The sequence below is a fragment of the Thamnophis elegans genome, chromosome 7 (assembly GCF_009769535.1).
Source record: "Thamnophis elegans isolate rThaEle1 chromosome 7, rThaEle1.pri, whole genome shotgun sequence".
NCBI classification, from domain to species: Eukaryota; Metazoa; Chordata; class Lepidosauria; order Squamata; family Colubridae; genus Thamnophis; species Thamnophis elegans.
In genome coordinates, this window is record NC_045547.1 from 26400053 (window position 1) to 26638157 (window position 238105).

At 37.9% G+C, this 238105-nt stretch overlaps 4 protein-coding genes, 1 long non-coding RNA gene and 1 pseudogene across 6 annotated transcripts; 2 read left to right on the forward strand and 4 right to left on the reverse strand.

Moving 5' to 3' along the window:
- Window positions 1–1338: 1338 nt before the first annotated feature.
- Window positions 1339–17165, reverse strand: BPIFC (BPI fold containing family C). The gene is made up of 16 exons (XM_032221123.1): window positions 17063–17165; window positions 16128–16239; window positions 14710–14838; window positions 13835–13837; window positions 12463–12618; window positions 11518–11548; window positions 10169–10229; window positions 8758–8849; window positions 7929–8105; window positions 6255–6308; window positions 5987–6157; window positions 4612–4679; window positions 3548–3590; window positions 2565–2628; window positions 1899–1975; window positions 1339–1413 (listed from the first exon to the last, which is right to left on the reverse strand). Exons 1-16 carry the CDS (start codon window positions 17163–17165, stop codon window positions 1339–1341), a joined length of 1416 nt encoding a protein of 471 aa, XP_032077014.1.
- Window positions 17166–25235: 8070 nt separating this feature from the next.
- LOC116511235 lies at window positions 25236–27345 on the reverse strand. Its single transcript, XR_004255730.1, has 3 exons — window positions 27309–27345; window positions 26208–26271; window positions 25236–25299 (listed from the first exon to the last, which is right to left on the reverse strand). It is a non-coding gene; the product is annotated as an uncharacterized LOC116511235 (long non-coding RNA).
- Window positions 27346–42905: 15560 nt separating this feature from the next.
- On the forward strand, window positions 42906–55417 carry FBXO7 (F-box protein 7). The gene is made up of 9 exons (XM_032221610.1): window positions 42906–43191; window positions 45961–46264; window positions 46690–46917; window positions 48182–48323; window positions 49936–50019; window positions 51501–51593; window positions 53567–53743; window positions 53994–54031; window positions 54440–55417. Exons 1-9 carry the CDS (start codon window positions 43070–43072, stop codon window positions 54824–54826), a joined length of 1575 nt encoding a protein of 524 aa, XP_032077501.1. The 5' UTR covers window positions 42906–43069; the 3' UTR covers window positions 54827–55417.
- Window positions 55418–58842: 3425 nt separating this feature from the next.
- On the reverse strand, window positions 58843–237554 carry SYN3 (synapsin III). Of its 2 annotated transcripts, XM_032221728.1 has the most exons (15): window positions 237241–237554; window positions 221418–221475; window positions 219786–219877; window positions 211231–211387; window positions 207612–207701; window positions 104437–104499; window positions 88119–88261; window positions 84804–84878; window positions 77401–77503; window positions 66166–66300; window positions 64450–64464; window positions 63523–63528; window positions 61998–62070; window positions 60714–60996; window positions 58843–59422 (listed from the first exon to the last, which is right to left on the reverse strand). In XM_032221728.1, the coding sequence occupies exons 1-15, from the start codon at window positions 237552–237554 to the stop codon at window positions 59290–59292; spliced, it is 1740 nt and encodes a 579-aa protein (XP_032077619.1). In that variant the 3' UTR covers window positions 58843–59289. The 2 variants fall into 2 exon arrangements, with proteins under 2 accessions (XP_032077619.1, XP_032077618.1); XM_032221727.1 differs by lacking the exons at window positions 63523–63528; window positions 64450–64464.
- Window positions 148143–148305, reverse strand: LOC116511914 (annotated as a pseudogene).
- On the forward strand, window positions 169003–201823 carry TIMP3 (TIMP metallopeptidase inhibitor 3). The gene is made up of 5 exons (XM_032221729.1): window positions 169003–169419; window positions 195668–195750; window positions 197906–198017; window positions 198640–198761; window positions 200989–201823. Exons 1-5 carry the CDS (start codon window positions 169296–169298, stop codon window positions 201184–201186), a joined length of 639 nt encoding a protein of 212 aa, XP_032077620.1. The 5' UTR covers window positions 169003–169295; the 3' UTR covers window positions 201187–201823.
- Window positions 237555–238105: the final 551 nt, after the last annotated feature.

A 238105-nucleotide genomic window follows, 5' to 3' on the forward strand; every position in this document is an offset into this window, starting at 1 on the left:
CTCAGTGCAGACTCCATTACAGAATCCATGTTTTTGAACCAGGTCTAATGTTATATGTAAAGGTTGTCAAATCCCCAAATGGGTTTTAATAACTTTTTAAATATATATATATATTTATCCTGCCTATATTATTTTTACAAATAACTCAAGGCAGTGAACACCTAATAATTCTTCCTCCTCTTTTCTCCCACAACAACAACCTTTGAGGTGAGTTGGGCTGAGAGCGTGACTGGCACCAACCAGCTGGCTTTCATGCCTAAGGTGGGACTAGAACTCAGTCTTCCTGTTTCTAGTCTGGAAAAAAAAACATTTGAGGTTTAGCACTAGCACTAGCGCTTAGGCTTATATACCGCTTTACAGTGCTTTACAGCCCTCTCTAAGCAGTTTACAGAGTCAGGATATTGCCCCCAACAGTCTGGGTCCTCATTTTACCCACCTCTGAAGGATGGAAGGCTAAGTCAACATTGAGCCTGGTGAGATTGGAGCTGCCAAATTGCAGGCAGCCTGCAGTCAGCAGAAGTAGTGTGCAGTACTTCAGTCTAACCACTGCACCACCGTGGCTCAGGTTTGACATAGCTTGGTTTACCATAGGTTGTTGGTTTGTGAAAGAAAGAAAAAAGAAAGAATGAGAAAAAAGAAAGAAAAAGAAAGAAAGAAAAAGAAAGAGAAAAAGTTGTGTATCTGTGCTGATACCCAAATTTTTACAGCCAGGTCTGGTAGATGCAAAGTTACCATTATCAAATATTTTTCTTACACAGAAATTAGATTCACTCATCATACTAAATTATATTGTGGTTTCTTTTTAATCTAGTGTGTTGTAACGATATTAAAAACATTGGTTTGTTTGAACCCAGATAACAAATTCAATAAAATATTACAAAATCTTACATGATCTCCACTTCAGGAAGAAGGGAACATAAATAAATAATGGTATTTCTAATACAAAGTATCTAACAGCACTGCAAACTGTCAAATTCTTTCTCTTTCCTAGGGAGGATTAAGGTAGACTTAGAAGCAGGAGACTACTATCTGTGCACTTAATACCACTCCGTCTCCTGGCTAAAATCACACTAGTGAAATCTATTGATTTTGCCTCCAAAATTGAGAAGTTCCATTTTGAGGCACTGTGGAAACTCATTACCCACTCCCGATATACAGTATAGTTGTGACAGTGTTTGGGTCAATATTTTCACCTTCAGTTTGTTGCTATCTTAAACCAATGTGCTATGCATTTCTGAACTTCTGGTTGAACTATTAAAAATTTCATCCACCTATTCACCCACTCACAAATGCATATTGGCTCTTATGCATTTTATGCATCTATAATAAAACAAAAAGTCAATGTTTGCTTGGAGATTGAGACGTTCCTCGTTTTCGTAGGCTTTGAATGTCACTGGAAATCAGCAAGAAACCCTAAGAAGATATACAAAAACATATTTAATTGCAGATTTATAACAGCTTGATTATTAGAAATCTCACTTCTCACTGTTTTGTGAATTGAATTCTAGAAATAAGTAGCTTATGATTGACAAAAAGAAATAAAAACAGTCATGTCGTCGGTATTATGGAGTCATTGTGGGTGGGATGGGTGGTTGTAAACATTTATTTAATAAATAAATAATATAAATATTTTAGTTACAGAAATACAAATATTTGTGGATATGTTTTATATGTTTGTTTGGTCATAAAGGGGGTCTGAATAGGACATACTGAAAATTCATTTATTTATTTCTCAAATTTGGAGACCACCTATCTCTTTCATGGAGCAACTCACTATACTGGAAGCACAACATGACAACTTTCTGACAAATATCATCTAATCTAAATACATCATCCTAATCATCTTTTATTTTTCACTCTGGGGATATAAGATAAGAATAGACATTACCAAATCTTACCTCAAACATTCTAATACTCGGCTTCATAAGAATCACTGGGTCCAAGACAGACAGAGGAAATCCATCCTTTAGTTTAACTTAATAAAATATAGAAAAAAAGAGTATGGTAGTTATGACTAGGTAGTTATGACTAGGTTTTTAAATTGCATGCATTCCTTAATCTAAAAGCTTAATATGTTGTATCTTATTGATCAAATATGAATATTTTAACATTTGTTTTATTTTTTATTCAGCAAAAAGTAATTTATACTTTCTTTAAAAAGTTTAATATTACATCTCATTTTAAAGACAGGAAAGAAAGGCACGGAGATAAACATTTTTTTTGCAGTTGTTATGCTGTATTTGGATTCCACTGAATTTGTGAATACAAAAGTAGTTATTCTGTAGGTAGTATAGTACTGATCACATGAATGGTTATTCTGAGTAACTGTTATGCAGGGATTAAAACCTAAACTATACAACAGATACATTTTAACCACAAGGCTTAGAAGTTCTTGATTAGCCTCTCTACTCTGGTATTGGATTTTAACTTGGTTTATGGCCATACTGGCTGGAATTTACAGGAATTTATATTTACAAGTCTTTAGTATATTTGAACCTGGCTTAGAAACAAAAGTAATCAAAGAAACAAGAAATTTAGAGAAAGAAAGATGAAGCTATGCTTACAATTGGCTGCTGGAATTATTCCAGTTCGTAAAATGTAAGACAAGAAATTATCCAGAAGTGAAGCCTGCAATGTAAAACAAAGGTTAACTTTTCTTCAGTAAGAGAACTGGGATGACAGTGTTTAAACAGGATTATTTATTTTTATCAATATATCAATGGATGATATATTCCACCAGCAAAGTGACCTGATGCTATATACTGAAAACAATTTTCTAAGTTTCCTAATAATTTCTAATTTAGACTGAAAATTATTTGCTTCCCATTTTTGCAGCCTTTCCCTAAACCCTATACAATATTATATTTGCACATTATTTTATTTGCATTTTTAAAAATTTAATAACATTTCTCATAAACCTTTGTTCTACTATTTTTTGCAATAATCTACACATTATTGAAAGAAATTATCTTGAAAATGAAGCATCAACTTTTTATGGAAGAAAATTCAAATTCCCAGCCTGAAGCATGCTGTTGAATCTCAAGAATTGTATAAAATGTCTCTGTATCTGTGTGTGTGTATGTGTGTGTCTGTGTTAAAAGGACCCTAAAGGTGGAGGATGCCACAAACAGTTCAGTGAAGAGTGAATATACTCAATAATAATACAACAATACTAACTACCTGTAGAAAGATAGAAAATGGGAAACTGTGAAGAGATACTAAATGCAGAATCTAAGAATGGTAACTGGTAGAATTCACCTCAGTCCTTTGTCTCACAAATTCCTTTTTCATTTTTAGATATAAAACACTATATCAAGAAAACAATAGGGGAAGGGGCAATCATACTGAAATATTATTGGAAAGAAAGTTAAAATTAAAGGAAAAGAAAAAATAATGGGATCAATCACCAGGACAGCCTATTTTATAGAATTTAATAGTTCTAAGAAGAAAATTTAAAAGGTGAAGTATGGTAATATGCTTTCTAAGCCATTCAGTTCTATCTGCTAAAAGTTGCACCTGCTTATTTTCCCTAGAGGCTGAAATTTACCTCAAAGAGGCCAACATTGGAATGAACCAGGGAGATGTGGAAACTGCAAAAAAAGAAGGCATAATCAGAGATTACTAACATGAGCAAGATAGTAATGTCAGCATGGCATTGCTGATGGACTGTTGGTCTTGAATAAGAAAAATTGAGGCTCAGATTTCTCTCAATGATCTTAATCACTCACACTGGGGCAATCCACACTTCCTGTTTGCTCAGGTGTGAGGACAACCCACCCATTGTTTCAAGAGAGTAGGCAGAGGCTGCTGGTAAGTCAAACTCACCCCATGTTCTGGACTTTTAAAATAGATTCAGCAGAGGGAGGATGGCATCTTGTCCTTTCTTCTGTTTTTTTTTTGTTCAAACAGGGAAGTTCTTACTTCCATGTTTTCACTGGCTAAAATTGAGTTTTGTCAAGTTTCCCCTCTTAGCCCCTTGAACTGTTTTTTAAAGGTTTGTAATGGAATAGTGAAATGTGGGAGATTCCTTTATGTCTACCTTAAAGACATATTTTTAAGATATGGGTATCTGGGTATAACTGAAGAAAGTTCAGCATTGTACAGGATGGAAACCATAAGTTTATTTTTCACAAACAGTAAAATTTTACCAATTGTATCTTATTGTTAAATTCACAACTATGTTGGGTACTATCACAATTACTCCAGTGTTCAGTAATGATTTTTATACACAGTATTTCCCATCCATATAGCCGTACAATCATATCCAATCCCAGAATTTTGAGTCCCTTTCTAAGCAATCAAGACATGTGCATTTTCTTTGATAAGAGTTAAATTGATTCATCATGATTCAGTTTGAAAGAGGAGATAAAATGTGAGTTGGCCATAACACTCCATGTATATTGCAAAAGCTTCTTTCCTACGTTTACATCTTTGATTATCATCCCTCAACCTGATGTACTCCATTTCACAAATACAGCTCCATAATACAATTGCAGCATGACCTTTTTATATTTTATATTTATTTTAAGCTGCCATACTTTTAAATACTAGATCAATCAATTTAAGCAGTTTTGGGATACAATGGATTAAAAATCTAACAAAGGTTTTTACCTGCTCAAACACAATGTAGTTAGCAACTTCCGGTTAAATATAAACAAATCTGCATGAGTTCTGGTTGTCTGTGAAAATGAAATGTTACTATATAGTAAGTAATTCTTTTACAGTTAGACAGCTGCTGAAATAGTATCTGAGAAAGACCTTGGGATTCGAAGCAAAGTGATGTTGCCTAGAGAATAGTTGGATAAGAGACAGCATAGCCCCCTGCTAAATACTGCATGGAACAAGATGCTCTGAAGGGACCCTTTCTAGTTTCTTGGACTATAAATGAGATGGTGAGAGAATTGCACTTTCAGACAGGCAAGATTGAGGTCTGCCTTACCAGGTAGATCAGACAGGAAACACAATCAGATAAGATAATTTTACTTTATATTGTAAAGCTACATTAATAGAATCTTGCAACTCTGAAAATTCCTTCTTTCTCGCTAGAGTTCCTGCTGGCTTTCCAATTTACTTTGACTATTGAATGCTTGCAGGGAGAAAATCAACCAGTCCAAGCCTGCCAGGCAGTTGAGTGCTGCTATCAGATGGGAGAGGAAGTGAGAATGTGTGTGGATGTGCTGGTTAGGAGGAAGGATAGTTGAGAATGCATGAGAGGTGCCATATGGGTCAGGAAAGATATACAGGTGTGTATGAGAGATTCCAAGTGGGTTCGTTCGGATAAATGAGGGGGATGACATGAGTCAGGAAATGTTCACAGAGATGCATGAGAGGTACCATACAAGTGGGGTAGGGCATGTGAAGGGGTGGGGGTGGGGACATGGGCTGGAAAGGATGTAGAAGGATACATAAGAGGTGCATGTAGATTGGGGAAGATGCCTGGGGAACAGAAGAAAATGCATACAGGTCCGTTCCCTTCCATTCCGTTGTGCTGCTGCCAGGTAGAGTAGGGACTGAGAAATTGCAAGAATGGCTGGGAAACTGTCACAGAAGGAATATTGATAATGAGGGTCATGCGACTGCAGCAGCAGCCTGGCAACTGAAGCAGCCAAACTTTCTCAAATTTCATTTTATTTTATTTGGCGATGTAAAATGAAAACAATTGCTATGAATAACATGTACCCTTTCAGTGACTTTTGAATAATTTAGGCAGAAGTAAGCCAGTTGTTTTGAACTTTAACTTTCATGAGGGCAAATGAGTCAAAAAACTAAAATTCTAATCTAAAACATCTGGGTTACCTATAGCCTATCCTTAGAATAGAGTTAGATTTGAGATGGCAGGGAACTATTTTATAGCCAACATCCAAGCACGGAGGGGGGTGGGCGGGCTCTTAACAGTCTCAGTAAGATGAAAAATTTGCAGGATGGCTCATAACTTCACATATTCCTACAAACAGGTCTAGAGAGAATTGGATAGTGTAAGACTTACTATATTCAAGGTGAACATGGATTCGGTGGTTGGGTTTGGCATCTTTGCCAATACTTCCATAGAAGCAGAAAACTCCAGAATAGATTTATTGTCATGCAGACTAATCACAGGTGTATCAATGATTCTTATGTTCATAATTACTGGAAGTGGCTTTGCATAAATATGAGCTATCTGTAGAGTTTAAAAGTAGAAACCAAGTTTCAGAAAAATTAAAACAGGGTTTTAAAAATGTAAACAGCAAGTTTCAAAGAGATTAAAAAACACTTACAGTAGGAATGATGCTCTCCAATGCATCTGTGGTTAAGTTGAAATAAGAAGAAAGCTGTAAAATGAAATGACATGTTAAGTTATCTTACAAAAATTATGTGGCTTTATAGGGATTTAATTATTTGGAGAGACAATGGTCTCCTTTTCATCTATGTAATGTGTTCCAACAGGGGCTGGACAGGTCAATTATTTACCAGAGTGCTTTAATTGTAGCCCCCTAAACACTCTCTGTTTTTAAAAATAATGTTCTGATTCAATTTTCTTACTAGCAAATAGAGTTTGCCAAACCTTTGTTCAAAAATACTTCTATTTAATAGAAGCCTTTAGTACATATGATAGCCATAAGCAAATTAAGCCTGCAGAATATTATTTCTATTTTTGTTTGAAGGTGAAAAATGTAATTAGCAAGGAAAGGAGGGATGAACAAAGATGAATTTGGAGGGAGCCTTGGTATAACTCCCAGATTCTTAGCTGTTTTTAAATTAAATCCAGAAATATTAAGGTATAGGAGTTATTAAATAGTTCTGTACTAAGAGTTTCACAAATGAAAGCAAGTCATTAGATCCCACCCCAACCTCAAGATATTACTAAAGATTAAAGGTTGATGCCATTTGGAATTCCTTTGAACAACAGCCAAGAGGTGCTGTATGAGCTGTCATCTGACAGAATACACTTCTAAATAAACAGATGTGTTGGGATTGCAATTTTCAGAATCTATATGCTTCAGAATGTAGTTGTCATAGAAAAAAATTCCAGAGGGTTAATAGAGTATGTCTATGCAAAGCCAAGATATCAGATAGATGTGAAGGAAAAATGGCTCATATTACTAAGAACTGTTGCAACTCCTAGAAGCCTTTCTATGAATGCTTCTGAATCCATTTTTCCATGACAAATCCCTTCTTCAGTCAGTTCTCTTTGGCAAGATGAAGTCCTTTTCTTCATTAATTCCTATCTCGTGCAGCCTTATGAACTGTTGACCTGAAGGACTGTCCACTCAGTCTTGATTAGACAGAAACTATATCTATATGATATTTAGTATCCCTACTGCCAATACCTAACTTGTTTCTTTTGCCTTTGTTCCCAGCTACTGGAACTTTCAGGCTCCAATTTGAAGGTGTCATAACAAGGACAAACAAGGCGTCATAACCCTAGCCCCAGCAACTGAAGTCTCACTCACTCATGAACTAGAGAGGGGATAAAGCAGTTGTGGGATTCAATTTTTTTTTACTACTGGTTCTGTGGGTATGGCTTTGTGGGTGTGGCTTGGTGGGCATGGCAGGGGAAGGATACTGTAAAATCTCCATTCCCTCCTCACTCCAGGGGGAAAATCCCCATTCCCTCCCCATCAGCTGGGACTCGGGAGGCAGAGAATAGATGGGGGCAAGCCAGTCACAGGTGGTATATACCAGTTCTCCAAACTACTCAAAATTTGCACTACCGGTTCTCCAGAACTGGTCAGAACCTGCTGAATACCACCTCTGGGATAAAGGCAAAGCCATCGAAATATAACAGAAAATAGGCTTCACTTGGACATGTTTGTATCATGATTAGTTGCAAGTAGAAAGAAAGGCCCATAGTAAACTATGTCAAGGAGAAGGCTGGTCTTTGGCAGGATTTTAAATGGCAGACTAATACATAACATCCCTTTCTTTAAAACATAGTGCTTTGCACTTACCATTTCCTCTTGCTCAGCAGAGATAGTAAAAGCACCAGAAGTGTAGTAAGCTAGTGAAGCAGACTGCAAAAAATATTCTGAGATTCCTATATAGAACATAGAGTTGTTCTCATTTAGAACAAAGGGAGTTGGCTTGAAGTGGGGCTCTGTGATTTCTTCCACTGGATAGACTGTTCCCTGAAAAGAATTTCAGAAGTGATAAGATATAGCTTGCAAATTTCGGCCTTTAAAATAAGTTTTCAGGGAACCATATCATTGAAATGCATCCTTGAAATTAAGAGCATAAGACATATGGTCAGAGCACTAGAACCCTAAACATGGGAAACTCAAAAGTCAAACTTTTTAAAGAAAAAAATAATAAACTGTGACTTACAGATGTTCCTCAATTCTTGGACTATTTTAGCTTCACAACTGTTGCCACTAGCTAGAGTAGCAATAGCAATAGCATTTAGACTTATATACCACTTCATGGTGCTTTTACAGCTTTCTCTAAGCGATTTACAGAATCAGCGTCTTGCCCCCAACAATCTAGCTCCTCGTTTTATCCACCTTGGAAGGATGGAAGGCTGAGTCATCTTTGAGCCTAGAGAGATTCTATCTGCCAAAGTACTGTCATTACTGCACTCTAACCACAGCACCACCTCGGCTTACAGAGTAGGAAAACATTGGTGCAGCAAAAATAGCACTAATGTATTTCAATATCTCTTTGATATGGTTTGTCATCAAAGTTATTGCTGAGACAAAATGATGCTTATACTTTCAAGTGAATAACAAGAGATATCATAATGCAATTTCAGAAAATGTATGTTATAAATAGATTAGACTTTACCTTTAAATCCAAGTTAATTGATGTTTCCAAGATAGTTGAAGAGTTTATCAGGGAATAGTCTATTACTGCAAAGTTACCAATCTGAGTTTGGACTGTTGGGATATGGGATAAAATTGTCAGGATTAGACAATGATGCTTAATGACAATAGGCAGGATGCAAACTAGTCCTGATAATGATTTTTTTAAACAAAAGTGATGGTACTAGTAGAGGAGACTGCTTGACTAGTTACATAAATATTGTAAAGCTGTATTTTCATCATAACCCTAAGCATGCTTACTCAAGTATAAGTTTGCAAAATTTATGCATTTCTGCCTTATAAGTTCACAGCTGACTTTAGATTACCATTTGTTGGCTGTGACCAGGGGGGTCTTTGCCCAGGTCCGCCTAGTGCACCAATTGCAACCCTATCTGGATCGGGAGGCACTTCAGATAGTCACTCACGCCCTCGTCACCTCAAGACTGGATTACTGTAAAGCGCTCAACATGGGGCTGCCCTTGAAAAGTGTTCGAAGACTTCAGCTAGTCCAGAATGCAGCCACGCGAGCAATTGTAGGTGCACCTAGGAACACCCACGTTACACCTATCCTCTGCGAGCTGCACTGGCTGCCCATCAGTCTCCGGACTCGCTTCAAGGTGCTAGTTGTTACTTATAAAGCCCTGCATGGCATTGGACCTGGGTACCTGAGAGACCGCCTCCTGCCAATTACCTCCCAAAGACCGATTCGATCACACAGGCTCGGGCCTTCTCCGGGTCCCATCTGCCAGCCAATGTCGGCTGGTGACCCCCCGGGGGAGAGCCTTCTCTGTTGTTGCTCTGGTCCTCTGGAACGAGCTCCCCGTGGAGATCCGGACCCTTACTACCCTCCCGGCCTTCCGTAAAGCTACTAAGTCCTGGCTGTTCCGGCAGGCTGGGGGCTGTTGAAGTATCCAGCGCTGCTCCATTTGTGACTGTTGTGCATTTTAATATTGTTTGTATTGTCTTATTTATCCCCTCCCCCGTTTTATTGTGAGCTGCCCGGAGTCCTTCGGGATTGGGCAACATACAAAACCAATAAACGAAATGAACGAAATGATTTAGCATCAACCATAATTTTGGTCTTTTTGATGAGACCAGAATCCTCCAGAACAAACTATCTCTCATTCACCATCTAACTCATTTTTCTGTGCATTGAAGCAGGCTGGATTATATCTGGGCATTCATTCTCACTCTACAATTTTATGATTCTATAAAACAAGCACCAATTATTATATTTTTAAATTACAAAAATAACATTCTAGTCATCATTTTTCTTTTCAGAAACTCAACAATAGCATTTGTGAAACTATCCCATCATTAGTTTACTAGAACTGGAAGGTTTTATAAAACTAAAATGATTAACTCATTTTGCCAGAACAACCCAGAAAATATACCTGGATATTGGCTGAAGTCTTTATTAATCTTTTGGATCACAAAATTCATTTGCGGACACAACTGTAGGAATGCAAGCAAAAATTATTATTCTAGTCAATGTTTATTTATATGTTAGTAATATGATATTCCTAAGACTTCATAAGTCTGTATATCTATACTTATATCTTGATTTATCCTGTATTTGAAGAATAATGATTTTAAAAATCTATCCATAAATTAAAAACATTTATTGTAGTTAGTTAAATACATAACTGGTACTATAAATCTTATTCTAAATGCTTTGTCCCTTGTCAATGAAATCTATAGAAACCAAGCAAAATAGAATGTTTCTGAAAAATAGCCAAGTATGGCCCCAGATATCTTTCAAAAGGAAGCAAGCTCTATAATTCTGGAGCATCTAAATTCTGCTTCAGTGAAAAGAAAACATTCATTCATTGAGTGTCTCTCTATAGTCAGAGAGACTTTATTTAAGCAGAGAATATAATGTACAACAGCAATCTATAAATCAAAAATGATAATGATTCTGATGATTATGGAGCTGAACAATAAATATCCCAAATCAGATATTTAGAATATTTCAAGTGATTTATTTTGAATGTCTGATCTCATCTTCTTATTGCATTCTTTGACAAAGTGACAAAATTAGTGGACCAGAGGAATACTGTTGATATAATTTACTTGGACTTCAGTAAGGCATTTGATAAAGTAGACCATAACCTACTACTAAAGTAGAAAAAATTGGGTTAGACAGCATCACCACCAGATAGATTCGTAACTGGCTGACCAACCGCACTCAACATGTAGTCCCTCAATGGAACTGCATCTACATGGAGGGAAGTATGCAGTGGAGTACCCCAAGGTTCTGTTTTAGGCCCAGTACTTTTCAACATCTTCATCAATGACTTGGATGAGGGGATAGATGGGAAACTCATCAAACTTGCAGATGCCACATTAAGCTGCCTTTTATAGTTTTTAATTGGTTAGTTTTGAAAATGTCTTTGTGATAATTTGTGCACATATATGATGCACAACTTGCAAACTGCAAAGTACTTATAATCAGTGGTGGGATTCAGCCAGTTTGCACCACTTTGGGAGAACCGGTTGTTAACTTTCTGAGCAGTTTGGTGTACTATTTGGTTCACAGTTTGGAAGAAATCATTAGGGTAGAGAATCAATTGTTAAATTATTTGAATCCCACCAATACTATAACATTTTTACACATATTAAGGCTCTTGTTATTTACTTTAACAAACACATTTTTAGAAGAAATTGGATTCAGGAAGAAAACATTATGAAATAAATCCTTGTGGCTTACATTTGTGGCCACTATGTTACAGAGAGAATTTACCAGAGAAGCAGTTGAGTATGTATACAACCATCTGAAAAAAACAAAGCAAGAATATTAACTTGTGTTAATTAAATTTTCTATGTGTGCATCTATTATATGGGGAAATCAATCTCAATATTAGCTAGATGTTTAAACAATTCTAGATTTTTTAAAACTGATCCCTGTATTTTTTTGGAGGTGGGGATCAGCTGTAACGTTCTTGAACATGATTGAATCATAATTGAAGTCTTGTACTAGTTTTCTACTAAATGTTTCCAAATTTTTAATTAGAATATTTATTGCAAATAAATCTGAAGGTTTTTTTATAGAGAGAAACTGGTGGTATATGTTCGAGATTGCAGCTATGACTTATATTTCCTGATGCTTATTAAAATCATTAGACATATTTTTCCTTCTTAATCAAACAAATCACCTGTATTTATTCAGTCAATTATGCTGAACCATCAGAAGTGAGTCTCAATAATGTACAGTAATTCCTAGGCTGGCTTTCTGTAGTATTATGGAATATTTTATTTCAGTAGTGAGTGGGATTCAATATTTTTTATTACAGGTTCTGTGGGTGTGGCTTGGTGGGTGTGGCTTGGCTTGGTGGGTATGGCAGGGGAAGGATACTGTAAAATCTTCATTCCCTCCCCACTCCAGGGGAAGGTTACTGCAAAATCCCCATTTCGTCCCAATCAGCTGGGGCTCGGGAGTCAGAGAATAGATGGGGTGGGGCCAGTCAGAGGTGGTATTTACCAGTTCTCTGAACTACTCAAAATTTCCTCTACTGGTTCTCCAGAACTGGTCAGAACCTGCTGAACACCACCTCTGTATTATTTGTATTATTTGTAATAGTAAAAGCTACACATACTAGTGTTTAAAAACTGATAATCAAACTGTTTTAGGGATCCTAAAGTCAATACTTGCAAGTATACTTCTTAATTAGTACATTTTCCACTGTACCTATAAGATTGATTCAATGTGATGTCCATATCATCTACATTTCCTTTACAGCTCTCAAGCAACAATTTTAAATGACCGAATTCATTCTGAGACACTTTTACGATTGCTGTGATGTTTACTCCTGAAATGAAGACAGCCCCACTTCCAGAATCTTTGCTGTGCACAATAAAACACAAATTTTCATTTTATTCTCGTTCTCAAGAAAATGCCAGGATTGCTTTAGAATTAAATAACAAAATAACCACTAAGATATAATATATATACAACATATAATATATAATATACATGTCTAATAATCAAAGTAAAATACATGTTTCTATAAGAATAACAGATCTTAATCATCAAAAATTAAAAGTTCATTTTTATCTTTCTCAAATAGAAAATTCAAAAGGTATCTCCAAATAGAAACAAAGCAAGATAAAGGTTTGTCTTTCTTCAAAGGTGTCAGTTTGACATCTCTGCCAGTTCCATTAATTCCACAATCCACTCTTCAGTTATGGGAAATTGTGTATCTTTCCACTTCTGATTGCTTAAATTGTATATTTTTATATGGTGTTTCTGCTTTTTTGTTTTAACCTTAGACTAAGGGGTTCCTATATTATATATTTCAGTATCTATACTGAAGAAAGTCAGAAATTAACTTTTAAAATTTTCTTGTTGTTTCTTCTTTCACTTTATCCTCCCATTTTTCCTTTTATTTTATATTTTATTTCTCTTTAAAATGTAATAAAGTTAATAAAAAATAAAATGCCAGGAAAGGTTTTGCTGAGAACATGAAGGTGGGTTCTTTTTAGCAAGTAACATAGCTATTTTTTTGAAAGCCTTTCTTAAAGATTCATTACAACTTCACTCATTTCTTGCTGACATCTCTGGATAGCACTAAATTATGGAAAGTTGATGCAAAATCTAAGCTATGTCTAAATGCACCCGAAGTACCTACCAGAAAAGCAATTCCACCCACTCAAAAGAATGTACAGGTAGTCCTCAATTTATGACCACAATTGAGCCCAAAATTTCTGTTGCTAAGTGAGACATTTGATAAATTTTGCCCCATTTTACCAGCTTTCTTGCCATAATTGTTAAGTGAATCATAGCAGTTGTTAAAGTTAATAACCCGATTGTTAAATGAATCTGGTTTCCCCATTGACTTTGCTGGTCAGAAGGTGGTAGAAGGTGATCACTTGACCCTGGGACACTGCAAGTGTCATAAATATGAGACAACTGGTAAGCATCTGAATTTTGATCACGTGATCACAGGGATGTTGCAATGGTCATAAGTGTGAAAAATGGCCATAAAGTCACTTTTGTCAGTGCCTTTGTAACTTTGAATGGTCACTAAATAAACTGTTGTAAGTTGAAGTCAATCTGCAACCTCCTGAGATTTATGCAGTGGGTATATACAGTATCTGCATTCTTACAAAATTGGTTGTATTTTAGGCAGAATAAGATCATTGTCTTTGGTTGAAGATGCTGAGGGCAGCGAGATGCAGCTGCTCTCTTTAACTGCTTACTTTCCTTATTTCCTGAATCTCCCTATTTTCTATGTGATCCAGGATAAAAGTATCTTTTTAATTAATTGTGGGTTTTCCTTTACCTGCAAAAAATTAGAAGTTGCAGTTTTTTAGGCATAAAATTTGTCTAAATATGTATTTCTTCAAGAGGCGGGCTGTCTTATCTTGCAAGATAAGGCAAACCTCCATAACCTTAACCTTAGACTGTCTACTGTTCCATTCATAAGAGGTCTGTAAGGGGCGTGCATAAGCGGACCAGCGTGCCTACCATTCCTGTCCTACTGTCCCCACTTTTTCGTATCTATTTCCTGTATTCATAATCATGTTTATACTTATATCTGTTATCTTATACATGCTTGACAAATTAAATTAAATTAAATTAAATTTTTTATCCCTTTGCAACACCCTTCAATGAACTCAAGATAAAGCACATAAACCTAGTTTTTTAAAATTTATTTTGCAATATTGGTGAATTTTTAAAATTAAAATATAATAATGCGTTTGTGGTTGCCTTGTATATTCACGGTACTTTCACCATTCTGCCTTGACAATGTCCCTCCTGATTCAAACAGCCACTTTGGGGAACATTTTTTGACAGGAGCACAATGGAATAAAAGACTTGCATTTCTATCTCCTCCTCCTGGGACTATTATGCGTGCTTTAGAAAATGTGTGCAAGCATTTGAATTTGTACAGCTGACATGATATTAATGTCTTGCCTTCATTGTTCCACTTACAATAGCCAGGTCTCCACGCTCCAATCCGCAGTGGCAATTGCTGAAGCATTTTCAACTAATAGTTTAATCCCAGTTCCAGAGATGAGAGACAAGGATGTATTGGGGAATTCCATGTTATTAATTCTTATCCTGTCAAACACCAAAATTATATTAGCTTGATTTAAACCACAATCCATGAACATAGGTAAGACTAGCAGGAATAGTATAACCCACCATCCAATTTCTGGTGAAACACTAAGCACCTACGGAGTTTGTATTATGCACTTATATCTGTTTTTCCAAGCATTACAGAACTCAATGGACTCTACATGTGACTTTTTTTAGATGATACTAACCAAACTACATTTATTTATTGTATTATATTTAAGTGTTATGTCACTTTATTATATTTGTTTATTATATTTGTATACTGCCAAGCTTAGAAAATGACTCCGTGACATTTGCCCTATAACTATATAAAACAAAGATAACACACACTTTTTTCACAATATCACAAATGAATTTAGAATCTATTGGCATTCTAAATTGTCCAGGTCATGCTTGTCCCAAAGGTGTTCTTCATAAGCAACTGGACTTTCCTGAATCCTGCAAGTTGTTCATGTGATGGGTGATGTTGCTGACCACAAGAGCAAAAAAGAAATCCCAGTTGTTTTTTGGGTCACAGTATCACAGGTAAGATGTTGACGATTCACTTCCCAAAGAGCCTTTAAAAAAACCTCTTGGTTTCAAGTTTCCAGAAGACCAGTTATAATTCAACCAGGATATTTAGAAAATGCTGCCCTTGGGGACCCATCACTTGATAGGTTTTTTTGGTATATTCTTAAGCAGCTGGACATATTTGTGTAGTAGAATAACTAGGCCTTCTATGTTCGGTGCCTGAATATATATTGCTCTGTGTTGCTGAAAGCAAGGCTAAATTTGCTCAGTTAGTGACTTAAACATGGCAGCAGTTTAATCTACCATCCTTTGAGATTATTGGTTAGTTTTATAGAGACTAGAAATGGCTGTTGAACCTTGCCCATAATAGAATGATAAGAGAAGCACATTACCAAATTGGGCTATATGAAACATTAATCAGAAACTGGGAGATGACTACAACATAACCATACTAGGTAATAGGAAACATAGCCATAGTAGGCTATCTCTTCAACTGGAAACCAGATTCCAATAAGTGCAGAAAGAACGCCTTCATTCATTCACCATTTCAAAACTAAAGGCGAAAAAAAAAAGGAATCAAATGGGTTTTTTGGGCGTAGTAAAGAACTGGAACTTTGACAAATCTGTATTAAAACAGTGCTTGCTCCCAGACAGGGTTGTGAAATTAATGAGGTGTATATTGCCTAAGAGGGATAGAAAACCATTGGAAGTACTTAACACTGAGCTATACTAAAGGGCCCTGTTATGAAAACATTCCTTACTTTGAAATTGCGTACTTGAGTGCAAAAAACCCATATGTAGAGTCTCCATTCCAGTCTTCAAAGGTTTTTTCTTTTAATTTCTGCTTCAGAAGCTCTACTCCAAATTGATTACCTATAAGCATACAACATACATGTACACTGAAATAGTAATTTAAAGAAATTTGTGTTACTTCTTATTCTGCTTCTATGTTTTTATCAGTCTGGAGTGGTTGCTAGGAATGACTTAATTGCATTTTAAGTTACTAAAGTATTTTGAAAATGCCTTGGTCCATCCTATGCAGAATAGTATTAAAGATCTGCTAATAGTGATTGAGGGCCATGCATTATTTTATTATGGAATAATACAATGACACAAAAGTTTGGATAGTGGATATTGTAGTACTGGAAGCAGAAGAAAAAGAATTGAAGAAAATCACAAAATACAAAGGTTTACAAGAAAAAGTAAACAACAATGGCAAAAGAAAGCAAAGAGAGTACTAATAGTAAATTGTATTTTGGGTGCAATCCCAAAACAGTTATTAAAATTATATGCTGCCAATTTCACCAAGGTTAAATCAACCACTTGAACATTATCACTATCACCAATGCAAAATCACCACCAATCAATTGCAAAAAACAGCTTTACTTGCTGGAATGATACCTTTAAATAACATCTGCCTATCCCACATCTTTGGAAAGGACTCAATAGGTCGATAAAAATGCCAAATCTAGCCTAACATCTTACTGATTATTATAACCAATTATTATATCCCACATTTCTTGTAAGAACTCAGAGGAAATTTCCTCTTAAGGGGAAGATACATTATTTATTAACCTTAACTGGTATAAGCAAGGTTGGCATTTGGGTCAACATCTTGATTAAATTTCCTCTGGTACACTCATTCTTCTGAAGGTTACAACATAGTCATAATTCCAAATATTTCTTCCATACTCACCATAGTCCAATGCTTTTTGTGTGATTTTCACTTTGATTCCTGGGTTAGCCTCAAGAAGCAGGATGGATAAGCCCAAGATAAGGAAAGTGATAGAAACTTTCATTCTCTTTCTTCCCCTCTTCCTCCCTTTTTTCACAGAAATGTATAAAGATAAATTAATTTAAAAAAAATATGGTGAGTAAGTACTGTTTAACTATCTGACCGCACTCATTTAATTTTTTTCCAGAGGGAAAGAAACCTCCCATCCTTTAAAACTTAGCATCTTGATCATGAAAAGGCAATTATAAAGATGTGAAGGCATTCTGTATATTCTCAGAATCACATTTTTAAAAAAATATACCAGAGCACTGAACTTTGGAATAAAATATTGGCAATATTAAATCTTCCTTCATTTATAAGTGCTTATGCTGTTCTTATGACACTTTGCATGCAGTGAACTGGAATCAGTGAACACATTCTAATTTAGATTAGGTTGAAGTTAAACATCTCACAAAAATTAGCAATAAACGTATGCCCACTTGTGAATAGGCAAATGGACTTCCTTTCTAATGAAAATAAAGCTGACTGGTTTATCAAACAGTAAAACCTTTGCTCAATATTATGCTGACAAGAATCTTTTGCTTTCAATAAAATTCTCAGGTTAATATGCATCAGCTTTATTATTATAACTTCATATTTAGTGGGAATCAATACCATAATATTATCTTCTGCTGCTCAAATAACTACAGGGCAAAGAAGTAAATATCTTTGTGCTAGAACTTCAGTTTGAAGTTTGAAACTTCTGGGCTGAGCTATGTTATCAGATCTGGGCCATGCCAACCCAGTTGACAGTTAGTTAGCAATAAGAAGATAAAGAAAAGTCTAACTCACAAACCCTTTGGGTTTGCCATATGTGTAACTCCTAAACCCCTGTCTATAGATATAAGGGCTTACATCATACACCTGTGTATAATATCCCTTTAACATAGTAATAATCAATTGCCTCTTTCACTGGAAGACTGTTATAAGTTCTCAAAACCTTTCCCATTAAACATGAGGCAATTCTGAACACCCATTCATTCTCAGACCATTTGCAAGAGGTTGTAATTTTTTCAAACATATAAGTAAGCTTACTTGGTAAAGTAAGCTTCTATGTCTTCTTCCTCTGTCAATTTAGGGAGTTTTATGTCTTTTATGTACTTTTATGTACCACCTCCCTTACTATATGTTCTGAAAATGCTAAAGGTGAATGTGACCCTTCCGGAAATGTATCAGCTCCCCATCCTCTTCTCTTCTTGCTTCTCTTTTACACTTTTACATTCTAGATCTAGACTCTTGTCTCCTTCCAAAGTTGCTCTTTTAATTAATCAAAGCCTTTCTTGCTGTGGCTTCAACACTTTTGTAATGGTATTAGAACCTAGCCCAGTTTCTGGTTGATCTGCTTTCTTCTTTGGTTTAATTACTGGTGTAGAGTGGTTATATGTCTCTACAAAAGTAGTAATCTGTTTTAAGGCAGAATCTGTCTCTTCTGCCTTTTTCCATGTCTGTTTGGCGTAGGCTCTAGTGAGATGTTTGGTTTCTGCAGCCAGGATGTTGGATATTGCTTGCAAAGCCTGAGCGTTGCAAGGCCAAACTCCCTCCCTTTTGTCACCAAGGTTCGTTCTCTTTTCATGGAGTATTTAATGAATTCCTTGAGTTTAAGCCAATTCCACTTGTGTTTGGAACCTTCTGTTGGATATCCACCACTATTACTTTCTCATAGGTTCTTTTAAGTATATCCAATTTAGTTGGGTCAAAACACCCAAGAGCCAGCATAGGTCCCTAGGCAATTATTCACAAGCTATTACTACTCACCCCTACTCTTCACCACTCCTACTACTGTAGTACTCCTTGTGAATCCTACTACTCCTAGTCCTGGTGAATACTGCTAGAGAAAACAGTATCTCTTTCAATCTGCTTTACTTCCACACATTAGCACACACCTTTTTGCTCTTTCTCTCTTCTCTCTCACAGACGTGACACCCCAGCTCTTCTCAGCGCAGCTTTTATAGCTGCCCTGCCCTCTGGGCAGAAGTCTTAAAGAAACAGGATGAATGCAGCACAGCTGCTGGCCATTTTCTGGGCAACCCACCCTCTCCTGTTTACCTTTTTCCCCCTCTCCATTACAGATAGCAACAATTGGGAAACTCTTTGTAAAGAGATACTGAAATAACCTTTTCATATTTTAATTTTGCCTTGAATGAAAAATATTGATTTGGTCATAGTGAGTTCTATATTTCCCAAAGAAAAAAATTATATTGTGTCAGACTTTAATTTTAAACACACTGAGAAATAGTCTGAGGCCAAATTTATGCATAAGGCTGAGACAGAAAGCCCCACTGAAATCATATTTCTGAGTTAACATGCTTACAATCATATTGTATCTGTAAGAATTTGTTGTCATATGAACACATTGCAATAGGATATTTATCTTCATGCCTTATTCATATGAATCCCAAAAAGCAATTTACAAGGGCAAGTAAATATTATTACCTAGTTAGATTTAGGCCCTGCATTTTCTATAGAAACTCATGGTAGCTTACATATTAGACTTTTATTATAACACCATCTTGTAAATTGTGTTGGGCTGAAAATGATTGGCCCAAGCACCCACTAAGCTTTCGTGGCTGATGTGAACGTGAGTCCTCCTATTCTTAGTCCAATACAAATTTAAAAAGAATATAAAATTCAAGCATATGATGATGATTTAGTATTTATATTAGAAGCACCATTAGAATCTGGACCTCAATTAATTCAGAAAGTAGAAGAATTTGGTGAGGTGGCAGGTCTAAAAATCAATAAAAGCAAAACAAAAATAATAACAAAAAATATTACAAAAAAAAAAACAGGAAAAAGAATTGGAGGAAAAAAAATCTGCAATTGTCACTTGTTGGATGTATTGCCGCTATTAAAATAAACCTATTGCTGAGATTCTTATTCTTATTCCAAGTAGCCCCAATAAAACCAGGAAAAACACAGTTGCTAATTTTTATCACAACTACTTTCTCTTGCTTCTAATTTAAAATAAATCTCTCTATACAAGGACAATCATTAAAAAAGATGCTTATCATCCAGAACTCAAGGCAAAGGTGCTATTATCATTCATATGATCCACACATTATAACAAAGGATAGAAACATAAATTATTTGTCTTTTTTGTTATGTAAAATTTTCAGTTTTATGATGAATTTCAGTCATTGGTTACTATGTTTACCTCCTGAATTAAGTTTGTTTTCCACAGAGTACTTTCTCAATGAATAGTTTATGAGAAACTGGCTCTTTATTTAGAATTAATGAGCAGAAGTGGTGATCCAGCTCATTGAATTTAATCAGGACTTGCTACACAATAGCACTTATTTTGGCCAGCAGCTGCTGAAAGCTAATTTTGCCTCATTCATTTTAGACCAGCTAAGAATTTTTGTTTCTTTCTGTTCTTGAAAGACACCCAACTAATTATTTCCCTTAGAATCAAAGCTTCTTTTCTCCTCGCAACTAACCATCTGATTAATCACCAAATCCATGGGTTTTCATTACCTTAGTTTTGTTAGGATGAATCTCAGTGAGTACAGGATGAATCTTGTCCGTCTCATAAGCAAGCACCTTTATTTTTAACCCAGCTGTGGTAGAAACTCATACAATGAACATAATCTGTAAGAAATCTTTTAAATTCAAGCAAACATTAACTATACCTTATGATGTACAAACAATGGATCTAGTTAAGGTATTCTTTAAAAAGATAAAGAATTACTCCTGTATTTCTATCTTTGTAGATTTCTGGGCTGTTACCATTGCTGAATGGATTTGTCAGACTGTTTCCTATCTTTTCGATAGTTTATGACTCCTTGGACAAATAAAACTGCTAGTAAATGGTTTCTAAAGGTAAAGGTAAAGATTCCCTTTGCACATATGTGTTACTTGTTCCCAACTCTAGGGGAAAGTGCTCATCTCCTTTTCAAAGCTGAAGAGCCAGCGCTGTCCGAAGACATCTCCGGGGTCATATGGCTGGCATGACTAAATGTCAAGGCGCATGGAACACTGTTACCTTCCCGTCAAAGGCGATTCCTATTTTTCTACTTGCGTTTTTTACGTTCTTTCGAACGTAAGGTTGGCAGAAGCTGGGACAAGTAACAGGAGCTCACTTCGTTACACAGCACTAGGGATTCGAACCGCCGAACTGCTGACCTTTCTGATTGACAGGCTCATCTTAGCCACTGATCCACCACATCCCTAAATGGTTTCTAAAGGGAGCCAAAAATTTACGTACTGTGGAATGAAACTCTGACATATAATACTTTTATGCATAATTATTTTCCTTATTAAAGCAAAAGCTTGATTATTGTATTGTTGGCTGCAATATAAAAGGCTCCAGAGTTAAAATAATAATAATAATTTTAAGTTCCACTTGTTTGTCTCAATAGGCTTTTAACAGATTTGGTCTCTAAAAGAGCAAATATTGCAGATAACATGGCTTGGGATATTAGAATAAGGACAAAATCTTAATATGCTTTATGGTTGCAGAATTTAGCCTTATGGGATCAATACTGTTGTTTTACTAGAACTCCTGTGTTGATGCCAGGTTTAAACAGTAGCCAAAATGCATAGAATTAAGAAAGGGAACACTTTTGGAAATATGCTCATCTGACTTTGAAAAAGTACTTTTTAGTTCTTTTTAGTTCTTTTCCTAAAAACATTTATTTCTCATCCTTCTCATCCTTCTTCATTTCAACATACTTGTTTATGATAGAGAATATATGCTCATACCTAAGAAACTATTTAATGAACTATTGTAAAACATACCTAGATCTTCCCAAGATATATTTCTATCTACCTTTATATCTTACAAAGAGTGACTAACTGGGGATTTAAATTTGCAAAGGGAAATCTCGGTATAGAAGGTCAGGACCTTTAGGGGTTTGATAAAAGCCAATGAATCACACTTCCCTGACATGGTAATGGTTTATGGAGACTTAGTTTAATAGAGTTGAAGGGTCTCATAGTGGGGAAGGGTGAATTATAGAAAAGGATAGCCTAATGAAAATGTATAACTACCAAGAGCTGAGAACTTATTAGACTATTAACTGAGGTCATGTTTCAAATGTTGAATATTTTTGAAATGTTGTATGTTTAGTATATAATTCTGAAACAAAAACAAAATAAAGAAAAAAGTTATTTGTAAAATATAGCAGTTTTGTAGGGTATTATTTAGAATACTTTATATATTCATCACGCCGAGATCCTCAGTTATGTTCTGGCTTTCTTGGTCTATATAGTTTGGTTCCTTCAAAAGGAAATTTTGAAAATTTGAAAATCTTTGGTTCTGTAAACCTCTAAACCCTAAACCCACATCTTTCTTCTGTATGAGTGGTATCTGCTTACATTAAAAGAAGACACTTGGGGAATTCATTAATCTTGATTCTTATTTTGGCCACTATGCTGGCTTTAAAAGAGAAATTAATAATTTCATGTTTTATAAGGGGTTCTGTGATACCTCTGGTTAGAGGTAACACATATTCAAATATGAGTTGCAGAAGAATGTCAGTGGACACAGACATGTCTCTATCTTCTGCTTCTGAGCAGTATGTTTTTTGGGTCAGTTCAAGATGATGGTTGCTCAGTATGGAGATCTAGGCAGACAGGAACTGAGGCAAGGCAGGTTGTGCAATAAAACAACCTTTATTCTTAACAAGGCAGAATGCAGTACTGCAGGCAACTTCTGCTGCCTGCCAGCCGCCTGCAATTTGGCAGTTTGATCCTGACCGGCTTAAGGTTGACTTACTGTTTCATCCTTCCGAGGTCGATAAAAGGAGGACCCAGATTGTTGGGGACAATATGCTGACTCTGTAAACCACTTAGAGAGGGCTGTAAAGCACTATGAAGCGGTATATAAGTCTAAGTGCTATTGCTATAAATACATGTTGGTTGACCAGCATCCAAATTTTGATCCCATGACCGCGGGGATACTTTCTTCAATGCCATTGTAATAGTTGCTAAATGAATGGTTGTAAATTGAAGATTATCTGTATATCCATCAAATACAATGAGGAAACTCAAAACATCTGTTTAAAAAGTCAGCCCATTTAAGCAATAAAATAATCAGCTCCGTGATGTCTTTTCACAAGCTACACCATTATGGATGTGCTTTTTCTTGGTCCAAAGAAATATTTACACATTTTCTTCCTTTCTTAAAATAAATACTTTAATTCCAAAACACAAAGGTTGCATGCGCTGTTGAGAGAGAGAGAATTGGAAAATACTAACAGATTATTTCACAAACAGTAATAGTGATATCAAACAAACTTTTGAGATTTCAAAATGTGATGTGGTTGTACCAACAAATTGTTTATTTCACAGCATTTGAAAGTTTAGAGACGGTTAATGTTTTGTTTTTGACACTTATTTCAAACGATCGTGGTCTTCTTTAAAATCATCTAGAGAAAACTGCTTGCAGAGTGTTAAGTATTCCACAGTAATTCTTCCACTTGATGAAACATCCAATTTCTTAATGTTCGTAATTTAGGTCAGAGGAAATCAGTATATATCCCTGGGAAGTTAAAAACATCAACAGAAAGAAATAATTTATCATCTCCAGTTACATTTAAATAGTTTTCATGTTGGTTTCACTATGCGCTAAGTGTACCCCTCATTGCTGACTGTATTTTGCAACATTTTATTATCATTGTTTTCTTGTGGATTTGTAACTCACAATTTTAACTTCCCTCCATTTTGCAGAGGGGACTTTAGTTATTAGGGCATCTAAAATATTGTTTAAAATGTGTAGAACTAAATTTCATATATAGTATAATGTAAGATTCTGAGACATTCTGATACAGAATGGGTTTAGGAGACAGATTAATAATTTTAAATTAAAATAATTTTAGGAAACTTCATTGCTGACTTGAAGGTTGCTATTTTTCATCAAGAAAACTTTAAGCAGAAAACCTAGCCTGAAAGAGCTAAATGAGATGTCTAACTTTGCCCTTATAGTTTAGTTTATACCTAAACTAAATTAGAGATTGTGGTTTCCTTTACAGGTGTTAAATTAACATAGCAGTTCTGAAGTAGTTGTATTATAACTAACTGGGAATGGTTATTGACAATCTTAAATTTATCATTTGATAATTGATAAAATGGTAATATTTATATTCAAAAGGGTTTTGCTTCAGACAGCAATCTAATCATGCTACAGGTTCCTTGCTAAAAATGCCAAATCCATTCAGACCCCTATTTCAAGAGTCTCCTAATATTGATTGAACATGCACTGAAGTCATGTCAGTGCATATTGCCTCCACAGTGACAGAGACTTATGTACAATTCAGACAATCAAATTAACATGTAGAAAATGAAGGTGCTGCAAAAATGTTATGGGATGGAGAAGCACATCAGTCTAATAGGTTCCACCACAAAACCGCGTTCGACTAAAGGGCGCTCGACGAAACCGCGTAGCTGACATCATCACAGCGTGACAACAGCGTGGAGAAAAAAGCACGCTGTAAACACTAAACCTAAAATTAACCCCTAAACCTAAACCTAACCCCCCTAAACCTAACCCTTAACCTAACCCTAAACCTAACCCTAAACCTAACCCTTAACCTAACCCTAAACCTAACCCTAAACCTAACCCTTAACCTAACCCTAAACCTAATCCTAACCCTTAACCTAACCCTAACCCTAACCCTAACCCTTAACCTAACCCTAAACCTAACCCTAACCCTTAACCTAACCCTAAACCTAACCCTTACCTTAACTTGAATCGGCTTGCTTTCAAAACGCTATTTAAAGCGCCCTTCTTTCTCTGCGCTCGCTGTTGTCGCCCTGTTGATGACGTCAGCAACGCGCTTTAATCGGGCGCGCTTTAGTCGAGCGCAGTTTTGTCATGCCACAGTCTAATAAACCCTCCAGCTTATAAGTATATCCATTCTTAGCTATTAACGCTCGATTTTGAGCCAATATCTGATTATTTCATTAAAAACAAAGTAGGTTGTACTTTGTTGTTATTTGTGTTGGGGCTGAAGTTCTGAATATTCCCAAATGTATCTCTCAATAACTTAAACTTATGAGTTTCATCAACAAGGACACCATCACTTTACAATTAAAAATAGAGGGAAACAAAGAGGATATTCTGCAAAGAAAACTGAATTCTACCTTTTTAACTTCAGTCACAGCTTCAGAAAAAACAAGTTTGCCCATTGTGGGTAACTGTAATCCTCTCTTCAGTGCAGCTTAAGATAACAAAGAAAAAAAGGCATTAAAAGGAAAATACACAACAAATAGATGCAATATGATTCTTCTTAGTAACACAAGCTCTGGATAATTTGAAGTGGCATTTTGGTGGCTTTCTAGGAGCAAATAATAATGTTAATTATTATAGTGTAATTAAGACTATAACATGGAATGCCAAGCTCAAGGCAACTCTTAGCGATCAGAATCAGTCATATCCTCTCAGCCTAATGTACCTCACAGCAGGGGTGGGTTCCGGCATCTGTTACTGCTGGTTCACTCAGGGGCACGCTTGATGCGTGCTATGCATGCATGCACAGTAGTAAAAAAATTGCTTCTGCACATGTGCAAAAGCAAAAAACAAGATGGTGGTCCCTACGCCACCGCAAATAGAACCTGTTTGGCGGTGTGGCTGGGCGAGTTACTACCTACTCGGCTGAACCGGTCTGAACTGGTAGGAACCCACCTCTGCCTCACAGAGTGATTGTGGGGAAAACAAGAGGAGGAGCTATGTAATAGGATTGCACAAAATAAGGGTGAGATATAAATCTAACATCTGTATGTCTCCATAAGTTTCTGGAAAAAGGTTGTATATAAATCTAACAAATAAGTAAATGTAGATTCTGATCATATTGACATTTATTACTTAGCTATCACACTATATTTATTATTCTCAAGACTTAATTGCATGCCATTTTGTTGATGACATTTCTGATTGTTTTTAAACATGATTTTACTTTTTAGTTCTTATTCTTAAGGAGTAACAAAGTTGATGTCTGTTTCTGTTGATGTCTGTTTCTGTTATACCTTTCTATAAGACTTAGGATCTTGGTAACCCTTGGGAAATATTTGTTAACTTAAATGATGACCCAAGAACTATAACTTCTGAAGAAAGTTTTCATAATCTTACCAGAGATTGGTGGAATTACTGTATTCTGTAAGGAGTAAGATAAGAGGTTCTTCAAACGTTGGACCTATATAATAGAAAGCTATATTTAACACTACTCCCAGAAAATTGACATACGTATATTTAGGCAAAGTTTGACCTTGATTAGTTTGCTTCATTTAAGTTCTCTTCTGATTTGACTCTATTTTTCAATTTTCTCTAGTCATGTCTCAACCAGCATTATTTTACAAATACTCAAGATTCCCAATTTTGATCTCCCACCTGATGAATTTACTTCTATAAGAGTATATACTGCCCATTGACCAGAAAATAAATCAGTCACCCCACTTAATTAATATAAAATCTCATCAAAGCCCTCTCTTCTTGTCCCTATCTTGTCCCTGGTAATTCCTCTTACTCCTAGTATTTATCCAGATTCAATCTGGAAACAATGGAGAATTTTCTGGCAATATGAACAATTAATCAGTGGGACAGCTTGCTTCCTGCAGTTGTGGCTGCTCCATTGCTGGAATTTTCATGAAAAGTTTGGACAACCATTTGTCCTGGATAGTATAATGACTCCTTCCTAGGACAGACAGTTGGACTGGAAGGCTAGAATGGACTCCAAGACCTATGATTCCATGGCTATCTAATTATGAATTGCCGTGGCGTCAAGAGCAAATATATTGAGTTGTATTTTATTATAACATGTATACAAATAGGTATAAAAAATCTGACCATAAGAATTTATTTTTATGACTGTCCTCCTTTCTACTCTTAACCTTTATTCTACTCTGAATTTCTTTTCAATAAACTTGTGTTTAGAGTAAATTGTGTTTACTCTAAATTATATATTTAGAGTAATGAAGGGGTGAATTTCTTTTCTCTTTAAATGATCATAAGTTTCTGTATACGTTTTGATTGCTTGAAAATGTTGTATAACTGTATCTGTATAGCTAAAAGCTAATAATCAGATTGCCTTTTCATTCACACAATCTAGGAGAAACTCTAACTTCTGTTTTTAACTGCTGGTTCAAGCTCAGAATTAAAACTCATTGCCTTGTATTTTCACAATAAGAAGTATTCTAATACATGTTTCTATTATTATTGTCATTTGTCATTTACCTGGAAAAAGCCAATGCTTGAATAAGTCAGAGACAGGTATAATCTAAAATAAAACATAGGAATACGATAATTTGGTATTTGTAAGTCTTAACATTTTAGTGTGAATTGGTACAAATGGAAGGGGGCACTCATTCTAATGCAAAAATCCAAATTAAAATGAGCTCACCAGCAAACATCTATACAAGTTTTGCTTGAACATGTCTGTTGAAGAGAAGCCTACAACCTTCCTAGATAAATCACAGCTGGGAGAGTAATCAACTTCCTTTATCACAAAATGTAGGAATAATACTAGTATGGATTAGTGTCCAGTAAGATAGTATTCATGATGCTATTCATTATCTTTAGCACTAGAACTAATCTATATACCGTATTTTTCGGAGTATAAGATGCACCTTTTTCCCCTCAAAAAAGAGGTTGAAAATCTCTTATGCACTGAATACAGCATTTTTGGCCTCCCAAAACCCCACACCTTCACCAAAATGCTGAAAAAAAAAATCAAATCTACCATGTTTCTTTTTACATTGTGTAAATGACAGCAATGACAATCCCAAGTGAGAAATTTAGAAAGTAATTATTGTTTAAATTGTAATAATGGACTGAGTTTCTTGATTACCTCTGCAGCTGCAATAAGACAATTAGCTTTTGCTTAGCTATTACTGCATTGGCTTTCAAACCTATAGACTACAAAGAGAGGAAAAAGTATTAATAGATGGACAAAATAATATTTGTGTTTATTTGGGCTAAAACTAGAGTGTTCTATTCATATATGCAAAATAGAAGTTCTTTTTTTTGTTCCTGATCTTTTATTCAACAGGGGGGAGTTTTTCATGTTCTACTTCACCAACATCTCTTTTCTCCCAATTGTTTCCAGTAGGTAACTTAAGTTCTTTGTAACCTGAGATGGTGCCTGAATATCTAAAGGTAGTCATTTCTCACTATTTTCTTTTTTGTGTTTCACCCAATGTATTGTACAGCTGGGGAACAGGCTGACCTATTTGCTGTTAATGTTATGTAAAAGCTCTAGCTCTTTCTTTGAGTAGAGAGCAAAGTTAAATTATTAAAATTTTAAAAATGACATTTTAACCTCTCATTTGCTTAAGAGAATACTAGGTGTACCGAATATTTAAACGATTTGATTGTGAGCAATTTCATTAATTTCAATTCTTAAACAGACTACTGTCTTCTTAGCACCAATTAAAATGTGAATGCCAACAATTTTTTTAATAATGAGCATGGACCATATACCTCTTGAGGGAGTCATTTAATTCACCTACATGGCAATCTCTTATATGGTTCAGTGAACCATAGCTAAGAACAACACTATCCTAACTAACGAATCAAAGACAAGCTAATAACAACAGAGAACACTTTATAGTTGCATTATCTATGACAATTATATCAAAGAGAAGCTCACACACCTATACTTTGCTTCAAAAGCAAATATTGCTTCCTTTGTAAAAGTGAGTACTAAAGGAGGAATTCAAATAGTCAATCCTAAAATAGGGCCAGTGGATTAGTATTATTAGATTTGGCCTTTTATAATATAAAGATAGAAAAAATCCTGGATGGGATTTCTAGGAGAAGTATGGAGAACTGAAGACAGCTGAGTCAGAGATGATATTCAGCAGGTTCTGACCAGTTCTGGAAACCGGTAGTGGAAATTTTGAGTAGTTCGGAGAAGCGGTAAATACCACCTCTGACTGCCCCCCCCCCATCTATTCTTTGCTTCTCGAGTCCCAGCGGATTGGGAGGGAATGGGGATTTTGTAGTAACCTTCCCCTGGAATGGGGAGGGAATAGAGATTTCACAGTATCCTTCTCTTGCCATGTCCACCAAGCCACGCCCACCAAACCATGCCACACCTGCCATGCCACGCCCACAGAACCTGTAGTAAAAAATTTGAATCCCACCAATCAGCTGAGTGATATCAGTGCCAACAAATCTGATTGACAAATACCAAGGCAGTGGTAAGCCTGGACATGGAGAAAACATTTTAAAACAAGGAAAAATACTAAAAACAAGCATAAAAACAGAAAGTCAGAAATGAGAAAAATGGATGGGAACCAAGAAAACAAGCGGTTTAATCACTTTTGCACATTACATCAAATTATTACATAGATGTGATTTTCATGGGCTGGCTCTTGATCATCTCTATAATAAGTGGCAGGGAAGAAGTTAGTTTTATTCAACCAATTACTTTTATATATTATAATATTCTATAATTACTTACTACATTCACAGCAAAGATGGGTTTATTCATTGAGTTTGACAGAAGAGCAGATACTACTACAAAACAAGGAATCTCTATAGTGAAACTGTTATTTTTCAGTCTTAAAACTGGAGCTGCAGTCACCATCAATTTCATTCTCACTGGGTGTGATTTGGCATAATGCTGCCTAACCTGCACAAATAAATAATTATTTTATAATAATTATATACATAATTATTGGGCCTCAAATCTACATTGCTACATATCTTTACTTTAAAACAACATCTGTATGTGATTAATCCCATGCATGTATACTTGGACATGTAATCCCACTATCCAGTGAGATTTATGTTCTGATAAATTTGTTTAGAATTGTTAAGTATGGTTATTTCAAAGATGGAATTAGCAATATGAAGAGTAATAAAATTCTTAGGTTTTTACATATTACTTACACATTATGTGCATGTTGTCATTCATAATTTACAAAATTTCTATGCCTCATATCTACTCCTGCCATACTAGGGTGAAAGCAACTACTTTTGTAGAGTAGCTACAAAATTAGAAAAACAAAGAATCAGATCTTATATTGGTTCGTATGGGTTGAGATTCTGATCCTAATGGAGCTGGATTAATATTTTTCCTTCATTGTTCAGTCAAATCATTAATTTCCATGGAGGAGGAAATGGACAAATATCAACATGAATTTCCTGCTGTCACATGTCCTTTGATCCTTTTCTTGAATGCATGCTGAAAGACACAATCTGTCCTAAAATCACATTTTGTCTAAAGTAAATGCTGAAATTTTTTGGAAACCAATCAATACTTATCAAACATTCATGTATATAAACCCATAATTGTTTAGATTTTTTAAAATAGTTCATGCTTACTTGAGGAATGACTTTGCTTAAGGTATCTGTGGTTAAATTAAAGTATGAAGAATGCTGCAAAACGAAAGAAATATATGAGTCTCCTACTCATCTTTTAAATGAAGCACTACTTAAATCCCTTCCCTTGATTACCATCATGGAGTGTTGTATGCATAGGAGCAGAAATTTTTATGTTTCTTTCCACATATTTATTTTTCAAATTTATATCCTACCTTTCTTTTGGAACCTTAAGAAGGTCTACATAGTGCTTTCCACTTCCCGCCCCAATAATTCTGTGAAATAGGCTAGGTCAAGAAAGAGGGTCTTAAGACATCCAGCTAGCAGTGAGAATGATGCTTCTTTGTTGAAATGGAATGAGTGATTGGATGGATGAGAAAGGTGAAAACTTGAGTTTGTATTGTGTTGTGTTGCCCCTTTATAAAAGGCATATTGAATCTAGGGAGACCAAATGTACAAAAATTAGGATGAGATTACTGCTTGTTAGTCATCTATTAACTTGGTTTGACATTAAAGTTATTCGGCATGGTGTTAACAAACATAACAGGGAGTTGGAATATAGATTATTGCTTTCCTCTTTGCTGCTGTTCATAGTCCTTCAAGTACTCAAGAAAGGGGCTGCAAAAATCCAAATGACTGCTGTATAGCAAAAAAAAACTTAGTTGCTAAAAATTGACTCTGACATGATGGTACATAATCAAACAATTATCCAACAATGAAGATCTTCAAGTTTGAAAAAAACACCAAGATTTCTTTCTAGAAATAAACATATGAATATGAACAATATGAACACAAGTTTAAATGACAGATATTTGCAGCCTTTATAATATCCATATCAGTTGCTTTGCTTGAGTTAGTGGTTACTTTGACCCCATATATGATCACATGCATTTTTTTCAAGATCACTTAGGACTTTTCAAAAGTTTAGGCTCATTCACAAAATATGTAATACTACTAATAATGCTGTTGATACTATTGACAATTACCTCTTCAGAAAAAGTTATCTTTGACACTCTAATAGTGTAATAAGTTGAAGTAATAGAGTTTAGCAAAGATTCAGAAATTCCACCGAAGAGCATATAGTTGTTCTTTTCTGGAAAAGTGAAGGGAGCAGCCGCAAAGGAAGATTCGGTGCGATTACTTGAAAAATACACAGAAACCTGAAAAAGATATTTATAGAACAAATTTTTACTTATAGAACGAAACAGGTACTCCACGGCCTCTTAATGGCGTGTTAGTCTTATTGATTTCAATGTGCTTAATTTAAAAGTGTACCTCCTTCTCTGAGAAAATGTCCGTGACTGCTCATGCATTTCTTTACCATTCCAGCTACAGGTTTCCCACAAGTGAATGAGGTGATTTTGATTGAAAAATGCAACTCCAAAAATCTAATTCCATTTATGCAGCTACATATTTTTATAATGAACTCACAGGGACCAAAAGGATGGTTGTTTAAAAACTCCATTGCTCCTTAGAGGTAAAGGTTTCCCTTGCCCATATGTGCTAATTGTTTCCTGCCTCTAGGGGGCAGTGCTTATCTCCATTTCAAAGCTGAAAAGCTAGCGCTGTCCGAAGACCACTCCATGGTCATATGACTGGCATGACTAAACACCAAAGGAACACAGAACACTGTAACCTTCCCACCAAAGTGGTCCCTATTTTTCTACTTGCATTTTTACAGGTTTTTGAACTGCTAGGTTGGCAAAAGCTGGGACAAGTAACAGGAGCTCACTCCGTTACGCGGCGCTAGGGATTCAAACCGCTGAACTGCCAATCTATCTGATCAACAAACCCAGCATCTTAGCCAGTGAGCCATCGCATCCCTCCATTGCCCCTTATTGGCCTCCATTTCTGATATTTGAAAGAAATGTTCCCATTTACTTCATTGTATGTTTTCAACTTTATCTCAGACAACTTTGGATCAGAAGTGCAGCACAGAGTACAAGGTGATCCACAGTATTTTGTCAGCATCTAGGACAGGGTCAAAACCTACAGCAGTAATTTAATTTAGAAATTATATATTTTAAAATTTCTTTATACTTTATGCATCAAGTATTACATGTATTATTGGTGGAAAATCGCTTATGTAGTTTCTGCTGAAAAAAATGACCCTTAAGATATTTTGGTATAACCTTAGAGCAGGTGTGTCAAACTCGATTTCACTGAGGGCGGCATCAGGTTGTGTTTGACCTTGGACTCTGGGTGGGGCATCGCCAGGGAGGGCATGGCCAGCTTGGGATCACTCATCAAGGCTCCATTTTTGGCTGCGACGGTCTCCTGGAGCAGCTTTCCTGGGCTCTGATTTTGCTGGTAGAAGGCTCCAGGAGGCCATTGTGGCTGAAAACAGAGCCTGGGCAGACTGGGCTAGGCCTTCCCGAGCTCTGTTTTCACTGGCAGAGGGTTACAAGAGGCCATCGCAGCCAAAAAAGGAGCCCCAGGAGGGCTGCGAGCCATTTTTGGAGGGCTGAGCTCCCAAAAATGGAGGACTGAGCTCCATTTTTGCTGGCAGAGCCACCGCAGGCCGGTCGTTTGCTGTTTATAGGGTGGACTTGAAACAAATAAATTATTTTCTTTGTTTCTTTTCTAATATTTGTACAGTATTATTTTTATCTTGTTCAAAATTTTCAATTAAAATATAAGAAAGACAATATTTGCAAGTGGTGAATGAACAGTTACAATATCTTGTTTGGCTCTGAGTTTTGATTTATTTTACTTTTGACTTTCAGCTTTTTCAAATTTTCTATTCCTATTCTATGCTTTCGCTATAATTACCATTATGCCTCAGGCATAGCTGCGGGTTATGGAGTTTGTAATTACACAGACTAAAATGGTTTAGGAAGGCAGATTTAAGTCCAATTTTAGCTGTGTTTAGTTTTTGTTATTAATTCGTGTCCCTTCCCAATAAAGGAGGTACTTGTATTTATGAAAAAAATCTAAGAATTAAATAAGTAAGCTAAAATAAAATAAATATAAATGAAATGAATGAATGAAATGCAAGAATCAAAATGTTTATCTACATTTCCTAGAAATGGACGTACATTGAATCAGAGAATCTGACAGTTTTTTCAATTTAATAATAACATACAATTATATTTATAAGTTTAATAAATTTATAAAACAAAGAAACAATGCTTTAGGTTTTTGAAGATCTCTGGATGATCCTTAACCCAAAAATATCCTATTAAACTACAATTTCAAACAGTATAACAACCAATAGAATTACCTTAAAATCCAGATCAACATGGGATTTAAAGACTTCAGGAGGTGTAATAAGTGAATACTTTACTTGGATGAGGGGATTAATCTGGAATATACCTGCAATGTTATTGAAAAAGGGACATTGGGATATTGAGATCTCTCAAACTCTCTCTTCCTCAAGATCTCATATACCGAGGTAGCGCAGTGGTTAGGGTGCAGTACTGCAGGCCACTTCAGCTGACTGTTATCTGCAGTTCAGTGGTTCTAATCTCACCGGCTCAAGGTTGACTCAGCCTTCCATCCTTCCGAGGTGGGTGAAATGAGGACCCGGATTGTTGGGGGCGATATGCTGACTCTGTAAACCGCTTAGAGAGGGCTGAAAGCCCTATGAAGCGGTATATAAGTCTAACTGCTATTGCTATTGCTATTGCTACTCAAGATTTCAGATCCCCACCCCCTTTCCACACATCCTGTAAGGTAGGGTAGGGCTATAAACCAATGACCATCTCAATGTCATCAGGAAACCTCACAAACAACATGTCAGCATTCCAAGTATCATGCAGAATTAAATCAGAGTCCAAAGCAAAATGATCCTTAAAGTTCCAATTTAATAAGTCAGACATCTTAGCACATCTGTGGAATCCCAAATCTGAACTTCCTGGGATTCCATCCAGTTGAAAGTTCATGATCTTATCCCAAAACCCATAAATCCATCACATGGTCCAATCTTCTTTGCCCACGCTGGCATCTCCACCCAGCTGCTTCCGGTCAGGTGCAGAGGTGCGGAGACAAAAGATGACCTTGGGCTTTTAGAAAAGAACGACAACAACACATTCCACAATTCTACTCCTTTCTATTCCCCCTTCCCAACTACTACACTAATGAAACAGCATAATGAAATAATAGAGAGTGTGGCAGGCCAAAGATCCTAAAAGGGATATAACTGCAGGCCTGACACAGCAGGAATTTCAAGAATTTTCCTTTCTAAATCCAACAACCTTGCCATTAATCTTACCGATGACTAGCTAATCAAGCGAAGTGTTTTGATATAACTAGTACACAAAACTTGAAGCAGATCAAAATGTTAGGACCATGACAAGTGACTAATTGTTTCTGCTCGTGAGCAATGCCTATTGCCTATTAGGCACAGATAATATTGAAATTAACAGATCTCCTGATAAGACTTGAACTTTAGTTTCAAAGGGAAAAAAAAGGTTTTATTCTTTGTTTATCCTTCCTAGTCCATGTCCTGAATATGAGCAGATTGACCACAGCTATAAGAAACTGCCACAAAATAGTTTGATAAAAGATGCAAGATACTTGAAAGAGATTACAATTCTCTGGCCTGTATTTGCTACTATTCTTGGTTTGTTAGCTATGCCATGGTAGAAAACAGTGTGTCATTTATCCAGCCTACTTTCTGTATTACTGTATTACTTTCTGTAATAACCTAATCAAAATGCAGCTCCCCCAGAAGGAACAGCAACATTCTAAATACATAAATAAAACAATCAATAGTATAAATGAAATAAAACAAACCAAACACTCCCATTTAAGAAAATTTCTCCAGGCTACATCTGACTGTAACACAATACTGTACTTTCACTGCAACAAACCAGAAGTGGGTTCCTACCGGTTCGGACCAGTTCGGCTGAGTAGGTAGTAACTCGGCCAGCCATGCCACCCCCAGAACCGGAACCCACCCCTGCAACAAACCAAATTTGAATTCTGCATTTGGGGTTTCTTTACTCTAAAGTGAAATGGTGACAGGATTTCCCTATAGTGGAAGTACTGGATGCTATAACAGCAATTTGAAAACTAGAGAAATGTAACAAGAAAGAGGGTGAGCAAAGGAACCCTCATGTCATGCAATAGGAAGAAATAGACCCTCTTTTTTGTATTGAAATAAATTGCCAGTAATATTACAGAGATTTTCAGTCAATAGCTGCCTTTCCAACAGTAGTTTTCATGAGGTCTTTCATGTACAAATCAAGAAAAGGTAAAATAGAAATATGAAATTGTTTTTGGAAAGGAAGCCTTCAACTGACAAAAACATATATCCTGTTTCCCTGAAAATAAGACCTCCCCGGACAATAAACCCAATTGGGCTTTTGAGCGCATGCGCTAAAATAAGCCCTTCCCTAAAAATATTACAAAACAGCAGCAGCCATGAGGTGACCACGCTCACTGCCTCCTGCACCTCAAAAATAACAAGACCACCCCGAAAATAAGGCCAGGTGCTTATTTCAGGGGTCAAAAGAAAATAAGACCCTGTCTTATTTTGGGGAAAACATGGTAATTTAAAAAACCCCACTGTGTATGTGGATGACAAATATAATTCCACTTGTGAAAAACTGTAATTTTATATTGAGCACAGAAAGCTGGGCTGTTTTAAGCACACTTCTCTTAACGCAATATCAGTGTAAGTATCACATAAATAGTATTTATCAAAACAAAAAGATCAGAATACCTTTCATTTTCAACTTCACAATTCTTAGATTTTAAAGATTTTGCATATTGCTCAAATGTTGTTAGTTTACAGTACAGTAAGTCCATCAGCAAAATATAGGTAGTTTGTCACAGACTCACCTTTTAGTCCTTTAAGTACTTCAGTTTCCTTTTGGATTCTTAATATAACATTTAGGCAGAGCTGTGAAAATATATATATATACATACATAAGATTTTTGATTTTTGTCAAGCGTAGGAAAGAGTCGACTAAGAAAAAGAACATATTGTTCTTTGTAGGCAAATTTATAACCCACTCAAATTTCCCAAACTTACTTGGCTTTCCAATCTTGTATGTATAACCTTTTCCAAATGTTGAACAAAAGCATTATAAAACCACCTGGAGATTTTAAAAAAAACAGCATGTATGTTAATTCCTTCATAATTAAATTTTAGATAGAAATACGCAGACATCTGCAACAGTTGAATGCTCATTGAAAGTTAACTGCTATGAAGCTTAATTAATTAATTAAAATAATGCCTCATGGCATGCTACTTTTGGGAGAAGTTTTAAAATGATTGGATTCTCCATTTGGTTTCCACATGTGAAACACAATGTGGAAAACTGAGCTATTTATCTGAAGAAGACTGGAATGTTATAAATCCCATTTAATTTGTTGGGGCATAGTTCACAACAGACAGACTTAGGACTGTGTGTAAATAACTGGATGTTTCTAATACATGGAAGCCTTTAATGTACACAATTTTTTAATCTACACATTACAGGTACATATATCTATATATTCATTAGGGTGACCTGAGTGAAACTTATCAGACTTTGATGTTTATCAGGCTTTGTATATAACAGACCAAATTCTGCTACTATTTAAGCTATCTACATAATTTGCAACCTCATACAAACAACAAAATTCCGACAACAATGCACTTTTCAATATATTAAAAATTCATTAAAAACAGATCCCCATTACTGTAGTTCCTTATAATTAAATATCATTAAATAATATATTTCTTGAATTTACCTTCCTTCACTATTAAGCTGGACTTCAATTTTACCAGTGCTCACTTGGCAGTTTTGAATAGACACCAGCAAATCTCCTATATTATTTAGTGCCACAATCATATCAGTTGTAATAGACAGTCCTAAAATGGATATTTCAACTTCTCCCTGATAGTCACTACACAGGGAAAAATAAAAAGACATAGCAAGAGTTAAACTCAATATTTCATTTGGTTTAAAAAGTATATTTATTTTTCAGTTTTTTTAAAATTTCCAATTTAAATACTACCTGGATGAAAGCATCTAATCAAATGCATAGCTTTAATTATTTTCAGTTATCAGGTGACAGAATAAATAGCCTTAAATTTACAAAATTGCACTTACATCAACCAGTTGTTGAAGGTCCAGTGTGTAGTAACTGTCACAGAAATATTTTTAAGTAATAGTCTAATACCATTTTCAGGTATCAGGATCACAGAAGAATTATATACTGAAATAGACATGATTTGAATCCTATAAAGAGAGAAGCTTGACATATCATATTGCAAGATGAAATGAAGCTTAATCTATGTAATGTAAAGAAGGACATGTTAACTCAGAATAAAGTTCTTTGACATGGCTTATAAAACTAAAAGAATAACTGTAAAATAAAATATGCATTTATAGAAAAAAATAATAAATAGCAGCAGTTATACTGAAATAAATGAATATATTTTATACCAAGAAACTGGTATATTGTCACAAAATTCAGAAATTAAAATTAAGATAACACATAAATGGCACAAATAATCAAACTACCTTGATACTGTGTAGTCAACTGTGCCAAAAAAGTATTTCTCAGTGCCAATCTCATCTGGAAATATTCTTGCCTTTAGTTCTTGTTCAAGGAGCTTCATTCCAATTTCTTTTGCTAAAGGAAATACATAATCTTCAGATCCATCATCTGCCAATTTATTTATTATTTACTTGGATTCATAAGCCACCCAACCCAATATTCTTGTGAGCATGTTTGAAGATGGAAAATTAGGGGCAGATTTGTTAGTAATTATTCTAATTCTTCATATTCTGCTTCTTACATACCTTGAAATATTGTCAAGAAAGAAGGTTATTTTGTCAACTGCATGGAAAGGGAAGAGAATTTAATGAGTACTTAAAATTGGAAATGAAGTTCTTACTTCATAAGGAAGATCTTACTTCTATTAATAAATGGAAATGCTTATTGTATTTCATTTTCAGACAGTTAGGAATGGACTTATGTAGGTATGCAATTTAATTTCTACTTTATAGATATGAGATTCCTTAAGCATGTTTACTAACAGCATTTTAGGCAGATGTATGCTGCAGGCTCAAATTACTCAAGTTCTCTGAGATGACCATTGCAATTGCTATGATGCTTTGAGGAAATCCATAGTATTATATAAAAGGTTTGAAGTATATTGAAATATAGTTGCAAAATAAAATAAATCAATTTACCATAATTCAATCCCCTTTGTGTAATTCTTATTCTGACTTCAGGGTTAGCCTCAAGTTGAAAAAGAAACAAACTTAAAAGAATGACAACCCACCAGAATCTCATCTTCCTTATTCACCTTTTGTTGAGTATTACCTGTTAAAATATATTGTAAACTTAGTTTTTTCATAATGCTAATCCTAATTTCATGTTTGTTAAAAGTAAAATTTAAGGCACAATTAGCCAATAACAATTAAATATTTAGATCTAAAATTATTAGGAATATGTTTACATGAGATTTCAAAAATTCCATTATGAGTCTATCATACATCCTTTGCCATATATTTAACAGCTGTAACATTGTCATCTGCATATTTTTAAAATGTCTTCATTGTAAATAGTTTTGTAGAAAAAAAAGTAGAATCCTATAGACATCATATTAATTTCAATGCATAGATGCAGGCTTAGTCCTGAAATAAAAGAGATGCTTTATCATGATTATCCCTGATTTCAACAGGTCTCCTTGAAAGAAATTAAAGTCTGCTTACAACACCCTTAATTTGCAAAGCAAATTAAGATCAGAAAACAAAACCCAGGAGTACATGTAGGGTTAAAATCAAGGTACAGGATAATTGTAGTAATCTTTGAAAAGAAAGACCTTACCTTTAAAGACTCCCAGTATTCTAAATGTCAGAAGCAATTTACGGAGCAATTTTTTTCTGAGCACGATACTGCAAGGAGAACTGAGAGAACTGTACATCCTACAAGCAGAAGCAAACACTTCATTCATTTTTTAAAAACAATGTTGGCCTGATTACTTTTGTTTGTATATGTGGTTTCATTGTTTGTGGTCCCGGATGCACAATTCAGCATCCTGAAACGGTTAGTCAGAAATGAGGACATGCCAGCTAACTGAACTGAGACTCTGTCCATAGCAGCTACTCAGAAATGCTGAAGTTTAAAAACTTTAAGAAGCTGTGTTTCACCTCCAATGTTTACTATCCTCAAAGGCCTTCATGGCTTGGCACCAGGTTATTTCTGTTACATGTATTTTATTTAATTTTTAATTCAGCCAGCGAAAGTTACATTTTAAAAAATATTTTTATCGCAGGTTAAAAAGAATACAAATGAAGAGAAATGTAAAAAAATTTAAAAAAGAAACAATGAAAATTGCAAAGAAAACAGGTCAAGGGAAAAGGGAGGAAAAGTATATAAAATGAAACAATTTTTAAAAAGAAATTACATTCCCTTTCATCAAGACAACATTTTCAGTAACTTAATATCCTTCTCTAATACACTATACTGCCAAAAGTATTTGCTCACCCATCCACATAATCAGACTCAGTTCTGAGCGAATACTTTTGGCAATATAGTGTATTTCAACCAAAAACCTCTTTATCCCATATACCTCAGTTTCTACCTACTAGCATAAAACCTCATCATTCAGCAAGTCTGTTAGAAGCTGCCAGATAGAACACATCATAATTTTTAATATTTAATCCCTTCAAATGATGTCCTACAAATTAATTTATCAATTTCTCTTCATCTCCTTTCAACTTCACTTTCTCAACCAAAGTTAGAATGTATATGATTATTTTTTTAAAGCAGCTTAATGGTTTTCTTCCTGGATTAAAATTGAACGTAAGACTTTATGGAAAGAAGAGAATTTCTGATCCATTTTTAGAGAAAGTGATAGAGAACCATGTTTTTATAGAAAATATTGCATTAGAACTGTGATGGCGAACCTATGGCACATGTGCTACAGGTAACAGGTGGAGCCATTTGTTAGGGCACGCGATGTGATGCCCTGTCAACTGGCCAGCCCGCATGGGGGCACTGGCCAGCTGACTTCAGCTTTCTTTTGAGGCCGTTTTTTGCCCTCCAGTGGCTTCCCCGAAGCCTCCAAAGCACGAAAAATCAGCCCTATGGGCAAACTGGAAGTTCAGGAATGGAGCGAGAATTTTGTGTACTCTTGCCCCTTCACTCAAACTGCAAGCTTCTATCTCTACATGACTATATGACTAGCTTCTAAATATATATGGTTCTCCAGTTTCTGAATGATAGTTAGAAGGGAATCAAGGCAAATGAATGTGTGTCTACTTCTGTGTAATTACCATTGGGACTTCTCCCACGTAAGTTTGATTGCCAATTAAGCCAGCTTGGAGTCTTTCTAGATTTTTTTTTTGCTAACATCAGAATAAAATAAAAAGTGTGCCAACTCACAAAGATATTTTAATGATCAGCAGCAAAATGCTACATGTTCAGTGCCAAGTCTGTCTGATGGAAAAGACAAATATCCCTAGGGTTTCACCTGTATTCAATTCTCTTTTAGAATGGCAAAGGAACATTGCAGGAGACTATTCCAGCCCCTAATACCCAAGATGGATGCTCATTTAATCATTTTCACTGGGAAAGAAAAAATATTGTCCAATATGATATTGAACTGTATGGTAATGAACTGAAAGTGCAGTAAAATCTAGGATGTTGTATAGGTACAAATACAAATGTTCATTTAAGATTGTTTGATAGGCAAACAATTTATAGGCCTAGTAGTACCTTTGATAAATTGTAATTAAGTAATAAAATGAATCCAAGAACTATGCTATTAACTTAATAGAGGTATGTTAATCATGATTTATGTTACATGTTTTCAGATATTCAGAAGTTCACTGTTTTGCAACTGAACAATAACTCCATAAACATGTCAGTGATTCACACATTGCACTGTTACAAGTAGTTAAACATGGTTTATTGAATAAGCTGTAAATGTGAGATAAGATACAAACCATGGTTTAAAATCATAATTATAATGCTTCACATAATTAATAATAGCACATACGGTAATTTTTCTGGACTAAGGGCCATAGTTGGCCTTTAAATGGTATCTTGGCTCACTTCAGAAAAGTCATAGACAGGGCTAGAAGCAAAACTAAATTTGATTTTATTTACAGTTAAATTTAACATTAACACGATTCCTACTAAAACAAAGACTATATGATGAGGTAATACAAGAAATGATTCCAGTCAATTTTACCATAAATGGGGCATTTGATTGAATAACTAGCATCAAGCCATTCTGTGGTAGTTACGGTTTCTAGTATTTATCCAGTCAATGGAATTTATAAATCATATTTTAAAACTTAGTTTAATGTACAAGCAATTATGGCTTCTTTTAACAAACCATAATGAAAAAAATTATGCTTGGCACAATATATAAACCCATTCCCATTTAATATAAAATAAATGTATATATTTCCATGTGTGTATGTGTGTGAATGTATGTATATAAAGTGTTGGTGTGTAGCATATGCCAACCTATCTGGGCTTGGAAGCCAAGAAGCTCAGACCTGTTAGACCTAGTAAGTATATGGATGGGAGACCACCAGAAACCCCCCCCCCCCAAATTGTGAAGTGGAAAAAGTAACTGGAGATAAAACCACTTTCATATTGCTCCCATTACAGTCATCTAGAAGTGTCCACAAAGGTACCAGCAACTGAGATTATTTGAACGAGATTCTTCCTTTTTTAACAACATGAATCGTTCCATAATAGAGCTGCCATGTTGTAATCCTGTTGTAAAGCAAGACCCTGCCGTCATAAATCACCAACCCCCCCCCCCCTCCACATCCTGTTTTGTGCAGCCTGATGACATCCCATAACCAGATGCTGTGGACAAGGATGGCTCGACCCCCAGGATAAGGAATCCTCTTTTAGTCTATGGAGATTCTCAGTCATCCAGGTCATGGCTGTCCCAAAGGTGCTTTTTCAAGAGGCAACTGGACTTTCTAGTTTTTTTCCTTAAAGACATTTCACTTCTCAACCAAGAAGCTTTTTCAGCTCTGAAGAAATTAAAGAATCTTCTTGGATGAGAAGTGAAATGTCTTCAAGGGGAAAAAAACCAGAAACTCCAGTTGCCTCTTGAAAAAGCACCCATGGGAATCCTCTTTAGATCAGGGGTCTCCAACTTCGCCAACTTTAAGACAAGTGGACTTCAAGTCCTAGAATTCCCCCAGCCAGGTGGGGGAATTCTGGGAGTTGAAGTTCGCCAGGCTTAAAGTTGCCAAAGTTGGCGACCCCTGCTTTAGATCAGGGGTCTCCAACCTTGGCCACTTGAAGACTTGTGGACTTCAACTCCCAGAATTCCTCAGCCCGGCTTTAGATGACAGCCCTTGGCTATCAGAGAAGCGCCAGACGAGAAGAAGGCCGATGTCATCAACTTCGGTAGAGAGCAGGTATGATAAGGCGAGCGCCGAATTATCATCGCGCAGCACCGTCTGTTTCTGCCTTCCTTCGGTGAGGGGCGGGGGAGTGGTTGCGTGGAACGACGCAGGCGCCGAGAGGGGAGGGTTCAAGCCGAAGAACGGAACTACGTCATCGCAAGGTCGCCGGGGTCAAGGAGGCGGTTCCTCGGCAGCCCAAACCCACAACAAACAACGGCGGCGGCGTCTTCGCTTGCGGCCTCCTGTGCCGCCACCTTCGCGAAGGGGCCTCTGGGGCGCGCGGGGCGGGGAGGAGGGGGCCAGGGAGCTTAGGCGGCGCGAGCGTAGTTCGCCGCCATGAAGCTCCGCGTACGGCTGCAGAGGCAGACGGCTCCGTTGGAGTTGGCGGAGGCGGAGCCACGGCTGAGGGATCTGCGTGCGCACCTTGGCCAAACCCTCCTGCCCGCTTGGGGTTACAGGTATCGGCGAGCGGAGCTGCCTGGCAATGAGTGTGAGGGGGGGTGGTCGACGAGAGTGATGGGAAGCCGGGCTTTCCCTTTTTTAGGAAATGGAAACGGTTTCCATTTGTAGGAGAGCCCAGAGGAATGGCCCAGAGTCGGAGAAGACTCGTGGAAGACAATACATGTTTTATACTTTTATTTATTTATTTCCTCAAGCATGTATTAGATAACATATATAAGTCTAAACGATGATTTGAATACATGAAATGGATACGAATAAAAGGGAACTTTAGGACAGGGACGGTAGGCTTGGAGGTCATCAAAACGCTTCAATTCGATAGTGACAGTGAATGGAACAGACGAATAAATAATTTGGGGATCCAAAGGATCTGCCTGCCTGCCTACCTGCCTATATATTTTGGCCTGGCACAAAATAGGAATGAGGGAAATATTAAGAGGAGGATTTCCCTCGTGACTAAAACTACATGTTAACTTGATATCCTAACAAGATTGGTTCCCAAGATGGATTGCTTTAAGTTAAAAACTTAACTGTCAGATTGGCAACTAGCGGGGAGTTGGGGAAAGCATCTCAAGGAACGGGATGGTTTTACCCACTTTCTGTATTGCTGCCGAGAAAGTTACATGGATGTATTTAGGGAGTTAGCCAGAAGTTAGGCATGGCTTATAGGAGGCTTTATTGTTACAGTGTAGAATCAGATTTTAGGATTTTTGGCTTAATGATGGGGCTTGCAGTATTGTTGGCATTTGTAGCATTATAAATTACGTGGAATGTATGTGGAGTCAGTCCCATCCTTCACACACAATTTTTGTGCAGAGGAAAACATGACAGTTTTCTTAAAAAAAAAAAAGCTTATGCATTTCAGGCTAGAAATAGCTTGGTCAATGTTTCAATGCATTGACCAAAGCAAAACAAAAATAAATATTTACATACCAGCAATGTTCAGAATCTTGCTTTCTGAAAAAGTGGAGAACATATCACCTGAATAGTGTCTTCAGTGATTATATTTCCCAATCTTTAGTCATTTTTTTAATGTTGAAGTCTTTTGAATTTTTGGTAAAACAGTTTTGCAAGACATATTGTCTAAGCAGTGTAGCAAGTTAGACTAGAACTGATTCATTTTCTTCCTCCCTCCACCTAATGCCAAGTCGTCATCTTTCAGGTTTGCCTAATTTTCAGAATTGTACATCTGTACCTAGTTTATTGGAAAAAAAACCACGTTTTTGCAAGTATCGTGGGGAATCTGCACAGGTTTTGATCTAGTTACTGAATATCTATTCCTTTCTGTAGAGCAGATTTAATTTCAAAACTTATATAGCAAACCTTTTAATTCATGTGGCTTGATGGATATTTTAGAAATGTTTTCATTGAATGATGGATTCCTGGATTCCTAACTTTTCAAATAAACTAATGTGTAGAGTAATTGGAGAATTAAGTAACTGAGTCAATATACTAAGAAACACATTTTATTTTCCCAAGTAAACTGTACAGAGATGAGATTGTATTTTAGTGAACTAGTTGATCTATAATCCTGAATCCAGTCTTACTAGTCATAGGTATATTCATGAAGGTATTAAGATTATGTTGTGATGGTTAGAATCAGACTTTTTCTGTCCTGTTCATGAGAGATATACTGTAAGAAAGATGATAGTATTTTTCTTTTGAAACTGAAAGTCAAAGTAAGATTACATGTTCAGTTTCATTTATGGGCTACAGTTACAATAGAAACTGATAGTTATTTCATGGAAATTAATGTGATTTATTAAAGTGTTAGTAGTACACATACCTCTAATTACTTGTCACAATGGCTTATTTTATTCAGTTGAATTCTGGATATCCTCTCTAGAAGACTGAGTGGCTTACAAACACACACACATATCCCACAAAAATAACTTGAACCATAACATCAAATAGTACAAAAACAATATGATAGGGGTTCAGCCAATAAATTACCTACATTAATCCCAGGCCTGGGAATAGAGCCAGGTATTAAGCGTTTTCTGGAATCCCAGAAAAATGAATGCTAGAGTTTCATAGCTGAGACTTATAGTGGTAGGGTTTGGTATGCTAGAGATTTGGGATTGATTTTCCTTGAGTTTACAGTGAAAAAAGTAATTATTTTAAAAATTAAACATTGCTGTTTTCCTCAAACGTCCTGTAAAATAATAGTCACTGAAAAAAATATGTATAAAAACTGATTTTGTGATTGTTGAATATTAAAATATCTCTTGTGTTCAAAAGTGAGTTGCAAATGTTGTAAGGTGAAATGCACCATTTAGGTTTTATGGAGATGGACATTGTGTTTGATTGTGAAAGATTTCCCTTGGTACCTATTAATTTTCTTTTTAAAAAATTACATGCAAAACGTAAAATAATACTTTTGAAAGGCAAATCATAAGTTAGATACTATTTAGCTACTGCAATGCAGGCAAATTCAAGAGCTTTGATAATATTTTTTATTTGGTAAGACTGAAAGCATTCTTTTAGAAATGTGGCCTTCCTCTTTCGCATTCTGCTACTAATAATTTAAATGCTAATACTACAAATACTACTTTTAAATATGTATTAGACTTACATTTCTAAAAAAAGTAACATGTATAATAAAGGCAGGTGAAAATGAATTAGTTTGAGAATTGTTTTGGTTTTAGTGGTTATTCTTATTGGTTGCATTATAGTAAATTGTGGAATTAGGTAATTAAGGATCTCTTTTAGTTTGCAGTTGTGTGTTTCACAATACAAAATGCGTGCTTAATGTTGTTTCCCTGCAGTTCTGACATCAAGTTTGCGATAACATTGAACAACAAAGACTCCCTTACTGGAGATGAGGAAACCCTAGCATCATTTGGGATTGTTTCAGGAGACTTGATTTGTTTGATATTGGAAGATACTGAGACAGAATTAAGAGTATTTCCAGCTCACACTTCATCTCTGCAACCACAACAGAATAATCATGAACCATCCACTTCAGCCATTTGTCACAATCAATTAAAAATTCAAGATAGCGAAAGACACAATGTAGATGTACCAGACCATACAGTTCAAGATGATATTCAGATGAATATAGACCATATGGTAAGTCCATTACAAGTGTAGATGTCTTAAGTGAGCCACGGTGGTGCAGAGATTAGAGTGCAGTACTGCAGGCTACCTTTGCTGCCTGTAATTTGGCAGTTCAAATCTCACTAGGTTCAAGATTGACTCAGCCTTCCATCCTTCCAAGGTGGGTAAAATGAGGACCCAGATTGTTGGGAGCAATATGCTGACTCTGTAAACCGCTTAGAAAGGGCTGTAAAGCACTATGAAGCGGTATAAAAGTCTAAGTGCTATTGCTATTATGCCTAGTAGGGAAAATATTGAGTAGGGAAAATACTGAGATACTGCTTTCATTAATTTTAGAGGAACCAGTTTTTTTCACAGAAACCCTTTGCTCTTATCATTTTAAATATAATTTTAATATAATTTTAATGCTCTCTTGTTTCTGCTGCTATCCTTTCAAGGAAGAATCCAGCCAAGCATTTGCTTCAGAAGCTGTATCTGATGACTTTGACTTCCAAGAAGCTTCAGGTTCTTATCCTTCAGAGCCAATGCTTTGCTCTGAAGCTACGGATGGACAAGTACCACACTCGCTTCAGACCCTATACCATTCTGCAGAATGTACCAGTGCCAATGATGCCTTGATAGTTTTGATCCATCTTATTATGATGGAGACAGGATATATACCTCAAGTAAGCGAATTTTTACAAAGGATGTCTGAATGTGAATACTATGCATCCCATCAGATTTGGTTGATTTTCATTTCTCATAATTTCTCATAATTTTCATCATTGACATAGATCTTAGGTCAGTAATAAGATAATGTTGGTTTCTAGTAAGTCATGATTAGCTGATAACACATACTATTGCTCATGAATATATTGGTTGTCACAATCCAGAATATTATGGCCACACATTGTTCTGCATTAGTCGTAATTTGTACTGCATACCCATTGAGCACAACACATTATCTAGTGAAAGAAATGTGAAAACCAGAATTGCATATAGTATTCTAGGTGTTGCTTTACAACATAAATTTGTATTGTGAATGTTGAATATTAAAATAAATGCAGAATTCCAATTAAAGAAACATATCTGATTGTCCCTTTTTAATGAGCTTTAGCATGGAAGCTATTTAGGGTTAGGGTTAGCCCATGGAAGATGAATGAAATAATAGAATATAGATTTCTCCTTTCTAATATGTAGAGTGTATCACATTAAAAATAATTAGACTAGTTAGAACTGGGATAGTGAGTATGAGTTATCAAAGATTTATCAAACTTCCCAGCGCAGCAATGTATGCAGAATTAAGTTCTGAATTTGATATTTTAATCTCGGTACTTTTTTTGGCAAATATTTGTGGCTTTGAGTTTGATTCATAACATTTCAATTTAGCCTCTTCATTATCAACAGCATAATTTTAGATGATGATCTTAATGAAAACTAGTTATCAAATTGCATAAATATATAATTAACAATAAGGTGTAAAGCTCTGCCAATGATTGGGACTGCTTTCCGCTGGGCTGGGCTGCAAACAATGCACACCTGACCTGTGAAAGCTCTCGAAGGAGGTGGACATGGACTCTTGATCAAAAGAAAGTGACTTCTAGCCTGTTAACATTACAGAGGTTGGATGAAGAGGCACACAAGCAGGAACTTTTATTTCAGGATGAATGGGGCCTCATTGGTACTCGAGGGCCACTTTTGTAATGGCTTTATTAACTTGATAACAATAAATCTCCTGATTAGAATTGTGGTTCTCGGTAAGGCTTTCTTGTAATTTCTTGCCTGACTGACTGAGAAAGATTTGACAATGACTGTTTACATGCTTTAGTTGCACTGTTGCCCTAATCAATATTCCCCTCCCTATGATTTTAGTAGTGCCATTGGAAACACACAACAAATCTGTAGTCAAGTTTTAGTTGCCTTGTTAAATTCCTCTTTTATTATTTATAGGGAACACAGTCAAAGGCAACAAGAATGCCTGACAAATGGCGGAACAGAGGTGTTTATAAGCTACAGTATGCCCATCCCCTCTGTGAAAATGGCATTGCTGCCCTTACTTGTGTGCCTCTGGGAGATCTTATTGTTATCAATGGTAGGTATATTCTGATATTTATTTGTTATTCTTTGTCTTCCATGCTATGTAACTGCTAACAAACTTAAAAGACATAAGAATCAGTTGACTCTTACATCATACGTGATGTCAGCTTTTAGGCGTTACTAAATATGTCAAAATGCGTTGAGAAGTGCTATGAAGTGAGATAAATTAGCCTTTTGAACTATATTAAAAAAGAAATGGTAGTTTTTAATATTTTGCAACTTGACTGTCATGTCCATCTCTGAAGAATCAGCAATAAAAATGTAAACTTGGACACATAAACTCTAGAAAAAAGCTTTCTTAGCTGATTTTGCAAAGGTTTCAATACAACTTTTGCCAAGATTGATGTTTTCCTTCTTCCAATGTTTCAACTGCCTATCATCTTTGTCTTGGAAGAAATGTGATATTTATTATCTCCAGACTGAACATTTTTAACCAGATGTGCATGGAATTTACATTGGTTATCAGTCACCCTAATCATCTTCCTCCAACCCTTTTGTTGACTTCCCAGCACATCCTCCCTGTTTCACAAATCTCGCCACCAGCTCTCCTTGCAGTCCTTCTCCATCCGTGGCTGATTGATTCATGTCCATGCCCACTGTCTTCCAAATCTCTCTTCCTGATGCTCTGCATCAAATTGGCTCCAGCTCTTCCTCTGAGCAGCAAATTGAGATCTGATAGTGGCCATTCTATGTTCCTGCTTCATTTCCAACCAGCTCTTCAGTCTTTCATCAATTCTCCTACTCTCGGTGCTCATTTAAAACACTTATAAAATATTCATTTAAATGAGACAATGGTAAAGTAATAATAACTAGATAACTCTATGGCTCAATGAACCTTTGCTCCAGAGATATTTCCAAAGATAAATAGAAAGAGAAATAGAATGACATCTGGCAGGCAAAAAAGCTATGGGGATGGGAACGGCTTCCTACTTATTGTTGTCTTGCCCATTGGTGTTTCTTGTGGAAAGCTGATAGGGAGTGTTGTAATTGACAATCATGTGTCTAGCTGACTGCGGCAGAACTGAACTGCCCACAATTTAGGCAAATTTCAATTGCATGAGAGTTATGGGTTTGATTTGTTAGCCCATTTAAGGGTATGTTGATTGAAAAAATAGTGCCCTGTGATGCATGTTTTGTAGGTTTGAAGGTTGAAGGTTACAAGTAATCAGTCATGAAGCCTTTAGTAGTATATTTAAACTGATTTGCTTAAAAAGAAGCACTAGGCTGTAAACAGATAACGAGATACAGTATCAAAAGAGATAGAACAGTAGGCAGTCCCATCTTAGATGCTGTTTAAGGTATCAGAAAAGTCCCTTTCGAAGGAAGTGAGGGAGACTTTCCATGAGCACAGAAAAAATTGAACTATTCATTTTGTAACACATTACACTTGATAATCCAAGCTAGTTAGATTCCTTCATATATCCTGGAATATTATGCCACACAGGCTCCAATGGGAAAGAAGGGTGTTGTCTGTTGTATTTTTTATTGTGTTTCTCATAGCACGCACTGCTATTGGCTAAATTTATTCTGTTGAGTTTCCCCAGGAAGTTCAGAATCATCAGTAATGTTTTTGTTAAGTTCTTTTAGTGTCTTTTTTTATTTTTTAGCAATGCTGAAGATTGACATTGACATCAAAAGTGTGAAGAGACTACAGCTTCTGCCAGCAACATTTATCTGCTTTGAACACTCAGGTATCTGAATCTGAATTTTGAACAGCAAGAAGCTAATAGATGAGTAATGCCACAGTAATTGTAATTGTTAACTGAGCAAATTAGAAGATGAAGCTGAGTGCAGTAGATGGGAGGCATTTTTAAGTTGCATCATTGAATATTTAAAACTTATTCAAATAACTACAAAGACCTCATGATCTCCTATCAGGCTTTGAGTTTGTTAGTAAAATATTTTATGAAAACAAAACATTCCAAGCAATGTAAAAATATATTGCAAGAGACATATTTTCTCTTAGGGCTGTAGAAAATACTTATACATTAGAGACCTGTGATGGCGAACCTACATCACGCGTGCCAGAGATGGCACTCAGAGCCTCTCTGCACGCATGTGTGCGCCGGCCACCTGGTCAGTGCCAAAAAGATTTGTCATCATTGATCTAGACAATTGTGGTGGGTCTAGAAAATCTGCTACAGGTGAAAAAAAGTGTGTGGCTGACAAAAATATTATGATACATTCCCCTCCCCCCCCAAACATAAAAACATATTTATTCTAATGTTTCAAGAAACCCATGGTAAATCTGGAGAATTTGATACCAATTTAAAATAAACAGCTTTTTTAAAAGATAATTTAAAATACATGTGGGAAATTAACAAGCAAATACAGATTGACAGATTAGTTGTGTTGACACACACACAAACACAATTTATCAAGAAGACTTTACTTTTATTTGCTTTTATTTTCAATTCTGGTTTATTCTCCTTCTTGGCCACAGCAGAAGGAGATACTGATGCTTGAGTTGGAAGCTTTATGCCAATCCTTTCGATTTGTGCAACTAATCTAAGTTAGAGCTTTATCCAAACTTGTCCAAATGTGTTTTCTTTCATTTCTGCACAATAACCTGTAGGAAAATGTTGTGTCCAGGGGGAGGTTTTGAGCTAGATTCTAATACAGGCTTCACAAGAGGCAACCTTCCACTTTCAACCTTTCACCATTTACATTTCTAAGGCTGTATCTGTAAAAAAAACGTTTACACAATCTTTTCTTTGTAAACCACTTGCTTGTTTATGCAATATTAAGCTAATGGTGTAATGGCAGATAATGCCTCACTAGGGGGACCCATTGTGTTCAAAATTCTAATAGCATTCATAAAGGGGACAACAATAGTTTCCCAGCTCAAAGTGAAATAATGAAACAGCCATAGATGCTTATTATTGACAGTCGATATAATGCAGTTTCTTATCTTCTGCCTCATTAAAAACTTTAAAATAAACTTTCCATAGATTCTCTTTTGTGCTGTTTAACCATGCTAATAGGTCCACCAAATTCATCAGCCCATGCAGGCTTTGCTATTTGTTGTAAATCAAATTATTACAGCATATTCCAGTCTGAATGATAGAACCAGCTGTTTTCCATTTTACTGCTTGGTGATTTATTCTTGGAGACAAATAATTAGAATAGAATATACTGAGCAGATGATACTTATTTTTATTTTTTCCTAAAGGAAATGTTGCAGGTGTGTATAAGGACCTGCAGAAGCTCTCTTGTCTCTTTAAAGATCGACTGGTATACCCTCTTCTGGCTGCTACTCGGCAAGGTAAGCACATCATGGAAGGAGTCTTATAAATCTTATTGTAGAATATTTATTATGGAACAGGTAAAACCACCGAGAATGATGAGTGAAGTATGTTTGTAGCCCAACGTGCTTAGCATAAGACATGGACACACACACAACTGAACTCATTTAGCAAGAATGCTTTGAGAGTATAATAGTAAAAAAATTTCAGTATGATTCTGGATTCCCTTTACTTATTAAATGTGATCATGTTTGGTTCAAACTGTGTTAAGAGTTGAGATGACTCTCTATACATTGAGCTCTCTGCTGCTGACTAAACTAGTGTTTCTCAACCTCAGCAAGTAAGATGTGTTGGTTTCAACTCCCAGAAACTGAACTTGGGCAATACTGGGAACTGAAGTACAGATATCTTAAAAGTTGCCAAGTTTGAAAAATAGTGGTCTAGACCAGGGGTGTCAAACTCAAGGCCTGCAGGGCTGGCCTGGAAATAGCAAAGGACATGCCCGTGTTGCTTCCAGCTGGGTGGGGGGAGGGACAGGACGGACACCACCCTTCCGGCAAAAATGGGATGCCGGCGAAATGGGGCATGGGGAGGCTGCATGTGGCCCACCCTTGTGTCCCATTTTCACCTTGGATGGCTTCCAGAATTCTGCCTGCCAAAACAGGGCATGGGGGGAGCGTGCACTACTGGTCAAAATGGGGCACGGGGGGCTGTGCGTGCCACCGTGCCCCATTTTGGCTGGCAGAATGCTGCAGGCCATCCAGGCTGAAAACGGGGTGCATGGGGGCCATTCATGTCCCCTATGTCCGGTTTTGGCTGGCAGCATGCTGGCGCCCTGCACTATGTTTTGGCTGGCAGAGTGCTGCAGGAGGCATCCGTCGCATCCCTCTCCTCCCCCCGCCCTGCCTGTGGATGATGATTACAATGCTGATCTGGCCCTCGAAGAAATCCAATTTGAGACCCCTGGTGTAGACCCTCAAGGGTACAGCCTGAAGTTCATTTGTGCAAACAAATTTGCTACTCTCTGTGACGCTCTGATGCCAAGTAACCAGAATGGATCTCAACTCAGAAAGATTCTGTCTCCACCACTAGATGGCTACTCAGTTTCTAAGTCATAATTCTTTTGCTATTTATAAATTAGACACTTCCTTCTGCTTCTCATCCTATCATGGCTGCAGCTGTGACTTGCAAGTTGAACAAGTACCAAATTCTAATTTGAGAAATGTTATAAAATAGATTAAAATCTGTAAGTGCCTTTTGAAACAATTTCTGTTTCACTTAACAGGCAACATTCTATTGTAGTTGAGCCAGAAAGAGGCTATTTCCTATGTGGCTTGACAACATAGTAAAGCAATAATATATTAACTTTGATCTGAATAGGGGTGTTTTTTGTTTCTTTTCTTTTCTTTTTGATTAGGCTGAAGAAAAACTGGATGATATTGCATACTGATCTCATTATGTAGCTGCCAAAGGATTTTGGCTCTAATCAGGAGAGTGAAACCTTTCATTGTGGAAAGTCTAATGTGACTTCTCCCTAAATAAGTGCCTTCTAAATCTGTTAGGGAGGGTGCTTTAGAGTTTTATTTCAGGGACTATTGACAATTTGGTTAGTGGCCATCATACCTCTGGTAACATTGTCTTTTTAGTCCCACTTAGTCATATGTTTCGATAGAAATACAGTGATGCTTAAAATTAATGAACTCTTTTGAAGTTTCAGTATTTCTGTATAATTTTTCTGATGCGATCTGTTTCCAATAGAAGTCCTAAAAGTAGGTAAAGAGAACCCAGTTAAACGAGCTTAGTATTATGTCATTTTTGATGTCTTTGATAAATGCATGATTAAATTCAAAGCATTTGCATAAAAATAGGCTTTTTCTTTAGCTAAATCTTACCAATATGCTTTGTTTCATGCAGTATGTAATTATAATTATGAAATGGATAAGAAAACTGTTGGAATGTTGTAATAATGTTGTTCTTCCCCTTCTCCTTTTAGCATTGAATCTACCTGATGTGTTTGGCCTGGTGGTTCTTCCATTGGAGCTGAAACTCCGAATCTTCAGGCTCTTGGACTTTCGCTCATTAATTTCTTTGTCTGCTGTTTGTCATGATCTTTATGCTGCTTCAAATGACCAGTTATTGTGGAGGTTCATATACTTGCGAGATTTCAGAGGTAATTGTTCATAAAACTTTTTTTCTAATGGTATGACGCTGAATGAGAGGCTTGTTGACAGCTTTACAAGTTAATTTGCCAGGGTTCTTTGTAAGGAATTATACGTCTATGAAGCTGTTTGAACATTGTGTCCAATAAATGGTTATTGTCTTGGGGCAGTCATGCAATCAATGCAAGTTACCTAATGTGTTGTCTACATCGTTATAGAATTACTGTAGCAAGCTGATTTGTATCTTACATGTTTATGCAGATCCGGTTGCCAGATCTCGAGACACAGATTGGAAAGAAGTAAGTGGATGTCATGATATGTTTTTTTGGTTTTGCTTTGCTTTTTTTTAAAGAATATGTGCAGTTAGAATAACCAAGTTACACTCTCAGCTAACTGAAACCTCCAGTTATCATAGGAAGCAAACGCTACTTTAAAGATCTCAGCTGAAAGAGCAGATGAACATTATTATTCAAATGGATGCCAGCCTGCACCGCTTCTTTCAAGCTGTTGGATTCTGGTCTGAACTCTCATATCGACTGAAAAATTGCATGAAATAAAAAAACTATGAAGCTGCAGAAGGCATGGAGATAGTTGTGATAATAAATTTGGTTCATATATTCTAAATATCTATGCCTGTACTAGAAAACTTTTGTAACAACGAATGCTATGAAATGTCAAGCTAAATTTTATTTTCCCCCTTTCTACAGCTGTACAAGAAAAAATTGAAGCAGAAGAAAGACGCGCTGAAGTGGAGACACACAATGTTTCTGCCCCCTCCTCCCCTCCCTGTGCCATTTCACCCCAGTCCATTGTATCCGAATCCTTTTTGTCCTAATCCACTTTATCCCCCCAATATCATTGGTGGTGAATTTGATGAGAGGTTAGCAGTCCCTTCCATTGGTGATCCAATAAGCTCCCTCTTTCCTGGCCCCGCTGAGCTTCCAAATCAGTATCTTCCTATTGCCCCACACTTAGATCCATTCTCCACTTTACCATATTTCGATCCTTTTGTGTCATTTCCAGAACCCAATCCAACTCTCCCAGGAAGAGCCAATCGGAGCCGCCCAATTGATAGTCGCCGTGCATTCATATGAGAACTCTTTCAGCCTTATTGATAAACCTCTCTTTGTGGGCTTACTTTAAAATTGTACAGCTTCAGAGCTATGATGTCTACTGTTTTAAAGTTATGACGATGCATAAGTACTATAGTGTATTGATTCCATAGACTTGGGCCCAACAGTTCAATGCAAACAATTTTTCCTGCCTCCCTTGAAAACGCCGATACCTTTTGCAAGAATATTGAGGGACACTATTCTTTTCATTTACAGTGGCAGGCTCCCTAGAAAGTAAAAGGAGGTTTGCTTTTGTTGCATCAGATAAAAAGCACTTTAAAATATAAGATTCTAAGTTGGTCTGGGTTGTTTTCATTTTTAGATCTGTTATTTAAATATTTGTGCTATGTTCTTTTCTCCCAGTAATTAGTCTGACTCAGTGTTTTTTCCATGAAAAGATTTTCTGTTCTATGCAATATCTGGCACTTGGAAGGCTGCAAAAATCACCTGATTTGATTGTTCTTCGGACACTTTATGTATTTTCTTTATTACTTGAAAAGCAATGTTGGTATTGGGGATTTCAAAGCACAAAGAATATTGAGTTTAAATGATTTTTTTTTACATATGAGAGAATAAGACATTGAACTATTCACCTTACAAATAGTTGAATAATAACATGCTACACAGTATAACCCAGAAGATGAGAAATGGTGAATGTCAGAAGACCTGGCAAAAAGTTGCTGCCTTTCTATTTCAATTTTTTTTCTAGTAAATATCAACAGAAAGTACCCCAAGTACTTTATGAAATAAAATGACAGGGCCATCTGTACATTTAAAGAATCGTGTAATTAATGGGACTAATGAGCATGATTATTGTTTTTAACATTTTTCAGCCAACTAAATTGGGTAAACATTCCTAGTTATTTTTAAATGTATAATTACAAGATGTGCAATTCTTAGAGATAAATAGACATAACTGAGTCTAGTTGATCAGTGGATAAAGAAATATAAGTCTTATTAGAAGGTGATCTTCTAAGGTTGAGCATAAATAATCGATGACTGTCTATTGATGGCTGCTCAAGGGAAAATGTATTATCTTTGCTATTCCTCCGAATTTTTCTCTGTATAGTATTTTCAGCCTTATTAACAAAACAAAAATGATCACTTAAGTGCACTGATTTGATGTGTCAGTTTTGTCTCATTCTAAATTTCAACTTGATGAAATTTAAATTTAAATTAGTTTTACATTAATGAACTCACATATTAAGCCTAAATTAAAGATGTGGTTGTACTATATTTAGAATATATAGTACTTTATAGGTGGAGTATTATAAAGATGTGTTTATTTACTATCACAGTATTTGTGACCACTGATTATTTGTTCTAACTTTCAGGAAATGTCTTAGTTCTCTCCTTGATTAGTTTCCATCCATTGCTTCTTGTCCTACCTTCAGGTGCTTTGGAGAATAAATTAACCCCCTGTTCTTTGTGGCAGCCCCTTAGGTATTAGAACACTGCTATCATGTCACCAACAGACCAACAGTTAATACTTAAGTGCTAGTTTATAATACAGTAAAGTGCTGTAATCAACCTTGTTAGAACTCAAACATGCATAAATCAGTTCTAAAATTGCTTGAGTCTTAACAACACAATTTTGCTTTGCTACTAAACAATTGGTTCTTTGTAATTGTATTTCTAATACTTGCACTGTGGTGGCATTTTTCCACTCGGGATGCATACTGCTCAGAATATTGCAGATGATAAAGACCTTTGTTCCAACAACATTGGTATAATTAGTTCTTTGGCTTGCAAAATAGGCTGCTTATGAGAGGAATTATTTAACATTTCTGTAATATTCCAGTGCAAAATGGACTAATATGTAATGGTTCTATCCTTATTGAGGTAGGTTAAACTTACTTGAGAAGAGAATTGAAGTTGAAATTTAGTAGATCTAAGAATTACATTAATTTATTATGTGCTGGGGATGGGAAACTCTACTAGCAAATTCTGTCGGAATTTTCCTATTGCACACTGAAGTCATTGAACAGTTGGCTGTACAGGGCCATCGCACATGACACATTCAGAGAAGTAAGTCACACTGATAAAATTGAAGAAATTTGTTCACCTGGCTGTCAACATTTAGCTTGAAACTGAAACTATAGGCTGGGTTTGACAAGCAATTCCAGTTGGGTAATTTGAAATGGAAGTGGATCCTTATCTTTTCTTCTCTTAAAATGCTGAATTGTTCTTCAGATGCATTCCATATAGCTGGTAAACATTCAAAGTAGTGGTAATCTTTATTTTCATCAGTCTACCAAATGTTGTTACAGGATTTAGGGAAAAGGCGGGGAAGTAGGTAAGGTTCCCTTCTAGAACTTGGAAAAAAGTAGCTCTTGCTAACCTATTCAGAGTTTTCCCTGTGCAAACGATACTAAAGAACAAAGCAGTTTGGCTTTTTTGAACTTGGCTCTACTGAGTTGAAAAATTATGTGCTTGCAGTAGACTTACTCTAGAGCAGTGATGACTTAACCTTTTTGTTGCTGAGTGCCGAAAGCGTGCATGCAAGTGCACCCAAAATGCAATGTGTGTACAATCCCTCCGTGCATGCGCACGACCACTGTGTGTGCCCCATCCCATGCATGCACATGCATTCCCGCACGAACTCCATCCCGTACATGTGCACATGACCCCCGTGCATGCTCCATGACCTCTCTGTGCCCCAACCCGCGCATGAATGCCCATCTTCCACATTTCCCCCATCCCCTGCGCATGTGTGGCAGAGACACGAAAACTAGCTGGCCGGCGGGAGGTGCGCACACATGCATGGTGGAGCTGAGCTGGGGTGACGGCTCACATGTCCGCAGAGAGGGCTCTGTGCCACCTGTGACACATGCCATAGGCTTGCCATCACGGCTCTAGAGCATGGGTGTCCAACCTTTGGCTTCCCTAGCCTGAATTGAGTGAAGAATTGTCTTGAGCCGCATATAAAACGGTAGTTAATGTATATAAATCACAATGTTAAAAATTTACAATCTTGTGGGGCTGCATTACTAGCTGTCTAGGGCCACATGCGGGTTGGACATGCCTGCTGTACAATCTATATACAGCAAATGCACACATAATGCCATGTCCCATTTGCATCAGTTTTGCATAGATAAAAGTAAAAGGAGATGGATCATATCAATGCTTAAAGTGAGAAATCTCTAAAATTTTTGCAACGGAACTCATATTTTCCTCATCTCTTTTAACACTTCATTTGTATCCTGACTTGGGTGGCTAAAAATGTTATGGCATACTGCGTAATTTGGATACTGATATTGGGGAGAACTTTGAGGCTGGGATCAAAGATCTTTGCTTCAATTATCTTTTTCTGAAATGCATGATACACAGCTCTAAATATGAATTCTGGTGTGCTGATACAGTTCAAGACCTGTGTATTCGTTTCCATACATGGTACTTCAGTGTAAAGAGCCGAGGTGGCGCAGTGGTTAAATGCAGCACTGCAGGCTACTTCAGCTGACTGCAGTTCTGCAGTTCGGCTGTTCAAATCTCACCAGCTCAGGGTTGACTCAGCCTTCCATCCTTCCGAGGTGGGTAAAATGAGGACCCGGATTGTTGTTGGGGGCAATATGCTGACTCTGTAAACCGCTTAGAGAGGGCTGAAAGCCCTATGAAGCGGTATATAAGTCTAACTGCTATTGCTATTGCTATTGCTACACCATTATAGTTTAATTTATTACTTTGGAATAGGACAGTTGATACTAGGTCTTGGGCAAATTGCACCATTGTAACAGAGCAAGCAAAGGATTTTAATGCCAAATGATCTCTATACACTATTGCACCTGGGAATCAGAATGGATTTCATCCTGATTGTATAACCAACCAAAGTAAAATGCTTCAGTTGTGTGCTACCTAAGAATTAAAATAATTTAGTCCAGTAAAATTGAATTGAGAAAGAATAATTCTGGATTTGAAGAGGATGTAACAGATAACACATTTTCTGAGTAGTAGTTTCATAATTGAGTTTTTAAAAAAGTAAACTAAAACTGACTTATAAAAGACATGAAGAATCATGCTAGTAGATAAAAAGAGTTAAGATAAATGAACATTGAGGGAGATGATTATGTGTTTCACCTCATTTGCCTCTTTTCTGCACATCTGCCATAAATGGCACAGCAAGTGTTCAAGGCAGTTTATATGCACTGCAGCATTCTATAGGCCTGATTGTGCATGAGATGACCTCTGCGTGTAGGTGATGATGGACATGTATTTGCTTTCTGTTAGTTCTGTTAAATTTAGACGCCAATAGGATCCAGATCACAGGGAGGCAGATTGAATTCTCTCTTGATTTTTTCCCCTTTGCTGAATATAGGAATACATACAAGAAACTATAATGACCGATACATTTAAACACAAATTTGTATAGGGAACTATAAAATGAGTGAGGAATATGCAAGAAAAGAAGACCCAAATATCCAAAATTGCTCTAAGGTTGGATTGTGACGCTAATCAGAAAACAGGCTAGCAAATGACTTTCTCAGGTTGCGGATGGTTTCAGCCTTTGCCTCATCTTCGTTTGTGATACCTCGCTGTGAAGATTCTGAGATGTTGAAGGTGTTTGTCAAGGATTGTGATTTGCTGAAAAAAAGAAGAAAAAGGAATAAAAATCTGGTTATTTCCTTTATAAAATTTAGAAGCTTTAGGAAGCAATGTGTTGCTAGTGTTAGACACCTATAGTGGTGCTTGAAAGTTTATAAACCCTTTTGAGTTTTCAATATGCATAAATATCACCTAAATGTGATCAGTTCTCCACATGAATCCTAAAAACTAGATAGAGAGCATTAAAGCTATGAATCAAAAACATACTTGTCCATTGATTTATTGAAGGCAATAGCAATTAGATTTATATACCGCTTCATAGTGTTTTACAGACCTCTCTTAAGCGGTTTATAGAGTCAGTATATTTCCCCTAACAATCTGGGTCCTCATTTTATCAATCTCGGAAGGATGGAAGGCTGGGTTAACCTTGAGCCTGGTGAGATTCAATCTCAAACTGCTGGCAGCCCACCAGCAGAAGTAGCCTGCAGTACTGCACTCTTAACCACTGCACCACCGTGGCTCAATGATCTAAAGCTACATTTTTGTGTGGCAAAAGTATATGAAATGTTGCAATGTCATGCCTTGGGCCAGCTTTGCAAGTTTTCAGGTGATTTTCATCTTTGATGGAATTATGAATTTTGGATTGTATCAGCAAATCGTACAGGAAAATAGGATATCTGTCTGAGGTGAAGCTCAAGAGAAGCAGCAAATCAATGACCCAAAACAGAAGCTATATGACCAAAGAATGGCAAAAGCAGAAGATACGTTCCTTCAGGATTCCTTCCTTCAAGAATTCCTTCAGGCTAATGTTCAGAAGAGATCCAAGAGTTATCACAAATAATTAGTTACAGTTACTAGTTACTGACCAAGGTGGGCATACCAATTCCTAAAAGCAAAGGCTCACATGCTTTTGCCATATATATCTAGCTTTGGATCATTTTCCACAATAAAAAAAATACAATATGTTTGACTTATTTTTTTATTAGGCTTTTCTTTAGCTAGGTTTAAGGTTTCTGTGATGCTTTATGTCATACTTATGCAGTCATGACAATTCAAAAGAGTTCACAAACTCTTTACTGTATTATTAGGATTTATGTTAGATTTGAATATTATTTTCAGGGTGGGCTGCGGTTAAGCTGGAAAATGTTTCTCCCTATATAAGACTGTGCCAAAAATTAGGTTTAATGTAGTTTTCCCTTTATGTTCAGTTGTTGAGTCTCATGTATGCACTTGTTTTGGTGTTCTATTCTGGAGAAGACACTGATAATGGCTTCACCTTAACTTTAAATTGCAAGACTTATCCATTGTAAAAAAAAAAAAACCCACATACTTTAGATGAGGATGCTGCTTAGAAGGTTCACTGAATCCTTGGCCAGGAGCCCATCCTTGTGCCGGAGGCCGAGGTTGCTGGGCAGGAAACGTGCCTAATTTGGAAGGCTGACTTGGTGAGCTTCCTGAAGATGATCTAGTTTGCTGGGGAGATCCAGGTGATTTCTGCTGCTGTGATGAGGTGGACTGAGGGCTCAGAGGTTGCTGACCCTGTGGGGATAGCCTTTGCTGTGGTGGGGCTCCTGGCTGTATGGGTTGTGATCCTTGAGGCTGCCATGGGCCACCTGGAACAAAGGGATATAGACACAGTCTGTAAAACAATGTTAGTTTTTATAAAAGATCTGATCTTTGTCAATATTATGAGACTGATCTGATACAAGTTCATTGGAAGTCTGGACACTTCCTTTTCTTGGATTATTAATCACTTATAATTAATTATAAACCTTAGCTGATGAAGAGTTCTAAGAAATATGAACACTTTCAATGATCTTAAAATGTCTTTTGTTCCCATGAATATATTATCTCTGTATTTCCACCCCCTCATAGTCAACTTTGGAAAATTTTCATAAAGGAGGTTGAATATATGGCTCCCCTAGATAGCTAACTTCTTTAAAGAATCAGTAACTATGAACAGAGAAACTGCCAAAAGGTTTATAGGCTGTTACCAATTCACTAAATTAGAAAGGATGAAAGAAGAGTGGGTCACTATTTTCTTCTGGCAAACTAGTGTTTTCTGTCTAGTGGTGCCAACTCTAAAGTCTCTCAGGAAAACCATTTCCTTTGAGCACTCCCATTGCAGTCACTTATCACACATACCCACTGGCACAAATATTTATAGATCCTTGCCATAGTTTAGCAAAAGATTAAAAAAACATCTTTATTGTCTCAGTTCGCTAACATTCCCCTAATAAACTGCATTTTAAATTCTGCTCTTTAATTTTTGAAATTTGTAACTTCAATCTCTGGGCAAGCTGCGCATCTGAAACAAAAATATATTTCAACATTTCGCAAGTTTTTGTTGGCATTGCTTCTGTTACCTTATTAAGCTTGGATGTTAAATCTAATACTTTTTCAGGATGGACTGTCTGAGAAGAAATATATATATATTCTTCATCTTTTCGCCTTCTCTATAAATACTGTTGTAATTTATTCAACTTAACCCTGTCCTGTCACCATATTCCACTCAAAAAATCAGCAGAAATCTTGACAGCCACATTTCATTACTCATACTTATACACAGGGAACTAGTACCTCATTCTTAAAAATTACATAGTAGAGGTAGTACCTTGAGGTGGTGGTCGGGGTTGGGAAAACTGTCCAAGATGTGGTCCTGACATTTGGGATTTCAATGATGGAGGCTTGAAATAAAGACAGTACAGTAAGAATATCACAAAGAGAATCAACAGAAGTATGTTATGTATTGCTCATAGCAATTTCAATTTAACTGCTACTAAACCTCTTGTGTCTGATTTTTTTGGGTAACCTTAAATTGGGTAAGCATCATAGGGCAACTATTTTCCCGATTACAACCATTAACATATCACAAATAATCGAACTTAAAAACTGTCTCTAAAATACAGGATTTGGGACTCCTGTGGGATTGAAATTTGGCAAAGTTGTAGCTGTTTCGGTAGTGCTATGCTCTGTGCTCAGCTGCACTCACATGATTGTCATTTCCAACACTCTCTGCCTGCGTTCTGTAAGGTAAGTCAATGGGAGTTAGCAGGAAGTTGGAAATCATTCCTACTTGCACTTTTTAAAAACCCATATAAGTCTGTAGGTAAGGAAATATCTCAGAACAATGATGTTGCTCAGAGGTGGGTTCCTACCAGTTTGGATCAGTTCAGCAGAATCAGTAATGGTTTGGTGGCCTGGGTTGCTGGAACCGGCAGCGACCCAGGCCTGCCATGCCCCTAACCGGTTCTCCCGGTGGTGTCATAGATGCCGCCATCTTGTTTTTTGCTTTTGCACATGCGCAGAGCACTTTTTATTGCACTGCATATGACTGCACAGCGCACATCAAGCATGTGCACAGCCATGAGCAAACCAGCAGTAGTGACTGCCAGAACCCATCCCTGATGCTGCTACTATCAATCAAGGAAGCACAACCTATCAGCGCCAAAGCACATTGTATTTACCAATTTGTAAGTACAGAGACAATTACATCGGCAGAACTGATAGGTGCCTGGCTTTCAGAATGAAGGTGCACTTTCCGAAGTGGGTTCAGACAATATTGAGTAATCCAACAGCAAACCCTGGCCACAAAATGCCTTCTATCGTAAGACATACTAGCTACAGGTCAATTTAAATACTGTGTTCAAAGTTTTGCTACACCACAGGAACTCTTGTTTTCTGCATTTCGCCGAAGCGGTTGCCATCAATCGATTGAAGCCTCCTTTGTGTGTGCAAAAACAACTGTACGTCACTCTAAGCCTTCCGTGGGCATAAGGTTTCTCATGGGCTGGTTTCCACATATGTCACCTGTTTCACTAGCGCTCTCGCTGGACCCTATGTTTTATGTCGCTTTTAACCATGTTATTGTAAGTTTGGTCCTAACGAGTCAGTACAAAATGCTTGCATCTACCCTTGTTTGTTCTTTGAACTGCATTGTTTAAATGATCCAATTATCTAGTACAGTGTTGGTGAACCTATTGCACACATGCCAGAGGTGACACACAAGAGCCCCTTCTGTGGGCAAGTGCGGCGTCGCCCCAGCTCTGTTTCAGGTCTCTGCTGTGCATGTGCACGCGCCTCCTGCCAGTCAGCTAGTCTTAAGGTCTCTGTTGCACATGCATATGGCATGCATGCACCTGCACCTTGCAGTTTGGGTGTGCATGCGCGCACTTTGGGCACCTGGTGCCTAAAAGTTCACCAACACTGATCTAGTTGGTGAATATAAGCCCATACTTATAGTTAATCCTTGACTGTAGAAAAGAATAAATGGGGAGAATATGTTGTAGATGGGCATGGAAACTATGTAACTTTAGCAAAATGTATAACACTTCTTGAACTTTTATTCCTTATCTGAGTAAAGGAAGAATTTAGGTAGGCGCAGATTTATGCAATACAATAGGGAAAGCTGAGTTCTTTTTTGCATAGCCTTTAATAAGCCAATTCCAATTCTAATGCTTCTTCACAAAGTCACTTAATGAAGCATAACTAATTGTAATACAGTTAAAAGCTGAAATTGTAATACAGTTAAAATCTTAAAAGCTGCTTAGGACAAACCTTGCAATCTTGAGACCTGGTCTGTGTCTTATATAAGGATATGAACAACCTGCAGAACATTAGGATGGCAAGTGACATGCTAGAGTGCTATAATGGCCTTTCAGGGAAATCCTACTGGAGCCTCTCTAAAGAGAAACGTCTCTTTTATATTAATGCTAAGTTCTTTAATATATTGGATTTTTTTAGTTTAGAAATTTGCATATGGGTTTTGATCTGAACCAACTCCACCACATTTAAAAGTTGGAAAAATTAAGATGCTTAATTCTTTTATAATGAATAAATAAGGGTTTAGAAACACTCAAGTTTAGTTACTTTTTATCCATAGTTTTGATCTTAGGATAAGAAGCAACCTATTAAATCAAAGGCCTGGTTCAGCAATCAGCTTCCCATAGCACCAAGGGAAAAGACTTGAGAGACCGCCTGCTGCCAATTACCTCCCAAAGACCCGTCAGATCTCACAGGGTCGGCTTCCTCCGGGTTCTGTCCACCAGCTAATGCCATCTGGCTACTACCCGGGGGAGGGCCTTCTCTGTAGCAGCTCCGGCCCTTTGGAATGAACTCCCCGCGGAGATCCGGACCCTCACCTCTCTCCAGGCCTTCCGGAAAGCCATCAAAACCTGGCTGTGCCAGCAGGCCTGGGGTTGATGAGTTCCCCTCCCCTCTCGACTGGTATGGCTGTGTGATTTTCGTGTATTTTAATTATGTGTACTGTTGTTTATGTTCCCTTTCCCCTTTGAGTTGTTCGCCGCCCTGAGTCCCTCCTGGAGAAGGGCGGCATACAAACAAACCAAATAAAAAATAATAAAAAAAAAACCAAGAAAAGAACATGAGAATAACATTTCTCTTTTGCTATAATTCCAAGTGATATTCAAACACATGTCATCTGTGGGCCTGGAAGCTGTGTGTGTGTGTGTGTGTGTGTGTGTATGTCTGCATGTATGTATGTATGTATGTATGTATGTATGTAAAATTCTATACCACCCATCACATATGCAATGCCTCTGGGTGGTTTACAGATAAAATAGTAAAATGATATTAAAGCTATACTTAAAAACAGTTAAAAACAAGATTAAAGCAAAGTTAAAAGAAACAATTACAAAATGAAAAGGCAGCCCACCAATCTCCTTCAGGGGTGCATGGCACTCTTAGACTCCGTAGTCAGTGGGAGAACAATTGATATTGTGAATGGGTATGTTCCTAAAATAAGGACACTTATATCTGACCTGAGACTGAAAACAATGCAACAATTAAATGTGTTTCCGAGTCAAGAGCATTCACTATTCAACATTCAGTAGCTTATAAATATATTTTTCTAGCCTTAATTCAGAAGCTGATTGGCTCAGTGGACTTTGACAGCTTAAAATATTTGGAAGGGATGGCGAATGTGATAGCTGTCTTCAGGATTAACCAAATTGAGGAATGGATTTCATACAGATACCTGTGCACATCTGCCATTTGATTTTTGCTACCATTCCAATAAGGTAATAAGTATGCCTTATATCACCTGTTTATTCAGATAAATGAAATTAATATTTCCATTATTTGCATTGCAGCTTTTTGCATAGTATTGCCATCTGCCTTTCTAAAGATAAACCTTGAATTTTTAAATATAACCTTGATGAAGACAAAGGAAAGTTACACATGCAAATCTATAATATTCTGCACTTGTTCAATGAATAGCACTGCATGTTGCTTACACAGTTGTCTATGCTGTTGTAAAAACAATTTTAAAGAATTTTCAAGTCCTTCCCCACTCTGTTCAGTTTTACACTTCAGATTGTAGCCTCAGCTACTGTGTTATACTGTTTAAAAAGTGCAGAATTACATGTCTGTAATGTATTTAGGAATTCTAGAAAAAAGAGCATAGAATTTTATTCAGAGTAAGATTTTTTCAAATTAAGAAAGTATTGAAAAGGTCTATGTTTTTAGACTCACTGGACTGAAGGACTCACTGGAGAAAGAGCCTAATTCTGGGAAAGATTGAGGGCAAAAGAAGAAGGGGATAACAGAGAACGAGATGGCCAGATGGAGTCACTGAAGCAGTAGATGTGAGCTTAAATGGACTCCAGAGGATGGTAGAGGACAGGAAGGCCTGGAGGAATGTTGTCCATGGGGTCGCAATGGGTCGGACACAGTTTTACAACTAACAACAACGTTTTTAGATGTCATTTGAAAACTAGCACCTGGTTAGATTGATTTTTCTGAAAGATGCCTCCTATTCTTACCCAAGGCCTCAGAGGTGAAGGCGAAGATCCCACAGTCGTTAAAGTCTGTGTCATCCTGGAGACCACCATATCAGCTATAAGCTGCCTATCTTCCTCCACGTGCTCTCCTATCAGAGGCATTGAGCTGTCCATCACCTGTTGAAACAAGGAAAACATTCTTTTCAATCTGGTTATCTAGTGCAACAGAAAATCTCAGACACTGCAAAAACACATGTTCAAGAACATGATGGCTTTGCTTCTTGCTCTCTTGTGTGTCAGTTTCCATACAAGTCAGAGGCTTTTTTTAAAAATGTGACACTGACTTTTTCAGTGACATCATTCATATTTTTTTAAAGTTAGAACACAATAAACTTTTCCTAACACAGGAAAGAATAAAGCTCTCCATATTTCACAAGGATGGGATTGCAACCAACCTAACTATTGTATAAATTGCTGAAGGAAAACTTTAGGTTTTCCTTGACAAATTTAACAGTTTCAGCCTTGGCTGAAAATCTTCTCTATTCATTGGTCCTTTATATGCAATATGCTAAGCCATGGTTTGCCTAATGATAGTTTACTCAATAAACTCTAATTGGATGGATTTGTGCAGTTTCTGTAATTTTTTCTTTAAAAAAACAGGACTACATTTTGGCATAAGGTGTGCAGCAGGCCGATACTTTCTTTTACTGCATTTATATGGCTAATCATCTAATATAAATTACTCAAAGCAGACAACAAAATAAAAACACAACACAACCTGAGTTGGCTGCCGGATTTAGCCAAATGTCAAATAGAATTCGAACCAGAAATGTTTCTCCTGGGGATAATTAGGGTGAAGTATAGTAGAAAGTTTAAATACTTGATGTTATATATAATAATGGTGGCGAGGATTGTTTTTGCGCAATATTGGAAGAAAGAGTACTCCGCCAGAGGGATTAGTAATCAAAAAAATATTTGATTTTGCAGAAATGGAAAAACTCACATTAAAGGGAAAGGCTGATTCGGAATATTATGCAGTACGGGAGAAATGATATGAATGGATAGATAATTGAAATAAGAAATGGAAATGTATAAAGGGTTAGAACATTTGAAAATAGAATGTATATAATGTATACATACTAATATTGATTCTAGTTGTATGAATAAAGGCACAGACCTGTTAAATATGTAATAGAGACATGTAAAGAAGAAATGTTCAACAAAAAAATAAAAATGCAACCAATAATTAAAAAGATAAACAACACTGCATAAAGTAGCTGAGAACCATAACATTACATAATAAATATAACTAAGAAGCAGGCTCACCCATGCTGTCAGGGCCCAGATTTGACAGCAAAGCCAAGTTTTTAATGCTATGCAAATTTGCAGGGTGGAAAAATCGATTGCAATATAAGATGAGCAAGAATGACATGGAACTCTTCACAAACCAATATACATTGAGTTCTTCTCTCTTTAGTTATATTTTTCATCTACAGTTTTAGATTTCATGTGAAAAATATTTCCTCTGAAACTATATTTATATGCTTATTCTGACCACAAGATGGTGCCCTCATATCTCCCAAGTCTTTGTAGTTCTATTCAAGAAAATAGCAATTGGGGTCTCCATGAGAGTAATAGTCAACTTTACTCTCTTTTTTACTCCATATGAAGTCAGAAGATCTTCCATGAAAACGAAAACATCAATAGGCTTAGAAGTTGCAAAACTACAAAAATTGTATTCACCGCCTCCTGATGTCTAACATTGTGACCAAGGATAAGGGGTGGGTTCCTGCCAGTTCTAACTTCTATAGAAGAGGTTCCAGAAATCTACAGTGCCGTTTAGAACGGGTTCCAGATCCCTCCCCCTGCCTGTCTGCACATCATCAAGGAATTCTGGAAGTTGAAGTCCACAAATCTTAAAGCTGTCAAGTTTGAATACCCCTGGGGTTTTTTTTCTAAAGGGTTAGGGGTGCAAGGGTCTTGTAACTTGACAGCATTAAGACTTGCGTGCTTCAAATGCCAGAGTTTCTGAGCCAACATTTTGGTTGCTAAGCAAGAGTGTTGTTAAGTGAGTTTCACCACATTTTACAAGTTGGCCATGCCCACCTAGTCACATGGCCGGCAAGCCACTCCCACCCAGTCACATGGCTGGCATCTGTTATCTTACTACAAAATAGGGGGAGGACCTTATAAAATCAGGATTGGGGAAATTAGCTCATAATTTCTAGAAAATTATCTTCTAGTGGGCCCAGGTAAGTAATGTTGTGAGCATGAGATGTTTTATCAGTTTTTCTAGCTATCTGAAATAATTGTCTATTTTTTTTAATACTTTCGAGTCAGTGTTGACTCCTGATGACTGCCCGAATTATTCCCAGCATTTTCTTAGCAAGGTTTTTCAGAAGTGCTTCTGTTGTAGTTCGCTGGCGGCCTTTGCACCTGGAAGCAGAGTTGGACAATGAGGAGGCTGGGGAGGAACATGGGCCAGTCCTGGAGTCTTGGGAAGGCATCGTAGGCAGAGAGGGGGCCAGGGCCATCTGGGAGTTATGTGCTGCCACCGGAGCCTCCAGGATCGGACATCAGTGAGGCAGAGGAACAGGCGGAGGCTGTTCCCATTGCGCGCATGCACTGAGCTGCCAGAAGGCAAGAACAGTTAAGACAAAAGGGGCGACTCTGGAGCAAGGCTTGGAGATGATTGGCCCCTCCCGTAAGACATAAAGGAGGAGCAAAGGCATGTGATACTTTGCAGGAAGCAACTTTGTTCGTTCTGGTCAGTTTAAAGTCTGAAGCTCCGTTTTGACTCTGTGCTCCGTGTGGCCTTGCATCGCTAATTGCCAATTAGGTCTTTGGCAGCGTTTCAAGAGAGATAAAGGTGGGTGCTTATCAGCCTTATCCCAAAAGACTTTGGCAGACTTCTATCGGACTCTTTACAAACTATTTGTGATTCATTACGGGCTGTGAATGAACATAATTCACAGTTGTTGAAATAAAAACTGGGTTTGGGGGACTAAGTGTGTGCTTTTTACTGTCTCAGGAAGCCTAGGTCAGAACAGGTTCACCCTTGCCTTCTTCCTAGGGCTGAGAGACTGGCTGGCTCAAGGTCATCTGACTGGCTTTGTGCCCAAGGCCTTAACTACTACAAATTGGCTGTTAATTGTATATTGCTTTCCATTAAAAAAAAATCTCAAAAACAATTACAATTGAAATGCAACAGTAAAAAGAAAATGCAGTATAGAAATAAGAAGTAAAATAAAATAAAAACAAGTAGAAGCATCAATAGAAACTTAAAAATCGCAAGTATTATCACACCATTAAAGTATATTGGAAAATAAAGCTTTCTGCATTAAACAAGAAGAAATTATTTAAAATTAATTTATAGTCTTAAGAGTGGACACAAAATGACCTTCCAAAGCTGAAATGAACACAAGATAAACTCAGTGCAAAACTTACTTTCCTTGATTCTGGGAATAAGACATTCATGTAGTAGCTGAGAAAAAACAGGTTGACCCAGCTATGCAGTTCTGCCGTTTACCCTGTACAAGGTTTGTGGCTGTCTCCACTACACTTGTTTTTTCCTGATAAAAGTCTCTCAAACAAGATTAGAGATTTTTTAGAGATTTTATTAACATTTGTAGGCCGCCCTTTTCCCTGAGGGGACTCAGGGCGGCTCACATAAAATCAGGGAGGGGAAGTACAAACAGTGACATAGACACATATAATAAAAGTAATAAGCAACATACATTCATCATTCGGGAGGGGCAACTATCCATGTCCCCAGGCCTGACGGGCTAGCCAGTTCTTGAGGGCTGTGCGGAAGGCCTGGACGGTGGTGAGGGTACGAATCTCCACGGGGAGTTCGTTCCAAAGGGTCGGGGCTACTACTGAGAAGGCCCTCCTCCTTGTGGTTGCCAGCCGGCACTGGCTGGCCGATGGAATACGGAGGAGGCCCAATCTGTGAGATCTAATTGGTCGCAGGGAGGTGATTGGCAGGAGGCGGTCTCTCAAGTATCCAGATCCACTACCATGCAGGGCTTTATGAGTGACTAATAGCACCTTGAAGCGCATCTGGAGATCGACAGGTAGCCAGCGCAGCTCGCGGAGGATAGGTGTTATGTGGGTGAACTGCGGTGCACCCACAATCACTCGCGCGGCCGCGTTCTGTACCAGCTGAAGTTGCCGGATGCTCTTCAAGGGCAGCCCCATGTAGAGCACATTGCAGTATTCCAGCCTAGAGGTCACAAGGGCCCGAGTGACTGTTGTGAGTGCCTCCCGATTCAGGTAGGGTCGCAACTGGCGCACCAGGCGAACCTGGGCGAATGCCCCCCTGGTCACAGCCGTCAGGTGGTGGTCAAACGATAGCTGTGGATCCAGGAGGACTCCCAAGTTGCGACCCTCTCTGAGGGGTATAAAATTTGACCCCCCAGCCTGAGTGATGGAATATTGGTCGAATCTTTGGGAGGAAAACACAACAGCCACTCGGTCTTTTCTGGGTTGAGCACAAGCTTGTTAACCCTCATCCAGTCCATAACGGCCTCAAGGCCTCGGTTCATCACGTCTGCCGCTTCATTGAGTTGGCACGGGGCGGACAGATACAACTGGGTATCATCCGCATATTGATGGTATCTGATCCCGTGCCTACGGATGATCTCTCCCAGCGGTTTCATGTAGATGTTGAATAGTAGGGGGGATAAGACCGAGCCCTGAGGCACCCCATATGTTAGGGGCCTAGGGGACGATCTCTGCCCCCCCACTAACACCGACTGCGACCTGTCCGAGAGGTAGGAAGAGAACCACCGCAACACGGTGCCTCCCACTCCCACCTCCCGCAGTCGTCGCAGAAGGATACCATGGTCGATGGTATCGAAAGCCGCTGAGAGGTCAAGGAGGACCAGGATGGAGGAATGTCCTCCATCTCTGGCTCTCCAGAGATCATCGGTCAATGCGACCAAAGCGGTTTCTGTGCTGTAACCGGGTCTGAAGCCTGACTGGAAGGGGTCGAGATAGTTTGCTTCCTCCAAGGACCGTTGGAGCTGAAAGGCCACCACCTTCTCAACAACCTTCCCAAACAAAGGAGGGATATGGTCAAAGAGAGGAATCTACATGGAAAGCCCCCTTTCTTCTACTACTTCCCTAATTCCATGAAATCTGTAGGCTAAACATTCCTGTTTCCATGAGTTTCATGAATCAGTAAATTTGTATTATCACAAAAACTGATTAAAAACATCACGTGAGCATGTCCAGTAGCATAAGGTTAACTAGACATTTACATCTTTAGCAGTAGGGCTAAATACAAAGAACAATGAAATGATTATATTTAAAGGGGTTGTTGTTAGTTGTAAAGTCGTGTCCGACCCATGGGGAATGTGACCCCATGGACAACATTCCTCTAGGCCTTCCTGTCTTCTCCCATCCTCTGGAGTCCATTTAAGCTCACACCTACTGCTTCAGTGACTCCATCCAGCCACCTCATTCTCTGTTGTCTTATTTTTCTTTTGTCCTCAATCTTTCCCAGCATTAGGCTCTTCTCCAGTGAGTCCTTCTCACTAGGTGGCCAAAGTATTTTGAGTTTCATCTTCAGGATCTGGCATTTTAAAGAGCAGCCAGGGTTGATCTCCTCTAAGACTGACCGGTTTGAATTTAAAATGGAGGAACTGACAATTGATTTAAAAAATGTCTCTTCATCTGCTACTGTATAAGCAGCTGATCTAAAAGATGAACATTTTCTCAACCTGGTTATCTGCTAAGGAGGTCTGATTGGGTTTTATCTTGTCTTCAGAAAGATGCTAAAATATGGCTGTTCCAGAAATTTCTATATACCGTATTACACAAATGAATAGCCTTTGGACATTAACACCTGCCCTTTGCCTGCTATCTCTGCCAGGATGCTATCCTAATGGTACATTATTTTTAATGAGTATTTCCATATGGTTATATAGTTTGGCTTTTAGATTTGTGAGCCACCTAGAAATGCACAACTATGGCAGTATATAAGTAATAGGAAATAAATATCCATACATGAATGCTTTTAAAATAACATGCCAGCTCAAACTACTGTATGCACAATTTTAGAAAGGGATAGATGCATATTTCAAAAAGATTTGTTTTATTGATTTGATTGCTCTTGTGATTTATATCTAATTGTACACCTCCCTTATTGTACGTGATTTAAAAGATTGTTAAAAAAAAGAATCAGCTGGTTTTGGAAGCATGTCAATAGGAATATTCATTCTATAGGGTTTCGTCCTACAGCATTTGCTGCAGTTCTGCAGTCATCCTATAGGGTTTGCTGCAATTCTCTTTTATTAAAGATAATTCATGTTTTGGAGCTGGGTTGTGATTCTTTCTTATCTTCCTAGGTAATTCTTATTACAGTACTTAAAATGGCTGGACTAAGTAAGTGGTTGTGACCCTATATATATTCATAGGGAATTCAGATACTGCAAGCATTGGATAATTAAGTCTATAGTCTTTGCTGCAATTCTCCTTTCATTTATGATAAATGGATGGGGTTAAAAGCAATTATTTCTCAGCTATCCCAATCGCAATTACTAAAACAGTCCTTGAGTGGCACAGTAGTTAGAATTGACTCAGCCTTGCATCCTTCCAAGATCGGTTAAATGAGGACTCAGATTATTGGGGACAATATGCTGACTCTATAAATCATCTAGAGAGGGCTGTAAAGCATTATGAAGCGGAATATAAGTCTAAGTGCTATTACTAAGTGCTATAAAGCCCCAAGGTAGGATCCTGAGACATATCTATATGTACGGAATTCAGGAGCAGGGACAGACTAGATAGAAAATTATGCAAGGGAGAAAATCTGCATCCTTATGTGGTCTAGATGGAGAAATAAAACTGTGCTTTATATTAAAAGTTGGGATTATTCAACTAGGAAAACGAGTGATTTAACTTCTCTTTGTTTTCTATTTTTACTGGAAAGATTTTAGTATATCACAAATGAAATCACTATTAACAGAAATATTGATCAACTTTTAAAAATAAGCCGTGCTCACTTTTCTTTCCCTTCATTTTTTAATGTATGTTCTCTCCTTAGAGATGGGGGATGGAATAATCACAGTTTATGGTTTGGGAGGGAGTTATCTTCAGTGACTGCAATGATGACGGTAAATAGACAACCTGTATTGTACATGAAAGTAAGACCAGAAATGAAATGTTTTTCAGACAGGATTCCTATGTCTAGCAATTTTTTGAAGAAAAAAAAACCTATACTACTTTTTTCTTCTAAATCAATACCTGTTTTGGTAAGAAAATAGCTGAAACAGCCATGGAAAAAGATGGGAGAATTAGAAATGCAGAATATTGTTTAGATTTCTTGTAAAATTCTAGAACAAAACAGAGCAGCTGTACAATAAAAGCCTAATCTGCTAATATCCTGTGCTGCTTTCCAGTTTCCTAGTTTGTGCTTTTAAATGCTTTGCATCAATAGTACGCCTAGGATTTCTAAATTATAACTTGGGATAATCAGAAGAAAGGTCATTTGATTTTGGCCTGAAGCCACCTATACAGTATATATTCCACCTCCATATGAAGGTTCTGGCAAGTACAATTTTGTGTTAACCAGTAAAAATGACCCACACGACAGTTGTTCTTGCTTGATTTACAGGAAGAGAAGAAATAGAAAAAGCAGAGATCTTCCCCCCCCCTTTCCTGGCAGCACACTTGTGTCACATAACCTTTGACCTGTCACTGATTCCTGCAGGACATTTATGCATCAGAAGAATGTGCTGGTCTTAGAGGGCTCATGTGGTTCTCATCAGCTTCCCAAGGCTCAGTGGGTGGGAATGCTCTCCCACATGCAGCTATTTGGATATGTCAGTGGCCCTGAATGTTGCAGTAGGCCGGTTCTATTCACCTCCCTGCGTTGGTGGAGTTTACAGCAGGGCAGACACTGAGTCTCCATTCCAGTATCCTCATATGGTAACCAAGGACACTTGCTCATTTTTCTCTGCAGTTGCCCTGATTATCTTCTCTCCCCACCCCTTGAGGAGGTCTTGCATTTCAGCTTTGATGATTTTCAAATATCCATCCCTCTCCATGGTCTGACCCTCTCTACTCTGACAAGTAAGTTTCTCTCAGCATGGTGAGCTCTACTTCAGAAAACTTCAAGTTTTTTTTTTTTTTTAGATCTAGTGTGTCCCTGATAAAGAGGGACAGAAGGATTTATTATTCACGCCACCCACAAGCTCCTCAGGGAATTTTCTTATTTTGTTTTAGCTGGAATCTCAAAGAAGCTGCGGCTTTGATTCAAGGCTTCATTTTGGGGTTAGGCCAAACAGAGAAGAACTGCAACAATACATATTAGAACCTCCTGAAGAAATATGAATACCAGCATCTGAAGAAAGCTAACCCAATAGGGCAAGCTGGTGCCTTCCAGGTGTTTGGAGTTCAACTATCACCTTCAATTATCCTGACCAAGGGTGAAGGATTGCAGGAATTGTAGCAAAACATCTGGAAAACACCATGCACCTGCTAAGTTTTTGTTTAATTGTTAAAAGACAGAGGAGCAGGATAGATCCCCTTTTCTGGTCTGATGGCCGCCAACAAGGTCATTGGTTTTCTTATCTTTTGACTCCACCAGCCTTTGATTTCCATTGTTCCATTTCTCTCTGCTTTAAACTTTTTCTTTTCTTATATCGCTGCTTTGATGTGCATAATCTACTCTTTCCTTCCTCTGAATTGGCTAGCTTCCCAAGTCTAATGAAAACAGCACAAAGTTCAGTCTACACATCCCATTGTGGTGCAATCTATAAAAGCTGGGTGATGAAAAGAGACAGGAGTCCTCTCTATTACAGGGCATTTAACTTTGTTCTGCCTCTTTCTTTCTCTCCTTTAGATCATGTACTTACCATCTACACCAATGAAGCAAGTGGAAAAGGAAGTTGAGTGGAATTAGCGTCCTGAACATTGTTATTGAACTGCCAGGTTTATTTTTTTTCAAGTTAATATGGGTTTTGTTTCCCTGCCCTTTATTATTTCCATTCATAGCATTCACCTTGTTTCAAAGTGCATCCGAGGAGGAAAAATCCTACTCCTTGTAATTGAAAGGTACAAAAGGTGCTTGAAAGGGCCTGGCAGACTGAAATGGAAAAGTGCTTCCTAATTATTTTGACATGGATGTATAAACCTGAGAATAGTTAATACCCCCACTATTTTGAAGCCAAGTGCTCTGTCTTTTATTAAATCTAGTTAAATGATTTAATAGATTCCGTTCTAAGATGGAATAGGTGAAAAAGATATGTAGGCAAAGTGCTGAAATAACTGCATGCGTGTCAGGATGGGTTGCCATGTTTTTTATTAATTTCGTATGGCATACATTTGTCAGGGAGCTCTACAATGCTATGTTACAGAGCAGGGGTGTCAAACCTGCGGCCTGTGGGCTGTATGTGTCACGTGCTGGCCATGCCCACCCACACTTTAGTGAAGGAAGAAAAGTTGCGATACATCACGTGATGACAATGTGATGATGTGAGCTTGACACACCTGTTACAGAGTATCCTGACAGCCTAATTTAAGGTGACCAGACGTCCCACTTTCAGCGTGGCAGGCACGCTTTTGTACAATTTGTCCTGTGCCCCGCCCAGTTTTCAAAAAGTCCCGCTCCCCAGCCCATCAGCTGTCGCTCGCTCCCCCACCCATCCACACGCTTTCAGTGGGTTGCGTGCAGGGAGGAGAAGAGAGATTCCTCCCAGCACGCACCCCACTGATTAAAGCGCTTTCAGTGGGATGCATGCAGGGAGGAATCCCTCCTGTCCTCCCAGCTCCCTTTCGCCCGCAGCAGAGATCGGGCAGGCCAGAGGAAGCACTTTAATCAGTGGGATGCGTGCAGGGAGGAGAGGAGATATTTGTCCCTGCGTGCAGCCCACTGATTAAAATACTTGTTGTCACTCGCCCGAGCTCTGATCCCGGCAAAAGAAAAGTCCTTTCCGCCTGAATCCCACCCGAGCTCTGATGCAGGCATCAGTGGGGTGCGTGCAGGGAGGAGAGGAGATTCCTTTCTGCACAAGCCCCCCCTCTTCTTTAGAAGAGCCGGAAGCATTAGGGGAGGGGGCTTTGGGCATCCCCCCTCCCCCGAAGCCCCGCGCCTGCTTACAGCAGCCCCAGATTGCCAGCGGCATCGGACTCCAGCTCCCATCCCAGCCCTCTGCACAGGGTGACGCTTGCAAAGGAGAGATGCGAGAGGCGCTGGGATTGGTTAGAATCGGATGAAGCTTGGCTTTGGAAAGATTGGGTGGGGGGACAAGCGAAAGTGAAAGCCCCATAGAGTGATGCCACCAAAAAGAGTTTTGCAGTGTTCCACGGCCCTCCCCCCTCAGGAAAGGAGGGTTGGGATCACAGGCACCTGACTCTATTCGCTTTGGGTGTGCATCATAATGTTGTAAGCCGCCCGGCGTTACCTGTGTGTGAGGTGGGCTGTCCTATGCATTTGCGTGTGTGCATGGGAGAGAGAGAGAGTGAAAAAGAGAGGGAGAAATAATTATATTAATTAGATAGATCAGTGTTTCTCCACCTTGGAGACTTGAAAGTGTGTGGACTTCAACTCCCAGAATTTTGGGAGTTGAAGTCCACATACTTTCAAGTCTTCAGGGTGGAGAAACACTGAGATAGATGATAATGAGATGAGGTAGGGAGAGGGAGAGAGGGAGAGAGAGAGAGATACCATAACTAGATAGACAGATAGGCAGGCAGATAGACGGATAGACGGACAGAGAGAGAGAGGGAGAGAGAGAGTGGGATACCATAACTAGATAGACAGATAGGCAGGCAGATAGACAGACAGACAGACGGATGGATGGATAGAGAGAGAGGGGATATGTATAATTAAGGTGAACAGACTTCCCTAGCGAGGCCGCGGGCTGGCACTAACTGCCGTGGCCTAGCTTCCTCCTCCCCCCCGTCAATGGTGTCCCTCTTTACCAATCTGAAAATCTGGTCACCTTAGCCTAATTCCTAGTTTGTTCAGTTTTCTGCTTGCACGCTTATCCATGAGAGGTAAACTAGCTTGTACCAGCTGGCTAGTAGCATTTAGGTTTGTGACATCTTCCACCAATCTCACCTTGCATCCGACCAGGTCCAGCATCAACCCCCATTCTCTTCATGCAACTAGCCTTTCCCACTGGAGTGGTATCCATTTATCTACTTGCAATAATGCTTTAGAACTGCTGGGTGGACAGGAGAGGAGCTAGAGGCAAGTGATGGGTTGCCATGATGAATCTCTTCGTTTAAATGATACTTACATTCTATTCATTCAGCCCTCCTCACCTCAATGATATAATCTTTGCCATCCTTGCTATGAACAGCTTTGACTGCACAGATGTCAAGGCCACCAAACATCTCAGCAACAGAATCTGCCCAGAGCCGGTATCTGCCAAAACCAGATAGGATTATTATTTGTTTAAACTGTGATTAAAATAAATAAATAAAACAAGCTTCTTATTTAGGGATGGCTAAATTCTTAACTTTCCACAAAAGGGATAGCTTTGTTTTACAATGGTTTTATGCTAATAATATAGATATTTTCTTAAATTAAAATATTTCTGATTAAATCCATATTTGTGATGAAAATATTAATTTATTGTATAGCTTCTGCATTTTACATTCAACTGTCAACACTACAAGAACAAGAATGTAATAAATACACTCCAGATTATCAATTGGTAGAATAATGTGGAAAGTGTTACAAAAGATATTAAATGCCCTATCAATCTTTATCTGCAAAGATCAACATCTTTACAATACAATACAATACAATACAATACAATACAATACAATACAATACAATACAATACAATACAATACAATACAATACAATACAATAGCAGAGTTGGAAGGGACCTGGGAGGTCTTCTAGTCCAACCCCCTGCCTAGGCAGGAAACCCTATACTGTTTCAGACAAATGGCTATCCAACATCTTAAAGACTTCCAGTGTTGGGGCATTCACAACTTCTGGAGGCAAGCTGTTCCACTGATTAATTGTTCTAACTGTCAGGAAATTTCTCCTCAGTTCTAAGTTGCTTCTCTCCTTGATTAGTTTCCACCCATTGCTTCTTGTTCTAACATCAGGTGCCTTGAAGAATAGTTTGACTCCCTCTTCTTTGTGGCAACCCCTGAAATATTGGAACACTGCTATCATGTCTCCCCTAGCCCTTCTTTTCATTAAACTAGACATACTCAGTTCCTGCAACCATTCTTCATATGTTTTACTCTCCAGCCCCCTTTGTTGCTCTTCTCTGCACTCTTTCTGGAGTCTCCACATCTTTTCTACATCATGGCGACCAAAATTGAATGCAGTATTCCAAGTGTGGTCTTACCAAGGCATTATAAAGTGGTGTTAACACTTCATGTCATCTTGATTCTATCCCTCTCTTTATGTAGCTTAGAATTGTGTTGGCTTTTTTGGCAGCTGCTGCACACTGCTGGCTCATATTTAAATGGTTGTCCACTAGGACTCCAAGATCCCTTTCACAGTTACTACTATTGAGCAAGGTACCACCTATACCGTACTCGTGCATTTCATTTTTCTTGCCTAAATGTAGAACCTTACTCTTTTCACCATTGAATTTCATTTTGTTAGATAGTGCCCAATGTTCAAATTTGTCAAGATCCTTCTGTATCTTAAGTCTGTCTTCTGGAGTGTTGGCTAGTCCTGCCATGTAATGGCTTTTTTCTGTGACACTTAATGGAAGTAAACATTGGACTTTGAAAATGCAAGATGGAAAGTGTATTGACATGTTTTAATTTTGATGTTAGAGAAAATTCAACATAAAAACCAGAGAATATCATGAATAGCCAAGAAAAAAAATATGGACCTTAGCAAAAAATTATCATAAAATGTTCACAAATACCATTTTTAGATGCATTGTGCAAAGAGCTAGCTCTGTTGAGAAGGTTATAAAGCTGAAAAATGGAAGGAAAGAGAAAAACCCAATTGCTGTGGTGATAGGTGAACTATTGGAAGACTTGAAGAACCGGGTTGAGAAGAGGCCACTGGAGATAATCTATATATGTGGTGATTAAGAATTAACACCAACTTTATAACACAGAATCAAATAGAATAACCACGTCCTCAGGAACTTGGTGGGAAAAGAAAGAGAATTAGAAGAATTGAGAGCTTTGTGGCACTGTGGTTAGAATGCAGTAGTGCAGACTACTTCTGCTGACTGTCGGCTGCCAGCAATTTGGCAGTTCAATTCTCACCAGCTCAAGGTTGATACAGCCTTTCATCCTTCCAAAGTTGGTAAAATGAAGACCCAGATTGTTGGGTGCAAAATGCTGACTCTGTAAACTGCTTACAGAGGGCCATAAAGCACTGTGAAGTGATATACAAATCTAAGTGCTAAATCTTTTGAGAAAGCTGGACAAAGAATGACTTCTGTCCTTAGTTCAGTACTGTCCTATTTTGTGCCTTAATAGGTATGTTAATTCTTATCACTATATCAAGCAATACCAAACATTTAATGGGCTGTTTTCTCTAATAAAGAAAAAAGTTCCTAGTGCTGGAAAGCTTAGTCTTCCTGATTTTTTTTGGGGAAAAACAACAGTATGACTAGCCCATGCAACTCTTTCCCTTCATAATCCTTTTAAAACAGAATCTCAAAAGGGTCATGGTAGGCAGAAAAACAGTTCCCAGTAAGTACCCCTTCTGCTTTAGATGATAAGAAAGAAGAAAATTCTCTGGAAGCACATGGTCTCGCCACAGTTCTCTAAATGAAACAAGCAACAGGAATTTTTAACCGCATGTTTCTATTCTCTTGAACAATGAGCAAATTTCAAAAATTCCAAACATTTGTGGAGAGGATTAGAAACCCAGCCTGGATAAAGAACATGGAATGTAATTCCTCATGTATCTTCCAGACCATATGACAAAAGGGACTTTCCTTTGTTTTGTAGACAATTGTGGCAAGGATTAGGGCTAGAGATATTGGAAGATGATCCATCGCCATAGGAATCTTCCTGGCTATTATGTTCTTTAATGGACATAAAATTTAAAGTGGCTGCATGTTTTGACATGCCGTCAGTGAGAATAACCCCTCATTTCCACCCATTTGTTGCTTATGTTGACATCCTTACGTCAATCACTGCCCAAAGGGAAAAGGATCAGAGAGGCAAATGGCTTTAATTCCTTGTTGCCCACATTGGACAACTAGATGGCAATGATCAGCAGCGGTAGCACTTGGATGTCATTGGTTGTGGAGCTCTGTCTTCCTAGCCCCTGAAATGTTCTTTGTTGATTGTAATCGTAGGTAAAATGTTTTTGCTCTGCTGGGTGATAGCACCTAGGCAACCTTAGCTTAATTAATGCTAATTCATTCTAATTCTAATTAGACTTAATTAGAATTGGGTGAGAGGCACAATTCCTGAATTGTAAGCAAGACTGGAAATTAATAATAAAAAAAGATTCAGAATACATTGGAAAACTACTTCTGTATCGTTTCCAAGAAAAGCACATGGGCATGTCTGTCAAAGCAGGGTCAAAGATGATCCCCATTTCACTTGATTTCAGTGCAGTTTAATTACTATGCTACTGCCAACTGTTTTTATTCCTTTGGTTTCTTTATTTTACATTTTATTGCAGTTTGTTATGTTGCTTTTAGCTTTTATATCTAAGTTGTCAGTCACTTACAGAAGTGACACAGGGCAATGCATTGCTTTTGAAAGCTGCATATGAGTTTTCTGTAGCCATATCAAAATATCTAATACATGGAAGGCCTATAAAACAAAAAAGGTATTCTGTATTTCATCCTTTGTTTAGGTGTATTTCCTTATTTTTATCTTTTATAAGGGTTTAAAAGGGGTTTGCATAGTCTGCTGCTTTCCTGAATCGAAGCTGAAGAGATGTAAACCAGGATACAATTTTGTAGTCTTGCGTATTTTTATTATTTATTTATTTGTAAAATTTATTATTTCAGGGTAACTCTGGACAGCTTACAATCTTAAAAGATAAAAACCAAACAAAGCTAAAAAGACATAAATAAAATACAATGAAGAGCCAAATATTGCAACCCAAATAAAAGATGGAATGGAGGGGAAGTGGGTCTGTTATTAACTGATCAACCACCTCTGCTGTGATGCTTCTACATTGGAGCCCCAAGCTTACTGGCAAAGTCAGGTCTTTTGGCTCTTATGGCTCCCAAGTGAAGAGCAAGATGATCTGAAGGGCAGGTGCAATGGCAGATAACACTCTTCTCCTGAACCCTGCCAGCTGAATTCTTGGACTGATAGGACTCAGACCTCCTCAGCTGGTAGGAATAAAAGGTAGAGTTGGAGTTTTTAATATTTCTGCATAAGTAGCAGTACTTGCTAAATACTCTGTCTGTAGTTTATAGTCAATTAAAGTTTAAAAAAAAGTCTTATTAGGGCCAGCCCTACCTATTAAGCCTAATGAAATAGACAACTTAGATAGCTTATCTTGTGAATCATTAAAAGGGAGCAAAGAGTTACTTGATCCTATAAATGCAATGAAATCTGATGGCAAATGAACCACTTTATCCAAAGCTGCATATTCACTCATGCTGACCAAACAATAGATAGGAGAAATATTTCTTGTATTTTTATTTTCCTTAAATTTTCTTTTCTTTCACCCATTACAGTAGGAGAAAAAATAGTTATATTGCCTCTGAAGGCTTTTCAGAAGTCCAAAAGGACTTGAGATTCTGCAGACCATGTTTCTGTTCTGAAATACCTTGGGAATGCCCTCATATGGTGGAAATCTGTGTCTAATGGAGAAATGGCTCATACTGATTTCTGACTGACATCATCCTAACAGTATTGCCATTGTAGTCACCACTGCACTTCTAGAGTGAGGTGACAAAGCATTAAGGAAAGGCAGAAACAATGGGGACAAAGGTGAAAATCTGAATACGTTTCTTGAAGAGAGACTCTAAAATTAGAATAAATTATCATTGGTGAGCTAATTCTTTCCCACACTGGGTTTGTGTGAGGAGAAGGGTACTAGGAATGTGCTGTTGACATTGCGGATTAACCCCATGAATCAAGCAGGTTGCCCATGCTAATTCACAAGGAACTTCATGGAAATCTAGGGCTGGAGGAAGGGAACAAAGTGGCTCCTCATGAAAGAATGAACAAGAAGATGTTGGAAAGACAGCATACAACTTTCTAGGGTAAGTGTAGATAGGAAATAATTCAACAGTCTCAAACAAGATTCGAATGCAATAATAGTTGGGCATTATAAGCCCATCCTGAATACTTCAGTAACTCGCATAGTCATGTGGCCATCCAAGAAGTGCTGAATAGGAGTCTGTTCAAATGCTTTTTTAAAAAAATAACTAAAGAGATGTTCAAATTGTTCGATAATCTATTCCACCACAAAAATTAGAGGAAATGGGGAACCAGAAAATGCTAACTGAATTCGTTCAGCCCAAAAGAGAAAGACTCCAGCACCTCTCCACCAGTAATCAGCACCCAGATCAGCATAGATTAACTCCAAGGTTAACTTCAGACAAATCAAGTAAGCAATACCCCAATGAAGAAACTGCCAATCAGTAAACAGCCCAACCAAAGAATCTCTAAGACCACCCCTACCCACATTGACAGGCAAGACACCAGACTATAACCTGACAGCAAACAGCACTCCTTATTAGCACTGATGATGTTACCTGGTTATCGTAATGCAATGATTACAAGAAAACAAGCAAGTTCAGAGAGCACCAAGGACCCCTCATTTCAACCCTGAGCTATCAATATTCTCCTTTATTGAATGAATTCCGGCTAGCATCAGTCCTGCCTAGAATCTGTAGGAAGTGAAACATTCAAATTGATTCATGCCAGGATTCTTTTTTTTGTTGTTGTTGTTGTTTATTATATTTATATGCTGCCCTTTTCCCCCAAAGGGGACTCAGGGTGGCTCACAACTCAAACCAGGGAAGGGGAATACAGACAAAAAATTAAAATGAAACATAACAATGCATAATTTAAAACACACAACAGTCATACCATTCGAGACGGGGGCAACAGCTCTTTAGCCCCAGGCCTGTCGGAACAGCCAGGTTTTAAGGGCTTTGCGGAAGGCCTGGAGGGTGGTGAGGGTTCGAATCTCCACAGGGAGTTCGTTCCAAAGGGTCGGAGCAGCCACAGAGAAGGCTCTCCTCCGGGTAGTCGCCAGTCGACACTGGCCGGCGGATGGAATTCGGAGGAGGCCTAATCTGTGGGATCTAATCGGTCTAGTGGAGGTAATTGGCAGCAGGCGGTCTCTCAAGTACCCAGGTCCAATACCATGAAGGGCTTTATAAGTGACGACTAGCGCCTTGAAGCCTATCCGGAGACCAATAGGCAGCCAGTGCAGCTAGTGGAGGATAGGTGTTACATGGGTGAACCGAGGAACACCCACGATCGCTCGCGCGGCTGCATTCTGGACAAGCTGAAGTCTCCGAATGTTCTTCAAGGGCTGCCCCATGTAGAGCACGTTGCAGTAGTCCAGTCTAGAGGTCACAAGGGCACGAGTGACTGTTGTGAGGGCCTCCCGGTTCAGGTAGGGACGCAACTGGTGCACCAGGCGAACCTGGGCAAATGCCCCCCTGGTCACAGCTGACAAGTGGTGTTCAAAAGTCAGCTGTGGGTCCAGGAGGACTCCCAAATTGTGAACCCTGTCTGAGGGGCGTACTGTTTGACCCCCCATCCTGAGAGATGGAACACTTGGCCAATTAGTAGGAGGGAAACACACCAGCCACTCGGTCTTATCTGGGTTGAGTACAAGCTTGTTAACCCCCATCCAGTCCCTAACAGCCTCGAGGCACTGGCACATCACGTCAACCGCTTCACTGAGTTGGCACGGGGCGGACAGATACAGCTGCGTATTGTCCGCATACTGATTCTACATAGGATTTGCTTAAAATTCAGCTACAGTGCTAACATGGCATCATAAGGGCTCAATAGAAGACTGATCAATTACTTGTGCCTCTGTTTTGCATTCCTATTATAATATGTGGGTTACCAAGATTTAGCTGAGCCCAGTGAGATTCATGTGTCTCACATATTTCATAAAGGAGTACTTGTAAGTATAATATTAATACAACACAATTCAAAAACTATTACATTCTTCAAGTTAATTATGATTATATATCATCTTTTACAGACTTGTATTTGAATGCATGCAGAAGACATTGCCTTATGTTGGCCTATTGAATTCAGTGTTATATATACTGCAAGTACACACACAGAGGTCTTTTAAACCTATTTTAATACAGTCAAGTTTAGCCTAGGACCTTGGTGCTTTATTACTTTGCCATAATGTGTAATAAAATATACAACGGCAATGTAGTAAACACATATAACAACCTGACTGTAAGCTGAATAGTTCTGTGCACAAAATGTTGGTATAGGAAACCTGCCTTGACTGGAAATGGAAAAGCTCAGGCATATTCTCCTTTCAGCCTGCCTCTCCCTCTGCCTTCTTGGCATGACAATCCAAGCTGAATAGGAGATATCACCCCACTGTGCTTTCTCGCTCCAGAGAAAGGAACACTAGAGTTGAGCAGTTAAATGAGAAGGAGGAGAAGCAGAAAGCAGCAGATGCCATGCTTTAATGTTCAAGAATGCAAATTGGGTTTTTGCACTACTGCTGGCTGTTTGAGATAATACTTAATGCAGTTTTAAGATGTACCCCAAAGATTGTATGTTAGTAATAGTAGCTCTTTTCTATTTAATACCTCTCAGTCATGGCGATCTGTTCCAACATGGCAGAACCTGTGTTTGCTTTCCAGTTTCCAGAGATCGATGTCCTCCTGGGAAAAACAAACAAGCCATATGAGAACAATCAATGCTCCCAAACATTGTAATTCCTCTCCAAACTGAACAAAAGAGGGAAAAAATGAGGGAAGCAGGACAGACTGAGTTGGCACAAAATCCTTTCAGAGCCCTGCTGTCTTCGAAGCTTTTAACTGTTGCTGATGATTCAGTCAATGCGTAACACCATCCATAAGCTGGAAATGGCCCTCTAAATGCTGGCAGCCTCCCACATAGTTACATCTTTATCCAAATCCTTGTTGGGTGTTCTTATATCAGCCTTATGAACTCTTTTGCAGGGTATGCCAGGCATTGTACAGTAGAAATGCCTGTGAAAAGGCTGTGGAATAATTAACCTTGCCCACTGTAGCATAGAATTTAAACTGCTCATGAAGCTCTATGCCAAAAAAGCCAAGCAAAAGCTTCCCACAGAAATCAGTGAGCTTTAGAATTGGCCTTAAAAAAAGGGAGATGATAGGATAAAAAGCTAAACCAGTGACTTTCATTGAGGTCTGCTTCCTATTGTGATAGAAATACAGCTATCTCTTCTGACAGAGATTGAATGGCACTAAAAACCACCCACTGACTTTCTCCCACTGATTCCTCAAGTGGTATTAAAGGACTCAAATCCTTTTTTTTTGTAACTGGTTATTAATGCCTGTGCTTGCTGGTAGTGCCACTGGCAGACTTGGTCTACTGAAATTACATTTAGAATGTAGCATCTACAAAATTGGCCCGCTGCATGATCAGATACTATGATCAAATGTCAGCTTTCACAGGCTCTTGATGGGCATCATCAGAAAGGTACGAGAACATAGCTGTCTTCTGAAAAGTAGAACATTTTGAAACTAATATTCAGAATTTTAATTTCAGTATCAGCCATGGTACCAGCTTTGAGCGCATCACTTGTTACAGTGATACAAATATTTTTCCACATACTGGAAGAGAACTAGCTATAAGATACATTTAATTACATTTTGGATGATGCTTGGGTAAGACCAACACAATGTGGTTTAATGTTTACAGCAAAGGCTAAGCAAGATATATGGAGAGGTTCCTTCAAATACATTATTATTCTGTTAAGGAAACGATATTGACAAGCTAAGGAAGTGCTAATCTTTCTGGACTTTTAAAAATCATTTCAGATCAAGAGCTGAATCTACTTTACAATTTTGGCTGATGTCTCCTCCTTGTGCAGTCTTAACTTTTGTAAGGTAGCATCTCTTCTGCCCTCAAGTAAAAGTAAAAGTTCCCCTCACACATATGTGCTAGTCATTCCCGACTCTAGGGGGCGGTGCTTATCTCCGTTTCAAAGCCAAAGAGCCAGCGCTGTCCGAAGATGACTCCATGGTCATGTAGCCGGCATGACTAAATGCCAAAGGCACACGGAATGCTGTTACCTTCCCACCAAAGGTGGTCCCTATTTTTCTATTTGCCTTTTTACGTGCTTTTGAACTGTTGGTTGGAAGAAGCTGGGACAAGTAACGAGAGCTCACTCCATTACATGGCACTAGGGGTTTGAACCACTGAACTGCCGACCTTTCTGATCAACAAGCTCAGTGTCTTAGCCACTGAGTCACTGCGTCCCTCATCTGCCCTCAGAAAAGATGGCATCACAAAAATAAATTTAGATCATCATGTGTTGTCTATATACATTTTATATCACACACAAAAATCACAGTTTACTAAGATCCATGTTGATAGCTTCAAGGAGAGGTTTAACACAACATTGGCAATATTACTGATAATATCAGAATGGGAAGTATAATCAACAGTGGTAAAATTAGCAGCATATATTCACAATTGGACTAAATTCAAGCAAAAATAGTTTCCATGCATATTATATATTACATAGCAAGGCAACTGTAAACATTACATTACATTACATTACATTTTAAGGGGAAAGAATTGATTAAAGAACTGAAGTTAGAAATACAGAAAATTTTGAATTGTATAAATCTTCAATATCAGTCAGGATAAAAATGGGAAGTTGGAAACTAAATATTTACTCAATAATGCTTTTAGCAGATCCCTCCCCCCCTTTTTTCTCTTTTCTCTTGGGTGATTTATCTTTAAATAATAAATAGTGGAGATATTGGCATTCAACTCAGACATTTAAAAAGAAACATAATCCTTTTCCTTTTTGTTAAAAACAACTCAATGCGTGTTGCTTTTTATCCATTATCAACAATATACTGAGCACTAACTGGACAATTTTGCTATTTCTTTGTCCACCTACCAATTCAATGTTTGCTTTAATTTTTTTTCTTTTTTGTCTATTTAGTTTTTTAAAAATATTAATAAAAATGAATTCCTTCCTCTCTCCCTCCCTCCTTTCTTTCTTTCTTTCTTTCTTTCTTTCTTTCTTTCTTTCTTTCTTTCTTTCTTTCTCTCCCCCTCTCTTTCTTGTACTCGTCAAATGAATGTACAAAAAATTTCTGAGATGCTATTGATGACAAAATGTCTTACATTTTGCTTGACAAATGTTCTTTGTAACACAATATATTTCAGAAAATATTATATTGTGAACAATTGAACAAACAATTGCATTTGGGAGTATGTTCTAAGAACGATACAATTATATCAAGGATTAGTTGTGGTTAAATTCCATGGGTTGCAAATTTTGCTTTTCCTGTTATTGTTGAGTTCTTAGTCTTAATTATTAGTTTCTATCCATTGCAAAAGGGCTTGTTATCCACATCCATAGTAAAGGCTGCTGATATTTAACACTTATCTAGTCCAATATCAGGTATAATATTTTCAGTTGCCATTTTCCCTAGCCTTCCGCAACCTATAACTGTTGCTGTCCATGTATATTGGGGCTGCAGCTCTAGAATTGCATCTCTCACATCTGGAGGGCACCAAATCCACTGTTGGTTGCCTAATCCTTTTAATAGATCTTCCAACATGTCTTTTTTTATGTGCTGCTGAACAGAAAAGCAACCGCAACATGTGTGAATTTCTTTAACTAGTGATTCAGAATCCTGTTAAGACAATATGTTTGGCAGCTGCCTAAAGCCTCACCAGAAGGGAATGCATTATATCAAAGTTATTATTTCTCTTTTCATTTAACATACATTACTTTTCTTGGCTAGCCTTTAAAACAAGAGAAGAATGCAATATTTAGAATGTAACATGTGTTTAGAATTCTAACATTTCTTTGGTTACTACTTTTGTTTTAAATTGAAAACAAAATCTCTTCAACATAGTCACAATATCTGTAAAAAAAAAACCCTCACATGTAAGCTTTGTAATTGTTGCCAATTTTCTGGATTCGGATGTCGTATTTGGAGTCCACAAAACTTTCTGTCGTGACATACGTTTTGGCCATGGCTACCACACTTACAATGTCCTGGAAATCATGCTGGTTCTCAATTTTCACCTATGATTGATAAAGATCCAAAACAGAAAAATGAAAAACAGTGCAGTCAGTCAGGGATTACTAGGAATTACTGTCATTTTGCTGGGTGAAATGCCCTGGGGAGAAAATGCATTTAAAAAAACTTGAGGGATAGGAGTTGTAAGACATTTCTGTGCTCACTGCTCACCTCTTTCAGAGAAACAGAATCGTAGTTTTGTCCATTGCTTACTTCCTCCAAAGCAATTTGAAATAAGCCTACTAATCATCTTCATTCCTATCAATCTGAGAATAATAGAACCACATAGTGGTTCATAGTGTCATGAATTGGTGTTTGGGGCTCAGGACCCCGGACAGCACCCCGAGGTTTGGGAGCTAGTTAGAGTTTTTAAATAGGATTCGGGTTAATGTCAGAGTTTCAATTAACTTCTCCAACGAAATAAGACTCCAAGGCTTGAAGTTCCTCAAAGTTCAATTTTATTAGAGATGTCATATTTGCACATCTGGAAAACCTGAATCTGAAAGCTTCCAGGTTTTTCCCACCCAAATGAATGTCAAAGTCCTTGCCCAGCACCCACATGTCCATCACATGGCCCAATCAGGCATTGTCCCAACTAAAGATGTCTCCCAGTCGCACTCCTCCAGGTGCAGGACAAGATGTCCTTGACTCTCTGACAAAGGAAAGTTATTGTGACTATATATCTCGCATATTCCATACTATCCCTCCTCCCATTTTCCCACAGCTTTAAATGTGGAGGCTGGAAGGCCCAATGCAAAAGATGGGTTCCAGACCTGACACATAGCAAGACAGAATAAGAAGACAAATCAATCATCACAATACATTTGCTATTTTCCATGATTTGTTCTAGATAACTATTTACCATATCAAAGCTATTGCAAGTCTTGAAGCAATGCCCCTCTCCCAATCCTTGTCATCATTCCACAGAAAAAGGAAATGAAACACATTATTGTTTGCTCTTTCGTGTTTTAAAATATGTACTGTGTGCATTTTCCTGTTCACAAAATATATAAATCAATCTGATGCTTGCAATGGTGTGAATCTGCCTATCAAGCCACCATTCATCCTCTACTAGAGATCACCTTAAAATGGAAGGATAGCCCAGAATTCCCTTAGTACATTCTAAAACAATTGCAGAATGCTTATGTTGCAAAAACAGGAACAGCACTTCTATGCTGCCACCAACTTGATTGCACTGGGGTAACCAAAATCAATTCTCCCACCTCTATCCCAAAAGGGAAGGGGAAAAAAGATCGAGAAACAAAAGGGGCCTCTTCACTCTTTTATGTAAAAATAGTATCCCCCTTCCTGGACTTGCTAAGAGGGCTAAAACTCAGAAAGAAAAAGGAAAGATAAAGCAAGAGATCCTTCCTGCAGAAAAATACCTATAGTCTCTCCAAAATCTCCCTGTTGAAAAAGATTATGATTTGCTGCTGCATCATCATCATCATCATCATCATCATCATCATCATCATCATCATCGCTGTTTTGATTAAAACAGAAATAGGCTCAGACTAAACTCAGTTAACATGGGATCACAAGAAACCAGAGCTCCTTTTGAATGGGCATAAAGACCTCCTTGGAAATGTCCTTGGAGTGCACTGGAATTAATAGAGCAGAGGTGGGTGGGGGATACTAATTTGAATCTCTTTTGTGGAACTGAACATCTACCCTCCAACCTGGAAACGTGATGGGTTGATTCTCACTTAAATCCAGTTCAATTTGAGGCATGTTCTTGCACAGGAATAGGAAACTCAAATACAAAGCCCAAAGAAGATAAGATAAGATAAGATACTTTATTTGTATGCCGCCCTTTTCCCTGGGGGGACTCAGGGCGGCTCACAGTTCAGGGGGAGGGGAGGACAAACCAAGTTACATATAAGACAATACATCATTAAAAGCACAACATTCATACTATTCGGGCAGGGTTAAGGTTTTTAGCCCCAGGCCTGTCGGGACAGCCAGGTTTTAAGGGCTATGCGGAAGGTCTGGAGGGTGGTGAGGGTACAAATCTCCATGGGGAGAAGGTATAAAAACCCACCCACTCTCAATTCCATTTTGTCAGCTGTACCAGAACTGTATGCTCTCTGTGTGTTGGTTCTGTTCACCAATAAACAGAATCTTTCTTTCCAATCAACCTCCATTTTATTCCCAGTTTAGAACTGGACCTGGATTTTTCTTCCAACAGTCTCAATATCACAAAGTCTGACAATTACTGCAGAATGCCTTGCAGTTGGCTGGAACTGTTGCAACTGGTACAGAATGCAGCTGTTTCAAACATCCTAAAGGAAATACGCTATATGCTACAAGTCAGGTTTCAGAGTTTTCATAATAACTTTTAAGGTCTTAAACAATGGTTAAAGACTCTGAAGTCTGAGAAATATCTGTTCCAGTAATATGTATCCGAAGCAGGAAGAAAGCTTTCTTAAAAACCACTGTGCCTGGGAGATATGCATGATGTAAGAATGTGGGAGAGGGCTTCCTATGTTCTGTCTCTCCCACTCCCTCTTTCTTTGTCTAGAGTTTTTAAATGCCCTTCCCTAATATTGTACAATATTGCTCTGTTTTTTTTACTCTTGCAGTAAAATCTTAACATAGCCCGAACATGCTCTATGATTCCTTCTGAAAATCTGTACCACTATATTATGATTCCTTTTGGTTGAGGCTTTTAAAAGTATTATTTATATGTATTGCATGTTACTGTGATTTTATGTATATCACGAATTATAACCTTTTCTGAGATTCTTAAAGATACAGAAATTAAAAAAACCCTGAAGTTATCTCAATTTTGCCTGGTGCTTTTAACATGTCATACACTAAAAACCATATCATCAAGCTGGAGATAATAACTATATTCATTCATATCATCTGGAAAGTACCAGATTGCAGAAGGAAGTTCCATCTGAGTTTGGTTTTGTATGTGGTTGAAAAGACACCAGTGTGTGTATGTAGTAGCAGTTTGCAGATTTAGGTAAATATGTGATGTGGCCTGCAAAAATCAGGATAACTGCTAGATAGCTTTAAAGAGTGAATGTTGGAATGGAGGGCAGTGGAAGGAATAAAAGTTAGGGGTTTTATCGCTTTGGTGCCATTTAGTGATTATTTGACATTTGCAGTGCCAGATCTGGTAGCTCTAGGTTTAGGACCAGAAAGGCTTATTGGATCTTATCCGGACTGCTTTTTACCAAGAATTGTTTGCTTGTCCCTGTCTTTACAGAGAAGGGTGCTCTTTGAGAGCTGCATGACAAAGAAAAATGAACAAACATTTTTCTGGCATGGAGTGGACCCATGTTGCTTCTGTCTGTTTGTGCAGCTGCTGGAGATATAGAATGTCTATGTGGAAAAGAAAGCAATTCTGCTGCCATTTTTAACTTTTACCATTGTAAATATATTATGGAATTGTAGAAATATATACTTTAGATGTTGCTAACAACCCCCCCCCCCCCAATCAGTGATAGTGCTTATTATTTTAACATGGTGTGTGACATTTGCAATAATTATACTATTGACTGCATTGCTATTAACTGTCAATATTATAAAACTGGATGCTTTTCTGTCATTAAACTTAAACATGTTAATAAAATAATCGCATTTCTCTTCCTGATTAAACATATACATCTGATTTTTTTCTCAGTGTTTGAGACTGTGATCTTGTTGGAGCCAACTTACCAACTTGTATTGTGCAATAAACATGATTTTTTAAAAAACAGAAATAAAAAAGCATAGTAAGCTGCATTTGGATAGAAAAATAGACATCTTAGAGCCACTAAGCTTGATGCTATGAAACTCCTTGCTGCATCTAATTTTATTTTTAAAATATTTACAGTAAATTTAACAGCAAAATTCTGGTGTCTCACTTTGCAGCCCCAAATGCATTCTTACAAAATAAAAGAGGACTTCATTTGGAAATGGACCAGGGGTGGGTTCCTGCCAGTTCTAACCTCTTCTATAGAAGAGGTTCCACAAATCTACAGTGCCGTTTAGAATCAGTTCCAGCTCCCTCCCTCCGTCCGTCCGCACATCATCAAGATGAAGAGTGAGAGGAGGAATTCTGGGAGTTGAAGTCCACAAGTCTTAAACTGTCAAGTTTGAATACCCCAGGAGTTTTTTTCCCTAAAGGGTTAGGGGTGCAAGGGTCTTGTAACTTGACAGCTTTAAGACTTGCGTGTTTCAAATGCCAGAGTTTCTGAGCCAACATTTTGGTTGCTAAGCGCCAAGCCACTCCCACTTGGTCACGTGTCTGGCAAGCCACTCCCACCTGGTCACATGTCTGGCAAGCCACTCCCACAAAGCAGGCCACACCTACAGAAGAGGTTCTAAAAAAATTTGAAACCCACCACTGAAATGGACTAACCTGCCCCAAGAAGACAGAGCTGAAATAGCAGAATATCTAGCAGTCCAAAGGACTAACTTCACCATTTAGTCTTCTAGTAAATTGACAACTTGGATTTAAGCTGGCAACTTCTTGGGCTAGCATAGGGGTGCCAAACCCGCGGCCCGCATCCAATGCATTACACACTGGCCACGTCCATCCCCGGTTTAGCAAAAGGGGAAAAAATAATGATATGTCACATGACTACAAAGTGACCCTGCGAGTTTGACACTCCTGGGCTAGGAAGTTAAGCAGGATTGGTCAAATATGTGAGTGAAGGGCCACAAAAAACACCTCAAGAAAACTGTCTATGTGGTCAACAGAAGTTGTACTTAACTGGACAGCATCATTATTTTTTATATCAGTTACACAATTTGAATTCTAAAGTTATTGTTGGAATACTGCAGCCCATTTAATAAATTGATACATGACTTAAAGAGGCGGGTTGCTGTTGACATCATCTCAGGGCAGAGATGACTCTAGAGCAGGAGTGTCAAACATGCGGTGTCACAGTGGTGTCACATGACTTATTGGGACTTTTCCCCCCTTCGCTAAACCAAGAGGGGGTGGGGCCAGCACATGATGCATCTGGCCCGCAAGCTGCAGGTTTGACACCCCTGCTCTAGAGTCATCTACAGGCTCTAAGAAATATTAGTTGGAGATCAACTTTATTCATGTCAAAACTTTGATTCAATTTTCTTTCTTCTGGAATCCTGATCCCCTTGTTCCCCCATTAAGTTTACTTATTATTGGTAGTCCAAATAAATGTAAACTATTAATCCTGAAACTGGTGGCCTCCAACTGGGTTGGGATTTTAACTTTCAGAATTCTAAATGCTGGCATGTATCATGGAAGTCCGAATTCATCTGGAAATCATCAGATTGAGGAAGGAAGATAAAACCTGAAGCCCATTTATCTATCTACAGTAATATAGAATTTAAAAAAAACTTGCTGCATTTACACATAGCTTTCTTGGCAAGCCAAAAACAGTTGGAAACAGAGTAATCACGTCTCAGGAATTCTTTAATTTGGATTACTGCACTCGGTAGGATGTTGACTTGGGTTTCCTGGCCTAAATGACCCTTCCCAATATATGGGTTTTTATGAAAAGATCAGGGACGGAAATTATTATACAGCCTACAAGCTCTCTGATTATTCTTTCCAGAACAATTTTGCTATTTCGGAGTATTACGTCACAATGATTGGAATTTAGCTAATCTAAACCTCTGAAACTTCCAGTAAGGGCAGACTCTCATGGTTTCTCTTTCTTTGGAAAGATAGGAGCCATGGTGGTGCAGTGGTTAGAATGCAGTATTGCAGGCTAATTCTGCTGCCTGACAGCAGCTTGATCTTGATCAGCTCAAGGTTGACTCGGTTTTCAATCCTTCCAAGTTGGGTAAAATGAAGGCCCAGATTGTTGAGGGCAATAATTTGAGATTCTGTAAAGAGGGCTGTAAAACATTATGAAGCGGTATGTAAGTAGGTGTCATTGCTATTGGCATTTGACCAGACTGCAATGTTATAACCACAGAGTAAGCATCTTGCTTCTAAATACTATATGAACACAGTCTTGTCTCACACAATGGCCAAATAAGAGTGTGTGAAAGAGCAGAAGCCGTATACTCTCTTGATTACAGGCTTCTTAGCTTTGAAATGTCTGTATGTGTGTGTGTGCATGCATGTGGGAGCATGCTTTTTTCAAGTCTATGCTTGAGAATAGGAGTGATTGCTTATTGTTAAAATTTGATTCTCCAACTTTATTAATGGGTGGCATTTTTGCCAAATAAAAGTAACAGTGTTAAATACTGTTAGAAGTGCTATCTAATAATCCAGGATGCTGGGATTAAAAGGATTACAAATTTCATATCCAGATAATGTTAAAATATTGTGTTATCTCTACTTGAAAACTTCTTTGAACTTTTTCCTATATTTTTCAGCCAAATGATCCCAAGAGCAATTAATGTTCAAACAAACAAACAAACAAACAAACAAACAAACAAAGGAAGTGGATGGTCTCACTATGCCTTTTGCAACTTCCTGTATCTGTTTTTTTAAGCAGATATCAGCATCCAAATAAAAGTATTCTGTGCTGATCTGCTGAGGTCCAAATAGATACAAGCATAATTGTATCTGATCCTTGTCTGCTGAGGGGTCAGTTATGTTTGCATGAAATCAGTTTGTGTACAGTATGTTTTTTCCCCTTTATACAACCACACACAAAAGAAGTAACTGCAGAGAAACGTTGCAGATTTGAGGAAAATATACATACTGTACTTCTTACATCTCACATCTTCAATGAGTTTGAGGACTTCAGGAAAAGCATTGGGGCACCACAACTTTGTAGGTACCCAGGAGCCCTCAGCATTTTATCATTATACAAGTAGTCCTCAACTTACAACCACAATTGAGCCCAAAAATTATGTCATTAATTGAGAAATTTGTTAAGTGACTTTTGTCCCATTTTACAACTTTTGTTTGCCAAATTTGTTAAACGAATCACTGCAGTTGTTAAATTAGTAACTTGTTTGTAAGTGAATCTGGTTTCCCCATTGACTTTGTTGAAAGTTTGCGCAAGGAGATCACATGATCCAGGGACATTGCAACTGTCATAAATATGGGCCAGTTGCCAAGCATCTGGATTCTGATCATGTGACCATGGGGATGCTGCAACAATTATAAGTGTGAAAAATGGTCATGTCACTTTTTTCAGTGCCATTTGAACTTCAAGTGGTCACTGAATGAACTGTTGTAAGTTGAGGACTACCTGTATATACCCATTTAATTCCTCACTCAGTTCATAGATTGTTTGCCTTCTAATTAACAGGCAAGGCAAGGCTGAATCCAGACAGCTTGGTAGATCTGCTGGCTAAAGGAGCCAAAGCTGACCTAAGTTTGACTGTTGCACACAATGTGCCTTATTTCACACACACAAGTGTGCTCTGCACTGCTGACTCTGTCTCTATAGCGTGTTTCAGAATAAGGAATAGCATAGCATAACACAGCACAGCACAGCACAGCATAGCTTAGAGCTGGAACAGACCACCCAACCATTCAAGCAGGAGAACCTATACCATTTCAGATAAGTGGCTGTCTAGTTTCTTCTTAAAAAGCTCCAGTGATGGAGTGCCCACGATTTCTGACGGGAAGTTATTCCACTGGTTAATTGTCCTCACTATTAGGACATTTTTTCTTAATTCCAGGTTGCTTCTCTCTTTGATTAATTTCCAACCATTGTTTCTTGTCCTGCCCTCTGGTGCTTTGTAAAATAATTTGATCCCCCTCCTTTTTGTGGCAGCTTCTCAAATTCTGGAATACTGCTATCATGTTACTCCTAATTCTTCTTTCCTTTAGACTAGCCAAACCCAAACCCTGCAGCCGTTCTTCATATGTTTTAATCTCTAGGCCTTTGAACATATTAGTTGCTCTTCTCTGAACTTTTTCCAAGGTCTCAACATATTATGTTAGAATATTAGAATGTTATTGGCAGTTGGTGTCTGAGTTTCACCTGATGTTATCTGCTTCAGGCAAAGACTTTGAGAATTCACAGACTGGCTGCTTTTTAAATTATTATTATTATGTGGTTAATCTTTGGTGAGATTCACAGCCTTGGGGCTGGTTGGTAGCTCAAGAGCTCGAGTCCTAACCAAGGACCTAGGAACTGTTCAGGTAACGTCAGAGGATATAAGCTGTTCCAAGTAGGGTGGTTTTTTGTAGAATCAGAATGTTCAAGTCTGATAAATTTAAAATTTCCAAATAGCGAGGTAGCCCTTTGGGTATTGCTTCAAGGACTCGAATTACAATCAGGGCAACACACAATTTCTTTTTCCACAGTCACTCAACTTCAATTTGCAAGTCCCGGTACTTTGTGATTTTTTTCTTGCTGTTTATCTTCAATTCGTGCATCTCCAGATATTGCAATGTCAATGAACCATACTTTTTTTCTTTTCAACTATTGTTATGTCAGGTGTGTCGTGGGCCAAGTGCCTGTCAGTCTGAATTCTGAAGTCCCACAAGATCTTGACTTTCTCATTCTCTAAAACCTTCTGAACCTGATGTTCCCAGTGGTTTTTGCTGTACTCAAATCCAAACTTTTGGCACAATTTCCAGTGAATGATCTTAGCAACGTGGTCATGGCGTTGTAGGTAGTCAGTTTGTGAAATTATTATTAATTATTATTATTGTTGTTATTTTAAAAAAATAGAAAAATAATTTGGGGTAATCAACAGCGTTGGCTGATTTGTCAACATGCCAACTGCAGGTACTTGTGTAATGTGTAGGCAATTGCTGATGAACAGTGCATGAAGGTGGGATATCTTTGTGCTGAAGTGAGGAGCTTGGATAGAAGTGCCCATATTTCAGAGCTGGGAAAGGAACATTCAGTAGAGGCAAAAAGCTGACTTTAAAACTGAGTATTAAAAAAGTACTGAAAAAAAATCAAGGCAGAAGACAATGCAAGATCAGCCCTTTCTGTGGCTCAGTTCATATGTTGCTCATGGCTTTATCTCCCAGGTCACTGTCAATGTTTCCCCCTTCAATTCCATTAACTTTTTTTTGAAAGGGGAAAACTTAATTAGGTTATAAATGAAAAGTGAAAGTATCTGGACTAAAGATGTATACTTTGGCTCCTTTCAAATAGGAGGAAATGGAAATTTAAAGAGTGGCTTTGTTTCCATGGAACACACACTGCAGGGTTTTTTTTAAAATCTCATAAGTCTTAGGTTACATGTTCAATTTTGGGTGCTCCTAATTTGGTGTTCAATAAACATATTTCTGAACTAAGTGTTGCACACTGTAGTTTTGGTTGGAACCACTAATTTGATAGATTTTTTTCCTTTCTCTGAATATAAGCAGCTCTGTATTAAGATAGATCTTTAGGTTTGAACAATTGAGTTTTATAAATAAGAGGTAGCAAATCTTCAGTAAACTAAGTGAAGAGTTTGGTTCTATCCCTAAAAGGCAAGGTGTGGTTTGACAAAAAAGAAGCAGCTTTTGGCCAGTGATCAGACTCATATATTAGTAAAGCTGTATGGAAATTTTATTTATTTAATTGCACAAAGGGAACTCGGACTACAAATATTAGTAATCTAATTAATTTTAATACAATTATAAGAGAAAAAGAGACAGAAGGAGTTGCAATATGCTGGACATTGGTGTGAATATTCAATAATGGCTAAGAAGTCTGAATTAACTATTCTTTTTTTATTGAAGATATGTGAATGTACAGTATGTGCCTTTAAATGTTTTGAGATTAAATATGAGATTCTAGGAATATTTAGCTTGGAATAACAGAATAACAGAGTTGGAAAGGACCTTGGAGGTATTTTCTGGAGCATATTTTGATTTGCATTACTATGAAGTTCTTTTCAAGAATATATATTTCATATACACAGACATAGACAAAGGGTGGAAAGCTTAAATATCGCTTATATTTTTTCTTGAAAGAACACAAGCACTAGCTCAGTGTGATATGCGTTCTACTAATTTCTCATTTCAATTTCCCAAGAGCTTCCATTTAGAAACCAAAGACTTAATTATTTTGCAAAGAAGTCATGCCAAGAAACAAACTATAAATCTTCTTACAGAAAGAATTTTAAAACTCAATTACAATGCTTCAGTTATTTCCATCTACAAGAGGTTTATTCTGAACAATCCATGTTACTAATAATTTCTAGAAACTGACATTGTGACACAATGTCACTTTCAGAAAAAAGATTTAATAATTGAGCTCATTATTTGAGCTCAATTTACAGCAAAGAGTGCAGCTGGTAAAATGAATCAGAATTTGTGAATGGGACGCTTAACCTGTGTTACATCTAAACTTATTTGCCCTCCTTTAAAGAAAATATTTGCCTGTTGTCAGCTAAAGACTTTTACTCTTTTCCTTTTGCAAGCAGTTTTTCATACTTCAGAATCACTTATTTCTAGCTTTGGAAAAAGCATGATGATGAACAAACTTTCTCCTCTAAAAGACTTGATGTTTAAACACGACATTAATGACCTTATTTTTGGTTACATGTAAAAAAACAAACAACCCAAATCCCCAAAGCATGAAAATACTCCACCCTAAATAATTCAAATAGTAACTACAAACAACTAAGTGTTGGTCCATGAATTGCCTTAAATAGGTACTTTAAAAAAGAGAAAGAAATATGACTAACAGGGATATGAAGAAATCTCTTTATTTGATCTAATTTTAGAGGCCTAAAAACAAAGTTAAAGTTACAAAAATACACATTACCCATAAATAGGAAATGTACTTTCCCTTCAATATAAAACTGGCACAACACTGTTCCATGATCTGGTCAAAGAAAGGTGAAGACTCTATTTGAAGGAAAGTGGTACGGTTGGGAGCCAGGTTATTATATAAATGGCATATTTCACAATGAGTGTTTTAAGTTTCATATAGATATGGAGAAATTTGTAGATATATCCTGTCCTCTCATTTGGTCAGTAATAGCAATAGCACTAGAAATAGCACTATTTTACAACCCCCTCTAAGCCCCCTCAAAGCAATTTACAGAGTCAGCATATTGCCTCCAACAATTTTGGGTCCTCATCAGAGGTAGGTTGCTCCCGGTTCAGCCTGGTTCAGCCGAACTGGTAGTGGCGGTGGTGGGAGGCTCTGCCCATCCACCTGGACACTTCTGCACATGCGTGAGCATGAGCAAACTGGTAGTAAACCAGTAGTAAACCAGTTATCAACCCACCACTGGTCCTCATTTTACCCACCCCGGAAGTATAGAAGGATGAGTCAACCTTGATCCTGGTGAGAATTGAACTATCAAATTGCAGGCAGCTGGCAGTCAGTAGAAGAAGTCTGCAATACTGCACTCTTACCACTGCTCCACTGTGGCTCATAATAGGTCTAGAGAAAACCTTTGCAACAATTTTTTTGCGCGCTGAACCAGCAGTAATGCCAGCAGCAACCCACCCTTGAGCCGTGACCCATGACTCCTTTTTGGAAACAACCATCTGATCTTGGAGTCTTGCATGATGTTTGTGTCTGTATGACAACCTTGACCTATATCTTGGAACTTTTGTTAAATAAAATCCATTCAGATAAGTTTCTTTCAGAGAGTCTGTTTTGGCTTGCAGTCCTTGTCTGCTGATATATTTTGGCCTTAACTAAACAGCTAATAAATGAGTATATAATTGGAATTTGAATCAGGAGACCTGGGAGATTTCAATGTCAGCTTGTACGACCTGGCTAGTATTACATAAATATAGAGTGGGACAAGTTAAAATTCAAAAGATTCATTCGTAAGAACATGTAGCTTTTGTTATTAATGTAGCTTTTGTTATCAATCTGTTTATACCTTTTGAGATTTCTTGATTTACATATAATTAATGTAGTTCAGCTCATCAATATAATTCAGATTGCAAAGGTGGGCTGGTTGAAGAATTTTGATGCTGGTGTGAAATAAAAATGCTCCATTCAAATGACACCATTTATGTTCTTATGATTTGGAGGGTTGGTCACATTATGCCACCAACAATTCTTTTGTTGTCTTTTGTATTTTATTTCATGGAAAAAGGCAAAGAGAGTGAGAATAGGGACAATGATAACTGTGACAAGTAACAGCAAATATGTAATTGGGAAAATATGTATTGGGGAATTAGAAAGTAACCCTGCAAGCTACATTATGAGAAATATTTAGTCCCATGCTTTGTATCCCTTCTTAAAATATTTTTCTTTAAAAAAAATATTTGCCACCTCAGTAATTCTTGTAGATAATTCTATAAATTGAACAATCAGTTTGGGTGTTCTCTGACAGTAAGTATTAGAGGAGTTTCATTGTGTGGGTAGTTTGTTTCCAGTTTCTGATGTCCAGAAAAAGTATATACACATCTTCCAACAAAATGAATACCCATGCAACTTTATCAAAAAGTACCTGACCATTCAATTCACTACTGCACAATCAACACAAGCTGCGAAAAGACTAATTCTGCTATACACCAAAAATATCTCAAACAACTTAAAGACTATTGTAATCAGCAAGCCCTCCAAAACATTTTCAGTAAACCAAAGACCAATTCGGACAAATACTCAAGCAGCAAACAATAACCTAATCAAGGAAATACTAAGGAGAAAAGAACACTCCTAGTAACACCGACAGGACAAGCTACAATATATAAACAGCAAATTTCACTCTTTTTTAGCACTGAAAATGTTACTTGTCTGGTAACAAATTGTTTGCAAGAAAACAACCAAGTTCAGAGAGCACTAAGGACTCTACAAGCTTTGTTTGCCAGGGGTAGAAATTAAGGCAGAGAACTGAATTTTCTTCCTACAACAAATCTAATAGTAATAGGATTCTCCTAAAAATCTGATGGGGAAAAGTGCTAATGCTGTAAACCATCTTATTTCAGTCTTTCTCCCTCTCCCTCTGTAAATAAACTTTATACCACAGAAATGTTGAAAACCTCAATGAATCCTTTCAGAAAATCTTACCATTAAGAAGCGAAGTATATAAACATAACCATAACTGAAGATAATGAACATTTACTTCTGACAATTTTGATCCTACAACCAAACTAGTAAAGAAAAACTTCTGCTGGGGTCACTGAAGTTGAGGCACCCCCCCCCCCATATGATATCACAAACTATCAGATTAGTTTATATAAAATCAAAGTCAAAGACCAGTTATTTTCAGTGCACATTTCTGGATTGAGTATAGATAAATTGCAAGATTAGATCCAGGAAAGGCAATTATCTTAAGTTACTTTACATGGGATTACTGTAGAGGCTTTTGCATGGGTGAAGATAACAAATGGACTTGCCAAGGATTGAGTTGCCCTCTTAAGATGTGGCATCCAATTAAAAGGAAGCATTGTAATTACTGGCTTCCTTTTAATATGAAATGAAATAGAATACATCAGAATGGCAATATATTTTTGGCTTCTATAGAATTCCAAGGTTTGTGCAGCAGGAAATCTTGGCTATGACAGCCAAACACAAGAACTTATCTGATTTCTAATTTGCTCTGAACTCTTGATCTGTTGGCCGGTAGATCTGAATTTCCTTCCTGCTGGTTCAATCAATAGTTGGCATTAGATAAAGTAAATACGCATTGAATTATAAATCTCTCTCTCTCTCTCTCTCTCTCTCTCTCTCTCTCTCTCTCTCCTTCAGTCAAAAAAATTACCATAGAAGATGACATTATAGAAGAAATTTTGAACTAGATTGAAGAGCACTTGGACAATTTCATGCTCAAACCCAATATATCAACCCTAGAAGATGGAATTGCTTAATCAATCAATTGATGTGATGACATATGGATGTGAAATTTGGACAATGCAGAAGTTTAAAGTTGTATAGTTGAAAACATGGCAAATGCTGAACATAGCATAAAGTGATAAAAATATAAGTATATAGGTTTGCCAAAAGATAGGAGTACATAACATAGCTAAATAGATTGCCTCATGGAAATGGAATGGGCTAGCCATATCACTTGATGAGCATATCTATGCTGCAAAACAATAATCCTTGATTACATATGAACTAATCTTAAGAAACCTAGAAAATGTCCAAAGAAATACTGGGAAGTTGATACAATTTAATTTGAAAGTATTGTGAAAAAGCTTTAAAGCAGATGAAGAGGCCTTTATTCTGAAGTGGATTGATTTGGGCTGATAATAAATCATGTATTTGCATATGCACATACAGTATGTGTGCATTCATGGGCTGTGATGGTTCAGTAGTTAAAAACACTGGGCTTGTCGGCTGGAAAGCAGGCAGCCTGGGTTTGAGACCTGAGCAGGCAGCCTGGGTTTGAGACCTGAGTACAGGGGTGAGCTCCTGTACTTGCCCAAGCTCCTGCCCATCTAGCAGTTTGAAAGCATGGAAATGCAAGTAGATAAATATATACCACTTTGATGGGAAGGTAACAGCATTCTGTGTGCTTTGACATATAATCTTGCTAGTCACATGACCACGGAAATATCTTTGGACAATGCTGGATTACAGAGTGATGATGTTTTCTTTTTAGAAATGTGTGCTCCTTTGTCTGGAATAATTTGCCTAATTTGTGGATTTTTCCAATCCATAATGGGAATACAAAAAGCATTTTAAAAAGGTGGATGATCACAGTGGCCCAGTATTTAATTCAAATGGAAGCCAACTATATTAAAATTAAGAAAAATATATAAACATTACGGAATGGTACAACCAATTCACTTTTTAGGCTTCTTTACTCTCAATTTAAATTCTACCAGCTTTAGTCTCTCATTTGTTTGCTATATATTTGGTACTGGTAGGTTTACAAATTGTACTAAGTTATACTGTGGTTTTAATTGTATAGGTTGAGATATGTGCTAGGCCAGCGATGGCGAACCTATTTTGGCTCTCGTTCCATAAGCGAGGGAGGAGTGAAGGGGGGCCATGCGTGGGCGTGCCACACTCATAATGCAATGCGTGACCCCCAGCGCACATGCGCGCATGACAGGCGCCCCCCCATTTTTTGCATGGTTTTTTTCTCCCTCCCCAGGCTCCAGAGGCTTTATAGGAGCCTGGGGAGGGCAAAAACAGCCTTCCCCTGGGCCCTCCAGAGGTTTCAGGAGCTTTCCTGAAGTCACTTCTGGTTTGTCCATTGGGCCGTTTTTAGTCTTCCGTAGCCTTCAGGGAAGCCTCCGGAAGGCTCCTGAAAGTTCCGGAGGGCTTAAACCAGCCCTACGAGCAAACTGGAAGTCCGTTCCTGAACTTCTGGTTTGCCCGTAGAGTCAGGTTTTTGCACTCCAGAGGCTTCAGGGAAGCTCCTGAAGCCTCCAGAGGGCCACCGGGGGGCAGGGGAGTCTGTTTTCACCCTCCCCAGGCTCCTATAAAGCTTCTGGAGCCTGGGGAGGGTGAAAAATGGCCTCAAAAAAGGCTAAAGTCAGCTGGCCAGCCGTGCATGCATGCTGGCCAGCTGACAGGCAATGCCTCACTTGCCCTGACAAATGCCTCTACGTGCCACCTGTGGCACATGTGCCATAGGTTCCCCATCCCGGTGTCCTAGCATGTGTTGTATGATCCAAAGCTATTGTGATTTCCTCAAATATCACGATTAAGCAAGACCCACATAAGCCAGGTAATTAACTGTTTCTCAGATTAGTTTAGTTCTTCCTTACAAGGTTGGTTGCCAAGCAGAGAAAGTGCTTGTTAGACTGAAGAGGTCTCAACTTTCTCCTTACAAATGAATTGCCACTTAAGTTCAAAATCAAGTTCTTATTTGCCTTGGAACAAAGAAGATACTGATATAAAAATAGAATTCCAGGAAAAATGGCTTTATTGGGCAGAAAAACCAAGTTATAGCATATTTTGTAGCGTCTGAGAATTATTCTAACTAATAATAAGATACTGTTATTTTCAATGCCAATGGATATCCTAGGATTTATTTTTGCTTTATTTTATTAAAACTGAATGCACACAGATATATGTGCCAGAAAAGGGGGAGAAGGGGGAGAAGCAGGAATATTTTGCCATGTTGCTGTTAAAGGCTCTGCAATTAAAAATTCTGCTTGTACAATGAAAGACAGAACCTAGCTTTCCTAGAAACAATTATCCCTGATACGTTTCCAGGTTTTGTGAATTTACCATGGAAGAAAATATACTTGCCCTCCTCATATTATATTTCCTGTAACCATTTTTTACTTCAATATCCTGCCTGCTAGATAATAACCATCTGTTTCTTTCATATGGTCTGGCCAACACGATCAATATATGGCTTTACCTCTTTTAAGAAAGGGCTGAAACAAAGATTTTAGAAGTTTGACTTATTGGACTGAAGAGGTTCTGCATATTCATGTGAGAATGTCTATGCATGTGCTTACCTTTCCTATTCCTGCATGAGCATGTCCCAGCTTGATGACCATTGGAAAAACTGGAGTTGTGAGCTGAAAAGAGAAAGAAATCGCTATCAAAGTAGAACATGAAAGCCTGTTTCAATGTTGCGATTTCAGTCTGGATGTGTTCAACAGATCCTGGAAACATTTGGTTATCATATGATCAAAAGAAAATATGTCTGACAGTCTTATGGAGAATGAAGCTTTCAACAAGCACTTCCCAACAACTTTTGTCAATATCTTCTGGAGAACAAAGCCTAGATATGTGGCAGATGCACATGAGTGCACATGAATGGCTTTAAAAAATAATTTAACAGAATTCTTCAGATGTGACTTTATAAGCAGCTGCCACACACACTGCTCAGATATTGGTGGAAGTTATTTGGGGATTTAAAAATATGTTAAATTTGCAATCACCAACTGTTATGTACAAGTCTCCCAACTTCTACTTGAACCATTATATTTATTTGTTGTTAAATTTGGTATGTCACCCTTCAAAAGCAGATTGTTCCAGGAGACTTCATAACAAATTAAAATTGCAAAATAAAAATGTAAGAACAGTTTGCATTAATGTAAAACAATTAAAACATATTCATTTAAACAGCTTTAACAGCATTTTTGTTTGAAATTAGCATACTATTTTATTCAGAGCATACAAATTAAAAATGTATTTTAACTTGCTTAAATGCAGTAAAAGGGGATACATGCTGGGAAAAGACAAAACAAAGTTAGAAGAATATCTCTGAAAAAGTTGTTTTGGATAGCCATTGAAGTCACAAGGAAAGGCTCCAATATCAAGGCTCTAAAGGTCTTAGTGTACATGTAAGAACTTAGTGAAAACAATATATTTATGTACTGTATGTATTTATCCAACCAGTGCATATGGTCAGCCATCTGTTAAAAAAAAACCTTCAGTAATGAACAAAATAAGAAAAAGAGAAACCAAATAAAACACAATCAAGGCACAATCAGATACAACTGTACTAGAGATCCCCCCCCCCCAATGAACATCCTGGATTAAATAGGGGAAAGCCAGATCCTTGTGAAAGGCTAATAGAGTTGGGACTGTCTGTGTTTGGAGAAAGAAGCTATTCCACAGGGCAGGTAATATGACAGAAAGGGACATTTCCGGAGACTTACCAGGCGACAATGTTTCATTGAAGGTACCTGGACTATGTCCATTCTGCCAAATCTGGTGGGATGGTGAATACCACTGGGGATTAATTGGGTCCCATGCCATGAAGGCTTTAAAGGTGATAGCCATCATTTGGAATTGTATCTGGAAGCTCACTGGCAGCCAGTGCAGTTCTCATAGCAGTGGTGTTATATTGATGTACTGCAGTTGAACCTTTCAGTTCAGAGGTGGTATTCTGCTGTTCGCACCGGTTTGGGCAAACCCGTAGTGGTGACGGCACGAAGCTCTGCCCACCCACCATACATCATCACTGACCTTCTGTTCATTCCCAGAAGGTACTGCGCCAGTGGTGGGTTTTAGGTGGTATGCCCCAGTACGGGCGTATTGGTGCCTGCCGGGAGCATCGGGTACCATTCCAGTATGGGCTCCGGAGGGCCCACCCACCTGCCCAAACTCCCTACATGTATTTGAGCTCTTCGGCGCTTCTGCACATACACACGGAGCATACAGTGACTGTGCGATGCTCTGCTGAGCAGCTGGAGCATCGCGGAGGCGTCACAGAGGTAAGGACGCATGCACGTGCTCTGTGTGTGTGCATGCATGCTGCATGCGTGCATTTGGGATATGCCGGGTTCCATTGCACCATACCGGTTGCAACAGGATCTGGAACCCACCAATGTACTGTGCATGGCCAGACGCACGAGCTACCGAACCAGTAGTGAAGATAAGAGGATTTCATGCCTGTTCCAGATACTCTTCAAGAGCAGCCTCACACTGAACATGTTGTGGTGATTTAAACGGGGGGGGGGGTGGTGGTGGTGGTGAGGGTTGACTAAAGCATGAGTGATTGTGATTAGTGCCTCCTGATCTTCAAATGGGCACAACTGGTACACTTGGAATTAATGTAAAACTCTCCTGGCTATAGCTGTCACCTGCTCCTTGAACAGAAACTATGCATCCAAGAGAACCCCAGGTTTCAGATATTGTAGTTTGTACCTGTGAAAGTCTTTATAAGTTAATATCACCCCCTTGAACTAAGACCAGAGATGAACAGGAAAGTTCTTATAAAACTAGCTTAATATGTTTATAATGCTTATTTCTACTCAGTAGAATATCAATAACTACTTCAGCTTCAACCACAACAATACACAATCACACAATAGATGCAAACTTAAAGGTTAAACTGCTCCAAACTCAGTTGCAGAAAATACAACTTCAGCAACAGAGTGGTCAATGCCTGGAATGCTCTACCAGGCTCAGTGGTTTCTTTCCCAAACCCCCAAAACTTTAACCTTAGACTGTCTACTGTGGACTTCACCCTATTCCTAAGTGGTCTGTAAGGAGCGTGCATAAGCGCACCGACGTGCCTACCGTTTCTGTCCTACCAACCCCATTTACTCGTCTCCATTTCATGTATCCATAATCTTGTATATACTTATATCTATTATCTTATAAATGCTTGTCAAACCAAACAAATAAAAAATAAAATAAATATTAACTGAAGTATGTGGATAACTTTCAAGGGCAACCCCACATGTAAATACTTTAAAGCAGGGATCCCCAAACTTGGCAACTTTAAGACTTGAGGACTTCAACTCCCAGAATTCTCCAGCCAGCATCTTAATGTTGCCAAGTTTGAAGACCTGTGCTTTAAAGTAAATTAAATGTGTTGTTGCTAGGACACTAATTACTGTACAAGGTTATCTCTGTCTGAGAAGAATGATAACAGGCAGATCAGTGTACTGTGGTAAAAGGCACTCTGTGTCACAGTAGGCCTCTAATGACCATGAAAGCTCTAGAAAATCTCCAAGCTATAAACGTAATTATTTAGAGGCCTGCAGCTAATTCCAGAACATGCTGAATGCCACTCTGCTTGACGGATAAGCCTTCCACTAACTGTATTCCTGGCTCATTTGGACTAAGCTGCAGTTTGTTGGCCCTCACCCAGTCCATAATGTTGATTCAACATTTTCACTGCCAGTACTAAATCTGATGAAAAGAGGCAGAGTTGTCACATGCATATTGATGATGCTTTATTCTAAATCTTAATGTGATCTCATGCAAAGGCTTCATATACATGATAAATAGTCTCAGGAATAAAACAGAACTTTGGAATCTTTTTTGTAGCCTCCTTTGTAAGATGATTAGTTTTGGGCGTCATGGTAGTCCTCACTTTCTGTAACACTTTAGCCTAAGAAATATGAGCAACACCAACCAACCAACCAACCAACCTTGCTTTTAGGAAAAGTTAATCACAGTACAGTTCTAGCAAGCTTTTGGCCTAAAACCTGTAGGGAGAATTATAATAGTTAGCTGACTGCCATTGTTATTTTGGATCATTTTGTTTGTATTGCATTGTATGCTGCATAGTTAAGGGACATGGTGGCTTAGTGGCTAAGACACTGAGCTTGTCAATTGAAAGGTCAGCAGTTCGGCAGTTTGAATCCCTAGCAAAGCGTAATGGAGTGACTCCCGTTACTTGTCCCAGCTTCTGCCAACCTAGCAGTTTAAAAGTATGTAAAAATGCAAGTAGAAAAATAGGAACCATCTTTGGTGGGTAACAGCGTTCCGTGTGCCTTTGGTATTTAATCATGCCAGCCACATGCCCACGGAGACGTCTTCAGACAGCACTGGCTCTTTGGCTTTGAAACGGAGATGAACACCGCCCCCTAGAGTCAGGAACAACTAGCACATATGTGTGGGGGGAACCTTTACATTTACTTCATGCTGCATAGTGCCCATAGTCTGTAAGGACTGGAGCAGCATATAAATATTTTTACAAAAATGAGTAAGATTGGAGCTGCTAAAATTCCACCCTCTATTCTCCTGAATCTTTTTTTCCCCCTTTGAAGCTGACCACCATGATGGGAAAAGTATAGATAACAAAATTTAGTACTTTAGATTCATCAAACAGAATGATGCAAATTATGTTTAGTTTTAAAAACCAATAAAATATATTATTCCTGTTCAATCCTCAGTTTTCTCTTTAAAGAGAAACCTGGTTAAGATCAAAATATAGAATGGAGTATGTTATCTCCATCTGTGGCAATTCTATATATAAGAAGTTATTCTTCACTGAAGCTCTCTGTTGCATTATGTTGATTAGCAAGAAAGGTGGCAAGGTGGCAAACTTCCAATATCTGACTTTATTTTTGAAATTAAGAGTACCTCATATTGCAGAGTTCCAAATTCCCATAAACATATGGTTTCCCATAAACCATATGTCACAGTTCTTTGGGAAGGTGAGAGAGCAAGGTTATCATAGCCATGGCCAGGGCCAGGACATGCTCTCCCCAGCAATATTGCCACTACCTCTCTTGTTTGATATAGCTTTGGAATGGGAAACATGGCTTTGCATCCAGACAGACTAAACTCTGCAGTGGTTGCACACGTAGCCCACACTAAGGAAATGTCAGAGGTAGGGTCAAGTTGTGATCATTTACTCCCATCACTAACATCAATGCTGGCAGATTTTCCTGGTTCAAAGTCAGAACGGCAATGAAAAAAGTCACTTTTGACTTATTTTCACACTCACCACTGTTGCAGCATCCCATTGTCATATTATCAAAATTCAGATCAGAGGTGGGTTTCTGGATCGGGCAAACAGTAGTGGCGGTGGTGGGAGGCTCTGCCTATCCACCTGGATTGCGCATACACGGGGCAAACCGGTAGTAAGATAAATAGAAACCCACCGCTGATTCAGATAGTTGGCACAGTTTCTGTCCCAGGGTCATGTGATCAAATTTGTGAACTTCTCACAAGCAAAGTCAATGGAGAAACCAGATTCATTTAACAACTGTGTTGCTAAGTTAACCGCTGCAGAGATTCCTTTAACAACTATGCCAAGAAAGGTCATAAAATGGGGCAAACTTAACAAATGTCTCACTTAGCAGTAGGAATTTTGGGCTCCATTGTAGTTGTACATTGAGGACTACTTGTTTTTGCATATACAAGAAACATTATATTATAATTTCATTTTCATGTGCCTTCTCATTACACACAATGCATTAAAGCAGAAATACATGTAGCTTAGAAGGACACTAAATGTCTGTGTAAGCACCACACCTCAATCTAAAGAAAAGATTAGTCATATGTCATGCAACTAAAAAGAAAGCATTTAAAAGCATAATGAATTTCACCAATAAATGTATGAATTGGGTACTGATTGAGACTCCCTGCAGAAGCATTCCATAAGGCATCATCATTAAAACACTCTTACTTTTAGTAGTCAACCGTCTCACTTGAACAGTGAACTTCCAGTCATAGTGTCAATCTTGCCAAGTAAACCAGTCAAGAAACATGATTACATGAGTTAAATCTACTTTATTAAGGATACATTGACAGATCTTGCAAGTTGGAAGGTATGAACTTCCCACACTTGTTCCATTATCTCAGGCCCTTCCTTTGTTTCTCTGACCATTAAGGGACTGCAGCCTCTTGTCTTAATGTTTCCCAGGCAACATCTCTTTTTTTCTTTCCTCAAGGTCATCCATGCATTCTGTGATGATCTGGGGCAAGGCACAATGGCCACACAGTCAGCTGATAGTTCAAAATACCTGTTTATTACCTCCAACTTTCCCTCAAATGCTCCCCCATTTATGGCAGTCCCAGAGCAAAGTGCTCCCCCCCCCTCCCACACACACACCTCCAGTAGTCCAGGAAAATGCTGTTAGTACAAAGCAAGAAGTCTAGCGGAGCAAGGGAATAAGTCAATGAGTCCAGAAAGCAAGGAATAAGGCAAAAAATCTAGCAAACTCCATATGTCATCAACGGCACACAAAACTCCACAAATTCAGCATTTGTTCCCAACAAATGCCCCTCCATACAGCATTTCCTTAAGTCTCAGTCCCCAAGTGTGCTTGCGAAGAGGGGTGGGGCGCTCTCCCCCTGAATTATTGAGTCAGTCTGTGCTGTTCCTGCCCTCTCTTCATTCTCTGTGCTCGGGGATCAGGAGTGGGAGGTCCTTGCTCATTGCCTGAGCTCCGTTGCTTTTCATCTCCACTGCCTGTCTTCCCTTAGTTATCCTGCCCCACTTTCTCCCTGCTGGCAAGCTGTCCCAAGCCTGAGTGGCCTGGTGCTGCCTCATCCTGCTGCCTCATCCTTCCTCTGATGCCAACAAGGCCACCCACTCAACGACCATCGGGCCCAGCTCTAGCTCATCTTTTCTGCGGATTCAGGCTCCGATGGGGGCATAACACATTCCATTACACTTAGAATGTTACTTTTGCTCCCCCTATTTACCCTTTCAAACACTCCCCTCCCTGACTTTCCCTTTTCCTCTTTCCATTCTTAGCGTTATGTACTTCTCTAGTGGATTTCAGAGAAGTTGGAATGAGGACCAGCAACCTTTCCTATGGACAATTCTTTTGCACTGGATGAAGCAAAATATGCTTCAAGGCTCCCCAAAATAATCTTATGGTCCTCATAGGTGAAGATTGGTATAATCCAGTTCCCGTGTATATTCACTTGTAATAATTCTTGTGGCAATCAATAATTCTACTGCAAAATAAATGTGGTAGGATTTCCACTTTAATGATGTGCTTGTGCTACATGCATGAAGGGCATAACAGCCTCAAGAGTGAAGCTGAGACCCAAGCCGGCTATTTATATAACCCCAGTCACAGTTCTCGTGGGAAGGTGTTGAATATAATTAAGAAAGGATATGGCAAGAGTTTAACTAGAACAAACATGTTTGTACTGAAACCTTGTATAAAACAAACCATGGAACTCCAGAGTATTTGTTTAGTTAAGATTTGTTTTCTTATGAGAAACAGGAAAACAAAAAGGATAATGTTATTTGAATTTACAAAGTCGCCTGTACTGATCGTAGAAGCAGAGGCTGGTAGAGTTATGGAATAGGAAATGACACTGTCACACTAGAGACAAATGAACTATTCACTGTAAGTAAAGCAACAGGATGAACCCTCCAAATCTTAGTTGCACATTTGAATGTTTGATGGTTTTTTTTTTAGTTATTCCTATTTTCCCAATACAGCTAGGGGCTAGCTGAAATAGTTTCCTGCCGGCAACAAAATCTAGTTGGAGGACTGGCCAAAATTAGCCATACAGCAGGGGTTTCAAACTCAAGGCCCGAGGCCCAGATCTGGCCTGTCGGGTGCTTAGATCTGGCCTGCAGGACTGCCCTGGAAATAGGGAAGAGCCAGCCTACAGTGCCTCTGCAAGAGAAAACAGAGCTTGTGAGGTCTGCATGCAGCCTTCCAAAGCTCCATTTTCACTGGTAGAAGGTTGCGGAAGGCAGTCGCAGCTGAAATCGGAGTTTGGGAGCCTGTTTTCGCTGGCAGAGCGCTCAGGCCATCGCAGGCACCCCCAACATGAGTGAGATCGTGCTGTCCACACCCACCCTGGTCACGTCCACCCCAGCCCCCCAAGACGAAACACAATCCTGATGCGGCCCTCAATGAAATCGAGTTTGGCACCCCTGCCATACTGTGTTCGTACAGAAGACAATTGGATTGACAATGGAACTTACATTGGCACTGAATGAGATAGCTCCATCTCTGGAGAGGCTGTAGATACGAGACCTGCCATTGCAACATCCAGTTTATGCTGGTTAAACCTGATGCCTAATGAAGACAGAACTTAAGGTTTTACCAAAGTGGGCTCCAATGCCTTCTGTAGCATTTCAGATATCTGCACCTCATAAATGCCACTTGAAACAGAGTGATTGCTCTTGCTGCAGATTAAGATCAGTCTAAAAGACGGGGCAATAAAGTGACAGCTGTTCTCATTTAGGCTAGCAGTTTCTGGAGCCCATCTTTCTCTTCTATACACAAGCGATCACAGATTTGTATAAAGCCGATATGTGCTTAATTCTATATAGAGATGTATATTCAGGAATATTTACTATAGTCATAGCAATAAAACAAAGCATCTCTGCTTAGGGGTTCAGGATTTATTTCCCGTGCTAGTTCAAGCTGCGGTCCTGATGCAGCTTGAACATGTACTGTAGATGGACAATTTTACAGGTCTGGGTCTTTGCTTTCATGGTCCTTAATTTTTAAAGTTGACCTCAACTGGAGAGCCAGCCCTTCAAACAGAAAATTGCTTTTTTTTCTTTGTAAAATAAGACATGACTATTTTAATTTCATAGAAGAAATCAGAAGAGTTTTCACAAGCAGCATTTATGTTTGTTGGATTTATTCCCAAACTGAGTCTTTTAGGAAAAGAATAATGAAGAACCCCTATCTCCAATCTTTTATTTTTTAATATTTCACACAATGTTTCTGCAAAACAGAAACACCAACCATTTTCATTTTTCATTTCATTTTAATGACATTTATAGGCCGCCCTTTTCCCTGAGGGGACTCAGGGCGGCTTACAATAAATAGGAAGGGGGTGCAAGACAAAACACAAGAAAAAAACGTGTGAATAAAAAATAAACCAGTAAAACACAACATTCATTCAGCATTCGGGTGGGGCGAGGTTAGGGTCTTATCCCCAGGCCTGACGGGATAGCCAGATCTTGAGGGCTGTGCGGAAGGTCTGGACGGTGGTGAGGGTGCGAATCTCCATGGGGAGATCGTTCCAAAGCGTCGGAGCTGCAACTGAGAAGGCTCTCCTCCGCGTAGTCGCCAGTCGGCACTGACTGGCGGATGGAATTCGGAGGAGGCCTACTCTATGCGACCTGTCTACAGAACCGGTAGTAAAAAAAATTGAATCCCACCACTGCCATTCTCCTGAAAAAGGGAGTGACATTAGGTAACCTACACCATTTTTTTTGTAAATAAAGCAAAAACATAGATAAGCATTTGCAAGAGTCAAGAATCAGAAACCTCAGCCTGATCTTGGGAAATAAGAATGGTGGAATATCCAAGCATGCAGGTGGGCAAATTTCACTGATGCAAATTCTTTCAGCAACATGAGTTGGCATGCTTCCTGTTAGTTTAGCAGCATAGTTACTTTACATACCTGAGCTCTAGTATGTTTATTCATAGGAATTAACAATTGACAAGAAGTTAGTGTGGACTTGAGGTGTAATTTTCTAAGAACCAAGTTGATTGCTAAAGTTTCTCCTAGCTGGTGGTCTTTTTGCTCCATGGTAAACCACAATGGAGAACAAGCTCTCAAACAAGACCTACCCAGCACTTTGACTATTGTTTCCATAATTGCCCTTGAAAAGCTGGAGGATAATTTGTGGTGTCTCTTTACTTCTGGAACAAAGAAATCTCAGACCACAGGCCTCTGTTCATAATACTTGCTTTAGTTAGAGCATGCTATTGTAGCAGCTGGTGGGTCCTGGCTAGACATGGAGCTTTTGCTACTGTCTTTCCAAGATTGTGTCATTTAAACCTTTTTATATGACTCAAGAAGCTTTTCCCAATTGTGACACGAGATACAGCTCAAGTTCAGTATAAACGTCTGTTGAAAAGAAATCCTCAAAGTTTTGTCAACATTCTAGCCAGAAGAATTGTGAAAAGCACTAGAGGAATGGCAAATCGATCATATATTCAAAAAGCTGTCCATGAAATCACAAGTTGGGGACCAATAAATCCCAAATTGCCACTTGCCAAATAAAGAAAATGTTTCTTTTCTTTCTTTTTCTTTAAAAGCGGCACTGAGGGTAAGGAAAACATATCATTTTTTTAATGTGCAGAATTCACACTGTGGAACATGGCGGAAACCCGTTGATTATAAAACAAGCAGGGAACACGGCTTTATTTAAGCAAAGTAAAGAACAGTGGGGGAGAAATTTATTTTCACTTTTATGCATTGGAACTTTTTGTTTTTCTCCCTTCTGCCCATGATGTTTTTACTTTCAACAAGATGACGGATTTCCTGAAATAAAAAGCAGGAAAAGAAAAAGGACAACAAGCATCATGTTTGGCATTGCGTTAATTCTTTTACTGTAAATATCCAATGGTATAAAGAATATTGGAAACAAGAGTAATGGTTTGCACTGCTAAGAAATAATGTGCGAGTATAATGCTGCATCTACCTGGCAAATTATTGGTTCTGTTAGAATAATCCTACTACTGGAGATTGGAGAACTAGTTGAATGGAGAAACCTCCTCCTGGGCTCATAATAACAGGGTAATGAAAAAAAAATGTGATTTTGTTTTTCCTTTCTTTTGTTTCTCTCCATCACTTGCTTAAGCTATTTTTCTCATTGATGCTAACAACAATAAAATAAAATATACCACCTCTAGTGATAGTATTTTGGGGCATGCTCATTTCCCCCAGATATGGCAGATACATATTTTTCCATACTTTTCAGTGTTTGGTGTTTTTTTATTTTATATATTTGAGACACTTTAGCTATTGACATCTACATAGTTTCATCCAGGCATCTGAAAGAGTTAGATCACTCTATCTGAGAGCTAGGCAATCCTTTGGAAAAATCCCATAGCCTTTGAGAAACATGTATTGCGTAATCTTTGATTGCCCAAATTCAACCAGTAAATGTTACTTGCTACTTGGCCTACAAGGAATGTAAATACACCCAAACTGAATGAACTGTTCTAAATGGTGCATAGTATTGGAACGAATTAATGAATTCATTAAATTATAGCATTAGAAAAAGTGTTTCAGGAAGTCAAGACTGAAACAACAAAACATATTCCAAGTTAGGATAATGTTTTTTCCTCCTCAAATTATCATTCATAATCTGTATCTGTGTGCATTTTTTTCATAGGCCCCCTCCATCTTGTGCTGAACACTTTTTATGAAATTGTAAAGGTCACTATCATCAGATTGATAAGCAGATACTAGAAAAACAACACAAATATAAACTTGTCCACACTTTTCTACTGAATATCTCTAAAGAATGGAGATTAAAAACACTTGCTGTCAAACTGATCTCCACTGGCACACTCTGTGGCATATTTTCTACTTCTTTATACATGATGCAACCACAGCTACACACGTAATTCAATATGACTACACTTGCAGTATGATATTTGAATCTGATAACACTTGCTTTTCAGCAGCCAACTATCTAGTATCCTCAAAATTTGTTGAACTAACCTACAAAATTCCCAGTAAGGAAGGCATCAGATTGCATTAAGTTTAAGGCCTCCTGTTTTGAGCAAGGGGTGGACTAGTAGACCTCCAATGTCCCTTCCAGCCCTATGATTCCATATTCTATATTTTCTAGCCTATAATTTGTGTGATTATAATGGAAATCAACATGGGTTCAACTTCAATCTGATCTAAGATGCTTTGTATCTTGGAAGCACAGCTGATAAACACAATATCATCCATTTAAGCAATATCGAAAAAGACATGCTGTATCTATGAAATACACACAATTCAGAACAATGAACATTTAAAAACTCCCTATCCCCCTTCCCCTTTTTTTACTCTTCAAGAAAATAACTTTCTCAAAGCTCTGGCCAAACATTATCCCCCACTCCTCACCCTCTTCTGCTACCATTACCTTAACTAGTGTCATTATTTTCTTTCTTAAATAAATATGTTAAGACGGACAATGTTTGGGAATTGTGAGTAGCATGAAACCGAGAAATTCTTTTGGGAACAGCACAGAAGCCTTCTTCTTTCTGTGCACATGTCTGGAGTTGTAGAGTGACTGTGGTCTGTTTAAACCCACTTGGTAAGTCTTCTTGACGTAGAAAGGAAATTTTTTACCCCTCCTTTGACAGGAAAGTAAAAGGCTGCGGAGGCGGAGTTGATTCATTCTTTGAGGTGATACTACACTTCACAAGACTAAATTAAACAAATATGAATGAGCTGCTCTATTCAAACAATAGTAACAGAGCTGTTTTTCCCATCATCAAAATTCTTTGCTTTTTCAGAGCTACAAGAAAAGAATTATAGTTTGGAATGCTGTGTTCAAAATGCTTACTTCTGAGTAGAAGTGCATAGGATTGTGAGGTTGGATTCTTTACATTTATTTTAGGCAAATTTCCACCTAATTATGTTAATGCACATCAAAGTCAATGTTGTGCATAATTATTATTTCTAGAATATGCATAGGCACAGTATGTTGTTCCAAGGAAAGCAACCTTTAAAAGTTGTGATTTAATAGCCAAAGCCGTGTAAAAGCCCTCCAAACACAGAGTTATGAATCCAGGCTGGTGACCATGCTCTTTGGGGGAAACACAACCTCATAAAAAGGTGCAATCTTGGATTCAAATGGCTTTTGAGTTGAGTTTCAGCCTGTTTTTCCCTGTCTATACCCCTCAATCTCCAAACACCAGTTCTTGACTTTCTCCATTTTCCTAATCTAATCTGTCCATAGTAGAGAAGTATCAGTTGCATATTGATGATAACTCACTCTGAACATATGGATAACCTATCACATCATTTCGATATAGATCAGGGCTGACAAACTCCTGGCCCATGGGCTGGATGCATCACATGCTGGCCACGCCCACACCTGGTTTAGCAAAAAGGAAGAAAGTCCCGATATGTCACATGATGCTGCCATGACAATGTGAGTTTGACACCGCTGATATAGATGTTGAATAAGATACTTACTTTAGTTTTTGTTTGGGAACCACCCAGAGTTTGTTATAATATGGGTGGCTATATAAAAATTATATATACCACTATGCCCCCAACTAACCCTCACACACAGTCAAGAAAAGTAATATGGTTGACAGCATCAAAACCTCTGAAAAATCTGGGTGGACAAGGATGTTCACACCAACTCCATCCAGATCCTCCCATAGGTAATCCATGAAAATCACCAGTGAAGTTTTTGCCCCAATTCTAGGTCTGTAATCTGCAGCTCTACTCACTAGCCTTCTTCTCAAAGGGAAGATCAGAGATAGGACAGTAGTTGTTAGCTTTTGTTGGCTTCTTGAAATGTGGATGGACCAATGCCTCTTGAACTGGCCCATGCATTTCATGTTACTGAAATCTGATATTGCTTGTTGCCTGCATCTAACTTGCAGTCTTTCTACTAGCTGATATTACCAAGACTATCCAGGGTTCAATCCATAAGTGGTGTAGATAAGATTTCAGAGAACTGTTCATTTCCTTGGGCTCTATAGGTTCAAAAGCCCCGTGATAACACTATAAGAAGACATCTATGTCTTCACCTCAATCCCTTCATTGTTTGCTGGTAAAAAATTCCCGTCATGCTGAAAAATCATGGCTGTTAGATTGCAAAATTATTTTGCAGCTCCTTTTGAGAAGAGGCTTTCTTTGTACAAAGTATTTCTGTTTAACTTTGCATTTGCCAGTTTGCTTTCCTGAATAAATGTTCTAAAACTGGATAAATGAAACATGTTTCTTGACGAAATGATCACATTTTTTGTCCTTTCGGGGCTCCTACTGAATTTGTTGCTCTGATTAATTCAGCTTCCTGCCAAATATTTTCTAGCCATACATTCTTGGCATTTTCAGGCATATCTATTTTATAGTTATTTCCAGCCTCTCAATAGTAAATAAATCCATATTATGCCATCTCCTATACAATATTTCAAACAGTCAAGTAAAAATATTACATGAAAATTGCATTGGTTGGATGGTCCAAATGAGCACTGGTGTTACTCTCAACAACTTCTAGTTAAATGTCTGTTTGGTGCTCTGAGTTACTTTCTAAAGTAGTAAAGTCAGGATAAAAATCTAATAAATAATATAAAGCTTCTATAGTGTCAGTCCTACAAAGTAGAGCAGATCAAGAAACAGATGCCACATAGGTCTAAAATTACTTGTATCAAAATTGCAAGATTCAGTAACAGAATCTTTCAAATCTGAATGTGCTTTCCCTCCTCTCTCTTTTATCTTTTTGTGAATTATGTGGGTGTCTGAGATGTTTTTGCAAACTTCCCTCTTTGTACAGACTTAAGGCATGTTCATCGGTTTATTGCTTTGTTTCTCATCCTTCCCTTCTCTTTTTTGTTTTTTTCCTTTGTTTGTCTGGTCTACACAACACTTCAGTGATGGGAATGTTCTCAGTGGATCATTCATCAGCTGATTGCTATCTCTCTGTGCGTATGTTTCTTTTCTCTTTTTCTTCTTCTTGTTCTTAAAGGAAAAAAAATAAATGTCTCACAGAAAAAGAGGCCCAGCAATTAAAATCACCTCAGTGTCAGTAAGCAGTAGTGGGTCGAATGTTTGGAGTGTAATGTTTGCGTAGTTGAACATCACTTGGCATGCATTTTAGACATGACATGTTTGGTTTTACTGCAGTTGCATAATTGCTTTATATCACCTTTCCAGTAATCAAGGCTCTTCGTGTAAAACAAAAGTTTCTTTCTCTGTCCGGGACACAGCCATGAGCCTCACAGTTGCTTCACTCAGAGGTAAAGGAAGATGAGAATCACATCCTTTGCTTTGAAGATCTTTTCCTACATCCTGGACAATTGAATCAAACGGTGGGATTATTCTGAAGCAGAAGGAAGTCATTGCTCCTAGTTGTGGGCACTGGGTACTTCGCTTTTATAACATCTTATGTCAAACTCTGGTGCAGCTGAATTATGTTAATTAAATTTAATGTACTTATTGGTTTTATTGCAGGATGTCAGTGAGAGAATTTCTTAGAACTAAAGTAGCCCAGGTTTGCTCTACATACTTAGCAGTTTCATTTTCTGAGCTTTGGGAGATCATTGCCAAGTTTTCAAGCATTGTATTCTACACCCCAGCAAGGTTTTCTATATCTAATATTTCAGAAGTGTTTCTCTCTCTCTCTCTCTCTCTTTGTTTCTTTCTGTCTGTCTGTCTTTCTTTCTTTCTTTCTTTCTTTCTTTCTTTCCTTCCTTCCTACCTCCCTCCCTCCCTCCCTCCCTCCCTCCCTCCTTCCTTCCTTCCTTCCTTCCTTCCTTCCTTCCTTCCTTGTCTGTGTAAGATTTGGATTCAGAAGGGTGGTTGGTGACTGGAGGTTTCTGGGAGGTGTTGGCAAATTGTTTGCTAGGAGTGATGTTGTTTCCATTTACATTAGTCTCCTTTGCTATATATACTCTGGATCATTTTATTATTTTATTTATTAGTTTGTCAAACATGTACAAGATAGCAGGTATAAATATGAACATGGACATGAACAAAGGAAATGAATACAAATAAATGGGGATAGTAGGACAGGGATGGTAGACACGCTGTTGCGCTTATGCACACCCCCTTTACGGACCTCTTAGGAATAGGGTAAGGTCCATGGTAGACAGTTTGAGGTTGAAGCTGTGAGGGTTAGAGGATGTAACAATGGAGTCAGGTAGAGCATATCCAGAAACCATCTGGATATATGACCTGAGGGGTGGTACAGTATATCTGGCTCCAGTGATCTGTTTATTAAATTTGTTTGTTGTCCATTTCTATACAAGGTAATTTTGGGTGGCTCTGAGTGGCCCATGTGAGTGCCAGAATTCCACAAATTCCTTGCGTCTCTTGCTGTTGGTATTGTTGTTGTAATTATTATTTCTGTGTTTTCCCAGTCAAATGCAATGGGGATGTGGATGGCTATTAAGTTTGTGCAATCCCTACCCTTCATTGCAGTTATGGATTCTTTAGTTCTTTGATGCAACTGGCTTGTGGGTAGTGCAGACTACAGGCCATCTGTTTATTTTGTACGTATATGATTTTGGTTCTCTCTTATTCATGCTTGAAGTTTTTTGTTTTGTCCAGAATTCCTTGTAGTGTTTTTGCAGTTTTCTGAACTACTGTGATGCCTATTGATTGGAACAGTCTGTTAGCAATGAATTATTTTTAAAAACATTCTTTATAATGGTTCTCAGGGTGCCTTTGTGTTCTTGTTTTGTTGCTTCGTACATTTTAAAAAAATGAAATTGGGGGTTAGATGTTGTTCTTGGACAGTATTCATTTCAAGGTTACCATCCTGAACTTATCTTCTTAACTGTGGCACAAACATGCCAAGGTTACAAATTTTCATATTATGTCTTCATGATATTGCCCTTGTCCACAGCTAAGGGAGTGTAAAGTAATCTTTAGATGCTCCAGTTTTAAAGTAATGTTTGCTCTCTTTCTGCACAATTTTGGCCATGGATATTATCTTGCAGGGTTCATGGATAGTGTGGTTCTGACATAGTTAGGATTGGAATTTGCCTAGCTTTTACTGATCATTTTATATTGCTCGGGGCATGAGTGGTTTCCTTCACTTAATGGGAACTATCATCCACAGCTACTTTGGCTTCCACTGCACAAGAAGCAGGGCACTTGGCTTTCCCAGAGATATCAGCCCATGTCGCTTCTGACAGGCACTTTCCATACGTTATACAGTATATAAACATGGGTGTAATGTTCTTCTTAAAGACTGTAGAACCTAGTTTTTAAAAACCTTTTCTAGGGCTTTTTTGAAAGTGCTATTCAGTGCAGCACACAAGTTTGATATAAATTGAAAAAGAGAGTGAGATTCTGCTAAACTTGAGTGCATTTCATATTTTCTTTTGCTTTTGACAACTATGGGTTTCATATGACCATATTATTTACTATTTTTATTTCTTGGATTGAGTAGCTACATTATTTTGCTGGGTTGATAACCATCTCTGAGTTATTTCCAGGTGCTACCAGTCACAAAGACAGAACTGGACCTGTGATTCACACAGTGCTGTTCTCTTGCAACAGCACTGCTGAAGATGGGGCCTCTTCATTGACTCCTGCTTTGCTCCACTCCGTATCCTTTCTGCATGTGGAAGAGCTACATTTGGGACATCAATTCAATCAAGTGTTGATTACATGAATGTGGACATTCAGTTTTATGATACTGTTTTCAGAAATTGCTTTTGCCTTCTTCCTTGGGTCAAGGGAATGGAGTGAGTGGCTCTAAGTCACCCAGGTAGCTATGTGCATAAGGCAGAATTGAAACTCATGGTTTCATGGTTTCTTTAACACCACACCAAACTAACTCCTTAATCAGATGATAATGTTGCAAGCACCCAATTATACTTTGACAAGTCTTCCCATCCTCCCCATATTAGGGAGAAAGTAGTTGTTCTTCTATTGTCAGGTAATACTTGATAAGAGGGTCTCACATTAAAGCAATCAGGTGCTGATCTCATTACTCTAGCAGCATCTCATGACTATACTCTGGAGGAACAGGGCTTGCTATTTGAAACTGCAAATTTTATGCCATGATACCTTTATTTCAGTTCAAGAACTGGTAGATAACACTTTAACATGGCTTACGTCCATATTTTATCAACATGTTTAGGCAGATATGGTAAAGTGTTCATTATGATTTTATGGTTAGGCAAGCAAGACTGGATTACTTTGCTGTTTTCTTTAGAATTGTTTTTCACAGTGTAGCTTAAATTTCTGTAAGTGCACCCTTTATCAAAGAACTAACCAGGAAAATGCTGCCATTTTCTGCTTTATATCAAGTCCAATATGTATATGAAGAACTAGTAAGCTACCATCACAATTTTCAAGAGGGACCTTCTGGTGAAGCACTTCAAACTTAAGCTGATCCTAAGCCTAAATATCTAAGCTTAAATGAGTGGCACAAAGTTATAATGCAGCATTGCAGGCTAACTCTGCCCGCTGCGAGGAATTTGATCTTGACCGGTTTAAGGTTGACTTAGTCTTCTATCCTTCCAAGTTCAGTAAAATGAAGACCCAGATTTTTGGGGGTAATATGTTGAGTCTCTAAACTGCTCGAGAGGGCTGTAAAGCACTATGGAGTAGTATATAGTCTAAATACTATTACTATTGCTAATTATCTAAGTAATCAGGAAAGAGCACAACTGGTGGGGAAAAAAACTGGTTCTGTTTATACTTTCATCCTTTAAATGTTGCCTGAAAATAAATAACCTCTCCTCATTTTTCTATAACTATCTTACTATATCTTGATCTCAGAACCATAATTTCTGGGCTGGAGAAATCCTGAAAACCACTAGAGGGAAGCAAAGTGGTAGAGTTTGCTGTGTGTCTTTGCCGCCATCCAGAGTCTATTCAGATTTTTGCAGCCAGATATGATAGCCATACATACTGATGTGGTCTCCAGTTTCTTTTTGCTATAGATGAGAACCAGTGTTGAATTTAAATATCGAGGTGCAAAGTGAGTTAAATTGCAATAACTTTAATGTCATGCTTTTACTCTCCTTTAATAGGGAATTCAATGGTGGTCAAAGTCACATCCTTGGATGAGGAGTGGAACACATGGTATGTACACACTGACTAATGATATTACTTGGCAGCAGTATGTTTGCAGTGGGGATATGGACAGCTGGGAAAATTCCAGCATGAGCAAAATGTTCTGCCAGTCACTTCAAATCAGTAAATGTTTAAATTTAAAACATTAGTAGACTGTGCAATATTATTCTATTTATCTTACACTGCCACAGGTGTAGGAAAGAGCAGTTTCCTGTTGTGCAATTTTTCCTATTCCAATTCTACTGCTGAAATGAAAAAAAAAAAGAGATGGGGAGGATGCCAAAGGGAAGACGGAGGGCTGTATCCCATCATATAGCACACTAACCTTATGACACCTAGCAGACTGCTGAGTGAGACAGAGTAGAATTCCACTCTAGCTTACGCAAAGGAAATGTAATGGGTTGTTTGACAAGATTCTCCAACAGAGTAGGTTTAGATATATAATCATCCAATTCATAGCTTTTTCCAATAGGGTTATTGTTGTTGTTGTTATTATACAATTGTATCACAGCGGCCAGTTGTTTCGCTGGATTTGGCATTGGTTACTAGTCGGGCCCCACCCAGGGGCCTAGGACGTCGTAATGTATTTTTGTAATATGCGTGCAGATCCAAGCAGTGCGGCTTTTTGCATTTGACTGATGTTGATTTTGTCAATTTTTAACTGTTTCAAATGTAATTCCAGTGCTTTTGGAATAGCACCCAGTGTGCCAATTACCACTGCTGGTTTGTGCCATAGTCGTTGAATTTTGATTTTTAAGTCCTGGTATTTTGCAATTTTTTCACATTCCTTCTCGTCGACCCTGCTATCACCTGGTATTGCGATGTCTATGATTGTGACCTTATTTTTCTCAATCAGTGTGATGTCTGGTGTATTATGCACCAGTATTTTGTCCGTTTGTATACGGAAATCCCACAAGATCTTGACCATCTGATTTTCGGTGACTTTTTCAGGCTGATGTTCCCACCAGTTTGTTGCTGTTTTAATATTTTAATTTTTGCACAAATTCCAATGGATCATTTGTGCTACTGAATTGTGCCGCAATTTATAATTAGTCTGCGCGAAGTTTTTACAGCAGCTGAGTATGTGATCATCATCATCATCATCATCATCATCATCATCATCATCATCATCATCTAATATTTTACAACAGAAGCATGAAAATTCTTGACTGGTTATATTTGCAGTATATGATCAATTAATGTCATATATGATTTATGTTGTCTGCCTATCTATCTATTCATCTATTTATTTACCTTTATTGATTAAATTTATAATATATCCAGTAAAACTTCGGGTGATGGATATAACAGCACAAGCAACCAGATTGAGGCCCCGCATTCAAATCTCAGGACACATATACATCAATACCAGAGCTCCCAAAGCAACTGCTTGGCCTCATTGCCTGGGGAATTTATGTATGATACATTGAATATTCAGGGTGGAAATGGACAGAATTAAAGATGATATAGACATTGACTATATTCTCTCTAAATTTGCTACAACACCTCACTTTGCTAGGAATTTCGACTAGTAACTCAGAAGAAAATAATGTGAAGTTATTTACATCTTTCCATGTTTACAGGTGCCTCTGTAACATTTATTTCATTTTCATCATCTTTTGCCTTTTTACTAGCCATAAGATGAACAGGTAATCCTATCTCTCATGCAAGCTGGGTTAAAGAGGATGGCACCAGATCAAAACATCCATGGTAAAAGACGCAATGATGACAGCATCTATAAAGTCTTTACATCAAGACAGAAGATAGAGCTCAGGTGTGTAGACCCAAAGAACCTTTGGAGAGAAAGCCTGAGATGACCTCAGCTTTGATGTGACATACTTACATACATACACAGATACATACATACCTGGATGTTACTGTACAGCTTTTTAAAATATTTTATACATGTCAATTTTCTATGCCAGAAAAATAAACACAGTAAAATAAAAGCTATACTTTTATACTATATAACATATTATATGTATTCATAATATGTACATAACATTAATTTAATTATCAACCATAATTTTAACTATTCATTGTAGTAGTCACCGTAGTAGAGATAGTGCTACTATTTTCATTTATATGCTGTTCTTCTTTTCAAAGAGAGCCTAAAAGCTTTCTAAAAGACCTATCCAAAAATATTTCAAATAAAACACAATTAAGAAAATATCAAAAGTTCTATATTTTTAAGTGACAGAAATAAATCTAATTGTATATATTTTATCAGGCAGATAAAGATCAACCACAGAAAAACAATTTTACCATAAGCATAAGAGGCATTTAGCAAAGTCATATCCAAAACCTCATCAGCCCAAAAAGGAATTTCCAGATTTAACAGAAGATATTTGTACATTTAGAAGAGCATCTGGGTTCAGTAAGCTTGAAGGTATAAGTAGACATGACATGACTGGATATCTCTACACATTTATCTTTGATCAGGGAAGAGGCAATTTGGATTAGGAACACAGGAATGAAAGAGATTCATTCTCCTATGTGTTAGATTTCCTGGCTTATGGCTCTCTTGAATTGCTATCAGCTACCTCGATGGGGAGGAGCAGTCACACACACACACACACACACACACACACACACACAAAAACGGGAGGGACACAGTGGCTAAGATACTGAGCTTGTCGATCAGAAAGGTCAACAGCTCAGCTCCCCTTTCTTGTCCCAGCTTCTGCCAACCTAGCAGTTCGAAAGCATGTAAAAATGCAAGTAGAAAAATAAGAACCACCTTTGGTGGGAAGCGTGTGTTAAGGTGCCTGTGTTGTCTCTTGGTATAGCTAGTGAGGGTTTTCAATCAAAGTTAGAAATTGCCACAGATGCCCTGCATCACATCTGGACCTCTGTAGCACCAGAGCATTAGTTACTTATTTTCCTTAAGAATTGTCTCAAATTACAACCATTTTCATTTTCATTTCATTTCATTTATTTTCGATTTATAGGCCGCCCTTTTCCCTGAGGGGACTCAGGGCGGCTTACATTCATAGGAAAGGGGGAGTGCAATACAAAGACATAAACAATATGTGAATAAAATAAACAGTAAAAGCACAACTTTCATTCAACACTCAACACTCGGGCGGGGCGAATTAGAAACTTATCCCCAGGCCTGATGGGATAGCCAGGTCTTAAGGGCTGTGTGGAAGGTCTGGACGGTGGTGAGGGTGCGAATCTCGATGGGGAGGTCGTTCCACAGGGTCGGAGCTGCTACTGAAAAGGCTCTCCTCCGCGTAGTCGCCAGTCGGCATTGACTGGCGGATGGGATTCGGAGGAGGCCCAATCTGTGCGATCTAATTGGTCGGAGGGAGGTAATCGGCAGGAGGCGGTCTCTCAAGTACTCAGATCCACTACCATGGAGGGCTTTATAGGTGGTAAGTAATACCCTGAAGCACACCCGGAGATCAACAGGTAGCCAGTGCAGCTCGCGGAGGATAGGTGTTATGTGGGCGAACCGCGGTGCGCCCACTATCACTCGCGCGGCTGCATTCTGGACTAACTGCAGTCGCCGAATACACTTCAAGGGCAGCCCCATGTAGAGCACATTGCAGTATTCCAGCCTAGAGATCACAAGGGCTCGAGTGACTGTTGCGAGGGCCTCCCGGTTCAGGTAGGGTCGCAACTGGCGGACCAGGTGAACCTGGGCAAATGCCCCCCTGGTCACAGCCGACAAATGATTTTAACTAAATATTTACCACATGAGGCAGAATGTAACAAAGAAAGAGACAGTGCATGTGCAAAATAGGGCAGTAAATTGCTATAAAGAACACTTACAGCACGTAAGAAAGAAAAATGATAACCAAATCCTCATTGGGAAAGACATGAGCTGCGGCAAAACTGGTTGTCAGTTTCATCATGCCCTCAAGCACAAAATATATTGTAAGTCTATCTTCTTCCCCAACAATCTAAAAATAAATGGAGAAACATTTCTCTTTTCAAAAAAAAAAAAGCATGCTACGTAGCTTGAACTTTTGCATTATTCTTTGCCAATGGAAACTACCGTATTTTTCAGAGTATAAGACGCACTGAAGTATAAGACATACCAAGGTTTTGAAGAGGCAAATTTTAAAAATATAAGTTTTTGCATTCTGCAAACCTCCCAAAACCAGCCTGTTTTTCATGAAAATGCCCCCCCCCCAAAGGCATGAATAGCTTTTAGGGAGGCTTGCAGAGTGCTCCGGGGGGGGGGGGGGGATGAGCAAAAAATGGCCCATTTTTTTGTAAAAAAAGGGCATGGATAGCCTTTAGGAAGGTTATAGAGTGCTGCTGGGGGCGGGGGGGGGGGGCAAAATTGAGCAAAAAAAATTTTTTTTTTGCTCATTTCTGCCCTCCCCAGTGCCCAGGAGCTCTCCAAAAGCTTCCTAGAGGCTATGCATGGCCATTTTGGTGAAGGGGGCAGGGTTTTGGGAGGCCAAAAATGCTGTATTCAGTGTAAAAGACGCACCCAGATTTTCAGCCTCTTTTTTGAGGGAAAAAGGTGTGTCTTATACTCTGAAAAATATGGTAGGTTAATACATTGTCACTAATGCATGTATTATATGCATTTTCCTGTCTTCAAACTATCTCTCTCCAAAAGAATATGGAAATATTTTGGATTAGATAATAATGAAGTTCTCTCTTTCTGTCTACAAAATCTCTATACCACTCCACTCAAATGATTTTGGGATAAGGAAGAAAAATCAACCACCCGGTATGTCTCCCCTCTGCTGCTTCCACTTATATCTGTGAACCAACTAGCTATTTGGTGGAATTAGCTAGAGATAACTGAGCCGAGAATTAAAGGGGAAAAAAAAATGAGGCAATATACTTCAGATATGTCACTAAAAACAATGTGACACTGCAATATAAGCTGTTTTATCTCCTGTGGTCTCCCAGCTGTTTTTAAACCAACTTCAGACATTCCAGTCCCAATTGCAGTGATTTGGCAACAGTCATAAGCCCAGCCCTGATTGTGGTCATCATAAGTAGCCCCCAGGTTTCTTGCGTTTCCTATCAATGCAAAGAAGACAAGGTTCATTGGCCTGCTTCGATGTGGACTGGTCTACCGGTGGCTTCCTTTTTCTTTTTGGATATTCCCCGTCGTTTTGCCTTTGTAGTAGTAGCAGTAGACTTATATACCGCTTCATAGGCCTTTCAGGCCTCTCTAAGCGGTTTACAGAGAGTCAGCATATTGCCCCCAACAATCTGGGTCCTCATTTTACCCACCTCGGAAGGATGGAAGGCTGAGTCAACCCTGAGCCGGTGAGATTTGAACTGCTGACCTGCTGATCTAGCAGTAGCCTGCAGTGCTGCATTTAACCACTGCGCCACCTTGGCTCTTTTGCTTTTCTCAGATGTTTGCACCCTCCCCCTTCCTATATTATTTCTTTTGACACTAGAACATATCATTTGGTTTTTGGGCTTTCCCTTACAGTACCATTGCTGTTCTGATTCTACCATTCCAAAGCAGCTGGGAACAGCCTTTTGTTCTAGCTTCCTCTCTAGTCCCATCAAGTTTACATCAAGAAAGAACTGATAGTTCAGCTTCCTAGAAACAAAGTAGCAGCATTCCTTTATTGAAACTTAAATAAGTTAAAAAATAATAATAAGGGAAAAAGAGAAATATTGTGGCCAGGGTGTGGGAAAGCAAAAGGAAGCAAAGCTGAAAAAGATGGAAAGAGTGAATGGGGCATGAACTGTATTACTATTCTTCTTCTAATCCTTCCTATTACCTACTGTATTTTTTCAGACTATAAGATGCTCTGGACTATAAGACGCACCTAGCTTTTGGGGGAGAAAACAAGACAAAAAATCTGCCTCAGCCTCCCAGCATCCATCTGGTATTCATCTGGCCCATTTGCTGCAGCCTGTTCGCTGTGGCTCATTCACCACAGCTGGCAAGGCCCATTTGGTGTGCCCCTTTTGGCTTGGCCCATTCGTTGCTGACCATTCACCGCAGCCCATTCACCCTGACCCTTTTGCCGCCACAGCCCATTTGCCGCTGCCACCGTGGTCCATTTGCCGCTGCCCTGGCCCATCCTAGAACAGCTGATTGGCGCCACATCAACTCCCCTCCCCCTGCCACAATATTTTCTGTATAAGATGCACAGACTTTTCCACCCACTTTTTTGGGGAGAGGGGGAAATGCATCTTATACTCCGAAAAATATGGTATCCCACTTATGACTATAACCTTGTTGCTTGTATTTTTATGATTTATATTGTTTTATTTGTTTCCTAGTATGATTTGATTGCTTATTAGTAACCTATGACTTGGGTAACAGTCTATCCTCCATATTAATCTACCTAAGCCTCATGCTGGAGAGGACACTCCAGCTTTGACCTCTTTCCAGAGCATGATACCATAGTCTTTTGAGACTGAAGGATGCCAATGCAATGCAAAATCTCTGACTAAGTGTTGTATCTTATAATTCTTGATATATATATTTCTTTTTATGTACAATGAGCACATATGCACCAAAGACAAATTCCTTTTGGTCCAATTATCCTTGGCCAATATTCTATTCTATTCTATTCTATTCTATTCTATTCTATTCTATTCTATTCTATTCTATTCTATCCTATCCTATCCTATCCTATCCTATTCCATTCCATTCCATTCGCGAAGGCTTAACAGACAACCATTAGATCAACTGCAAGAATATTTAAGACAAATACACAAAACACTCTACAATTGCCAGTCAGCATAGAAATTGTTGCCCATAAGCCAAATGAAATGGCTATTGGAGCAGTGGTAAGCTGCTGAAGGGCCTGCCAAGCATTGCAAACAGTTAGAACTGGGGCTGCCATTAGAATGCAATAAAACACCTAAGGCATCTGTTCTGAAGAGATTTTAAAGCCGCTTACGTCAGAAAACAGCAGATTTGAATCAAGCTGAAAAAATACAGTAGGGAATGCATTGTGGGCTGGGAGTCAGAGGAAGATGATTGTCATGTGTTGTGCACTGAGGAAATAGTGAGTGGCTTATATTGGCTTTGGGCCAAGCAGGAGGAGTAGATTTCCCCTAACAAGTATTTTACCTTGGAATGTTGTGTGACGCTGAGCAAAATAGTCCTTATATAGAGATTGAATATTGTTGCCCACTCAGGTTAGCTGTATAGCCTAGTTTGTAATCAAGAAGTCAGACAGAGAGAGGACATTTGTAGTGTTTTTTTTAAAAACAGCTGTAGGAGTATTAAAAAGGCAGGTCATTTCTCCAGATAACCTTTAAAGCTTTAGCAGTGAATATATAAGTATTGGTTTGGGGATAGGCAACATAATATGCTCTGTTGTTGAACTTTAACTCACAGCAATCTTAAAATGAGGTAGTCATGAGGGATGAGTCCAGCAACATCTGGAAAATGTATATTGCCCATCCCGTTTGAATTATTAATGTTTACTGTATAAAGTTAGGAAATGATCTTAGCTCTTTTTCTTGCTTGCAAAAGGTCTCAGGATGAATTCTGCCACTTGAATCATTACAGAAAAGCAATACCGAAAGGGATGGTCAAATGTTTGCTTTGGGACAATGGAAACCACTATTCAAGGCCATACTCTGTATGGCACCAGGAAGAATTGCTCAGATAAGCTTAGTGTGAGAGAACGGTAGCCAGGTTTTGACTTGGTAAACTAAGTTTAGATGCATTAGTAAGACAGGAGGCAAAGCAACTCAGGCTTTGAGTGATAAGTTTTGCTACCTTTATTTATCCGCACCCGAAACAAAGGGGGAAACTAGAGATTAGCAGAAGCTGGCTACTTCATCTTTCATTTTATTAAAGAATTAAAAGTAAACACTTTGACTATTAACTTGCAACATCAGATCTAATGTATGAAGGACCTCATAACTGCTACTTTCCAGATGACAATATGCTCAATAATATTAACATTTTATAAGAATAGAAGGAGGTAGCCTGTTTTCATATGCATTTAACCATGGCATAATTAATAAGAATTCTTTTGTTTGATGAAGGTTGTAGTTACATTGTCCAAGCCCTTGAGTGACGCAGCCTTAAAATGACATTTGCTGTACTGATATAAAAATAATCTTTATGTTTTATTCCAACACTATTCAAAAGAAGAGCCTCACAAAGTACACATTCTATTATGTTTTGCCACTCATTATCTTGAAAGCAAAGCCATGGGACCATAATAGGGTGTGATCATAGATATGTGTTGTGACTATGTTTAGTCTGGTTGTGTTTAACATGGGTTTGTAGCATTATAATTTGGTCTAGTGCAGGGGTCTCAATCTAGCAGCCTGTGGGCCAGATGCATCGCACCTATCCCAGCTCCGCAAAGGGGAAAAATGTTGCGATACGTTATATGATGGCAACATGACATGGCAAGTTGGTCTAGTGGTTAAAGCACAAGACTAGAGACTGGGAGATCATGAGTTCTAGTCTTGCCTTATACATGAAAACCAGCTGAGTGACTTTCTCTCAGCCCAACTCACCTAAATGTAGAACCTTACTTTTTCAACATTGCATTCCATTTTGTTAGATAGTGTTCAATGTTCAAGTCTGTCAAGTTCATCCTGTATCTTAAGCCTACCTTCTGGAGTATTGGCTATTACTGTCAGCTTGATGTCACCTGCAAATTTGATGAGTTCCCCATCTATCCTCTCATCCATGTCATAGATGAAGATGTTGAAAATTAATAGGCCTAAAACAGAGCCTTGGGGTATTCCATTGCATCTACATTCTACTCTCTATGTAGATGCAGTTCCACTGAGGATTATATGTTGAGTATAGTTGTTAAGCTAGTTATGAATCCATCTGGTGGTGATGCTGTCTAATCCACATTTTTCTATCTTATCAAGTAGGAGGGTGTGGTCTACTTTATCAAATGTCTTACCGAAATCCAAGTAAATTATATTGACAGCATTTCTCTGGTCTACTATCTTTGTCACTTTGTCAAACAATACAATAAGATTTGTCTGGCATGATCTATTTTGGGCAAATCCTGTTGACTTTTGGTTATGACTTTGTTTCCCTCTAGGTAGTTGTATATTCTTTGCTTTATTATCTTTTCCAGGATCTTCCCAGGTATTGAAGTCAGGCTGGTAGGTTCTGTAGTTTCCTGGATCTATTTTTTTCCCTTTTTTGAAGATAGGAATTACATCAGCTCTTTTCCAGTCCTCTGGTAGTTCCCCAGTGCTCCAGGATCTTTGAAAGATATAGTTCAGTGGTTATGAGATCACGTCTGCCAATTCTTTCAGAACTTTGAGGTGTAATCAATCTGGCTATGGTGATTTGAACTCGTCTAGGCTGGACAGGTGCTCTCTTACCATTTTCTTGCCTATTTTAACTTGTATTGCTAATCTGTTTTTTACGACACTGTTTTTGATAGTTTGGACTGGGTTTTTTTTCCTTTTGTGTAAAGACAGATGCAAAAAACAAGTTAAGCAGTTCTACTTTCTCCCTGTTCATTGTCACCTTCTTGCCACTTTCTCCCATAATGGGCCATTATGGTCTGTTGTTCTCATGGGCTATTTCTACCCTGATATCTTCCATTGCATTTCTTTAATTCACATTATTTTAAATGATGGATGTCCAAATGTGTGAGGGGAAGGCTTCTCAACCAGCCCAGGGAAGCCCAGATAGATTTCTGAAGTCAGAACTTTGCCATTCTTGCAGCAGTGTCTTCATTGGGGGATGCTTTCATTGCTCGTCAGCGAGGTGTTGAAAAGAAAGCTAAATCATTATAATAAGCAGCATACTCACCAACCATTTGACAGTGACATGAAAGAAACACAATAGAGACAGGACAGAGAGTGGCAAATGAGATAGAAAATGGTTTATCCTGAGTCAGCAGAAGGGAGAGGCTCTGAGGTCACAACTGAATGGAAGCAGTCCCATAAAAGGTAGGAATGACACCTGAATACACATCCATAAAAAACCGGCATTGTAAGCTTCTACCTAAAGATGGTAAGAGATTGCAGCTGATCTCAGGACCTACTGAAAAAATATGTGGGCAGGCCTTAGTCTTCAGATGTGCCCAGCAATTTTATCTATATATCAATAACCTCAAAACAGAAATTACAATGTCCAAAAACATTTGCTTACATAAATATCAAAATTAGGAAAAATATAGTTGTGAATTTAGAACCATTCTTGTGGTTAATCTTAAGAATCATTGAACAGATATCCAACAAGTATCTCTTATTCCTCTCCTTTTACTGTTGCAAAAGAAGCTTATTTGTTAATAAAAAGTACAGTTCTTAACATTTTTTTTAAAATACAATTTTCCATCTTTATATGCCCATCAGGTCATCTTCCTTCTAGAAATCTGGATATGAAAAGGATAATACGACCCAAAGTATCTCTAAATCATTCAGTCAACAGACTGCATGATAAAAGCCAAGAGAAAAGTGCCTGGTACAATTCCATAGGGTTTTTATCTCATGGCATGACTGTTGAATAAAGTATCTGGAATTAGCTGGAAAAAAACCCTAAAAACCTCATACAGGACATGATTCAAAACTTGACAATGGGAACCTCTTGCAATGACTCACATAAACTCTTGTTTTCTTTCTTATTTTAGGGACAGAACAACAGTAACATGGCCAAAAACATGTGTTTCCCATCATCAAGGAAACCTCAGAACTGACTGCTGTGGGCAGTGCATGCGTATGTCCACGTGCCAAAAAGAAAATAACATCAGCCAAGCGTGGTGGAATGCCTTATGTTTGGAATGTGGGATCTGGAAGTTTTGGCTGGAGGCAGTTTTTGACTAATTCACATTGTCAGCGTTACCACCATTAGCAATAGAGGGAATTCTTGTCTCTGTTAAAGATGCATGTTAGAAAAGAAATCAGATGAAGATGTGGGCTTTGGGGAGAGTTTTATTAAGGAATTAAGTCTTTCTCTATATGTAGACACACACACACACACACAGACATTTTGAACAAAGGCATTGGACAAGATGAGAAAATAATGGGAGTGAAAACTAAAAAGAAAAAGAAAACTTAAAAATTGAGGAGTTTTGCTGATGATCTAATTTTGATTTTACAAGAGCCTCAGAATGGTATTGAACTCTTAGTAAGCTGAAGGACTTTAGTGCATTAGCTGTTTTTAAAATAAATAAACAAAAACAAAGATGTTGGTTAAGAATAGGAACACACGGGATCAAGAGACTGGTGGAAACATCTGGTTTTAAAATTAAGAAAGCTAAATATTTAGGGGTTAAGTGACCGATGTGAATTTTATATTGGGGCAGAAGAAGCATGTTAAACTATGGAACATAATTTAAAAGACTTATTAAAGTGGAACAAATTACATCTGCTGTTGGGTAGAATTTCAGTGACTGAGATACACGTTTTACCTAAGATGCTAATTTTTATTTCAAACAATACTGACATTGACAACGGTTGTGCCATTCAAACAATGGCAAAAAGATATTTCTAAATTTATATGGCAAAATTAAAAATCAAGAATTAAATATAAACTGTTGCAAGATGTTTAAAAAAGAAGCAGGCTGTGATTACCTGATCTAAAATTGCATTTTGCTGCTTTCTGTCAGGGACAGATAAAAGAGTGGGTGATTTTAGGAGGTTGTTGGAAGGCAGGATTTGAGATTTGGATAGCATGCCTATTTGGATGGCATAACAAAGTCAAGGTTAATATAGATTTTAAAAATCATTGTATTATGTGTGCCATATTGAGTGTTTTGGACAGGTGTAAAGCAAGACTGTCCCCCCCCAAAGTTACCCTATGGTTGTCACCAAAATGTCTTTTTAAAGACATTTTAGACATCTCTGGTAACATTGCACTGCTAACCAGGGCATACAAAACCTTTGCCAGACCAGTTCTCGAATACAGCTTATATGCATGGAATCCACACTCTATAACAAACATTAATATAATCAAGCAAGTCCAGAAGTATTTCACAAGAAGAGTACTCCACTCCTCTGCTCGCAATAGAATACCTTATGCCACTAGGATTGAAATTTTGGACCTGGACAACCTAGAATTATGCCGCCTACGGACTGACCTAAGCTTGGTACACAAAATTGTCTGCTATAACATCCTAGCTGTCAATGACTACTTCAGCTTCAACCACAATAATACATGGGCAAACAATAGATACAAACTCAAAGAAAACTGCTCCAAACTCGATTGCAGAAAATATGACTTCAGCAACAGAGTGGTCAATGCCTGGAATGCTCTACCCGACTCTGTTGTTACATCCTCAAACCCCCAAAACTTTAACCTTAAACTGTCTACCGTGGACCTCACCCCATTCCTAAGAGGTCTGTAAGAGTGTGTGCATAATCACACCAGCGTGCCTACCTTTCCTGTCCTACTGTCCCCATTTATTTGTACTCATGTATATACGTATACCTGCTTATAGGTTTAGATGTTATATTCATACTTATACTTATTTTCTCATACATGCTTGACAAACCAAAATAAATAAAATAAAATAAAAATAAAATAAATAATAGTGACATGATCCTGGTTGATCTATTTTGATTTATTGGCTTTTTTCAAAGGAGAATCTAAATTAAAAACAAAAGAATTGGAAACAGAAGGTCTAACAACCTTTCTTTCTGAACACTTTTTATGACAATATTCACTGGCATGGACTGTCTTTTTCTAAGATTTATAATGCATCTATGTAGGGCAGCACTGGCAAAGCATTTCTTTTCAAGTGGGAGTAAATAAAACTTGCATGGGCTCATACTTGCTCTGTGACTGGCTATTTGTAAGAATTTTCCTTTTCAAATGTTTCTGACAGGATAGTCATAACTTAGTTTCCTATGGGATACTTATGAAATGTTTAAATGGCCAGTCAGATCAACAGCAAATGAAGATAGCCGCCTTGTGTCAACTACCTAATCGTTTGGACTTTCCTTTTCAAATAGTGGGGCGTGAAGGATTTTGGGGAGAAAATTGGTATTAATGGAAATTGTTAAATGCTACCATATTTATGTGAATTCATGAGGTTTATGTGTGTATGGATCTTTTTTGTTAAAAAAGTGGATAAGTGCAAGCATTAGGCTTCTGTTCCAAAAAGGTAAGATTGAAGTCAGAAAAAGGAAGGTATGAATGGTCAATGATAAAACTGAATGCTGTTTTGCACTATTACAACACGGGATAAGAAGCTTGTATGGCTCTATGAGCAATAAGCAAGAATTGTTTTAGAACTGATGATGAGCTCAGCCTTATATATCACTTAGAAACCCATAAATTGAATCAGTGTATAAATCAGCAATATGGTTTTCAGTTGTAATCTTGCAATGCTATCAGATTGTAAAAATTCAGATGATCACTAGATGGCAGCAAAGAGAGACTAGCAGCTATTAACTTGTCCCCATCTAATAGACACAGGATTTATGCAGCTCAGATCTGGAAGGCCAACCTTTTTCTTTTGCTGAAGGTTCACTTAGTAGCATCAACAGTCTACCTTGGGCTCAATAACCATTCCTTCAGCAGTGCTAGGAGGATTGTGGGAAACTAAATTGGTGAATCATGGTATTTGGTGCATCATGACACAGTGGTTAGAGTGCAGTACTGCAGGCTACTTCTGTTGGTTGCCAGCTGCAAGCAATTTGGCAGTTCAAATATTACCAGACTCAAGGTTGACTCAGCCTTCCATCCTTCCGAGGTGGATAAAAGGAGGACCCAGATTGTTGGGGGGCAATATGCTGACTCTGTAAACCACTTAAAGAGTGCTGTAAACAGTGTGAAGCGGTATATAAGTCTAAGTGCTATTGCTATTTTGCAAAGTTTTAAAATGTCAGCTTCTACCTGCTGGAATGGATCTGAAGTAAACAGAACTCTTGCTTTGCTTTCTGGTGTGCAGCAACATTTTAGTCTGAAATTGTCTTAGTCATTATAATCAAATGGCACAAGTTGTACTCTCCTTAAATTACAAGAGAGAAGAACAATCATTCCTGTCATGCAAATAATAATGCTAGATAATAAAGACTAATCTATGCAGAATAATGACAGATTGTTATGTTGTATGGAATAGCCTTATTTCTAGATGGCAATAAACTAACACAAAGCAACCTATAGCCTGCAGTGGAATCTAGGAATGATTTGTTTTGGAATGTGTCAAGTGCTGCAAAATAAATGTTGATATATAGCCAGTTGAATTCATAAAGCTAACTGTGGTGGCAAGGGGAAGAAGTTGTCTTCAAACCGTAATAAGCTAAACTACTTTTGCCCAACGAAAACAAAGGTTTGGTGAGCGGTGGCTTGACAATATGTTCCTATGGATTGAAGCAGAAGGAATGACATCAACTTAGAAGTCCAGCCAGCAGCCCATGCTGTGCCAAAAGTACTCAATGTCTTGTGTGTATTTCCCAAAGCATAAGACAAAAAAATATTGTTTGACTGAATTCCAAACATGCCAATGGTGAGTTTTCCATCAAGCAATAGCTTGAGTTGCTTGCAGGGAGTGTTGGGCATTATAATCCCAACATATTACCATGTTTCCCTGAAAATAAGACCTCTCCGGATAATAAGCCCAATCGAGCTTTTGAGCGCATGTACTAAAATTAACCCTCTCCTGAAAATAAGCCCTCCCTGAAAATATTGCAACACAGCAGCAGCCTTGAGGTAACCATACTCACAGTCTCCTGCACCTCAAAAATAATAAGACCTTCCCAAAAATAAGGCCAAGTGCTTATTTTGGGGGGGGGGAGAGGATGTATATATAATAGTTCCTTTGGCATCTAATTGTGCCAGATGTGACCAATTTTGCCCTCGGCATACTTACAAATCACATTGGCCCCAGGGTTTGCAAAGCTAAAATACGCTTCTGTTTTTCAAAGAAAGAATAGAATGTATGAAATATAATAATTATGCAAGCAAGTAAATCATTCATACAAGAGGGCATGAGGGAGGAACAAAAAGGACAGACTCACTGTTGTGTTCATCAGACATGAAAACAAAGCAATATATGAGCTGAAGGCTGATTATTCAGTGAAAAAAATATATTGCTTGCATACATTAGCCTGTTGTCACAGCCTAATGTAGCAGCTTGTAGCTTGTGGGCTTTTTTTTTTTTTTGTATGGTAAACTTGAAAAAGCCTGGAAACAGATAGTCTACAACATCCTGTGCCACACCTGGTAACTTTAGCATCACCTCTCTTCAAATGTTTGCCCCCTTTTGGTTAGAATTCGGGCACATTTATTTATTTTCCATTCAGTCATTATAATCTTCAGCAGACGGGAAAAGGCTTAGTAAATGATTGGTTCTTTGTACTAAGTCCAAGAGTTTTAAAAGCAAGCTCAGTTTTCCCAGAACACATGACATTTCCTATTAATTCCAACCCACACTTTTTTTCTGTCTTTTTTCAAAAAAAGAAATCTTTTTCCACAGCTTGCATACACTGAGGATGAGAATATTTGTACAAAGATGTTGGCACTCAGGATATTATGAGTGTGAAAGATGTGTATTTGCTTATGCTCTCTTCTAAGAACTGCAGTTCCAGAAGATCTTAGTTTCTCCTGGCAATCCCTCTTGAGGACACTGATAAAAAGAGCCAGACAGCAGGTGAAAGGGACATTTTTGTTGTTGTTAGTTGCGAAGTCGTGTCTGACCCATCGCAACCCCATGGACAACGTTCCTTCAGACCTTCCTGTCCGCTACCATCCTCTGGAGTCCATTTAAGCTCATGCCTCCTGCTTCGGTGACTCCATCCATCCACCTCATTCTCTGTCATCCCCTTCTTCTTTTGGACCATAAAAAATGACCCCGATATCTTAGGATGTAGAAATTTCAGAACATGGGTGAATTAATGACTTAAGCTTTTACCCCCCCAAAGAACATAACAAAATCAATTCCAGCAGCAAGGAATAGCATTGAAAACATTTTCTGAGTATTCCATATATTGATATTATGCAGCCATGACTGGCTATGACTACAAATTAGGCAGCCAAAGATGGAAAGAACACAAACAAAATGATCTAAAAGTAACTTTTCAAAACATCATTTTTTGGGAAAACAGGCCAAAGTTTGAATAATTGGAAGGAGAAAGGGTCCAGACAAATTATGCTAGAAAGTGGAGCTTTCCAATAGCATCTGCTCTTAAATGAAACCTCCAAATGGTAAGAAGAGCTTGACAGTGCACCCACCAACCAAGGAGGTTGTGAACTGCCATTCACTAGACTTCCAGATGCTAGAGTTAACTTTAATCTGGAATTCTACATCTGAGGGTTAGAAGTGAAAATTGTGTTTGAGAAAGGAAGACAAATCTTTGACCTCATGATGTTTAATCTGCCATATATTCCTCTCCAGGGCAAAGTATACGTAGGACCCTAAGTCAGCATCTGGAACCAAAACTTAGTTACAAGCATACTGTATGCAGAACAGTAAAGGTTACCCTCCCATTCTTGGCTGTCAAAGGATTTCTGAGGGAAATGAGACATGAAAGTAGGAAAGAAAGCAGCCTTTTAGTATCATTTATCATCCTCCTCTGTGGACTTCAGTGTTGGGCTCTGAGATAAGTGTAGAAAAAAGGTACTAGCCACTGAATGTCTTCCTCGATGTAACAACACTTCCTACAGCCTTGGGAGTAAAAGAAGATAACTTTCCCTTCAGCTTATTAAATGGTCTTGGGTCTAGCATTGGCTAATTCTCCAGGGTTTGGGGAGAGCCAGGCCATCTGTTTTTCATTTGTTGTACTTTTGCTGGAGCCTGTAATTGCTCTTTGAACCTACTAGAGCAGGAAACCCCTTAAAATGCTGACAAGACAGGGACTCCATTTTGAAGGCAGCACATTCCACAGCTCCTTTCATCTTAAAAGGCAAATAACTGGTGACTTCTCAAGAGTTTCAGGTGGTATAGGGTTACGTGCTGATTAGAAAAATCCATTTTGTCACTGAAATTATTAATATGAGCTACTGCTATGTTTTTGGAACTGTCATCTAGGATAGGAATACTCAGCTACCTTGTCTGGCAAACAGCCTACTTCCTGGCCTGTCATCTCATTTTTCTAAGCTTACTCCCTCAGTAGCTACTAGTTCATCCAACTTAGTCAGTATATTTCCAGTTTTTATTGCACCTTCAGATATATCATTTTTTTAAAATTGCTGCTACATATAAATTAAGATAGCTTTTATGCTGATAAATGGTCAGAATTTCACCAGAATTTTACAGTCCAGTCTCAAAACTGAGCACATGCATTCACCTTGTCACAAGTCAGCAAGATGAGGTGAGATAGTCAGCCTTGTGATCATGTCAATAGTCAGATAATCCAGAATCTGAATAATAATAAAAATCCTTCAGCAAGACTTTCTTCTTCTACTTGGTGTTTTCCTACAAGTACAATGTCCCCTTTTTGGGATCAACTGATTATTGATCCATTAGTTGCAACAGGAATTGACTGAGTGGCTTGTTGCCTGAGTCTTTCTGAACCAGAATATCCCATTAAAATTCAATATACCATTAAAAATACTGGCCTAATTGAATGGAGTCATTCCAATACTTGATAATTCTTCATTTCCCAAGGACACTGTTGAGTTCCTTTTCTAGAGCAAATAGTTTTTTCCCCAATCTCTAACTAATAATTACAGCACGTTATAGTTGCTGGAGACAAAGAGAATGTTGTTGTTGTTGTTTACTTATATTGTGTTTCTTCACAATACAAGAGATTTGGCTTACAACAAATTTCTGTTATTGTAATGAAATATGCCTTAGGACAAGCTGCAACCTACCCATAAAATAGCAAAAAAATAATAGTAATAATCTAAAATTGTTACACACACACGCGCACACACACACACACGCACGCACGCACGCACACACACACACACACACACACACACACACAGAATTGCCATGAGTGCTGTAAGAAAATTCATCTGTTGCTGAAATAGCCAATCACAAAATACCAATTGGGGGACACTATTACAATGAGCTCTGCAAAATTTTCACCTCTAAAGCCCTTCATGGTTCCAAAATTAATATCTAAGGGAGCACTTCCCCAAAATCTTGTGTGGGAGAGATTGGTGGTTAAGTTACATTTATAGAATATAATAAACAAACAAACAAACAAACAAATTAATAAATAAAGTGCCCTTCCATTTTCCCTCTTTAAAAGAATGTCACAGATCTAGATGTATTCTACAGCTATCCCATTGGTGTGGAATAGTATCCTACTCCAGATTTAGAAAAGTGATTATTGTAACAGGCCTTCCTTTGCCAGTCTAGCTTGTAGGTGTTATTGATTAACCTTGGTATTGTTCCTTGATTTTGACTAGGTAACTACTCTTTGTTACTATTTTGCTTTATGGGGTTATGGTATCTCTTTTGTCTTGACTTTATTTATATGAGCACTGCTAAAAGCTGGTATTTGAAGCAGCATAAAGCAGAGCCAAGGTGGCGCAGTGGTTAAATGCAGCACTGCAGGCTACTGCTAGATCAGCAGTTCAGCGGTTCAAATCTCACCGGCTCAGGGTTGACTCAGCCTTCCATCCTTCCGAGGTGGGTAAAATGAGGACCCGGATTGTTGGGGGCAATATGCTGACTCTCTGTAAACCGCTTAGAGAGGGCTGAAAGCCCTATGAAGCGGTATATAAGTCTAAGTCTACTGCTAAGTCTATTTAAAAGATAAGTGCCAGAAATCCTAGAGAGGATTAAAGGATCCTAGCAGGGAATTAAAACGTTGCTACAGCAAAATCAAACCTGTGGGAATGGAAATGCAGCAATTATACAAGTGGTGGAAAATGAAGTGGAAATAGGCCTGTAGGTGTGTGGGGGTCTGTATGTGTGTGTGTGTGTGTATAGACGAAAGGATGGATGGATAATACATAGATAATTTATGTGCACTGATCACTACAAGCCTCAGAAGATAAATGAGATAAAAGTCAAAAGAGGTAGAGTTCCATGGAATAGAACTGAGATAAGTACATAAGGAGAAAGTTACTCATTTCAGTTATCACGAAAGAAAAACTGCTTACTCAGAGGAATGACTTGGAATATGAAGGAGGGACTGATTTTTCTTATTTAACTAGCTAACGTAACTGCAACTCCATCGCTTGACCCATTCTTAATGGCGAGAAAAATAATTTCAGTTCTGGGAGCTTTGTTTTGACATCTCATGGTTAACCCACATGAACAAAAACAATGGCAAATGACAATAGCAATAGCAATAGCAGTTAGACTTATATACCGCTTCATAGGGCTTTCAGCCCTCTCTAAGCGGTTTACAGAGTCAGCATATTGCCCCCCAACAACCGGGTCCTCATTTTACCCACCTCGGAAGGATGGAAGGCTGAGTCAACCTTGAGCCGGTGAGATTTGAACAGCTGAACTGCAGAACTGCAGTCAGCTGAAGTAGCCTGCAGTGCTGCATTTAACCACTGCGCCACCTCGGCTCAAAACTAACACTCTGTCATATTGGTTAGCTGACTACTACTCATGTAAACTGATAGTGAGTTATTGCTGCCTAGCAGTATGAACTAATAATTTCAAATGGAAAAGAAAGCAGCAGATATTTTTACGTGCTCTACATTGTGTTGAATTAAGAATAGGAGACTGGAAAAATATAGAACGTGCCTCACGCTAGTTGACTTCCAATATTTGTGGCAAGGAAACCCCAATTAAAAATTTTGCTTAGGCAATACTGTCCTGGATTAGATGCATTGGCAGTCTTTGACAATATGCCGTGACATATTATGGCCCCTCTATATCACACATTTATCCAGCACTACCCTTGGGTAATTGGATAAAGAAAATGTACTGCTGTGTGTGAAGATCTGGCCAGTGTTCCTTCTGTCAGTGACTTGCTTCTTAAGACATTCAATTTACACTGATGTCACCTAATGCAGTGTTGAAATCATAACTAACCTTCTCTTCACACTGTTCCACCCTCCAATAACATACAAGAAGCATTTCATCTCCACCCTCTAGACAAACAAGCACTTGAAGATTTACTGGACAATGTATGAGCCCTCATTAATGGTAATCCATTTATGGCCTTGGAATGGCCTTCTGTTTCTGAAAGCTGCACCAGGCAAAGCAGTAGTCTTCATTTCCCAACAGCCACGTATGCATCTCCTGACAGGACAATAAAATAACATTATTGTGAGAAGCAGTCTGGATTAGAAAAGATAGGGTGTTAGGATGTAAACACAGGCAGAGTGTTCTATACAGGGATTTCATATCTGCTTCTGTGTTAGGCATGATAAAAAGATTCCACTAAGAGATGCCAATCTCAGGTCTTGTTTTGTGAGGACATTTTTCATTCCAGAAAATTAAAACTGCACAGAAATAAATCTTTTCTTTCAAAAAACAGCCAGTTACACAGAATTCAAAGATTAGATAAGAATACTTTAAAAGTTAACTTTGTTTTCAAGCTTTGAGTTTTGCATTCTTGATCGCCATGAAGCAAATTATGATGGCTTCTCAGGTAAATATATATATATATATATTTAAAAATGTACAATCTCTGCAACAGTGAAATGTATGTATTAATTTCCAAATTCCTTCCCATTGTGGTTAAATGTTTCAGGTATTTAGGGACAGTGTTTCACGCAATGACTTTTTTTCATTGTAGGGTGAAAGTGCTATGATTTCTCACTGAGTGCCAAGAATTTAGACCTGACCGCCCTACTCAGATATATTACTTGGGCAATCATTCACCATTTTTTCAGGCTGGCTATGTATCTGTGTGAAATAACAGTTCCAAAATTCAGACTAGCCCTAATCCTAGCAAGATTTAATGCAACAACTGTTCCTGAGAGGAGATTATGGGATATCCCATTTGAACAAAGATTTTGAACTTGTGAAGGCGGTCCTGAAAAAATAATCAATATTAATGTAGGATAATATTTGTAAGGTTGAAATGTGCTCTTTGAGCTTGGTTGTTTTCTGGCGATACTTTATTAGCATTGATAATGTTATCTAGTTTGGGTAATGAAATGTCTGCAAGAAAACAACTGTTTAGAGAGCACTAAGGACACCTCGTTAACCACATTTTATGTACTGCTTCCATTGCAAAGATGCTCAGTTACAGTAAATGATAGCATATCTAATCTATATTCAGATTACCAATATCACTGAGATCAAATTTATTTACAGTTATTTCTATGTTATCAATGTGATTTTATTTCTCTTAACATGGTTAAGAGTACAAGTTGTTTCACTACTTGTAAAATACATCACACTTGACCACACCAGTTTTATAATTATTATGGTTTCTATTTAATTTGATTTCTTTTTGTTTTTTGAGCTGGTCAACAATTGTAATAAATTGCTACTACTGTGTTGAACCAATATATAGCTGTGATCCAATTTTCGGTCAAATAATATTCTTCTCGATATTTTTTAAATTATGCAATTGTCCTGCTCATTTACATAGGTTTATGTGGATTTAGACATCATCAGCCCAACTCACCTCACAGGGTTGTTGTCATGGGGAAAATAGAAGAAGGAAGGAGTATTGGGTAAGTTTGCTACTTTGAGTTATTTATATAAATAATAATAAAAGCAGGATAAAAATCTTCCTCTTACAACACTCTTGTAATTTTCCACAGCTATTTTTCTTCTTTTGTTTTCTTTTTGTTCACACACATAGAAAAAAAATCTATTGAGGGCTAAAATTGCTGTGTAATACTTTTTACATGAGTAACATTAGGAAGATCTAGTTAGGCCTGAAAAAAGTTGGCTGTCTTTAGTCCCAAGCAAAATACTCTACAACAGTGGTCTCCAACCTTGGCAACTTTAAGACCTGTGGACTTCAATTCCCAGAGTTCCTCAGCCAGCAAAGCTGGCTGAGGAACTCTGAGAGTTGAAGTCCACAAGTCTTAAAGTTGCCAAGGTTGGAGACCACTGCTCTACAATGCAGCCAAGGTCTGAGCTGTTGCAAAAAATACCTGACTGATCATCAAAATTATGGCTGGCAAAGACTTTTGAACAGAAACAATAGGATTGTTATATCAGGGTGACTTCTGTATGAACAACTGCTCATTAGTATATTTATTTATGGAAATATCCAGACACACACAAATGCACACAACCTGTATTGAAAATGTGGATATCTGTGTTTGCTTTCTTGGCATCTGTTTCTTTTTATGTACACTGAAGGTTAGAATATTTTGTTATCTCAAGAGCAAAGCCAACATGGTTTGAATCATGTTGCTGCTTCAGCTACCCTATCTAAAAGGAAAACTAAAATGTTCTGCCTTTTCAAGGTCATCAGAAGCAAAATATATTGAAGGTTGGCTTCAAAATGATAAAGTAGTTTAAAAGGGAGATAGAAATGGGGTGAAAACTATGGCATGTGGAAATCTTCCAAGTTACAAGACACTAAGGGAAAGTCTGGGCAAATCATTTTCAAACACACCAAAGACTACAAGCAATGGTGAAAAACTGTTTTTTAAAGTTAATGCCCTATTGTTAAATTTATAGATTAGACAAGGAAAGAAAAACCATAAATAGAGTTTCCTCTATATGACTGTATTACTAATGCAAGACTTCCACCCTTGGGACCAATGAATAATAATTAACTGATCACCATGATGACATAGTCCCAGATGGACTTAATCTTAAGGCTTTCCAGCATTCTCTCCAGCTTAGTCAGCTAATTTTCTATCTACTTACACAACCATGCTAGTTACAGTTATATGTTCCCATATAGAGAAGGCTTTTTGACACTAAATAAAATATAAACATGTCATGAGACATGTACTTCTTCTCTGTACAAGATGGAATTATACCATAATTGTGCAGAGGCAGCCATGCTATTAGACAGAATAGAATGTGAAACGAATAGCAGTCAAAAGATTGTAGAAAAAGAAAAGAAAACTAAATGTCTTAGGCAGATTGGAAGGCTTTGACACACACATTTGATTAAGTTACTAGTCTGGTCAGCTTTTGTAAGGCACTATCTTGTCTGTTTAGGAGAAAAATGCATTCAGCTAGGTCTTTTAGAAAGCATATATAGGTAGTCCTCAATGAAGTTAATTGTCCAGTGACCATTCAAAGTTTCAAATGGTTTGAGAAAGTTGCAGTCATCATAACATTCTTGCAATCACATGATTCCAACGACAATTCCAATTGTCAACTGACTTGCAATTTATAATAATTGCCCTGTCCTGCAGTCATATGATCACCATTCTAAAGAGGAATTCTGTCATCTGCACCTCTATAACTGTCTGGTTTGGCACTGCAACCAATCAAGACAAACACAGACTTCAATAAGTAATTAGAACTGCAGAAAAAACAATTGCCACCAACCTGCCTTCTGTTGAGGACCTATATACTACATGAGCCAGAAAGAGGGCTGTGAAAATATCTACAGATCCCTCACATGCTTGAAATAAACAGTTTCAACTTCTGCCCTCAAAACGATGTTATACAGCAGTGCACGTCAAAACAACTAGACACAAGGACAGTTCCCCCCCCATGACATCACTCTGTTAAACAACTAATTCCCACAACACTGTCAAACTATATAAAAAAGGTAGTATTACCATCATTACCTATTACCTATCTCCTTATCTTCTTATGATTATAACTTTGTTGCTTGTATCTTATGATTTATATTGTTTACTTAGTATTCTAGTATGATATATGTTGATTGCTTATTTAGTGTACATGACTATCACTAAGTGTTGTATCTAATGTTTTATGATGAATGTATTTTACAATGACTATGTTAATGATTTATCATTATTGTTGTATGTACATTGAGATCTTATGCACCTGAAACAAATTCCTTGCATGTCTAAGCACACTTGGCCAATAAAGAGTTCTATTCTATTTGTGACCTCTGCTACCAGCTTCCAACAAACTCAATAGGAAAGCCAATAGGAAAGCCTAAGTTGCAAATGGAGATTATTTGATGTTTTACCTAATGACCACAACTGGAATTTTCAAAATTGCCATCATAAGATGGTGTGGTCATATGACATTGTGCTTTGCAGCCATGTTAATTACCATTGTTAACCACGTCTACAATTCTTTATATAAATATTACACTTTGGACAAAGGAATAAGCACTGTTGTCAAGCACCTATTAGTTGTAGATAATTATAGTTTCCCCATAATCTTTGCAAAGTCTGCTTTCTATCTTGACCTAGCTCGAAATGTTGGCAAGAAGTAAAAAATATAACTATGATAGAATCTCCAGCTGTTCCATATCATGATTATTTTTATATCTTTGTATGGTGAGTAGTCTAATAATTAATTCCATAGGCATAATGGCAAAAATTGCCTCTTCTGCTTCAAAAGAAAACAGGCCAATTTCAATTCTTTCTAAATGGCATATTCCATTATTTCAGATCAGCTCTTACATATTATAGTTATTTTACTGACATAAAATATTTAGAATTGGGTGAGGAATATTTAGAGTTGGCTGAGGTAATTACAGTTATCAAAATAGTTATCTGGAAATGAAAAAGATTTTCTATAGAAACAAATCTATTGCTTTCTTGGCAAGGTTTTTCAGAAACGGTTTGTCATTCCCTCCTTCCTGAGAATGAGGGAGTATGATTAGCCCAAGGTCACCCACCTGGTTTCATGGTCATGGTGGAATTAGAATGTATGGTTTCCTGATTTCTAACTTGATACTTTAACCATATACCATGGCTCTCATCTCTTTGATACATCTTCCTTATCTTACTGGCAGTGGCTGCTCATGTCCCATTTGAAGAAGTTTGAATCTGTGGGATGTTCTGCTTTTAAAGAATGTGCTCTACAGATTTTGTCCCTCAAAACCTATAAATAATCTCTATGCTATTTTTTTAGATGGATATAATTTCAGTGCAAACATTGTATTCCAGTTGCATAATCCTTGATTATTCAATAACTAGCTAGTCATCCTCATGGCTCCTGAAATCGCTTCATGTTCACATTTAGGTGCACTGGTTATAAAGCAAGCTTGTCTTGGATCATCTCTGATCAACACCCACACAGATGTTGTCATTCACATAGTTTGGTGAGCTGAAAGCCAAAAAAAATTGGTATGAAACGGAACAGCCCAATCACATGTTACTAAATTAGCAAAGAGAAAAAGAATGCTGAAGGACACTGTATTAAAACAACTAAACTCCCACTCATTGTATTCTTATGTACGAAGCTCTTTTTTCCACCCATAATAACTTGAGCAACACATGGATCTAGTCAGGAGGAAAAAATACTTGTCATTTTTCTTCTTTTTTTAAAAAAAAACTGCAGTCATGTGGGCAGGAAGTCCTAATATAGTTATAGACATCCAAATGGAAACAGCTCACAACCTTAAGCTTTTTGATATGATGCATTTGCACTTATAGAGAAGGATGCTTCCTTCATATGGTAATAATTTTACATATTCTCTTTAGTAGGATAGGAAAATTTGTACTGGGTTATTACAGTAGGTAAAATTCAGTATGGCTTCTTTTTTTCTCATGCTTGTCTTTTCAGGATCTTATATATTTAAGCTGATATATAGCTTTTCAGTGACAAATAAATAGGTCTGTGCCTACAAAATTATTTCGAAGAAGCAGTTTGGATGTCCAGCATCTCTCATTATAGTACTTTTTTGAAAAAAAAAAAAAAAAGCTGTGGGCTTTTTCAGCTTTAGGAGTTGCTTCAAATACTGCTTTAACAATTTGATTTATTAAAATAGTCACATCTTTTTCACACTCATGCAAAAGCCCATCCAAAAGATAAGCATGCTTCAATGAATAACAGAGGAATTTTATACTTATGTTCAATTAGCAATAATCGAGCCTCGGATAAACCTCATTGGCTACGCTACTGCCACTGCGCAAAAGCAAAAGTTTATAGGTCTGCCAGGAAGGGCAGTCAATTTTTATGTAGGCTTTCTCTTCCAGGACTCAAACCTGTCTACCATGCATGCAGTGGCAAAATTCTGTGGTCTCAGAATTATAGCTGTCATCTTGTACCAATTATTTGGACATATCCCTAACAATTTCTGGACCATTATATTTACTCCCACACTTACTGGCTTTTCACCCACATAAACCAGGGAGTGACCCAAACAGTTTGAAAGCATATATGTATTTTTAATGTTAGTACTTTTATATTTTAATGTCAGTACTTTTTTTTTCAATATATTGTAAAAAGTAATGTCTGTTGCTTGCCTTTGACCGTAATAAAGATGATATTATTATTATTATTATTTGCAACAACATAATTGTATCACAGCGGCCAGTTGGTTCGCCGGATTTGGCATTGATTACTAGTGGGGCCCCACCCAGGGGCCTAGGACGTCATAACGTATTTTTGTAATATGCGTGCAGTTCCAAGCAGTGCTGCTTTTTGCATTTGACTGATGGTGATTTTGTCAATTTTTAACTGTTTTAAATGTAATTCCAGTGCTTTTGGAATAGCATCCAGTGTGCCAATTACTACTGGAATTACCACTGCTGGTTTGTGCCATAATCATTGAATTTCAATTTTTAAGTCTGGTATTTCGCGATTTTTTCATATTCCTTCTCGTGGACCCTGCTATCACCTGGTATTGCAATATCTATGATTGTAACCTTATTTTTCTCAACCAGTGTGATGTCTGGTGTATTATGAGCCAGTATTTTGTCCGTTTGTATGCGAAAATCCCACAAGATCTTGACCATCTGATTTTCGGTGACTTTTTCAGGCTTATGTTCCCACCAGTTTGTTGCTGTTTTAATATTATAATTTTTGCACAAATTCCAATGGGTCATTTGTGCTACTGAATTGTGCCGCAATTTATAATCAGTCTGCGCGATTTTTTTACAGCAGCTGAGTATGTGATCAACAGTTTCATCAGCTTCTTTGCAAAGTCTGCATTTGGCATCATCAGAGGATTTTTCGATTTTGGCCTTAATGGCATTTGTGCGGATAGCTTGTTCTTGAGCAGCCAGGATTAGTGACTCTGTTTCTTTCTTTAATGTACCTGCTGTTAACCATAACCAAGTTTTTTCACTTTCCACTTTACCTTTTATTTTTTCCAGAAATTGGCCATGCAATGCTTTGTTCTGCCAACTCTCCATTCTTGATTTTATCACATCTTTTCTGTATTCTTGTTTCGTCTGTTGGACCTTCAATAGATTTTTGTTCTTTACTTTGATTAATAGATGTTCTGCCTGGAGGCTGTCAGGGTCTGGATGGGAGTGAACAAGCTTGGACTCAATCCCGACAAGACCGAGTGGCTATTGATGCACCCTCTTAGCCTGTGGGGTGAAATTATACACCCCTCAGAGAGGGTCCGCAATTTGGGTGTCCCCCTGGATCCGCAGCTGACGTTAGAACATCATCTGTCGGCTGTGACCAGGGGGGCCTTTGCCCAGGTTCGCCTGGTGCACCAGCTGCGGCCCTATCTGGACCGGGAGGCCCTTCGGATGGTCACTCACGCCCTTGTCACCTCAAGACTGGATTACTGTAACGCGCTCTACATGGGGCTGCCCCTGAAGAGTGTTCGAAGACTGCAGTTGGTCCAGAATGCAGCCAGGGAAGTGATATTGGGTATACCTAGATACACCCATGTTACACCTATCCTCTGCGAGCTGCACTGGCTCCCCATTGGTCTCCAGACATGCTTCAAGGTGCTAGTCATTACTTTTAAAGCCCTACATGGTTTAGGACCTGGCTACCTGAGAGACCGCCTCCTGCCATTTACCTCCCAATGACCAATGGGTCACACAGATTGGCCCTCCTCCGGGTGCCGTCAGCCAGTCAATGTCAGTTGGCGGCTCCCTGGGGGAGGGCCTTCTCTGTAGCTGCTCTGGCCCTATGGAACGATTTTTCCGTAGAAATCCGGACCCTTACTACTCTTCCGGCCTTCCGTAAAGCTACTAAGACCTGGCTGTTCCGGCAGACCTGGGGCTTTTGATCAGTATCCAGCCCCACTCTAACAGTATGTATGGTGTGAAATTTTAACCTTTGTATTCTTATTTTAATTTTTATATATGTTTCTTTATCTTGCCTGTAAGCCGCCCAGAGTCGCAAGGGAGTGGGCGGCATACAAATGTCAATAAACTCAAACTCAAACTCATCTCAGTTGTTCGTTGCCAATGCTTTTCTCAAAGTCATGTATCCACTTTGCTTCCTTACTGTAGTCCTTTGCATTTTCCCACAATTCTTTCCAGAATTCAACTGTGGCCTGCTTTTCTGGTTTTTCACTTTTGGTGTCATCATTCACATTAAGACTTTGATAAAAACGCCGTTGGTCTGATCGAAATTGCTGATTTTGTTTATATTGGATGATTGGTGCCTCATATCTTTCAATTTTTCTAGCTGTTGCTGTTATCTACTGTTTTACAATCTCTACAGCTTCATTCATGTTTCTTGTATCCAATCTATATCTTCTGATTAGCTGATCTATGATTTTACTGCTGCTGCTGTTGTTGTTGTTGTTGTTATTATTATTTAAAAAATCTGAAGCATTTCTTCCAAAAAATTTCCATACAACCATAGCCTGGTAGGACAAATTATCGAAATGGAACTGATTCCGGAACCGGATTAAAAGTCTTCTAAGAACTAACCATGGCAAGATCTCCAAATCACATTGCTTCCTATAAAGACCAAATTAAAATATAATAAACTTACTGCACTTGTTTTTCTCTAAATACAAGAATAGTATCATAGATACTTTATCTTGTAGACGTGACAGATATTTTCAGATGAAAGAGAGAATAAAGTGCTGATATAGTGGAATAAACTTGACCAAAATAGAAATGAACCAGATCATTTTTAAATATTTTGCAATAATTTATTGCCTGTGATTCAGAGTTAAAACTTATGTTTTGCCTGTCAGTTCCTAGCATGACTAGTCAAAAGGAATTCAAGCAACTAGAGTCAGGCAGAGTAATGAAGTTGCTTCAGGTGGCCAAGGCTGAGAGTTGGCAGGAGACTATTGGAAGGGAAAGTTGTTTGCTACATTGCTTGTCTTATAGTCTGTGTTTTTCAGGCTGGGATATGGAAACTATTGCCTAACCAGATAATTCTAAATTTATTATTTGTACAGCATTAGTACCTAAACTGCCCCCCAAAATGCAAATCTGGCCTGAAAAGAAAATAATTAATGGAATGATATCTCAAACATAATGCTTGGTATGATATGAATGGGATTTGATGCCCAAACAAAGTCTCACAAACACAGTCTCTGACACTCTGTGGTGAACTTGTTTGTGAACCTGACTTCACATAGTCTTGTGAAAACCGGACAGAAGAAGAACTGGTCAAGATTTGTTTTTGCTTGAGGTACTTAAAAGATACTGTCCTTTCGCCTGCCTGTTCTGCATACTGAAGCCATGGTTTTCCAGAAGAGTGCCAAGATTTGGCTCCACCAATTAGCCTAAGAATGTTAAACAACCATGGGTTGGCTGGTGACTTGAACTTTATAGCCTTTGGAATGCTTTAACTTTGATTTTTACTTTTACTTTATAATTTTTAACTGCTTTTAACTCTGTTTTTAATCTGTGATTTTATTTATGTGTTCATATTGTTTTATCATGCTGTTGTAAACTGCCCATAGTTACTTAGGTGAGCTGGGCTGTATAGAAATTTAATAAATACATACATACAAGCATATATATTGCGCTGAATAATGAATTGTCCTTGAGAGATGGATGGCAAATACCAGGCAAATTTGGTGTGAGCAGCAAAGATCACATGGTGGCAAAAGTTGTGTCCACAATACCTCAGTGCTGCTGTCTTCACACTAACATATATGAACTACTGCTCTGTCTCATTCTTGTAGTCCTATGTATCACTTCACAAATTTAATTCACTCTTCTCTAACCTGTGACATACAGATGTATTGAATGTCAATTCCATCATTTCCAGCCATCATAGTCTTGAGGAAAATGGAATGGTTTGTGGTAGCAAAGAAGAAGAAAAAGCATCCCATAGAAGGAAGTCTCATTAGAAGAGCTGTGAGCACTGCAAGTTCAGTGCTTCTCATAGCACTGTTTTTTTCACTAAAGAGTACACCATCCGCCATGCCTTTCAAAACATTCGTGGAATATGACTAGCCAACTCTTCAGATGATAAATATTAAACACGTGGGTTTTCAAGAAGTACAAGCATGATACATCAGTTCTAACGATGTTCTGTGGCAGTTCACCTATCAAAAGTACATTTAGGTAATGCAAATATGACAATAAATACATTTATTCCTCCATGGCCTCACACTGGAAAAAAAAATCAGTTATAACACTGTGTTAGAAACATTTGCTGAAGTGATAATAAAAGCATATTTTTATTCCAGGAGTTTCCTGCTTTTAATTTATAAGCATAACGTTAATATATTTTATTTTATTAATAGAGGGCTATGAAAATATCTACAGCCTCCTCACATCCTGGACATAAATTGTTCAACTTCTACCCTCAAAACAAGTGCCATATAGAGCACTGCACATCAGAACAACTAGACACAAGGACAGTTTTTTCCCACATGCCATCACTCTACTAAAGAACTAATTCCCACAACACTGTCAAACTATCGTGACCTGACAAATGCGCACCCGACAAAAGTGCACCAACAAATGTGCACCGACAAAAGCGCGCTGACAAAAGCGCGATTAGGGTTAGGGTTATAACGTTGTTTTCGCATCCCACTATGTTGTTTGTTGATGGCGTGCTTTTGTCGGCACGCATTTGTCGGCATGCTTTTGTGGGCGCAATTTTGATGTTGCGGTTTTGCCGGGCATGCATTTGTCGGGCGTGCATTTGTCGGGCGCGCATTTGTCCATGAACCCAAACTATTACTAAGACTGTGTTACTATTATTCTTCTTATCCTTCCAAACTATTACTAAGACTGTGTTACTATTATTCTTCTTATCCTTCCTATTACCTATCTCCTCCTACTTATGACTATAACCTTGTTGCTTGTGTTTGTTTAGTTTCCTAGTATGATTTGATTGCTTATTTAGTATCCTATAACTATCACTAAGTGTTGTATCTTATGATTCTTGATTGATGTATTTTTATGTACACTGAGAGTTTATGCACTGAATACAAATTCCTGGTGTGTCCAATCACACTTGGCCTATTCTATTCTATTCTATTCTATTCTATTCTATTCTATTCTATTCTATTCTATTCTATTCTATGCATGTTTGGTCTTTCTGTTCTAGTAAGCATTCAATATAACACCAAAAGTGGCCCTGCATACAAGCTACCTGTCCCATTTACCTCTTAACTTCCCTAGCTATGGTTTGGGAATCTACTTACATTTTACGCTAAATTTTAATGAAGGATTTCACCTATAGCAGTGGATTCTCTTTTAAATTTGGCATTAATGTAGAATATTTGGCAAGGCAAAGATCACGGGAAGTTGTTTCAGTTTCCTCTTGATCATTGTATAGATTTAATGCGAGAGAAACAGGAAAAATTTTGAGTGATGTGATATTTGCTTCAGGCTGTATATCTGCTATCCTCTTGTCATTACTCTATACTGTATTTGAAAAATGTAAGGGGGATGGGGAAGGGAAATTCCACAATGATGAGGAAACAGATGCTCAGCTATATGCTAGAAATCTCTGTCTGAAAAATATTAGGCATAATATATTATCCTCAGGGTTATATTGACTAGAGATCTAAATTGAAACAGCCATTTTGTGCACTTTTTATATCAAAATACAAAAGCAAAAATATATAGCAATGTAATACTACGTTCATGAATATTCATAGAAGGCGTATTAAATAATTATACTACAGTTTGAAAAAATAAGCAAAGAAACAAAAAGAGAAAAGGGGAGAAGAAAGGAATATTTTTCTCCAGTTACTAAAAAGTTATTAGCTGTTTTGCAACTGGGCAATGCTATCTTTTAAACTGGAAAACATCTGGCTCATGAAACTGAAATTGAATCTTCTTTCTGGATAAAAGGGGTCTGCAACATATTACTGAACTCTTGTTCATTGTTTTACTCCATTATGCTTTGTGGGTAATCAACTTCATTCTCTCTAGATACTTCCACACTACTATGGGCTATATCACGGGTATCAAACTCACAATAGCACGTTGCTGTCACGTGACGTTTTGTGATGTTTTCCCCATTCATGGAAGCTGGAGTGGGTGTGGCATGTACATGATACATCTGGCCCATGGGCCGCCAGTTTGACACCCCTGGTATATTCTTCAGTTCCTTAGTTTGAAACCAACCTCTCTTGAAACACAAAGAACACCACAAGAAACCAGTGCTCATTGTTTCTTTCCTGCCCAATAAAAAGTACAATAACATATAGCCACCATGTTCTAATTTTTCTGTCAAATCATTTTGAAAAAGTCATGGTTTTCCAGAAGCAAAATATAGCATACTTCAATTGCTGTGAATGTAACACTCTGAACAGAGAGAAAAAATGTGGCTAATTGCACACAGTTCTCTTTCTGCTTTCCCTCAAGTAGATCCTAGTTTGCCATTTCTCACTGCCTCACTTATTCTTGATCTTCCCAATGCCTTTCCTCCCTCCAATCAACTGTCACTGATGTTCCAGTATCCCACTTGCCAATGCCTTCATTTTCCATCTTCAGCTACTACCATACTAACAATATACTAATGTGTCTACCCAAAACCATTGTAATAATTCAGTAAGACTCCATAGGTAGCCCTTGTTTAGCAACCACATTTAGTTCAGAAAAAAATGATCATTAAGATGTAAATGTTTATTGGTGTGTTCATGTAGGCTGCATAAAGTTGGAGATTTTCCTAAGTGTCATGGTACCTTTTCTGGCATGAATGGCGACTAATTTGCAACACTTGGGTACAATTTGGTTGGATACAGTGAAGGAGAGAGAGAAAGAGCGAGAGAGACAGTGAGAGCAAGAAAGTGTGTGGGTGTGTGTGTGAGAGAGAGAGAGGGGGGGGAGGGAGGGAGGGAGGGAGGGAGGGAGCGAGCGAGAGAGAGAGAGATGCTGTGAAAATCACTGTTTTGGTTAGTTTTAGGTGAACCAATATTATTCTTATTCTGGCATATATTGTTGTTAGGTGCAGAATTTTGGGTGCAAAATTCTGGGTCAGAATTTCTTTTATTGACATTTATTAGCATCATATTTGTAAATGGTAACTATATGAGCTAGTTGTTAAATGGACATTATCTGTATTCCACTAACTCACTTTTCCTTTGATCTTCTCAGCGTCTTCCATTCCCTCTGTTTCCTCAATTGTTACTATACTTGGCTTTTTTCCTGGTTCTCCCCAAACACTTTACCTGAAACTAACCAGCTCTGTTACATACCATGCATACACTAAACTATCTGCATTGTGCATATCTTGCTTCAGACATGAATCATTCCAAGCCAGGTATTTAGTGCATAGGTTGGCTTTGCACATCCCTGTTTCCAATAAAATGGTATAGAATGAAAAGCAAATTTACTCAGCTATCAGATGTCACTATCATATTGATCAGGTTGGCAGATGATTCTGAAGTAGCTAAAAAATAACTGGCATTAAAGTACCCTTAGCCTTCTATTTCCCAGCTTGGATATGTATATTTTGATCTTATAACAATAAGTTTATAATATTCTCTCTCTCTCTCTCTCTCTCTCTCTCTCTCTCTCTCTCTCTCTCTCTCTCTCTCTCATCTATCTATCACCTATCTATCTATCATCTATCTATGTCACATACTGTATATATTATGGAAGATACTTCTGCTCCTTCAAAAGTCTTTGAAACCTTTTTCTTCATAACACAGGAGACAACATTTCTTTCAAGATATTTTTGTAAGATATAACTTCAACTGAAGCTATGCCTTCTCATAAATTTCATCAGCAAATCCAATGTCAATGAGTTGTTTGGAAGTTCTTTTTAAAAAAGAAGCATTTCAGGCATTTTAATTTCAAGAGATTTGTAAGGCAAAGGTTATTCACACAAAGTAATGAAAAGGAAAACAAACCATCAACTTTTAACCACCCTATCCCTTGTTTATTCCAGACACAAAGCCTCCAGGAATTCTATTTTTCATAGCCTTTCTGAAGTACGGTTTCTGATTTATCTGAAATCTGTTTGTTTCATAATAAATAAATCACTGAAGTCTTTAATGCATTTTGAATGCTTTAATATTAAACTAGCTCTTCCAATATTAAAATAAACATGAAGAAAATAAATAAAAGGGAGAGTGATATGGCCAGCTCCCTGATTAGTTCAGAAATTAACATTACTTTGGGAAGTGTGTAGATATTTACATGTAGATGCAGCATAATGGAGAGAGTAATTAAATTATATGGCACACAGCTCTAATCCTAATGTTCATTTCCAGGCTACCAAGCTGTTAGAAACCCAAATATGCCAGTTCCTTCTCTTCCCTTTCCTCTATTTGCCCAATTGTCACACTAGACAATTCCAAATAGCTCAACAGTTTTCTGTAACTCATTTAATAGCTGATGCACATGTTCACCACTTATAATCTTTAGACCAGGGTGTCAAAGCAAGGCCTGGGGCCTAGATCCAGCCTGCAGGGGCTACATGAAAAGAGCAAAGAACTGGCCCTCGGTGCCTCTGCCAGAAAAAAAAGAGGTTGAGAGGGCCACCTGCGGTTCTCCTGACTTCTGTTTTTGCTGGCAGAGGGTTGTAGGAGGCCATCACATCCAGAAATGGAGCGCAGATGCTCATTTTCACTGGCAGATTGCTTGGGCCACCACAGGTGTCCCCTACACGAGTGATGTCAAGCTGGCCACGCCCACCCTGGCCATACCCACTCTGGTACCCCAAGGTCAAACACCACCCTGAAGCGGCCCTCAATGAAATCAAGTTTGACACTCCTGCTTTAGACCATTTCTCCCTGTTCACAGAATGATAGTGAAATATTCCACTGAAACCAGAAAAAATATAGCTAAATTAGATTTTACATCGAATATATGTTTCCTTAAAGGTTTATAGTTTATAGTGTGGATGTCAGAATCACATTTTTTTTAAAGGAGAAACCAGATTTCTTTTGGTCCATTAACTTTGCCTCTCTCCATAAAGATAATAATAATACTTGACTACCTCCTCACAAGGACGTTCTGGAGAACTGGTAGCAGAAATTTTGAGTAGTTCGGAGAACCAGTAAATATCACCTCTGACTAACCCCGCCCCCAACTATTTTCTGCCTCCCGAGTCCCAGCTGATTGGGAGGAAATTGGGATTTTGCAGTAACCTTCCCCTGCCATGCCCACCAAGCCACGCCACGCTCACCAAGTCAGACCCACAGAACCAATAGTAAAAGTTTTTGAATCTCACCACTGATCAAAACCATGTCAAGCAGTTCAAGCATATTGGATGGGTCTCATCAGAGGAACCACTCCCAGTCCTATAAGTAATATAGTAAGACATAATTTACAGAAACCCATACTAGATCTGTCTTTGTCCAGGTCAACAAGGACCACAATAGGTGCTGGAGTTGCTGGACATCTGGTGCCAAATGGGCTACAAGACTCAGGACTCAGGACCAACAATTGCAGATCTATAGGAAGAAAAGGGTTTTTACTCGATGCAAATATACAAAGATTGAAAACAAAGAGATAATGAGATTTTATTACAGATCAAGTAACAAGAATACTGTATATATTGCAGCGATGCCTTTAATACCATCAGAAGGGAAGAGTATTATTTTTGTAAGCTATGTGTCATACTGTAGCTGATATGGAAATGTTAGAAATAAAGGATTATGTGAATATAATTTATATGTAATACTAGACACTTGTGGAATTTCACCTGCTTCTGACATGTAGATTAGAAAATGACTCATTGCTTGTTTAACTTCACAGAAGTTGAGAGATGGTTGAAATTTTATAAGTTAGTAGAAGAGTGAGAATTAGCCATAGAAGCAATTTTCTTCCAGAGCATAATTTATGAAGAATATCAGTACAGAGCAGTGGTGGGTTTCAAAATTTTTAGAACCTTTTCTGTAGGTGTGGCCTGCTTTGTGGGAGTAGCTTGCTGGCTATGTGACTGGGTGGGAGTGGCTTGCCACCATGTGACCGGGTGGGAGTGGCCTGGCAGTCATGTGACTGGGTGGGCATGGCCAACTTGTAAAATGCGGTGAAACTCACTTAACAATGGTCTTGTTTAGCAACCAAAATGTTGGCTCAGAACATTTGAAGCACACAAGTCTTAAAGTTGTCAAGTTACACGACCCTTGCATCCCTAACCCTTTAGAAAAAACCCCAGGGGTGTTCAAACTTGACAGCTTTAAGACTTGTGGACTTCAACTCCCAGAATTCCTCCTCCAGTCATGTTGGCTCAGGAAGTCTGTCAAACATGACAGTTTTAAGACTTTAAGGTTTAGATAGGACTCTTAGAGGTGGGCAGGGCAATGGGTGAGTCAGCCAATCAGTGAGGGGCGGGCGGGGCAAGCGTGGTGTGGACGGGCGGGGGGAGGGAGCTGGAACCAGTTCTAAAGGACAGGATATGAATTTGGTAATACACTGTAAAATATAATACAGTATGCAGTCATTAATTTACATCATATGTTTCTTCATATATACACTATTTATTTAAATATAAATGAATTGGGTTTCTTTGCCTTTCCGGGATTCCCCATTGTTTCCCTACCACCAGTAGCATCTCCTTTCTGACTAATCTTTACTAAAGGATATATCCCAGAAAGCAGGGGTGTCAAACTCACAGCCAGATGCATCACGTGCTGGCCATGCCCATGTCCGGTTTAGTGAAGGGGGGGGGAAGTCACAATATGTCGCGTGATGACTCCACGATGATGCAGGTTTGACACCCCTGCCACAAAGCATGTAGATTTCAAATAGATATGACAATGCCTGATACCTCCAGGAAATCCCTGTCAACATGATAATTCTGTGTGATATGAGACACATGATGGAAATAAAAAGATGCCGCTATGCACCGATGTAGAAAAATGGAAAGAGAGCAGCCGTGATAAAAAAAAAACAGATAGGTAAAAATTGTCTCCAAAGACACCACCAGACATGATAAAACATCTGTACTTTGGCAAAGAGGTGGGTTCCTTACATAAACAAACAAACAAACAAACAATCCATTAAACATTGTACTTTTTTTTAAATCCCAGAACTCCTGTGATATTTTTGAAATCCCAATTTAAAATTGTATAATAGTATCTTGTATGCCAGGGGTGTCCAAACTTAGGAACTTTAAGACTTTAAGACAGAATTCTGGGAGTTGAAGTCCACAAGTCTTAAAGTTCCTAAGTTTGGACACCCCTGCTATATGCTAAGGCGAGTAAATTCATCTTTTGGGGAACTAATTTCAGGTTTTCCACACTATGAATTGATTTCAGGTCTTCCGCACTATGAACTGGAGTCAGAAAAATCCATCTAAACAGAACTGGTGAGGTTATGACAGGTGGCTTAGGGACAATCTGATCTGGAATTTAGCAAAAACAGACATTATGAGTAACTGAGAACCCCACCCAGACAAGCAGAAATTTTAATTGTTCCAAGTAGTGAACATTTCTTCTTTTCAGAAAATCCCCCCAAGGCCAGTCTCTTGCAACACAGTGCCCTCTAGCATAATACTTAGACAGATTCCAAACTGATTTAGAAAGTGAAATCTCTTCAGTGGAAAGCTTTGCTTCCAGGTGTGATTATGGTATGTTATGTCCTCCCAAAACAGTATGGATACAAGATAAAGTTGGTTGGCATGAATTGCTGAAACAGTTGTGGTGTACATTTTTTTGCTGAACTTTCCCATATTAGGAAATCAGTGTTTTAGAATCGATACGGGGATAATGGTAACTTTTTGTGACCACAGTTAACATGATTTTTAATTTCTGGAGAAATATACAGGATAGATGAAATGATATAATCTATTCACCATAAAATATTGTTTGTAGCAAAAATATACAGTAAGTGAACATTAATCAAACCAATAGCAGAGAAATAATTATAATTAGGATGGATTTGTTTGCAATCTCATCTTCTTATCCTTGAAGCAATATCTCCACTCATACCTTAGCTTCAATTCAGTGTTTAAATGTGTTCACAGCTAACCATGGCATTTCAGTTTGGCTAGGATTTAAAACTAATATTAAACTAGAGGAAGATATCAGAACAAACAATAAAAGAGACATTTGCTGCAGGGATAGAGACAAGCTAAAGTGAAAGGATCATATGATTCCGTGGCTAGTGCCAATCAGTGTACATAATTAAAATAAAGTCAGTTTTATGTGTGTATCAGCTGAAACACTTGACAGCTACAGATCAAAGGATATCAATGTTGAGATGTAGGATATCTGAAATCAGCATACATAAATATTTTGGAAAAGTACCATAAACTAATATATGTTAACATAATGTCAATGAACACGCTATACCAGTGATGGTTAAACTTTCTGGCACTGAGTGTTAAAACTGGAGCATGTGTGTATGTGCCGGAGTGCATGTGCACAGCAGTCAGCTGATCTTCCAGGTTCCATTGCGTGTATGCATGCTGGCCAACTGGTCCAGTGTGCATGCACTCTTAAAGTAGAAGAAAGCAAGTCTAAGCCCTGGAAGTAACTTAGTCTTCTAAAGTTCTGAAAGTTCGGAAATTTGAAATTCTAGGTCCGTGATGATGAATCTATGGATCCATTTGTTAGGGCATGCGAGGTGTTGCCCTCCAGCTGACTTCGGCCTTCATTTTTGGCTGTTTTTCGCCTTCCAGAGGCTTCCCTGAAGCATCTAGAGGGCGAAAAACAACCCAATGCACAAACCGGAAGTTTGGGAACGGACATCCGGGTTGCCCATAAGGCCATTTTTCTCCCTCTGGAGGCTTTAGGGAAGCCTCCTGAAGCTTCCGGAGGGCCTCCGGGGGAGAAGGCAGGGTGAACCCATTTTTGCCCTTCCCGAGGCTCCTAGAAAGCCTCTGAAACCTGGAGAGGGTGAAAATTGGGTGCATCGTGCACCAAAAGCGGGGGGGGGGGAGGGTTGTGTGTGTATATGCATGGGTGTCATGTGTACATGTGCGGGGTGGGTGGGTTCATGCACATAGAATTATGGATGTGGGCACCCCCGCGCATGACCCCCCGTGCTCTTCCCGCTTTTGGCATGCGAAAGCAAAAAGGTTAGCCATCACTGTCCTAGGTAATGATCTAATGATTTTAACAGTTTCCATTGTTTTTCCAGGGCAATACAATACAATTCCCTTTGATGTGATTCTATTCCTATTTTATAGTTGCAGAGAGAAATAAAGCAAAAATACATGAAGAAAACCTCTTTATAAATTGCATTGAGTATAGTAATTGCTGGAAACCAAGTATGCTACTTGGAAGAGCGTATGAAGATACATATGACAGGGCTTTTCCAAGCTTAGTTTTAAACACTTTACTTTAGTCACTCAGGGTGACCAAGAAACTTTATATTTAGTGTATGAATGATTACCTAACTTTAAATCATATAAATATTTTTCTCAGTGTGAGGGAAACATGCCACTCATTTTTCCAGTAGCAGATTGCTATGGATGAAATAATGTTTTCTTAAAATGCAAAATAAACACTTGAAATGGAAATTCTTTTTCACCATCTCAGACTAAGAACTTGTTTATAACTATTTAAAGTGAATATATGAGTACAAATACATATTGTTTCTATTGCTGAACTTTATTCTAAAGCAAGTCTTTGAGTTGCCATATTATAATAGGATTGCAGAAATAATATCAAATAAAATTTTATCCATCTCCACTACATTTCAATTTTTAAAATTCTTGAGGAAACATAATTAAAGGGTTATAAAATCATCATATATAGTTTCATCTTACCTCTTTTCATAAAAGTTGAGACAAAAATAAAATACCATCAGTATGCTCCTTTCACACAATGTTACCCTGTTTCCCCGAAAATAAGACCTCCCCAGATATTAAGCCCAATCGGGCTTTTGAGCCGATGTGCTAAAATAATTCTCCTCTGAAAATAAGCCCTCTTCAAAAAACATTGCAACACAGCAGCAGCCATGAGATGACCATGTTCGCCACCTCCCGCACCTCAAAAATAATAAAACCTCCCAGAAAATAAGGCCAAGTGCTTATTTTGGGGGTCAAAAGAAAATAAGACCCTGTCTTAAACACAGTATCTTTAGTTTACCATCTGAACCATATTTACTCATGAAGCTACTTCTCAGTGGTAGCAGGTACCTCTAAATACAATCTTGAAGCATCTTCTTTTCTACCAGGTCATGTATTAAGATTATCAGATTATGGGTTTGACCAGCAATAGTGGAAAAGAGCCTTTTATGGTAGTGACCGCTACATTATAATACCTTTCAAAGGTATATTATATTATAGGTATGTTATATTTCTTCTAGTGTTGGATTGAAATATTTTTAAGTGTTTCATTACTGACAGAAATTCTCATATCCTTGGTTGGTTGTACATTTACTATTTCTAAATTTCAGTGTGATGTTCCTTGAAATCCATTTTTGGACAGTGGTCAATCTAGAACAGGGGTGTCAAAATCAAGGCCTGAGAGCCACATCCAGCCTGCGAGGTGCTTAGATCTGGCCCGCCTTGCCACCTGGAAACAGCGAAGGATCGGCTGCAGTGCCTCTGCCAGGAAAAGTGGAACTTGTGAGGAGCCTCCCAGGCTCCATTTTCGGCTGTGACGGACTCCTGCAGCCCTCTGCCAGCAAAAATGGTGCTTGAGTAACGCTCCTGAGCTCCATTTTTCCTGGCAGAGTGCTAGCAAAACAAACTACTAGCAAAAATGGCATTTGATCACACGAGTGATGTCGAGCTGCAACCCACCCCATCCACCCCCCCCAAGGTCAAACACAACCCTGATGCGGCCCTCAATGGAATCGAATTTGATACTACTGATCTAGAATAACGATAAGTCAACTAGTGTCTCTAGACTTTTTTCTTGTGCTTCTGACTTTCTACCCCAGCTAACTTTTTTCTCTCTTAGTCTTTCAATTTAGAAAATAAATGGAATAAATAACACGCTGCAGAGCAAACTCCAGACATCTAGCATCATCTTTATTTCCAATAATGTACTTGTGGTCTATATAGGCAACCTTAGAAAATAAAATTATTTGGTGGCTGTTATTATGGCATGCATTTCTAGATGCATGGACATTCATTGGTTTCAGCCACTTTAATCAAAAAGCTTGTGTAGTTGAGCCGTGAATTCTATCCCTTTTGGATTTGTGTGCAAAGATACAATTCACATACAAAAGAGGTGAGGTTTGTGTTTTTACAGTGGGATGCTGTTTTCATCAGACTCAGTCAATTATTATAACCTCACCAGAGGTGGGATTCAGCAGGTTCTGACCAGTTCTGGAGAACCGGTAGTGGAAATTTTAAGTAGTTCAGAGGACCTGTAAATATCACCTCTGATTGGCCCCGCCGCCATCTATTCTCTGCCTCCCGAGTCCCAGCTGATCGGTAAGAAATGGGGATCTTGCAGTATCCTTCCCTTGGAGTCAGGTAGGAATGGAGATTTTACAGTATCCTTCCCCTGCCACGCCATGCCCATCAAGCCACGCCCACAGAACGGGTAGTAAAAAAAAATGAATCCCACCACTGCTCCTCACTCGAGACACTGCTGTATGAATCTTTAGTCTTTAAGAATATGTTGGATAGCCATTTGTCTGAAATGGTATAGGGTTTTCTGCCTAGGCAGGGGGTTGGACTAGAAGGCCTCCAAGGTCCCTTCCAACTCTGCTATTGTATTGTATTGAATACATGTTTATTTGTATATAGAAAGCAACAGAAGAAATTGATGGAGAAATGGGAAGCATTAATTTGCCTACCAATAAATAGATGATGTAAGTCTATCATGATCCCTATGGTGGCTACTTTATCAACAATCAAGCTTCCCAAGGGCAGCTGTTTGGTAATAGCACAGGCTTTTTGGATTGGACTGGCAGCTCCTGCTACTGGACGTGAGGGAGAAAAAATCAAAACAAAACCCAACCTTAAGACTGAAATGTGGCTGTCGAAAGTAGAATAATGGACCCTGGGAATAAAATTATGGGCTTCGATCACTAATGGCTGCAGTTTTATCCCTAATAATTCCAGTCACAGGCGCTTTTCTCTATTTCAGTGGTTTTTTTTTTATTTCTGAAATTTTCATTACAGCCCTACATTTATCATTTCAATTCTTGGGGAAGTTATTTCTCTTCCAGAAACCACCATTGCACTTCTGGGATGTTCATTTCAAACTCAAGGTAAACTGCTGCAAACTCGATTGCAGAAAATATGACTTCAGCAACAGAGTGGGCAATGCCTGGAATGCTCTACCTGACACTGTGGTTTCTTCCTCAAACCCCCAAAACTTCAACCTTAGACTGTTTACTGTCGACCTCATCCCATTCCTAAGAGATCTGTAAGGGTTATGCATAAGCACACTAACGTACTTATGGTCCCTATGCTCCATTTCATGTATTCAAAATCTTGTTTATACTTATATATGTTATCTAATGCAGTGGTCCCCAACCTTTTTATCGCCACGGACCAGTCAGCCTTTGATAATTTTACCATGGCCCGCTGAGCGCGCGCAGGGGGGGGGCCCTTGTTCGCGCGCGCTCAGCGGGCCACCAGCCAGTGCTGAGCGAGGCATTTTCTGTAGAGCCGCAGGGAGACTGGGGAGACGTCTGCAGGGTCGCAGGTACACGTCAGCTTTGGGCCACACGTGCGTACCTGCGCGGGGCTCTCTTCCCTGGAGCCTTTGCGCACGGCCCAGGAGCTTTTGCGCACGGCCCAGGAGCCTTTGCGCTGCAGCGATCATGTCCCCCGGCCGCTGCAGCGATCATGTCCCCCAGCTGCTGCAGCGATCATGGCCCCCGTAACTTACAACTTTAGTTCTGAGAGCAATCCTCTTAATGTTTTCAGCAAAATTTACATTAAAACTGTGTTCATAATTTCAATTTCCTACTGATTTCACCAGATTTCTTTTAAATCGTTTGCATTTTTTTCCTATTATTGCAAAAATATTCCTACAATGTCCAACCTAATAAATATAAAGAATACCAGGAAAAATGTCAATGTAAAATTTTATTGAATATTAACTAGGTTGCTTCTTTTAAGCTATTTTAATGTTTTAAAAAGTAAAATCTGATTTGACAAAATTCTCAAGAGTAGTACATGAAAATTTGGCATAAACCTGCGTTATTCTTAGGTGAACATTCTGAGTAAGTTCTAAATAGCCGAATTTCTCTATTTCCTTTTGAGCCTGTATCCGCAAGACTCCATGCAACACATTCAAGGAACTCATATCCCTCCATGAAGTATGGAGCATTCTCAGAGTTTACAGAATACGCATCTTGACACCATATTTGACTCTTCACAAGGAGTAGAATACACAGCTATAAAACGGGAAGAAGCAGACTCGGTCGGGGGGCGGCAACGGGCGCTTCACTAGGCGGGTCGAAGGAGCCGCAGTCGGCTTGGCATTCGGGGCTGGGCGGGGGGCCTGGCGCACCGAAGCCTTCGCCTCTCGGAAGGGTCAGCGAACCGCCTGGCGACACGGGAGGTCGGCCGCCTGCCCCCTCCCCTCCATGGGAAGCACGAGGCTCCGCGTCCTTTCAGCCCGAGCGGCCGCCAGGCCAAGTGCGCGCCTTCGCTTCGGCGACAAAATGGCAGCCCTGGAGAGCTACTGTGGTGCCAGGCTGGGCGAAGGGAGCCGGCGGCGGCGGGCGGGCGCCCTCCCCTCCCTCCCGCAGCGGAGCCTCCCTCGGCCTCTCGGAACGGCGAAGCTCCCCAAGTTCCCCCGAAACGGCCACGCTGCGCCCCTCCCCCCCCGCAACCTTAGTTTCTCTTTGGGAGGAAAATGCAGCGCCGCCGCCCCCTCCTGCCCCCCCTCGTCATTCCACGGGGCAGGCGGGCCGGGCAAGTCCGCGGACAAAGTTTCGCCTCCCAGGCAGCCTCCGCCAGCAGCATCCCAAGTTCGGGCCGAGGCCGCCGCCGCCGCCCCCTCCCTCCCGGGGCGAGCAGAGCAAGAGGGCGGGGTGGGGGAGATCGGGCCTCCCCTCGCCCCCCAGCCCCATGCATCTGGGGTGGCGGGGGGGGCAGAGAAAGGGCGCATTCATGAGGACTACAAAGTTGCAAATATGGCCCCCAGCCGCTGCAGCTATCATGGCCCCTGGCCGCTGCGCGGCCCGGTGCCAGGTACTCCACGGCCCGGCATCGGTCCGCGGACCGGGGGTTGGGGACCACTGATCTAATGCATACTTGAGGAAATAAAAAAATAAAAATAAATAAATAAATAAAAAACAGACAAGAACAGAAAAACCATTCTCAGACAGATGGGATCAGATGACGGCAACCTCAAATTGTTTTCCAGTAGTGAGACAGAGAAGGCAGACTTCCTACATAGTGTTGGTATGTACAACATAAGAATTCTCTAACTACTGTATATGTACACCCAAAGGTTGAATGAAAAATAATGCCTCCAATGTTACAAGTCACCAACTCATGGCAGTATACATAGTCCTCGATTTATGACCACGGTTAAGCCCAAAATTTCTATTCCTAGCACAGAGACATTCGTTTAGCAAGCCACATTTTAAAACCTCTTTTGTCATGATTGTTAAGTGAATACCTGCAATTGTTAAGTGAATGTGGCTTCCCCCGAGTCAGTTGCCAATAAATTTTGATCATGTGACCATGGGGATGCCTTAATGGTTGTAAGTGTGAAAAATGGTCATGTCACTTTTTTCAGTGCTGTTGTAACTTCAAACAGACACTAAATGAACTATTGTAAGGCAAGGATTACCTGTACTTAGAAGCTAGAATGTTGGATGGGTTCTTTGTGTCCTTTCATTTCACTTAGTATGAAGTTGTTGTAAGAAAGTTTGTGTTGCTGTTGTTTGTGAAATGAAAGCCTGCAGAGAAAATTTATCAGTTGAGCTTTATAGAATATACATAATAGATTTTTGATTACAGTTTCAATCTCTCCAATTGAAACTGATGACCGACTGTGGGTTGTCGATGACAGCTTATGGTAATATTGTTATTGGACCAAAAGATGTAAAAATTGTGTAATGATTTGTGTGATCAACCCGTGACAATCTGACAATAGCCAATTAGTTTCACATGGGAAAAATGGATAAACAGATTAGTCAAAGGGAAATTACTGTTAAGATTGGTTTGTCAGAGGATCACATTACTAATATTTTTCAATGTCAGAAGTGTTCTGCAATTGATTTCTTGCACATAGATGGAATTGAAATTTGCAGGCAAATTGTGTCATGCAATGAGATTGAAGGTAAGAAATTTCTTTGCAGCAACATGACAGACAATAAAACTCAAGATCATTATTATTACTACCAGAAATGAAATGTTAGTCATCACAAGGTTTTACAAAGTCAAAACCTAGGCTTTGGCAAGACCTCTTATGATCACCTTTTTTTTTTTGGAATGCAGGTAGTTTTATTGGCATTTTTCTGGAAAATGATGCTACCACCAACTCAAGAATGCCACACTGCAACCTTCAAAACTTTGAAACAGGAAGCATAAAAAGGATTTTTCTTTAACATGTTAATGGCAGGCTGCACGAGCCAGTCAAGAGGGACTCAAAAACTTGAATCTCACCACTTTGAATCTCTGCTCTACCATTCAGATTTGGCACTATATGACTTCCAACTTTTCTCCAAATTGAAGGAATTTTTTGGTGGCCATTTTATTTGACTAAAATGAAGAGATGAAAAGGACAGCCAGGATCCGATTGAAGAGACAAAAACAGGAAGTTCTTTCATGGTGTTTTTAAGAACTTGTCCATCATTGGCAGGGAATATGTAGCGAATACTGGTGATTGTGCAGTGGAAGAAATACAGGTAACAAAAAAGTTTACTTCAAGGAGTATTCCTATTTCATTTATTAAAGTATTCTTATTTTACTTCATTTAAACTAAAGATATGGAGTGAAGGCATTGCTTTTCATTCAACCTTCTTAGTAAGGAGCCATCCTTTAGCTCAGCTGAGAAACCAACTATTTTTCAATCTGATTCCATTCAAGCTTTTCCATTCAGGATATACAATAAAACACTATCAACAAGGACTAAAATGCCTTTCAGACTTTTCAGCTCTACAGATGAATAGCACTTGACTATCTGATGTGACTATTCTTTCTCCTTCCCTCTTTTTTTTCCATTTTATGTGGTGACTTTTTAGACCAAAATCTGCATGGCCATATTTGAAAGTGTAAACTGCTGTGAAGTTGGGAAATAATTAAAATTTGAATGTATAGATTAAAAAAAATAGCCAACAGGACCAGCAGTTACTGGTTTCCTTCTCCTGCATGTTTATCAAAGCTTCCTTCTAACGTTCTTCATCATCCGTGCCATAGTCTAGTCTCTACTTGTCCTTCCTGTTCCCCTTTAGTAACTGTCAACAGAAATCCTGCTTGTTAGCCCCAACTGCCACATACGGAGAATACAGAGAATACAGATTATTCCCTATATGGAACTGAATCCCTTGGTAGGACCCCGCCTCCAACCAGGGTGGGTTTTTTTTTTGGTAGCCTCTCCCCTTTCCTGAGGAATGAGGTAATGCGGGGCTCCGATTGGTCCGGGAGGCGGCACCCCAATAGCCGTGTGGGGCGCGCTCAAGGCTATAATTCCCTGCAGCCGCCAAAGAACGCAGAGGCGCGCGCGAGAGTGGCTGGGGAGCGTCAAACGCGCGGAGAGGAAAGTCGAGGCTGCACTTTTAATAGGAGCGGAACCGCGCGCAAAAAAAGTCTTGCTGCAGTTCAGAACTCGCTCGCCTAGCCTCGCCAAACACGGGAAGGAGCGTCCGGACGAAGCAGAATTGCAACTACATTTTTCTTTCTTTCTTTCTAAACAGCATCTCCCTCTACTTCTTAACTATTCTCCACGTGGGTGGAGACCGAGGAGCAGGGGAAGAACGGTACTCCTGTAACAGCAGTCGCGACCCAATATGTCAGGGCGGGTGCTGAATGTTTTCTTGCTGCTCTGCAGCTGGAGCCTGACTGAGCTGATGGTCGAAGCTTGTACCTGCGTCCCAGTTCATCCCCAGGATGCCTTCTGTAACTCAGATATTGGTGAGTGTGGCGTTACTCTCTCGGTAACTGCGCCCGGCAGCCTCTGTTAGCAGCGTATTCCCGATAGTCAGATTTTCTAGAGCCCTGAGTTCTCGTTTGTAACACGGGCATGAAATTTGTCGGCGGATTTACACAGTTCCAGTCCAGAACGGATTAGATTTAAACACAGTATTGAATTTAAAACAGCGAGAACACTGACCAAATGACTTGTCCCCTCGCCGTGCTTTGGGGTTACTTTGCAAAATAGTTAACGACCAGCCTTACAAATCCGAATTGTTTGCACTGGGTCCTGTCCTTCTGCACGTATATGAATGGCACACCTACTTTGTGACAGTGGCATTATGGTTAATGGTAGCTGGAAAGTTCTGTAACGCAGCACATTAACTTTTGTGAAGTCAGGGCAGATTTTTCTGGGGAGGAAAAAACTAGAAAAAATAAGTTTTAACACCACTTTAGTCCTAGAATGTCAATAGTTGGAAGCTTGCCCGGTTGTTTTCAGGGGATATTACTTCTGAATAGTGTTGCATAGGCTAAAGTTATGTGCTAATACTACTGCTCCACCCAGTGTATTTACCTGCAGGTTATAGATTAAATAAGGAAAAGAATCTGAAATTTACTTAAGCATGATTCCTCTGTTTGTATGTCTAACTTACATGCATATGTAAATATATATATATATATATATATATATATATATATATATATATATATATATATATATATATATATATATATATATATATATAATGGGATGATATTTTTTAGCACAGTAACTAGTTATTCAGATTTTATAGTGGTTAAATGGTAGACTAAGATTGGGAGAGCTCTCTTCTGCCACTGACTTTGGTTCAGTTGCTTTTTTTCCTCAGCTTTATCCTATCTTATACGATATTTCTGTGGAAAAACATAAGGAAGTGCTTCCTACAGTACTTCCTACAGTACCCTGCAGTTCTTCTCCCAAAGGCAGAATATATATCTAACAGATAAATAGTTTTTAAAATCTGTTATGGTCAGTTTCAAGATCACTGAGCATCAAACCCATCTATTGATCTCCCTTCTCACCCAAAATTATTTCATGTTATTAACTCCTTCCTTGCAATATGTTTTGGTTACTGAGTGGTCTCAGCTGAAAGTTTTTGCCATTTCATTAGTTTTAACCTTTTAATTTGATAGTTGCCTGTCAGGCATATAATACTGGAAATAATTTATTCATTTTTAATTTTTATGAGCATTTGCAAACTACAAGGTTTCCATTCCCCACAAATCACTTTGAAGCTGACCTGATGACTTCCGTACCCCGAAAGAACATTTCATGCCAATCTGTGCATTCTTTAGCTGACCAAGGGAACAATACAAAAATGTCAATCATTTTCCTGAGCAAATGGATACCCTGAAAGAATCCCCTTATTACCACTCTATAGGAAGTAAAATATATTGGTCTCATGTTTATTACACTCATATTTTCAGTACTTGTTGTATACAATTGTCTTATTTTTTTCCAAAAATAAAATCAAAGCAATTGCTACCAATATTTCTAAAGGTAAAGTTGCCATTATGCCTGTAGTGTGGTAGGGAGAAGATTAACATGTGAGAATGTTTGAAACTAGGATTTTTTCCAATAGTTGGTGAATCATAGTTGTTTGTTGCTATGGTAGCTCTCATGGGAGAGAAAGGAAGATATATTCTAAACAATGCCTATCTATGGAAAGATACCAGAAACAGAATAGTGATGCTTTGAGGCCTGTAGAGCCAGTGACACTGTCCGCAAACTCCACAGAGTCATATTGTTGCAAAGAATATAGGAGCTTTGCTTCAATTTCTAGTAAATAGTAGCAACAGGTAGGATTGCTTTAAGAATGGTTAATTCTAAATTCAGGTAGTTATGCAGCTGGTTCCAAACTAGGATAAAATCCTGGTATGAAGGTTCTTCAAATGACAGTCTTTATTGTTGTTGTTAGTTGCAAAGTCACGTCCGAGCCCATGGACAATGTTCCTCCAGGCCTTCCTGTCCTCTACCATCCTCTGGAGTCCATTTAAGCTCACACCAACATCTTCGGTGTCTCCATCCAGCCACCTCATTCTCTGTCATCCCCTTCTTCTTTTGCCCTCAATTTTTCCCAGCATTAGGTTCTTCTCCAGTGAGTCCTTTCTTCTCATTAGGTGGCCAAAGTATTTAAGTTTCATCTGGCCTTCTAAAGAGTAGTCAGGGTTGATCTACTCTAGGACTGGCCAGTTTGATCATCTTGCAGTCCAAGGGACTCTCAGGAGTCTTCTCCAGCACCATAGTTCTTTATAAAGAATACAATTTCCTAATCCCAAAGTTGTGCTAGTTTCATATTGGTGTAAAAACCTTCCAGAATATTTGGAATCCAGCCATCTCAGTTTGTTCCCATGCTAGTGAAATCTTTGCAAGCTTAAACCATAAACCACATGGGAAGTAAATGGCATGCATGGCATGCAGAACAAACTACAGAGAAAAACATGTGGGTGGAAGCATTTTCATGGACTAGGAATGAAGCAAGCATGAAGGTAACAGTTTTCAGGTAAATAAAGTTTTGACCCCTGAAATGAATATAAAATCAAAACTATGCTATAGACTGGAAGCCTCTGATGCACCTAAAAATTAATGGTAACCCTTCTTTTCAATCTGCTGCCTATATGGAAGTATTTTGTAGATATTTTTATTACTTAATATTTCATTGCTACTTTATGTGTGTGGCATTAGTTAACTTTTGGTTTCCAAAATAGTTACTGGGTAACTCCCATCGAAAGGTTTGTTTGTTTGTTTCTAAATTGAGATTTAAAGAGCCTAGAAAAGGACACTTATTCATGTCTAGTTTAAGTATTCTGTTGCTGCTGAAAACGGATAAAATCTTATATACTGAAATAATTCTGAGAGTTGCAGTTTTACTTGAGTAATATTAGACTACAATATTCTTTCAATGATGTTATATCAGAAGATGCACAAGGGTGAAGGAGAAGTTCAAAGTCCTTTAAAGAACTTTTATTACTGGGCTTTATTTGCTCTGTAGGAGTAGGCATGTCAATTCAGAATCCACTGCCAAAAGGCAGCTGGCCTTTTCTTGAAAACACAAATGCCAATTTGTGTGTCTCGACCAGAAAATTCTCCACATGCCCCTAATATGTGACAATGTATGATCTTTTGATTTCTAAATGTTATGGCTATGAATTTCCCACTCTGCTAGTTTTCATAGCCAGTAAAGGTGGAAGCTAAAAAGAAACAAGATCTATTCTACTGGGAAGTGTGGAAGAGAAAAATATAAAATATAAAAATGTGAGTAATGTAAGAAGTGTCCATGAAAGAATCAAATGATAAAAGCAGTATTCAATGGATGTGATGCAAACTCTGCCCCTTTTCTATATGCATTGTGACATTACACATATATGAAAGGGGCTGAGTTAGTGTCATGTTGGCATGACTGTTTTCATCATTTTGGAAAAAAAATCATGGATGTCTCTGAACATGAGTTGAAATGACTTGAAAGTAACTGAGGGCATAACATTGTTTCTGAACTTCCACTTGATTTTTCTGTGGTTAATGTTTGCTACACATACTGTGACGTGTTGAACTTGTTAAACTGCTATAGCCTTAGTCATGCTTGTGTGTTAATACAAAATCAAACAAATCACATTATGACATACGTGAATCCAGTTTATAAAGTTGTTTCTAAACTGAAAATTATAGACAGCTTGTATCTAGTGTGAATGCATAGGAATACTAAGGCAGTAAGGTATAGGGGCACTTTTTTTCACATGCCAAATTGGTGTAAAATAGTTTAATTCTAGATCAGGGGAGTCAAACTCACGTCATCATGGTGTCATCAAGTGACATGTCTCCCCTTTGCTAAACCGAGCATGGGCAGTGCACATCTGGCCCATGGCCCGTGAGTTTGACAGCCCTGTTCTTGACTTAGTTTATAGATTTTTTTACCAATCTTACTGCCTTTTAAACCAACAAATAGGAGATAATTGTATATTGCCTAAAAATGTTATAATGACCTATACTGATTTTAAATTTAGTGCATTAAGCAAAGCAGCTAAAGAACTGAATCCCAAACCAGTAACAAATTATCCTAATCACCTAGTATTGTCATCACTTGAAGTAAGCCAGGCCTCACAATCTTTTTTTTAAATATATATAACTTGGATTCTGGGTCTTTGGGATATCCCTGGTTTGGAGGGACAAATTAAAACATAGTGCTGTGTGTTCACACGTGTGACCCAGGCCACCTGTTTTAGCAACACACACACACACACACACACACACACACACACACACCCCTGATAAAAATTGCACTACTGAAAATTGAATATTTTGCCAGCAAATTGTTGTGTTGTGAGCTGGAGGTACTTTGTAAGACTACAAAAATGGTGTTTAAAAAAAGCTGCATAGCTTATTATTTTGGTATGATGTCAATAAATCATCAACAGATGGATTTGTTTATTTGGTACCATAGTTTTCGCTATACTATATTTTATTTTGAAATGTTAGTTTTCAAATCTTATTTACATATGGAATTAGAGGGGAAACTGGATCTTAATTTATCCTTCATAGAGCAATATATTAAGCAGCAGCAGCAGCAGCAGAATTTCTAATGAGTGGTTATTTTTGATTCCTCATTTTGTGGAGTACAAAGTTGTGAAAAAGCCAGGTCTTCCTTAAGCCACCAGCCCTGCCAGCACCTCTTTAGTAAACACTGCCATTCTTTTCTAAAATCAAAAGGGGAAGAGGCTGATCCAAATTTCTAGCTGATGAAGGTTACATGTTTCCATGGAGACTTGTTGCAGTTTGATACTTTATTTAAAGCAGACTAAACTGCATGCTGGTTTACAAAACAAGTAACTTTTTATAGCTCTTCAACTCTGACAAAATACATGTCTTAAAGGGAGGAGTCAGTGCCCCAAGGGGTTGATGCTTCAGACAAGGTTGCCAGAACAGATCTATTCATAGTTCTCTTTGCAATTAAATACAATGGCAAAATAGAATCCTTGAAAAGGATTTGCTGTATTTTATTTTAAAGGAAATGCCATTATGATTTCAAAAACAACGGAAAGAAATGCCTGAACTTGAAAGAAACTGTTTGCTCAAATTTGGCTACTTAGTGCGCCATCATTCATTACTCTTATTTGCATTACTTATTTTTTTATTTATTACTTTTATTGTGCCATCCTATCCTTGAATTTATTTATCTAAATAAAGATAGGATCACTGCCAAATCTTTTTTACTGGAAGAACTCAAAGATGAAAGTATTTTGTGCAAATGCATAAAAATTAGTTGGATCCTATTTACACAGCATCAGGGTGGGGATGTAGATATCTATACCAACCGTCACAAATCTGGAGTACACTAGTTAGTTATTGACAAGAAGAAGCATCAGAATAAGGAATGTTTGTCCTATTGGCTGTCATAGAGCTGTGATAGCAACATGATTATCATAAAGAAATACATGCTCACTTCCTCAAGTGAGAACCAATGGTAACAATCACCTCCTATTTCTTCTATACAGTGACACAGAGTGATTTTAAACTGTTATCTAATATCCTTTATTTGTTACAGTTGCTCAGATCATGCTTTGTACTAACACAGGGTGTCAAACTCTATTTCATTGAAGGTCACATCAGGATTATGTTTGACCTCGGGTGGGTGGGTGGGGGGCGTGGCCAGCTCGATGTCACTCGTGTGAGGAGCGCCTGTGGTGGCTTGAGCGCTCTGCCAGTGAAAACAGATTCCCAAACTCCATTTTCAGCTGCACCAGCCTCCTGCAACTCTCTGCCAGCAAAAAATGAGCTTGGGAGGCCTGCCACATCCAAGCACACTGGGCAGAATCAGAGCCTTGAATTTGGTACCCCTGTAGTAGCCTATAATATGGTTTGTTTGATTTGGGCTTACAATGCTACATGAATCCAATGACATTTTCTGGTATAGCAATTTAAACTCAACAAATTGTGGTTTATTCAGTCAAATAAGGTTTAATAAATTATAGCTTAGCTTGAAGTGTGACTCCTATTCAATGTAAAATCACTGTAAAGAAAATTGTCCCAAACTCCTTCTAGTTTTTTCATTCTTTCATTAGAGTATCTAGTTCAGTGGCCCCCAACTAGCATCAGGGACCGGTTCTGTGGAGAGATGTTTTTCTGTGGACAGGAGGGGGCGTGCCTGCATCCCACAGATGGGCTTTGGTTGTTTGCACGGAGCTGTTTCTGGCTGTTTCTGGCATGGACCAGGTGTTGTGAACCCCTGTTCTAGATTGCTAAGGGTTTTCCTATCTACCGGTAATTTGCAAGATGCTAAGTTGAAATTCCAGATTTTCCTTTCTCTTACGGACTTTTTGATTTTGCACATGTAGTTTATTTCAGGATGCATATTGGTTAATTTTGCTTCTCTACAGAACTGTAAACTCCCTAAACTATAAAAGCCATTACTAGCAGTAAGGAGCTTTGGGATGAAGACTAATTCTTCTGTGCTTTTATTGTATTCGTTTATTCTGTGGTCACCTGAGAGAGCAGCTGCATCATATGAATTGGTTGAATGCAAACCCCTTGAAATCTTTATAACAACGCAGCAGAATTAACCCAAGAAATGGGACTCCTACTAAGCTAGCCAAGTTTTAGGGACTTTAGAAAGGGGAAGTTGAAGCCTGAAGGATAAGTTGAAGTTATATAAAATATTTCTTCAGAAGTTACATTACAATTAGAATTATTATTTTTAAAACATTGAAACAAATCAGATGAATAGGGTGGCTCATCAGTGGAGTAAATTATGTTACATTTGTGATTATAGCAGCACATATTGTGGAAGAAGGTCTATAAATCTTGCATTGCTGCATCTTTCTGAAAAAAATTAAATTTTTAATGCAAGTCTGATTGTTTTATTTCTTTATTGTATGTTGCCTCAAGTCACCTTTAGTGAGTTGGGGTGGGCATATGAATTTGATAAAAAGGTATTGCTGCTTTAAGAATTGCACTAACTTAAAACCATGGATTTTTAAAAAAGCAATAACTTCAGACTCAGAAAGTCAGGCTACCTGAATGTATAACAAGGTCTGAACAGAAGTTGTATTCAGCTGGTTCAGTAGTGGAAATTTTGAGTAGTTCAAAGAACCGGCAAATACCACCTCAGATTGGCCCTGCCCTTGCGTTCCCATCAGGGGTGGGTTCCTGCCAGTTCTAACTTCTATAGAAGAGGTTCCACATATCTACAGTGCTGTTTAGAACCGGTTCCAGCTCCCTCCCCCCGCCTGTCCACACATCATCAAGATGAAGAGCGAGAGGAGGAATTCTGGGAGTTGAAGTCCACAAGTCTTAAAGCTGTCAAGTTTGAACACCCCTGTTTTTTTTTAAAGGGTTAGGGGTGCAATGGTCTTGTAACTTGACAGCTTTAAGACTTGCGTGCTTCAGTGCCAGAGTTCCTGAGCCAACATAATTGGAGGAGGAATTCTGGGAGTTGAAGTCCACAAGTCTTAAAGCTGTCAAGTTTGAACACCCTTGGGGTTTTTTTTTCCTAAAGGAGGGTGCAGCTTTAAGACTTGCGTGCTTCAAATGCCAGAGTTTCTGAGCCAACATTTTGGTTGCTAGGCAAGAGCATTGTTAAGTGAGTTTTACCACATTTTACAAGTTGGCCATGCTCACTCAGTCACATGACTGCCAAGCCACGCCCACCCAGTCACATGGCGAGCAAGCCACTCCCACCCAGTCACATGGCTGGCAAGCTACTCCCACAAAGCAGGCCACACCTACAGAAGAGGTTCTAAAAAAATTTGAAACCCACCACTGGTTCCCATCGTTCCCTGTCCTATATTCCCTCAGCTGATTTGTGTGGCAGAGTGGATTGCAGCGCCTCAGCTGAGCTAAAAAACAACTCACCAGTGTTGACACCAAAGGAGGTCTTTGAGTGCCATACACATGTGCAAAGCACTCTCTCACTGAACCGGTAGGAAAAAATTTGGAATCCCACCACTGGGTCTGAAGCACTTTTGAATAATTGTTGAAGCATACGCAACTCTACAAGATAAACAGGTTGGAATCCTAATATATAGATTTACTAAATGTACAGCTTAGGAAATTGTAATATCTCTCTATCTGATTGTGCTATGCTACAATACAGGTGGTCCTCAACTTACAACAGTTCATTTAGTGACTATTCAAAATTACAACAGCACTAAAATGTGACTTATGACTGATTTTCACACATATGACTTTCACAGCATACCCATGGTCACGTGATCAAAATTCAGTTGCTTGGCAACTGATTCATGTTTATGTTGCAATGTTCCGGGGTCATGTGATCACCCTTCACCATCTTCTGACAGGCATAGTCAATGGGAAAGCCAGATTCACTTAACAACCATATTACTAACTTAACAACCACAATGATTCATTTAACAACTGTGGGAAGAAAAGTCATAAAATGGGGCAAAACCCATTAACAAATGTCTTACTTAGCAACAGAAATTTTGGGATCAATTGTGGTCATAAGATGAGGACTACCTGTGCTGTACTCTGCATGCTTAGACCAAACTGGCTCTTGTTGCTTACTGTAGAATAGAAATAGCTTATCCTTATGCTAGGCTAGCTAGCATGATGAATATCAATTGAGTAGCTGTATTCCCTCTTTTTATTTTTTTTCTTTCTTAAATATTATGATGCACACACAGAATTAAGGGAATAAAAAAATTATGATATAGTATAGGTTAGCCTGAATATAAAACACGTAAACCATATGATCCTGCCTTGAGCAGGGGGCTGGACTAGAAGATCTCCGAGGTCTCTTCCAGTCCTACAGCTTTATGTTCTAAATCTGTATGACAGTGACTATAGGAACATTCTATGTTCTGTGTTGAACTATGGAAGAAGATGTCTGAAAAAAAGAGAGGACATGGCCAAGAAAACCTCTGTGAAGGTAATTGTCTCTTATAAACAAAATATTTTTGTTTCTCTCTTGTTTTCCTGAATGAGATAATACGGAAAATACATTACTAAGCTGTGACCTTCATTGTGTTTGTTTTTGTCATTTTATATGGGAAGGTAGGATTCTTCAGAAAGCAAAATATACATCCGGAAAGTCCCTTCCTTGCTCTCTTTCTGTTAAATTATAATAAATACTAATCTTTTTGCCTGTGACTAAAAACTCAATTATGTTTAGGGGGTGGGGCAGAGTCCTGGAGCAATTCCCTTCAGTGGCAACACTTTCCCAAGCCTTTCTTAGCTAAAATGTTTTGATAAATTTACGAGCAGATGTCTCACGTTAACCAAGGAATTTGCTGATGTAATGGGTGGATGCTATTGTCCTCTGATAGTGTTTCACTTTACATTTTTATTTCTTTGACAAAATCTCAACACATCTGCATGAATCTCTGCATAAAGCAGATTCTTACTCCACCATATTACATGCTAACACTGAATTCAATTACTCCTATGCTTGCCATGAAAGAACTACCAGTAATAACATACCACTTTACAGTGCTTTACAGCCCTCTCTAAGTGGTTTAAAGAGTCAGCATATTGTCCCCAACAACAATCTGAATCTTCATTTTACTGACCTTGGAAGGATGGAAGGATGAGTCAACCTTGAGCCAGTGAGAATTGAACTGCCAAAGTGCTGGCAGCAAGCAGTCAACAGAAGCAGCCTGCAGTACTGCATTCTAACCACTGAGCTACCACAGCTCAACTACTAGAATAATGTTTCCAGTCCTAGTGTCCTGTCCCAGTACACACACACTCATACACCATGAGCGGGCTTACACATGTTTATTTCACATAACCAACCCCATAGTCATTTCCTAGGTCCCAACTCTGTGTGCAGTTTTTAGAATTAGTTTCAAGCAACCTTTCTGAAAATCGCTGACTGGATGTAGTGAAAGCAACAGGGGCAAGAAAAGGTGCAGGCATTGGCATAATGCCAACAAGAGGAACTAAGAACCCCAGGCAAGATGACAGAAGGATGAATCATTGGATTTCAGGCAGGACAACTGCAACCACTGATTGCAAGGCCCAATGAAAGCAACCACAACTCTCCATATTCCAGGCACAGTGCAGGCAATTTGGCTTTAATGGGTTTGAGGCACGATTGAGGCAACATTATTCCCACAGGTTCAAGGCACAACAAAGGCAATTTGACTTCAATGGGTTCAAGGAATGATGATGGCAACATCTCTAAACGAATTCAAGGCAAAGTGTCAATAGTATTCACATATTGAAGGATTATGAATGGTTCCAAGCACTGAAGTAAATAGGTGCCAACCAGTATGCCTCATTAGGAGGGTTGAGGCTGCCTTCTCATGAATAGACTCACCAACCTCTGTTGCTCCTCCCTCTGCTCAACTCTAGGTGATCTGGGATTGGGTGGAGTGGCAATTCCTCTATTTGACTGACTGGCTGCAGCTGAGCTTCTTCTCCAGCCTGTGCAACTGGCTGTTTATCTGGCTGCTCTCTTTCATCTTTGGGATTTAATTTTTCATGCTCAAATGTAGAGCTTTGCTTCATATTTAAATTCCGTATCCTCAAGAGTCTCCCAATTTCTGATATGTTCTTATAAGATCTTTGTTTCCTCTCCTGTCTTTGTGTTACCTGCAAATTTGGTATAAGTAGTCATCGTTTAGCAACCACTATTGGGACCCACAATTGGATCATTAAGTGAAGCAGTCACTAAGTGAAACTGCCACTGTGCTTAGGATCTTACTTCAGCTTAATTTTGCTTTATGGATCTTTGAAAATCATCAATAAGAGGATCAGCTATAAAATTACTTTTTCCATCACCATGGTTGCTTAATGAGGCAGTTGCTAAACAAGAACTGCCCGTAATTATATCTTCTAGTCTCTCAGCCAAGTCATTTATAAATAGGCTAAGCAGCAGAGGGCCTAGAATGGAGCCCTGCACTCTTTGCAGCCCAAGACTTCTTTATAGCTTCATGGAGTGCCATTGACATAAGTTTGCTGGATAGAACCAAGTGTGTATTCTTCCAATGGTAGCAATTCCAATGGTATAATGCCTTGGTAAACTGCATCCAGTTTTGGTTGCCACAATATAAAAAAGACGTTGAGACTCTGAAAAGAGTGCAGAGAAGATTATCAAAGATGATTAGGGGGCTGAAGGCTAAAACATATGATGCATGGCTGTAGGAATTGGGTATGTCTAGTCTAGTGAAAAGGGGGATTGGAGTGACATGGTAGCAGTGTTCCAATATTTGATGGACAAGAAGCTATGGATGGAAATTAATCAAGGAGAGAACCAACCTAGAACTAAGGAGAAATTCTCTGACAGAGAGAACAATTAACCAGTGGAAAGGCTTGCCTTCAGAAATTGTGGATGCTCCATCACTGGAGGTTTTTAAGAACAGATTGGAAGCTGTTTGACTGTTTAATTGTTCTCACTATTTCTCCTTAGTTCTAGTTGTTTCTCTCCTTGATGCGTTTCCATCCATTGTTTCTTGTCCTGCCTTATGGTTCTTTGGAAACTAGGTTGATCCCCTCTTCTTTGTGGCAGCCCCTCAAATAATGGAACACTGCTAATCAGCTCTATTAAGATTTCATAGAAGATCGTATTGAATGCACTGCATTCATTGCATTGTCTCAGAATCACTTTCATGTGACAAAGACATATGGTACATAAATTTTAAAAAATGGTAATGTCGGGATATACTATGCCTGTCACATTCTTGTGGTGGCTCTATCAAAAGGAAACAAAGCCGAAAACACCAGCCTGAAGATGGCGAGTGAGACCTCGCCAAAACATTGCCAAGACAATCTCAATCTTATACAGGAAAAGACCCGAATACAACAAGACCGGCATACCTACAACCATGAAAATCTATGAAAATATATATAATATATAGTATATAGTATATATTAATTTATAGTGTATAGTGTATGCAAAGGCCGCTTTCCATACTGAGCCCCAATATATTTTCCTATCAAGAATCCTATCCTGCTACTGCAGATGTTTCTGTATTTTGATTCAGGGAACAAGAGAATTCTCCTGAGCCAACATAGAAAATAAGGGCTTTCTATTTTTGGCAAGCCAGTCACTTACTAATGTTAAATAACTTATTTTTATTAGAGAATCTTGGCTGAAAAAATTCCCTGATGATGTAGTATCCCACATTATTTACTAGGTCTTGACTCTCGTCATCCCCTTAGGATTGCCACTTTAAATGTTGGAAAGGTTAATAAATCCACATAAAAGTTTCTTCTGTGCAATTCTTAGAGACAGAAGTGTTCTCATGTAGTTTAGATTTGGAAGCCTTATCCTTAGTTCTCCACACCGTATATCCCAAGCTTTTTATTCAAGCCATTCTCTCTATCTCTTGCCTTCTCTCAGATTGCTATATCACCCTCAGTTAAATATTTGACTTTTTTTCTTATTATAATAATATGAGCAACATGGGCTTTCTGAAGACAGCATTACCCAGCATTAATGTCCAATGAGAAATGCAGTGCCAGGCTTCTTAAATTCACCTCTCAAAGCACTGTAAATTGCCCCTAGCAGAATTTCCCATAATTGAATTCAGCATATAGGATGAAACATGGAATATCATTATAACAGTTAGATCAGTTTCTGAGAACTAGAAATATTTTCTTTCTGTCTAGGAATAGGACAGATGTAAATCAATAGACTATAAAATCTCAGATGAGATTTGTGAATGTAATCAGTATATCTGTTATTGAGAATTCTACTAGTGTCATGCCTAGAAATTGTAATAAGAAAAGTTCTGGAAATAAGACTTAAAAACAATTAAATTGAGTTAAAAGCTTATTTTATGCTATGTTATTTCTACTTGGAGATTCCTACGTTCACATTATAGGACACTAATTCTCAAAATAATACAATATTTTTCAGTCTTGACTATTTTCTGCACTTGGCATTTCTTAATTGGATTACTGCAAAGCTACAGCTGCTGAAAAATGCTGCATTATGCACAGTTCTGGGGACCCTTAGGATGGCCCATATAACACCACTGTTGCACAAGCTGCATTGGTTTTCAGTTTCTTCATCCAATTCAAGTTGTTGGGTTTTGCCTTTAAAGTACTACATGGCATGGGTTCATGGTATCCGAGGAGCTGTCTCACTCTAGCCCAGTGGTTCCCAACCTTTTTTTGGTCACCTAAGCCCCATCTAAGCATCTTTAAAAACCTGATGTCCTCCAGTGACACATAATTCTTACTTTAATCAAAAAGTGAACTCTACTCACCCTGAGAAAGCATAAAAGGCCATTAACTTGGTTTAAACAAGGTTAAAATTGCCCTCATTCAAAATCAAATTGCCCCCTGTGGGTCCTGGGTCCCATGTTGGGAACCACTGGGCTAGCCCATCACTCTAGTGGAAGGGGCCTGCTTTGGACATTGCCTGCTAATGAATTCTGGTGGGCAGGGTTAAGAAGAGGACTGTGGCTCCAGCCTTGGGAACACTAGGTAAATACTGTTCCCATCCTTTTCGCCTTCCAGAAGGGATTTTAAATTTGTTTTTGCTAGTTGGCTTGGGGCTCTGAGGGACCCTCCTTGCCGGAGGTAGTTGATGGGGTAAGAAGATTTATGGACCATTTATGTCCTTGGTTTAGGTTTTTTGCATAGGTTTAAATTTTTAATTGTTTTTTGTTCATCTTTTTAGTGTTTGTAAGCTGCCCAGAGTTGCCTTATCAGGGAGATGGGAAGCATCTAAATGTAATAGATATTGTCTCTGAATTGCCTACATTCCTGATTGTATTTATACAAGTCCTTTCTAGGAGAAAATAGGACAAGCTGAACAAAATGAATTAAATAGCACAGAGACAATTATATTATTTTACTTATATTATTAAAAGGCTATGAGATAGTCTTTCTCAAAGTGAAGCTCTCTAGATGTTAATAGATTACAATTTCCATAGTCTGGACCAACCACATTTGGAACACTGAATTGGAAAATGTGGTTGCAGCAATAAACTGCCTAAAACAGAAAAAAATGTACTGCTAATCTAATGTCCCTGTAGTATTCAATGAAAGCAATATAGCTACACATATTCTATACAGTGTGGTTATAATATGCAGATAGATGCTGCCCTACAAATATGATGTTAATACTTCATCAGTTATGTAGCCCTTGGCAGAGCATGCTTTAAATTAGACAAATATAATTCAGCCGCACTGATAAAAAACAATTCTTTTCACCATTTTATTTTCTGGGTATGTAGTTAGCCTTAACTCTGCTGACCTGTCTCATTGGGTGGTAAGGCATTCAGTAGCTTATTTGCTTTATAATTTTTTTTAATATGCTTATGTTCCAAAGGTTGTGCAGTAAATCTAAATCTGAAACATGGATTAGCATTTAGGTTTTAGGGTTGGTACTATGGTATTAGGTGTACCTTTGTAATACTGGACCTGAGCTCTAGCTGTGGCTTTCTTTCATTTTTTATAAACACTAATCTTTACTCAAATAACCCTTTTAAGAAATGTAGTAGAAAGAAGAAATTCTTATTGCCTTGTCCCTAGGAAAATCCAAGAAGGGGAAAAAAAAACACATTTTGGCTGAAAGTGGTGCAAACTTAATTGTGGGAAAACTAGGCTGAAAAGAATTAGCATGCTGTATTCATGTCAGGAAAGTGGCTAAGATGTATTTGGTTGGCTGCAGAAGGCAAAAACAACACTCACAAGGATTCTCTGGATATTGGGATAAATTAAAAATACAGCCCCAGTTCTTTTTTAACCAAGTTTTAAGGAGTGCTCTGCAGATATGTTAAGGATTTACATTTTTTGTTGAGGCTTGAATTTTGATGATTAAAGAGTAATTCTGTGTTGTATGTCTATTCAAAACCGGACCTTATTTGAGACTCAATTTGCACACTGTATTGCCACTTCAGATTGGACACTAAAATAAAAGCTCCATGCCTACTATTTCTAGTTTTTTGTTTGTTACTCCTACAGATAATTGGACTACAGGATAATCCCTAAAATTAATAAATGATAAATGTAAGTCCATTTGTAAATATATGAATTGTCTTTGTGGCTCTTACCTTAATATATTCTATTTTATTATATTGTTATCACATTCTTTTGTATTTGATATTTTTAATCTGTTGTTAGTGACCCAGAGTTGTTTGGTAAGTGGGTGGCTGTATAAATGAAAAGACTAGATAAATCATTAAATCTTAAGTGCCAGTTCTACTTCCATATGATAGAAGATATATTTCTAAGTGTATTTCTAAGTTTTTCTTATCTAAAAATTCAGAAATCTAAATATAGATTTCCTTCACCTTCCATATCCACCACCGAGGAATAGTGACCATTCTGTGGTCACTAGTATACTTGTGGATTGGTTATGTAAAGAGTCAATAATCCTGTCCTTAATTCAGGTGAGACAGATATAATGTATGTATGGAAATTCTCTTAAGAATGGATCACAGTGTCCTAGTTTTAAGTGGAAACCTGAGAGAGATACAATTAAAAAGGTAAAGGTTCCCCTCGCACATACGTGCTAGTCGTTCCTGACTCTAAGGGGTGGTGCTCATCTCCGTTTCAAAGCCGAAGAACCAGTGCTGTCTGAAGATGTTCCCGTGGTCATGTGGCTGGCATGACTAAATGCCGAAGGCACATGGAATGCTGTTACTTTCTCACCAAAGTAGTCCCTATTTTTCTACTTGCATTTTTTTAAACATGCTTTTGAACTGCTAGGTTGGCAGAAGCTGGGACAAGTAATGGGAGCTCTCTCCGTTATGTGGCGCTAGGGATTCAAACCGCCAAACTGCCTACCTTTCTGATCGACAAGCTCAGCATCTTAACCACTGAGCCACCATGTTCCTTAGAGATACACTTATTCCTCTCTAAATATCAGTCACATGCTTAGGGGAACTATAATTTCTGCCCATGTTTGGAAAACTTGAACAGACAAGTCTTTGATCAAGTTTTAGTATACTGTGCACAAAACAAACTCTTGTTTATACTGTGCACTCAAGCATGGGTACAAACTTCTGAACAAAGAAGAACTTCATTTGTACTTATTCAATAGCTTGTGGTTTCTGCATAGGAGCAATAATAGAATTAGCAATATTTCTGAACTTTAATTCTGGATGTGAATGGGTAGAAAATTAGCTAACACAACTATCTAACAGCTGGAAAAATCCTACAAATTACTTTTCAGACTTATGGCATTTTAAAATATATTTTATAGTAAAATATGTGAGTTTAATATCTGCTGCGGTATACAATCTGTTTCTTTCCTCCTCCTATCTTAGAATCAGGAAACAGTAAATTTAGAGAGGGATTTAGGAGTAGGAGACTGAAGGATACAACTTGAGATCTGTTATTTGAAAAATATTTAGTATTTAAATGAAATGCCCTAAAGAACAGTCAGCAAACCAGATAGGAACCTTTTGTATAGAAATATTATAAAATGTGTCAAAACTCGTGTGAAATGCTTTTTCTTATTATGAGAAGGCTGATGGTAGCATTATAAATAGCAACAAAGCAACAAATTTGCTGGTAGCTGAACATAGGAGAATCACAAAATGTAGAAAAGTATTCTACCTGTTATCTCAAAAGAGTTTAACATGAATATAAAATGCTAATCAATATTTTAGATGGATACCCAAACTGATATTTAGGTTAAACCAAATGTTCTCTGACATTACTACTTTCCATTTCACAGGGGGGGGGGGAAATCAATATCTAGGCTTGGCCTTGTGATTTTTTCCCCCTTGTAAAATTTCCAGTTCTTTCTTCTACTTCCTTCCTGCCTTCCTCAAACAGAGTCATAAATACATTGATGTTAACTTAAAGTTAAATATGTTTACTTTCCTTCCACATACATACTTTGGGTGCAAGTATATTCTTTATAGGTGAATAAGTGATCTACATGCTATCTGAAGTAAATTCTCCTGAAACCCTCCTGTTTCTACTTACTATTTTATGGTAGATGTAACTGGGAAGAGAAACGAGTTTTTTTCCTTGTCCATCTATATACTATTACAACTCTTGTCTTTACCATCAATTGACATAGGACAAAAGTTTTTGAATCAAAATAAAACAAATGGCTAAGGATGTGCTCAAAATATCGCACTCATGACTACCAAAGGAATGAAATTTGGGAAAGTTGTGGCTGTTTCAGGCTGCGCCCGTGCTCAGTCTGCTGCTGGGGTCATGTGATGGTCATTCTGAACTGTAGCAAGAAAGGTTGTAAAATGGGGCAAAACTCACTTCGCAACATGTCTTGCAACAGAAATTTTAGATTCAATTGTGGTCATAAATTGAGGGCTACCTGTATTTTGGAATTTGGTATGCCATTCAGAATAGACTGTCTGCATATATAAATATATAAATTCACTCTAACTACATAACTGTTCCTGATGCATACTTTATTCTCTAATCTTCTATTGTACTTTTAAAATATTTGTGAACTGAGTGCTTCTTGAACTATCCAGAAGTAACTAAGATCTTTTATAGATTATTTGAAGCACAATATTTGTAGCTGTAGCAGGTTGCATGTGTGAATATGTCTCCATTTGAATGATTATTGAGAAACACAATCACATGACTAATTTCCTTCCTCTGTTGTATTCTTGAAATACCTGTCTGTTCATGTCTATGAATGAGATATGAATAATCTTCATTCTCTTAAAGTTCATTGATTTTTCTCTCTTTTTCTACTGAGATAATAATACTAACTGATCAGAACTCCTAGTTCCCCAAATTGCATTCTTATCAATGTTATTTTGAAAAGAAAATCTCTGAAACAAATGGGGCAGCACAGAACATCATCATAGATGCATTATCATCTACCATTGTTGTAGACCAAGCTGTCCTGAAAGAACTTTTTTAAAAAGTTCTTTGAAGATATTATGTATGGTTTCCAAGTCATTGTATACCTCAAAAATATCTGTCCTTTCTAAATGCATATATTGAGGCACTTTGATTCAGTATGCCTTTTATTCCTTTCCTTCTCCTTTCTTTTGTACATTTGCTCATTCAAATAGTAAGACTGGAGAATGAAAGGCTTGTACTTGGTTGATCATACTTTTTTAATGCTTAAGTTAGCTCTAAGTTACAGGGCCAGATCTATTTTGCTTCAGGAATAACATTGGCTCCAAGGACTACTTCAATTCTAGATTTCTAACACATTCTGACATAATAAAGTAGTGTCTGATTCTTTGTGGAAAGATCTTTTCCTCTTCATTACTTACAGTTCACATCCATTCAAAGCAAGTGGGAAGAGCTTTTAGATTCACATGTTGAAAATGTCCAGACAGATTTCAGTTCTATGCTTTTTGCTTGAGAATCAAGCTCTGGCAATGATCCAGCACATTGTTTTGCAAGATTGTCTTTGTTGAGGAATGTTGACTAATGAAATGAAGGATTTATGACATTCTTTATATCAGCTGGCTACTGTCAGAAAATTTAGCACTGTGCATTTGATGCAAGCAATAGCAAAGGATGATAGCTTTGGAAGATACCTTAGAAGTCATCTATTTCAACCCTCAAGGCAGGATCTACTAGACAGATTATCATTCAGCCTTTTTTTTTGAAGACCTCCAGAGTTCTTGTGGCATTTTTTTCACTATCAGTTTGACTGAATCTACCACCATATAACTTTAACGCTGGGTCTGGTCTGACCTTCTAGAATAGTAGACATCCAAATCCCTCTCTCACTGTATGTGCAACTCTTCAGTAAGCTAAATGCACCCATTTAACCATTCCATTCTTTAACCTTTCCCTATGGACTTGGTTTCGAGACTCTTTGTCCTCTTGAGAATTCTCCTCTGAACGTGCTTCAATTTGTCACTGTCACTTCATCATTTGCAGTATCCAGGTGACTGCAGTCTGTCCTTCCTATCTAAATAGGTCATGACTTACTTAATCAGGAGTAAGTGATCTATTACAAGATTGCATAACCATATCAATGATACTAGTATATCCCAAACTGTTGGATAACCTATTGAAAAGCTTTCTATACCTGTTAAAAAAGATAGGGGAAAGTATCAAGGTATAATATATAGCTTAATGCAAATTGATCTATTTGGGTTTATTTAGCAAACTAGTTAAAGTAGCACAATAGCAGTATCATTCAGAATTACTGTACGTATATACCCACCCACAGTGTTTTACAGCAGTCTCTGGGCAGTTTATAATGTCAGCAAATTGCCTCCAAATATCTGGGTCCTCATTTTACCAATCTTGGAAGGATGGAAGGCTGAATCAGCCTCGAGCCATATCAGGATCAAACTTCAGACTGTGGGCAGAGTTAGCCTGCCATATTGCATTCTAACCACTGTATTACCAGTGGTTAGAATATCAGTATCTGAAACAGTATAAGTTTCAAATATGAAATTCTAGTTTCATACACAATTGATAAATGCATGGGGCCTCTGTCTGAAGAAGAATCATTCATGAGGTTATTATTGGCACAGGAACCCTATTGAATGATTTATTTTGTCTTTGGTTTTAGATATATAGCAGGTACAGGCTCTGTATTTGTTGGCTGAAGGAGACTTTCTAAATGCATGTGAAGGTACCTGTGCTGGTGGCCTAATAGTTTAATCAGAAAATCTTCTGCAACAGCATAAATAAGCAAAATGTGCTGCTGCCTCACAGTTATCCAAGTTGTTTTGCATACATTTGAACCGAACGTGAATATACAGATGTGAATCATTGCTGCATAGATGAAAAATGATTTATTCTCTTCCTCTCTGAGGCATCTATGCATCCCAATGCACTGAGCAATTCAAATTGAACCCTCCCTCTTTTTACAAAATAAAAATTTAGTCCCTTAGCAAATTTCCTCATTTTATGATCTTTAAAAATGCACAATATTTTGATTGCTTTGTTTGGTTTTTAAGAGATTAGGTAGGCTGAGTATAGTATCTCATTGCTGAACTACACATGTTTTTTTTAAGGTTTTTTTCAAAACCTTTCTAGTTATTTTTTTTTAAGTTATGCATTCTGTTTCTACAGGTTTGAAGTTCATATCTCCCTGGTATTCTGAATTTACTTTTAAGAGAAAAGTCTAGAAAGATAGTAAAAAATAACCTCTATAGTCTATAATAAGCATGCTTAAATGCTGGCTTAATCAAAGAAAAAATGAAAAGGGTGGCATCAGTAACAATGTATACTTTCTCTGTGTTTATACACACACTTTCTTTTTGTCTTGGACAGCTGCTTAATCAATCAACTTGGTCAGGTTTTCTAATATGCAGGAAAGAATTTGTGAGGCCCACCCAGTTCCCACGAAGTCAACATAAGTTTCCAAACACCTCTAGAGCTCCTACGTGCAAAAATGTGTGCAAACCATGTGATCACTAAAGTTTCAGCCTCTTTGCAAAAATGTTGGCACCCATCCCAGTGGGATGAAGTTTTTGAGAAAGGAGAGATGGATCTCTGACATACTGAAGTATTGCCCTTACCCAAAGCGTGCCCTTACCCTGACTCTGTATTCTGAAAGATCATACTCAGAAGTTTAAGAAGATGGCGTAGTTTCTTAAAATTTAATAGAAATTCTTGGATGCTTTATTGCACTGCTGTAGTGATGGTTGATTAATTAGTTCTACCTTCTGTATTTGGGAAGATTTCAGCTAATAGGGAGTTGATATCAGTGGTGGGTTTCTCATATAGTTACTACCGGTTCACTGTGTGCACACCTGCCCGCTTTGCACACACAAGCCTACTTTGCAGGCACATGAGTCCTTTCCACACATGCACCCTGGCCTCAAAAACATGCTTAAATAGGACAATATAGAGCAAGGTGAATGGGCGGACCCACCTGCGATTCCACAACCAGTTTGGATGAACCTGTCCAAACCAGCTGAATACCACCTCTGGTTGACAGGTTGTAATAATCAACTTACATAACAGAATTATAAATTCTGAATTTATAGAATTTATTAGAGCAAATGTGACATGGAATTTAGCTTTTTTCCCTAATATTGTGACATTCTCTCATATTGTGACATTCAGATTGCAAGGAAGTGGATCTTAATTTGCTTGCTCTGATAGGAGTAGTTGCCTTTAATGTTCTTTACATTTGCAGCATCAGAGTAAGCTGGGAGTGAGAGGGCAGCAGCTTTAAGTCTGCGATTTAAGAGGATTGCAGTTAATGTCCTTTTAGAATTAGAGACAGCTGAGTGGATAAGGTCTGTTTTTAGGATTAGCATATATGTCTGTGTCACTGTATGGATTGTATGTATGGGCAGGTGCAGCTAGCTTAACTGAACACTGAGTCCAATGAATGAGCAGAAGTGGACTAAATTTCTGATGATCTAATTGGTTAGCTAGTGATTGGTTTGGATGTCTGTAACAAGTGTTCCTCCTCCAGGATTTTACTGTGGGTGGAAGGGCCAACCTGATACATATCACTTAAGACTTGAATAAACTTGGGAGAGGGTGTGTTTCAGCCTTGGAAATGTGCTCACATTTATGTTTTAAGTAAGATACCAGTAAGGCAGGGAGAGTGGCTATTATCATTCAGAAGATTCTTGTGTCTTTCATAGATGCTGCTTCAGAGATAAATGAATGCAGGACTCTATTTGTGAAGTTGGGCTCTAAGGAACAGATGGAATTGCTGCTACTGTACTGGTCTTCCTGTTATGTAGCTACTGCTCTGTCTGAATTTCTTGATACTATTGGCAGGAATTTCCTAGACTTACAGTACAGCCTTGAAGTTCATGGCTACCTTTGCAACCATAGACTTGATACAAATCATTGAGCATCTGACCTTAAGATCAACAAAACATAGCTATTCTCACTGCATTTGTGGATGCCATCTAGCTGTTCTGTTTCAGATTATCTACTACTTCTTAGATTGTTTCAGAACATCACTTGAAGGGTTGCTTGAAGCATCTATTGATAAAATTGCTTGGATTCATTCTGAGTTGGACCCTAGCTTTACAAGTCCTGTTGAGGTGCTTTAGATGTAGTTTGGTGGGGTTGTATATACTGTATGCATGTGTGTATACATATACACACATATACACACATACACTTAGGCAAGAAAAATCAAATGTACAGGTACGGATTAGATGAAACTTGGCTCTGTAGCAGGATTTTGGAGTCCTAGTGGACAATCACTTAAATACGATCCAGCAGTTGGTCGTAGCAGTCAAAAAGGCCAATACAATCCTTGGTTGCATTTACAGAGATATAGTATCAAGATCACATGAAGTATTAGTACTGCTTTATAAAGCCTTAGTAAGACCACACTTGGAATATTACATCCAGTTTTTTTCACTACAATATATATTTTAAAAAAAGACTGTTTAGACTCTGGAAAGACAGAGAAGAGCAACAAAGATGATTAGGGGCCTGGGGGCTAAAATGTATGAAGAACAGCTGCAGGAATTGGATGTGTCTAGTCTAGAGAAAAGAAGGACGAGGTATGATGTGATAGCAGTGTTTCAATATTTGAAGAGCTGCCACGAAGAAGAGGAGTCAACCTATTTTCCAAAGCACCAGAAAGCAAGACAAGAAACAATGGATGGAAACTAAATGAGGAGAGAAGCAAATTAGAACTAAGGAGATGTTTACTAACAGTGAGAAAAATTAACCGGTGGAACAGTTTGCCTTCAGAAGTTGTGCTCGCTCCACTGCTGTAGTTTTTTAAGAAGTGGTTGCTCCATTGTTAGAGGCATTGTGGAGCCATTTGTTTGAAATGGTATAGGGTCTCCTGTTTGAGGAAGGGGGTGGACTAGAAGACCTCCAAGGTTCTTTCCAACTCTGTTATTCTTTTCATTAATTCAGTTAATGTAAGAGTTTGAGCTTGTTGATTCTGAAGATATACCAGATGGCCTGAATTTTGAACACAGTCACCTATTCATTAGGTCCACATCTCTTCTGGTAGGTCATTTCAGATCATTATGTGTCATTGTGTCCAAATGGTGTAGTTCCATCTCCTGTAAAGGAATTGGATGTCTTCCTCTTCTTCAATAATCTATTGATAGATCCAGTGGTATTAGATAAGCCTTCCTATCCTGAAGAAAGTTGTTAAGATGATCAAACTGCAGATTCAAAGGCCTCGGGAAGAAGAAATTTATTATATGGACCTCTTTATGTTCTCCTGTTTTCTCTTGAGAATGTGGAATCAGTTTCCACATAATTCCAACTACGGCCAATCTTAAAAACCTGAAAATACTAAAAATCAAAAAATGGAAAGATTATGATACAGAAATCATGATGATGATAAAAATAATAGAGTAGTAGTAGTAACTTCTGATGATCAAACAACTGTGCTTAATTTTTCACTTTGTCCTTCATTCAAATATTATCTCAATAAAGTTTGAGTATTTTTCTGGGATTAAGTTTGATGGCTTCTTTGAGAGCCCCCAGGACAAAAGAGCAGGATATAGCTTGAATAAATCTATGATGATGAATCATTTTAAGATTTATCTCTTCAAAGCATCACACAGCTGCATTTTTCCTATTCTATAGCCTGTGTTATAGTTTCAGGGATTATTGAATCAGAGAATTTGTTCTTTTCCAATTAGGTTTATTAAAAGTCTACATCCAGCATAGATCTTCTATGAAATTCAATAGGTATTGTCCCAATGCATACCCAGGAAATGTTGTGAAAGAGGAACAAGAAAATACAGACTATTACAGGAAGTTACTGAGCAAGTAGAGCTTTTCTTATGTATGGAACCTTTTGAAGATAGATTGTTGAATTTATGCTTATAGAAAGTTAAGAACATACACCTTCTGGTAATTTACTCTTATGATGGCTTCTTCTGTGGTTGCAGCTGGGACTGATTCTTCCTGCATTATTTTCCTTAAGTAATAGCATGCAAGTAGTCCCAAGATGGCAATAATGGATGACATAGATGGAAGATTTTCTCTTTTTATTTCTTAAGAACCACCAAAAGTTCTTAATGCTTATTTAGAATTGGAATTATTAAAATTCCAAGCAGGCAGACGTTCTTTATAAAGGATAACTGGTGATATGTTGGATGCTCATGCAAAAGCATGGTAAAATCTCAGATGTAATTTTCTAGAGCATCATTTAGAATTTTCCATATTTCTATGTTCACTAAACTTGCAAGTTGGATTATAAAGATATAATGGCTTTAATCTTTTTATCTGTGTTTTATAGCTTTCAAGACAGCTGGTTCAAACAAAACACTAGTCTTTTCAAGTAATTTCTAGCAAAGAAGTTTTTTTTAAAAAAATATAGCATATGTGCAAGCATATGGAAAATGTTATTTTTTAAATTAAAATAACTGCATCTATATAATTGCATCTCAATTCAATTGGTCTGTGGGATTGGTTTAGTATTATAAGCTAACTGGCTTGCTTATATTACTAGAATTTTATATGCTTATCCAAATTAATATTACATAAACAATTACAAATCATCTGTGAGACCTTAGCAGCTGCTCTCATCCCACAAAATAATTTGACCCTAAACCCCAAAGTATTCAGAAACATTCTTCACAGTCTGTTTTGATGGGCACCACTTCAAAGTGACTGTGGTTTAAAAATATGCTGCTATTTTGGTGTCCACTTGTGTGGGATAAAATTTCCCATCAGTAATAGTAAGACTGTAATAAGACACCGGAAAAAAATAGAAAAGATAAAAAGAATGTTCAAGGTACATTTTTTTTTCTGGAAAACATATGTGATGATGAAATAACTTTTAGAAATCTTTTTTTTTAATTCGAAATAATTCTGGCTAATGAAATACAGAAATCAGAGCAGTGGATAGAAGAAATCCCAAGCAGTAGGCTTTTTACAGCAGATTAGATATCAGTTTAAAAATGAATGTTATGCCCCTTATGGGCCACCATGCACAGCTGGTTAGTTATGTTGGCCTGATGGATCATATTATGCACATTAAGTGCATGATCTGCAATATTAGTACACCTATGTCAAATAACTGAATCTTAATAGTTTTGATTTATGCTTCTTCAGATGTCCTATAACTCATTTCATAACCTTGCCTTGTACCTGCTGAACCTGCACCCCAATACCTTATTTGGTATTTATATTTAGCAGGCATAGGCCATCATTAAGAGAGAAAAATGGACCACCAGGGCTCTTTCTCGTACATATGTCCATAAGACGCATCAAGGTTTTGAAGAGGCAGTTTTTTTAAAAAAGTAGGTAGGTAGATAGAGGGATAGAGAGGGAGCGAAAGAGAGAAGAAATACAGTAGGGAGGGAGGGAGAAAGAGAGAGTAGTTAGGTAGGTAGGTTGGTAGAGGGATAGAGAGAGAAATAGAGATAGAGGGAAATACAGTAGATAGGTAGCACTAAAGAGCTAAGTTTGCCACTTACTGTACTAGCTGAGCTGAAAAGCCCTCTTGGCAAATAAGATGTGTTGAAAGAAAGCACTAAGGAAACATGTTGATACCAAGCTTTGTAGCATCTAGATCAGGGCTGTCAAACTCATGGCCTATAGGCCAGATGTGTGGCCATGGCCACGCCCAGTTTAGCAAAGGGGGGTAAAGTCCAAAAATGTCACATGACACTGCTGTGAAGTCAGCCGAGTTGATTCCATCTTGGTATATTTATTTACTAGAAGAAGATATCACTAGATATTTCAAGGCTATAGCTACTGAAATTTACACAAAGTGGCATTACTTATTATTACTATTATAATGGTTGCATAACCAGATTTGGCATTTTTAGCCATCTATTGAGTTTTTCCCAAGGCAGATGTTATTGCTTAATAATATTGAAGTTATTGTCACAGGATGTAAACTATTCCAATAAAGCTGCCTTTTGCAATTGACTAATGGCGCTTTTAGCAATGTTGATGGTAAATACAATGCAAGTGGTGCTCCAGATGTTGTGTGATTGCATCCAAAGCACCTGTTACTGTTGGTCCTCCTTTGCTTTTATTTTGCCACAAGTCACAATACTTTGCAGATCTTTATATTTTGTGATTATTTTCTCCAGTTCATTATTTTCTATTTTGCTGTCTCTGGGAACTGCATGTCCATTATCCAGGCTTGTTTTGTCTGTCTTATGAACAATTTTTAAGTCTGAGTTGTTGCGTGGAAAATTCTTGTCTGTTTGAGTATTAAAATCCCAGAGCAGTTTAACTTCTTCTTATTATTATTATTACTATTATTATTATTATTATTAACTATATTATTATTAGCAATAGTAATATTTCAAATACAAATCAAGAAGTATCTTTTACACACTGCATTTACAAACTGAAATTTTAAAAGTCTAGCCACTATTCTCTTTCATTTATGCTATTTAAAAATGAGCTATTAGTAAAGATAAATTAGACAATGAAGATGCTATTCACTTGACCTGTCTTTTTTTATTGTAGTTATCCGGGCCAAGGTAGTGGGCAAGAAACTTATGAAAGATGGACCATTTGGGACAATGCGATACACTGTCAAACAAATGAAGGTGAGTAAACAGATGCCAGTCATATTTAATTGAAACCACAAAGCATTATCAGAGATCATCAGGTAAGTCATTCAGTCCCCTGAGCTCATTCATATCCCAAATAATGGATGACTTAGGTAGTTTTGTGAATAAGCAAAGGTGATTTCCCACATGTAAGCTATTCTTTTTTCTCTATGCAGTGTTGTGCTAATTTACATATACATAGAAATTCCTAGCTATTTGTGTTAAGTGATTCTTTCCAACTTGGCAAATGTTTAATTTTTCAGGTGTATAGAAACAATTGTTTATAATTTGTACTCATTAACAGCTTAGTGAAATAAGTCTGTTCAACCATGGCCTTAGAAGTACCATGTTTTCCCAAAAATAAGACAGGGTCTTATTTTTTTTTTGACCCACGAAATATGGCCTTGAGCTTATTATAGGGGGAGGGCTTATTATTTTCTGGGGCAGGCGAGAAGCGAGGCGCACCTTTTACCTTTCCAGATCTGTCACGTTCCTTGCTATTGTGTCCAGGAAAGTCGCTGGTAAAAAAGAAACCCTTCTCGCGAGTTCTATCAAACTTTTTGAAGTCACGAGCAGGGTTTCTTTTTTTCTTTTACCAGGGTCTTCCCTGGACACAATGGCGAGGACCGTGGCAGACCTGGAAAGGTAAGAGGCGCGCCTCTCAGCCCAATACTGCCCACCTCACCCCAATGGTAAAGACAGCCTGCCTGGTTCCCTTCCCCCGCCATTCCTTTAGCGAGGGGTGGCAGGGGGGGGGGAAATTGAAATGCACCTCTTATCTTTCTAGCTCCATTGCATTCCTCGTCCTTTCATCCAGTGAAGCCTGTTGTAAAAAAACACCTCGCAAGTTGAACTCACTACTTTTTTACAACGTATTAAAACAAATGCCTGATTTGTTCATCACATATTATTTCATTAAGAAATATTGCTTAGTTTGTGACAGTGTGATTCAGTCATTAGGAAGATAGAATGGGATAGGGAGTTTCAGTTCTATTTTCAACCATAGCCACACAATAGTAATTTCAAGCCAGTCACTATCTCCCACAATATCATACCTCATAGGATCATTGTGAGAATAAATGTTGAGGAAATAATGAATCTAAAATTATAAAATAAACTCTGAAACTCTTAATATTTTTGGCAGTGAGTTAATGAGTGTCCCATTTGTTTTTTGTCTTCCAACAAGTCTGACAGTGAGAAACATACGTGAAGCTCCTTGTGTAGAGTTTAGAAATAATTGGACCCTTGAAGTCTTGTTAGATTTCACTTGCTCATTCTGAAGAAAAAAACATTCCTCCTCTTTCACATTGGTCTTTGCTGTACTCCCAGCGTAATAAACAGACTTCACTTGGACCTCTTGCTCTGGACATTCTTTTGTTAACTGACCTCTTATGTAATGTTAAAAATCTGCTCTAGTCTATTTTTCTTGGCTGTTACATCTCAGTCATAAGACTAGTTTAATGTCTTTAGAAGAATGAGGATTAAAAAAAAAAGACTTTGGCAGTGACTGTAGAAACCTGAAACATATTACACAAAGTAATTTGGTGATTGAGCAAAATAGCCACTTGCCTGCCTCCTAATAACAGTAATTCTGTTTATTGTCTTTCTATCTTAGTATAAAGGTTGTGAGCAAGCAGAGATGGTTTTGAAGGCCATTACAAATCAGTGTTGACATTTCTCAAGGATAACTTGAGTAGAATGTAATGATAGATTCTATGAGTAACAATGCCACCTTGATTGCTTGAACAAAAGAGAACCTCCTGTTTAAATAGATCTGAAAATGGAACAGGTTCCACAAGATTCTGCTCAAGCCTAATAAAAGTTGTCTGCTATTCTATATCTTTTGAAGAATCAGGGTTTTGGTTTTTTTTTTAAAGATTTTACAAATTTTTCCAGAACAAGAGAAAGCTAAATGCAACAGAGAGTTTTTGAATGGAGTCAGGATATGTGTACTCTACAATTCTAACCCATTTATCTTAGTTGTGCTTTTTGGGATATTGGAAACTGTAGGCCAGAATTCTGGACTCATCAGGGATACACATTCTTAATATAAAGGCAGATAAGACAGCAGCTGGATAATGGAAAAAGTGAGGTGTGTGTTTGTTTTGGTTGCACTGCAATTCATTCTTGCGTGTTTGCTCTCTTTTTATAGATGTACAGAGGTTTTGACAAGATGCCACATGTTCAATACATCTACACTGAGGCCTCTGAAAGTCTTTGTGGAGTCAAGTTGGAGGTCAACAAGTATCAGTACATGATTACAGGTAAAAACATAACAAATTTTCTGCTATGGTAAGCTTACAGGCTGTATCAGTTTCAGCTATTTTTAGAGGCTGAAGTTCAGCATTAGTGGGTGCAATTTACAAGTATTTATTGCAGTCGTTATATTGAGGTTTATTGTCATGTATACATTAGTCTGTTTTTTACTAATATTATCAGATTTTAAACTACAAATCCTAAAAATAATTTATGTATATAATCAAGAACCTGTTTTAAAGGATGTATGTTTAAGGCTTTTAAAAAAACCCAGTAAATATAGGACTTTCAACGGAAATGGGAGTGCATTCCAAATAAATGAGGCAGCATATTTTAACCTCCTCTTAATTACAGGTTAAGATATCTTCTTTCCCTCTCTGATGCTGCTGATGATTGGGTCTTTGTTTTTAATCTAATTTATCTGCTTAATTGGCTTTTATTAGAGTTGTATCAGTAAAATACTCCCTATGACAAATTATTTAATTGCTCTTTCTAAACTTACTAAAATTGGAAATATTGGGAAAATTGGCATTAGAAAAGAACAGTCTTTAAGTTGTAGGATGTAAGAAATTATCTTGAGCTCTCAAATGAATGACACTGGAATGGATAATTTTTGTTTATGTTTTGTAGGTCGAGTTTTTGATGGAAAGGTTTATACTGGACTGTGTAATCTGAATGAAAAGTGGGATCGACTGACCTTGTCTCAGCGCAAAGGATTAAACCATCGTTACCATCTAGGTTGTGGCTGCAAGGTAAGAGATGTCCCTGCCAATCTGATACATTAGAAATGTTTATTACTTATTTAATCAAGGTGTATATAGTTGGATACTTGACACATAGTTCAGGGTGCCATTCAGCATTAATAAACAACTCAGCTTAATTAAAAAATACAGTAAAACAAATAGTAAACATAATCCTAAACAGAAACACATGAAATGCTTTGGGGGAAAAAATCACTTTAGTTCAGACCACTCCTGGATGCAACGCCAGCACTTTAATACCTTTCTAAAAGAAGATAGGAGCAGGTACAACCAATTTTTTAATGGGGGGGGGGATACTCTTATTAAGGGTAAGGGAAGCAACAGAAAAAGCCTGTTTCCTGTGTCAACTAGATGATGTTGCCAAATAATGAGACCGAGATAATGTCTTTCTTGTCAGATCGTGCAGAAATGATCAGGGATAGGTGATTATGAATGTAACCTGGCCCTGTGCCGTGAAGGGCTTTATAAGAAAGAACTGACATCTAGCAGCACAATGGCAAAGACTGCAGTTTGTGAAGTAGAGATGCTACCTGGGTGTGCTGAGGCATATTAGTAGCTACCATGCTTCTGCTCTCTGGACCAGTTGAAGCTTTTGAATGGTCATCTAAGTATGGCCTCACATGTAGAGCATATTGAGGTAGTCTAATTGTAAGATGAATAGTGCCCACAGGAGGATAAATAGATACTCCTGACCTACAACAGTTGCATAAGATGGAGTTGTGCAATGTCCCTTTGCAACACCATGCAGGTGTTATGAATCTAGGAGTGCATCCGCATTACCCACTGCTTAGTGTAGTGCTACTATATCCAGAATCAAAGATTGAGTGATGTCTAGTCCTGTGTCAACAGATGACCACACAGAGTGATTTCATGTAGATATTAAGCAGAAATGGAAAAATAACTACTGCTTGAGACACCTCACAAAGTAACAGATGAATGAAGCAATGGGTGGAAACTAATCAAGGGGAGAAGCAACTTAGAACTGAGGAGAAATTTCCTGATAGTTAGAACAATTAATCAGTGGAACAGCTTGCCTCCAGAAGTTGTGAATGCTCCAACACTGGAAGTCTTTAAGAAGATGTTGGATAGCCATTTGTCTGAAACGGTATAGGGCTTTCCTGCCTAGGCAGGGGATTGGACTAGAAGACCTGCAAGGTCCCTTCCAACTCTGCTATTGTATTGTAATGAAGGCGAATATATATGTCCCAGGATAATGTTGCTGAATTCAATCTGGATTGCTCACCGGTGATTGACCCAGATTGGATCCTGTAATAGCCATATCTTTGCCACTTACCAATATTGACTAGAATTGGCCCCAGATGAAGGATGAGAACAGTGCAACACCCAGTTTTTCCTCCCAATCCTCTGAACTAATCCAAAAAGATACTATGATACTAAGATACTATGATTAATATTCTGGGATAGATGGTTCACAAAGGCAACAAAAAGGAATTGTACTTCAATAAAATCTGGGGAAGAAAATGAGGCCTGCAAGTTCCAGGAACTTATTATAATGTTGCTTTCATACTAAGATTAAATTACTAGATGGTTTAAAATATTGAAAATGAGATTAAAAGATGGATTGAAATAATGCTTTACATCATGACTAATCTAGTGGTATATGCTACTTTTTCTATATGAAAATAGCAATCGCAATAGTAGTTAGACCTACCACTTCACAGTGCTTTTACTTCCCTTTCTAAGCCGTCTAAGCTTTCTAAGCTGTTTACAGAATCAGAATATTGTCCCCAATAATCTGTGCCCACATTTTACCAACCTCAGAAGGATGGAACACTGAGTCAACTTTGATCCGATGACAATCGAACTGCTGACAGCTGGCAGTCAGCAGAATTAGCCTGCAATACTGCATTCTAACCACTGCCCCACCACGGCTCAGAAGATATATATGAATACAAAAGTTATTTTGTTTCCCTGAAAATAAGACCTCCCTGGATAATAAGCCCAATCAGGCTTTTGAGCGCATGGACTAAAATAAGCCCTTTCTGAAAATATTGCAACACAGCAGCAGCCATGAGATGACCATGTTCGCCGCCTCCCGCACCTCAAAAATAATAAGACCTGCCCGAAAATAAGGCTTATTTCAGGGGTCAAAAGAAAATAAGACCCTGTCTTATGTTCAGGGAAACATGGTAATTATATAGTCTTAAAGTATCTGATTAATTCAACACCTTTCATTTGTTTTGTTTTGTAATTATAGATTAAGCCCTGCTACTATCTTCCTTGCTTTGTGACCTCCAAGAATGAATGCCTCTGGACAGATATGCTTTCCAGCTTTGGTCAACCAGGGTACCAGTCAAAGCATTATGCTTGCATCAAACACAAAGATGGCTACTGCAGCTGGTATAGAGGATGGGCACCTCCTGATAAAACCATCATCAATGCAACTGACCCCTGAAATTCCATTTGTCTTTCTTCCCTGTTCTTTTCTTCCCATGTGGCTGAGAATTCTTTGGACACTAACGCATATTTGATCATGATGGCAACCATGATATTAGTGCCTGTTTCTTGCAATTTTTAGCACTTCGAACTGTTGTGATTTTTAAATCTATGCTGTCTTAACTCTTTTTTAAAATTATCTTTTAAAAAATTGCTCTCATCCCATGTTGATCAAATATTTATCTGGTGTGTGAACAGAAGTTCCCAGATGATCAAGGGAGCTTTTGCTTAAAGTTTTTATAGCACTATACATATAGCAATATATATATTTTTGTAGGAAAACACAAATCTCAAAAACTTCCTAATTAAAATTCTATTCCCTCCTCTTCATTTCCTGTGCTGCTGTTTTATTCTCACATTCAGTTCTCAGAGCAGGTAGCTATGAACGCAGCCAGTTGGGATTAATCACCATTGTGAGCCACATAATGAAGGGATGCAAAGAAAGTCATTATGCTTATATAGAATGGAATATGGAGTATTTGGGGAAATTCCTTTGCATGAATTTAAAAGATTGCATACTTCAAAATGCCTGTCCATTCCAATATGAATGTAGAAATTTCATGGCAGTTCTAGGTTTGCACATAAAATAAATTTCTTTTAAAAAAATGAAAATCAACTAAAACAAAGCTAATACATCTTCTAAATACAAATGTGGAACAAACCTGTTGAGAACCAAATCAACACCAGATATTTTTGTGGCTTTGATGTGGATGTAAAACTGCTTCTTCAATATTTGTTTTACACACAAGTTTCCCAGAATGTTGTGGAGAGGGGACAAAGTTGGAGCACAGGAGGAAAGAAACAACCCTCCCTGGGCCATATTGATGTAAGAAACCAGCTGCCCAAACACTGCTTTTGCTGAACAAAATTGTATATAGATATAATGATATAAGCTATTTTTGACAGGGCATGATTCTGTTTCATGCTATAAGTAATAAAAAGTTTCATGCTTTTGTTTCAAAAGAGCAACCATTCACATTCCAAGTCATTAGTTATTATTTTGTTTTTTTTAGTTTGAAAGCTACTGGAGTTCCAGTAATTTCTAAAGTGGTGATAATAATCTGTTTTTATTCCCTTCCCTGTATGCTTGTTTTCCTTCTTGCCATCAAAATAAGGGCCAATGCAAACAATTGTTCTAAGACTGAAATATTTCCATGGTCCCTATCCCCTTCCCTTAAAAATATACAATAGAATGGTGATGTAAAAGTGCCTTACTATTGTACAAATACTGGTTCAGCCTGTACTTTGAAAAACATTGAATTTTTTTCATAGTTTTTCATGATGCGGTATTTTGTAAATTCTGTTATATAGGAATCTTTTCATAATACTCCTGTGAATATTGGCAAGGCAGTGAAAAATCGTTTCTTCATAATATTTTCCTACTTGTTAATAGTGTGTTTATCAGTAGGCACAGTGAAAATAGAGAAGATGGGCAGGGAATATATTAAAACCTACTTTTCCAGCCTTTAATGTAATTCTTGAACTAGATCTATTAACTAAAATAATATTTTAGGGAGATTATTATGTATTCCACTGTTGACTACAGTTAAACAGCCCTATGGTTTGGGCTCACTATACTTTCTAGAAGTAAGGAACTGGCTATTCTGCTTTCACTACAGTCTATTACTATTATGAAAAGGTGTAATATAAAAATATTTTAAAAGTAATTTAAGAGCGAAGTTTCTATTGAGGTTGGCAATTGCATAATTTACTGAGACCGTAGAATGGGGTGAAGGTTAATACACTTACTACAAGCACACGTTCTGTCCTTTTGTGCTGTTATAATTTGTCTTAACATTACTTTAGGTCTTCAATTCATTCCTCCTAAAAACAGAGCTGCCATAAGTTCAAAATTGTTCTATAATATAATTTAAAAATGCGCCTAGTTTTCTTCTCAGCTGAACTGAATAAGTTTTTGTAACAGAAAGGGCTTCCACAAACCAAAAGAGATGGCTGAGCAGGAATGAGGATACACAAACACACAAATATATTACAACGTCGCTATACCACATGGATTCAGAAAAGTATCTGCTGTATTTTCCACAACAGTATTTTTATGTTTATAAATTATAGTGCAAATGTTGCTAACAGTAAATTCAGAGTTGTTTCCATAAAAAAGACTAATTTATATTGCAATCAGCCAAAATTATAAAAGCCAGCAATATGAATTGCCCCATTTCTTGAGACAAACTTGATTTAAGTTCAGATCTTAAAGGCAAAAAGAAAGCATTTTGATCTTTCCTTTCACTGAATGGCAGCTCTAGATTGTTATTTTCACTTAAGGTCATACCTGAATCGCCATAATACTGCAGTCAAAAAATGGTGAAATGCTCTCTTATGCTAAGAAAAAACATGTTCTTATTCAAGTTGTAATGTATCTCTGTATTTGTAAGAAATAAAATATCATAGCCATCCAATAAAATATATTTCTCTATGTAGGTCAGTGTTTCTAAACCTTGGCGACTTTAAGTCCTGTGGACTTCAACTCCCAGAAGTCCACAGGACTTAAAGTCGCCAAGGTTGAGAAACACTGATGTAGGTGTTCTATTGTACACCACAGAAGACAAGAGTTATTTGAGGAAGAGTGATAGCTTAATCAACAATACTCCCCTACAGGGTGGCTTGGTTCTTGGTTTTGTTTTAATAAGGTGGGAAAAACCCAGCAAAAAATACATTTCTTTTGGGATGCCTTCAAAGTTTTCAATGCTAAAACTTACTTTACAGTATTTTTTTTAAAGAAAAGTTTGGTACAAGATGGGTGGCTGTATAAAAGCAAACAAATAAAAAATGGGCCTTTTTATCATCCCCATTGTACAGACTGTAATGTGGGATTTGAAATGGTAATCTGACTCTTGTGTTGATCCAGTAAATTTATCAGCAAGATGCCCTGAGTGCTTAGTTTTGTATTTGATGTATGGGCCTGAGCCATTCTTGTTAAAGTCAGCTGGTGTCTTTCCATTGATTCCAGAAGTAGTAAGACCTGATATGTCCAATTATAAACTCATCTGCAAGGGATTTAATTTAGCATGTCTTTTTTCTTCAGAAGGGAGTTGCATTAAATTTGATGGAGATTATTCTCAGGAAAAGCATGCATATGGCTGCAGAATTAGGATTTAATTCTATTTACACCTTAATAATAAACCCTACTGATTCCAGCTCTCTTTTTTTTTGTAGAAACAGCCCTAGGACCAAGATGTAAAGAATTGTTTTATTTTTTGCATTACCATTGTTAGCAATTATGAACATTAGAGTGGAAATAAATGCAATCTAGGAGAAAGCTCCTCCCCAAAAGGAATGTACTTTTTGCTTAGTTTAGTAGTACTGTTTACAGTTTTCCTCCTTATTTTGTTATTTATAAATTTTATATTCATTGAATGTATATTGTCTTTTAAGGTAATAATGTTCACTTTTTATAGTGTACTTTTATTCTAAACAATAAAGTGTTTTATTTCTTACCACAGATATTCTATCATCTCTATTGTAACTCATTTTGCTCTATAAAAAGGTATCCTACTGAATATTGTTGGCAATAGCAATAGCACTTAGACTTATATACCACTTAATAGTGCTTTTATAGCCCTCTCTGAGCAATTTACAGAGTTAGCATATTGCCCCCCCCCCAACAATCTGGGTCCTCATTTTACTAACCTTAGAAGGATGGAAGGTTGAGTCAACATTGGGCCGGTGAGATTTGAACTGCTGAACTGCAGCTAGCAGTCAGCTGAAGTAGCCTGCAGGACTGCACTCTAACCACTGCACCACCTCAGCTCTTAAGTACACTGCTGATACACATCTGATAGTCTTTTTTTACAGGCAAATTTTGTCTATCTTTGTCATATTTAAGTTGAATGCATGTACACAAATAACCAAATCCCAATAAATCACCAAACTAAATTGTTCCCAGCTTTCACATTTACACATCATTAGCACTATTTGTGTGAAATAGAATAGTATATGCACAATCCATCTTATCTACCTACAAAATGAAATACTGGAGACAACTTTTGAAAAAAACATTAGTAATGTAGGTATACTGTTGCAAGCAGTATACAGGTATGTCTTTTATCTGTCCATATGGATATATACAACTATCCTCTCCACACTCCGTTTTTTATCAACCCAACTGTAGGTAGCAACAAGGTTGTGATTCATATCTGTTGCTCAATAGGCTGAGGTAGGCTACATAAAGCAGCCTAACCACTTTGTTCAGAATATTTAAACTGATGTCTCTTAAAACCAGGTATTTTGTTCTGATCACATTGTTATTCAGCTCAAAGCATTCAAAATCATGTTTTAAAGATGGAACATTTCAGACTTAAAATTTTTGCATATTTGTGACCAAAACAATATATGATGGATCAATCTTGAAATATAATTTGTTTAATTTTTTTAATTTTTTTAATTTTATTTTTAATAAATTTTATTTATTTATCACTCTTGTAGATGCTAACATAAAGTTTCTATACAGGAAAAAAATAGCTTTGGCCCTCACAGTTCCCCAAATTATCATTAACCATGATGTGAGTTCACCAACATTTAAAGGTTTCCTATCTCCTAATTAAATGATAGATCTTTTTTTACCATTAGCTCACTAGTCCATCTATGCAGTATTATGCCTACAATACGACAGACAAGTCTTTTCTAGTTTAAAAAGTAAAAACTTCCTACCTAGGAAAATAAATTGGAAGATTTTCTAGTAAATTATACTGCTATGGTATTTGCCTTATTCAGAGTTACTGAAAAATTATAGCTATTTAGAACAAATTCTTGAAAGTTACTTTAGCACAGTATATCACAGAGTGAAATTCCACTCTGACAATAATCTTGAAAGATGTATGGATCCTAAATTAAATCATTTCCCTAATCTAGTGCTGATGGAGTGTGTAATTTTTCTGGATTTGTATTTCTGGAATTTACAAGGGCAAATTATGAATGGACTCAAGCAATAAAGGAAGTTCTGGAACAATGTAGAAAGCACAAATAAATAATTCCAAGGAATATTTTTATACACAAGTTTTTTGTTTCATTGCATGTTATTTTCCTTGTTGAGATGTAAATAGAAAACAACATTTTTCTTCTTGAATAAAGATATACATTTCATTGCCCAGAGGTGCTCCACTCAAAAATATTTTATATGAATCCACCTAAATATATGTAGATGGATTTTGCAACCCTTTGGTGTTTAAAAAAGTTTGAATTTATATTTTTTAATATTTTTGATGTAGTATTTTAATCTTAAATATACTGATGTTAAAAAATATCCCTTCATTTCTAGGGAACATGACAGTCAATTTAAGAGAATTTGGAGATAACAGGAAATAATTGGGAGGGTCAAGGTTTCCACAGGAAATTCAAAAACAAGCAAGCTCCCCTTGTACTGTATATTTATCATGACATTTCATCCATGCATAAAAGGGGCAGAGCCTGCTCTGTTTGGTTACAATTCTGTTCGGTTGTAATGAAATTGGATTCTCTGGAAGACACTGGGGAGGGTAAGAAAAATTACATAAAGTCTGAATATTTTCAATACTCAGTCCTTCTATTTTTGCACCATGTAATATTAATAATATCTACCCATGCCTATTACTTATTTTGAGCAACATGGTGATACAAATTGATAATAATAACTATCAGTCAACACAAGAGAGATATAGAATGTATAGAATGAGTCAAAATAACCTTACAAAGATTTTGATACATTCTCAATCTCTTTTTAATAACATACTAGACAATTACCTGTCAGGTCATTGTTTCAAAGAAATTGCTTTACCTACACCAGGGGCGTCAAACTCGATTTCATTGAGGGCCACATCAGGGTTGTATTTGACCTCGGGGGGGGGGCAGAGTGGTGTGACCAGTTCAATGTCATTCATGTCCGGGGCGCCTATGGTGACCCAAGTGCTCTGCTAGCAAAAATGGGCACCCAAGCTCCACTTTTGCTGGCAGAGGCACCGTGGACTGGTCCTTTGCTGTTTCCAGATCTAAGCACTCCGCAGGCCGGATCCAGCCCCCAGGCCTTGAAGTTGACACCCCTGACCTGCACTGACTGACCATAGGAGAGAAAAATATGGAAAAAGCAGGAGCAACATTCAACTTCCTGGAAGCCACTTATGGGAATGACTTTGGATCTTCCTGCTGCTTCCCCATTTGTGGGAAAAGTCACACATTGCTATAATGTGGTTCACTGTGCTATAACTGGGCACTTGAGCACCCAGATGGCAATCATGTAATCATAGTAATGCAGCAATGGCTGCAATTTCATGAACTAGTGGAATGAACAATTCTGGGAAGCATGACTCTGCCTCTGTAGAATATTGATTTATGCAATCTTAGTTCCTTTTGCAAAACATTGTACCACTGAAACAAAGAAACCAAGTTACTTACCATCTGCTTATGGCTTGGGAAGAATGTTTGTTCTACAAGAGGGAACTTCTCAGGACCCAATGAGTTGACAATCTTAATTAGTTGAGAGAACTAGGAAGGAAGGAAGGAAGGAAGGAAGGAAGGAAGGAAGGAAGGAAGGAAGGAAGGAAGGAAGGAAGGAAGGAAAAAGAAGAGCAATCACTTGGGAGCAATATTGCAATTTGGACAAACATCAAATACAAATGCACATGAAGTGTTGTGTCTCTGATGCCTCATGTTTCATCCAAAATATTTGTCAATGTATGATTGTTGCCAATCATACCTTCTGAAACGACACATTAATAATAATGCATGCTGAAAATCCTTTTGGTTACATGAATGCGCGTACAAAACACAATCTTAAAATTATGTCAGGTTTTGATTTTAAACAAGCAAACATCTAACATCCCTCTTCTGTTTATGCAAATGATATGATTGCTATTTCTCCAATCCTAGTCTAAAATCTCTACTACCATGATATTTGCCTTTGAGTTGTCCACCTGAGAGTGCTGGCAAGTGTATAGGCGCTTACTTCAAATCGGCCTCCAGTTGCAAGTACATAATGAGAAGAAATTAATTATATTTTGGATGATATTTTGCATGGACCTTTATCCTTGCTGGAAAACTTAAGTGCTCATCCTCTATGTACCTAAAGCGATGTAGAAATGATACAGCAAGATCTCTTAAAATTTTATAGTGATCTTTTAGGAATGGCACGTGTCATTAGAGAGAAGTTTTGTGTGTGTGTGTGAGTCTTCAAATCAGTGTTTACTTCTGAAGACTGCCTGAACAGGTCCTTGCAGTTTTCTTGGCAATATTTCCAAAGAGGTTTTCCACTGCTTCCTTTTTTAGTACAGAGGGTGAGTGACTGGCCCTTCCCACAACTAACTCAAATATCTGATTACAAAACAAAACCAAAAATCCTGTTTTATCTATTTTAATAAAACAGCATATAAGTCAAAGCAAGTCCCCCCCCAATGAAAGTCTATATTCACATATATTAGCGAATATGCAGTTCTGTAGCTTATTTTTGCTGAATAAAAGGGAAATTAGTAGTTAAAATAGTTCAGATTTCTGCATGACTGCTCATTCCAGTAATGGTATTCTAGTCTCTTCACTACTGGTTCAGTAGTAGGAGCGCATGCACATCTGGGCATGCACAGAAGGTCTGTGATTATGTCAGGCTGGGTGGGAGGAGCCTCGTGCTGCCGCCACTACCAGTTCACCTGAACCGGTGTGAACCGGCAGCATACCACCTCTGGCTCATTCATAGGAACACATTTTTATAAATGATAGTACCTTCAATATGTACTATATCAATCCTATCTACATTAACAATATGCCACAAGAGGGTGACAGCTCGATATGAAATATGTTTCACGGTAATGATCTATATAACATGTTTATTGTTTTATTGGAAGTGCAACAAAGAATTCAATATTTTATAGATAATATTTTTATCCTAATTAGAATAAGATAAAGGAAAATAAACAGAACTTATTGCATAGAGCAGGAATGGCAACCTACTACAGTATAGAAGGGGTTTTATTCTGTTTGTTTTTTTCATCAAGGCTATATAATTAGGAGAAATGACACGATATCTAGAAGTTTGGTGATTAATGTATAGATACAGGCCTTGAATAAAATATTCAATTAGAATTGTGTCTTCAATTTTCAGGACATTGAAACGTTCTTAAATTCCATGTAAATTAAAAATTTACACAGGAAGGTTTTAGTGATCATTGCTATATTTCTGACATAGAAACACTGGCACTAATTTGTACAAATTTCTCAATTTGTTTAAAATATATAGAGAAAGAAAGAGTGTTCAATTTGGATGAGTGGAACAAGCAATTGCACATGATCTCAAATATGCTAAGGCCATCTATAAAAAAAGTGGGCAAGATAAGGATATAAAAGAACAGTGCCAGTACAAAATTGAATTTGATTAGTTAAATTAATGGAATAAAAAAATAAATTAAAAAAATTAATTAAATAATTAAATTAAATTAAATTAAATTAATTACAGATTGGCTCTGTATATATGGCCCAGCATAAAACTGAATAATACAAGTAAAAGTAATAAAATAGCAATAGCATTTAGATTTATATACTGTTTCGCAGTGCTTTATAATCCTCTGTAAACAGTTTACAGAGTCAGCATATTTCCCCCAACAATCTGGCTCCTAATTTTACCGAAAGATGGAAGGCTAAATCAACCTCGAGCCGGTCAGGATTGAACTGCCAAACTGCTGGCAATTGGCAGTCAGCAGAATTAGCTTGCAATACTGCATTCTAACCACTGCACCACTACTCAGGTCTTGAACCAAAGGAACTTTCAGAGGCTCTGAAAGTCTTGTTCCTCAATGGCCCTTATATATGACATACAACCTATGGTCACAGGGTTGCCACTTATGTGCTTTGCAATTGGCTTGCAACAAGCAGAGTCAACAGAGAAGGCAGAAGTAAAATCATAAATCTTGGACATTTGATGTTTTGCTTAACAACCACAGTGATTTGTTTAACAACCAAAGGGGTAGAGTGAGGTTGTCAGTACAACTTGGTCAGGTGATGTTCAACTCAGTGATTGTGGTGCTTAGACTCTCTTGAATGATTTAGAGAGACCCATCAAAACAGAGTGAAGAGCAGGAGGAATAAATACAGATATATGTGTCCTAATCCTACCTCTTAAAAAAAAAACCACTCTTCACACATACAAAGACCCTTTCTGTGCAAATATAAATTATTTTTTTTAATGAGAGTGGCTATAATAGTAGAATATTGAAAGTGTGATTAAGTTGTACTTTCTCCATCTTCTTGTACTCCTGTGAATTAGGGAAACATCTGCCTGGGCCTCTTCTGCATATTTTCTGTCCTTGTGGATTTACAATATGTTTTACCCTTTGTTGCTTTAGTAACAGAGCTTGCATATCTTCCTCAAGGTCATCTTCCTCTCTCTCCATAGACTTTAGGCAATGCCACTCTACAAATTTTATATTTCTACTTTAGCTACTATCCTTTCTTTGACAAGGTATTTGAACGCTATGTTTCCAATAAAATGAATTTGTGCAGAAATAATTTAACTATTTAGTATTTTCTATAGTTTTTAAACTATTATGATGATAGTTCTTTAGTTGGTTTCGTTAGTAAAAAATAAAAAAGCAACCTGAGATAGGGTGGTGATGATAGCAGTTTAGACTTTCCCAGAATTGAAAAAAGAACATCAAAATAGAGTTTTCCAAAGAAGCAGAACAAAACAAATATCTTAAATTATATTTTTGTCTTAATTCCCAGCTATACATTATTCCCTTTCAGGATAGACAATGTTATTAAAGATGCAGAAAGGGATTTTCTAGGCTTGATGAAATGAGACATTTTGTGCTGAGATGGATTAAACAGCTGAGAAATTGTTTTGTTTGGGGAAGTAAAACAGTTGTATTATTTACTGAAATCTTCAGTAGGGGTAAAGATAAAGAATTTGATTTAAGTTTTTTAAAAAATATTTTGCACTAAACATTGGCTTTCAAATTCCTTTGTTTACATATATACCAAAATAACTCCCTTTTTATTTCATGTGAGGATATTTAAAAATATCACCTACCACCCAGGGTTTGCTGCAGAAATTGTAGATAGAGAAAAGGGAATTGACACTATGGACCCCACCATATTGCAGGCCAATGATAAGGCTGCGAAAGTCTTCTCCTAAGGCCATGCTGTAAGCATGCTGACGGATGAGAACAAAATCAGGCTTGAAAGATCTAGGAGAAAAAAAAAACACCAAATAATACGTTTACGGTAATAATCCAATTCCAATCTGTTTTTTTTCCCCTGATTCTTCCTCTTCTTAAACTAGGTGACAATTTCTCAAATTTCAAACTAAGTACTCATTACAGCATTAATTTATATTAAAGCATCATCTAAACTTTCATTGCCTACAGCAACAGGTTTTAAAACTTTGAATACATTTCTTATATATAATCCACTAGCACTCATGCCAAACTAAAATGTTCTGTGATAAGATCTAAATATATTATTTCAGTATTAAAAAGTCAACCAGAAGTTGTTCTCTAAGAATTTTGGATAGACTCCATAAGATTTTTTCCAATAGTCTATACAGATGAAAAAAGACAGTTTCTGAATCTTTGGGGTAAAAATTATCATATAAATAATATTATATGCTCAGGAGCAAAAAAAGAGAATTGACTTTTGAGTCTATCACCTTTATATCCAAGTAGGTGAGACATCTCTAGAAGGGTCTTCAACTGATTTTTCTCATTTTTTAATTTCCTTTCCTTGAAAATGTATACATTTTAAATATATATTTTTTCTGAATGCTTCTACAATTTCAGCTATTCCTTATTCAGAGATTACTTTCAACAAGGCGGAGATAGCATTTAATTTGGTTGGGTTTATATTAAATGGCTTTTAATTTAAATTTTAGGCACATTTTTTTCATGGTAAGAAACCTATGGAATCATAGAGAGTGGTGTTGTCATCTTATTAATCAACTTTATGTTACAGAGAAAAATGTAATTGTAGTCTATTTTAACCCTGTACTCCATGAACGTATCTAAAATTAGTGCCATTTTATATGCCACTTTGATATTCTAAAGGAAAGGAAGCAGTTAACTTAATAGGTAACTAACAAGCCATTATAACCTTGGTAATTTTATAAAAGCAAGACTTGCCACATATCCTATCTGGCCTATGAGGTGTTTTTATAAGTCTGGTTCATCTCCCCTGTCTAGACAGAGCACAGAAATAACATACAGGAATTTCATTTGGCTTATTGCTCATTGGATATTGGCCCAAATTTGCCAAATTCTCCATAATAAGGGAAGTAAAATGAGAATAAAATAAATAAAGGAGGAAGACCATTTTACACAATCAAAACAGATTTCTGCTCTCAAGGAATCCACATTTGTCTATTATAGTTAAAGACTGGTTTGTCTTAGCTGAGATTTTTGAGTGACAAGAAGTGCTGTATTTGAATTAGATTATTTTCTTAAATAGTGATTATTGGATTATTCTCCAACAAGAATAAACAATTAGGTGCAAAATTGCGACAATGTATAAATTGCTGTGGCATTCTTGGCCTTCTCAAACAAAGTTGAGCGGGGGGAAACGGTGACCGCAGCTACCTGAGGAGATCATACAGCTTTTCTGTTTTTCCTCACAACATGATATTCATAATGATATCTGAGAAAAGGCTTAAAATGTATGTGAAGAAACGAAAACACAGAAAAAACTTTTTAAGCAAAATATTTCTTAAGGTAAAGCAACAGACCAGTTTCAAAAGATGGGGTTTATTTAGAATTAAGAATCCTTTCCCCTGACTGGACTCCCTAAATGTATAAAGGACAGCTCCCAAATATCCCGAAGTCTTCTACCCTTGACTTAGCCAATATACTTTTTAATTTATTTCCAGGGTCAATTCAAGAAATTGTTTGTTGTCTTTAGATTTACAACATTTAGGATAGGAAAAATAAAATAATATCCCTTCCTTATGTCCTTACTAATATAAACAACCTTCTAAAGTGTACCACACTAGGACTTGAAGGCAAGTATTTTAAGTAGCAGAATAACAGAGTTGGAAGGGACCTTGGAGGTCTTCTAGTCCAACCCCCTGCTATACCATTTCAGACAAATGGTTGTTCAATTTCTTCTTTAAAACCTCCAGTGTTGGAGTATCCACAAGTTCTGTAGGCAAGTCATTCCACTGGTTAATTGTTCTCACTGTCAGGAAATTTCTCCGTAGTTCTAGGTAGCTTTTCTCCTTATTAGTTTCCACCCATTGGAAACTTGTCGTGCAGTGCTCAAATTATGAAGTACTACCAAGCAGTTTAGCCCATTCTCTATCTTAAGGCAATTAACAAATACTTTGCTGCTAGTGCTTTACTTATGTATTTTTTATTGGAATTATGTCATTGCTTTCTATTTTAATCCCTTCCCACCTTAGATTTGATGAACATAATAATGCCAAATGGAATGATAACAAAAATCAAGCATAAAATACTTCTATAATTAAGAAATTATAATTAAACTAGTATGATGGTAGGGAGAAAATGTACAAGTTTCAGACTTGTACATTCTGGGATTGTGTGGGGTGTGGGAAAATAACAAAATATGCATCAAAATGCAAAATCTCTCCTTTATATATTTTTGAAAGATATTGTGATGCAAGAACTTTGAACCTTGCTCTGTTATGTAATTTTAGTCATTTTAGTGTCAGGGTGGTTAGGAACGGATGACTGTATAGTACAGGTCCTGTATGAAAATATATTATGTTCATTTCATGAAAGAATAAATAGCAAGTGAATGAAAAAAGAGAAGATATAAAAGTTACTTGAAGACTAAAAAAAGGAATGTGTAGAATTAAGACATAAATAAGTAAAAATGGTGGTGTAAAAGGAAAACATATGAGGAAAGGATATTGTATAATGTGTACACAGAGAGTAAAACATAATTGAAAGAATATAATCAAAAATAGCAAGGAACATAAATGTAATCCTGCAAAGACTAAAAGAGGCATCCAAATGCAGTATGATTTTGACGATGGAAATTAAAAACTGAAAGTGGTTGAAAAGAACTAAAAAAAGATCTTCCACTGAATGAAGAAAACTAAAAATAAAAGTGATGACATGATTCTGAAAGAAACTAAAGTGAGGGAATACTGGAATGGGAATTTCAGAGAGTTGTATTTAAATAATGATATGTTGATAAGTAGAATTCAAATAAATGCTACAGTTAACATCCAAGAAAAATAGATGTGAGTATTTTGAAAAATGGCAGGGCAACACATATGGCTGAAGGAATCTTAAAATATAAAGTGATTGTGAAACTTGTTTGACAAGACTGGGAAGATTGTATCTGCCCCTAACATCTGGAAAAATGCTATTTTTTTCTTATACAAATGGCAAATTGGCAAAAGCAAATATAAAACTACCATGGAATTAGTTTATTAAGCATGTTTGATAGAGTTCTGATTAATAGGATATAAAAACAAGAAGAAACCAATAAAACAAGAACAAGAAGGTGATGCGGAAATCTTTGCAGTAAATAGCACAAAAACGCCGTAGTTACAGCTAATCTGGAATTCTAGTGCAACAGGTCACAACCCTGGCAAGATCCCCAATTAGGCTGACAACAAGAGTCAATGGGGACAAGTCAGTTTTAATTAAAGAATGAATATGATTATATCAAGGAAACAGAACAACCTCTGCCCCCTCCATTGTACTGACAGACAAGTGATTGATACTCAATAACTAGGATAAAGAATAAATGTTGTTAGGCAAAAGGGTTGAAATTCAGACATGTAGCATCAAACTATTCTATCCTGCTACTAGCATTCTCATAACTGTAATTTGCTCCTTACTAGCTGGCTTTACTTTATCAGTCTGACTCAGTTCTCCCATTTAAGCAGCCATACCTTCAGAATAATAATTACTCTTATATTTAATCTATTTTCTCTTGAAGATCCACAGAATCCCTCAAAGGTTTCTTCAGATTAATTATCGTCCCAAGTAATTGATTCTTCTGAATACATTATAATAAATGTATTCATAATTTATTTTATCACAATTTAGGTAACATGATCTGGAAACCTTTCAAACCAACACATAAAGAAAGTCAGTCTGTGACTAAATAGAATTCTTTGACCAAAATGTCACCTTCAAAACTCTTTTACGCCTCAGGTTTATTAAACCTGTGGCCTGATTTTAAAACACTAATTAAATTTCAATTTGCACATCTGACTTATGTTTAGTCCAGTATTTCAAATATTTGATACAGATACATTTTATAGGAAGGCTGTAAAAGTTTTCTGGCATTCATATAGGTCACCTCTAGACCATCATAGGTACTTTTTTAGTTTACTCTTCTTTGGGCTCCATTTTTTTTTCTTGCAATGAGTGTCATCTGAAGAAATGTCTTTTAAGCTGTCACTTGAAATAGAATGCTGTCATCAAGGAGATTCACCTAAAAGCAACACGAATCTCTTTCCAGTGACAGTTCAAGGCTACTGACCAGGAGTGAAATGCTAACTGTTCGCACTGGTTCGCGCAAACTGGTAGGGATGATTGTTGTTGGTTCTGCGAACTGGTAGTAAAAAAAAAAAGCTTCTGAGGATCGCATGGCTTAGCTATGCTCTGCGTGATTGTCAGAAGCTTTTTCCCCACTTTTTAAAGCATTTCCCCCTGCTTTTTAAAGCATTTTTTTCCCTGCCTATTTGCCCAAATGGGCAGGAAAAAAAATGTTTTAAAAAGCAGAAAAAAAGCTTCCGATGATCATGCGGCTTACAGCTGAGCCATGAAATCCTCGGAAGCTCCCCCCCCCTCCGCTTTTTAAAGCATTTTTTCCTGCCGGTTCTGGCTAATAGATAGTAAAAATGCTTGAAAAATTAAAAAAAGTTGGCCACACCCACCCAATAACATGTCACCCACCAAGCCACACCCACCAAGCCATGCCCAGAGAACCAGTGGCAAAACCTTTTACATTTCACCACTGATACTGACCTTTTACCATGGTTACCCACTCGTTTTGTTTTAAATCTTATGTTTTATTGCTCCTTATTGGATGGATTTTATTGCCCTTCTATGCTGTATAGCTGATTTTCTTTCTAGGTAAAGGCGTGTCTGTGTGTGTTTATTCTTACAAAAAAAAAAAACATGATACAGGACAATACTTTAAGAAGCAGAACCTTGGACTGGTCAACTTGATTGTATTTATGACATCTATTTATTACCACTATCTGTTCAGATTTAGAAACCCTTATACTGATGGTTCTGTACTTTCTACTGATTTGGGGCAAATTTTCATTGGTTGGAATTGTGGATTGGAGGATATTTGTATGCACAGCAAGAGGTCAGGGATAAAGCACTGGATAATCCATGGAGAATAATGTGAATAGTATGACAAAGCCATGAGAAATTAGAGAATGGAGAAGGAGAAATAAGGAGTCTTTCTAAAGGGTTTGTTAGAAATATGCTTTCATACTAACTCTGCCAAACATCTCCCCTATCTACCTTCACCCATGTCTAAAGTCTACCATGTTACTTCAAGACAGAAGTGTTGAATGTCCCAGGGGCAAATCATCACTGTTTAGACCAAATGCTGAATGCAGTTATCTGCTAAATTAAACTTCTTTCATGGAGACAAAGGAAAGGAAGGAACTGATTACAGAGTTTCAAGGTCAGGTCCCTGAACCCCAAAATTGGAACCTGTGTCCTGGAAGTTACAACCAAAAGAAGGATTTTTTAAAAAAATGAGCAGTAGGGAGAAATACAGACAGATACTTTGGATTACGTCTGGAGCACTATGAATAAAAGTGTTAGTGCTTCAAATTGGGCTTTGGCTTATAAGATATTAACAGGAACAGAAGAAAAGGCGATAAAAAATTGTACAGTTACTTACTGCGGATTAAATTAGAAGAACAACAAGAAAAAGAAACAATGATAGCATAGGCAAAGAACTTTGGGCATATGATAGAGTTAGATAAGTGGCAGCAATTGTGGGAAAGAAATTATAAACTAACAATGTCAACTGCATATAAGGAGAATTTCTATAAAATGTCTTATAGAGGGCATATGTCACCTGAAAGATTGGCAAAAATGTTTAAAGACAAATCAACTAAATGTTGGAAATGTCACCAGACACTGGGGTCGTATTATCATATGAGGTGGACATGTGCGGAAGCAAAAAAATATTGGGCAAAAATACGAATGTGGTTGGAAGAGATGATGCACCAACATATTGATTTAAAACCTGAATTGTTCTTGTTGGGTATCTTATCAGAAAAAGATAGTAAAGAAAATGTGTATTTGATTATTCATGTAATAACTGCAGCTAGAATTGTATTTGCACAAAATTGGAAAGGTGAAGAGAACCCCACAGATGAAAACACGATTAAAAAAATATTAGAATGTGCAGAAATGAATAGATTAACACTTGCAATTAAAGGAAAGAAAGAACTTATTATAATCTATGGGAGCTCTTTTATCAATGGTTAGAGAATAAATATGAAAATAATATATAAAGTTAAATAAATTAAGAAGAGAAATATTATAATAATAGATATGTGAAGTTTTAAGTACTGGTATTAAAATAAAAATATATATATTCATATATTAAAGCATATATATATGCTTTAACTATTACGACACAAAAATGTACCCAGATGACACACTGTTTAATGAATGATGAAATGTTTGTATTAAAAGAAAAAAGAAAAAAAGGCTTTGGCTTGAATAGGGAATCTATGAAGAGTGTTGGAGTGTAATGAGATGTGAGAGAACAGGAAGGTTCAGACAATCTGTAAGACTGGATTAACTTCAGAGATTGTAAAATGATATTGGGAAGACACAATTAAAGCACTCATTGAAACAGCCATGGTATTCTCCCTGAGAAAATTCTGTATCTTGAAAATATTTGTCAATTTGAAATTAGCAATCTCACTTAAAATAAATACAAGGGTCTTAACTCAACAAATCATTAAGATTATGAGGCAGTGAGAGAGGAAATTGTGGAAAACAGGAAGCCCTAGAAACAAATGGGGAAGACACAATAGAGAATGGAAGATGATCAGACTGAAACATTACACTGTACTTCTTATTCATAATTTAAACTGGAACAGTGGGAAAACATGCAAGAGGAAACTCCAATAAATCATTTTGTTATGATGACCATGTGCCATCATTGGCATAATATTAATACTGAAAATCTAAGTTCAGGATTTCCTCTAAATTCTAGGATGGGAGGAAAGTATGGCAATAACTAGCTACGTGGGTGAGCTCTTTGTCTATTTCTTTAATCTGCATATATTTCTCTCATTGTGGTTTCTTAGTACTATCTATGTTCTGAAATATACTGTACTATATGATTATCTAATTGGCTAGGGTGACTGATCAAAATTTATTAATAACCATTTGTAAGATCTTGAAGTAAAATCCATAGTATAACAGCATTTATATCACCAAAGTCAGCAGAATTAGGTGGCACAAAGGTGCACAAATCTAGAGACTATGAGGACACAAAAAGAAAGAAAATATGACTAAAAAGAAGAATACCCAAACAATTGGAAATCATAGGTGGAAAGTGCCATTTATTTATTTATTCATCAAATGTATATGCTGCCCATCTAGCACTACAAAGTGATGTTAGGAGGCTTTTAGCACACATGAAAATCAACACATGAACATAAATATTGTTTTCAGCTTAGTTGTAATGATGACAGACATAAATGTACAAAACAATTGTTTCATACTCAAGGAGTAAGGAAAATGTGAAGATATCCTCAAATTTAGCTTGACTCTTGGGAATTACATAGACACTACCATGTTCGTTTCTTGGAAACACTAGCGGTTTGCTACTCCAGGATGGTTTTTTAAAAGCTCCTGCTGTATCTACATCTCTCGTGTTTCTTGGTAATTTTCTATCTAAGCAGTAACTAAATCCAACTCTGTTTAGCTTCCAAATCAGGTAATGTAAGCATAATAGTACTTAGCTTTCAAAGAAAGCTGCTTCACTGCTAAGGGATTAGACTTGAGCAGATCAACCGAGAATGCAAAATTAACATCAACAACCAAGGCCTAGACATTGGTCAGTGTGGGAAAAAAAGGCTTGCTTTAATTCTCTCTTCCCTCAACCTCCTTTTGTTTGATTAAATACCATCAGATCAGAATCCACTCTTAGCTACCACATAGACAGATTTTCTCCAAGATGATATGTCCTGACATTTTAGTTATATTAGTTACAAATGAAATAAATATGTGACATAATTATATTTTAACAATATTTTCTGGTTTATAACAGCAAGTCACCAGCCTACTTTTCGAATAAAAAATACATTTCTTTATATTTTTTTAATTCAAGGATATACACATGTGCTAATCAGCCTTTGGGATTATATGTTGATATGGGATTTCCTACCAGCATAGTTGTGTACTCATTTCTCAAGATCTCAACAAATAAAAGTTTCTGGAAAAAAAACCTCTTTTAACAATCAACAAATCACAAAAATATTTTTTCTACTGCTAAGGTCACAAGTTGTTTGCAATTATCTATTCCTTATTGACAGAACTTGAGAAGCACACATTTTTTTTAAAAAAAAAACAAGGACAAAGAAGTTAATTGGAAGGAAACAAAAACTCTATTTGTCACCTGACCACTTTTGTGCCGTTCCTGATGACCTGCATGTCTACCATACAGCCAGCAGTAGAATAGGCAGCCAAGTTGAGTTCTGAAAACTCTGCCTGAAGTGGAAGAATAAAAGAACACAGGGTTACTTGATAACAAAACACACAGAATAGAGTGACCTATTTGCAAAATTCTCTTTCAAATGGAATGTTTGCCTCAAGATTTCCACAGCAGCGGCATGTCTAATTAGTGCTGTTCAGCACTGGAAACACTCAAGAAGTGTTTATAGTCTAATAATAAGTGGATGCTGAATTAGGTTTACTGCAATCATCATCATCATCATCATCATCATCATCATCATCATCATCATCATCATCATCATCATCCCAGACCAAATCCAACAGGAAAATTCTTTAAATAGGACTTCTGTGCCTATTTCAAACATCACATCTAGGTTTATTTTTGAAATCTGGCTTCACTGACCAGCTATAAACTTAACAAAGTTTTGTGCTTGTGGTATTGGCCAAAATTTTCATTATATTTTGAGAGAGAATTCCATTTGAAAACATTGAACAAGTTTAGAGTGTAGTGAATCTGGGCAGCACATTGTATTATATAATCATTCAAAAATAACCTTTTTTCATGCCTGACCATAAGAAACAACATTGCAAAATGACTGCAGGTTAGACTAATTCCAAATAGGTTCCTCCAATTCAGTTGCACTTCAAGAACCTTAATCCACATCCCACAAACCCACCGGATTAGGAAGGGTTGTTTTAGAAACAAATCTATAGTTTACTATATTAATAGTTCAGCAAATTCATTTGAACCTGTGGAATAGACAGGACAAAAGACAGGTTTTTCTCTCGCTAGGCTTGCAGAATGCATGATAATTACACATCATTTAATACATTTGTCTAGCCTGAAGTGTCTTTCAGAACAGTGAAGAAGGATCACCCAATCTGGACTACAAAAAAAGCACATGACACCAATACCCGTGCTTCTTAACTATGTCAATTTAAAATGTGTGGATTTAAACTCCCAGAATCCCTAAATCAGTTAACCTTAGGTTCTGTGTTATTGGGTGGAAAAAGATGGGAGCTTTAAAAAGACCCTTTTTTTCTTTCATAGCAAAAAAGTCAGAAATAAATCCTGACCTGTTTTATGTCAACAATGTGAGGTTTGGCACATCAGAGACAAAGTAAAACAAAAACAAATTGCAAAATAGCCATTCTGGGAAGATAGAATTTAGGTAGTGGTGACAGTACAGGGAAGAACCTTGCAAATTTCTCCCAGAATATTTTGAAGCAATATTAAATTATTTTCCCACCAGGTTTAATTGTTTGGAGATTTTACTTATAAAACATTTTTCTTTTTTCATCCAAAACAGAGTAGTTTTTCTAATACGAATAACAACTTGTTTTTTCTGAGAAAGATAGCATTTCCACTCAGCAGCAAACAAAAGTATAACATTCTCCAGCATGGTTAGGTAGATGGATGACAGTACACTCTGTACTCTGCCATAACAGAAAAGGCAATTTAATCTGAGGTAATCAAGCTCCAAAGTGTTCCTTTAGATAAATATCTCTTCCTAACTGACACTTGCAAAGCCAGGAGTGAACTAAATGCCTGTGATGCTTCCCCCCCCTCACTGACCTGTTCCACTCGGATCTCATATTCCCCATTCACCTTCTTTCCTTGAAAATACTTAGGCCTATAGAAAAAAAAAGAGGGGTGGGGGAGAGGGAGAACATGTGTTAAATAAGTTTATCTTGTCCTCATTCATATGTATGTATGTATGTATGTATGTATGTATGTATGTATGTATGTATGTATATGTATATGTATTGTCACAACCCCTGGTATGCCCAAACATGGGAGGAGGCATACTGCTTCCTTTCTGTGTCTATCGGCTCATCACAAGAGACCATCCATCCATTTTTACTGTTGCCTTTGTTACATTTGTGTTGTATTTGTGATGATTTGTGTAGTCTCCCTTTATTTATTTATCAGCACAAATACAACATACATACGTATGTATGTATGTATGTATGTATGTATGTATGTGTATATATATATATATATATATAATTGACAAGATTGTTCAGTATTGTTTCCCTGCTTAGGATGATTCAGGCAAGACATATTAAAAAAACCAAAGTCTCTGAAATGTTGATTTAACTGCCTGGTTTAACTTTCTAAAATGGAGGGAAAAGGTTTACCGTATGTTATTATTGCAAGACTGATGTTTATAGTAACCTTATAGTGTGTGTGTGTGTGTGTGTGTGTGTGTGTATAGTTTATATTTATATACTATAGCATACCATATAGCATAGTAACCATGGGTTCTTTTAGCATCTTAAATAATATAATTTTACTTGATACATGAGCATGGCTAAAGTATAAGGAGACAGGGATCAATGAACTCTATCCTTATGACTCCTTATCTGTAGTGCAAACATGTTGCAGCCAGATTTCTTTTTCTGCTGTTTCCTCATAATGGTGTATTTGTCTTATCTTTAACTGTTGCTTTCCAAGGACTCCATCAGCAAAGATGAGTCTAGCTGAATCCAGAATTTCCAAGGTAAGAAATAAATATTTTTGTCTGCTTCACAGAAAGAGATTATCTCGAGTTTCGTTGTGGTGGAGCAAAATAGCAGAAAGCCACTTGAGAGAATAGAAGAAGAATCTATTATATTGCTTTATACATATATCTAGAACAATAACAGATTGCCCTCACTTTCCTTCTCATCATGAATAGACAAGAATTAGCAACTAACTCTTAGTCCCAGTTCAGTATTGATCTGTCTGCTTTTGCCACTCCAACATCCTTTCTCAATGGTATGTGGACTCACTATCCAAGGTTCATTCCTCTCAAAGCTTGCATGTTGATCTGTGGTTAAGGCTTTATCAGGAAGCCTTTATGTTTTCTGTTGGAGCTCATTTGGATCTTTGTCTAGCAGCTTCCTTAGTAGAGGCTGTTTCATATCAATATTTTGGTACTGGAGTCCTAAAAACTCTCTGTTCAGTTCCTTCACAAGCAGATTCTTTCCATCTTGTACTAAGCTTTATTTTTACATATTCTGCTCTCTTCCCTTTACTAGCTGTAGCTTTCATTACCTCTTTCTTTGCAGGAGTTCTCCTCTTGTGATCCTCAATCTACTAGAATAAGCAGTCTTTCTCTAGCTGCCCTGCTTTGTTGCTGTGAAAATAGTACAGGGCCTCTTTCAATCTGTTTCTCCCTGGGGGTTGAGCTATCTCATTTTGACTCCTTGCCTGCATTCTCCCTGCTGTGGTGATGATATTCATCAATCAGCTTGACTGACACATACTCCAGCATGAACTTGCATTCTAGCAGCAACATGGTTGCTCTACTGTAATTTCCTCTTCCATGTTCTTGAGTTACTATATAGATTTTAGCATTAAATTCACATACTTTTGCAATTTTGTTCCATGTAAACTCCTTAGTCATACATTAAGCATTTAAATTAGCCCTCTCAAGCAATTTCTATAGGGAATTCCACATTCCTTCAACTATATTTTGTCTTGTTATATTAATTGGATGCATATTTTCCATAGAGAAATTGAATATAGCTCTTGGTTTGCTATCTCCTCTGCTTAGCTCTTTCTGTGGTAATAATTTCCACAGACCATCCTCAGAGTGAGACATTTCCATTTTAGAATCCCATTGCTGATAACTTTTACTGGTTAGCTTTATTATATTTGAATGGTAACTTTTGCCAGCTAGTCTATTTCTAAATCAATTTTTATTGTTCCAGCCCTGTAGAAGAGCTTCTGTTCTGTTCCATAAGTTTAACAGCAGCTTAAGCTGCAATCCGAACAACAAAAACCTATATTTCATCTATTTTTATTTTATTCAAAAAGTTAAAATAGAAAACATCATTTTTTAAAGATAAAAATAAAACAAACAAGACATTAAAAAGAAAAAGTGCATTAAAAAACTACTACACATAAACATATTACCTCCCCAATTGAATGCTGATTAATACTGTATGTTACAACAATATTAGTTTTCCATCTCTTGCAAAATAGGCCAAAGAATTTTAAAATACTAAACTACTAATTCCATTTGCAAATGTTTAACCTATCATCTATATACTACTTTAATAACAAAATAATTAACATAAAGAACAACAACAATAATAATAAAAGATAAGATTAAAATTTTAAAAGCCTCTGTTAACAAACTATTATTGTAATCAATTTATAGAAAATTAACCACCTTCTTAATTATCCAAAATCATCCCAAGGATTAGCACTGATTATATTTGGTCCTGGATCAAATATCCATGTTTGTTTCTTAATAGCACCTCTTATCAATTGTTGTCTGATTACCGGTAAATACAAAAAATGCAATCGTCAAAGCCAGTCTATCTTTCCAAAAGAATTCAAATGAAGTTGTTCCCCAGTTAAATGTGGGAAAACTAATCTTCAATCTCCTTTAAGGATAAATCCTTAAAAGAACCCAATTTATCATTTGTCAACTGAGACAGTTTTCTGCTGTTGTATAAGAGTGCAGGCTTGAACTTCAGGAAGGCCTATGGCATTGACTCTGTTATTTCTAAGCCCATATTTCTTCTCAGAGAAGCTACTGCTTTGAAATCACATTCCTTTTGTGGGTTTAATACAGTGGTGGGTTCCAGATCCCATTGCAACTAGTACAGTGCAACAGGACTGGGCATCCACCACATCAACGCATACAGCCCCTGTGCACTGCCCGCAACGTTCCAGCTGCGTGACGGAGGCACTTTAAGGAGCGCAGTCGGGCCTTCCGGAGCACCATACTAGAATAGTACCTGGTGCTCCCGGCAGGCACTGGTACGCCCATACTGGGGCGTACCAGTCGTAACCACCACTGGTTTAATATATTTACAGTCACTTACCTCTGAGTTCAGCAGCCATCTTGGGAATGAACCAAAAAAATCCTCCCCCCGCCAGATTACTTGTTATTTGTACCCCATTACTTATTGGCAGAGATATTGTCAATTGCAGGATGCTTATTGGTAAGAGATAGTTGCATAAAATGTAATTTAGCATCATTTTATAGGTTACATCATTACAAATTAGAACATTTAAGTTCTTGATTGTACAGGACAGCAGAGAGCTCTTTGTGAGAACTGATAGAGAAAAGATTATATTATATTGCTGACTTTGTGTCCTGTTCTTCATGAAAGTACATGGTATAGAATTAACTCTTTTTGGTCCCAGTGCAGTCTTCATCTGATTGCTGTTCTTCCAACACTCTTTTATACTCTTTAATCCTACAAATCTAGGATTCTCTTGATGAAGTGCTAGTCTTGCATTTAAGAGTCAGGGCTAGTATTCTCTAGGAAGGATACTAATCCCGTGTTGCACAAAAAGTTAAACTGGGAAGAAGACCCAGGCTCTTGTGTGCTGCTCTTTCTGTGACCACTATGTGTATATTGCAGATTTTCTGCTGTTTCATCTAATAGAGGATTTTCATGGTCATCCCTTTTAGTTTTCCGGCTCCATGGCAGCCCCAGTTCCTCCTAAATGCTGGCAACTATGAGGAAGCAATACTGTCTTCTTGTAACACAATTTAAAAAAAGAGTTTGCTCAAAACAAACACTTATTTGTTCTTTCAACTTCATCTCATGCCATTCCTTTGTGTCTGCAACAAGTTAACCTGACCATTTTAAAGTATGGGTTTAGCACTCATTTAGGACAGGACTAGGCTTATGTTTAGAAATAACCTGGAGCATCTCCAACCTGTGATTTGTTAGTTGAGTTTCCTGATAAACGGATAAACATATTATTCCAAACATTTGCCTATATTTACTCAACCCACTTTACCCCAAGAGATTCGGTTATTTCTCACTCACCAGCCTATATACTAAAGCGGATTGGGATACAAATGTTATGCTGGCATTTTTTTTTTCTTTTTCTTTTTTGCAGATTCAGGGACTGGTACAGAGTACTTCAACGTTGCCATGTGGTTTCATTTATTGTCTTACTGCTTGGAATTGATTGCCTGCAGGAAATGTTTAGCATCTTAAGGAACTTAAGAAGAGTGATCCGGCTGATTATAAACTTGTAAGCAAATCTACATATCCTTCCATTGACAAAGAAGGACAACTGGATTGTTCAATTTGTTTGTTTAAACTTCCTGAATTGAATTGAATTTAAATTAATTTAATTTCCTGAATTGTTTACATATTAAAGAACATTTTGCAATTTAAATCTTTTGTTAGTTCTAGTCTAAAATAACCTCATAGGAGCCATCTAGGCAGCATGTATGAAGCATTTATTTTTCTTCTCCCCAGCATTTTTGTTAGGTGAAAAGAAAAGACAGAAAGTTCATTCTCATAAACTAGCATCTTGTATTAACTTTTGCCATTTGCCCTCATTAAGTTTTATTAAAATGCTAGATTTACAATTATTTGATAGTTCTTACTCATTCATCTTAATAACAGCCCTCTGTTATTTGTAATCTAACCACAATTTTCTTTCAGTATGTTCCTGAGGCTGTAGATAAAATTCTTCAGAACTAATTCTCTTTATTCTTACTCATAATTCATACATTCAGAGTTCAACAAAGACCAGGAATGATAATTTGAATCTTTACATAAGAATGTGAATAGAATGGCATAGTAGCTAGAGGCATACCAGTTATAAAATACTTCCTGTGGAGAATGGAAATTCTTATTCCTCGATTAGCTGCAGACAGTTATAGTGTTCAGCCTTCTGCCCTATAGGGTAATGCTGTTTTTTAATTTAAAAATCAATAGGGCTAATATTTTCCTCCCTTTCAAACTTCAAATAGAATAGCTGAGAGGACTATTTATATGTAACAAAATGTATTCTTTGTTTGGTGCTCATAATTTATCAATAATCATCTTGTTCATGTCTGATAGTCCATACCACTTTGTTCTTGGCGTACTGCTTTGTTTATTCTCTGCTTTATTTTCCCGCCTTCTGTTTGTTTCTTTATTTTAAATGAATGAAATGAATGTTGAAATAGCTGAAAAGGAATGCATGGATGGATGCATTGCTATACTCAAACTTCCTCAGAGAGTGTTGCGCACATTTGCTTAGTATGTAACTGGAATTAGATTTTTTTTTAATTTTTTTAATTTTTTTTTTCATTTTCCCTTTATTTGTATGCCGCCCTTTTCCCTGGGGGGACTCAGGGCGGCTCACAGTTCAAAAAAGGCGGGGGGAAGGACAAACAATGTTCCAACATGAAGACAATACAACATATTAAAAAGAAAACACAACATTCACACGATTCGAGTGGGGTTAGAATCTTAACCACAGGCCAGCCGGGACAGCCAGATCTTTACAGCGGCGCAGAAGGATTGGAGGGTGGTGAGGGTCCGAATCTCCACAGGGAGTTCATTCCAGAGGTCGGAGCAGCCACCGAGAAGGCTCTCCTCCGGGTAGTTGCCAGTCTACACTGGCTGGTTGATGGAATTCGGAGGAGGCCTAATCTATGCGATCGTATCGGTCTAGTGGAGGTAATCGGCAGTAGGCAGTTTCTCAAGTACCCAGGTCCAATACCATGAAGGGCTTTGTAGGTGATAAGTAGCACCTTGAAGCGCACCCGGAGATCAATAGGCAGCCAGTGCAGCTCGTGGAGGATAGGTGTTACGTGGGTGAAGCGAGGTGCACCCACGATCGCTCGCGCGGCTGCATTCTGGACTAGCTGAAGTCGCCGAATGCTCTTCAAGGGCAGCCCCATAATGGGTTTTACTGTTTTAAAATGTCAGCATATTGCCCCCAACAATCAGGGTCCTCAGTTTACTGACCTCGGTAGGATGGAAGACTGTGTCAACCTTGAGCTTGATGAGATTCGAACTGCCAAATTGCAGGCAGCTGGCAGTCAACAGATAAATATTGAGTTCACCTACATAGCCTGCTTTGCAAAGCTTCCTTCCTTTCTATTGCTCAAAATCTTGATGGTCCTACAATACGCTGTTATTATGCATCCAGAATTGAACCATGCTCTGTTACTGTGTGTACATCTCTAGTGTGTGATGCGGTTAGGACAGTCTTGGTGGTTCCTTACTGTAATTCAGACATGGGCAATGTTAAGAAAAGTTGGTGAAGTTTGACCATAAGATAGCAATGAGAGTGTGATGATAAATTCTTAGCAAACAGTAAGCGGGACATCCTTATGCTGGGGCAGGGAAGCTTTGTGGATGATATCTAATAAAGAACCATCAATATTAAAAAAAAAAGCAGCAGAAAAGGAATGCAGAGTAAAAAGCAGTGCAAAACCAATAAAAAATAGAATCCATATGACAAGCTGCAATTGCTCAATAAATGCAGATGTTCTAAATTATAATGATCTTTAGTTAATCTGCCTATTCATTTTGGGGATCTAATTTCATTGTTTTAGCACTTCAAGAAACTGAAAGACAAAAAGAGGTATAAGAATACTTATTTTCTTGGTTGGTTGGCAGGAAAATTAATGGTATTGTATGAGTTGAATTAAACAGCCTATTGGCTGGTAATACACTGTACTGTTTGTGGGAAAGGAACACTAATACATATTTCCTTTGACACTGGTGTCACCCATATCCTTTTGCATTTATATCTAGATTAAGTGAAAATGAAGCTATAGCACGACAGTATGACCAATTTATCATATTATTAAATGTTCATAGGTTGTAACAGTTGGGAAAGCCTCTATATCAGAAAGTCATGAACTAAATGGTTAATTGATAAGATAGTTCTTTCTTCTGCAGCAATAAAATGCTATTATTCTCTCTTGGCTGAGTGAATTCTTTGCATGAACAGAAAACCATGCTGAAACAACTTTATTTTATATAATATTCAAATTACTCTAGTATACCATTTGCTCATTCCCTATAAACAATACATCAGAAATAGTTATAACGCTATACAGCATGGAAGTGTTTGTTATACATTTGTTTTCAGTGGAAACAATCCAGCTGAAATTTGGAAACAAGGAAACTTGAAAACCCCATGAGGACAATAAACAGCTGAAGTTCACTCCTGGGGCTCAAGCCACATGTCCCATACAAACTACTATACCTGCTTTATTATCATGGGTGACACGCCTGAGCTGCTTTAGCAGGTGGTTCAACTTATAAATCCACTTCAGCTATAATCAGTGTATAAAATGATGTGTATGCTAACAGCCAAAGCAACTCATTTCCTGAAGCTATGCCATCTGCAACTGTAGACACTTCACTTAAGGAGCTCATTAAGCAGACATGAGCAGGCTAAGGAAACCACAGGCTGACAACCTCAGAGTGGATTAGCATTATCTACCTTTCCTAATGCCAAAGTCCATTTTTGCCTTCTCAGCCACCTCCTTTTCAATCATTAGTTTTATTGCTGAGAAAGAAAGAAGAAAGAAAGGAAGGAAGGAAGGAAGGAAGGAAGGAAGGAAGGAAGATAGGTACCATATTTTTCAGAGTATAAGACACACCAAGATTTTGAAGAGGTAAATTAATTAGTTTTTACACTCTGCAGGCCTCCCAAACCCTATGCACGCCTCATTATTTGTGAAAAATGTGGCATGTAGAGAGTTTGAGAGGCCTGCAAAATGCTCCTGGGTGCTGGGGCGGGGGGCAAAAACGAGCAAAAAAATGCCGGGTTTTTTTTTGAGAAAATGGGCCCGTTTTTTGCCAAAAACAGGGAATGCATAACCTTTAGGAGGCTTGTAGAATGCTCCTGCGGGATGGGGGGGGGGGCAAAAACGAGAAAAAGCTGACCCATTTTTCGCTTGTTTTTGCTCTCCCTATCCCCCAGGAGCACTTTGCATGCCTCCCAAACCCTCTGCACATCCACTTTTGTGGGGTTTGGGGAGGGGTTTTGGGCTGTATTCAGTGTATAAGACACACTTAGATTTTTTCCCTCTTTTTTGGGGGAAAAATGTGTGTTGTATACTCCGAAATATATATGCCATATTAGTATATGGCAACCCAACCTAATGTCTGGCTCAATTCACTTTGAATTCCAGTCCCAGATGCCACTAGGCCTATTTTATATGTCATTGTGTCTTCGAATTTCTCCCATAGCATAAGCCTAATTTTCCAGTTATGCCTATCTTTTCTATAGATTCTTTACATCACTGTCAGATGTCTATACCATGATAGTTTATTTTTTAATAATTTGGCTACATCTTTGGCTTGCCTAACCATATTATTATCTTGGAAGTCTATTTATATGATCACACTAATCTACAGTCTTGAGGTGGGGAGAGTAAGTAGATAGCAAATGATTACATTTGCATCATAATGTTCTAATGCAAATGATGCCCCCACTTTTCAGGTTTGTTTTGTGCATATACCATTTCCCCCCAAATAAGCCCTAGCACGTTTTTATGTGTGTATCTAATATAAGCCCTATCCCGCAAATAAGTCCTTAAGAGCCTGCACAGAAGGCCACCTGCAGGCCACCTGCTCATTCCATCTGGTTGCTCTCAGTGCCGCGGCCACAAGGTGAGGCAGGGGGGATTACCTCAGGGACCTTGCAGCCAGGCCATCCATACCCCAAAATCTGCCTAGTGCTGGCAGCACTACCAACCACGTGCAGCAGCAGTTCACGTGGCCGCTGGCCCACTTCTGCTTCCTTGTGGCTGCAATGGAGCAGCAGGCCAAACGATGTGTTGGTGCCGCAGCTGTGAGGAGGGTGAGGATAGCCTGGCTGCGGGGGTCCTAAGGCAAGCCAGTATGGGGTGCATGGGGCAGCTCTACGACTCCTGCCTTACGGTGGCAGCACTGGTGCTTCCTGCCCTGCTGCAAGCAAACAAAAGAAGTGGGCCTCCCCCACTGGAAAAAAAATAAGACGCCCCTGGTCTTATTTTCGGGAAAACATGGGTACATGTTATTATTTAGTATCTTCACAGGTTGTTATGGATGCAACTGTACACTCACGCCACTACTAAGGGCCACTGCTGTTCATATTATAATTTTATGTTAAATGTTTGTTTCTCTTTATATTAGAAACTTCCCAGAATTTTATAGATGGTGGCTCCATGTTTTAAATAAATAAATAAATTTAACAAATAAATTAAATGCATGTCACTAGTCTCCCCAAAATATGTCATATATTTTGTGTACCATTTTAGATTTTTCAGCAATAAACCGTATGCTATTCAGCAGAGAGGCTGGGATGAAGGCCTTTGACAACTATAAATTACGTTCCTCCACTTTTATGCTTAGTGCTACTGCATAGAACGGCCAACTCATTGATGAATAAAATGAAATGGTGTAACTTATTGCATATAGTAGCTCGTATCTTGTGCCAAGACTTGGCACAGTCAGGCAGCAGCCTGGAGCTTCTGAATAAATTGCTTTGAGAGCCTAATTGGTCTGGCTGTTAGTATACCCTCCATGTAGAATAGCCAGCAGAAAAAGCAGATAACCGAGATTCAAGATTCAACCGAGATTCAGCTGCCTCACATTTTGAAGCAAACCATCTTGTTTCATGGCTCCTGGAAAATTAGTTTCTCCAATCTTCCTTCTTTTTTGACTTTGCTTCTTTGCAGGGTTGATTTTTATTGCTGGATTTTATTTTCCAGAAATAAAAGTATTTCATTTTTCTTTTTTCTAATAAGTTTGCAGAACTTATTCTCTTCCACACCTAGAAAAATGATCCTATGAATCTATCCACAGGGACTTCAGTCTGGTACAAAACTTCTGTGGCAGCCCTGCATATCTTCATTCCTATTCTATTGTTGTTTTCTCCAACAAAACATTTCCCCAAAAATCTCAAATCACAAAAAAGAAAAACACTGTGGTTTTAAACATTTGAATCTCTGCACGCTTGGATAGAGAATGCTTTTCAATTGGCAGAAACTCCTACCAGAGCCTGCATCTTAAGTTCATTGCTTTCCCATTCTTCTCAATCATCAAGTCTATTGAGTGCCATCACTCTTTTCTTTCCTTGTAATAAACAACATGGCAGTGAAAGATTCAGGAAGTAGGTGTCTGGCCAGAGGGGATTTTCTGTGTTCCCAAATTAATGTACATTAACTCCAGTGTTTCCATAATTGGTGTGGTGAATATAATCACTGATCCACTATAAGACATTCAATTATAATGTTCTGAGGCATCTTTGAAGAGTGATAACAGTGACCATGTGGAAGCATCTTGCAGATGCTTCCCCATCATCTTTCTTAAATATCATGTTTTATTTATTTAGCAGATTTATATAGCCATCCATCCCATAAATACGTGACTCTGGACAGCATAAGGTAAAAGTAAAGGTTCCCCTTGCACATATTTGCTAGTTGTTCCCAACTCTAGGGGGCGGTGCTCATATCTGTTTCAAAGCTGAAGAGCCAGCGCGGTCCGAAGACGTCTCTGTGGTCATGTGGCCGACATGACTAAATGCTGAAGGTGCACAGAACACTGTTACCTTCCCACCAAAGGTGGTGCCCATTTTTCTGCTTGCATTTTTACATGCTTTTGAACTGCTAGATTGGCAGAAGCTGGGACAAGTAACGGGCGCTCACTCCATTATGCGGCGCTAGGGATTTGAACTGCCAATCTTTCTGATCGACAAGCTCAGCCTGGACAGCATACAAGGCAACAATTAAAAACTCTATGACAATTTAAAAATCAAAATAAGTACAGTTAAACTGATAAAACCCAAGAGTAGGGGAATAAACATCACTTAATCTTTTCCAGCTACTTTATTAAGAGTTTTTGAAAGTATGAAAGCGTTACATCATTTTGTAAACTTTAACTTGACCCAGGGCTAAATGCTGTCTCAAAAGAGCTTCTAGGATCGTGTTTGCCCTATGGCCAAAATGGGTTATTAACTTTATTACTGTGCAATATTAAACAAAAATATTGAGAAGATTATAATTTGTTATAATAATATATGAGTTGCTTTGTAATGCCAATATAAAATAGTTGTTCAAGAACTAAGACATTTGAAGTAACGTTTCAGAATTCTAGCTTAAGATTGCTGCTTTGTTTAATAATATATAATGAAGTACCTTCTTATGCTTCCTACCTAACAAATGTATATTTTAGTGAAACATTGCAAAGTATGTTACTTTCCAGTAGCATGCTCCAAACAAGGCCCTAGGGGGTTAAATGTAGTACATTTAAGGAAACTCTGCTAAAGTAATTAGGCTACCAAATTTGACTCGCATGACTGTATTTATAACCTAGGAGGAAATATTTTCCAGACCCCTTATGCCTATTTTTGTATCAATGTTAATCCTTATAGTTCTTGGCTATTTTTCTGCCAGGAAAACTGGATCCTAAGTTGCTTTAAATATATACTACATAAAGTATAAATACAAGTGGCAGCAGACTTATGAAACTTTACAGAGTTAAGTGAGAAGTGCTATTGGTCTTGACACTTTGACAAAATTGCCTGGAATCAAAGGCATTAATTGATTATAGCTTGAATTTTATATCAGGCTCAAAATCTCCAGGCAGCTATCATGTGCTGCAAATCTGCACCTGATTTGCTTCGTTCAGGATTACAGTGGGTTTGCTTTTAATATTGTACAGGGTAGAAACACACTACTGAATGCAATTTGCAAATGATAGTTCAGCTAGTTTTAAGTTAAATCTATTCTCATATCAAAATTACTCTGATCAGCATATATTTAAGCATACTATTAATATTTTCACGCTCATAATATTTATAAGGGGGAAAATGCAAAATACATGCAGAAATTCATGACTTTGGAGATACACCCAGAGTTCTGTCTGATGTTTGTGTGTGTGTGTGTGTGTGTGTGTGTGTGTGTGTGTGTGTGCAAACCATTTGTAACAATTCCTAGCCATCTTTTCTTTTGTATGGAAAACTCTCAAGGTCTACAATTCAGGGTTTCTTTTCTTTTGACATGCTTGTTGAAAGGGAATTCTAAATATTATTTTTTTCCTAGAGTTACACAATCTTTCTCTGGGGTTTATTTTTGTGGTAGAAAAAAAGTGTGCATTTTTGTTTCCCTATTCAGAGTAATCCATAAGTAGACATGTAAGATGAGCAGCTATTAAACTTTATACTCTACTTACTGAGTGAAGTATTTCCAGTCAGAGGTCTTCTAGTCATTGCAATGAACTTAATAATTTAGTTTTAGCAGAGTTCAAATAACAGCACTTGCTAATATAAACAACCATATGGAATCATATGATTGAAAGGGACCTTGGAAGGCTTCTGGTTGCAGAACAGCTATCCACTAAGTTGTATCCTATACAAATGGCTATGCAACCTTTGAAGCCCCTTCAGTGATGGAGCACACATGACTTCAGGAGGCAGATTGTTCACCTAATATTCCTCTTTATTTTGAGTTTGGGTGTGTCTCTCTGTAAAACTTCCACCCATTAGTTGGCATAATCATTGAATGAAATGAATGAAAAGTATAATTAGTACATCATGTTATGGGCACATTAATAAATCCAAAATAAAAGTATCACCTGCCATATTTAAGCATGTTTTAAAATTCCATTCAATTCACCTGTCAAAGAAATATGAATCTCACGATGTTACATGAACACACCAGAAGAAGTCAATTGGTAACAGTTTGAAATTTAAGATAGCAAGCTTTTGATTGATTCTGGTAAGGACATGATGAACTAATATCCCTGGAAGAGAGGGGCAATATTACAGCTGAAAACAGTATCTTGGATGCTGTACTGAGACTGCAGTAATCTCCCTGGACAAAGGAGAAATATGGAAATTGCCCATTACTGACAGTTGGTTTTCATGAGAACATGGGAGGAACTGAGATTTTTGTGGCAGTCTTGTAAATATCTAGGAGTTGTGAGATTTCTTCAAACTTGGGGCCATCAACGTAGCCCATCGAGACATAAAATTAATCTGCACATCATCTCTTAATCACTTTGGATTGAATTTTTTTAAATGTCTTCGCAAAGATTGAGAACCTTTGGAATGGCAAGTTTTTTTGATTTACTGAATGAGTTTTCTTCATTCCTTTAAGAAAGAAATTTTAACTAAGAATTTAAGTATTTGTAAAAAAAAAGTACAAAATATAGAGCAAAAGGGTAATTAGAATGTTAATTTTAGAAATTTTAATGGGATAAGAATCCAGATTGAATTAAGATTTTGAAATTAATTGTAAGAATTCTTCTTATGGGAAACTTCTACGTTTGTAGCTCAGAGTTGAAATGAGGAGTCCTTGGTGCTCTCTGAGTATGGTCCACTTGGTGCATTGATGTTACCTAGTTAGGATAATGAAACATCTTTAAGAAAACAATCAAGCTCAGAGAGCACTAAGGACCCCTCAAAAATTATAGAATCAGAATCTTGAAATCTTGCTTGAAAAGGTTAATATATGGTCAGAATTCAGTCTAGCAAAAACATAAATTAATTTAGAGCTGGCAAGGAAATTGCCAGAGGTGGAACTTTTCCTCTTGAGTGAGGTCATGTGCCTAGATTTGGCTGACGTACAGTAACATGGAGTTCTGCCATTCTGTTTCCTGATGCTTTGAATATCCATCTGTAGTCCTTTCCCTGGCATTTTAATATCCTATTCTGACAGGTACTCTTAGGAAATTAAAAAGTCTCCAAAATAAATCCTTCAAGCAGAAAGAAGCATGCACTTTTCTGAAGTTGAATTACATGGATGTATTTCAGGGGTATGAATAGCTAGTTTATTAAAAGATATAAAAATGAGATATGGATGTGTGTGTGTGTGTGTGTGTGTGTGTGTGTGTATGTATGTATGTATGTATGTATGTATGTATGTATGTGGATAGATAGATAGATAGATAGATAGATAGATAGATAGATAGATAGATATAGCATTTGTGCTGATAAATAAATAAATGGAGACTAGTATAGATCTATTTCAAGCTATTCAGCTCTGAACAGCTAGCCATACCCTTACTGGGATTTGAACCTGGGCTGAGTTTTAAATATTAGGCAGTTATATTAACCTCTAAGCCACAAGCTCTCCTCCCTTTTCAGCTGAGCCAAGGAAATGATTAAGTGTTATGTCAAAGCACCGGGTATGCCCAAATATGGGAGGGAGCATTCTGCTTCCCTTTTGCCTTTCAGCTCCACCCTAGGAACCTTCCAGGCAGAAAACCATGCTTTTGTTGAAAGGCAAGAGGGAAGCAGTATGCTTCTTCCCATATTTGGGCATACCAGGTAGTTTGATGTAACACACACGCACACACACACACACACACACCTGAACCTGCTATACATTCGGTTCCACTGAAAAGTAAACTCTACCACAGCTAGGAAAAGAAAACTGTGCGTCTTTCAGATGGTTCTGATCTACCAGATTCATTGTACTTCACCCATTGGCCAAGAGATGTGGGGTCTTCAAATTTTTAATTTAGCACATCTTGTGGACTGTTGGTTTCTCACTTTTGTCACATGTGAAAAGCTTTTTAAAATATTTGAATTTTAATCTATGCAAATATAACTTTTTATATTCAGGAATATTATGAAAAGTTGATATTATGATCCATGGAAAGCTCGGTCATACATTTCAATGAGCAGAAAATCATGTTTGCTCATTTTGCTTATGGGACTGAAAATCCATTGGACACTATTTGGGATACCAGACTGCAGAGCCCACAATGTGCAGTTACTATACATATGCCTGTATGAGGAGGTACTTGAGGAAGTACTGACACCTGGCGCTCTTCTAATGCAATTACATGGAGCATAAAAATCATAAACAGGTTAGAAGGGGGAAAAACACACAAACGTATCCTCTTTTACAAAAGATAGCAGACAAATCTATCCTAAGAAAACTCCAACATTAGTACAATTTTTATCAAAAAAAATTGGTAAGATATTGGTGGCTACCTCTCCTTACTTCTCCCTAAAACAGAAAGATAAACATTGTGGCTCCTGATGGTTTTCAGACTATGAGTCAAATTACAGTTAGAAAACATTTGATAGATGACCATGATAAAAGAATAAAATAAACAACGCGTTGGTTTCAGCTTTAAATATCCACAAAGTAGACTCCTTGTTAAATACAAAGGATTTAAATAACAATGACTAACATTCTCATAGATGTCACGGGGCACTTCAAATATGACTGCATTAAACTCATTTAGTTTTTTAAAGTGGCCAATTTTCAAATGAAAAATATCAAGAGACAACTTCCTCTGCTGTTTGTAAAATAAGTGGTGGAATTAGTTTCATTTCAAGCAGTACAGACACCAATAGCAATAACCTTGCAATTTGTTATGTATCTTCAAATCCAAGTAGCAACCTTTCCAAGATAATCATCACTTTGTTAATAATGTCACTTTTCTTTTTAAATAAACAACATTGTACATTTTCTTAACATGCTGTCACATTTATGGTTACCTGTTATTTCTGGTTCACATTATATATTTTAGACATATTCTAAGCTACTGTGATCTACATTTAGAACATGGTATGTGGTGTGCAGAAGAAATACATTTATCTGAGTTGTGCATTGCAAGGCATTAATCAATTTGAGTTCAGACCTTTCAGGGTTACTGCAGCTGAAACAAACACGAAACAAAATGTGGTTACTTACCAATCTGTGTGGGGGTCATCAATTATCAAGAGAATTTGGGGCTTCTGTTGGGCTACAGGGACAGGTGTTGCTGATGGCTCTGTGAGTCCTGTAGCAGCTTGTGTGGTTTGCTTCATGGCACTGGAGATGGAGTTGAATATGCTGGTACCAGAAGAAAGAGCAGTTGGTTGCTGTATTGGCTGCTGCCTCCTCTCTGTTGCTGGGGAAACAGGGTTGCTGGTGGAATTATCTGGACGCTGAAGGTCCATCATGTAACCATTTGGCAAGTTAGCCACAAAACTACTGTCTGAGAGACGCCTTCGCAGGAAATTCATTCTGAAAACTTCCCCAAAGTCAGGTCGAAGAATGCAGAAGCAGATTCGAAAGGGTCTATTTGAGTTTTTACTAGTTGGTTGATATTCTATCACCTTCAGGGCGGAAGAGATATTCTGCCACCTACAATGTTCCTTTCTTTAGTTCTCACCTGTGAAATGTAAGAGAAAACCATTTGAATCAATCACTAGCAGGCTAGGCCTACCAGAAAGCCAATAAGACAACTGCTTCAGGAATTAGGTGATTGAAAAACATAGCCCTAGGAGCTCTTTTCCTATTTTCCAAAGGAAGATAAAATGATGAAGGCCATGTGATCTTGCCTGTAGTTCCTTAGCTCATCTGTTACCCATGGATGTTGTGGGAAATGCTCTCCCATGCAGTTCTAGTAAAAGAACAATTCAGTAGATCTCCAAACACTGACAATGCAAAGAAATATAATGTAATCATATTACAGAAACAACAAAAACATTAAAAACAGGCTAAACATGAAAAACAATGCATTACATGTGAGCAAATTACTAAAATATATAGGTACTTCACAAGATTGTATAAG

What these genes read in the sequence shown, in the direction of transcription:
- BPIFC (XM_032221123.1), bottom strand. Translation starts at nt 17,165, where the DNA reads ATGAAAGTTTCTATCACTTTCCTTATCTTGGGCTTATCCATCCTGCTT. An exon ending in CATACTCAACTGCTTCTCTG is followed by an intron (nt 10,230 to 11,517) that starts GTAAATTCTCTC and finishes GCATTCCTACAG; the next exon opens with TTGTGTCCGCAAATGAATTT. An exon ending in CTGCTGAGCAAGAGGAAATG is followed by an intron (nt 6,309 to 7,928) that starts GTAAGTGCAAAG and finishes TTCATTTTACAG; the next exon opens with CTTTCTTCTTATTTCAACTT.
- FBXO7 (XM_032221610.1), top strand. Translation starts at nt 43,070, where the DNA reads ATGAAGCTCCGCGTACGGCTGCAGAGGCAGACGGCTCCGTTGGAGTTG. An exon ending in TATCTGCTTTGAACACTCAG is followed by an intron (nt 50,020 to 51,500) that starts GTATCTGAATCT and finishes TTTTTCCTAAAG; the next exon opens with GAAATGTTGCAGGTGTGTAT. An exon ending in TCTGGCTGCTACTCGGCAAG is followed by an intron (nt 51,594 to 53,566) that starts GTAAGCACATCA and finishes TTCTCCTTTTAG; the next exon opens with CATTGAATCTACCTGATGTG.
- TIMP3 (XM_032221729.1), top strand. Translation starts at nt 169,296, where the DNA reads ATGTCAGGGCGGGTGCTGAATGTTTTCTTGCTGCTCTGCAGCTGGAGC. An exon ending in CTTCTGTAACTCAGATATTG is followed by an intron (nt 169,420 to 195,667) that starts GTGAGTGTGGCG and finishes TTTTTATTGTAG; the next exon opens with TTATCCGGGCCAAGGTAGTG. An exon ending in ACACTGTCAAACAAATGAAG is followed by an intron (nt 195,751 to 197,905) that starts GTGAGTAAACAG and finishes CTCTTTTTATAG; the next exon opens with ATGTACAGAGGTTTTGACAA.
- SYN3 (XM_032221728.1), bottom strand. Translation starts at nt 237,554, where the DNA reads ATGAATTTCCTGCGAAGGCGTCTCTCAGACAGTAGTTTTGTGGCTAAC. An exon ending in TCCCAAGCCATAAGCAGATG is followed by an intron (nt 104,500 to 207,611) that starts GTAAGTAACTTG and finishes TTCTCTTTTCAG; the next exon opens with CTCACAACTCCAGTTTTTCC. An exon ending in CTCATGCAGGAATAGGAAAG is followed by an intron (nt 88,262 to 104,436) that starts GTAAGCACATGC and finishes TATCAATCATAG; the next exon opens with GTGAAAATTGAGAACCAGCA.